The sequence below is a fragment of the Melospiza georgiana genome, chromosome Z, assembly GCF_028018845.1.
Source record: "Melospiza georgiana isolate bMelGeo1 chromosome Z, bMelGeo1.pri, whole genome shotgun sequence".
Classification (NCBI taxonomy): domain Eukaryota; kingdom Metazoa; phylum Chordata; class Aves; order Passeriformes; family Passerellidae; genus Melospiza; species Melospiza georgiana.
The window spans coordinates 73,233,980-73,470,211 of NC_080465.1; the positions used below are offsets into that span (position 1 = coordinate 73,233,980).

At 48.6% G+C, this 236,232-nt stretch overlaps 4 protein-coding genes across 9 annotated transcripts; 1 reads left to right on the forward strand and 3 right to left on the reverse strand.

Annotated features, from left to right (window-relative positions):
• The first annotated feature begins 20,677 nt into the window (after nucleotides 1-20,677).
• Nucleotides 20,678-27,370, forward strand: LOC131096257 (neurofascin-like). The gene is made up of 10 exons (XM_058044574.1): nucleotides 20,678-20,786; nucleotides 22,201-22,443; nucleotides 23,143-23,433; nucleotides 23,889-23,986; nucleotides 25,293-25,488; nucleotides 25,621-25,732; nucleotides 25,852-26,086; nucleotides 26,320-26,359; nucleotides 26,636-26,735; nucleotides 27,367-27,370. The coding sequence occupies exons 1-10, from the start codon at nucleotides 20,678-20,680 to the stop codon at nucleotides 27,368-27,370; spliced, it is 1,428 nt and encodes a 475-aa protein (XP_057900557.1).
• Nucleotides 27,371-29,039: 1,669 nt separating this feature from the next.
• LOC131096258 (receptor-type tyrosine-protein phosphatase kappa-like) lies at nucleotides 29,040-46,757 on the reverse strand. The gene is given in 29 exon segments (XM_058044575.1): nucleotides 29,040-29,114; nucleotides 29,619-29,754; nucleotides 30,036-30,193; nucleotides 30,633-30,758; nucleotides 31,191-31,325; nucleotides 31,744-31,823; nucleotides 32,322-32,421; nucleotides 32,592-32,741; nucleotides 34,008-34,143; nucleotides 34,221-34,378; nucleotides 35,454-35,570; nucleotides 35,748-35,845; nucleotides 36,575-36,611; nucleotides 37,007-37,077; nucleotides 37,661-37,748; nucleotides 37,887-38,065; nucleotides 38,322-38,389; nucleotides 38,574-38,679; nucleotides 39,215-39,254; nucleotides 39,488-39,722; nucleotides 39,842-39,953; nucleotides 40,086-40,281; nucleotides 40,741-40,838; nucleotides 41,301-41,591; nucleotides 43,839-44,078; nucleotides 44,938-45,183; nucleotides 45,625-45,837; nucleotides 46,417-46,611; nucleotides 46,739-46,757. Coding segments are annotated over 29 exon segments (3,903 nt in total).
• A 39,930-nt stretch (nucleotides 46,758-86,687) lies between these two features.
• Nucleotides 86,688-144,954, reverse strand: RUSC2 (RUN and SH3 domain containing 2). Of its 6 annotated transcripts, XM_058043499.1 has the most exons (14): nucleotides 144,896-144,933; nucleotides 137,795-137,968; nucleotides 122,290-122,395; nucleotides 101,442-103,511; nucleotides 98,366-99,154; nucleotides 97,673-97,873; nucleotides 96,388-96,531; nucleotides 95,406-95,482; nucleotides 93,213-93,387; nucleotides 92,432-92,537; nucleotides 91,342-91,388; nucleotides 89,367-90,342; nucleotides 88,589-88,762; nucleotides 86,688-88,283 (listed from the first exon to the last, which is right to left on the reverse strand). In XM_058043499.1, exons 4-14 carry the CDS (start codon nucleotides 103,402-103,404, stop codon nucleotides 88,103-88,105), a joined length of 4,833 nt encoding a protein of 1,610 aa, XP_057899482.1. In that variant the 5' UTR covers nucleotides 103,405-103,511; nucleotides 122,290-122,395; nucleotides 137,795-137,968; nucleotides 144,896-144,933; the 3' UTR covers nucleotides 86,688-88,102. The 6 variants fall into 6 exon arrangements, with proteins under 6 accessions (XP_057899482.1, XP_057899485.1, XP_057899484.1 ...); XM_058043502.1 differs by lacking the exon at nucleotides 137,795-137,968 and having other exon boundaries at nucleotides 144,896-144,954; XM_058043501.1 differs by lacking the exons at nucleotides 137,795-137,968; nucleotides 144,896-144,933 and adding an exon at nucleotides 124,200-124,305.
• LOC131096259 (phospholipid-transporting ATPase FetA-like) lies at nucleotides 120,315-218,670 on the reverse strand. Its single transcript, XM_058044577.1, has 31 exons — nucleotides 218,581-218,670; nucleotides 211,514-211,592; nucleotides 199,147-199,205; nucleotides 189,571-189,684; nucleotides 187,372-187,470; nucleotides 186,436-186,497; nucleotides 184,804-184,876; nucleotides 184,564-184,634; nucleotides 183,353-183,435; nucleotides 179,369-179,527; nucleotides 178,579-178,667; nucleotides 173,404-173,600; nucleotides 172,084-172,292; nucleotides 169,855-169,898; nucleotides 168,127-168,292; nucleotides 167,159-167,347; nucleotides 166,261-166,376; nucleotides 164,691-164,855; nucleotides 163,025-163,136; nucleotides 161,878-161,983; nucleotides 160,901-161,048; nucleotides 157,870-158,053; nucleotides 156,072-156,295; nucleotides 154,648-154,731; nucleotides 153,416-153,661; nucleotides 151,971-152,109; nucleotides 149,941-150,071; nucleotides 147,775-147,992; nucleotides 122,290-122,395; nucleotides 120,401-120,634; nucleotides 120,315-120,344 (listed from the first exon to the last, which is right to left on the reverse strand). Exons 2-31 carry the CDS (start codon nucleotides 211,554-211,556, stop codon nucleotides 120,315-120,317), a joined length of 3,900 nt encoding a protein of 1,299 aa, XP_057900560.1. The 5' UTR covers nucleotides 211,557-211,592; nucleotides 218,581-218,670.
• Between the last annotated feature and the right edge of the window lie 17,562 nt (nucleotides 218,671-236,232).

The window sequence follows — 236,232 nt, forward strand, 5'->3', positions numbered from 1 at the left end:
AGGAGATCTCTGCTCTTTTCCCACACTACCACACATCACCCTGCAGATCTCCACTCCCAAGTCCTCTATGTTACCCAGCTCCCTGTTTATGAGACAGCTGTTCCCTGAAAAACATCTCATCCTTTCTGTCCTGTAGGAAATGGGAGCTGAGGGCCCAGCAGGGGCCATTACAGGGTGATAGGAGCCTGGTTAGTTTGAGGACCCCAGGGTACTCGGGAGAAGGTCTCAGCCTCAGCCTGGTGGTGTCCAGCGGCACCCAGTCCAGTGATGCAGCTGGACTACATTTCCCAGTGCCCTGTGTGCTGCTGAGCCCATCAGGCCCATGCATGTTCCACACCCAGAACCATGGCTGCAGGCTGCAGCAGCCCTCATCCAGATGCCAGCAGGGACTGGCAAGGTCCCTGCTGTGCAGGCACATTGCTATGCCCCCTTTGCCTCCCTGTCACTCCAGCTGCAAAGCCACTGAGGGGCTGTGTGCAGCACGAAGGCTGCAAATATTTGTTGTGTCATTAATATTCTCCCAGCATAGTCAGCACAGCACCTGGCAGCATTTGCTCGCTGCCTCCTGTTATCTCGTTGATGCTTCTCATGCCTGGGTGCCAGAGCTGTGACATCCATGGAGACAGAATCCACATCCATCCCTGTCTCCTAGTGCTGGACAGTGATTTCAGCTCCCGGCTCTGCTTCTCCTCAAGCAAACACTGGTGGCTGTGCCTGGGAGGCACTGATGCCTGAGCCCAGCTGAGTGCGTGCCTCCTGGGAGCCCCATGGGGGCAGTGAAATTGAAAACATTGAGAGCACTGATAAAAGAAAGCCAGCCATCACCTCTGAAAGGAGGGACAGGCAGCTCTGGCTGTGCCTGCACCACGTGTAACCCGGGGTGATGTGGTGTGCGGCCGCGTGAGCACAACTGCACAGAATCACAGAATGGTTTGTGTTGGAAAAGACCTTAAAGATCATCTTGTTCCAGTCCCTCTGCCATGGGCAGGAACACCTTGCACTTAACCAGGTTGCTCAAAGCCCCATCCAACCTGGCTTTGAATAGTGCCAGGGCTGGAACATCCACAGCTCTGGGCAGCCTGTTTCAGTGCCTCACCATCCTCACAGGGAAAATTGTTTTCCTAATATCTAATCTAAACCTACTCTTTTTGAGTTTGAAGCCACTGCCCCTTGTCTATCACTTCACAGTTCCTGATGAAGTCCCTCTCTGATTTCCCTGTAGGCCCCCTTTAAGACACTGGAAGGTTGCTCTGAGGTGTCCACACAACCTTCTCTCGAACCGTGAGCATCCCCAGCTTTCTCAGCCTTGTCTTCATGGGGGAGATGCTCTAGTCCCCTTATTAGTTCCAAAGCCCTTTCCTTGACTTGCTCCAACAGTTCCAAGTCCACATTCTTGCAGAGATTCAGCACTACAGGGACCTTCACAGATCACCAAGAGCCGGTCACTTCTTGCCAGGCAGGGACAATGCAACCATCTCCAGCACTACCCAGCCTGCTCCTGAACCAGCCTGAAAACCTTATCCCACAGTACCTGGCCATGCTCCCATCCTTCAACACAGCCCAGCAGATAACAGGGCTTTTCCTTGTCCTCTTGACCTTGACCTAGGAAATGTGGCTCTCAACAGCTCCACGCTCATCCCACGAGGTTGTGTCAGCCTTTCTTCATCTCCTGCCAAGCAATTAGTAACACTCCCCAGGGACTTTGCAGCACACCTGAAGGGCTTATGGTTCTGCCACATGTGAGGCAGGAGCCCAGATGCCAAGAACCTGGTCTGGCTGCAGTGCTGGGACAAGCAGGGCCATACTAGAGTGGGCTGGCCTCAGACCAGGCAGTGCCTGTGACCCACAGCACCAGTTACAGGAGAGCAAGTGTCCTGGTTTCATCTGGGGTAGAGTTCATTTTCTCCCCAGTAGCTAGCTCAGTGCTGATTTGGATTCAGTTGAGAATAATGCTGATAACACACTGATGTTCCAGCTGTTGCTCAGCACTGTTTACCCTAACTCAAGCACTGCTCAGTTTCCCAGGCTCTGCCAGGGAGCAGGTGCACAAGAAAGCAGGAGGGGGCAGGGCCAGGAGAGCTGACCCAAACTGCCCAGAGGGATATTCCATGCCATAGAACACCATGCCCAGGAGTTGCTGATAACTGCTGGGTACCAATAAGTGGGTGGTGAGCAAGTGTGTTGTGCCTCATTTAATTCACTCTGGTTTTATCCTTCTCTTTTTAATTAAAATTATGATTTTTAATTTCTATTATTATTAATAACAACAACAACAGCAGCAACAGCAACAACAATATTGTTTAAATTATTAAATTGCTCTTATCTCTACCCACAATTTCCCCCCCCCTGAATTTTCTCCCTATGGAGAAATGAGTAAGTAAGGATCTGTGTGGTTCTGAGTTGCCAGCTGTGGATAAACTGGGACATCAGGGCAGCCAGAGCCTTCACCCTGGTTCATCACTGCCCTTTGATCTGTATGGCTTGATGCTGCTGCAGGGAGGAGCTCAGAAGCAGCACAGCAATGTGTAGGGGAAGTCTGGTGAGGGCATGCATAGCTCAGCACAGTGCCTGCCAGAGACCCTACAGAACACACCCACAGGCACAATTCACCCCAGAGACCCTGACACTAGCAAACCAGCATCCTCTGCTTCCCCTGGCCTCCTTTCCCATCCAGAACTCACAAAAAGAAAACCTGCTAGGGGAAAGAAATACTGGAGAACCATTCCCCTTTGAGCACCGAGCTTCTGCTTGAGAAGGACATGTCCCACCCCAGCCCCATTGGCATGAGTGAGAGAGATGCTCCCCATCCCTTCTGCTCTCCTGGCCCTAGGCAGAGATGGTGAAGCCCTACTTATTCTCCCAGATGCCTGAGCAAGAGGTGGGTGCTGCAAGGAGCTCCCCACCCTTGAGCCAGTGGTCAGCCAGGCTACACCTCCCTAAGTAACTCCTTGGCTGGCGCATGGTCCTGTGATCATCCACACCATGGATTTTTGTTTCCTGACAAAAACAAGCTACAGCTTGGGCTAAATAGGGCAGGTTAAAGGGAGGTCATTGCTCAGATTATTCACAGGAGAAAATATGGACACAGCCACCTCCATGTAGAGAATTTGTCTGTGTGCCTGTCCTCCTGTGTCTGTTGCCTTCCCCTTTGGCTTCCCCTCTCTGTGTCAGGGCACAGGGGAGCAGTGTGACCATGCTGTACTCTAGATGCCCACGGGAGCCCTTCAGCTGGAGGTCACCATTGCCACAGCCATGTGTGGGCGGTGATGCTGTGTCCAGGTGTTGGAGGAGCTGGAAAGCAAAGGATGAGTTTCCTGCACACTAGAAAACTGGGAGCTCCCTGTGACTGCAGGCATTTCCTAGCCCTTTCCCATGTCCTTGTGCCCTTTCCAGGCAGGGCAGGCTGAGGCAGCCCAGGCTGGAGCATGGCCTCCCAGTGTGGGGGGGGGAAGGCAGCTGTGCTGTGTTTGTCGTGGAAGCTGCCACTTGGAGCCAATTCAATCACAGCTCTTTATTGCTTCCCCCAGCTGTTGAAAATCTCATTATGTTTAGCGAGCTCCGTGGGCAGCCCTGCCAACCTTCCTTGTGTCCTGTCTTCTTCCATGAGTCCAGGCACCCTGGCTGCTGAGGAAGGGCATCTGCATACTCCATGGGGCCTGAGAGGAAAAACCTGCACCCCAGCATATATAGATGGATCTGGCATGGACAAGGTGTACTGGGATTTTCCATGAAGACAAAGGCAAGGGAAGGGGGCGTGTGTTTTTGTAAGTGGGGACATCTCAACAGCATGACAGCAAGAGCACAGGGCTACCCACAGACAGCAGCCTTGTACTCCACAGTGGGTCAAAAATGGGGAAAGAGGGTGGGTCCTGCTTGGCTGATGGTCCCAGGTCAGTAGCATGATAAGCAGAGGACAAATAGCAGCAAGTGGAATATGTGCTGGCTCCAGCACAAGGCAGAGCTGAGACAAATGGTGCAGGGCTTTGATCTGATGTGTCCTGCATGCTGGAGCCTGGTTCCATTAATGCCTCTGATTGCCCTGACCTCCTTTTTGTCCACCTGTGTCTGACCCCACCCTGCAGAGCCCTTGTTCTCTAGTGGCTGATTGCACCAGCCCTGGACTGACTGGTCTCTGGGGGTAATTACAAGAGACACCCGGTGCTGCAGGCTGTGGGTGAGCCAAGTGTGTCACCACCAGCCAGTGCCTGGCATGTAAGTCACACCATGAGGCATTGAGGCATGGCAGGCCCTTCCTTATGGGTCATTCAGGAGCATCTCTGTGGCTGCCCTGTAGCCTGGATTCTCACAAAAAGGGATCATAAAAGGCATTACGCATGTTTCTGCTGGCTGAAGGGCCATAGGGCTCCCCACAGGAGATTGTGACATGAGACAGAACCTTCCCTTTTCCCCCATGTCTGCTGTGATGCTGCTGTAGGTCTGCTCAGTATCTTGACCTTGGGCTGATCTTGGCTGGAGCACACGTGGCTTTATGCACATATTTATACAACAAAGGGCAGCTGCTCTCTAAGCTCTGGGCACTGTGCCACCCACACCACTCACACTGACTTACCAGGACACAGTGACCTCTTCTGTCCTCTTCTCCCCACCTGCCCAGCCGCTGTGGAGGATCATTCCGCCCAAGCTTTGGTCAGGGGCTGGGTGCTGGGAAGACAGCAGGCTCCCAGGACTTCTGCAGGGCCAGAAGAGGAAAGGAGTGAGCAGGGGCCCAGACATGACCTTGGCTTTCCAGTATCCCTTGTGTGAAGGAAGCTGCTTTGGGGAGGTGTAGCATTCTACGGCTGGCACCTGCAAAGCCAGGACATGGACAGGCATCCCAGGACAGGTCAGGCAGGAGCTGTGCCAGCTCCAGGTCCCACTGGCAGCAGTGATGCCTCCTCCAGTGCACAACGGGTGCAGCACCTGGCAGGATGATGGGACTGTGAAGACCACAAAATACCAGATAACACCACCAGGTGGGCCACCTTATCCTCTCCACCACACCAGTGGCTTCATTTCACTGGAGAAACCAGAGTTTGACTTTTTCTTCCCTTTTTGTATGGTTCCTTTTGCAGTCACTTCTCTCAGATACCTGATTGGCATATATGGTTCCTCAGGATTTGCTTTTCCTTGGAAGCTGTACAGGCTAAGAACTGTAAAATGGGGAAGTCTAAGCTTTTTGTTTAATGGGATAGAAGGAGAGACTCCAGGCTCTACCAAATACTCCATCAGTTCTCTAGGAAAGAGAACTGTGATGGCTGGGATCAGCACACGGGGTGGGGTGTAACATTTGAATATGAGCAAAGCACAGAGGCTTGAGTAGTGAAGGAGGTGCAGGGTGAAATGTTTGTCAAGGAGACAGAGAGCTGCTCGGGCAGCTGGAGAGACCACTGGCACAATATGCCACTCATGATGGAGAGCAGACGGTGGGAATAAAGGCAGATAAAGCACGAGGGCAGAAAGAGCAGATCAGGAGCTCTGTTCTTGGTGCAGACAGTCTTTAGGCAGCAGGGTTTGGGGGGAAGCTAGTCCGACCTGAGATACTGCCCCAAATCTTAAAATTCCCACCTCCTGGGCTTAGCCACGTTCCCTGTCAAAAACCAGGGTGGGATGTGCTGGAGATGGTTCTGGGTATGGGAACAGGAGTGGCTGGGCCAGAGGTGGAACTGCTTGGATGCCAGAGCTGGAAACCTCATTTCTGAGCACATCTTCCTCAAAACAAAATGCAGCATCCCACCCCCCCATTCCCCCCCAGCCTTTCTCCACTCTGCTCCCAGCTGTGAACTGCTTATGTCCAATTTTATGTGCTAAAAATACCTTTCTGGGCAGTCAGCAAATGTGCAACCAAATGGGAGATGTTGGCAGTCTGAGCATGAAGAGGGTTTGGGGTGTATTTAGGGTTGGTGTGGGCTGCAGCACCAGGTCAGGAGGGCCTGGATGGCCTGGGCAGTGGGCTTTTAGATTTCCAGAGGGATTTTGATCATGGTGGCAGTGCCAGAGCAGAGTCTTGCCTAGCTTGAATGTGTGCTTCTGGGGAGAAGGCATGTACAAGTGGACTCAGAAAGGTGGGGAGATGATCCCTGTGGAAAGAACTCAGCAGGTCCTGCTCCCTCCCCTGGGAAGAGATGATGTAGCAGTCATAGAAAAGGGATTATCCAACCCTCAGGGCCTATCCCTGCTCTGCCCAGCACCCAGGAATGCCCTCCTGGGAACCCTGCAACATGCTGGGCCTGTCACAGCTCTGCTCTCAGCACACCTAAATTGGATCAGACCTAGCAGCTCCTCAAGTCCCCATGGGAGCAGAGATGGTAGCCTTGTGCTGGCCTTTGTAGCCTCAGATGAACAGTTGCACAAGAGGGAATTCCTGCCACTGTCCCCAACAGGGTGACAACAAAGGTGCCCCAGTGCCACCCCTCTCTCAGGCCAACAAAGCTCCCTGCAGACCTCCCAGATATTTTCCTGGGTCCAAGGCAAACCATGATAACTGATCATGACCAGGCTGTCACCTGTCAGGACCAGGGCTGATCCCTCTGCACCCCAGCACTGCTGGGGCTCCCCTTACCCTTCTCCTGCCCATAGGTCTGAGGTTCTGCTCCCAGCTCTGTAGATGAGCTGTAGGGGTTTAAATGTCTGTATTCTATCCTCATTTTGGGAAAGGGGCTGGACAGTTCCTAATTTCAGGGTGGCATGGAGCATGGGCCATTGTCTCATTGATGGCACTGCAAGATCCCTGTGAAGGAGGTTTGGGTCTGGTGGGGTTGGGAAAGTGTTGTCTTATATATTGCAACAGTTCTATTATCATTGTAGTGCAAGGATTCCATAGCGCCAGAGTTTCATACCTCCTCGATGTCTCTCACAGGCAGCTCCTCTGAGCACTGCCTGTTCTTAGTCCTTGCAGCAGCCATCTGACTTCAGTTGCCACCAGTCCACTCTGTTATACCACTTGTTCTTATTTGCTACAGGTGTTGCCTGTTATCATCCGGCCTGCTCCTAGTCTTTAGTAATTGGTTTCAGCTGCAACTCGTTGGGGGATAAGATTACATTCTACATTACCTTCATTTACCCATACTGTGCCCCTCTACAGGAAAGTTGCTGGAGTGGTGAGGAAGAACCCACAGTGGGGCTCAAGACTGGATTCTGGCTGGATTCTGTAGGCATTTTCCAGTTCTCCCTGCCAGAACATGCTCTCGATTCCAGCAGCACAGGCTGCAGCCCTGACTGAGGCAGACTCTGTGTCCTGGAGAGGGACCAGCACCATGTGGGGACCCAGACCAGGTCACACAGGGTCATGTGCAGGTAAAAGAGCCCTTCCTGGCTTTCCCAGGGATGGATCTGTCTGGGCTACCCTCCTCAGGCCTGAGCCTGACCCAGCAGCTTTGGGTCAGCCTGGCTGTAGCCCACCCCATCACCTGACCATCATCTGACACCACCATCTGTAGGTACAACCCACAGTGGGCTCCCTTGGGACAGGTGTGAGCTCGGGAGGACACTGAGACCCTAACATATTGCTGCTGTTTGTGAGTTGTGACACAGTAATAGACTTTACTATGGGGGAACATGGTGGCTGTGTTAGCAGTGCTTTCCACGAAGCCTGATTCTCAAAAGCCACAGCTACTTCTCCTTTTCTTTGTGATTTTGTGGATGGTTTTGAGCCTCCAATGTTCTTCTCTATCTGAATTAAATCTGATTGTAAATTTCAGGTGATTTGGGTTTTTCTGTCTTCAGACTGAAAGTTTGAGTCTGCTAGTTCTTTGACAACCAAATGGGCCTTCATGAAACAGCCCATCAATCACATTTGCAATGATATTGAATTCAATGCATATGGCTGAGTGTGCTAGCTATCAAAATTTCTTCAGCATTTTTCTAATGGATGCTATACACGAAGAAAAGAACAAATCTCAAAACAATGATAAATTTCTAAGGAGGGACAGGCCAAACACAGATTTCCAGGCCTCAGGACAGGGGAAAAGAAATAATCTCATCAGGGGTATTAGGAAGTCTGTTGTACCACTTGTGAATTTTTGAAGCTTGGTTGTTTAATTCCATTGGTTTTGCTTCTTTCACATACCAAAGAGAGTCAGTGAGAGTGTTGGTGTCTAACTCTGGGATTTTATCAGGACAAGACCCAGTGAGTGCTGGCTGTGGCCATTCTCCTGCACAGGAACAAGAAAAACCTGGTTCCCAAAGGACAGGGATCTACCAAGGAAACAAGAAGGATGTAACTCAGTTCTGCTGAAAGCTTTCTGGAAGACTTCACCTATTAACCTCACAACAGTGGTATATGACACAGCTGGATTTGATGCAATGACGTTCCCAAATGGACCTTAGGAGACATCTAGTTTACAGAAAGCCCTCAGTGTTGCTGGATTACTGGGATATTACAGAGAGATGTACCAAGCATTGTCCTGAGGATGGTGGCTCCTGGGAAAGGATCTGCCAGGGAACTCAGGCCAATGACTTCCAGCTGAGTGGTGAAAAACACCCTGGGTGAGAGCACCCATTCCTGGAACACTGAGGGTTGCACTGTAGGGCAATTGTGCTTGTCTATCTAGGAAAACACACACAGAGAGACTCTGTAAAGCACAGAGTTGAAAAAGGAATGGCCCAGGAGAGCTGCAACAGCACAGGGAGTCAGGACTCATGGAAGTTTGAAGTTGTGCAAGAGTTTGTGAGCTGAAAAGGGGCTCAGAGGAGAGCTTGGTGGTGACATCTGCAGGAACAGGAGACTTGGGGGAGTGTGAGTGTGCCCCAAATGAAGAGCACCTAGGGAATTCTTTCCCATAGCCAAAGACCGTACCTGACCTCAACCATAACAGGAACAAGACACCTCCATGCATGTCCAAGGAGACCCTTTTATCCCCACATTGTCCCCGCTGTCCTTGTCGAGTGCTTCCCATCCTAAAAGGCACTGACAAAGAGTAGCTCAGAGCAGGAAAGGTTTAGAGAAGAAAGGAAAAGAGAACACTTCCAGGTTCAGGAGCTTGTCTGATCTGGAAACTCTACTGATGGCATTCAACAGCAAGAATGTTGCAGCTGGATCAGTTCAAGGTAATAGGAAGAGAGATTTTTGGAAGTATTTAAAAGATAGGTAGATATGGTACTTACGATCATGTTTTAGTGGTGGCTTATTGTGCTGGCTTAGTGGTTAGACTTGATCACCATGGAAGTGTTTTCTAACATAAATCATTCCAGGATTTGAAAGAGAAAGTGATGATGTGGCCTAGGGTGGCATTGGGCACATGAATCAGGGGTATATTCCTCAACATCCTCCACTGGATCTGGAAGGAGAGAGGAGAGAGACAGACCTGAGAAGGTTTTGGAGGTGCTTGTTTTGGAGCAGGGCTATGGAAGCCTGAGGTAGCCAGGAGAGAGGCTGGACTAAGACACCTGGGAGCCTGTACCCACTGTGTGTGGGAGGATGTGTGAGCCTCAACACTGAGGCTGGTGGGACGCTCTCCTTCCAAAGAGGAAGCCTCTTGCACCGCACGCGATTCCCCTGTGGGGCTGTCTCACTTCTGTGTGAGCGCCCCTCCTGCGCGGGGCTGTGCAGACACCTTTCCTGAGTGGCCCTCGCCGAGTCCTGCCCGGGCACCTCATGCCAGCATGGCCCTGCCACAGCAGGCCCTGACATTCTTCCTGGCCCTTGCTCCTCTGCTGCTGGCACGGGGACAGACGCAGCGCGGCCCTGTGACTCCGTGGGTACATCAGGAAGCAGGTAAGAGCGGATTGTGCCTCTCTCTTACAGAAATGGCTTTGCTGCTCCTCCACCTGTGTATTTGCTACACGGCCTTACCCTGCTCAGCCCATAGCCGAGGCTGTGGAAGGGCTGAAGGTGGTGTCTGCATATGCCTGAGACACTCAGGCATCTCTCATGTTGTGGGGGGACAAAGCTCTATTTGGGATGTAGGGCAGCAAGCCTCGGTGTGCTGGGAATTGTCGTGAGCGTGGGACTTGCAGTGTCCCTCTAGGAAGTGCATAGTGTTGCTGGGAGCAGGAGGTGGCTGGGTCTTGTTATGGCAGACAGATGAACCCAGAGCAGTCAGAGCAGTGATGGCCTTTCTGGGCAGCTCAAGCAGCACCCCTGTCACAGGCGATGATGGTGTTCATCAAAGGTGTGACCTGTGAGCTCTGTTAGCTGGGATGCCTGCTCTCTCCCATAGTCCCTGGGATGCAGGGAGCTGTAGTTTGACGGGATTGTTCATATCAAGGGGCTTGTTATGCTCTTTCTACATGCCAGCAGGGTTAGGGGCAGTTCCTGGATCTCTGCTAGATTCTTCCTACAAATGTGGGCTTTCCTGTGGTGATTATATGCTGTGCCCTGGGCTTGCTGGTACCTGTTGAGGTCCCCATGGGGCACAGCATGGCTGGGGGACCTGAGCTGTGAGTATTCTCTCTGTAGGGAAATGGGAGCAGAAGTGGCTAGCCAAATCATCAGATGGGTTGTGAGTCATGCTGCCTATCACTGGTGGCCCAAGGGATGCTGCCCTTCCAGCAGTGGGCAGCTCTCAGCTTTCCAGGGCAGGATGGAACCTCTTCTCTCCTACTCTGTACTCATGTCTGGGACTGACCCAAAAGGATCCTGGATGTCACCCTTGGGCAGGGTCTGTGTCACTTCAGGGTGTTTAATGGCAGGAGGGGGGAAGGTGTGTGAGGGGGATGCCTGATGAGGCTGGAACCAAGTCAAGCGTTTCATGTCTGTCAGGTAGTTTTCTGTCTGTGAGGTGTGTGCTCTGAGGGAGAGACACTGTCGAGAGGGAAGAAGTTTCCTCTATGCACTATGTGGTCTAAAGCGCTGGGGCTGGTGACCACTGTCCTTTGGGGTGGAGACCTGGGAAGAGGGTTGCCATGATGGCGTGGAAACCCGCTGCCAGAAAAGGGAAGTGGTGAGTGCTGGTGGGAAGTGGGCAGCTGTAGCTGAAGAGAGGTGTTTATCCTTCTTGAGGGAAGGCCAGCTCCATGCCCACTGCCTCCTCATGGACTTGTTTTGCACGGGGTGAGCAAGTCTGGGCAACATGTCTGCCAGGGGAGGACAAGGCAGACTCATTTTGGGTGAAGTGCAGAGGCTAGCTGAGCTCCTTGAGCATGGTGTGAGATTTGAGGTCACTGGTGTGAACTTCAGTGGTCTGAGGGGCAGACTCTAGTTGAAAACTTCTTTCTGCACTTTCACCCAGTGCAGAAAAAGCTGATTAGCACACAGAGTCAAGGGATTTGATTTATTTACCGTTCTGCACAGAAAAGATTTGCTAGGTGGCAAATCTTTGTGCTAGGTGGCAAATCCACACAGCCAGCACACCAAGGCAGAAAAAAACAGGTATACTGACAGACACAATCTTACTGAAGTCACTGCTTGCCTGCGTTACTATGACTCATCCTTTCCCCTCTTCACTGTAAAAGCACAGCGTTCCAAGAAATCATGGTACATGCTAGGAGAGTGGTGGTCTTTTTGAGAGAAGGAGGCAAACGAACTGAGAACGTGGGATTTTTACTACAATTAAGAGCAAGGATTCATCACTAGGATGATGAATAATGTAACAAAACTCGTCAAAACTGGGTGTTTTCTAGCTCATGGGTAAACATCCTGGATGAGAAGGGTGTTATTTTTTTGTTTTTGCTCATTCAAGGACTTAGACGATTCATTTTCTGCCTGCCTCATTCCTGTAGTTACTGCTCCCACTGCAGAATTGCTTGGTTCTTTATCTTGTTATCTGCAAACTTTACTCCTGTTACTCACCACTGCTGCTGGCAGTCACTTCGTGGGACCAAGCTGTGGAGTCTGGAATAGCAGCAGAGACTCCCTGGGCCTGGTGCACTCCCACAGCCCCTGGATTTGTGGGAGAGAGCAGCATCCCCCAGGCTGCTGGACCCCTCTAGCTGGGGTGTCTCCTCAGCAGCAGGTGGGCAGGATAACCCTGTGGATAACCCTCCTGCACTGCCCCGAGGGTGTGGGGAGGGATAAAGCACCTGGGGGATGGGGCTCATCCTGGGAGGTGCCATCTCTGCCACCTCTCTGAAGAGAGAGGGATTGGCACCCCTCCGGATGGAACTCCCTCATCCTCATGGATGCTGCTGGAGCCCAGTGACCCTCAGGCTCTGCCTCCTGGCCTTTCCACACAGGAAAATGTAAAATTCCCTCCGACTGGGATCCCAAATTGCGGTTTACTCCATGGAGGAGAGACTATGCCTTGTACGAAGTGGTGCAGGTCAGCTGTGTTGGGAGGTTTGCACCATCTGTCCCACTGATTCAGTGCATTTCCAGAGAGGCCCAGATCCAGTGGAATGAGACTCCCACCTGCAATGGTAAGCACAGCCCTGCACCACCCTGACCCAGGGCCCTGAGCTGGTGGCAGACCCTCTGTGACCTGGTGGTGCAGATGACAGTGCAGGAATGGCAGACCTGGATACCTTTGGCTTTCCCCATGTCCTGGCACTGACGAGGCTCTTCTTGCCTCAGCACCTTGCTGTAGGCTCCTGCTGGGCTCTGTGCTCCTGGGGAGAGGAATCCTTCCCAGCCAGCATCTCCTCAGCATGAAGTAGGAATAGCTGCAGGGGTTCTGCTTTTCCCCTGGAAAGCTTCTCTAGGGTTTGGGTTGTCTCTGGTGTGGGAGGCTGCACATGAGGGAGACAAGCAGATGCAGGCTCAAATACCCCATGGAGGGTCCAGAATCCAAGGGAGGCTTGTGAGTCCTGGGGATGGGGTGATGAGGAGCCCTGTGTGCTTGGAGAGTGCCTGGGCACATGACACTCGTATGTGTTGGGGTGAACAGTCAGTCATTAGAGACCGGTCCCAAGCCTCCTCTCATAACCTCCCAAAAGTACTCCTCACCCAATTTTACCTGTCTCATAACCTCCCAAACATACTCCTCACCCAATTTTACTTCTGACAGAAACATGCCAAAGGCCTGCTTGGTGGGACCCCAGACTCCATCTGGCACCAGCCCGTGACAGTTACACAGAGAATGAAGAAGTGACTCTGAGCTGCAACAATGGTTTCCAGCCGTCTTTCACCCATGTCAAATGTGCGAGCGGGGTTCAGACATTGAATTATTCTGCATCTCCGAAGGAAGACGTGTGGCTGGGGAGAAACGGAAGTGGTGTGTGGATTCAAGTTCAGGGGAATATAGTGTGCATTGGTAAGCAGGGTGTCAGGAAGTGCTTCCTACCAAACTCTTGGTCAATTTCTGCCCCGTTCATCCATTTCTGAGCTTCCATCATCACTGGGGCCAGGCTGATGCCATGTCGGGGCCACTTGGATCTCAGGCATTGAATACCTGAGACTATTCCCCTACTGAATTTTGGTACATCCTTGTCCACCACCTGCCTGGACAGGCCCAGGCCCAGCTGACACACACCCACAGGGAAAGCCCCATCCCAACTAGCCTTGCCAAGGTGTCCCATCATAGCAGATGGATGTGTCACCTTCCCTCTCCTTTCGCTGGCTAGGGGGACTGCTGGGGATTGCTGAGGCCCCACCACATACCCTGCTCCTCCTTGAAACCTCCCAGCCCAAATAACAGGCACTTTCACCTCTGCCAGAAACATGCCAAAAACCCCACTGGGACATCAGACTGGCACCAGACTAGGAGAGTTACAGAAGAATAAAGAAGTGATTCTGAGCTGTCCCAAGGGTTTCCAGCCACCCTTCACCCATGCCAAATGTACAGGAAAAGTTCTGTCTGTTATCAATGGAAAACCTATACACAGAGAAGCTTGGACTGGAAAGGACAGCAGAGGCAATGTGATCAATATTCAGCCCAGGTTCAGGGTACAGTGCCTGGCTAAGGAGGCATCAGGAGCATTCCTGACAGCCCTGCTCTGCCCTACCTGAGCAGGGAAGGCAGCCTGTGGGGGCACAAGAAGCTTCTGGCTCTGTGCTGCCTGGGCAAATGGCAGGTGCTGCTGAAGACAGTGTCGAGGCAGCTCCTGAGTCTGCTCTGTGCCTGCCCTGGGGTTCCAGGGGTGCCCTGGTGGGGAGATGGCTGATGCCAGCTTTAGTCCCCAAGGGTCCTGTCAGGAGGGAGTTTTGGTACAGAGGTCTCTACCTTGATACCAAAGCAGCCATTTTGGCAGTAAGCAGCACTGCCCAAGGCACAGGAGGTCAGGGACCATGCTTCAGGCTGTGCTCACAGGGGGCTGGGTGGTATGTGGGAGACACAGGTCTCCCTAAGGGCTTCTGGCAAGAACATGTGCTGGAAAGTCAGGGCAACAGTGCTGTAGGTCTGACAGGTGTTTGTGGCACAGGGCACAAGGGTAAAGGCATTTCCCCCTCCCTGTCCCTGCTGCATGCAGTCACTGCAGAGCCAGCTTTGGGGCTCAGACTTTATGCCTTCTCAGGAGGAATCAAGGTGTTGATATCCTGCCTGAGGGACAAACAGGGCACCAGAGTCTCTGGGTAGGCTTTGTGCACAGTACAGACCCCTCATGGTTTCCCCTCAGTCCCTGACTCCAGCTCCTCCTAGCCCTTCCCAGGAGACCTGGGGGGAAAAGTTTGGAGTCCTTCTTGTCCTTATCCTCTTGCCAAGAATTGATGTGGAAGGGCTGCTCTGTGCAGTGTCCTGGAGCTCACCTCTAGCTCTGATGGGCCAGGGAAGGGAATGCTCTACTCATGCCCTGCAGAGCAACACTGCCCAGCTAACACCTTCCCATCTTGTTGGTGCAGAGAAATGCCAGAAGCCCCAGTGGGACTCCAGGTTTATCTTTGACAAAGAACAGGAGATCTTCAACCCAAATGAAGTGGTGAAGATACGGTGTCCTGAGGGGTACTGGTCTCCACCCATGGAGATCAAATGTGTGACATTGAAGCCAAGGGAAGGTTCCATGATTCCTCGTAGTGGCTGGAGCATGAGGAGTGGCACAGACGCCTGGCACCCTGTGGAAGGGAAATTGACCTGTGTGGGTAAGTGAACAAGCCAGACACTCTCCCAGTGCTTTCAGTCTGTGCTCCCCAGGCATGGAGAGCAATTTTGCACGTGTGGCACAGCATCAGTGCCCTGTGCTCGGGGTGGTCAGGGCATGGAACAGAAATCCAGAGAAAATTCTGGATGCATCCCAGGTTTATGTCTGTGCTGTTGGTAACTCTGGCTTGTGTAGTCTGGGAGAAGGCAGAATGCCCTTGCCTACTCTGTACTGGGGACAGGCTAGTGAGGGAATGGTGGGGTTGGGGGAGTTTGATGTCAAGGCTTGGAGGGGGAGGGACGGAGTGATCCTCTCGGAATGTTCCCTTCACAGATGTCCCCCTGGTTGTCTCTAAGATCCTGGAGATTTCCAGCACCAGCATCAAACTGAACTGGACCTGCAGGTTCCCTCATATGTGCCAGAATATTCGGGCCAGGTGCCAGATGGAGTGGCATTCCTCCTCAGACTGTGAGACTGAGGAGGTGAAGGTAGAGGAGATGCTGCAAGGCCAGGAGGGAACTTTCATCTGCGCCCCTCTGCAGCCCTTCACTGTCTACAGTGTCACCATCTCCCGTCTGCCTAGCACAATCCTGTATGCAGACCTCCACACAACAAAGGAAATGGGTATGTTTACATGAAATGTCAGGATGCCCTTCACCTTGAAGCTCAGCCAGAGCATCTGCTCCCTGCTGTGATGGTCTTGGGATCAGGGCTGCTTGCAGCCTGTGGGGATCTGGGGAAAGAGCTATGCAGGGCCCTGCAGCAGGGCCTTCCCCCTCCTCACCACACCATTTCGGCTGCACGGGCACAAGCAGCCTTTGTGAGGGACAAGTAATTGCCATCCAGGCATGATTCTCTTCTCCTGTGCTTCCAGTACCAGACAAGCCAGAGAAGCTGTGGGTGGATACCAGCACAGGGTCCCTCAGGTGGAAGGCGCTGCCCTCCTGCAAAGGGGAGATCATTGGATACCAGGTACCAGGAGTCCATGAAGTGCCCCTGGTCCCCCTCACCGTGCCTGGAGCTCTGTGCAGGCAGCCTCAGGAGAGCTGGGAACCCTCCTTGGCCAGGGCCCACAGGCTGTACCCTGCTGGTGTTCCTGATAGCGCCGGCTCCCCTCTTGTGCCCAGCCAGTGGTAGCAGCCCCTCTCCACAGAGCTGCCCAGTACAGAAGCAGGATGTGTGTGCTACTGTCTAGAAGCTCCCTGTTTTTTCTCCAGCTGAACATCACCACCATGAGAGCAGAGGATGGCAGCATCATTGACGTCTGCCCGGTGATGGTGAACCAGTCTGAGTATGTGCCACCTCATCAGACAGCTGGCAACAAATACCTGGTGACAGTGCAGGGCCTGACGGCTGCTGGAGCTGGGCCTGCATCACAACTGGAATTCCAAACCTACGTCCTGGGTAATGGTTCCTCTGCCCTGTGTCTGGTTGGGGTGGCCTCTCAGGGGGTGAGTGCTGAGTCCACAGCTGTGTGTGCACCCACCCTTCCCAGCTCAGACAGGCGCAGGGAGTGTGGGCACCTGACTCAGCAGTGGGCATGAAGCTGGGGCAGCTCTTCCTTGAGGGCCTTCACTGGCAGGTCTGCAGAGGGGCTGCACCACTTCAGCCACTCTTTGTGCCTTTGATACCAGACCTGCCCCCTCTACTCTTCCACTGAAGAAGGTGACACCCATCCCTGCATTTGGGTGCACAGATGGGCTCAAGGTCAGAGAGCACTAGGGCTGTTGAGCCTGGGTCTGTGTCCTCCTGCTGAGTGCAGGATGGCAGAGCAGGCTGCCAGGCCCTCCAGCTGGGTCCACGGGACAAGGCTCGGTGCTCCAGAGCCTCCCTCTGCCCTGCCCAAGCAGATGTGCAGGCAGGGGAAGGTTTGCTGCTCGTCCCTGCAGCACCCAGGGCAGCAGGGTCTGTTCTACATGTGCAGACACCCAGCAGCAAGGCTGGGGCCACTGCTGGTGCACGGCCCTGGCTGTGGCACCCACTGCTCTCTGTGTGTCAGTTTCAGGGCAACCTATGGGCTCTTGGCCTGGGTCAGCAGTCACTGTAGTCGTGGTGGTGGGGCTGTTGATCCCCTTGTCTGCTGGGATCATCTGGTTCGTGCTGTGCAGGTGAGTTGCAGGAGATTTGGAGTCTCAGTTCTGTCTCAGGCCATGCTGTGCTGTGGGGTGGGTGGGGATAGAGAGGTTCCCCAGCTGTTCCCACCCTTCTCTGGGTGCAGAGGGTGCAGCTGGCTGGTCCTAACACAGATTTGCTCTAGGGCTCCTAAGAGGGGCTCTAAGTGTCTTCTTCAGGGCTGGGATGGGGCTGTGTGTGCTGAGAGACCCTGTTCCCTTGTTGCTGGTGCAGCCACCACTGCTGTCCCCTGGGGTGTGGGTGGCAATGCCTGCCAGGGCAGGGGGAGGGTGTGCAAAACCCTCTGTGCCACTGCTGCTGGGTTCAGCAGGGTCTGGCCCAGGTCAGTCTCTCCCTGACTCAGGACTGCCCTTTTCCTTCCCAGAAAAAAGAAGGCCTTGCCCAGCAAAGTCGAGGAGGATCAGTACACAGGTAGGATCCCCAGCACAGAGGGGACTGTAGGGCTGGAGCTGCGAGGGGAGCAGGTGTATTTCAGGAAGGCCCAGAGGCATTCTGAGGTAGCTCCAGGCAGCCCAGCTGGCTTTGGCTGACCTGTCAGACCAATGCGTCCCACATCTATTCCCAGCTGAGACCCTGCTCAGTAGCCTCTTCCAGCAGCTCCTGGCTGGGGTGTCCCTGAGGTGCCAGAGAGGGTTGGGAACTGCTCCTCCTTCTCACTCTCTCTGGGGTAGGCAGCAACTCTTCCCAGCCCTGGTGTCCTGATGGTGTGCATCCCAGGATGATCTGCTGCCCTCGGTGATGCTGCCTGCCTGAAGCTGCCCTGCTCCTTCTCTCACAGCCCCCACGTCCCTCAGGCTGTTTCTGTCCTCTTGTCCCCCCACAGAGCTCCAGCCCTATGAGAATGTACAGGGGGATAATTACTCCGTGATCGAGACTTTTCCTGAGAAAGATGCAGGTAGGAAATGGGTTGTCCTGCTTGTGACCCCACATGGCCCAGAGAGAGCGGGGACTGCCAGCTCTGATGGAGTTTGAGCTCCTCAGGTTGCTGAGGGCATGCAGCAGCCCTGGGTCCTCTTGTTCTCCTCAGGTAAGTGTGACCAGGCTGGAGAGCCATTTCCCCCACCCCTGCCTGTTCGCGAGAGTCAGCAGTGAGGAAGAAGAGCAGCTGGAGTGGACATCTGAGGCACTTCCCTTCTCAAGGCTTGGTCCTCCACCACTGGAAGCATGACAATGAATTATCTCATGAGTTATTGCTTCCCCCCAAAATTTTCTTCTTCATCAAGCTCCAGAATCCTCTGCCACACCACAGGAGCAGCTTAAGGCATGGGTTGACCTCCTCATGACAGCAAGGATGTGTCCCGGTAGTTATACAGTGCTCTGGCATAGCCATCTCACCAGCGTCTTGGTGCCTGCAAATGTTCCCTGAGAATGGAGGAGCTCACAATTCCTCTTTCCAACCTGTATCCTTGTATCCATCTAGACCCTGTCCTCTGCTTGAGTTTGGCCTAGCTGTGCTGCCCTGGCCACTGTACTCCTGTGTCTGAAAAAACCAATAAATTGTTCTGGTTTGCAGGGGCTGCCTGGCCCACAAAATCTTCTGCCTTGTCATGGGTCCTCCTTGTTTTGTATGTGAAAGCCTTGACCCCATGAATTTTCATGGAGGAGCTTGGAGTGCTTTTCCAGCCCCTGGCAGCACCAAGGAATCACACCTGAAGTGCAGCATGTTCCCACTGCAATGCTTTGGGTGACTGCTTTCCCTCCTCCCCATCCTATAGGTAACATCATCTCCACTTTCATAGCTGGACCTCTGTGTAGGTCTGTGTTCTCCTCTGTGGGTGCTGGTGCTCATCTCCCATTTTGTGAGGTGCAGCTGGCTCTGACCCTTTTGGGACATCTGTGTCTTGCAGCCTTTGGGATCTGCTGCTGCTGTCCCATCCCCTCCAACAGGCACTTTCTGTGGGGTGCCAGTGCCCAGTGCAGCCTGGGTGCTGAGTCCAAAGGCTCTCCTTGGTGAGGGCTGCACTGCTGGCAAACAGGGCAATCAACCTCTCTTTTCTCCAGCTCTGAGTGTTGCCTGAGATGATTCCATCTCCTTCTCCTGCCCTTGGGCACAGAGGCTCCCCTGAGCTCCCTGGACTTGGGTGTGACAAGCTGGTTCTGGCTGTGCTTTTTACAGTCCTGATGACAGAGCTGTCATGGTCTTTTGCTTCAGTGTTATCTCTCTCCCCTGTCAAACCTGCCAATACCCAGTGCAGCCTGGAGGCTGAGGGGCAGACTGAAGGCTCTCCTTGTGGAGGAGTACACTGTCAAAACATAGAGCAACTGACCTCTCTCTTCTCCAGATTCTTTTCAGCCTGGCATGACTTGCATGTTCTGGTAAAGGCATGTTTTGACAGTTCTTCATACGAGTTGTCTGCCCATCAGCTCAGTACCTGCAGCTGGCCCCTAGGACCAAAATATCTCCTTCCTGTGAACTGTTGCTGGTGTGACATGTGGGCCTCATGGAGCAACTCTTTGTGGGTATTGGGCAGAGAGGAGAAGAGAAATTCAATGCTGTGTGGGTGCTGCTGGTTGAGAAAGGGGAATGAGCAAGCTCGGGATGGGGGACAACAGTTGCAACCTCCTTGGCTACCCTGCTTCCCACTCCAGCGCCCCATCCATAGTCATACCCTGGGCTGTCAGCCTTGTGACTCCACCGGCTCTGTCCAGACAGTCAGTAAAGGGTTATGGTTTGGACAGGGCTACCTGCTGTCCCCAGGGACTACCTGCTGCCCCCAGCTCCTGCCTAGTCCCTCATTGCCCTTGTGAGATGCTGTCCCCTGAGCTAACTGCACCTGGTTGAGGGGAGCCATGAGCAGGACAGGAGTGTGTCCTGTGCATGTGCCACAGGAAAACGGAGGGATAAGTATGGTCTCTCTGCCTCTGCAGCCCCTCATGTCTGATCACCCAGGCTTCTAAAATCCAAGACACCCAAAGTGGATGGGAGGTTCTGGGGGAAGAGAAAAGCGATGGCTGTTGATGATCAAGAGGCATGGTTTAGTACTGTGAGTGTTTACTCAAGCACACAGCTGGCACTGTAGGGCAGGTTGCCCTGCACACTTGGGGACAGAGGAGAGTGCTGCCAGGCTGAGAGGGAGCAGGAGGAGGAGGCAGCTGAGGATAGAGAAGCGGGGAAGGATGAGAGAGGGTGTGGGTTGAGTGTTTCTTTCAGAAGAGCCACAGACTCTTTCAGGCATTGAAGTACTCCTTGCAGTTTGTGTCCTCATTCCTATATGTACTTCTGACCAGGTCTTTATGTAGTTTCTCAAAGGTCCTCCATCTCCTGTGATCATTGAGGGGAAGTGACTCATCACCACTCTAACACCCACGCAGTGTCAGGAAGCACTTGGATATTACCTCAGTAACAGGAGTAACACTTCTTGAATGCCCTGGTAACCAGGAGGGTTTTGGGAGGAAACTCTGGGATCTTGTGACAATGTTCCTTCTGCTGAGTCCCAGAGCCTCGATGCTCCTGGGGCAAAAAGATATCAAAAGGCAGAAGTGCAGACATGGATGGGAGGGTCCCTGCCCAAAGAGGAAGCCTCCTGCATCTCATGAGGAGATGTCTCTGTTTCCTTCCTGTGGTTGCAAGCCCTGTAGTCAGATACGGATGCCTGCGCTCAGAGGCAGTGAGTGGGGCTGAGATTGCAGTCCTGCCTGAGCACTTCATGCTAGGATGGCCCTGCAGTCACTGCCTCTGAGGTTTCTCCTGGCCCTTGCACCTCTACTGTCAGCACATGGCCAGGAAGAATCTTTCAACATCCAGATAGTGCCCCAGGGAACAGGTAAGAAGTGGTTCTTGCTCTTGGAAGCTTCTGCTGCCTTTCCTCCTCTACACTGGATATTCATCTTCACTGCCTGAAGCCCTCGGCTGTGTCAGCTGGGGCAGCCTCTGTCTGCCCCAGGGACAGGAGCTACAATGCAGTAAACACTGGAGTTCTGTGGGACAGACAGGACTGGGCTGGATGTGCAGTGAGGGGTCATGCCCTCCAGAAAAGCAGTTTGCCAATCATTCCCTGGAGAGAGTGGGCATGAATTGGTCATCAATTCACGCACTGTGAATCAGGGGAAGGGTCTTCAGGGAGCTGTCACTTTCTGTACTATCCTATCCCCAGGTGTGCCTGAGGGACACTGCGCCTGCTGAGGGCAGTGCAAGAGGGAGCTTGCTGCTGCTTTGCCACACAGATGGATCAGGGCAGGATCAGTGGCTGGGTGCCTGAGCATGGAGGGGATTGTGGCCATGTGCCAGGGGACAAAGCTGCTGGTTGTGGTACTCAGCTGGGCATCTCTGCTCTTCTGCCATCAGCGCTGTTTGACAGCAAAGCCTCTGTACAAGGGGCTTGGCACAGCATTTCCCTTTGTGCCAAAGTTGGTCTGCACCTTGTGAGATCCCACGTGTGCCCCTTTGGGAGAAGACAGATTGTATTTTAAACCCCTTCAGGCCTCACAAACCTTCTTGCAGAGGCTTGAAGGGCAAGGGCTCCTTCCAGAAGCCAGCATCCTTCTCTGTAGCAATCATTGCCACAAAGCCTCCCCCTGCAACCCTGGACAAACTGCTGGCACCAGCTGCTCAGCTCCTGCCCACTGAGCCTGGGGCATGGTGAATTTGGTGAGGAGGTGATGAGAAGAAGGAAGGGTTGTGTCACAGAAAGGGGCAGGGGCATTGTTAAAGCAGGGGACGTGAATGCAGAAGGCACTGCTCAGCCCTGTCCCCCTGCCCAGTGGTGTGGGGCAGGAGGAGAGCAGCCAAGGCACCGAGGGAGTGAGAACAGGAGCCCCCGAGGGTAACGGGGGCGTGGCTGATCCCTGTGGCAGGGATGAGCCCTGGATGAAGGCCCCTGCATGCCAGCAGCAGCAGTGGTGCCATGGCCCAGCAAGGGCCCCCTGGGCTGGGCCGGGTGACAGCCTGGATGAGAGGCTGGAGGGAGTCCCCTGGTGCAGGGGGGATTGTGCTGGGAATGTCCCTGCTCCGGGCTTGGAGGAGGGAATATGGTGCCCATGGACACAAGTGGGAATGGGGCAGGTTCATGGATGAATGATCCTTCACAATTTCCATGCATCAGGAAAGCTCCTTCCCAACAAGGCTTGCCCTCAGGTGACATCCCAGCAGAGGGATGTGTCACCTTCCCTCTCCCACCACTCACCCATACCCATCCCATCATCTCCAGCCCATCTAACACCCACTTTTGCCTCTGACAGGAGGGTGTAAAAGGCCCCAGTGGGACTCCAGACTCCAGCTGGCACCAGACCAGGTGAATTATAAGAAGAATGAAGAAGTGATGCTGAGCTGCCCTGAAGGTTTCCAGCCACCCTTCACCCGTCTCAAATGTTCAAGTGAAGTCCAGTCCTTCTCTGGTGGGAAACCTGTATACAGAGAGCTCTGGACTGGAAGAAACTCCCGAGGTGCCTGGGTCCGCATTCGCTCCAGCGTGCAGTGCAGTGGTAAGGAGGGATCAGGAGCCCTCTTGGCTGCCTTGCTCTGCCCTTCCTGAGCAGGGAAAGCAGGGTGTGGAGCACAGGAAGTTTTGGGCTCCGTGCTGCCCAGGGAAATGGCAGATGTCAAGTCCAGCCTGCAGGTCACCACTGGAGGTGTTGGTAATAAGGGTCTCCCTGAGGGCTTCTGGCAAGAGGATGTGCACAAAGTAAAAAAGCACGGGAGAGGGATTTGTGGTGGAGTTCGTGCCAGAACATGGCACCACTGTTGGAGCAGGATCAGAGAACTTTACTGCCAGTGTGGCTGTGAGTACCACAGGTTGGTCCATGTGGGCTGGGCCCCTCCAGGTTCTGCAGCATGGTGTGTGCAGGCTTAGCACTCTCTTCTCACAGCTTAGGGCATTCATGTTCCCTCCAAGGAAGAACAGAGCTGTTCCTGATGGACTGTAGAGATTATGGGACACACAGAAACCTCAGTTTTGAATGAATGGGGGAAATTGCTTGAGTGGTAGTAGTCCAGTCATTCGCCCACATTTATTCCTGTTCAACTCCTCCTGCTCCCCTTTCAGAGGGCTGCAGTGAACACCTTCAGTCTCACTTTCCCTCCCAACATGCTGGGTGATGAGAAAAGTTGTCTGACTGCAGCATCCTTGCATGGCTGGGCTGGGAAGGGAATAAAGTGACCTTCTGGCAATCTTTCCTTCACAGAAGTGCTCCAGGTTGACCATGAGACCCTTGAGATTTCCAGCACCAGCATCAAACTGAAATGGACCTGCAGGTTCCCTGATGCCTGCCAGGGCATGAGGGCCATGTGCCGGCTGGCAGCGCCTTCCTCCCCTCCCTGTGAGGCTGAGGAGGTGGATGCAGAGCAGATGTTACACGGCCAGGAGGGAACATTCACCTGCTCCCCTTTGCAGCCCTTCACTGAGTACAGTGTCACCATCGACTTGCCTCCCAACACAACCCTGTTCTCATGGTTCTTCACAACACAGGAATCAGGTAAGTGCACAGAAATATCAGAGACAAGGAACAGTCCAGAGCTGTGTCACAGGGAGGACAGATAAGGAACAGTCCAGAGCGGTGCCACAGGGAGGACAGATAAGGAACAGTCCAGAGCTGTGCCACAGGGAGGACAGATGCTCAGCTCAGCTCAGCCTGATCATATTCTCTGTGCAGGGATGTGCCTGGGATCAGAGCTGCTTGGGTCCTGTGCAGAGCCCTCTGGGGAAGGGGCTGGGAGAGCCCTGAGCAGGGCACAGCCCCTTCTCATTGTCCCACTCTGCCTCACACTGTTGTGCTTCCCACTGCTGCAGCACACACAGCCTTTGCAGGGGACAAACCCCTTACAGGGAGTCCCTTTGCAGCCTGTCCCTTGGCCGGGAGCTGCTGCAGCCTCCTGTGGCCTGAGCCCCTGCCCATGGCCCTGTGTGTGACCCCATGGTCTGTGCTTGCAGTGCCGGACAAACCGGAGCAGCTGTGGCTGGATCCCGACAGGGGCTCTCTCAGGTGGAGCGCGCCGCCCTCCTGCAACGGGGAGATCATCGGATACCAGGTACCCAGGGAGCAGGGCAGACCCTCACCTCCCAGCCTGGAGCTCTGTGCAGGCACACTGGCAACTGTGGGCAAGGGATAGCTGGCATGAGCCACAGTTCCCAGCCAGTAAATATCTGGCTTTGATGAGCACAAGCATTTTCTGTGTTATTCTCAACATTCTTCATGCTGTGGAGATGCCCAGAGAGGTGTGAGTGCTCCATGTTCTCTGGGCTACTTCCTGGGTCTGCTCTGCTCTGGGTTTTGCAAGCTTTTGGCGGTTGGTGTGCAACACATGGTGACATGTCTTCTGGGGTGGCATCCCAGGGTTTCCTGTTCCTCTTGTGTGCTTGTTTCTCATTCCCGCCACAGAAAAACTTGTGGTTTGAGTAATCCTCTGAAAGTCTCTCCTGAAAGCCCCTTCTCCAGAGAGCTGCACCACTGAGTTTTCCTCAATGCATGGCTAGAAGCATCTCCTCTGTCCCTGGATTTGGGACACATTCCACAGCAAAACCCTGCTATCCAGTTGTGTGCCTCTGTGCGTGTGTGTGTGTGTGGTGGTGACGTTCTCAGAATGCTCTAGGTCCTCTCTGAGGACAGAGGTCTCCACAGCGTGACAGGGACCTTGCAAGCTTTTTTCTTAGTTCTATCCTGGAGAAACTGTCAGACAAGCTCTGGAAAACTTGTGAGCCTGTTCAACTGGTTTCCTGCTCCCAGACATCAGTGTTCATGAAAGAATCCTTTTATTCCACTTTCATTTGTCTATACTTTTGCATAACCCAGAATATATTTCTATAAATACAGCAAATGAGAATGGACAGGGATCTCATGACAAATTCAGATGATGCATGGGCAAATGGGGACCCTGCATCTCTATTACTCATGGAAATTTTAGTCCTTCTCCTTTTCTCTTAGAGAAGGCCTTCAGAGGCCAGCTTTACACAACAGAAAAGAGAAGCTCGGATAACTCGGGTGGAGAATATCGCCACAGTGCCTCTTGTGTTGCAATACACCTGGGATGACCTATCCTTGGGCACAGTACATATATCTACAGCGTTTCAAAAGAGCAGCTTCCCTCTTCCCTTTTCAGAGGCCCAGCTCTTTGCTCGCAGAGGTTGCTGCTCACACATCCTCAGGGTTGGCTCCAAATTCCTCCTCTCCTCTCCTCTCCTCTGTTTTGAGCTCTGCTCATGGGGCTGAGGCTCCCACCCGTTCCTCTCCAGAGCCTTGCCCAGGCACAGGGAAGGGCAGGCACAGGGAAGGGCAGGGGCACCTTCCCAGCGGGCAGCCGGGAGCTGCTGCGTCCCAGCTGCGTCTCCTGTCCGCAGCTGAACATCACAGCCAGGAACGCAGGGGACAGCAGCGTGCTGGAGACCGAGCGGCTGCGCCTCGATGGCTCCGTCACCGAGCACCGGCTGCCGGGGCACAGCCCTGGCAGCAGCTACGCCGTGACGCTCCAGGGGCTGACGGCTGCTGGAGCCGGGGCCGCGCTGACGAGGGAGTTTCACAGCAACAGCAGCTCCGGTGAGCTTTGCTGTGGGGCCGGGCCGGGAGCCCGGGCACTGCCCAGCCCTGCTCGCCGGCCTGCCCTGCCCGAGGCCGTCGCTGCTGCTCGCCCGGCCCTGCCGACGCTCATTCCCCGCTGTTGCCCTGCAGACACCCCGCACCCCCAGGCCATCAGCTGCCGCGGCGCCCGCGACATCGCCCCCTCGCAAGGCACGGCCGTGCTCCCCCTGAGCCCCATCGCCCCCGGCTCTGAGGCCGCCAGGTGAGCGCAGCCCCGCGGCTCCGCAGCCCCGCCGGGGCTCTCCCCACGCCGGCGCTGGCCTGCAGCCGCCTCCCTTCCCGTGGCCCCCGTGCCCGCTGCCACTGCCTTTGGGCCCGCAGGGAGCACCAGCTGATCGTGGCCGCCACGCACAACGCCTCGCTGATCGAGAGCATCTGCTCGGAGCAGGCGCAGCTCTCCAATGCCAGCGCCTACCAGGCCGCTCTGCTCAACCTCAGCGCCGCCACGGACTTCGTGCTGGGCGACGGCAGCCGCGGGCGGGGCATGGACAACGCTGCCCTCAGCCCGGGCCGGGACTACACGGCCCTGCTGCGCCTCGTCCGCCGCGGGCCGCAGGTACCCTCGGGGGGCTCTTGCTCCCTGCGCCTGCTGCCGCCCGGGGCTGGGCCCCTCGCTGCCTCTGGGCTGCCTCTGGGCTCACGCTCCTGTCCCGTGCCCCGGCACCGTGCTGTCCCTGGGCTCCCGGGCCACAGCCACCTCCCTCGGTGGCCCTGCCTGGGGACCTTGGCCTCCAGCTAGGCCAGTGCTGCAGGACTGGCCTGAGCTCTCCCTCCTGTCTCCTCCAACAGGCAGAGAAGTTCACCTGTGTCTGCTACAGCTTCTCTCTTGGTAAGTGTCTCCTTGCTCCTGCTGCCCAAGCCTCCCTCCTGCCTGCTCCCTTTTGCCAGCCTGGCAGCTTCCCTGGATGTGAGCTGGGTCAGCACAAGAGCTGTTGGGTCTCACGTGGAACAGAGCAAGATCCCCACAGGGTGATCCTCTCTCCCAGAAGAAACCTCAGCCAGGACACAGGCGTACACACTTGCACATACCCTTTGCCATTCTTGGGGCCATTGCCAGCAGGAGGCCAGGCTGTGGCACTCACCCTTGCCTCTCTGTTTGTTGCAGAGCAGACTGTGGCCCAGTGGCACTGGATTGTGATTGGACTGGTTGTGCTGTTGGCAGTCATCCTTGTGGCTGCAGTTATCCTCTGGCTTGTGCACTCCAGGTGAGTGGGGAGGGGACAGGTTCAGCAGGTACAAAGGCCACAGGGTCAGCAGGTTCATACACAATACCAGTTTCTTACCCAGCACTCCCCTTTGCCTTTCCAGGAAAAGGAAGTACTTGCCCAACAAAACTAAGGATGATAATTAAAAAGGTATGAAAATGCAATTCTGCAGTCAACCATCGCAGAGGCACTATCAGGCTGTGGGACAGGTGGGATGAGAGCAGCAATCTCCCAGGAGAACCTGAGTTCCAGCAGAAGCAGCAGTTCATACACTGCACTGATACATCTCCTGATTTGCCTTGGCTGGGGATGATCAGGATGGCTCTGCCCACTGAGCCCCACATGGAGGCAGAGCCTGGTCCCAGGCAATGCTCCCTGCTTGCAGCAGGGACAGGGCAAGCAAAGACAGCATCCCAAAGGCTCAGGGCTTTGAGTGACCCATGTCTGTGCCATCCCTGCCAGGGATCTGCAGGGAGGGTCTCAGGAGGGCCAGGCTGAGGAGCTGCTGCTCTCACCTCAGCACTGACAGCATCTCGGGGGCCCTGTGGTTGGGATGGAATTGTTGGGCTGTGGCAGGCACGGCCGTGTGCTCCAGCCTGTCTCTGACAGTGGGTGTCCTTTTTCTCCACAGGTAAAGGTGGCTAGGCTAGAGATCAGGCACTTCAGCCCCAGACAGCACCATGGAGACATCCAGAGCAGTGCAGAAAATGGGAAGGAGAACCCCAGCCCAGTGCTGATGGCTGCCATTTCCCCTGGCTCTCCTGTGACTGTGACCAGCACATGGCTCCCATGAAATTCATCCAATTCAGCAGGGCAGGAGGAAAACCCAAGGCCCAGGAGAACTGAGCTTTTTCATTCCTCAGCCCCTTCAACTCCCAGGGTTTGCTTACTGCTTTTGCAAGGCCTCTAAATAGGTCTAATTCTTTTATTTAGGCTTTGCTTTCATTTTTGCATTCCTGGAAGCAGGACTTGTATGCTGGATTTCCCAGTCCCAGACTCACACAGGCTCAGGTTGATGGCATTCTCCTGCTGTCCTCTGGGTTCCCAACCCTTCTGCCCTCTCTGCTGGTATTCAGCCAAACCCGGGGCTTTGCTTGGCCTGGCTGGACTGCTTTATGACTCAGCCTGTTCTGTCTGGACAAGAAATAAAGGCTTATGGATTGGAGGGGCTGCCTGTCCCACACAGCTTCTGCCTGCTCCCCTCATTGCCCCTGTGGGGTGATATTCCCCTGCAGGGAGCTGACTGTGCCTTGCTGGGGGGAGCCACAAGCAGGGCTGCTGTGATCCTGTATTCCCCTGGTGCTGCCTGACAGCTTTTCTGACCTACTGAGCTGAGCTGGACAGCTCTAATGTGAGTTTGGAGCAGATGTGTGGTGGGAATCCATCAGCACTGATGGATTTTGGCCAAGAGTGTATTCCGTGCCCATGCTGTGGCATCTCTGTGCCTTCAGCTCCCTGTGTCAGGTCAAACCTGGAAGAAAAGCAAAGATCAGGGATCACCACCACCATGGCCTTTATTGGTGAGACACAGGACAGAAAGCCATGGGGTCACTCCTGCTTCTGAAGTCTCCTGCCTTTGTTTCTGCAGTGCTGCTTGAAGCACATCCAGGATATTCACGTTGAGACACCATAACCTGGGATTGCCATGGGGCAGCCACAGGCTGATGGGAGAGCCTCAGTGGAGCTGGTAAGGCTGTGGCCCTTGGAGAAGCACCAGGAAGATGCAGCCCCAGGAAGAGACTGTGTGGCGTTTGAAGGACCAGTTCAGCCCTGCAGGACCATGGGTTGTCCCACTCTTGGCTCTTGCTGACTTTGGGCTTCATGCTTCTCCCACAGCTGGACAGATATCCTGTGCTCCTGAGCACCATGGATCTTACAGCAGTGTGGGATTTCTCTGACCAAACACAATGTGGGTGTTGGTGCTACCTCACTGTCCTTGGGGCTACCTGAGGGGACAAGGGAACCTGGATGGGACAGCTGTGCTCTTCATCCTTGGCAAGGAAGCATAGGTGAAGTCCTGGTGCCTCTGCTCTGGTCTTCATGCTCAGATTGTGATTCCAGATAAGTTCCTGCACAAATGCTGGGCAGAGTCAGGTTCCCATTTCAACACCTGGCCAAAATTTGGAGACAGTCTAGCCTGTGTTCTCCAGCCATGGAGGACCCTTTTTGGGTGGTTTTTCAGGAGAGTGAGGCATCTTGGGGTCATGCACATCCCTTTTTTTTTCCCTCTTGCTTCCACTGGTACTGATGAAGGGCTGTCCAGGGAGTCAAAGTCCCATTCAGAGACAGGCTGTGGTCATGCCCCTATTTGAAATTCCCATAGGTTTCAAATGAATTCAAATAACTGAGGGCTAGTTCATAGCAGAGCCCATACTGTTCCTGTGGATAAAAGGATGCACTTGAGGCTCCAGTGGACCAACACCTGCAGTGGCATGCCAGCATTGGTCTCCAACAGCTTCCTGACACAGAGCATGCCACACACAGGTGCACTCCACCCTCCTCCTCCCAGCTGGAATCCACCATCCTTGCTGAGGAATCCAGGCATGTGCTCCAGGACCTGGAGGATGGGCTACACCAGCACTGGAACCAGCTGGTTTTGGCAGGAGAGCCAACAACCATGACACCAAGTGTTAAGCAGCCAGGTGGACCAGAAAGGGGCCACTCATCATGCAGGATGCATTGGTGCCCCCTCAGTTCTGCAGAACCTGACACTGAGGGAGTGGGTGTGCCCAGCAGCAGAAACTGGAGCTTTCAAAGGTCTCACTGGCACCTGGCATCAGGATGATCTGAGCAAAGAGGGGCCAGGGCAGCTACTGGGGCAATACAAGATTTGGCTCTTACTGTGCTGCTGCCATCCCAGGTGGGTTAGAAGTCAGCACCTACCACATTTTTAATGAACTGTCTGCGCCTCCTCTTCAGCATCCTCACAGCCTGGGACACATCCACCATGCCCTCGCTTTGGATCTGCTCACACAGGAAACCAGCAGCACAGAAGATCCCACTCCGGCTGGCTCCGTCCCTGTGGAGGAGGGCAAGGGGAGCTTCATTTGCTCTGGGATGGCAGGTGGCAGGGCTGAGCCTCAGAGCTGTCCCCCTAGACCCACACACTCTCCCCAAGAATCATCTTGGCCATGCATCCCACATCCAACCAACCTCCACAGGAAAGTCTTCCTCCCTCAACCTAGCTGAATTCATATCCACACATCCACCCCAGATGGAGCTGTCCCCAATGTCACTGACACAGCCTGAGCTGTGTTCCAGCTCAGTGCCATGGCTGCTCCTCCAGCAGACATCACTCACCAGCAGGTGACAAGGATGTGTCCATCCTGGCTCTGCCGATGGTGTGTCTCCACCTTCCCCAGCAGGCTGATGATGGTGTCAGGGTTGGGGGGAAGGTGCTTCTGCATGGGCCAGTCTGTCAGTTGGTGTAACTGGATTTCCACTGCAGATTTCTTGGGCTAGTGGGGAAGAAAGACAGGGGGCTGGACAGAGCAGAGACCTATCGGCTTCATGGAGGGAAGGGGAGGGACAGTGCATGCCAGACCTGCCTCAGCCACACACACTGGATCAAGGGAGCAGCCCCACAATGGGACATGCCACTCCAGAATTTGCTCTTCTTCACCAAGTGCTCTGAGAGCAACAGACAGAGCACAAAAGAAGAGCTGAGCTCCAGGTGCAGCTCAGACCTACACCAGTCCTGTGTCCAGCTGCCTGCAATAGTTCCCCTTTCATGAACCACTGAGATGTACAAACTCCAACCACAGTTGCTGTCCTCCAGTTGGAAATGCACACAAAACCACCTCTGAGATCTACCTCTCTACCTCTGGGAGCTGCTCCTCCCAGCTTGTGCAAAGATTCTTCTCAAAGGAGTTTGCAAGCTCTGAGCAAAGGGCCCACCTGCTGCCTGTTGCTGAGGACGAGTGTCCAGGTTGTGAAGCCAGCCCCAGGCTCCTCTGAGATCAGCTGCACATGGAAGCGGCCGTAGTCATCTTCACCCTGGCTGGGCCAGAACTGCACGTACGTCTGGGGGAGGGCGAGAGGGGCCTGATCACACATGGCCCCGCCTGCACACAGGGCAGAGCTCGGCCCCTCACATGGGGGGCTCACAGCAGCCCCTTGCCCAAAGGCCACATGCACATGGCTCTGCCAGACACCTGCTGGGCACCAGCCCAGTGCTGCAGCCAGAGAATAACACTCCATCACACTGGACACCTGGGTAGGGGTCAAGAAAACCCAATGGGTGCTCATTTGCAGTGAGACCGAGGACAGCCCCCTGCTGTGGAGCTGGGACTGTCCTGAGGGCTCTGCCAGGTGGAGCCCCCAGGCTTGCAGTAGGTCCTGGTGCAAGCTGGGCTCTCATGCTAAGATCCTTGCAGGGGCAAAGGCAGGAATCACACTGCTCGGCCCCACAGGGAACCAGGAGAGGGGAGAGCTGTCAGAGCTTGGGCTGCTGACCTTGTCCAGCTCCTGGAGTTCATTCAGCACAACTACTGATGTGCAAGTGTAATCCCAGACCAGAGCCCAGAAATCCACCAGCGTGGTGGGGAAAGGCAGCTGCGTGATGATGATTCTCTCCTCCTCGGTGTACGTCTGCGAAAGACACGACGATGTGTGTGTGAGGAGAGTCCCACAATGCCCGAGAGCCCTTCCCGCAGCGGGATGGCTCCCTACCGCCCAGCGGAGACGGAGAAGGCCCAGGCCGGCCCAGCCCTGCTCAGAGCAGCTCATGTTAGCGCCCCGCTGCCCTCTCAGCTCATCGCAGCCGGGCTCAGCTGGCAGCAGGCCGGGCTGGCACACGCTGCTGCGCTGCCTGCGCAGGCAGGCTCCGCCGGTGGCGGTCGCGGGGGCCATCTCCTGGCAGCAGGGCCGGCAGGCACCGAGCAGCAGCCCGAGCGCCGGGACACCTCCCCGGCCGGGGGCTCTGCCCTGGCCCGGAGCAGGGCTGCGCAGGAGGGGCCCGGCTGCCCCGAGCAGCTCCCGCTCCCGCGTAAGGCGGCCGGAGCCTTACGCTGGCAAAGACGGCGTTGATGTAAGCTGGCGAGCCGTCTGCGTTCACCGAGGACATCAGGATGGGCCGGCAGGAGTCCGCTGCGGAGGCAAGGAACACAGAGAGGGAAATGATGGATCGCTCCCTCCCTACACACAGGCAGGGGGCTTTCCCTGCAACAAGCACAGCCAACAGAGCTCCCTGCAGCATGGGTCGGAGAGGATTGAACGGACAGGCACCACCACACCCACAGCTGTGACAGCTCAGGGCACCCTGATGAGGGGTGCCCAAAACCCTGTGTCTGGGGGCACAGCAGATCCGCCCTCCTCATTGTGCCTCATCTGAGCTTCTCCACTGGGAAAGTGTAGACCAAGGACATATTTATCCCAGGTGTACCTCATGTACCTCCAACAGGCTCAGAAGGAGTCAGCCTAATCTGTATTTATTATCTCCTAAGCAGAATACAACAACTGGACCCTGAGCCCAACCTGTCAGTGTCATGTGCCAGGGAGGGAAGCAGCAGGAAAGCATCATTCCCCCCATGCTGCTGCCAGGCTCTGGCTTTAGAGCAAGAGGCTGCCCGGCCTTGCCAGTGTTACCTGGCAAGATCCCTGGCTTGCGGTTCTTGGCTTGGTTTCTGGGTTTCTCTGCTTCTCTGCATGGCAGCAGCTGGAACAACTCAGAAAATCTCTGCACGGCCTGTAGAGATGATTCACCCATGTCAGTCCTGCCTGTCAGCAACTCACCTTCTTGGGCCACTGCAGAGAAATGATCCCCCACCTCCATCCCACTGCTGGGGAGGGGAGCAGGAGAGGGCTGGCATCACAGATGAGCCTCCACAGCACCAGTGCACCGTCCCCTGGTGGTACCTTGAACTCCTTCTCCAGGGCGCTGTTGCAGCCTGAGGTCTCATGGTCCCGCAGGGAGCGCACGCGGCTGGCGATGCTCTCCACAGGCACCCCGGTGCTGCCGCAGAGCAAACCTTCCAGCAGCGCCTCGTACAGGAAGCTGTACTGCTCCTGCGGGAGGACACGCCTCAGCTGCACGGTCTGGAGCCAGTCCAGGAGGAACCCTGGAGCTCCAGATCACCAGCTGTGCTCAAACTGTGCTACAAGTGAGCCAGCTTCATCCTTCTCCTTCCTGCTGCAGATCCCTGAGGCCAGACACTTCTCATTGCAGGCATCCCTGCTTTGGGACACTGCCAGCAACTCCAGCAACCCAGACAAGATCATCTTCCTCAGGTTTAGTGCTCCCTCTCGGACCACACCCCTGCTCTGGGGAAGGCAGCCCAGAAAACCTGCACACTAGTTAGACCTTGTACAAGAGGCTGCTTGGTCCAGCCCAAGCCGGTTTTCTCTGAAGGAGCCCAGCACTAAGCAGATCATGAGGATATAGTGCCTAGGCCAGGACACTGCTGCCCAGGAGCTGCCAGGAGGGCAGCCATCCTGAAAGCTGGAGGCACAGGTGGACTCTTGTTCATCATCCTTGCCTACAGGACAGCCCTTCTGTGTCAGGGTGACTGATACCTACAAATGCTGCTGATACCTCAGAGAGTCTCAGGGAAATTAAGATTCCAACTAGCTTTGGACACAGCACTGAGAAAAGATCCTTCAGTGTCCATCACGAGGTAGCCCTAGTCCCTGTGGCTAGATCAGGAGCAGCATGGCTAATGTGGCTTTGCATGCCTCATCTCAGGGAAGGGTGGTGTTGACAGCAAAGGGTTAAAAGCAGCACAATGGTTTTTCATTCAGAAGGAGCATGGTGGATTGTCTCAAGTGGCCTTACAGCTGGGAGTATACCAAGGTGTGGAAAATGACAGTATGAGAAATCCTATATATTGTATACAAACAGCCTACTGCTGTTTAACCTCTCTCTGCTTTGTGGAGTACAATACATACAGAGGGAATGTTGGTGTTTACAGAGACCTGGAGCTCATTGCCATGAACATGGCTGAGCTCCCTGTTTTGGGACACATCAAAGACCAGAGATCATAAAGACACATTGGAGATCACAGCCCAGCTCGTAAACTACAGGTGCACGGGCCTTTGTTAAATGGGTGAAAAGAGCAGCCCCACTGTCCCCCAGGATGGACTGGGCCCGATGGTGCTGGTGTTCCCACTTATGTGTTACCTCCTGGCATCCTCCAACTAGGGAGGTAATGAAATAAATTCACTCTTGGCATTTTAGCCATGGTTTTGTGGCTGTTCTGGCCACTCGCCTGTGTCGACTCCCACAGGTGGGCATTGGATCTGCAGCCCGAGGTGTGCAGGGAGCAAATTCCTCACCTTGGTCTGCACCATGCTGACCCGCTGCTCCCGCAGCTGCTGCACACAGCGGAACACATCCACCTTGCCCTCCGCCTTGCCCATCTTCAAGAGGAAGTCCAGGGCGATGAAGGTGCCTGTGCGCCCGATGCCGGCGCTGAGGACACGGAGCAGCGCGGTCAGCGCTGCCCCCGCTGGCCGTGCCCCGGCACCCAGAGAGCCCCGGCGCGGTACCTGCAGTGCACCAGCACGGGGCCTGCAGGCGCTTCCAGCACCCTCTTGTTCACCACCTCCACCAAGCACAGCAGCTGCGACGGGTTTCTGGGCACCCCGTGGTCCGGCCACAGCAGGTAGTGAAACTGCTCCACTGCTCTTGGCAGAGCACAGCCTGCCTGCAGAAAGGGAGACACAGCTGGCAACAGGGAGCTGCAAGCGACCAGGAAACTCGTGTCGAGTGACTGCCTGCCAACAAGGAGGCAGCAGTGGAGGAAACCACTTGAGAGGGGCACCAGCACAGAGGGCTCCCTCCAGCACCACACCATAAGCACTGCTCCACTACAGCTCCTCAGACACTACAGGGCAGATTCACCCATCCCACAGCCACACGATTCATTTTGTCCTCTGCTTCACCGTGAGCAGTGAACGCAAAGCAGGAAAAGCAGCTTGTGCCCCAGAGGGGAATGATACCAATCACAGCTTAGGGTATTTCCAGAGTCATCAAAAAGCCCTGGCTTGCCCAGAAAAGATGTACCCTAAGGCTGTTACTACACTGATGTGAATGTAGTCACTTGGTACCAGCCATTGTGATTTTCCCTAAACATCACATTCACTTGCCATGAACTAATGCTACATCTTACCATCGGGTGCTCTTGGAGCTTTACATTTCAGCTGCATGTTGCTATGGGCAAGACAAGAAAGGACAGAAATATGCATAACTGCAATTTCTTCATTTTCTGCCTTTTAGCTGAGGTGTAACTTCCGCAGGAGCACACATCTTGACAAATGACCTTATGTGGGTTATCTTAAACCATAAACTATGTGTCCAGGTTTAGTGCTGTAAGTCACCAAGGAGCTTCAGTGTGGACCTTCTGCAGATTGATTCAGGTGACAGGCAGGCACCTGTCCCATCATCCTGGATGTGCAGAGATTCCATTCCATAGCCTTTATCTGCTTTTATACCCTTTGTAGTCACCTCACCCAAGCCAAAAGGAATCTACAATATTCCCATGTGCAACGTCAGTCCAGACTGCTCTGGGGTGACCACTGGAGCTGACTGACTGCCTTTGCCTGGCACCGAAACCTGGGACTGATGGCCTGGCATGGATTCCATTTATAGCAACCTGCTGACACTGCACCTTTTTGTGCTGGAGACCAGGCTCCCCACAGGGTCCATGTCTGACAGCTCCCACCAGCTGCTGGAATCCAAACACATCCTGCATTCCCACCTCAGCTCCATGCCAGGCTTACCTTCTGCAGGCAGAAGATGCGTTTGACAAGGCCTGTTGTGGTCCAGGTGTTGTTGAGTGTCACGGTGAAGTCTCCGTAGATCTGCTCCTCCTCTGGCCAATACTGCTCACACTTGATCTGTCAACACCAGTGCGATCTCTGAGCACAGGAAAACTCATAAGAAGAGCATTGCAGGGGTGTAGTGCTGCGCCCTGTCCCCGCTGACAGCAGCACTGGGAGCACAGCAGGTGTGGAAGCCTGCGCTCTGGCAATGCCCAAGCTGAGAGGTTTCATCGGCTGAGAGGTTTTCTCTACCTTGTTCTGTTCCACTAAGCCCGTCAGCATCACAATGACTGAGGTCTTCTCCTGCCAGACCATGTGCCAGAAATCCACCACTGTCCCAGCCAAGGGGCCTTGGGAAGGAAGAGGAGAGCCCTATGCAAGTGTCCCAACCATGGGCACATTTTTGGACATTCCCAGGCTTTCCTCTGCCTAGACACAGAGGTACAGCCAGGGGACATCAGCACCTGAAAGGGGTGCTGGCCACATCAGCTTCATCACCATGTTAGAAATTTGGACAAGGAGAAGGGAGGGAAGATGAGCCCATGTCAGGGATTCACTGCTGCTTTGGGGGCTCCTGCTTGCAGACCCTTGAGATGACTGTCAGCTGCTCCCACATTTGGGGCCCTATTTTCCAAGGAGCATTTCTGCAGCTCTGCAGGAAACCAAGACTTCCTCATTGCATGCTGCACAGAGCTGACAAACACATCCAGGCTTTGCACTACTGGGAAGAGACTGTATCCGAGTGCACTGGGTGCAGACATGCCAGGCACTTGCAGGATTGTTCCTGTCATGCCAGCTCCAAAGGGAACAAACTAGGCTTGTCAGTGGAAGGACCATGTCCTCATACTGGGCAGTGCAGATACCAGCTCCAGTTGCTGCCAAGCTATCACTGAGACCTTCCATGCCCTCTAGCACCTGTAACAACTGTTCAGAGAGAACTGAACAACAGAGACCCTGGAGACACAGGGACTTGAAGTGAGCCATTCACAGCTCCCTGGCTGCTATCCCAGCTCCCCATTTCCCAGATTGCTCAGGGTAGTGAATGGCATCTCCTGAGGATGAGGTTTGGGAGCACCTACCTTGAGCTGCAATGAAGAAGCGTGGACTTCGGTAGGTCTGCAGGGGAGAGATTCAAACAGCTCTGATCACATGAGTTAAATGTTTAACAGGGAATGAAATAAAGGATCCATCCCCCAGGCACCAAAGCCCAGAACTCTCAGCACAGTGTGTCCCACAGCACCTTTCCTGGCCAGCACAGACAGTGGGTACCCAGGGGCTGCATCTCAGTTCCTGTCCCCTCAGATGGGTCCCTTTTTGTTTGAGGTGAGAACTACACACAAACCCAGAGTACTCCAGGCAGCTCAGAGAGGATTCAGTGGAAGCAACATCCCAAGACCCGCCAGCTTAAGGGCAAAAAGTGCCAGACCTCAGGGCCCCCCATGTGAGCAGGACTGTCCTCCTGCCAGGCACCTTTCCTACCCTTCTCAGAGTAACAACTCCTCACTACCTACATCCACATAGCTGGCATTGATGTAGCCATTCCCGGTGTCAGAGGGCTGCAGCACCACACGGCAGTGATCATCTGAAAGAGAAGGGAGATGGGCTAATGCTTTAGGGCAGCAACAAAGAGACTGATTAAGGGGGAAGGCGTAATTTATTAATTACTGTCTGTTGCCTCTCCAGCAGCACCCAAGGCCTCAGGACATGTTCAGGGTTAAAGAACAGCTGATGAGACAAAGGGTAACATGGCACAGCAGGAAGTGCAATTGAGTGTTAAGGAAGATTATGAAATGGCCAAATGTACACACCGTGTGTGGCCCAGAGGAGCTTTAAAGGTTGGAAGAAATTAGGTCACTCCTTCTACTTTCCCACAAATACCTGCCTCTGGATGGTACATGACAGTGTTCAGCACTGACTACCATCAGGAACAGGAATACAATGTTTGATTAAGTTTGCAGGGAGATTTGAAGGGCAGAACGAGGATACTCCAACAGGATATAAAAGAGTGGGGCCAGAAATGTCTCTGAGTTTCAGTGGCCATGGAGGATGAGATGAGTAGCTCAGTGTTTCTGAAGTGGTGGAGGGGCACCTACACCAGCCCAGCATCCTGTGCTACCCCAGCCAGCCCCAAGAGCCTGAGCCAGTCCCTGGAGAGCTCTGCTTACATGGGATGATGCTCTTGTAGCGGTTCTTGTTTTGATTACAGAGCTCCTTGCCGGCATTGCAGGGGTGCAACAAAGTGGAGGACAATTGCTGCAGAGGAAGAAAACAAGCCCACTCAGCACTGGGATATATTCTGGGGCTGTGGCCACAGCTGATTGCATCACACATCCAGGGGAGGAATGAGGAGTGGGGAGTGCAGCCAGGTGGGAAAGCAAAGCTAAACCAGACCTGATATTCTCTAAGAAGCCCAGCACCATGCCTGTTGACTGATTCATCATCTGTCTGTTCTGCCTCTATTTCTTCCCTCTTAAACATCTTCAGAGCCTCCAGCAATTCCTCCACTGGGATCTGTGTGTTTGGCTTGCGTACATCTGCAGAGACCACAAGGACAGGACTTCAGCACCCAACTAGTGCTAAACTGGCCAGTTCTGGAACTCTGCAGCTGAGACTGAGATGGCATTGCAGCAGCCAGAACTTCTCAAATCTTATACTGTCCCTCCCCACACAGGTCCCTTCTCCTGGGAGGAGTCCCTTTCCCTGTGCCAGCCAGCTCTGACCACCCTGTTCCTGCAATGAACTTGTGGAACCTGCAATCATCCTGCCTGTGTTTTTAACAGACAGCCTGTCCAGACAAGGCACACAGGGCGCTTGCTCATACTGCACCTTTCTGACATCCTCTCAGGGGTATAGTGCTGCTGTTCTCCAACCGTCTTGAACTGTTGTGCTTTAACCTGCAAAACAGCAAGGCAGGTGCACAGACCAGCAGAAGAGAGATACAGAGCTGAAGCTGTTACCCATCTCACCACCCTGCCTCATCTCAGGCTCCACTTGGACACTCCATGCCACTGCAGGGAGTGTCCAAGTGGAGCCGGTGAATACCTCACAGAGGGCAGGAGAGGTGAGCCACATACTGACCTGAAGATGACAAAAAGCAGCAAAATCCCCAGTGCCAGGAATGAAACAATTAGTGCTACTGCCACAACCACAGGCTTGCTATCCAGCAGAGACGGTGGCTCCTGCCCTGCAAGCAGCACAGGCCAGGCTCAGGCTCCTGCACAGCCTAAACCAAGCATTGGGACATCCCACAGGGACATGAAGAGAAAAGCAACTTCCCTTGTCTTCCACCCAAGGCTTTGCATTAGAGAAAAGCTGAGGTGGGGCAGAAGAAGCACATGTTTCCAAGGTGTGATACCCCCAATTGTGGAACATGAGTCCCTGAAGGCCCCAAACACTGCCAAGTGAGGTATCTACTTGGAGGGGTTGCAAATACACCAGAGGAGGATTACTGGGACTAAGACTAAACCTGTGGTGATGGCAGAGATAATGTGCAATCGCCAGTGGCCACTAGGCCCCCACCTATCCAAGAGTCCTGAGGATGTCCAAAGCCCATCTACCATAGATACCCTCAAAATACAGAGAACTTCTATGAAGACCAAAGTATGGCAATATTCCACTACATCTGCCCTGGGCCGGCTTGTATCCAGGGAAGCTGCCAGGCTGGCAAAAGGGAGCAGGCAGGAGGGAGGCTTGGGCAGCAGGAGCAAGGAGACACTTACCAAGAGAGAAGCTGTAGCAGACACAGGTGAACTTCTCTGCCTGTTGGAGGAGACAGGAGGGAGAGCTCAGGCCAGTCCTGCAGCACTGGCCTAGCTGGAGGCCAAGGTCCCCAGGCAGGGCCACCGAGGGAGGTGGCTGTGGCCCGGGAGCCCAGGGACAGCACGGTGCCGGGGCACGGGACGGGAGCGTGAGCCCAGAGGCAGCCCAGAGGCAGCGAGGGGCCCAGCCCCGGGCGGCAGCAGGCGCAGGGAGCAAGAGCCCCCCGAGGGTACCTGCGGCCCGCGGCGGACGAGGCGCAGCAGGGCCGTGTAGTCCCGGCCCGGGCTGAGGGCAGCGTTGTCCATGCCCTGCCCGCGGCTGCCGTCGCCCAGCACGAAGTCCGTGGCGGCGCTGAGGTTGAGCAGAGCGGCCTGGTAGGCGCTGGCATTGGAGAGCTGTGCCTGCTCCGAGCAGATGCTCTCGATCAGCGAGGCGTTGTGCGTGGCGGCCACGATCAGCTGGTGCTCCCTGCGGGCCCAAAGGCAGTGGCAGCGGGCACGGGGGCCACGGGAAGGGAGGCGGCTGCAGGCCAGCGCCGGCGTGGGGAGAGCCCCGGCGGGGCTGCGGAGCCGCGGGGCTGCGCTCACCTGGCGGCCTCAGAGCCGGGGGCGATGGGGCTCAGGGGGAGCACGGCCGTGCCTTGCGAGGGGGCGATGTCGCGGGCGCCGCGGCAGCTGATGGCCTGGGGGTGCGGGGTGTCTGCAGGGCAACAGCGGGGAATGAGCGTCGGCAGGGCCGGGCGAGCAGCAGCGACGGCCTCGGGCAGCGCAGGCCGGCGAGCAGGGCTGGGCAGTGCCCGGGCTCCCGGCCCGGCCCCACAGCAAAGCTCACCGGAGCTGCTGTTGCTGTGAAACTCCCTCGTCAGCGCGGCCCCGGCTCCAGCAGCCGTCAGCCCCTGGAGCATCACGGCGTAGCTGCTGCCAGGGCTGTGCCCCGGCAGCCGGTGCTCGGTGACGGAGCCATCGAGGCGCAGCCGCTCGGTCTCCAGCACGCTGCTGTCCCCTGCGTTCCTGGCTGTGATGTTCAGCTGCGGACAGGAGACGCAGCTGGGACGCAGCAGCTCCCGGCTGCCCGCTGGGAAGGTGCCCCTGCCCTTCCCTGTGCCTGCCCTTCCCTGTGCCTGGGCAAGGCTCTGGAGAGGAACGGGTGGGAGCCTCAGCCCCATGAGCAGAGCTCAAAACAGAGGAGAGGAGAGGAGGAATTTGGAGCCAACCCTGAGGATGTGTGAGCAGCAACCTCTGCGAGCAAAGGGCTGGGCCTCTGAAAAGGAAGGCTGCAGTTTGAAAGGCTGTAGATATATGTACTGAGCCCGAGGACAGGCCTTGCAATATCACAGGCATTGTGGTGATGATGTGCTCCATAAGAGGAGCCTTGAGCGTCTCAATCTTCCTGTATTTCTTCATGGCTATCCCTTTCCCACAGTTGCCAGTGTGCCTGCACAGAGCTCCAGGCTGGGAGGTGAGGGTCTGCCCTGCTCCCTGGGTACCTGGTATCCGATGATCTCCCCGTTGCAGGAGGGCGGCGCGCTCCACCTGAGAGAGCCCCTGTCGGGATCCAGCCACAGCTGCTCCGGTTTGTCCGGCACTGCAAGCACAGACCATGGGGTCACACACAGGGCCATGGGCAGGGGCTCAGGCCACAGGAGGCTGCAGCAGCTCCCGGCCAAGGGACAGGCTGCAAAGGGACTCCCTGTAAGGGGTTTGTCCCCTGCAAAGGCTGTGTGTGCTGCAGCAGTGGGAAGCACAACAGTGTGAGGCGGAGTGGGACAATGAGAAGGGGCTGTGCCCTGCTCAGGGCTCTCCCAGCCCCTTCCCCAGAGGGCTCTGCACAGGACCCAAGCAGCTCTGATCCCAGGCACATCCCTGCACAGAGAATATGATCAGGCTGAGCTGAAGGGTGAGGGGAACATCTGTCCTCCCTGTGGCACAGCTCTGGACTGTTCCTTATCTGTCCTCCCTGTGGCACAGCTCTGGACTGTTCCTTATCTGTCCTCCCTGTGGCACAGCTCTGGACTGTTCCTTGTCTCTGATATTTCTGTGCACTTACCTGATTCCTGTGTTGTGAAGAACCATGAGAACAGGGTTGTGTTGGGAGGCAAGTCGATGGTGACACTGTACTCAGTGAAGGGCTGCAAAGGGGAGCAGGTGAATGTTCCCTCCTGGCCATGTAACATATGCTCTGCATCCACCTCCTCAGCCTCACAAGGAGGGGAGGAAGGCGCTGCCAGACGGCACATGGCCCTCATGCCCTGGCAGGCATCAGGGAAACTGCAGGTCCATTTCAGTTTGATGCTGGTGCTGGAAATCTCAAAGGTCTCATGGTCAACCTGGAGCACTTCTGTGAAGGAAAGATTGCCAGAAGGTCACTTTATTCCCTTCTCAGCCCAGCCATGCAAGGATGCTGCAGTCAGACAACTTTGCTCATCAGGAGAGACTGGAGGTGTTCACTGCAGCCCTCTGAAAGGGGAGCAGGAGGAGTTTGGGGTCATGGTGCCCTGGGAAACTGAATGTGAACCTTTGGGTGAATTTCTCCAGTGGCACAACCGCTTGTGTTCAGTCAAACATCAGGACACCTTGGGGAGAAGAGAGGGAAGCCAGGATGTGTCCCCAGCTGGGCTAAATCCCAGCTCACAGGGAGCAGCAAAGGGATCCTGCCTGCCTGAAACCCTCTGAGCTGCGTGGCTGCAGCCATCCTTTGGTGCCAAGGGAGAGCACAACAGGAGACATTTCCTCATGGTCTGGAAGCAGGAGCTGCTTCCACAGCCTCCATCCTCACAGTGCTGTGCCCAAGGAAAAACCCTGACCTTCCCACGCTGTTCCCCCTCAGAGATGTTCTCAGGATCTCCCCCTGCAAAGGATTATCCTGCTCCAGGTCCCTCCCTTACCGATGCACTCCACACTGGAATCAATGTGGACCCAGGCACCTGCGGAGTCTCTTCCAAGCCAAAATTCTTCATATCCAAATGTCCCATAATCATCCTGGAATTCAGTCTGACATTGGATTTCAGTGAAGAGTGGCTGGAAACCTTGAGGGCAGCTCAGCATCACTTCCTCATTCTTCTTATAATTCTCCAGGTCTGGTGCCAGTTGGAGTCTGGAGTCCCACTGGGGCCTTTTGCACCCTCCTGTCAGAGGTGAAAGTGGGTGTTAGATGGGGTGGAGGTGATGGGATGGGTATGGGTGAGTGGTGGGTGAGAAATCCCCAGGAACCCCTCCAGTCAATGAAGGGAGAGGGAAGGTGGCACATCCATCTGCAGGGATGTCACTTGAGGGCAAGCCTTGTTGGGAAGGAGCTTTCCTGATGCATGGAAATTGTGAAGGATCACTCATCCATGAACCTGCCCCATTCCCACTTGTGTCCATGGGCACCATATTCCCTCCTCCAAAGCCCGGAGCAGGGACATTCCCAGCACAATCCCCCCTGCACCAGGGGACTCCCTCCAGCCTCTCATCCAGGCTGTCACCCGGCCCAGCCCAGGGGGCCCTTGCTGGGCCATGGCACCACCGCTGCTGCTGGCATGCAGGGGCCTTCATCCAGGGCTCATCCCTGCCACAGGGATCAGCCACGCCCCTGTTACCCTCGGGGGCTCCTGTTCTCACTCCCTCGGTGCCTTGGCTGCTCTCCTCCTGCCCCACACCACTGGGCAGGGGGACAGGGCTGAGCAGTGCCTTCTGCATTCACGTCCCCTGCTTTAACAATGCCCCTGCCCCTTTCTGTGACACAACCCTTCCTTCTTCTCATCACCTCCTCACCAAATTCACCATGCCCCAGGCTCAGTGGGCAGGAGCTGAGCAGCTGGTGCCAGCAGTTTGTCCAGGGTTGAACGGGGAGGCTTTGTGGCAATGATTGCTACAGAGAAGGATGCTGGCTTCTGGAAGGAGCCCTTGCCCTTCAAGCCTCTGCAAGAAGGTTTGTGAGGCCTGAAGGGGTTTAAAATACAATCTGCCTTCTCCCAAAGGGGCACACGTGGGATCTCACAAGGTGCAGACCGACTTTGGCACAAAGGGAAATGCTGTGCCAAGCCCCTTGTGCAGAGGCTTTGCTGTCAAACAGCGCTGATGGCAGAAGAGCAGAGATGCCCAGCTGAGCACCACAACCAGCAGCTTTGTCCTTGTTTGGATGGAAAGGAGAGACTGGAGGTGGTCACTGCAGCCCTCTGAAAGGGGAGCAGGAGGAGTTTGGGGTCATGGTGCCCTGGGAAACTGAATGTGAACCTTTGGGTGAATTTCTCCAGTGGCACAACCGCTCGTGTTCAGTCAAACATCAGGACACCTTGGGGAGAAGAGAGGGAAGCCAGGATGTGTCCCCAGCTGGCCTAAATCCCAGCTCACAGGGAGCAGCAAAGGGATCCTGCCTGCCTGAAACCCTCTGAGCTGCGTGGCTGCAGCCATCCTTTGGTGCCATGGGAGAGCACAACAGGAGACATTTCCTCATGGTCTGGAAGCAGGAGCTGCTTCCACAGCCTCCATCCTCACAGTGCTGTGTCCAAGGAAAAACCCTGACCTTCCCACGCTGTTCCCCCTCAGAGATGTTCTCAGGATCTCCTCCTGCAAAGGATTATCCTGCTCCAGGTCCCTCCCTTACCGATGCACTCCACACTGGAATCAATGTGGACCCAGGCACCTGCGGAGTCTCTTCCAAGCCAAAATTCTTCATATCCAAATGTCCCATAATCATCCTGGAATTTAGTCTGACATTGGATTTCAGTGAAGAGTGGCTGGAAACCTTGAGGGCAGCTCAGCATCACTTCTTCATTCTTCTTATAATTCACCTGGTCTGGTGCCAGTTGGAGTCTGGAGTCCCACTGGGGCCTTTTACACCCTCCTGTCAGAGGTGAAAGTGGGTGTTAGATGGGGTGGAGGTGATGGGATGGGTAGGGGTGAGTGGTGGGAGAGAAATCCCCAGGAACCCCTCCAGTCAATGAAGGGAGAGGGAAGGTGACACATCCCTCTGCTGGGATGTCACCTGAGAGCAAGCCTTGTTGGGAAGGACTGTCATTGAGCTTGTAAAGCATGAAGAATCACTCATTCATCACTATGCCCCTATCCACCCACTTGTCTCTCTGGACACTCCTTACAACCTCCTACAGCCCAAAGCAGGGACATTCCCATCCTGTATCTCCCTGTGCCTCTCTCCTGAGCACTGCCATGTACTGCCATACCCCCACTGGACACAGCTTTTTCTCTGCCAGGGACAGCTCTGCATCTCCATTCCCTGATGGATGGCATTGCTCCTCCCCCAGGTCCATCCCATACAGCCTCCAGTCCCAGTGCCAAGGGCTGAGCCAGCCCTGCATCATCAGGGCTCCCTTCATTCCGCTCTGCTCCAACCCCTGCAGGTGCAGGAGGTGTCCCCCAGGTCCCTCATCCATGGGCCAGCAGGGGAGCAAGCAGACCTGTGCATTCCAGGGTGGCACCTGGAGGCACAGCAAAGATACTGGAACCTCCATGGGCACCTGGCTGGCAGCCTTGGATCCTGCCCCTGGCCTGGGCACCCAGCTGGGAGCCCCAGCCTTGGCCTGCTCAGGAACCACTGCAGGAGATTTCAGCTTGCCCAGCTGGTTCTGCCTGCTCTGTTGTCTCCTGGCTGCATTGTCCTCTTCAGTAGTTTGCTCAGGCAACAGAGCCCCAGGGAGGGTGAGGGCAGAGGGGAGACACGGGAGAGCTGCTGCAGCCTCACTTACCCATGCACAGGACATCCCCCTCAATGCGTGTCCAGGCACCTGTGCTGCTCCTGCCCCACCAGGCATCCACATATTCTGGTTTTCCAGAAATCACTCGTTGAAATTCCTTTGCACATTTGACCTCGGGGAAGGAGGGCTCGAGGCCTTTGGGACAGGTCAGGGTCAGTTCTTCTCTGTTCTGTGGGTTTCCAGTTTCATTCTCCAAAAACTGAAGTCTTGCATCCCACTCAGGTTTAGGGCATTTTGCTGTCAGGAAGAAAGTGTGAGAGTCCTTCTCAGCAAGGGAATGCTCAGGCAGGAGAGGGACAGAGGCTTTTCCATGATGAACTGTAGTTAATGTCTGCATTCCACACCATGAGGAAACCCAAGGTACCCCAAGAGCAGAAGAAGATCATGTGCCTGGGCAAGGAGGTGATACGGGACCCTGGGAGAGAGGTGAAAACTGAGGGCAGGATCCTTTCTGACTTCCCTGTGATGCACAACTCAGGAATAGACTGGGAGATGCAGGGATAGAGAAAACCTGTCCCACACTGAATGCTTCTAACCCTCTCCACCTTGGATTCTGCTCCCAACTGCGACCTGACTCTGAGCTTGCCCAAGGTGTCCCACATACATGGCACCATGTCCAGCTCCCCTCTACACTGACAGGTGCACATAGCAGGGGAGACCTACTGCTTCCCAACTTACCCGTGGTGCAGCTCAGTTTCAGAGGCAACCTGTGCCATTTTCCTGAAATGTCCAACACCTGCCAAACATTCCTCCAGTTTGCACAGCTGATCACAGCAAGGGGAGGAGCGTCATTCTCAAAGCAGCTCAGTGTCACCTCTTCACCGACCGTGTAAAATCTCTGGTTTGGCCTGAACTGGAGCTGTGAGTCCCACTGGGGCTGCTGGCATCGCTCTGGAGAGGAGAAGGAGATCATGTAAGCAGAATGGGAAGTGGTCTGCTGGAATATTTCTTGCTCTGACTTGGACAGGGCTCATTTCCTTTGGTTACCAGATTCAACTGCTTGCTTGATCCCTCACTTGCAGCCTAGGACAGAGTTATTGGTGGCAGCAGACCACCCCAAGAGCAGTCCCATCCATGCCTACTACAGTCTTGCAGGCTTCCCAACTCAGGCTCCATTTGGGAAAAGCTGGACAGGGACTGAATTCCTTCCCAGTCTTCACACAGTGTTCCATCCCGTCCCACCACCTTGGCCATACAGCCACTCATTGTTTGAAGGCTTTACAGGGTTTACAGTAGCCCCCGGTGCAGGGAGCCTTGTTCCTGCCTTTGAACCCCTCCCAGGAGCACAGAGCCCAGCAGGTGCCTACAGCAAGGTGCTGAGGCAAGAGGAGCCTTGTCAGTGCCAGGACATGGGGAAAGCCAAAGGTATCCAGGTCTGCCATTCCTGCACTGTCATCTGCACCACCAGGTCACAGAGGGTCTGCCACCAGCTCAGGGCCCTGGGTCAGGGTGGTGCAGGGCTGTGCTTACCATTGCAGGTGGGAGTCTCATTCCACAGGGGCTGGGCCCCTCTGGAAATGCACTGAATCAGTGGGACAGATGGCACAAACTTCTCAGGAATCCTCCCAGCACAGCTGACCTGCACCACTTCATTCAAGGCATAGTCTCTCCTCCTCGGAGTAAACCGCAGTTTGTGGTCCCAGTCGGAGGGAATTTTACATTTTCCTGTGTGGAAAGGCCAGGAGGCAGAGCCTGAGGGTCACTGGGCTCCAGCAGCATCCATGAGGATGAGGGAGTTCCATCCGGAGGGGTGCCAATCCCTCTCTCTTCAGAGAGGTGGCAGAGATGGCACCTCCCAGGATGAGCCCCATCCCCCAGGTGCTTTATCCCTCCCCACACCCTCAGGGCAGTGCAGGAGGGTTATCCACAGGGTTATCCTGCCCACCTGCTGCTGAGGAGACACCCCAGCTAGAGGGGTCCAGCAGCCCTGGGGGATGCTGCTCTCTCCCACAAATCCAGGGGCTGTGGGAGTGCACCAGACTCTGCTGGCACCACTCATCATCATTTCTGTCATTCTGCTGGACATGATCTGCTGACACCCACAGGCACACTTGTTTGCTGCAAAATCCCACTTGAGTTGCCACTTGGCTTTTGTTCTGGATGTTACACTTGTTATTTCCTCTGCTCTGTCCCTCTCACAATTATCTGCTGGCTCCTAGCAGCAGCTGCCTCCCATCCCATATCCCTGCCATCCTCACCAAGACAAGTGACACCCCCTCATCTGATTGGGCTAAAGGGGCTTAGAGCATGTGGGTATCTCACCAGCTGCATGTTTGGTTGTGTTTTGCATCATGAAGATTGGGTAATTGATTGAAGTAAATTTCATATTAATTTTCATTAAATTGTAGACAGGATTGCTGCTGCCTCTCTGCATGGATCTGCATTTGGGTCTCTGCCCTCTGACCAGGCCCCACTTTTCACAGAACAATTGTAACTCTCTGTCAGTGTTCCCCCACCATACAAATTTAGCTGTAGCAGTCCAAACTTTGTCCAGTGTTACCAGGGTGCAGTCAGGCAGGCACAGAGCGTTTGCACTGCTTCCTACAACACCCAAGTGGCAGCAGTGTTGTAGTGTGTTTTGTTAATTTACTTAATTGCTCCCCCATTTTCTGTATTTGTTCTCCCATGTTATGTAATGGTTCTGTCCTCCTCCACTTTTCCCACCATTGAGTTATCATTCATTCTGTTGCCCTAGTAACTCCCGCCACTGTAGTTGTCAGTCCTCCTTGGTATGTAATTCCTCCTCCCCCTAACTCCCTTATATGTATGCTTTTGTCTCCTCCCCTGGCCCAGTCAATCACCCCCACTCCTCCCAGTTTGCTAGAATCTTCTCCCCTATGGGGGTTGTGATTGGCTGTGGTCCCGGGGCCCCTCCTTTACTTTGTATCGATTGGGTTCTCCCTGATGTCTATTATGTTAGGTTCACTCCCTTGTCTTCCCTTATTGGTTCTGTGTAAACCCCTCCCTGAGACACCTCCTCCCTTTATAACCTTGTTACTCCCCTTGTGGTTGGACACTCCCTGGCTGGCATCTGGGGTTCCTCAAAAAACCCGATTGTCCCCATCGAGTGTCCAGCTCCCTCTTTCTCGTCTCGATAGCAGCGGGCCCGTCCACAGGGAGCACAGCACAAGGCCACCACACGCCAAGGGGTGCTCCTGGATTTGCAGCTGGGTGTTGGTTGCCCTCCTGCTGGCCGGACACTTGACCTTAAAGGCCACACCTCGCCGCACGCCAGGACTCCCCAGGAAAGCAGGAGTGCTCTGCAGACCTCATGCAGTAGGAGACCACACTAGCTGCACCTCCTCAGACAGGATAAAACCCCTGACAAATAAGTGGAAAAAAATAGCCCCAGATAGCCCCAGACTGGCAAATTGAGCATCAAGTACTTCAGTCAAGTGACAGCTTCTCTTCAAAGTATTTCCCATGTTTTAATTTGCATTTCAGGGCCCTGAATTGTAGAAGAAGGCCTGAATGAAGGCTATTCACTGATGGGTATTCTTTGATCCTAGAGGTACCACAGCAATGTGAATAAAGTTGCTTGAAAAGAGTCATGTGAGTCCTGGCCTGAAGTAAGAAACGGTTTGAGGGGATGGAAACTCTGCAGTGGAGAGTGGAAACTCTGCCTTGGGAGCTGAGGGGGTTGTGAATGCTCACGAGCATGTCTGGCCTCTCCCACATGGCCCCACTCTTGACTTCTGTGTGAGGGGGCCTCAGCATTTTTCCTTTTGTAACTGTTCTACACCTCCTGGTAGCCGTGAGAGCTCCCACAGCACTCAAAGCCCACTGGCAGCACCACACATGCCAAGCTGCTTGGCAGGAAACCAGGAGGAAAGGAGAAATTCTCCTTTGCAGGCACTCTGCTGACACAGATGCAGATTTCAAGAGGTATCTGGGACAGCATCTTTCCACAAACAGGGATGCTCTGCTGGCAAGGGTGATTGCAGCTGCACAAGAGAGCTCTGCCTTGCTTGCAGCTCTCCCTGAGTCTTTTCATAGAGCAAAGCTCTCCCTGCTGAAATAACTGCAAATTAATCTCTCTACACTTGCCAGGCTTCCTTGCAGGGGTTGGGGTTAAGGTGAAAAAGCCACACCTCATGTTTGCTGCTTTAGAAGTGCAATGTAAAGCAGACTTACTGTAGCAAAAATCAGAGCTAGTCTTTGTTTAAAGTTTGTAACTGTTCCTTTTACTAAAAGGTGCTACTTCTGCACAACTGAAATGAGGCATATTTAGTGTTATGCTAAGTATTGTTTACAGGCACTTAGGACTCATTCAGTTTTTCATAAAAGCAAAGAAGGGCTTGTGCTGGAAGGTTCCCAAGGAAGATCACTTAGTTCCAGCCTTCCTGTCACGCACTACATTAGGTTGTCCAAAGCCATCCACAGTCTGGCCTGGAATGGGAACTGGAACTTTCAGGGATGGGGCATGCAAGCTTCACTGGGCATCCTGTGCCAGTGGATATCAAAATACTGACTGCAGCACCTCCCCCATGGAGTGGTCATCCATCAGATCCATACATTCCCGGTTTGGAGACAAGGATGTCACACAGGACAGTGTCAAATGCCTTGCACAAGTTCAGGTGGATGATGTCAGTCACTCCCCCCTTATTCACAAATGCTGTCACTCCTCCATAAACGGGCAACAAATGACTCAGATATTATTTTATCTTTTGAAGCCATCACAAATAATTTCCATGTGCCTCAGAATAATTTCCAACAGGAGCTGCTCAGCCCATCTTGCCCAGCGCCAAATGGAGACCGACTGGCCTGTAGTTCCCTGGGTCTCCCTCATTTCCCCTTTTTAAAAAGGGGGTTGTGCTTCTCCTTTTACAGTCAGTGGGAACTTTACTGGAAGTTGCTGGCAACAACTTCTCAGCTATGATAGATACAGTGTTTGTTACTTCCTCCACCCTCAGGACCCACACATGCAATTGATCAGGTCCCATGGATTAGTGCACCTTCAGGTGCCTCAGCTGGTCTCAAGCCTGGTCTTTTCTTATATCAGGATGGTCTTCATTCTGCCAGCCCCTTCTTTTACCCCTGCAACTCAGGTTACTTTTCCTTGGTCATGGGCACAAGAAAATAGGTGCTGTGTAAGACCCCTGGGCTGGAAGTGGGAGTGAAGTGGCACTGAGCTGGCATAACAGCCAGATATTTCTGACTAGGTGTCCATCTTCACCAGGGCTCCAGCCAGTAATTTCTCTTAGACTAGGCACTTATCAGACTTAATCCCTTGCAGGAGTATCAGCCTCTTCTCTGTTGTCTTTGTTTCAGATGAAAAGGCCTTCACAGATGTGCAAACTTGATCCAGGGCTTCCTCAGTGTTCCTGTCAGTGTCTGCTGAGCTGGAATGTGGGATACTGCTGGGATACTGCATGGATTCCAGCACAGCCTCAGGCAAGGGTAGGCATGGGTAGGTGAAATGTGTGCTTCTGCAAAGACCACAAGTGTGCCAGCAGTGTGTCTGCTCTTCAGACACAAAGACTACACAGGAGAGCAGCCCTGCAGGCAAACCCTCGTGCTCCCTCCTTCCTTCTTCTCTGCCCACAGGGCCCCTTGCAAGCACCAGGGGGATTCCTGTTCTCTGCAACTCATCCTTTCCTTCCCAAGCTCTCTGAGCTGTGTTTGATGTCATGTGCTTGCTGAGGGGAGCTAAGAAAAGCAACCACTGTTTCCACAGAGAAAACCACTGTTTTTCCAGTTGCACTGTAAGGCACTGAGAACAAAACATGGGTCTTACAGCATCTCTCTGAATTTGGGAAGGGAGGTGATCATTTGGCCCCACTTTTTAAATTCCTCCCAGGCTCCCCTGTGCCCTTGGACCTGCCAGATGTGCCCCTGTTGTGCTCGGGGGCAGACAGAGGCTGACACAGATCCCACCTACAAGCTGGGCATGGACCATGCTGAGCAGAGCCCATGAGGGGCAGGGTGGGAGAGATCAGAAAAGGCAGGCAGAGCCCACAGCTCATTCCCATACTCAAAGAGTCCAGTGGTACACAGAGTACCACTACAGGGGAATGCGCCAGCCTCAGAATTATCCTGGAAGTTAACAGTGTGTGACAGAGGGGTGGGTATGGCAAAAAAAGCTTGCTGGCCTTACAGAGGGGCAGTGTACATCAGCAGGGCAGCCTGAGGGACTGCCAAAGCCTATTCACCCTGTGCACACAGAGCACCCTGCCAGCAGTGCCCAAACATCACAGCCCCTCCAGGGCCTGCCTCCTGCCCACATTCCTACTGCTGCAGAGGAGCTGAACCCCCTGTCACAGCACTGACACCATCTGCATCCAGGCAGCTGCTGCTGCTCAGAGTCCCTCCTTGTGGCATTTCTGATGATTGTTTGAGGGTAAAGCCTAGAAAGCTCTGCTTCCCTGCAAAATGGGGAAGAGAACACACTTTCAGTCCATGCCTGCTTTCGTCTCAAGAATGTTGTTGATTACAATCCAGCTCGGCCTCACATCTCCAATAAGTCCAAGCCTGTCATGCATGTGATTATCACCCGAGGCTCATTGGAAGAAACCAATCTCTGGCCGCTGGGTGCAGTCAGGATGCACCTCTGTCCTCACGCTCATTACACCCCTTCCCAAGTCATTCCATAGAAATTGGTGTGGGAAAAGAGCACCTTGGAGCAAAGGAGCCTGTGCTCTAACCCAGGATGGCTTCTTGTGTGCTTTGGAGATGTCCATGGGAAGCTGTCAAGGGACCTCCACTGGAGAGATGGAACTCCCCATTAGTGCAAAGCAGTTGGATGTATTTGTGGGGCTGACACACTAAGGGAGAAAGGAGAGGGCTCGACAGAGAGGGGAAAGAAACTCTCAGCTTCCAACCTTGTAGGGATTAACAGCAACTGGGAGAGTAATGGAACAGTTTTCAGACACTTTTTTTTTTGTTGCCCTGCACAGTGGTACGCAGAGCCCACAGGCTCTCTGCCCCAGCTAGAGGAAGGAGGCTGAGTCAAATGAAATTTCAGAAGGAAAATACAGAGTAGATGTGACCAAATAGGCACCTTTTGTAAAGTGCAGTGCGTGCTCACTGTGAAATGGAAATATTGAATGCCTGAGACAGGAGTTGTAACAAAAGGTCGGTCTATTTGCCTCCAAAGCCAGATATTTACTGCTTTGGATTTTTTTCCTAGTTGATGCTATTAAATTAATACTCTCCTTTCTGATCTTGTTTATTACCCATGAATATAGAAGCCTTTTCCAGAAATGTCTGGCCTGCCTGTCCCTGCTGCAAGGAGTTATGAGCCTGGCAGGCTAAACAAAGGCCCAGCATGGGCCAGAAGGGGAGGGTCAGGAGAAAGGAGAAACAGCTATGCTGATAATTCAGGACAGGCTCCCGGGTTCAGCCCTTTGCTTAACAGCAGAAGGTGTCCTTTCTTACACTGTATTACCTCACACACAAAGAAGAAAGGACAAGGTGAAATCTAAGAAGCAGTAGGCGAAGTTCAACCCTTTTGGCAGGGCAGCTCAGCAGCTGAGAGAGGTGACAGCAAAGTCTTGCTGTGTTGGATGCCATGTGCTTGCTGAGAGGAGCTAAGAAAAGCAATCTCTCATTCCACCAGTGGAGAGTTGTTTTGCAAGGCACTGCGAACACAAACACGGGTCTCAGAGCATCTCTGTGCTCCTGACTAGCAGCCAAAGGTGTTGAGCAGGTCTTTGAGAGTGATGGAGCCAAGAGACCCTGGGGATGCTCTGCTTGGGAGTCATGGCAGGGAAAGGGGGATAGCAAAGAACGTCCTGAACAAGGCATTGTGAGAAGAGCTGGGAAATGGTGGCACTTTGACCTCTACTGGTCCACCAGATGCTAAAGGACATCTGACACATGTCTAAGGACAGGAGGAAAAATTAGTGTTTCCTGAATCTTTGGATGGTGATGGGAAGTGGAAGCATGGTAGAGCACACCGTTCACCACCCCTAAGGTGCCAAGCCCCAGGCACTCCTCTGCAGTACCTCTTAGCACTCATGTTCCCCATAACTCTGGGCACAGTTCGGAATTCCGCTGACACAAACCCTTTCAGATTGGCTACAGCTTAGCTTCAGCTACCATCCTCCCACCCCGTGGTCATTGCAGCTGTGCTCCTGGTTAGAACCTCTTGTCACCTGCCACTAGATCACACAGAGTGTCAAGCAAGACTAATGAAAATGGTGTCTGAGACAGCTTGTATGCCAGAGCCTTTGCACAGAAAACGTGTCCTAGAAGATTCCCCATCTGCCTTCTAGGTGCACTGGGGCTGTAAGGGGAGAAGAGTTTTGTACAGGTATGGCATTTTAGGGAGGAAAAACTCCCTGTGAGAGCAGCACAGCAAGACAAAAAGGTGACAATAGGACAATGACACAATGCACCCTGCGCAGTGCACGTTGTCCCCATGATGGGAGGAGCTGAGCAGCGGGGCCAACCACACGTGCAAACCACATCCTGTGCCTGGGCTGCACTGCTGTTGCCTGCACTGCTCTCTGTGGCACTATGCACAGCAGATTTTACCCTGTATCTGCCAGGGGATGTGCTCAGGAATCCCCACCCTATTGTTCCCAACAGCTTTACCCTGCCCCACAGCCTCTGCCAGCCCATTCCACCCTAGCAGACCCTCCTGCCTCACTCGGGACATTTTCCTTGCCCCGTCCCTCTGCAAGAGAAGGACTCTGATCCATTGGTTGGAGCTCAGCAGAGGTGTCAGGATGGGATGAGCCCACATGCTGAGGATGCAGGCAGGGCTGCTCACACTGCTGGGTGTGGCCAGCACATGTTTTTGTCTTGGTTCCTCTTCTCACAAGCAGCAAGGTGCAAACTCAGCAATATCATCTGTGTCACGGGCAGCACCAGACTCCTCTGGGAAGGCTGGGTGACTGAGATCTGCAGAGCGTGACAAGAGTCGGCAGGGCTACAGGACCCTGCTGCATCCCACTGTACGTGACACAGACAGATCCTGACCTTAGTGTGCACCTTGAAAACAAATGGAAAAGCCATGGTTGCACATGCTGGCCTGGGAGAACAGCTTCAGCAGGGATCTGGGCAATGGGAAGACACTCTGGACAGGAGAATATCCTCTGTTGCAGTTTTTGCCCTTGTTTATTGCGTGACAGTGATGTGCTGTGCTTACACTCTCTGCAACCAGACACATTTTCCCTGGAAACAGGCTCTCGTGACACCTCTCCTGATAGTACAGTCCCTGATGTCACTTCACATCAGGAATTAAAGTTTCTGATCCCATTCCCTGTACTCTGTCACAACCACTAGATCAGCTGTTTTCTGTAGCCTCCAACCAACCGGATCCAACACCACAGCATGACAGGATTAGATGCTAGTTTAATGATTTTTATCACCTAGCTCCAAATTTAATGATTTCTATCACCTAGCTCCAAGAAAATTAGTTTAGATAAATACTCGAAGACAGATACAGAAGAATGCAAGGTCACAGTTCCTGTACCCACAGCTCAATTGCCAGGCAGTGCAGCCTCCTGGGAGGACAGACAACCTGTGAGCCTGAAAATTCCCACTGACTCCGCTGGCATCAAAGTGTGCAGCCAGGGAAGGAAGAGCCCAGCAGATCCCTGGCTGTGCTCTGATCCTTCCAGCACCAAGGAAGTGCATTAAAGAGCAATCCCAGAGTATGGCAAGCCCTATCCCCAGGCTCTCCTGGACACCCAGGGGCTCAGCTCATGGCTCCCCAGCTCCTGGTTGGGCACCAGCACCCATCTCCTCTGTGGTGAGGACATGGCACCCTGACACTGTGCCAGGACAGAGGGACACCTTGTATTTCCAGCTCCATGGAGGAACACACAGACTCTGCAGAGGCTTTCCCAGCAGCCCAAGCCTTGCTGCCCTCCATCCCCAAACAGAGCTCTGCCTGACCACAACCCAGCTGGTGGACTTGGGCCCAAGTGTGGACGTCAGACTGCCCTGATACAGCTGCTGTATCCTGCACACCATAAGGCTGCACAGGGGCTCTGCAAAAGGAGCACAGTAAAACCTTTTCTTGGGAGCAGAGGAGGGAGCACTGCTTACCTCTTCCCTGGGGTTGTCCATAGTTGTTGGGATAGGGCTTACCATGATTTTGTGCTGCCAGCAGAGGTGTGAGGAGCAGGAGAAGCATCCATTGCAGGGCCATGTTTGCCTATGCTCCAGGGCAGGACTGAGGTCTCAGCTACCCTGGCTGCCTCACTGTACACCCATCTGATTGTGAGTGGTGAGAGCACGGAAAGGAAACAGGCACGCAGAGAAATCACATATGGTGCAAGAAGCTTCCTCATTGGAGAGGGAAACTCCGCCAGTATCAGCACTGCCTTCTTTCTCTTTCAGCTCCATGACCGTTTTGCAATCTTGCTGTCTCTAAATTCTGGTCAAAAACCACAGTTTTTAGGTCTTCTGTCAGGACCAGCTATTAATGGTAGCTGGGCTGCTTCCTCTCCCAGCACAGATTTCAGAAAGACTTGTGAGGTGTTGTGGTTCAAGGCTTGGTGCTCGTCTGGCATGGAGCTGAGGTGGGAATGCAGGATGTGTTTGGATTCCAGCAGCTGGTGGGAGCTGTCAGACATGGACCCTGTGGGGAGCCTGGTCTCCAGCACAAAAAGGTGCAGTGTCAGCAGGTTGCTATAAATGGAATCCATGCCAGGCCATCAGTCCCAGGTTTCGGTGCCAGGCAAAGGCAGTCAGTCAGCTCCAGTGGTCACCCCAGAGGAGTCTGGACTGACGTTGCACATGGGAATATTGTAGATTCTTGTTGGCTTGGGTGAGGTGACTACAAAGGGTATAAAAGCAGATAAAGGCTATGGAATGGAATCTCTGCACATCCAGGATGATGGGACAGGTGCCTGCCTGTCACCTGAATCAATCTGCAGAAGGTCCACACTGAAGCTCCTTGGTGACTTACAGCACTAAACCTGGACACATAGTTTATGGTTTAAGATAACCCACATAAGGTCATTTGCCAAGATGTGTGCTCCTGTGGAAGTTACACCTCAGATAAAGGGCAGAAAATGAAGAAATTGCAGTTATGCAGATTTCTGTCCTTTCTTGTCTTGCCCAAAGCAAAATGCAGCTGATATGTAAAGCTCCAAGAGCACCCGATGGTAAGATGTAGCATTAGTTCATGGCAAGTGAATGTGATGTTTAGGGAAAATCACAATGGCTGGTACCAAGTGACTACATTCACATCAGTGTAGTAACAGCCTTAGGGTACATCTTTTCTGGGCAAGCCAGGGCTTTTTGATGACTCTGGAAATACCCTAAGCTGTGATTGGTATCATTCCCCTCTGGGGCACAAGCTGCTTTTCCTGCTTTGCGTTCACTGCTCACGGTGAAGCAGAGGACAAAATGAATTGTGTGGCTGTGGGATGGGTGAATCTGCCCTGTAGTGTCTGAGGAGCTGTAGTGGAGCAGTGCTTATGGTGTGGTGCTGGAGGGAGCCCTCTGTGCTGGTGCCCCTCTCAAGTGGTTTTCTCCACTGCTGCCTCCTTGTTGGCAGGCAGTCACTCGACACGAGTTTCCTGGTCGCTTGCAGCTCCCTGTTGCCAGCTGTGTCTCCCTTTCTGCAGGCAGGCTGTGCTCTGCCAAGAGCAGTGGAGCAGTTTCACTACCTGCTGTGGCCGGACCACGGGGTGCCCAGAAACCCGTCGCAGCTGCTGTGCTTGGTGGAGGTGGTGAACAAGAGGGTGCTGGAAGCGCCTGCAGGCCCCGTGCTGGTGCACTGCAGGTACCGCGCCGGGGCTCTCTGGGTGCCGGGGCACGGCCAGCGGGGGCAGCGCTGACCGCGCTGCTCCGTGTCCTCAGCGCCGGCATCGGGCGCACAGGCACCTTCATCGCCCTGGACTTCCTCTTGAAGATGGGCAAGGCGGAGGGCAAGGTGGATGTGTTCCGCTGTGTGCAGCAGCTGCGGGAGCAGCGGGTCAGCATGGTGCAGACCAAGGTGAGGAATTTGCTCCCTGCACACCTCGGGCTGCAGATCCAATGCCCACCTGTGGGAGTCGACACAGGCGAGTGGCCAGAACAGCCACAAAACCATGGCTAAAATGCCAAGAGTGAATTTATTTCATTACCTCCCTAGTTGGAGGATGCCAGGAGGTAACACATAAGTGGGAACACCAGCACCATCGGGCCCAGTCCATCCTGGGGGACAGTGGGGCTGCTCTTTTCACCCATTTAACAAAGGCCTGTGCACCTGTAGTTTACGAGCTGGGCTGTGATCTCCAATGTGTCTTTGTGATCTCTGGTCTTTGATGTGTCCCAAAACAGGGAGCTCAGCCATGTTCATGGCAATGAGCTCCATGTCTCTGTAAATACCAACATTCCCTCTGTATGTATTGTACTCCACAAAGCAGAGAGAGGTTAAACAGCAGTAGGCTGTTTATATACAATACATAGAATTTCTCACACTGTCATTTTCCACACCTTGGTATACTCCCAGCTGTAAGGCCACTTGAGACAATCCACCATGCTCCTTCTGAATGAAAAACCATTGTGCTGCTTTTAACCCTTTGCTGTCAACACCACCCTTCCCTGAGATGTGGCATGCAAAGCCACATTAGCCATGCTGCTCCTGATCTAGCCACAGGGACTCGGGCTACCTCGTGATGGACACTGAAGGATCTTTTCTCAGTGCTGTGTCCAAAGCTAGTTGGAATCTTAATTTCCCTGAGACTCTCTGAGGTATCAGCAGCATTTGTAGGTATCAGTCACCCTGACACAGAAGGGCTGTCCTGTAGGCAAGGATGATGAACAAGAGTCCACCCGTGCCTCCAGCTTTCAGGATGGCTGCCCTCCTGGCAGCTCCTGGGCAGCAGTGTCCTGGCCTAGGCACTATATCCTCATGATCTGCTTAGTGCTGGGCTCCTTCAGAGAAAACCGGCTTGGGCTGGACCAAGCAGCCTCTTGTACAAGGTCTAACTAGTGTGCAGGTTTTCTGGGCTGCCTTCCCCAGAGCAGGGGTGTGGTCCGAGAGGGAGCACTAAACCTGAGGAAGATGATCTTGTCTGGGTTGCTGGAGTTGCTGGCAGTGTCCCAAAGCAGGGATGCCTGCAATGAGAAGTGTCTGGCCTCAGGGATCTGCAGCAGGAAGGAGAAGGATGAAGCTGGCTCACTTGTAGCACAGTTTGAGCACAGCTGGTGATCTGGAGCTCCAGGGTTCCTCCTGGACTGGCTCCAGACCGTGCAGCTGAGGCGTGTCCTCCCGCAGGAGCAGTACAGCTTCCTGTACGAGGCGCTGCTGGAAGGTTTGCTCTGCGGCAGCACCGGGGTGCCCGTGGAGAGCATCGCCAGCCGCGTGCGCTCCCTGCGGGACCATGAGACCTCAGGCTGCAACAGCGCCCTGGAGAAGGAGTTCAAGGTACCACCAGGGGACGGTGCACTGGTGCTGTGGGGGCCCATCTGTGATGCCAGCCCTCTCCTGCTCCCCTCCCCAGCAGTGGGATGGAGGTGGGGGATCATTTCTCTGCAGTGGCCCAAGAAGGTGAGTTGCTGACAGGCAGGACTGACATGGGTGAATCATCTCTACAGGCCGTGCAGAGATTTTCTGAGTTGTTCCAGCTGCTGCCATGCAGAGAAGCAGAGAAACCCAGAAACCAAGCCAAGAACCGCAAGCCAGGGATCTTGCCAGGTAACACTGGCAGGGCCGGGCAGCCTCTTGCTCTAAAGCCAGAGCCTGGCAGCAGCATGGGGGGAATGATGCTTTCCTGCTGCTTCCCTCCCTGGCACATGACACTGACAGGTTGGGCTCAGGGTCCAGTTGTTGTATTCTGCTTAGGAGATAATAAATACAGATTAGGCTGACTCCTTCTGAGCCTGTTGGAGGTACATGAGGTACACCTGGGATAAATATGTCCCTGGTCTACACTTTCCCAGTGGAGAAGCTCAGATGAGGCACAACGAGGAGGGCGGATCTGCTGTGCCCCCAGACACAGGGTTTTGGGCACCCCTCATCAGGGTGCCCTGAGCTGTCACAGCCGTGGGTGTGGTGGTGCCTGTCCGTTCAATCCTCTCCAACCCATGCTGCAGGGAGCTCTGTTGGCTGTGCTTGTTGCAGGGAAAGCCCCCTGCCTGTGTGTAGGGAGGGAGCGATCCATCATTTCCCTCTCTGTGTTCCTTGCCTCCGCAGCGGACTCCTGCCGGCCCATCCTGATGTCCTCGGTGAACGCAGACGGCTCGCCAGCTTACATCAACGCCGTCTTTGCCAGCGTAAGGCTCCGGCCGCCTTACGCGGGAGCGGGAGCTGCTCGGGGCAGCCGGGCCCCTCCTGCGCAGCCCTGCTCCGGGCCAGGGCAGAGCCCCCGGCCGGGGAGGTGTCCCGGCGCTCGGGCTGCTGCTCGGTGCCTGCCGGCCCTGCTGCCAGGAGATGGCCCCCGCGACCGCCACCGGCGGAGCCTGCCTGCGCAGGCAGCGCAGCAGCGTGTGCCAGCCCGGCCTGCTGCCAGCTGAGCCCGGCTGCGATGAGCTGAGAGGGCAGCGGGGCGCTAACATGAGCTGCTCTGAGCAGGGCTGGGCCGGCCTGGGCCTTCTCCGTCTCCGCTGGGCGGTAGGGAGCCATCCCGCTGCGGGAAGGGCTCTCGGGCATTGTGGGACTCTCCTCACACACACATCGTCGTGTCTTTCGCAGACGTACACCGAGGAGGAGAGAATCATCATCACGCAGCTGCCTTTCCCCACCACGCTGGTGGATTTCTGGGCTCTGGTCTGGGATTACACTTGCACATCAGTAGTTGTGCTGAATGAACTCCAGGAGCTGGACAAGGTCAGCAGCCCAAGCTCTGACAGCTCTCCCCTCTCCTGGTTCCCTGTGGGGCCGAGCAGTGTGATTCCTGCCTTTGCCCCTGCAAGGATCTTAGCATGAGAGCCCAGCTTGCACCAGGACCTACTGCAAGCCTGGGGGCTCCACCTGGCAGAGCCCTGACGACAGTCCCAGCTCCACAGCTGGGGGCTGTCCTCGGTCTCACTGCAAATGAGCATCCATTGGGTTTTGTTGACCCCTTCCCAGGTGTCCAGTGTGATGGAGTGTTATTCTCTGGCTGCAGCACTGGGCTGGTGCCCAGCAGGTGTCTGGCAGAGCCATGTGCATGTGGCCTTTGGGCAAGGGGCTGCTGTGAGCCCCCCATGTGAGGGGCCGAGCTCTGCCCTGTGTGCAGGCAGGGCCATGTGTGATCAGGCCCCTCTCGCCCTCCCCCAGACGTACGTGCAGTTCTGGCCCAGCCAGGGTGAAGATGACTACGGCCGCTTCCATGTGCAGCTGATCTCAGAGGAGCCTGGGGCTGGCTTCACAACCTGGACACTCGTCCTCAGCAACAGGCAGCAGGTGGGCCCTTTGCTCAGAGCTTGCAAACTCCTTTGAGAAGAATCTTTGCACAAGCTGGGAGGAGCAGCTGTCAATAGGATTTAATTTGGGTCAAAATCCCAGCCAGAGATGGCAGAGGGATCTGGGGGGTCCTGGCAGAGCACTGGCCACAGCAGAGTCTTTTGCCTTGTCAGAGAGGTAAATCCCAAGGAAGTGAGGCTGCAGGCAGAGGTAGATCTCAGAGGTGGTTTTGTGTGCATTTCCAACTGGAGGACAGTAGCTGTGGTTGGAGTTTGTACATCTCAGTGGTTCATGAAAGGGGAACTATTGCAGGCAGCTGGACACAGGACTGGTGTAGGTCTGAGCTGCAGCTGGAGCTCAGCTCTTCTTTTGTGCTCTGTCTGTTGCTCTCAGAGCACTTGGTGAAGAAGAGCAAATTCTGGAGTGGCATGTCCCATTGTGGGGCTGCTCCCTTGATCCAGTGTGTGTGGCTGAGGCAGGTCTGGCATGCACTGTCCCTCCCCTTCCCTCCATGAAGCCGATAGGTCTCTGCTCTGTCCAGCCCCCTGTCTTTCTTCCCCACTAGCCCAAGAAATCTGCAGTGGAAATCCGGTTACATCAACTGACAGACTGGCCCATGCAGAAGCACCTTCCCCCCAACCCTGACACCATCATCAGCCTGCTGGGGAAGGTGGAGACACACCATCGGCAGAGCCAGGATGGACACATCCTTGTCTCCTGCTGGTGAGTGATGTCTGCTGGAGGAGCAGCCATGGCACTGAGCTGGACACAGCTCAGGCTGTGTCAGTGACATTGGGGACAGCTCCATTTGGGGTGGATTTTTGGATATGAATTCAGCTAGGCTGAGAGATGAAGGCTTCCCTGTAGAGGCTGGTTGTTGTTGTGGTGCATACTAATTTCATTAAGTTGATTGTTCCATTGTTAAGTGGTATGTTCAGTTATCCCCCATTTTAACCTATGATATGATATGATTCTTCCCTGAAAATGCCCTCTATTTAAGTGTCCCTCAAGACACGGACCTTCCTTGTCTGTCAAGGCAACCCTGCCCCTTCTGCCTTGTCCATCATAGTAAACCCTGCCCTTTGTTCTAGAATGTTCTTTTCCACTTGAACCAATCCCCTGTTAGAGTCTCTTTCCTCCCCTAACCCTGATTAGTTTTTATCCCGAAACCACATCCTAAGAGTTACCCTATTGGTTATTCTATTACATCCACTCACTGTTTTTTTGATAGTTTAAAAACCTGTGTGCAGAGGTGCTCAGGACTCTTGCTGTCTGGGAGCCTCTCGACTGTGGGAGTGCTGGGGGTGGGACAGTCGGGATGGATGGCGATGAGGGATCCCTGCAGCCAGGTCGTGGAACTTGCAGTTTGTTACAAAGGGCCTGGGTGCAGGGCCCTGCTGGGAGCTGCCAGCCACAGCTCGGAGGAGGACTGAGAGAAGAGAGGGGTAGCGAAATGAGAGGGTAAGAGAGTAAGAGGGTAAGAGCATAATGGAGTAAAAAATGTAAGAGTGTGAAAGGGTAAGAGAGTGAGGTTCCCATTACAATACAATAAATCTCCTTCTGTGTTGAATATTCTAATTCTCACTAACCAATCTAGTACAATATACAAATCCTATAACATTTATATGCAGCCTATAGTGAAACAGAGTAAAGATCCATTCTGAATTAAGTGAAGTGTCTAAAAAAGGTGAAAAGTCTGTGAGGCCAAAGCTGAAAGAAAAGCTTGCATGCCGAGACAGCAAGGAGACAGAGAAAGAAAAACAGAAAAGACCACAAGGTCGATTTGCCCCCGTCTTAGACATTCCTTTGATAAAGAAAAACTAGTGCTAAATGTCACACAGAATGAATATGTATGAACTTATTGTGAAACTGTATGCATATGCATTTAGAAGAGAGATAAAAGAGGACCCGAGGTCTTCAGAAGTATGCATTTCTTGTTAGAAGACTTGCGTCCGGCGCGCGTCGTAATAAAAGCATACCGGGCTTTACAACTTTTACAAAGTTGTGAAGTTTCTTCTTTTCTCCGCAAAACATTATGGCAAGCCAGGCAGGAGTTCTCTGTCCCCGCAGGGGCAGGGAGGATAGACAGACCTCCAAGGTGCGCCCTAAGATTTTTTCCTGGTGGGGCTCCGCTCGTCTCAACTTGCCACCTGCAAAGACAGACAAGGACCTGCTGGCCTGCGGAGGAAGATACGGTATGTACTAAGGGGCCCCCGGAAGAGGGAAAGGAGAGCAAAGGAGTAAACCACCCAGAGACGTCTGGGTTCAGCTGATAGAGCAGCTGTATTAGAGACGGGGTTCATCATTCTAATAAAGCAGACCACAAGCGGCTCTAAGGGTGAGCCGAGTGAACCCGTGTATGTGTGTGTTGAGAGTTCATTGTTCTGATAGAGCAGAACCGCTGAGCCTGTGTGTTTTGTTTGTGTGTGTGTGTGTGATGTCCAGACACTGTGTTGCTGTATGGTTAATGTGTGCATTGTGTAGTCAGTGCATTGTATTTCTAATCGTGCAAGTGTATAAGTGTATGGTGTATAAAAGAAAATAAATCTACAGTGCCCTACAGTGCGGGGGGGGGTGAATACTACCTGTATTTAAAGCAGCCGAGTGAGGCCTGAAGTGCCGACTGCAGCAGCCTGTGGGGGCAGAGAGAGAAGTGCCCCGCAGAGAAGCGAGTAGAAGAATGTCAGTGATGGTATTTATCATGTTTAAATGTAGTGATTTGTGTAAATTTAGTACATTTTAACCGTGAATATGAGCTCAGAGAGTTCCTTTGCCTTAGATGTTTAGATTTGATCTCTAGACTGTATGCTGTTATTCTGATTGTGTCCAAGAAAAATCGATGTGAGTAAATGCTGAATTACAGTATGCTGTGTTGTGTTGAGAAAAGTGAGCACTTTGAAAAATATGCCCTTTCCCAGTGATTTTTGTGTAGTAATTTTCTTCCGCTGCATTGTGGTAATTTGATTCTCAGATTGTATAGTAGTGTTTGTAGAGATTTTAAGATTTTGTTGCAACAAGAGTAGCATTTTACATAAGAGAGCTATAGTACAGTGATTTATGCTTAACTACGATAAAGCGAGTTAAAAGAATTCCAAAAATTCTCCCCCTCACAGCAATTCAAGCCTTAGCTCTAGTGAATTTGAGATAAAGGGGGGGTGCAAATACATGTATCCGTGTCTGTAAACATATCAGAGTTTCAGCTGTGACAAGCAACAGCCTTTTTACAAAACAGTAAAAGAAGTATAAGTAGGCACAGTGCTTAATTAGATTGTGCAAGAAGAAAACTTGAAAAGACTGATATTTTTTTTTAACAGAACATAGTGTCTATGTCATGTTTTTAATTAGCGTGCTGTGTGAAGTGACAGTAGCTGTCCCCTGGGCACAGGGACAGCTCTGGCTGCCCCGTCTCCCCAGAAAACACAAGAATGGCCTGTGAGCAAAAGCTAAATGTGCAAGTATTATTGCAGTGCAGTGTTTATGAGAAACACTAGTATTGCTGTTTTGCTGTCAAGGCACATGCCCCGAGTGTAAATTAGAAGTTTCTAGTCAAGCAGATTCAGAACCTAAAGTCTTAAGGCTTGTGTGTAAGAACCACATCTGATACCTGCCACCTAGAGCTGTGTGTATAAGAAGAAAGTTGAAAAACTACTGTGAAAGTCTGTAAAAAAGTTTGAGTAGAAGCGAAATAGAGCAAGGAGAAATAAATAATGAGAACTGACCAAAGCAAAGAAGTTCCTAAATTAGCCCCTTTTGGGAGGGGCTCACTGAGAGAAGGCTGCCAGTAAGAGCAGCTCAGAAAATAAAAAGATTTATAATACTTCATTGCTGTTAGTACTGTTTTAAAATAAGAAAATAAATGAGATAGAGTTTTTGTATGCTAAAATGTCTTTTTGTTTTAAGAAATCACCCAGAATAGCAAAGAGACTGTAAGATCAGACCGCCCTCTAGTCTTAGCCCTTGAAAAAAGAAAACAAAGCAAAGAGAAAGCAAATCAAACATGTTGTTCAGCATGCAGCATAAGATAGCAACGTATGAAATCAAGCAAAGATTATCATGCTGAAATGCAAAGCAATCACAGTTCACAAAATGAGTACATATGATTTGCTAAAAGCTCCTCCCAAGGTAAGAGAAGAAAGATAAAAATGACCTCCCCAAAAGAGAAGAATTTTTGTCGACACAAAGATCATATATTCAGTTTTAATAAAGCTTTAGTACCTGTAGAGAATGTTTATGTTGTAGTGTAAAGAATGAACAACTAGCCAGTCTGAGAAGGCATACTTGTGCAAACCTTAAAAGTAACATGTGTACTATGTGTACCTAAAAGCTTTTATACAATTCGCTCAATTTGCTAAACGTTCTCAAATTAGAAAAGTTACTCTAGAGGCACATGATATAAAAATGTTAGGCTTAACATTAACAGACACTGAAATTAAGAAAGACATTAGTAAAGAGATATTAGAATAAGTAAATAAATGTTTTCAAAAGTATGAGCCTCTGCTGTACCAGAGAGACTGAAAGATGCTCCCCCATGAGCATCAAGCTTAAAGAAAGAACACAACCAGTGAGAACTGAGTAGTACCCTCAAAAAGAAGATAAAGAAAGAATCAGCCCAATAATTGATAGTACTAGATTAAAGGCTGTTAATAAGATAACACAGAATTTATACCCTGTAGTAGCAAATCCATATACCTTACTAACTTGTTTAACACCTGAGCTAACCTAGTTCACTGTTTTAAGCATAAGAGATGCCTTCTTTTGCCTCCCTATCCACGAAGCCAGCCAGAAAATTTTTGCATTCAAACTCAAGCTCACATACTCCATGTGCCTGAAAGCTTCAAAATTCCCCACTCCGATTGGAGAACACTGTATCACAGACTACCACCTACCCCTAGTAAGATGAACCTTACATTAGTAAAACAATTAATTAAGCACCAAGACCTATTAGAAAGCTTGAAAAGAATCCAAAGAAGCAAAAAGAAAACCTTAATTACTGTCCAACATGATACAAAAGAAATAACCAGAGTCCTACAAAGAATAAAACAAAATATAGATCATCACTAATAAAATGTGATCTTTGGGTAGTCACCAACTGCAAATAGAATCTTTAATAAGTCAGCAAGAGCCAAGAGTGGGACAACCCGTGGTTCCGCAGGGCTGAACTGGTCCTTCAAACCCCACACAGTCTCTTCCTGGGGCTGCATCTTCCTGGTGCTTCTCCAAGGGCCACAGCCTTACCAGCTCCACTGAGGCTCTCCCATCAGCCTGTGGCTGCCCCATGGCAATCCCAGGTTATGGTGTCTCAACGTGAATATCCTGGATGTGCTTCAAGCAGCACTGCAGAAACAAAGGCAGGAGACTTCAGAAGCAGGAGTGACCCCATGGCTTTCTGTCCTGTGTCTCACCAATAAAGGCCGTGGTGGTGGTGATCCCTGATCTTTGCTTTTCTTCCAGGTTTGACCTGACACAGGGAGCTGAAGGCACAGAGATACCACAGCATGGGCACGGAACACACTCTTGGCCAAAATGTGTGTGGAGAGCCATCAGTGCTGATGGATTCCCACCACACATCTGCTCCAAACTCACATTAGAGCTGTCCAGCTCAGCTCAGTAGGTCAGAAAAGCTGTCAGGCAGCACCAGGGGAATACAGGATCACAGCAGCCCTGCTTGTGGCTCCCCCCAGCAAGGCACAGTCAGCTCCCTGCAGGGGAATATCACCCCACAGGGGCAATGAGGGGAGCAGGCAGAAGCTGTGTGGGACAGGCAGCCCCTCCAATCCATAAGCCTTTATTTCTTGTCCAGACAGAACAGGCTGAGTCACAAAGCCAGGCCAAGCAAAGCCCCGGGTTTGGCTGAATACCAGCAGAGAGGGCAGAAAGGTTGGGAACCCAGAGGACAGCAGGAGAATGCCATCAACCTGAGCCTGTGTGAGTCTGGGACTGGGAAATCCAGCATACAAGTCCTGCTTCCAGGAATGCAAAAATGAAAGCAAAGCTCTGCCTTCAAACGCTCAGCCCTCCTGGGCCTCCTCTTGCCCTGCTGAATTGGATGAATTTCATGGGAGCCATGTGCTGGTCACAGTCACAGGAGAGCCAGGGGACATGGCAGCCATCAGCACTGGGCTGGGGTTATCCTTCCCATTTTCTGCACTGCTCTGGATGTCTCCATGGTGCTGTCTGGGGCTGAAGTGCCTGATCTCTAGCCTAGCCACCTTCACCTGTGGAGAAAAAGGACACCCAGTGTCAGAGACAGGCTGGAGCACACGGCAGTGCCTGCCACAGCCCAACAATTCCATCCCAACCACAGGGCCCCCGAGATGCTGTCAGTGCTGAGGTGAGAGCAGCAGCCCCTCAGCCTGGCCCTCCTGAGACCCTCCCTGCAGATCCCTGGCAGGGATGGCACAGACATGGGTCACTCAAAGCCCTGAGCCTTTGGGATGCTGTCTTTGCTCGCCCTGTCCCTGCTGCAAGCAGGGAGCATTGCCTGGGACCAGGCTCTGCCTCCATGTGGGGCTCAGTGGGCAGAGCCATCCTGATCATCCCCAGCCAAGGCAAATCTGGAGATCTATCAGTGCAGTGTATGAACTGCTGCTTCTGCTGGAACTCAGGTTCTCCTGGGAGATTGCTGCTCTCATCCCACCTGCCCCACAGCCTGATAGTGCCTCTGTGATGATTGACTGCAGAATTGCATTTTCATACCTTTTTAATTATCGTCCTTATTTTTGTACTTCAAGTACTTCCTTTTCCTGGAAAGGCAAAGGGGAGTGCTGGGTAAGAAACTGGCATTGTGTATGAACCTGTTGATCCTGTCCCCTTCATAACTGCTTAACGTGTACCTTCCCCACTCACCTGGAGTGCACAAGCCACAGGATAATTGCAACCACAAGGCGGTCTACCAACAGCACAACCAGTCCAATCACAATCCAGTGCCACTGGGCCACAGTCTGCTCTGCAACAAACAGAAAGGCAAGGGTGAGTGCCACAGCCTGGCCTCCTGCTGGCAATGGCCCCAAGAATGGCAAAGGGTATGTGCAAGTGTGTACGCCTGTGTCCTGGCTGAGGTTTCTTCTGGGAGAGAGGATCACCCCGTGGGGATCTTGCTCTGTTCCATGTGAGACCGAACAGTGTTCTCCACCTGAGAGAGCCCCTGTCGGGATCCAGTCACAGCTGCTCCGGTTTGTCCGGCACTGCAAGCACAGACCATGGGGTCACACACAGGGCCATGGGCAGGGGCTCAGGCCACAGGAGGCTGCAGCAGCTCCCGGCCAAGGGACAGGCTGCAAAGGGACTCCCTGTAAGGGGTTTGTCCCCTGCAAAGGCTGTGTGTGCTGCAGCAGTGGGAAGCACAACAGTGTGAGGCGGAGTGGGACAATGAGAAGGGGCTGTGCCCTGCTCAGGGCTCTCCCAGCCCCTTCCCCAGAGGGCTCTGCACAGGACCCAAGCAGCTCTGATCCCAGGCACATCCCTGCACAGAGAATATGATCAGGCTGAGCTGAAGGGTGAGGGGAGCATCTGTCCTCCCTGTGGCACAGCTCTGGACTGTTCCTTATCTGTCCTCCCTGTGGCACAGCTCTGGACTGTTCCTTATCTGTCCTCCCTGTGACACAGCTCTGGACTGTTCCTTGTCTCTGATATTTCTGTGCACTTACCTGATTCCTGTGTTGTGAAGAACCATGAGAACAGGGTTGTGTTGGGAGGCAAGTCGATGGTGACACTGTACTCAGTGAAGGGCTGCAAAGGGGAGCAGGTGAATGTTCCCTCCTGGCCATCTAACATCTGCTCTGCATCCACCTCCTCAGCCTCACAGGGAGGGGAGGAAGGCGCTGCCAGCCGGCACATGGCCCTCATGCCCTGGCAGGCATCAGGGAACCTGCAGGTCCATTTCAGTTTGATGCTGGTGCTGGAAATCTCAAAGGTCTCAGGGTCAACCTGGAGCACTTCTGTGAAGGAAAGATTGCCAGAAGGTCACTTTATTCCCATCCCAGCCCAGCCATGCAAGGATGCTGCAGTCAGACAACTTTTCTCATCACCCAGCATGTTGGGAGGGAAAGTGAGACTGGAGGTGGTCACTGCAGCCCTCTGAAAGGGGAGCAGGAGGAGTTTGGGGTCATGGTGCTCTAGGAAACTGAATGTGAACCATTGGGTGAATTTCTCCAGTGGCACAACCGCTCGTGTTCAGTCAAACATCAGGACACCTTGGGGAGAGGAGAGGGAAGGCAGGATGTGTCCCCAGCTGGGCTAAATCCCAGCTCACAGGGAGCAGCAAAGGGATCCTGCCTGCCTGAAACCCTCTGAGCTGCGTGGCTGCAGCCATCCTTTGGTGCCATGGGAGAGCACAACAGGAGACATTTCCTCATGGTCTGGAAGCAGGAGCTGCTTCCACAGCCTCCATCCTCACAGTGCTGTGCCCAAGGAAAAACCCTGACGTTCCCACGCTGTTCCCCCTCAGAGATGTTCTCAGGATCTCCCCCTGCAAAGGATTATCCTGCTCCAGGTCCCTCCCTTACCGATGCACTCCACACTGGAATCAATGTGGACCCAGGCACCTCCGGAGTCTCTTCCAAGCCAAAATTCTTCATATCCAAATGTCCCATAATCATCCTGGAATTTAGTCTGACATTGGATTTCAGTGAAGAGTGGCTGGAAACCTTGAGGGCAACTCAGCATCACTTTCTCATTCTTCTTATAATTCTCCAGGTCTGGTGCCAGTTGGAGTCTGGAGTCCCACTGGGGCCTTTTACACCCTCCTGTCAGAGGTGAAAGTGGGTGTTAGATGGGGTGGAGGTGATGGGATGGGTAGGGGTGAGTGGTGGGTGAGAAATCCCCAGGAACCCCTCCAGTCAATGAAGGGAGAGGGAAGGTGACACATCCCTCTGCTGGGATGTCACCTGAGGGCAAGCCTTGTTGGGAAGGGGCTTTCCTGATGCATGGAAATTGTGAGGGATCACTCATCCATGAACCTGCCCCATTCCCACTTGTGTCCATGGGCACCATATTCCCTCCTCCAAAGCCCGGAGCAGGGACATTCCCAGCACAATCCCCCCTGCACCAGGGGACTCCCTCCAGCCTCTCATCCAGGCTGTCACCCGGCCCAGCCCAGGGGGCCCTTGCTGGGCCATGGCACCACCGCTGCTGCTGGCATGCAGGGGCCTTCATCCAGGGCTCATCCCTGCCACAGGGATCAGCCACGCCCCCGTTACCCTCGGGGGCTCCTGTTCTCACTCCCTCGGTGCCTTGGCTGCTCTCCTCCTGCCCCACACCACTGGGCAGGGGGACAGGGCTGAGCAGTGCCTTCTGCATTCACATGCCCTGCTTTAACAATGCCCCTGCCCCTTTCTGTGACACAACCCTTCCTTCTTCTCATCACCTCCTCACCAAATTCACCATGCCCCAGGCTCAGTGGGCAGGAGCTGAGCAGCTGGTGCCAGCAGTTTGTCCAGGGTTGCAGGGGGAGGCTTTGTGGCAATGATTGCTACAGAGAAGGATGCTGGCTTCTGGAAGGAGCCCTTGCCCTACAAGCCTCTGCAAGAAGGTTTGTGAGGCCTGAAGGGGTTTAAAATACAATCTGCCTTCTCCCAAAGGGGCACACGTGGGATCTCACAAGGTGCAGACCAACTTTGGCACAAAGGGAAATGCTGTGCCAAGCCCCTTGTGCAGAGGCTTTGCTGTCAAACAGCGCTGATGGCAGAAGAGCAGAGATGCCCAGCTGAGCACCACAACCAGCAGCTTTGTCCTTGGTTGGATGGAAAGGAGAGACTGGAGGTGGTCACTGCAGCCCTCTGAAAGGGGAGCAGGAGGAGTTTGGGGTCATGGTGCTCTAGGAAACTGAATGTGAACCTTTGGGTGAATTTCTCCAGTGGCACAACCGCTCGTGTTCAGTCAAACATCAGGACACCTTGGGGAGAAGAGAGGGAAGCCAGGATGTGTCCCCAGCTGGCCTAAATCCCAGCTCACAGGGAGCAGCAAAGGGATCCTGCCTGCCTGAAACCCTCTGAGCTGCGTGGCTGCAGCCATCCTTTGGTGCCAAGGGAGAGCACAACAGGAGACATTTCCTCGTGGTCTGGAAGCAGGAGCTGCTTCCACAGCCTCCATCCTCACAGTGCTGTGCCCAAGGAAAAACCCTGACCTTCCCACGCTGTTCCCCATCAGAGATGTTCTCAGGATCTCCACCTGCAAAGGATTATCCTGCTCCAGGTCCCTCCCTTACCGATGCACTCCACACTGGAATCAATGTGGACCCAGGCACCTGCGGAGTCTCTTCCAAGCCAAAATTCTTCATATCCAAATGTCCCATAATCATCCGGGAATTCAGTCTGACATTGGATTTCAGTGAAGAGTGGCTGGAAACCTTGAGGGCAGCTCAGCATCACTTTCTCATTCTTCTTATAATTCTCCAGGTCTGGTGCCAGTTGGAGTCTGGAGTCCCACTGGGGCCTTTTACACCCTCCTGTCAGAGGTGAAAGTGGGTGTTAGATGGGGTGGAGGTGATGGGATGGGTAGGGGTGAGTGGTGGGAGAGAAATCCCCAGGAACCCCTCCAGTCAATGAAGGGAGAGGGAAGGTGACACATCCCTCTGCTGGGATGTCACCTGAGGGCAAGCCTTGTTGGGAAGGACTGTCATTGAGCTTGTAAAGCATGAAGAATCACTCATTCATCACTATGCCCGTATCCACCCATTTGTCTCTCTGGACACTCCTTACAACCTCCTGCAGCCCAAAGCAGGGACATTCCCATCCTGTATCTCCCTGTGCTTCTCTCCTGAGCACTGCCATGTACTGCCATACCCCCCTGGACACAGCTTTTTCTCTGCCAGGGACAGCTCTGCATCTCCATCCCCTGATGGATGGCATTGCTCCTCCCCCAGGTCCATCCCATACAGCCTCCAGTCCCAGTGCCAAGGGCTGAGCCAGCCCTGCATCATCAGGGCTCCCTTCATTCCGCTCTGCTCCAACCCCTGCAGGTGCAGGAGGTGTCCCCCAGGTCCCTCATCCATGGGCCAGCAGGGGAACAAGCAGACCTGTGCTTTCCAGGGTGGCACCTGGAGGCACAGCAAAGATACTGGAACCTCCATGGGCACCTGGCTGGCAGCCTTGGATCCTGCCCCTGGCCTGGGCACCCAGCTGGGAGCCCCAGCCTTGGCCTGCTCAGGAACCACTGCAGGAGATTTCAGCTTGCCCAGCTGGTTCTGCCTGCTCTGTTGTCTCCTGGCTGCATTGTCCTCTTCAGCAGTTTGCTCAGGCAACAGAGCCCCAGGGAGGGTGAGGGCAGAGGGGAGACACGGGAGAGCTGCTGCAGCCTCACTTACCCATGCACAGGACATCCCCCTCAATGCGTGTCCAGGCACCTGTGCTGCTCCTGCCCCACCAGGCATCCACATAGTCTGGTTTTCCAGAAATCACTTGTTGAAATTCCTTTGCACATTTGACCTCGGGGAAGGAGGGCTCGAGGCCTTTGGGACAGGTCAGGGTCAGTACTTCTCTGTTCTGTGGGTTTCCAGTTTCATTCTCCAAAAACTGAAGTCTTGCATCCCACTCAGGTTTAGGGCATTTTGCTGTCAGGAAGAAAGTGTGAAAGTCCTTCTTAGCAAGGGAATGCTCAGGCAGGAGAGGGACCCAGGCTTTTCCATGATGAACTGTAGTTAATGTCTGCATTCCACACCATGAGGAAACCCAAGGTACCCCAAGAGCAGAAGAAGATCATGTGCCTGGGCAAGGAGGTGATACGGGACCCTGGGAGAGAGGTGAAAACTGAGGGCAGGATCCTTTCTAACTTCCCTGTGATGCACAACTCAGGAATAGACTGGGAGATGCAGGGATAGAGAAAACCTGTCCCACACTGAATGCTTCTAACCCTCTCCACCTTGGATTCTGCTCCCAACTGCGACCTGACTCTGAGCTTGCCCAAGGTGTCCCACAGACATGGCACCATGTCCAGCTCCCCTCTACACTGACAGGTGCACATAGCAGGGGAGACCTACTGCTTCCCAACTTACCCGTGGTGCAGCTCAGTTTCAGAGGCAACCTGTGCCATTTTCCTGAAATGTCCAACACCTGCCAAACATTCCTCCAGTTTGCACATCTGATCACAGCAAGGGGAGGAGCGTCATTCTCAAAGCAGCTCAGTGTCACCTCTTCACCGACCGTGTAAAATCTCTGGTTTGGCCTGAACTGGAGCTGTGAGTCCCACTGGGGCTGCTGGCATCGCTCTGGAGAGGAGAAGGAGCTCATGTAAGCAGAATGGGAAGTGGTCTGCTGGAATATTTCTTGCTCTGACTTGGACAGGGCTCATTTCCTTTGGTTACCACATTCAACTGCTTGCTTGATCCCTCACTTGCAGCCTAGGACAGAGTTATTGGTGGCAGCAGACCACCCCAAGAGCAGTCCCATCCATGCCTACTACAGTCTTGCAGGCTTCCCAACTCAGGCTCCATTTGGGAAAAGCTGGACAGGGACTGAATTCCTTCCCAGTCTTCACACAGAGTTCCATCCCGTCCCACCACCTTGGCCATACAGCCACTCATTGTTTGAAGGCTTTACAGGGTTTACAGTAGCCCCCAGTGCAGGGAGCCTTGTTCCTGCCTTTGAACCCCTCCCAGGAGCACAGAGCCCAGCAGGTGCCTACAGCAAGGTGCTGAGGCAAGAGGAGCCTTGTCAGTGCCAGCACATGGGGAAAGCCAAAGGTATCCAGGTCTGCCATTCCTGCACTGTCATCTGCACCACCAGGTCACAGAGGGTCTGCCACCAGCTCAGGGCCCTGGGTCAGGGTGGTGCAGGGCTTTGCTTACCCTTGCAGGTGGGAGTCTCATTCCACAGGGTCTGGGCCCCTCTGGAAATGCACTGAATCAGTGGGACAGATGGCACAAACTTCTCAGGAATCTTCCCAGCACAGCTGAGCTGCACCACTTCATCCAAGGCATAGTCGCTCCTCCTCGGAGTAAACTTCAGTTTGTGGTCCCAGTCGGAGGGAATTTTACATTTTCCTGTGTGGAAAGGCCAGGAGGCAGAGCCTGAGGGTCACTGGGCTCCAGCAGCATCCATGAGGATGAGGGAGTTCCATCCGGAGGGGTGCCAATCCCTCTCTCTTCAGAGAGGTGGCAGAGATGGCACCTCCCAGGATGAGCCCCATCCCCCAGGTGCTTTATCCCTCCCCACACCCTCAGGGCAGTGCAGGAGGGTTATCCACAGGGTTATCCTGCCCACCTGCTGCTGAGGAGACACCCCAGCTAGAGGGGTCCAGCAGCCTGGGGGATGCTGCTCTCTCCCACAAATCCAGGGGCTGTGGGAGTGCTCCAGACTCTGCTGGCACCACTCATCATCATTTCTGTCATTCTGCTGGACATGATCTGCTGACACCCACAGGCACACTTGTTTGCTGCAAAATCCCACTTGAGTTGCCACTTGGCTTTTGTTCTGGATGTTACACTTGTTATTTCCTCTGCTCTGTCCCTCTCACAATTATCTGCTGGCTCCTAGCAGCAGCTGCCTCCCATCCCATATCCCTGCCATCCTCACCAAGACAAGTGACACCCCCTCATCTGATTGGGCTAAAGGGGCTTAGAGCATGTGGGTATCTCACCAGCTGCATGTTTGGTTGTGTTTTGCATCATGAAGATTGGGCAATTGATTGAAGTAAATTTCATATTAATTTTCATTAAATTCTAGACAGGATTGCTGCTGCCTCTCTGCATGGATCTGCATTTGGGTCTCTGCCCTCTGACCAGGCCCCACTTTTCACAGAACAATTGTAACTCTCTGTCAGTGTTCCCCCACCATACAAATTTAGCTGTAGCAGTCCAAACTTTGTCCAGTGTTGCCAGGGTGCAGTCAGGCAGGCACAGAAGGTTTGCACTGCTTCCTACAACACCCAAGTGGCATCCCAGGAAAGCAGGAGTGCTCTGCAGACATCATGCAGTAGGGGACCACACTAGCTGCACCTCCTCAGACAGAATAAAACCCCTGACAAATAAGTGGAAAAAAATAGCCCCAGACTGGCAAATTGAGCAACCATTATTTCAGTTAGGTGACAGCTACTCATGGAAGCATTTCCCATGTTTTAATTTGCATTTCAGGGCCCTAAATTGTTCCTGCATGAAGGCTATTCACTGATGGGTATTCTTTGATCCTAGAGGTACCATAGAAGTGTGAACAAAGTTTTTTGAAAAGAGTCATGTGAGGCCTGGCCTGAAGCACGAAGCAGTTTGAGGGGATGGAAACTCTGCAGTGGAGGTAGCCTTGGGAGCTGAGGGGGTTGTGAATGCTCACGAGCATGTCTGGCCTCTCCCACATGGCCCCGATCTTGACTTCAGTGCAAACTGAAATGGTGACGAGACCTCCGCATTTTTCCTTTTGTAACTGTTCTACACCTCCAGGTAGCTGTGAGAGCTCCTACACCCCTCAAATCTATTAAATAAGGGGGACAAGATCTACCTTCAAGGGATGGTGGACTGGAGTGGATGTCACCATCATCACCCGCTCCCAGTGACTGCTGGACTGGAAATTGGTACCTGTGAATAGGGTGATCTCTTGGAGGAGCTGCCACCTCCATGAGGAGGAAAATCCATTGTAGAGGACAATCCATTGTAGAGAGGGCCCACAGTACCATCAAGCAGGTCATTGATCAGCAGCACGGGGGAGACTGAAACCTTATCAAGCATTCAAAGATTGTGCGAGGCTCTTCATGTTTTCAATTGTCTTAATAATTCATTTGCAGTGCTAAATCCCCCCATTGTCACGTGCTTCTCAAATAATAGCAGAGTTCAGCTCATAGAGAAGCCACATGAGCTAATCAAGGATCCCAAAACCAAACGGATAATGCGCCCTTTCCAATTAATAGCTTGTGGGAGAGGGTATGCCTGTGTGTCCACAGGATCAGTCCCAAAGTGGATCCTTGGCTCTTTTAGGTATGAAATGGGTGTGTGTATTCTACTCCCCATCTGTGAAGCAGTTATCTTCTGTTAATTAGGCCGTTTTCTTTATCTCTTCCACAACCAATCCTCCCTCTGGGGAGGTATATTCTCTTAATGGGCCATTGAGTGCCACTGCATGGGATCAAATTATGTCATCCCATTGTGAGAAGCTCCACCCAGACAGAGGAGCCAAGCATTCCTATCTGGATATAATCAGAGATTTGGAAGACCACAGGCAGCATTTTCCACTGGATTCCCAGAGGAGCAGCCCTTTCCCACTGGATTCCCCCTGGAAGGCCAGGTCCATCTACACCACCACTGTATTTTCAGAGGAGGACTGCACCCTTTCTACAGGATCACTGCTTCAGCAGAACTACATCTTTATCTCCAGGAGGGCTGCAGCCACCATTTAATGGGACTTCTACCAATACCCTGACCAGAGGGTGTCAGGTCATATTCTGACTCTGTCAGTATTGGTTTTTATTACTGCATTGCTTATTTTATTTTAAAAATTTTCTTCCCTAATAAAGAACTGTTATTCCTGCTCCCATATCTTTGCCTGACAGCCCCTTAAAGGGAGTTTACATTTCCCATTTCAGGAGAGGCTCCTGCCTTCCTCAGCAGCCACCTGTGTTTTCCAGCCAAGCCACTGGCAAAACATCAAGGTGTATCTAGAGCCACCAGACACAGCACCCAGAAGAACTCCTGAAGACCCAGAAAAACAAGATACAGACCATACACATACATTCTGGAGAAGGAGAAAGAGAAAAAAGAAAAGAACCACATGCTGCACAGATCCAGCTTCTGAAATCGGCTCTGCCTCTCCTGCCCCATGAAACTGCCTGCTGGATTTTTCATATGGATAAGTTATATCCCATCTTAACATCTTGTTACTTTTTAACTTCCTTTTCTTTCATAATATTTCTATTTTATGCTATTCCTCTAAGTTGCTACATTAGTTTCACTTCACTCACATCCCTCTAACATAAAAACGGAAAAAAGGGTGGAGTGCTGTGGGAAGAAGACAATAGAAGTTATGAAGTTACTTATTTCCCCAGTTACAAGTTCCATTTTAAGACTCACAGGAAGAACTCGTCTTTCCTGGATATGACCATGAGTTACCGACTACTCACCACCACACTCTGGATGTTCCTCACCCTACCTCCAGTGACCACGTGGATTGTCCCACAGTCAGCCCAAAACATCTGGGTCACCCTGTCAACAACCCTCCAATAAGACAGTTGGTGTCAGTCCATGGACAGCGTAGAAAATTCACTGTCAACATGCCTAAGCAGCCATAGATTTTTTACTGCTGGCCCATGGATACAGCTGTCAAGATTTCACCAGGATGTGCTGTTTTAACTTATCCTCACATTTGAGGTCGATCCAAGCATCCAGAGGCTGGAAGAGCTCACAGAAAACATCAAGACTGAGAAATGCGCTGATGAACTTACTGAACTCTTTGAAAGATGGGGACTAACAAGATGGGTATCATCCTTTGTCAAGGGAGTGTTTTGGGTTTAATTACGATTGTTGTTGTGCTAGTTAGGTTCCTGTGCTTTATTAAGTATCTGCAGAGGTCCATGGGAGAAGTCTTTTCAGTTAAACAAGAAGGGGGAGTTGTGGAGGCCTGTGAGCCCATTGGGAAAAGGCTAGTGGGAATGCCCTGGAGGCATCCCCCATAGGTTAGGGGTCAGAAAGCTTCCCCCATGGTGCTCTGCAGCACTATGCTAATTTACCCCATTGGGTAAATTTTGTATTCCCCATTGGCCCATTGGCTGTCCCTACCTCTTTTACACCTATATGATCTTTTTCTAGAATATTCTCCACTCCCTGTCTCCCCATTGGTTAATGTAATGCTGCTTGCCCACTCTGGCGCTCTGTATTGGCTCCTGCCCTTTGTACTTCCCCTATGTCTTCAGTTGATTGTCCCTGATGCTTTGCTCCACTCCCTCTTTTGCATATTTATACCCTGGACCATCCATTGTATTCTGTCCCAGACTCCTTCAGTGATGGACCTTAATAAACCCTCGCTGGAACCCATACAGAAGATCCTCCTGTATGTCACCTGCCCGCTAGCTGTGGTGTGCTTGAGTGCTGAGTGTGTGAATGTCACGTGTCTGCACAAACATTCTTCCTCTGAGGGCACTTGTGGGGAAGCTGGTGGCACTGACCACCTCGCGTCACCACTACACACAAGTGTGCCAGCAGTGTGTCTGCCCTTCAGACACAAAGACTACACAGGAGAGCAGCCCTGCAGGCAAACCCTCGTGCTCCCTCCTTCCTTCTTCTCTGCCCACAGGGCCCCTTGCAAGCACCAGGGGGATTCCTGTTCTCTGCAACTCCTCCTTTCCTTCCCAAGCTCTCTGAGCTGTGTTTGATGCCATGTGCTTGCTGAGGGGAGCTAAGAAAAGCAACCACTGTTTCCACAGAGAAAACCACTGTTTTTCCAGTTGCACTGTAAGGCACTGAGAACAAAACATGGGTCTTACAGCATCTCTCTGAATTTGGGAAGGGAGGTGATCATTTGGCCCCACTTTTTAAATTCCTGCCAGGCTCCCCTGTGCCCTTGGACTTGCCAGATGTGCCCCTGTTGTGCTTGGGGGCAGACAGAGGCTGACACAGCCCCCACCTCCAAGCTGGGCATGGACCATGCTGAGCAGAGCCCATGAGGGGCTGGGTGGGAGAGATCAGAAAAGGCAGGCAGAGCCCACAGCTCATTCCCATACTCAAAGAGTCCAGTGACTGGAGAGTACCACTACAGGGGAATGCACCAGCTAGAGGAAGGAGGCTGACTCAAGTGAAATTTCAGCAAGGAAAATACAGAGTAGATGTGACCAAATAGGCACCTTTAGTAACCTGCAATGCGTGCTCACTGTGAAATGGGAAATACTGAATTCCTGAGACAGGAGTGGTAACAAAAGTTTGGTCTATTTGCCTCCAAAGCCAGATATTTACTGTTTCGGATTTTTTTCCTAGATGATACTATTAAATGAATACTCTCCTCTCTGATATTGTTTATTACCCATGAATATAGAAAGCCTTTTCCAGAAATGTCTGGCCTGCCTGTCCCTGCTGCAAGGAGTTATGAGCCTGGCAGGCTAAACAAAGGCCCAGCATGGGCCAGAAGGGGAGGGTCAGGAGAAAGGAGAAACAGCTATGCTGATAATTCAGGACAGGCTCCCGGGTTCAGCCCTTTGCTTAACAGCAGAAGGTGTCCTTTCTTACACTGTATTACCTCACACACAAAGAAGAAAGGACAAGGTGAAATCTAAGAAGCAGTAGGCGAAGTTCAACCCTTTTGGCAGGGCAGCTCAGCAGCTGAGAGAGGTGACAGCAAAGTCTTGCTGTGTTGGATGCCATGTGCTTGCTGAGAGGAGCTAAGAAAAGCAATCTCTCATTCCACCAGAGGAGAGTTGTTTTGCAAGGCACTGCGAACACAAACACGGGTCTCAGAGCATCTCTGTGCTCCTGACTAGCAACCAAAGGTGTTGAGCAGGTCTTTGAGAGTGATGGAGCCAAGAGACCCTGGGGATGCTCTGCTTGGGAGTCATGGCAGGGAAAGGGGGATAGCAAAGGACGTCCTGAACAAGGCATTGTGAGAAGAGCTGGGAAATGGTGGCACTTTGACCTCTACTGGTCCACCAGATGCTAAAGGACATCTGACACATGTCTAAGGACAGGAGGAAAAATTCATGTTTCCTGAATTAAAGAGCCGCACATGCAAACCACATCCTGTGCCTGGGCTGCACTGCTGTTGCCTGCACTGCTCTCTGTGGCACTATGCACAGCAGATTTTACCCTGTATCTGCCAGGGGATGTGCTCAGGAATCCCCACCCTATTGTTCCCAACAGCTTTACCCTGCCCCACAGCCTCTGCCAGCCCATTCCACCCTAGCAGACCCTCCTGCCTCACTCGGGACATTTTCCTTGCCCTGTCCCTCTGCAAGAGAAGGACTCTGATCCATTGGTTGGAGCTCAGCAGAGGTGTCAGAATGGGATGAGCCCACATGCTGAGGATGCAGGCAGGGCTGCTCACATTGCTGAGTGTGGCCAGCACATGTTTTTGTCTTGGTTCCTCTTCTCACAAGCAGCAAGGTGCAAACTCAGCAATATCATGAGATCTGCAGAGCGTGACAAGAGTCGGCAGGGCTACAGGACCCTGCTGCATCCCACTGTACGTGACACAGACAGATCCTGACCTTAGTGTGCACCTTGAAAACAAACGGGAAAGCCATGGTTGCACATGCTGGCCTGGGAGAACAGCTTCAGCAGGGATCTGGGCAATGGGAAGACACTCTGGACAGGAGAATATCCTCTGTTGCAGTTTTTGCCCTTGTTTATTGCGTGACAGTGATGTGCTGTGCTTACACTCTCTGCAACCAGACACATTTTCCCTGGAAACAGGCTCTCGTGACACCTCTCCTGATAGTACAGTCCCTGATGTCACTTCACATCAGGAATTAAAGTTTCTGATCCCATTCCCTGTACTCTGTCACAACCACTAGATCAGCTGTTTTCTGTAGCCTCCAACCAACTGGATCCAACACCACAGCATGACAGGATTAGATGCTAGTTTAATGATTTTTATCACCTAGCTCCAAGAAAATTAGTTTAGATAAATACTCGAAGACAGATACAGAAGAATGCAAGATCACAGTTGCTGCACCCACAGCTCAATTGCCAGGCAGTGCAGCCTCCTGGGAGGACAGACAACCTGTGAGCCTACAAATTCCCACTGACTCCGCTGGCATCAAAGTGTGCAGCCAGGGAAGGAGGAGCCCAGCAGATCCCTGGCTGTGCTCTGATCCTTCCAGCACCAAGGAAGTGCATTAAAGAGCAATCCCAGAGTATGGCAAGCCCTATCCCCAGGCTCTCCTGGACACCCAGGGGCTCAGCTCATGGCTCCCCAGCTCCTGGTTGGGCACCAGCACCCATCTCCTCTGTGGTGAGGACATGGCACCCTGACACTGTGCCAGGACAGACGGACACCTTGTATTTCCAGCTCCATGGAGGAACACACAGACTCTGCAGAGGCTTTCCCAGCAGCCCAAGCCTTGCTGCCCTCCATCCCCAAACAGAGCTCTGCCTGACCACAACCCAGCTGGTGGACTTGGGCCCCAGTGTGGACGTCAGACTGCCCTGATACAGCTGCTGTATCCTGCACACCATAAGGCTGCACAGGGGCTCTGCAAAAGGAGCACAGTAAAACCTTTTCTTGGGGGCAGAGGAGGGAGCACTGCTTACCTCTTCCCTGGGGTTGTCCATAGTTGTTGGGATAGGGCTTACCATGATTTTGTGCTGCCAGCAGAGGTGTGAGGAGCAGGAGAAGCATCCATTGCAGGGCCATGTTTGCCTATGCTCCAGGGCAGGACTGAGGTCTCAGCTACCCTGGCTGCCTCACTGCACACCCATCTGATTGTGAGTGGTGAGAGCACGGAAAGGAAACAGGCACGCAGAGAAATCACATATGGTGCAAGAAGCTTCCTCATTGGAGAGGGAAACTCCGCCAGTATCAGCACTGCCTTCTTTCTCTTTCAGCTCCATGACCGTTTTGGAATTTTGCTGTCTCTAATTTCTTGTCTAAAACCACAGTTTTTAGGTCTTCTGTCAGGACCAGCTATTAATGGTAGCTGGGCTGCTTCCTCTCCCAGCACAGATTTCAGAAGGACTTGTGAGGTGTTGTGGTTCCTGGCTGGGTTTTAACAGGAAGATGTGCCTTCCATACTCACCCAGATATTCAAGCAGTGATTACACCAGGAGAATCCTCACCTTTTTACTGCCGTAATTAGGATTGTGACAAACGGGACTTCTGAAGGGCACAGATGCTCTTAATTACCTGGCAGTGTGTGCCATGGATAGGAATGCCAAGGTTTTGGCAGGAGTGGTAGCTGCTCAGGATTGGACTGAGAGCAGATGTTTGAGCAGAAGGGGACAAGAGCCCTGGAGGTCTCAAGCTCAGCTACTGTGGCACATTGTGTTGTCAAAACTTTATGGGAGCAGGAATGACCATGAACAGGCAAGCAGGGCAGAAAAGGGACTGCTGGTGATGCTGTCTGTGCAGCTGGAGGCTGATGGCACTGGCCTCAGCAGCAGACCCATCAGAGGAGGTCCAGGGCAGGAGCTGATGCATTTGTGTTTCCCCAGCCACCTTGCTGGATGTGCCTGGCCTGCGTCCCAACTGAAACACAGAACCAGGAGAAAAACAAGCCCTCAAGTCTTCTCTGAGGCTTCACAGCCAGGCTGCATTCCACTGTGATGGTTCTCTTCTGTTGTTCTCCTCAGCAAGGACTCGTATTCATACACCTGAGGTCAGGCTCTGCTTTCTGCTGATTTGCACACCCTGCAACACCTTTATTCAGCAGCACTGAGCAGGCCAGTGCAGGGTGGCTTTCTCCGAATATATTCCTCTAGGCATGCCCAAAAGCTAATCCTGAGCAAATAATGGTAGAATTCTTGTTTTCTTCTTTTTCTGCCAACATACGAGCTGCCTGGGAGCAGATACTCCTGCAGTCTTTTACCTCTCAGGAACAGAGCAGGAGACTGCCCAGCCACATTCCCTCCAAGGCTCAGAAAACCAGTCTCCTTGTCCATGCTTCACCTCTTCCTGCAAACACACCTGGCAGGGCCAGGGGTCCCCACCTCCATGAGCCTGCCTTTTTATTTCCTTTGCTCAAATATGAAGCTCACCCATAGACAGTTCACTGTACTCAAACATATCTGTCCTGGAAAAGGTGTCCTGGGGTTGCAAGTGCACAGACAGGACCCTGGCATGGCAGCAGGGCACAGCCTGGGAGGTGCCTGGGAGGTAGGTGTGATTTGTCTCTGGTATCTGGGCGGTTTGGGGAGTGGAGGGAAGCAACTGCTGCTCTGCCTTAGCAACAGCAGCAACTCAGAGGTCACCTCTCCCTGTCCCTTTGTGCGTCTGGGCCTTTCAAGAAAAAAATTAAAGAGCTGCAAAAGCAAATGGTGTCAGTAGGAATAGGTTCTTCATCTTGGAAGATCTTTGCAAAAGGAGTAGAAGAATTCCATAAATTAAAAAAGTCTAAAAAAATCTCATTCCTGGTCCCACTCTACAACATTCCCAGCAGAACAATGGCTCTCAGATCCTATGTTACCAGTATCTGGCGTCTCTGAAAATCCTTCATGGCCCCACATGAAACCTCGAAAGCCATGGACAAAGCAAGTTGTCAGGAAACTTTCTAATTCTTCACACTTCCCCTTGCTCCACATCATAAAAATTCAGCCTTGAATGTCACCCAGGCTCTGGCAGGGAGGATGGATGGGTGTTGCAAATCAGTTCTGCTTCCTCTGGGGGGTCCAACATCTTCTGGTCACACCAGGCAGACTGAAAGCCACACAGACACCTGCATCCAGCAAGCCTGGCTCAGCTGGAAGGATGGGCAGGCTGGGTCTCAGCAGGTGTAGGGAAGGAGCTGTGTCCTGCTGGAGTGCCAGGGTCCAGGCATGCTGCAATGCCAGGGTCCAGGCATGCTGTCAGGAGTGTGCCCCATTTCACTACAAACCTTGCAGGGCTCTGGCACTGGAACCATTTTTGCAGCAATTGTGTCGCCCCAGGGACGTCACTCTGCTGCAAAGACATGCTCTCCTGTCTACCCTACAGACACCGTAGCAGATCTGGAGTTCTTGAAGCCTTTGCAAAAAGGGCTGCTGGCTGCTTTTACAGACTGTTCTTTGCTCACTTTTTTTGTTTGCCTTATCGAGAATTTATGTCTTATCTCTCTGATACTATTTTTGTCCTCTAGACATGACTTCTTCTCTTTGAAGGAACCTGTCTGTTTTGAATAACCTCTGGCCCTAGTCATTATTCCTGCTGCTTCATCTCTACCTTTTGATCCCAGGAGCTCTGAAAGCTCTGCCTTAACTCTTTGCAGGATTGCTAGACACTCCTGACCATGACTGTGCTGCTTTATCTGTTTTCTCATTTCCATATAATTCCCCTTTTTGATGCTGATTAAGACATGCCTGAGCTTTTCAGTCTTTGGTAATTATGCAGTATCATAGAAACAAAGCATTTTGTGGCTGTCACAAGCAGGCAGCCCTTTCCTGGGGAACATGTTTGGCCTGTATTTCCTGCACAGAGCTCAGTTCCTCATCTTCATCTCAGTCTTATGGTTCATGTGGAAAGCCACACACTGACAACTTGCTTGCCCCTGCCTGGTGTTGCAAACCAGTCATAAGAGGGCTTGAAGACTACCAGCAGTAGCACTATACCCTGCTCCTTTCTTTCATTTGGCATTTCTGTTCCCAAAAGTGTATCCATGGTGCAAAGAGGTCTGCATCTCTCCTCTGAAGCAGGGGCCCCATCATTGGCCATGCCTTGGAGAATCACAGAATCACAGAATAAACTGAGCTGGAAAGGACCCACATGGATTATCAGGTCCAAATTTTTGCTATGCACATGACTTCTTCAGGAGTTACAACATGCACCTGAGAGCACTGTCCAAACTTCCTAAACACTCTGGGGAGCCTGTTCCAGTGCCCAACCACCCTCTGGGTGAGGAACCTTTTCCTAATACCCAACCTAAATCTCCCCTGACACAACTGCAGGCCATTCCCTCAGGTCCTGTAACCGGTCACTACAGAGAAGAAAAAGTGCCTGAAAGGTCTTGGCCTGCAGCTGGAAGTCAGTGCTTGCACCCATACATGATCCTCCCCTGCATGACGCTCTCCAGGAGTGACATCAGCCCTCCCCTGCCATGAACACACAGAGCTGCTGGTGCCAGACTGGCCCTCATGCCACCAGCGTCCCAGCCAGGGAAATGGCGCTGGGCCGTGAAGGCCGCTCGTGGTGCCGCTGCGGTTCACTCAGAGGAGGCCTTGTGGGTTTCAGTGTAGAGCTGGAGGCACTGAGGCAGAGAGGGAGTCACAGAAGGCTCAGGGGAGGAAGTCAGTATGGCAGGAGCCAATTTCAGTGCTGAGTCCTGGGACAGGGCCGCAAAAGCAGCACTGTCCTTCCTCCGGCTGGACAAGGCCTCAGCCCTCCTGGCCTGCTGCTGCAAGTCCGGTCGCACTGACCAGGGAGCTGGGAAGTGGCTCCTGGGATTTTGGTCTGGGACAGAGGCAGTGCAGGGAGCTGGCCTGTCCCCAGGCTAGGCTACAGCTGGGCTGACCCAAAAGCTGATGTTCAGCTGTTTTGAGCTCCCACACAGCTCTCAGGGGTTAATATGAGATTGTACTTAGTATTATGACCCCAAACTAGTGGCCACAAATATGACAGAGTCATCTGCATGCCCATCCCCAGCCTGGCAGGCCCTGCCCATCACGGTGAAGCTGCTGAATGGAAACTTGTGGGATTTCAAATGTTCAGGGATGGGGCTGGATTGGATGGGCCTCAGAGCAACTTGATCTGGTGCGTGGCATTCCTGTCCACAGTAGCAGGGGTGGAACTAGATGATCTTTAATGTCCCTTCAAACCCAGACCATTCTTTGATTCTATTAATTGTGTGTGTGTCTGTGTGTTTGTGTGTGTGTCACTGCCCTCTGCACACTTACAGTCTGAGCATGGGATCTGGCTGCCAGGAAGGAAAGGCATTCCCTTCTCTCTTCCAGTATGTATCAGGCCTTTCCATTGGTCACATGCATTCCAGAGTTCCTTCAGCACTGACACCCAGGGTCCATGGTCAGTGCCTTTGACCTGAGTACAAGCCAGGTCCTGATGACCTAGGCAGAGAAGGTCCAAGGGGACCTGTCAGAAACCCCTAGCACTTGACACCAGCAGGTCCCCCCTCCCTCAGCTGGCACAAGCCCCAGATTGTCATGCACATCTGCGCTCCCATCTAGACTCCCTAAATCTGCCCCAGCCCTGCTGTCACCCCACGACTTTACTCCTGCCAGCACTGGGTCCCACAGTGATGTAAGTCATCCCCCCAGCTTCTGTAGCATGCAGATCAGATTCCTGTACCATGAAACTGGGCTCTTTTTTGCTTCCCACATGATGAATCTCTGCTCCCAGGGCTCACCCACAGAGCCCAGCACTTTGCTGAGACCTGCTTTGATATCTGAAAGGAAGCCAGGAGCAACTTTGCTGAGCAGCAGATTAGTGATACCTGCGAGGAGGAGGACGCTGCTTCTTCTCAGGTGTCATGAGACTGGCAGGACTGACTGCATCTTGGTGCTGGTCCAGAGCTGCCCTGACCTGGCTCTGCACCTCAAGACATATGAGAGCCTGGACCAGCAGTGTAAAGAGCAGGAGCCCCCATGATGAGTATCCACGGACACCCAGTTTTTCTTCTTGCTTAGCATGACCCTGACAAAGCTCATAGGTCCACGATCCCAACAGGATCCTACAGGTGACCCTCCAGGACCAGGCCACCAGCAGGGCCACCCGGTCAGAGCTCCAGTGCTGTCCCATACTGTCCCAATGTCCCATGCACATTGCTGTGTACTTTCAGCCTTGCAGGATTCATGGGCTTTGTGCCCTGTAGCAAATTCCTCATTGCCATAGGCTATCTGATAGCCACCAACCTGGATCTGCTTGGCTTCAGCCAGATGACCCCAAAGAAGACCTCAACAGCTGTAAGTTCCATAGCAGCAATCCCAAATCCAGCCTCTGACACTGTAACCAGCCCTCTGTGCTCCCCTGCACCCAAGGCTACACCAGCAGCAAGCACCCAGGGAGCTGCTCAGGTCAGTGCCCACAATGCAGGCAGCTGGAAATCCCCTTTCCTGCCCCAGGGCTGACTCAGCCCCCTAGGGCGCCATTTGCCAGCACATCATCCCCTTCCTCCTTTGGGCCAGCCAGTGCATGCAGGGAGAGCAGCCTGGCTCCATGGAACTTGTGAACAGCCCTGACCATTGAGACCCCTGACCCTCTGAGAGCTTAATCAAAGCAGCTCATGTGCCGGCCCTGCCTGCTCTGTGCTGCTCCCAGCCAGAACAGGGGGTTTATGATGCTTCAGTGGTAGATTTTTTCCAGCAGTTTTGATGCACTGCGCATGTGCACATCATTTGTCCTCATGGATGTAACTCTGGAATGGTGCTCTTGCAGTGAAGCCTGGAGTCAAGAGAAGAGTTCTTCCCTTCTCCTTTTGAATTGCTGAGGGGTAAAGAGAAGTGGTTCTTGGGGTTCACAGTGGACTTGGAGGCCCAGTGTTTGTTTTGAGTCTAAGCTTTTTAGAATGTCTGGAGTCCCTCCTGGTGAGCGACCCACAGCCATTGAAACTCATGGCAAGGTTGTCCCAGACTATGGGTCCCAGCCCACAACCCCTCCTTCACCTTCACCTTCCCATGACCCAGGAGAAGCAGATTCCAGGCTGAGATGGTGTGATCTCCTGTCTGAAACTTGCTTGGGTGGCTGCAAGCAATGCAAAAGGAACCCCAAACAGCGCTGCTTCCCCAAGGCATCATCTGTAGTGCCTACTTCCCTACCCTTCAGGCCTGAACTGACAGGTCTGCTGCTGAGGGCAACCTGTGTCCTCCTGAAGGTCTGGTGTAGGCTGTGGCGAATGCAGGAGGAAGCCTGCAGTGCAGTGTCCCAGCACAGGTAACCCACAGACCCTTCACAGGGATGTGCTGAAATGATAAGTCTGGGCAGCAGGGAGCTCAATCAGCACCTTTTTTATTAATATGCATCATAAATAAAGAAATAAATAAAGGCGAGACACCTCATTCTAACAGGGAGATACAAATTAAATATGGTGCAACATCCGCTAAGCGATGTACAAGCAGGAGGTAACCTAGCAAGACCAGGGCCCCTTGCCATGGTGAAGCCAGCCCAGGCACGATGCTGTGAACAGCGTCAAGCCGGCCATGGCACCAAATACTGGCATGGCCTTTCATTAACACTGTTCCCCACCTGACAGGCAGGTGAAGATCCCCACTACAGCAGGCGGCATGAACATGGCAAGGAAGGGGTTGACTGGCATTGCCTCTACCAAGGACCCCAGGACCTCCAGTATCCCCTTGTGTTTGTGCACAACACTTATCCCCCCCACCCCACGGCACTGCTCAGCAAGACCAGAAACCCTGTGCCAAAGGGAGCACCACCCGTCCCTCCCCAGGCTCCCCAGCTCCCTCTAGGAGCACCCCCAATCTACTTGCTGAGAGCACTGCCCCCAAACCCCTAGCCCAGATAGGGACCCTGCCCTCATTCCCTCCCCTCCAGCGCCCTCCACTGAGCATCCCAGGGCTTCCCAGGCACCGGTTCCCTGCTCAGTGTGGAGGGCACACGGCCTCCCCCCAAAGCACCCATCTCTGCACAGGGTGGCACTACCCATCCTGGACCTACGTAACACTGAACAACCCCGTGCCTTCCTCACAGGCCCTCACACCCCTTTGCTCCACACTCACACACATACCCCGTCCCCTCCCCTGGCTGTGGCCATGCACAGCCCCAGCCCTGCAGTGTGGCACTGCCAGGACACTTGTCCCGGTACAACCCACTAGAAACCACTACAGCACACTAGGACAGGGATGCTCCAGTGTGAGGGAGCCTACTTTGCAGTGCCCCAATAAACACAACCCATCAGCCCAGCCTCGCAGGGACCCTGACAACGGCAGGGCGCTCCCACCCCTTCAGCTGAGGATGCCGGGGATGATGGATGCTGCAGACTGCACTGCCACCCCCCGGCAGGGGACGGCCAGCATCCTGCACCTCCAGCACCCAACAGCGGGGCAGCGTTGCCCTGGCAGGGACTGCCTGGGTTCCTGTAATGTACAAGTCCATGGCCTGTGGGTGCTGCAGACAGTGAGGGGCGGAGGGGGGGGTCAGGCGGTCCCTGGTGTGGCTGCATGCATGGCGATGCCTGGCAATACGAGGTGCAGCTCGCAGAAGACCCCGGGGGGCTAAGTTGGCCTTTGGCAGCTGCACAAGGAGGAGCAAGAAGGAACCATCTACGGTTACTGTATTCTGTAATGGCAGGAAAGGTAAGAAACTAGCAAGAAGCTGTGTTTGTTCCTCTGGCAGGGTAGGCTACCCCAGAGGAGCCCAGGGAACTGTGCTTGGCCTCCTAAATGTGTCAATAGTCCTCGTCCTCAGGGTGGGTGACGTACATGATGGGCACCAGTCCCTTCTCGGAGCCAAGGCTGCACTGCAGCCAGTCACCATCCACCTTGGAGATGACCTGCAGAATATCCCCTTTGTTGAAGCTCAGTTGTCCTGCCTCAGTGGCAATGTGATGGCAAAGAGCTTTCACCTCACTGCAGGCAGAAGGAAAGTAGGGTTAGCTCAACTCAGGACACCCACCCCACCCACAGGCCCAGCGGGAGAGGAAAATACCCCTTGCTTCCCTCCCCATCCAGGCTCTCAGCTGCCCCCCCAGCTCCCCAACACCTGCAGATTGCAGAGTTGTGGTGGATCGATGCACAAGCTGCATCATTGCCCCAAACCATTCTCTGGTCCATGACTATAAAGAAGGCCAGGCAAACTGCAACAGGCAGAACCGTGCCACCCTCAACCTAAGACATTCCAGCACCTGCAGGATCGTCCACTTGGTGTCACTCACCAGGTAGGGTGAGGAGACATCCCTTGGACTGGTCGTGCCTCAGCAGGTGCCTCAGGTGGTTCTGGATGGGGAGGATCTGGCTCCGGGGCTGCTTCACGCCACATGCTAGCCCCAACTGTCTGGGCCACCAGCTGGAAGACGGACTTGTCCAAGCTCAGCCAGCCGGAGGGCAACCTGGAAGGAGGAGACAGAAGCAGTCAGTGGCAGCAAAGCGCACCCAAGGAAACAGAGCAGGTGCTCTCATGGCAAGGTCACACCTTAGAGGTTTGGCCTCATGCACTGAGTGACTGCTAGGGAGTGCCCCGGGTCTCCAGGCAGGGAGGGCTCAGATCTAACACCCCAGCCTGGACTGGGAAGGACATTTCCAGTAGTCATTTTCAGGAGCAGTAAGGGTGAATAGAGGGAGAGGCAGTGCACAGGGGTCTCAGCTACTGGCAACTTCACCCTCCCCCCACCCCCGTTGTAAGCAACAGCAATGGCTCTGTGTTCTGTTCTCAACATGTGGTTTTGGGAGGGATGGGGTGATAATGGTGCCATGTAGCAGGGTTTAGATGCCAAGGCAGTGACAGAGCTGAGGCAGAAGAGGAAAGCCCATGAGATAGACTGAGCAAGGATATGAGAGGAATTAAGGCAGGCTGGCAGGACTGTGCAGGGTTACAGACCCTTGATGTACCACCATGGTGTTGCCCAGTGGTCAGCTCTTGGTCTGACTTCCACCTGTGCTGCCATACTCCAGGTTAACCAGCCCTTCTCAGCCCCAAGCCATCCCTGCCCTTACCTGTTTGGTTGTCTGGGCTCTTTCTGTACCTTCCTGGACCCAAACAAGTGTCCCCACTTGATTGGCTGGCTGCCCTCTGATGCACTGGTGCTGCTGTCCTCTTGGGGGGCTGCTGCTGCTGCTCCCACTCTTTGCTGAGCCTCCTTCTCCTTGCTGCGCTTTAGGTCTGTAAGCACAGAGTCTGGGGGGCTGCCCATCCAGAAGGGCCAGCTCCGTTCCTTCACCTCTTCACCGACCACTACCTGCTGGGGCTTTTCCAAGGGCTCTTCCACAGCTTCAGGACTTGGCTTGCTGTCTGCCTTGGGCCTCTCCTCCAAGGTGCCCTCAGCAATGGGACAAGCCTCTGCACCCTCCACCACCCCTTCTCGGGGAGGTGGTGCCTTCTGGGTCTCCACTGACCGGGGTGCAGGATTCAAAGCTGCTTTCTTCTTCTCTGAGCGGATGAACTTTGAGCCTTCGGCTGAACTCTCAATGTAAATCTGAGAGGTCTGCATGAGCTGGTACCACCAGCCTGCCTGCTTGTCCTTCTTCCCCTCCCACGTGCTCTCTCGCATCTTGCTCTGCTCTTCCTCCCTGTCACCTTCTCCGCAGGAGGCCCCCACTCCCTTGACCCTCTTCTCACTCACAGCTTGCTGTGGGCTGTGCCCTGGTGAGATGTCACCATCTCTGGCACCGCCTTGGCTTGTTTCAGGGGCGGTGCTGCAGCCATCAGGATCCTCACTGCTGCCCCGGGTCCGCATCAGCTGCAGGGTGGAGTGCACAGAAAGCAGCAGGTCCTGCTTCACACGCAGCAGTTCCTTTTGCTGCTGCTGCTCTTTGCCCATCTGCATCAGGTGGTGCTCGAAGAGCAGGTCTAGGTTGAAGGGCAGCAGGGAGAGCGGCTGGAGTAGGAGCAGGAGCTCCTCAAAAAGAGGTTGGCACACACTGTGAGATAGGCACAAGAAGCCCACTGGTTGATAGTGTGCCAGGATGATGTCTGTAGGAAAAGACATTAATTAGAGGAGACACTCTTGCCACCATTACCAAGCCACCACAAAGCTGCTGAAGCTATGAGGAAAGGAGATGCACACCTGTTTTTGGTCATAGTGTGAGGCTCAGGCCTGGGTCAGGGAGCACCAGATGCTCTGTGACCTCTCAGCAACTGGCCAGACAGAGCTTTCCAGTTGTACCTGCAGCCAGGACTTGCCTGGCAGACTTACCAGCCCAGATGACCTCTGCCACCAAATGCCATGGAAAAAAGATGGGAATAACCTGACAGCCCCAGCTTTTGCTCATGCTTCCAGGTCTTAATTATGGTCTAATAGATGGCTGTCTTCTGCTTCAGAAAGCCAAGATAAGCACAGACCCTATTCTATTCTATTCTATTCTATTCTATTCTATTCTATTCTATTCTATTCTATTCTATTCTATTCTATTCTATTCTATTCTATTCTATTCTATTCTATTCTATTCTATTCTACTCTACTCTACTCTACTCTACTCTACTCTACTCTACTCTACTCTACTCTACTCTACTATAAAACAGATACATCCAGTAAAATCTGCTTTTTGTATGTCAGGTTTTCCTTTCCATTTCTTCCTACTTTCCATGACTGAAAAGTTTCAGGTAAGTGTGCACATCTCCAGGCATACAAAACTCTCAGGCACTGGGCAGGGAACATAGAAATTTGGAGAGGAATAGATCTGACCTCCTGCAAATGGACTGAGGGATCTGCACTGACAGCCTTGGGTACTAGCTGTGGGTAGGAAGGAGAATGGAAGTCCAGGTTCAGGTGGAAGGAGCTGCATGATGCTTGGACTTCCACCTGGGATTTTCCTGCTACATTGAGACTGTGTAATAGCTTAGTCCTTCACCTCAGGGCAGAGAAGAGCAGCCCAAGCTGAGAGAGCAACAAGACAAACACATTTCCATCCCATGCTCTGTTTGTGTGCAGAGTTTGGCTCCCACTGCAGCCCACAGCCTTCAGGCTCTTACCTTCATGGTTGTAAAGGTGGTTGAACCAGAACTCCAAGGACCGGATACTGCAGGAATGGAAAATTAGCAGGGTAAGGAAGAAACAATGAAAATCCATTAAGCCCATTCATCCTCACAGATCTGCCACAAGAAGTGTGGCTGGAAAAGGGCATTTACAAGGCATGAGCTTGTGAACCACAGGAAAAGGATAGCGGCTTGCTCCCATCTGCATGCCTTGATCACAGACACTCAGCCCTGTCACTGAACATCTACACAGCTTTAAATGTGCAACTGTAACCACGAATAACCGTGATTCCTCACTGTTCTCCTCCTATGTCCTTGATAGAGCTTTGTTTTGCTGAGAAGAGGCTGCTGTGGAAGAGGCAAATGATCTACAAAACTAAGACCAGTGCTGGTGGCTCAGGCCAAAATATGCCAGTGGAGGAGAATGGGGTCACCCTGTGTGGGGAGAGCTGGGCAGAGCTTGCTCCTGCCTGGGGGAATTCTACAGAGTTCCCAGAGATCTTGGGAACTCTGTTGCCACTGCCAGAGCTGTTGCTAACCACCAGAGAGGAGCAGGGAAACACCATCCTAGCAGTACTTATCCCTTCACCCACAAAAACATATTAAACAGAGCAGAGTGTGCACATTCCTTATGCAAACTAGAAGTGCCAGTCTGGAGTCCCAGACCAGGACAATTTCTCCTTCAGAACCTCATGCCTTGGGATCTGTTGCAGCTCCAGGAAACAGTGGTTTAAAGAGGAATTATACATATATTATACATATATACATATGTATAATATATGTATAATACAAATATTATGTCTAACCTCATACGAAGTTGGACAGAGTTTTCTCACCTGATGTTTTGAGGCTAAAACAGACTGACCCAGTTCTTCACTTGGCTACTACAGCTACTCATTCTCACTCCTGACCTGGAAGGAGTTCTCTGAGACTTATAGCTTCTTCCTTCTCTAGCCTGCTTCTGGGAAGTGGCTTCCCAGATTCTTAAGTTTGTTTCATGGTAAACTCTGCCTGCCTGCAGTCAAGGACCAACAGCTGCTGCCAGCCCTGGACAGGGAGGTGCAGCCACCCCAGGGGTCCTGCTTACTTGAGGAGGCCAAAGATGAATGCGTTGAACCGCATGGTGTGGTTGGTGAGCTCTGTGTACTGGCTGATCTTGCTGTAGAGGCTGTGCAGCAGCTTTGTGGAGGGCCCTGTGGAGAGAAGCAAATTGTTGAGATTAGCTGTGATGAGCAAAGCCAAAACTGCACCACAGGATGGAGCACCAAGGCAAGACAGACATTCTCTGGGTGTCCATGTCTGTGTGTGCACTGCCTCCACCACACCAATGTGAGCTCACTCCATACCAACACTTAGACTACACATGGGAGATGGGCTGTGATCCATCCCAGACCACCACTCCAAAACTCTGGGAGAGTTTCACTACCAGGACCTGCCTCCCACACTTCGGTGACAATCACATCCACTGGCTCAAAATCAGCATGTAAAGAGAATATTGTGGTGTGTGCTTATAATTTGGGGTGTCTGCAGTCATAGAGATAACTGCAAAGCTCAAGATTTGCCGTAGTCAGGCTATGAGGCTTCCCAGTATGATGAAGAAACCAATGTGGAATTAATTTTGTTGGGTTTTTTTCCTTCCTTTTTTCGTTGGTTTGGCCTGTTATGGGAGAATTTGCAAATTTCAGGGGAAATGACAATAAATACTTGGGAAGAACAGTGCAGAGTCCCTCCCTTCTTGCAAGAAATTGCACATGTGCACCCTGTTCCAAGCAGGAAAATGGGTGTTTTGCACCCCCATCCTTAGAGCCAACCTTCCCCAGCACCTCCCAACCACAAATGCCACAGGCACTGCTGCCCAGCATCCATACCTAGTTGGGTGGACGCCTCCACCACGCTCCAGGGGATGTTCCTCCTCTGGCCAATGATCATGTCCAGGACATAAGCCTTCAGCCCATCACTCAGAATGTCCCGGACAGCTGGGCACAGGTATTTCAGGATGAGATGCCCCACATTGGGGCTCACGGAGCTGTTCCCAAGTTTGGCCTAGTGGAAAACAGGCAACAGGGAGAATGTTGCTAACCGTTTTCAAGGTACAGATGCATGGAAACAGTTCAGTCCCACTACAGACACCCAGCAAGCAACATCCAGGCAGCTCCTTGAACATGAGCGTCTTTGCTTTCACTCCTGATGCTTCATACACCAGTTCTGGATTGCTCTCTGCAAGCTCTTCCCCAGGCTGGGAAGAGGCAGTAACTTGAAAAAAGAATATCCTGTGCTGGGAAGAGGATATCCCAATAAGAAAGCATGCCTGGTTCTCCCAAGAGGGATAACAAGGCTCTCTTGCTTGAGGAAGAAAAGAGCTGGGGATATTCCTGCTGCTGTAGATTTTCTTGTAGCTAATTCTGGATTAGGAAGCACCAAACCACATAGAACTACCAGCACTGAGGGGTTCTAGAACACTTAACTCAGTGACATGTCAAGCTCTATCTCCTGGAGATTACTGTAAATATACAGATAAGGGCAAAATGGATGGCCAGAGCTCAGACTGAGGTGAAGAGGAGGCATGAAAGAGCCCATGTAAGAGCCCAGCACCAGCAGAGCAGGGACACATTCTGCTGCTTACAGTCTATGAGCTGCCAAGGGGTCTATCCAAATGGGTCAGGCAATGGTGCTCAGGGCACAGATTTTACCAGCTGAGCTGGAATTATACTGACCAGTTGGCACAGGTTCACAAAAGCCCTGAACTGAAACTGAACTTGGCTCAGGAATAATCCTGTCAGATCCACTGAGCATGGCAGCAGCAGGGATGGATGCTGCCTTTTGGCAGGTGAATGCTCAGCCCTGGCACATTGATGTATAAAGACATGCGAGGTTAAAACCACAGCATTGTCTGATAAGCAAAGTAATGGGGGAATGTTGCAATTATTCCCCAAACCTACACTGCAAGTATTGGAAATTCACAGTAAAGCCCTAAAAAGCCATGGGAATCTCAACAGCTCCAGTTATGTTGCACAGCAATCTCTGCATCAGAAACAGCTGTAATTAGGACAAAATTACACTGGGCTCTGAGATAAGATTGAATGGTTTTGGAATCTGTCCCAGTCAGGTTTCTCCTTGGGGATGGCATGCCAGGGGAGTTATCATGTCCAAACAGTGTCACATTGCTGCCCAGTCGCCTGACTGAAGCCAGGCATTCAGCACTGAGAGGAGGCACCACAAACATGCTGGGTGTCACAGGACTGCAAACAATGCCTGCTACAAACACAAGCAAAATTGCTCTGCTTCTGTGTTATTCCAGAAACGGGGGATGAGGGAGCACAGGCCAAATACAGCCAGCTCTGGGGCAACCTAGATGCACTTCTGTGTTATTCCAGAAACTGGAAATGAGGGGAGCAAGGGCCTAACACAGCCATTTAGATATACCCTAAATATGCTAAATGTATTCATGGTAAGGGCTACCATGGGTGTGACCAGCTTCCCCAGATGGGTGAAGTCTGATGCACTTTTTTATCATTATTAAAATTATTCAGTATCTCATATTAGAATGTGAGATGCTGAGGGATGGGGAACACTGCACTGTACCCTGGCACCAGTGCCAGACCAGAGTCATGGGACATGTGAAGGAGGGAAACACATCTCTCCACTGTGTGAGAAAAAAGAGCTGGTGTGCTGCATCAGATCAGAAGGGCAGCTGGTCTGGTGTTTCCTCTTATAAAGAGCCAGAGTAAGTACATAAAGAGAGAGTTAAACCAGAACAAACTTACATAATACTTGCCCTTTATACTTTCACATCCTACAACTACTTCCAACTCAGAGTCTAAACTGGATATTATTCATATACATTTAATAAACATAATTTCCCTGTGTTTTTCTGATCTTCCTTTAAACACATCTACATTCTGCAGCATGCAGCAGGAATTGTTATAGATTTACTATCTGCTGCACGGTGCTACTCCTGCTTTTGTTAGATAACCTGTAGTTTTTGACTAGAAGAGAATGGAGAGGCAATCTTGCTCTGTAATCTCTGTGCCACCCAGAATGGAGTTGGATGCAAGACATACCTTCACCCCTGGATCCCTGCTGGTTCCAAAGTGAGCCACAATCAGGTCAACAGCAGTGTTGATAGCCTTCACAAGACCTAGTGGAAAACAACAGGTCAAAGAGCTGTCTGAGGGGCTGCCGGGATGGACTCTGCAAAACACTCCTGGAAATAATCAGATATAGGGGCACTGCAAGCCCATGTCTACACACAAGCCCTCTCTGCCAAAAACCATGCAGAGACTCTTGTAAATCCTCACCAAAACTCTTCCTGCTGGCTCCAGCACTCACCTATCAGGCTGCCAGTAGGACAACCTGTCAATATTCCCAAGGGTCACCTCCACACCCCATGCCTGAGGCAGCAGAGATGGGGTCTGAGGCAATGTGTCTTTTGCTGCCTTGATGCCACAGGCTGGCAGGGCAGAAGCCTTGCATTTGGCAGGTTCTGTCATGACTTTCAGTATCAAGCCAGTGGTGTATAATCTGTCACCTGCACCAGGATAATGTGAGAACAGAACTGAAACAGAAGAGAAAGCTGCCACCTGGTAATCATGAGCACATAGCTGGCGAAGGCATGGGAACCTTTCTGCACATCCCTTGCCTCTGAAATGGTAACAAATCAGCTGTCAAGTCCTGCCAGCCCTGCCCCTTGCATGGATCCCACCACAGCCATATCTTGCCCTGCTCTGGAGTCTTTTCTCCCACCTTTTTATATAATTGATACAATTTTATACTACTTATGTAGGACTGAACAGACTTTTAACCTAAATTACAAAATCTCAGGTTAGCACATTGCAACATCATACAGATACACACAGGTTTACCTCTGTACACAGAGCCTGGGGTGGCAGCATGCCCTGCCTTAGGGTCACACTCCCGTGCCTGTCTGCTCTCTCTGCCCATTCCTGTGCACCTAAGATCCTTTCTAATCACGTTTCCTGGGAGAAGCAGCTCAAGAACACTCCATGGCACATTACATGGTCCACCAGAGATGGTTGGACTCACCCTTCTTCTGCAGCAAGTCGATGGAGATGGACTCTGTGTTGCCATCTGGGGAGAGGCAGAACTCAGCAGGAGGTTTCTCCGCTAGCGAGAAGTAGTCAGGGAAAAAGTCATTGTAGGTAAGCTGGAGTTGCCTCATAGACTGCCCTGCAGGGGTAAGACAGAGGGGACAAGAATCAGCCCCAGTCCCACACACCCAAGCAGCAGTTTTCATGCCACTTGTCCTCTGCTGGGACAGCAAAGCTACAGGCTACCCCAGCAATGGTTTACAATGTGTGCCTGCACAGCTGATCCCCATGGCCTACCCAATATCACCTCCAGCTTGACTGGGATCCCACAGGTTCTGGAAGATGCTGCGGGAGGTTCACTCTCATGGGCTAGAGCTAAGGGAAACCTTGCTGCACAGACTTCCCATGCTGCTGCAAGCAGGGTCAGAAGTCAGTAGAGAGAAAATCATTATTTGCTGCACACAGGCATCCACAGACAACAACCTGCATGTTTGCTGCCTGTTCTCTGGGATGGCCTCTGTTTTCAAAGGGTGACATACATAGGAGTTCTCCATGTGTTTGACTTCTATCTGTTTGACTCTGTGCTATGCATTTTCCCTTGAAAGATGGAGAAACTGTTTGGGTTGGTGGAGTGAGGTACAAGGCTTTGAGGAATTCCCTCCATGGCTTGAGGCTAGCCTGTAGAATGCTCTTCCTCCCACAGAGAGACCACACTGTTCTCCCCACAGGAGTGTCAGAGGTTCAGTCAAAAGCAGACTGCCCCTGTCAGCCCTTCCTGCACAGGTTTTGGAGGACAGGGAAGACCTTAAGGGCAAAGCCTGCAGAAGACAGAGTCCTGTGAAGGCCTTTAGTGTTGTCAGTTGCCTCATGAAATCTACAGCTCAGCACCCAGCACATTGTTAGGGCTGGGGCACAGGATGGACAGGCACCATGGGGCATAGATCTGAGATCTCCAAGGGCCCAAACTCCTGTGTGAGAGAAACTACAAGCTAACCACAGTCAAGGAGCACTTACTGAGGTCTAACCAGGCTCTTGGGCCATTTATTTTGCCCTCCAACCCAGCTCAGAGCTGGACCTGACTGCTCTCATCTCATGGAGAAGGAAGGCTCCACAAAGATTTGAACCAGTGAGGCAATTTTCACCTTCCTCTTGAACCCTTCACTGTGAAGAGATGCATCATCCCTCCTGCTCTGAGCAGGCACAGCAGTGATGAATCCAAGCTTAACCTGAGCCTCAAAGAAACACCTCCCAAGACCCCCCGGCAGAAAGGTGGTGCGCACCGTTCAGCTTGCAGTGGAAATGGCTGGTGCTGAGAGCGCCAGGGAGCTCAAAGATGGGGTTGCCCCGGTTCAGCCGAGGCTCTTGCTGCCTCCTGTCCAGGTTGCCCGCTAAGCTGGGCAGCCCTGAAACGCGGTCCAGACCCAGGGGGTTCCTCCGCCTGTACTCCCGCCACTTCAGCGCTTGGGGGGAGAGGTGGTTCGCTGGGATGCCGCGGGCAGTGAGCACCAGACAGGGTGACGAGAGCACACGGGAGGATGCGGAAGGGAAACGGGAGGGGAGAGCGAGAGAAAGATGGAGGACAGAGAAAGAGAGACAGCACATTACTCAGAGGTCCAGCAGCATTTCAGGACATTAGCACACGCACATGGAGACAAGTGGATGCCACTGCCTGGCAAAGCAGGGCAGGAGCTTGGGTGCCCTTGTGGATGCAGGCACAGAGGTAGCAGGTTCGGGGTGCAAGCACCTGGCATGGGGTGCTGTAAGACCAGCAGCCCACACTGCACTCTCTGGAGACACAGTGTAGGAGCTGGGACTGGAGGGACATGCTCTTATTGCAGGTCTTCCTGCAGCATCCAGATGCACTTTTATCCTGGTCTGTGGCTACAGGAAATGGTGGCACTACAGGGAGCAGACAGAGCTACAGGGAGCTGTAGATGCTCCAGACTAGCAGGTACTGGAGGATGGGTACCTACCATTGACAGGCCGTATTCCCATGCTGCTCAGGGGACCAGAGCTGCTGGTCTCACTGCCACTTCTCCAGTGTGAATCTGCCTGGCCTCCTACTCTGCTCATGGACATGCCACCCACCGAGAGGGGTGGGAGTGACCCACTGTGGAGTCGGTATTCGGAGAGTGGTGGGCTTGGCTCAAGCGGGGCCTCCTTCTTGGGAATCAGCTTGGGGTTCTCCTTTTGCCTTAGGGTGTCAGCTTTGGTGGCTTTGGAGGGCTGCATGGCACTGACAGCAGGAGATGACCTCGTGGGAAGCAGGTTAGCAGAGATGGGGCAGGACCTGCTTCTGGGGGGCTGGCTGTCTTCAGCTCTCTCAGAGGTGGGCGAGGAAGAGGAGTCCACGCTTTGGAAGAAAGGCACGTTGCACCGCACGGGGGAGTAGCTGCCCAGCGGGGACGGACGGGTTGTTTCGGGGCCAGGCTTCTTGATGCCCCCATCGCCGCGCGAGGCAGCTCCGTCTGCTGAGCGCTGCTGGGTCACGAGCGTGCCATGGGCCTGGCTCCCCACCACCGCCGCCTGCTCTGCCGAGGTGGCCAAGGCTGAGCACTGGGACGTGGAGATCTGCTGGCTGGCAGGCCGGTTGCTGGACAAGCTGTAGAGCTGGGAAAGGCTGGAGGCAAAATGGCTGTGCAGGGCACGTGCCTTGGGTGGCTTGCTGAAGTGGTGCTGAAAAACAAAGGGCTGGATGGGCAGAGTCGTGGGACGCTGGTCCTTGCTGTAGCGTACCACAGGCTTGCTGTCTGTGCCACCACCTTCAGGGAGAGAAAGGGGAAGAAAGGGTGAGGAATGGGCAGAGTAACAATCATCCTCAGCCAAGCAGAATACAGGCAAAAGGGAATGTGCTCTCTGTTGCAGGAGGAAGAGGATGAGCTAGAGGCCAGTTACAGAGTGGTTCAAGTCTGAACTGGTTGCACACATCAAGGGCTGGCAAGATAAAAGATATGTGGCCCCAAGTGCAGAGTTCCAGATGTTTGGAAGAGCACAGAACTGCACCAGGACCTTGTCTGTCCTGGCAGGGTCACCAGCTTCACATCCTTTCCCAATATCTTGTCCCCTGGACAGCACAAAGCCATGGGATCAGGTGCCTGCCCTTGAGCTGCCTCTGCCCAAGCAGTACCACAAAGTCAAGGCCCAACACTTTGTAGTAGAGTCAGATTTCTCATCCCAAAGGACTGTCCCCTCCCACATGCACTGTGGACTTGCACAGCCCAGCACAAGCATTACATGCAATAGCACTGCAGCTCTGCATCCTGCATCACAATATATTGGTGCTGTAGCAAAGGCTGCCTGCTTTCATTTCTCCCTCCCTATTCTTTTCACTGTAACTGCCCCCACTTTGGAACACAGAGCTTCCTTCATCCTTCATGCCTCTGCCAGACCTAAACAGGACATTCCCAACATTCCACCTCCAACCCTGGAAAGTGCCAGCCTGCTCTGCAAATGATGTGCTAGGAGGTCCTGAGGGAGTGTGGTGGGCTGATCTACATGCCTCCAGCTCCTGGTGGAGCCACAAATATCCTGAGGGACACATCTGAAGTGTGACACACTGTGCATTCAGTGCAAAACACGCAGCACTGGGTCTGTATGTGGGGCTGACTGAGATCCTTGATCAGCCCTGGTGTACAAGCTGCCTGCAGGGTATTCCAGACTTTTCTCCCCGTAGCCAGCTTTTAGCAGGGCTTGCTTTCCCTCTAGCCCCTCTCAGAGCCTCCAGGCTTGCACACTGCTCTGGAGCACAGCAGATATGCCTCCATCTCCAGCTGCAGGCAGGAGCTTTCTGCCCAGCCCTGATGCCTGCCTTGCTGTCACAGTGCAGAAGGGGGGACCCCACTGGCGTGGTGGGCAGCAACTGCTGGGACATGTTATTCTGAAAGCTCCTGTCTGTGCCCTCTTCCCTGAGCAGGGCCTGCTCCTTCCAAGCCCTCCCTCTGAAGCTAAGAGGGCTGTAGCCATGCTGCCCTCCCCCAGCAGAGCCCTGCCTTCACTGCCATCCCACACCAAGCACACATTCAAGGCTCAATAAGCAAATAGGATAATAACTAAAATCCTTTTACTCCAAAGGACAAAATCTCTCCTGCCTCTGCCATGGCAATAAACCACATGTTCTCGCCTCCTGCTAGGTATTTTCAGAACATTAAGTGGAGACAGTCTGTTAAGGCACAAGAATTTTTTGACATAATAGGGGCTATTTACTGCAGTGGTCTAGTTACAGGCATTTTAGAAGGGCTTTTACCTGTGAAGCAGGTATAATATCTGCCTGGGGCAGAGACAGAAGTCTCCCACAGTGCTGGAGAAATGGCCATACTTCCAAAGGGAATGTCACACAGCTTCCCCATGAGAACAAGTGACAGAAATATCAAGGTGGAACACAACTCACATATTACAGCTTTCCCACAGAGGTAACTGTGACAGTGGCTCCCCCTGGGAACCTTTGCTGCACAAATCCACAGCACTGTGGGAGACATGACCAGGATACTCCAGCAGAGACACACAGATTAGACTCTGCAGGACTCACACTGTTAAGTCCAAGCAGAAACTGTGTGAGCTTCCAGGACCTGCATGCAAAGGAGACTGCTGGCTATGCCTCTTCCCTTTCCACCTCTGCCGCACATAACTCCAAAAAAGAAAGGCTGTGACTATGACTCTGCTGAGCATTTTAACATCTCCATCTTAGGAGCTAAGGGCAGGTGAGTCTCATGGAGAAGAACAGTAAATGCCCTGGAAGGGATACAACCCTTCAAGCTGCACAGACTCTCTCAGTATTAATGCCATGTCCTTGCTAACACAATGTGAGAGGTATGAACAAACGCTCAGGAAGCTTTACAAATACAAGGACTAGACACTTGCCCTGATATGAGACTTGAAAGTCTTCTGTGACAAAGCACAGCAAGGCTTTGTCACAGGGTCTGGCAGACCAGGAACCAAACTGCCCCAACACTGCTCTCTTATCACCATGCAGGTTTCCCTGCTGCTCCCCTCATATCCCAATGAGCTGCCTTTCTTTTTTACTTCTCCCTTCTGCTTTGTTTGGCTCCTTACCGTCTGCTCGGGCTCTAACATCTTTTTGTCCGTGGCCACTGGCAGAGCCACCCGAGAAGCTGGCATCTGCCTCCGTCAGCAGGGAGAGAGAGGCTTGCTCACCTGCCCCATGCCCACTGGGGACCTTCTCACTGGAGACGGAGTCTTTGGTGGAACACAAAGCCTGGCTGTCCCCAAAGGCATTCAAACAGAAGCCCTCGCAGCTCCGGTTCAGGCCATGGATGAAGGGCATGGGTGGAAGACTCTGGCTGCGCCGAGCTCTTTCTTCAAGGAAGGTTGGGCAGTCCCGCTGAGTCTCAGGGATGGGAGAGAACTCCAGGGAGGAGTCACCGCTGGAGCGGTGCGGTGGGGAGGTGCCGTTCTTCTTCCGTCCTTTAGCCAGTTCAGCGAACGATGTCACCCTCTTGGGGGGAGAGCTCTGAATGGGTATGGCTGGACTCTCACTCAGCTTGACTGGGCAGCTCACCATGCGCTCCAGGGAGCCCAGCCTGCTGCCAGGACTCCTGTCCAGGTTCTGATCATAGCTCCTGGAGCGCTGCCGGCTTGTGTTGAGGTTCGGTGGTGACACATTGACATAGACCTGACCCTCAATCATGTTCTGGCTGGATTCTCCCTTTGGCTCCTCTTCACTGCACTCTACATTGCCTTCTTGTCTCAGGTCGGGCCTTCTGAACAGATAGTATTCTGTGGGCTGGGCTGGGCTACCCTTGGTCTGATCTTCTGAGCAGCTAGTTATGGAAGATCCTGCAGGGCTGGGGGATGACTGGGAAGACAAGTCACATGTGACTAACTTATAGTAATTCTGAGTAGCCACAACAAGCCGTGCTTGGCTCTGGAAGCAGGCAGTGAGGTCTGAGCTCTCCGACGTGCAAGGCTCACAGTGGAGGTGGTAGGAATTGCAGTTGGCATCAAGGACAGGTGAGGAGGAGTGTTGACATCCACACACCTTTCCTGAACTTTCTGGGTTATGCGACTCACAAGACATCTTGGATTCAGTGGGTGATGAGTGTAAATCCAGGTAAAAAGCTCCTGTGTCTGAGTGGCTGCAGAAGGAAGAGTCACAGGACAAGTTAGCTGAATTCAGGTTGGATTGAGGCTGACCATTCATTTTGTTGTAGAGAGCACTGAAGTTCACCAGGACCCCATCAGAACTGTTGCAAGAAGAGTCACTGATGTAGCCCATCTGTTGGTCAATCACTTCAGACTGACTTGATGAACTGTAGCAGCGACAGTGCTGGATCTCTGAGCTGGAACAACTGCATGTCCTGTGCAGGGCATCCTGATTCCTCAGCGGTTCACCCATGTTCTGGTTCCACTCCTGGTCACCACTGTCAAAGGAGAAGTTGGAGGAGCTGCCACGATGGCAGCTGCATTCATCCAGCTCCATGCGCTCCGAGGCCTGATGGCACCTGTTTGCATTGTTCCTCTTCTGGATGTCGTCACTGCCGAGTTTGTCCTCCTGCCCATCCACCACACCAGACCGGCTGGCCATGTTCCAGGATTTCACAATGTGGTTGGAGTCGTGGAGGTGGAAAGGGGGCAAGGCCAGATCCTGCAGACTGAAGGGAGGCTTGCCATCAACGAGTGAGTTGTGAAGATGGAAAGATTTTTGACCCAAGTCATCCCCAAAAATACTGAGGTCTTCACCCTCACTCAGCAGGAAAGGGTTGTGTCGCTTACTGATGCTAGGGACAATCAGATCCCTTGCTTTTTTTTCTTTGTGATCTGAGGCCTCTGCTGAGGTTTCAGAGGTCTGGAGAAAGCTGCTGTACACCAAGGAGTCAGTCTGTGAGAGGTCTCTGTCTGGAAGGGCAGAGGTCCGTGTAATGCTGAGCTCTGGCTGGCAGAAGGGGTTGGTCCTTTTGCTCATGGAGCAGCACTGTCTATCGGGGACCTGGCAATGCACCAGGGGAATGTGATGGACAATCAGCGTCTCACCAGTCAGTTTGGGTGGACTATCCATGGTGAGGAATACTCTTCAGGGCATCAGTGAAGCTGGTACCACCCATGAACAGGTAGGGCTGCACATGAGAGGCAGGGAGGACACTTCTCATGAGGGAGTTCAGATACCTACAGAGAGACAAAATCACAGAGGAAGTCACCTCTCAGGAAAGGCAGTGGCTATTTAAAGCATCCTTGGTTTGACTGAAGATTTCATGTGTTGACAAGGAACAAACAGACTGGCTCCTTGTCAGCACAAGTCCCTGAGCACAAGATCCTTCTTCTGGGAAACAAACCATCACAAAGTAAAACAAACACGTCACCCTCCATGCAGGCTCCTGGGACAACACTTGTGATTTCACCTGACCCCTCTCAAAAATATCTGAAGAGAGTAACTGATTTCAGTCAAGAGGCCAAAGGGCGGCACAGGATTTGGGCCAAACAAAGACCTCACTGCAGATGGCACTGTGTGCTCACAGGAACACCGCACAGGGTCTGAAGGGAAGCACTGCACTCTGGTGAGAGCAGTCTATCTTCTCACACTGGATTGAACAGTGCTTTGTTCTTTGCTTTCTTTTAGGTACATTGAACTTTCCTTCAAGAACCAAACATGGCAAGGTCTTGCAACAGACACACAAATGTCCTGGAAGAGACTGAAAAGAGGAGCAGACTGGAACATAAAAGCAGCAACAGTCATTCCTTTCCAAAATCCAGGAGACTCCATGAGGTCCTGAGCCCTTTTAATGGTGCCAGGGGGACATGCCAAAATATGCAACTACTTATGTACACAAGGATTTCCCCAGTGAAAAGGAGTGGATGACCTCAGTGGGACCATGGGTAGCCACTGGCATTGGTCAAATAGGTCCCATACAGCACACTGACTCTTGCTAACCTTTGGCTGATAGTGAAACCTCAGCTCAAACTGGTCTCTACTGTGGTCTGGGAGGGATAATATATCTCTGCCACAGTATCTGTGTCTTTTACCTGCTTATTACCTGCTGCACTTCACAACAGTGCAACTGCCACAGTCCCAGGAGCCACACAGGCAGGGCACAGCACAGGCAGGGCACTGAGAGCCCCACTCTCCCCGTGTTCACAAAATAGCAGGTTCTTACAGAGCCAGAGGAATAATAAAATGGTTTGAGCTGAAGGGACCTTAAAGAAAATCTTGTTCCAACCCTTGTAGGACCAGGCTGCTCAAAGCCCCATCCAATCTGGCCTTGAGCACTTCCAGGGATGGGCCAATTTCTGAGTAACCCATTCCAGTGCCTTTCCACCCTAACAGTAAGGAATTTCTTCCTAATATCTAATCTAAACATGCCATCTTTCAGTTTAAAGCTTTTCCCTCTTGTCCCATCACTCTCTGCTCATGTCAAAAGTCTCTCTTCATCTTTCTTGTAGATGTTCACCAGTGTTTGACTTGGGAGAGCACGGGACAAACCCAGTTATCCCGCCTCACCTAACCCCAAGGTCCAGCCTACAAGCACCTCCAGCACAAGTCTGGAGGGGGTTTTCCTCTTGCCTTCCCTTCCACAGATAATCCAACACAGACAAGTGCATCAGCAGGCAGCTAAGGCAGCAAGGAGAGGGAGAAACCACAAAAGAGAGCAGTGATCTAGGATGAGTCTGAGAGATTAAAAAATGACCTAATGCTCTCACAGATCAACCACTTGTTCTGAAAACCTTGGCCCAAGCACCCTCGGTCAGCATTACACATCCCAAAACTCAGCCAGGCATCCCCAGTGATCACTGCACCCTGAAAATTGCATCCTAGGATTGTTCTGGACTCCAGGGCTCCCATCACTGACCTTCAGACTCCAGAAAATGGTATTCACAGTGGCTTTTGCCTACCTTACCTCACCTCAGCATTTGTTACTGCGGGGTGATAACGGATTTGGAGCAGACCTGCAAAGGCACGTGGGAGCACAGGAGGGAAAGTGAGAAATGTGGGTTAAATGAAGTTAGAACAAGAGTATGAGCAATGAGACAGCTACACAGAAACATCAGGAACTTCACTTCTTTCAAGGTGTAAGAATAGCAATTAGAAGATTATAAAAATGATCAAAAGGAATACTTTCCTCCCACGCACAGTAGTGCTTCTCACAGACACAGGATGATGCTGGCAGGAAATAAAAACACAAAGAGGGACACAGAGCTAATGTTTGCAGTAAACATCCAATAATGCAAAACAGACAGGCCTTCTGGTAGATGGTACCAGAGTCTTACATGGTGGGAACACTCTCCTACATGTCTGCTTCTCCTGGGATCTCATCCAGGTTTAGGGTCTGAGGAAGAGAGGACCATTTGGACCAGGTGGTGGATATCCAACTGGACTACTAACTGTGCAACCCTAAACTCCCCCTCATCTGTAGTCTCCCTAAAACCTCTATTAGCCTTTACACCCCTTTCAGGGGAGTAAAAGCTGTAAAAAACCTTTCAGGGGTGTAAAAGCCTTTGCCTTACAAGCCAAAGTCTTACACGCCTTTGGCTCCTTTCCCACAGCTGCTGCCACAGAGGCTGATGTCTACTCAGCCCAGATCCTGGGGGACAGATTTTCTTCATCAAGGATTCCTAGGACCCCATTGCTCAAGATCCACTGTGGATAACAGCAGCTCCTCATTTGAGGGCACACACACACACACACACATGCACACACACAGAGACGCTCTTGCTGGAAGGGTTTTCCTGCCTCAATTTGGACACTATGCACCACTGATGGAACAGCGGGAGCTCTGAGTTTATCTGAGTTTATTTCTATTGCATTCAGCAGAAGCCTATCCTGTCCTCCCACTCCCACCTCACAAGCATTTTGGGTAAAAAGCTGGTCTCTCACTGCCTGTCTTCCCATGTAGTTCACCCCACCTTTGTTCCTGCTGTTGTGTCTGATTGTAATGCTCACATCACATCTCTCCACCAGGCTTTGCTGTATTTCAAGTGCTGCCACAATGCAACCACCTGAACAGCATCATTCTGTAGATACAGACCGTGATGGCAGCGCACTTTGTTGCTGAAGCACCAGGTCTCTGCTGCCTCTGGGAAATGGCTGCTTGGAGCAGGCTCCCAGCACCAGCACCCATCTGCTGACAGGCCCTGCTGAGCAGCACACAATTCACGTCAGCACAGAAGCTGCTGTGGGAGGACAGGCTTGCACAGACACACTTTGACATTTGACGGCGAAATGTCAGCGCTGACATGCAGCCGTTTCCCATCTGTCTCTCCAGTGCTGTGGCTGCAACACAGGGCTCTGCCCAGCCCTCTGGCTCCAGCAGCAGCACAGGCTCCCCGGAGGGCTGCAGTTCACTGCCCACCAGAGACCCTGCAGCAGACAGATGCCCATCCTGCCCTCACCCACGACCTGCTCCCAGCACCAGGCTCCGAGGTGCAGGATCACAGGTGACATGCAGCTCCTGCCAGGAGACATTCTGATGGCTTCCCTAGGGATAGGCACGACATTTTGTACCATAGCTACTCCTTTTCTCTGCCCTGCAACCTCTCCTGGTTTCCTCTGGACTTAGGGGTGCAGGGAGGTTGGCAATGGCACTGCCACCAGAGGGATTCTTCAGTTCCCAACACCACAGCATCCTCCCATTAGTTGACCCTTCCTTATTCTGGAAAACTGCAGAAGCATCCTTCCTCTTCCTACTCAGAGTCTGCTACACTGGGATTGCTGTTGGGGAATAAAATGCAGCAAGCAGACCAGTTTCAGATCTTGCTGGTTTTGATCAGTTCTTTATGAAGCCCTCACTTCACTTTTGTAACAGGCAATTTATAGATGTGGTTAGGCAGTTCATACCTGAACATTTTTTGACAAATCAATTAATTCTTCTTATTGTTGTCATGAATCCTGCTCAATGCTACACAGACGAGAGCAAACACAGCAGCCAGCACTGATTCCTGCCTAGAACAGGGTGTAATAGCAGTGCAAGGCAGGGAGACATGCAGGGAGCACCACGACTCTAGACACGCCTATACATCAGCCATTTTATTTTCAGATGTCAGAATTCTTGCCTTCTCCATACTGACACCATCTGCTGCAACATGGCAGATATGGGTTGTTTATTCAGGGAGCTCTTCCTTGAGGTGCTAATGGTTACCTGGAGAAGGTGAGGGCCACATTGTGGATGCTTCATTCCAAACAGGATAATACAGAGCAGGGAAAACAGCTTTTTGTGAGGTGCCTGCATTTGGTACAGAATTGCTCATGAATGATTGTTCCCCCACAGAAATAAATACACACAACAAAAACTCCTTAGCTGCAGCAAAGCTCTAGGTAAAAAGCAGGTGAGTGCTGAGCAGCAAAGGATGGTTCAGCACTGATCTGAGAGCTGCCTATCAGGTCATGTCTGAGCCTTAGAGAGGAGGCTGCATGCTGCAGGTAACAGGAGCATGCAGATTCCTTTGGGCTCTGCATGCCATGCCTTTTCAGTCCTTGCTGACCACCACAGAGAGGCCCTCAAATCCCTCTCCTGTCACACCCCTAAGACTGAGGACACTGTGCTAATTCAAAGGTGGCTGGTGCAGCTTCACGGCTTCTCAGCCTTGAGTACCAACTCCTGCCTCTGCAACACTGCTGGGAAGATGCAGAAGCCACCAGACCTGGCTGCAATTGCCTCCAAAGGCTGACGAGTTATGTGTGGTGGCTGCACACCTCCAGGCATACTCTGATACTTGTTAGGGCTCCAGCCACAATTCTGGGAGTTCTAGAGCTGAACCCTTAATACCCTGCTCTGTGCTGTACCCTGCACATACATGGGGCAACAGGGTTCAGCTCAAGGTAACACAGGCTTCCTCCTAAAATGTAATGTATTGGAGGAGGCAGGCAGAGATATGAGAGATAAATGTGATTTTAATGTAAAAAGACTGCACATAGAGCACAGAGAATGAGGAAGCAAGGACAGCATCATCAGAACTGTCAGCTGGAGGCAATGCTGGCTTTTTGGAGGATGGCTTTTCTGAACAGATTATTGTTTCTACAAACCTCAGTCACTTCACCCATGAAATTGAGTGTCCAAAGGAAACCTTTAACTGTGAGGGTTATTGCTGACTCCTTCGGTATGGCTTTGGTTTCACTGTCATCATCACCTTCCTCAGGCAGACCAAAATTCATCATGTCATTCAAGGGTGAAATATGCAAAAACAGGGTTAAAAGCTAGGCATTCAGTTTCACAGAAGAAGCAGAAAAAATTCTTTTGTATTAGAGCTGCCTGTTCTTTGAGGGTTGTTCCATGTGAAGCCCTGACTCCTACAATGCATTTGCATTAACATGCCTGAAGAAACCTCACAGCCCTACAAAACAAGCACCAGTAGCAATGCTGCAAAAAGCAACGGTTTGTGTGATCTTGCAGACAAAGGCACAATACAGACATCTCCTCTTTCCTCCATGGGAGAGATATTTTCAGTTTAGTCCCTGCATGTCTACCTCCAGGCAAAAGGGCTGGGAGATTGATCCAAACTGAAAACGACCCTTCAAACAGTGTGGGGGATCTCAGGGCTCACTGCATCCTGCACCAATGCTGCAGTTCATCCCTGCCCCAGCTCTGCCACTACAAAAGCTGCCAGAAAGTATTGGATGGTTTTAAACAACAATTCATTAGGAAGATTCCAGAAAACTGGAGGGCATTCAGGGAGCAGCATCAGAGAAGAGGATAAGTGGTTCAGGGTGAGTGGCCTGGGGATGGGCCTGAACCATGGGTATGTGTAAGCAGAAGGAGGAGGTGAGGAAGCCTGTAAGTTGTTGCAGGATGAGTCTATTTAGTGGTATTTGTTTGGACACCTGTTTTTTACTTGCCAGCTAATACATCTCTATCAAATTCACACCTTCATTAAGTGCTTTATTAAATCATCCAGCGAGTTTCATGAAAAAAAAAAAAAAGAGGTGTAAAAGGAAATGTTTATTGTTTAACTCATCCTAAACCTCCAGCTCTCCTTCCCTGCCTTAGGGGACAGGGAGCATAGTCAGGGTGGTCTGCATGCTCCCAGCATGAATATTCCAGCACTTTATGTTTAAAGGGAGCTGCAGAAAAATAGAAAGACTAAATAATTCCTAAACTTCTGCCTCTGCTCAGGCTGATCTCTCTTGTGATGCTGCGCAGTGATTCCTGAAAAGACCACTTCCCTTTTCTTTCCACAAAGCCCTGCCTTGGCCAGGGCTTTTTCCAGCGGTTTCCAGGACAGCCTGACTAAGCCCATGATTAATGTATCATTACATCCCAGAACTATATGGGATTATGATGTGTTCCGAATGGAAACCACAGCACGTGATGGTCAGTCACAGCCCTTGTGCTGCTGCAGAAAGGAGCTGCAGGGGCCAGGGGTTACCAGCACACACAAAACTAAGCAATGGGTGTTGTGTGTGTGTTGCTGATGGTGACACAAGCAGCGTGAGGTAGGTATTGCCTTCCAGCCAGAGGACAAGAAACCCCAGCTGCTCCATGCATTTAGAGTTACACAAGACATCAGAAACAGCTCAAGTAGCAGATCTATAGCAGCTAATATAGGAGCCAGGACAGTGACCCAACCAGTTTCTCCCTTTTCTGTGCTCCCTTGCTCTGTGACTCATCATCTGGCATGTGGCATTCGGCAAGAGCCATTTACAGGGCATGACTCAGAGCATCCACTGAGGTGCTCTGGGATGGAACCTGCTCCTCCTCCTCCCAGCCCCAGCCCCCAGCACATATGCTCCTAATTACTTTATGCAAATCCGCAGAGAAGAAAAGGACTGATGTTTTTAGCTGTTCATATCACACAGAAATTGCTAATGAATTAAACTGCAGACACAGTAAATCCTTTCTTATCACACTCTCTAGTAGCAGCAGCAGTAGCAGCAGGACGGACTATGCTTGCATTGCATCTTTTTTGCCTGAGCATTCCGAAAGCTTCCTGAAGATCTTACAACAGCAGAAATCACACAATTCCATTTTGAAGCACAGATCTGACTGGGTGCTGGAGCCTGGGTTTTGCAGGGTCACCAGAGCACCCAAGAACCCACTGAGAAAGAAAGAAAATCTTTTAAGTGTACAAAATTTCTGGGCACACTCAGTATTCAAAGTTGCCAGGACTACCCTTCCCTATGTGCACAGCTTTGGTCAGGCCTTAGTGATCCTGACCTAAAGGGTGGCTTCCCTGTCCATGGCAAGGGGGACAGAACCGGGTAACCTTTAAGATCCCTTCCAACCATAGAAGCCATGGTGTGCTTCCATGATTTGTGCAAAGCAGGGCTGCCAGCTGGTTGCCCCATCACTGTGCTCCTCCTACTGACCTGCTCAACTGAGGACCCCACAAACCAGCAGCTGCAGCTGAGTGGTGACAAAACCACAGCCATCAGCTGTGGGTGAACCTGAGTCAAAGCCAGCAGAAAGCTGGACTGAAGGTTTTCCCACCACCTTCTATGAGCTGTGAGCTCTAAACTCTCCACCACAGCAGCCACAGGAGGCAGGGAATGGAGTGTTTGGCTGAGGGAGTCAGGCATCAAACTCAGCTCGGCTCTGGGAATCATGGCCAGCTCCCTGACCTGTGCCTGCACAGGGTGGCAAAACTGTTCCCTAAGTCTGTCACAGGGCTACATGCAATGGTGAATGGGCAGCTGCTCTTATTCAGGTCTCCACAGCAGGGTGAAGGCTCCTGAGATGACATCAAGAAACAGACAGGACACAAAAGTCTCAACAGCACTGGAGATTTCCGGGCTTGCTGGGGATATGTAGCATCCCTATAATTAGAATCACAGAATCATAGAATATGCTGAGTTAAAAGGGACCCGTCAGGATTATCAAATCCAACTCCTGGCCCAGCATAGAGCACCCCAAGAATCACACCACTGCAGGGAAAAAAGGCTTGAAAGTGGAAAAATAGTGAAGAGGAAAAACAGAATTGTTGTCACTCAAGACAACTTGGCAGCTGGGGAATGCTAAGACTATTCACTGTGGGAAATTTCAAGTACTGTGTTGTTTTCTGTCTGTCTTGAGAAATGGAATTTCTGTAGAAGACAACAGAATGCTGTCTGAATGATTTAAACTTCGTTCTTCACACACTTGGGTCTCCTCACTGGGACAAAGAGAGGAAAGACCTCTCTTTGAGGTCTTTGGAAAGACCTCTCCAAGAGAAGTGACATATCACTTGCATTGAATTTTCTTCCCTAACCCTTACTGGAATCTGGCTTCAGGCAACATAGTGTTGGCCAGACCATGGCAAAGCAGATGACCTACTTATCCAAAGCTTATGGGAGGATAATTTCAGGAGCAGTCTTCATCTGCACAAAAAAAGCACACAAGGCCAGCTTTACCTCAAGTATCTTCCACCATCTTCATGACTTGGGGAAAAAAGACAAGCTAAGTCCTAAAATGGACACAAAGTCTGTCTTCACTGTGAACAAGGTCTTGCTGCAGTACAGATCAGCACATCCACACAGACTCCAGCCACTCTGTGGCTGTGTATCTTCCCTACCTTCCTTTCTGTGCAGATTAAAACTGGCATTGCACTTCTGTCCAGACTATGTACTGTAGGAATCACAGCTGCAAAACTCTCCCTGCAAGACAAAAGCATTAGTGACCACTTGAAAAAGCCTGACAAATAAAGAACTCAGCCTTAAAATAACTCTGTAAAAAGAAGCTGTAAAATTATGTTTACTGTCTCTTCAGCCCAGAGCGCCACATATGTAGGAATCATTCTCAAGTGAAAAACAAACATTTCTGGGATGGCAGGTTACAGCTGTACAACCTCATGCAGCTCAACAGAAGAAACAGAACTGACAGCAAAAGTGCTACAGGGGAGTCAAGTAAAACCACGGCCAGGCCAAGCTCTTGGAATAACAAAAAATCACCCCACAAGTCATGGTAAATAAAGCAGCTAGAAATGTCAAAAAGTGCCAGCAGGATTATTTTCAGACAGGAACACAGCAGTGCTGCAATGGTTTGCTGCCACACCCCAGTGAACAGGAGAAGCAGTGCAGGTATGGCATCACCCAGGAGTGATGGACATTGGGTCTGCCAGGCAGCCTGAATGCCTGCATCGGCAAAGCTGCATTAAATGATGCAATCCTACACGGAATTTAATGCACAGTGCATGCACACAAATCAGGAGCGCCAAAATCAGGCACAAACAGAGCACATCCCAGCAGCAGCCTGCTTTCACTCGATGTGCCCCTTCCACACTGCACATCCAAATGGTTTTTCAATCAGCAGCTGTGACCAACAGCTGACTCCTGCTAAGGCTGCAGGAGTCTTTAACCCTTCCTAGCCCTAGGCTGTTCTACCAAGACCAGAAGAAATGCCTGGATACACAGGAAGACATTTTCCTGTGTCACTTCTGCAGGAAGACACAATGGTCTGGAGGCTGGCAACTCCTTGATTTGGGGATGACAGCATAGTACAAAGCAAAAAAGCTCAGTAGCCCAATAAAAGCAGCATCTGAGGAATTAATACATAGAATTTATCCTGCCTTCTGAAGGACTTTAAGATCACATATGATATACGTGTTGGTATATTATATTATATTATATTATATTATATTATATTATATTATATTATATTATATTATATTATATTATATTATATTATATTATATTATATTATATTATATTATATTATATTATATTATATTATATTATATTATATTATATTATCATGAATATATATAATGATACAATACAAACACATTATATAGATAATTTATCAATACATGGATATATACGATAATAACACTGATACCCAAATGCTTTTAGACCCAGGCTGGATTTTACAATCCCTTTAAGGCAGCTGGAGGACAAGACTGTTTAGCACTCATATTTGAAAATGGAAATTGCCTGATTACTGCTAAGATCATGCATTTCTTGACCCTATTTTTGGCCAGGTAGCTGAACAAACAGGTCCTCTGCAGTCATGTCTGAATCTCATTTCAGCAGAGTTCAATGTGGGTAAAGATAAAAAAGGCAAAATTATTCCTGGAATGTTGAGACAAGAAGTGTCTGATGTAGGAACAAATCCTTGGGCCATTTTGAGACTACCCAGTCACACGCAGCCTCCTTCATTTGGGAGTAGTTTACATTGCACAGCAGGTTTCATAACGTGCCCATCGAAATTTACAAGACTATACAATCATCTCTCAGTGTCCCTTTTGTTTTTTGGAATTCTTGCAAATTTTTAGAGCTTGTAACTTCCTGAACCAGTGCCTTCCACTCCAAATTACATGCCACGCTAGTGGTTATCTGTCAGTTCTTTTGAACATAGGGATATTTAACTTCATTACTTGTCCTTGGGCTAGGGCAGGGAGAGGATCATATTTTCTACTCAATTTGCCAACTTCAGTGCCAAGATTTCATTCTGCCCAAGCACAAGAGTATTCCCAGATCCTTGGTCCGATTATGAACCTCTCTCCAAGTGTCCTCCTGAAGTGTGGACAGGAGTCCACACAAAAGTGGACAAAGTGTGTTTGTATGTTCACATGGCTGGCAGCAAGGCAGAACTCAAGATATTCTGGATGAAACCACAACATCAGTTTATATAACAGAATATTTTCCATGCAGCAGAACTAACAAAAGGCAAGCCAGAATCTTAATAAAATACTTATGAAGCAGACCAGACACTCCTAATGATTACACATATTTTCCTTCTGAGAGGGAAACATATCCCTTGTAGGGGCTGGCAACCCAAACTGAGCTCAGTTTGTAAAGCTCTATTCAGGACAGTTTATTTTAGGATATCACTCCACAAGACAGCTCATGTGCTAATTAGGCTTGGAATGACTGGGCTCAACAGAGCATTAAGGGTAAACTAAATCTGATAACCCTGGATTAACCAAGGTCTTCTGCTGATCATGTTGGGCCACACAGACCTATTGACTAGGGGAAAAAAAAAAAAAGAGGGCAAACAAGGATGATCCTTGACTCTGAGAGCAGAGTTCCAGGAGACCCACCAAGTCTACTGAAAGGATGGCCAGGTTGGATGGGGCTTTGAGCAACCTGGTCTGCTGGGAGCGTCCCTGCCCATGGAGGGGTGTGGAATGAGAAGGGAACTCCAGGGTCCTTCCCAACCCAAACTATCCAATGATTCTGTGAGTAGTCTGCCTTTAATCACTTCAGGGGTGTTTGAGACAACTGAAGAGACACTTTAAGACTGCAGGCTCCCAGATCTTTGCAGATAGGACACGTTCACATTTGAACATCTTCCTTCTTGAAGCTGTTGCGTACTTTCTGGACCATTAGTCTCAGACAAGACATGTAGCTGAGACAAACGTTTGCCTGTGTTAAGGCCTTGCACTGAGATGGTCCTTAACAAAACCACAAGGTTTTAAAGCTCTGCAACTTCTGAACACATTCTATAAATACACTGGGTAGTCTTATTCACAAGAATGCCAAGCCATTTGGGAATACTGCTGGGCTTTGAAGTTTGAAAGCAAGATTCACGGACTAATTAATCACAGTATGTGAAAAGTATTCATATTATCAGTTTCAAATAATCCTCCTTAATTTCCTGGAGTGCTTTCACATTACAATCAGGGCACCTCTAAAATCACTATTTTCTTTCTCTGGATTGTTCAGTATTTCATATCACAAACCCCACAGTTTCCCATTTACCATAAGTAACTTCAATTTTTTCAATCTTTCCTCTTAAGAACATTTTCCAGGGACTTTTTCAGTTTCCTAGGCAGTTTCTCAATTCCCTCCAGCTATGCATTCATGCTTCTGAGCTGGGGTGACTAATTTTACACAGTTTTCCAATTGGCAGTGGGATTAGAAGCAGTAAAATAATCTTCCATTTAATTTCTTACGTACATTAACATCCACATGTATTTGCCTGCCAGTTAATGTCCCTTATGTCCAGGGTGACAACCAGTAAGTTTTTGCAGTTTAATAACATCAGTTTAATGAGCTGGAATGCATTTAATCAGTTTAATAATTTGGAATCTGACAAAGCGCACTTTTGTGACCATCTTCTCTTAGACACACTTATGTAACTTACCAGCAAGCTAAAAAAATTCAAGATTTCAACAAAACTAGCCTAGGAGAAATTGGGGGATGTTTTTAAACATATCTGTTCTCTGAGGAAAGCAGTTGGTTTTCCCTCGTCTCTGGAGTGTGGGTTTTGGAGCTTGCGCTCTCAGGCTGCATAAATTCTCAGTATGTCAACAAGCAATTTCTCTTTGGGGTCCTTCAAGAGGTAGAAGGGTCCTCAAAGTCTTACTAGGGTCTGTGCTGAGGATATTTCTCCAAAGTTAATTTTTCCCACTAAAGCAGTGAGGTCTAGTGGCCTGCACCCTTGAAAGAACGTTCCCCTTTCATTTTGATGGGCAGGTGGAGAGGTTGTTGTGGTTTTTCTTTTCAACCTCAACTCATGCCAAGGGGAAAGCAGAAACAAGGCACTGGACCAAAATCCTGGCTGTTGAATGTACTCTGATTCTGAGCGGAATCACTCCTCAGTGCCCCTGGAACAATTACAAATGCACCATTTCAGTTTGGGGTGTTTCTCTACCTTGGAGTACCAAATAATGTCACCAGCACAAAGCCTGGAAGAGGTCAGGGTAATGGAGATGGAAATATTCTGTGGAGTCTTTGAAACTTTTGCAAAGTCACCAAGAAAACCAGAGATCACAGAAACCCCAGTGCATCCAAAATTACACCTGATGTCTCAACCAGATACAGCCAAGCATAAATTGAATGGCTGTGGCTGGAGCACTGCCACCTTTGTGCATCAACCACGCCCATGCCACTGCCTGTCAGTGCCAGGACACACCTGTTTCCTTGCAGTTTCCCCCCTCCTCCTCTCCTGTTGTGCTACAGACTGGGCAGCCCTCCTCACCAGGGTCAGGATGCTGGAGATCACCCTGTGCTCCACGCTCCTCACCTCTCCTCTGACCAAAACCAAAACCAGCCCCTCTGAGCAGCATGTGGGAGCAAACAGGCTGTCAGGCTTACTCTAATAAGCAGTCACCACCCTCAGAGTGCTTTATACAGTAATTATAAATAGCAAGGGGCTATGGAAATGAAAATGAGGGACATGACAAGGGGCTGAAAGTGGAGGAGATGTCTGCGTAAGGACAATGCTCTCCTCAACAGCATTCCAAGCACTGCAACCTGCAGTTGGAGGGCAGTAGAATAAGTTAAATGCCAAATCTCAGCAGTAGAGTAAGTTAGATGCCATTGACTGTGGACAAGTGAGAGTAGCATGTTGCCAGTAGGAAATGGCTAAGTGCAGATGCCTGCTGAAATTCTCTTGCTGGTTTTCTGAAGGGAGCTACAATCACTGCTCAGGCTAAGACATACTTGGGCAAGAAACCCCTTGGAAGCCACAACAGCAATTCACAGGAGACCAAGTGGTGAAGGAGAGGTAGGCCAGAGTAAGCCTAACCCCAGGCAGATGTGTCACTCCAGGTATCAACCATCATAATGAATTAGGCCAAGCCAAGGAAGATACACTGTGTGGGTCAACAGCATCTTGGGACCAGAGATATGAAATATTCACTCCTCCCACTGCATCTTCTCCTTGTGTGGGCTTATCATTTTGCCACCTGAGTTACTGGAAAAGGTTTGAGGGTGGGATTACAGGGAAAAACACCGTGTAAGCAAACACTGTAATAAACCTGCCTGCTAAGAGCAGAAAATTGTGCTAGCGAAAATAATCAAGACAGGTCATTCTCCCTGCTAAGAAGGGCATCTGGGAGTACAGCTATGCCATCTGAGCTTACACAGGGGCTTACACATGGGAGTGAAGCCTGAACATCCCTGCTCTTTGCCATGGGAACCCCAGAGAGGGACCAAAAGAAGTAATTTTGCTGAACAAACCTGGGTGAATTTGGCCTACAGGCAAAAGGAGGAAAAGCATCCATGTGGCTGGTCCTGCACCAGGCAGGCAGACCTAACAGAGAAGAACGAGCACACTGAAAGCATTTAGGGCATGTTCTTCCAGAGGCAATGGCAGCTACTGTGAGTTTATAAAGAATAAGATGAGGCTCTGGAGTCAAACTGATGAGATTAGTATAAATTGGGTAGGGAGCAAGGACTCTAGTCTGAGGTAACAGAGGGTCTGAGGAAAGTATCAGCTGAAAACCTGATATTTGCTACGGTTTTCCATACAAGTTTTAATTGAATATTTTTTCCCTACAACTCCCAGAGCAGAAACTCCCCTCTTCCCAAAAACAACTGCTAGCATCCATACACTGTGAGATACCTCTGACACTGTCCCCAAAAGCATAACAGGGCCAGTGACACTTGTTCTCTGCTTGTAGAGAGCATTTTGTGTTGGAGCACAGAGTGGCAGCTTGGTGGCAAGGCCAGTTTCCCATCACTTGCCCAGGGTCAGTACAAAGCATTGCCAACATGACTCAAATGTTGATTATTTATCACTCAAAGGTACTGCCAGCCCCACAGCCTCAGCACTGCCCAAAAACCAACACATGGTCTCTTTTCCAGGAGTCCAAACTCAGAACTTGAGCCTGAGCAAGAAGTTGCCATCAGCCTCATTATGGCCATTCACCAACACGACAGCTCTGCCTTCCCTCTCCATCTGATTTACAGCAGTTAACAAACACAGCGGGTTTTGGTTGGGTTTTTTATCCCACTACCTGTAAATTTAGCAAACAACAGCCTTGTCCAGTAAGAAGTACTTGCATGCGTCTGAGAGGTAATAAAAATATTGTCTATATGATCCTGAGGCTGCAACACAACTGTGGTGAGGAGACAAAGAGCTTGTGAGCCAGACTGCTTTTGTGCTCATCTTAACATATATGTCCTGGCTTTGACCCACTTTTTTCAGAAAATAAATATTAAAATTTTCATCAAGAGAGAAAACTGAAGCAGAATCAGAGACCAGAGGTATTTTGACAGCCCATTTCTTTCTTATTGGAGAGTAAACAATTTTGAGATGAGTGTGAGCGCATGCAGGGAACCTGCTTGGCAGATAATAACAACAATGGCAAATCGCTGCTAAGGCTTGTTACCAATACAGCTGTCATTGATCATTGCTACTGATCTCACCCCCGGCCAGCCAAGTTCTCTCAGCTTCTTCAAGCCTTATCCGGCAGCCTCTCACATAGCTGGAATGTGTTGGTGGGCCTCTGGCTCTTTTGGGCTCATGGACTGGCCAAGAAAAAGCACTTTATCCCCATCACAACACTGCCCAGGAAGCAGCAGAGGTAGAAGACAAATGAGGTTTTCCACTGCCAGTCAGATTCCAATGGTTTCCACAGTAAAATCTTGTCCAGTATGGGCCTTGATTCCACAGCTGACAGGAAGGTACCTCTACCTCCAATCCACCACCTCTCAAGTACCAGCAGAGATCTCCACATCTCTTACAATGGATTTACTTTTTTGGGGTTCAACTATCAGAATCTTGCCTACTGAGATGAGTTTTCACCCAGCACCCATCATACAGAAGTTGCTTTGCATTGAACATCTCAAACTGACCCAGTTTATATTAAACAGAATGGTAAAAAGCAAACAGAGCTGTAATGAAACGTTTTTAATTTTTAAAGAGCAGGTCTCTGGCGCGTCAGAGCAAACAGTTATAATGCCAACAAGAACAAAAAGCTTGGAGAAGTACTGCAGAAAATATTTTGAAATTAAGTTTAAAAAAAAAAATCTAGACTCACCAAGACAGATGAGGAGATTAGAAGAGAAAGGCTCCTGATCAACCTGAATGAGTAACCACACTGAGAAGGATATTAGTGGTAAGAAAAACAGCACCTTCAGTGGTGTTTTGGCAAAACAAATATTGAAGCTGCAGCAATGACAGGTTGGATAATACAGGGGGAAGAAGGGGCAGAAAAGGAAATTAGCTTTTGACTGGAAACAAATTCAAAAAGATGAAAGCACTCAAGTCAGAAGGACATGATATTGAAAGAAGGACATGAACAATGAAAGAATCACTGGTTGCTCACAGCTGGCAACTGCACTATTGATAAAAATACCCATTAGAAAAGAGAGGAAAAAGGTGAAACCGTGTGGCTGACAAATATTAAAGGCAGAAGTCTTCAGCTGCTCTGCATAGGCAGGGAAAGTGACCCATGTTAGATATATCAACCTGCCCTTACTATTACATAAGTCTTTCAGAAAACACTAGAAAAGAAAAATAAGACAGGGAAATAAATTAAAAACAGGGCAAAGCGCAAGATGGGGCTACAAAAGTCAGAGTATTGTCTGGGTATCAGGAACCACACCAGAGTGACATCTCTACTCACCAGGAACATCGGACTGGAAGAAAATGAAGATGTCTGGGACTAAAAATTTGTTCTTTGTTTGCTCACACAGCCTCAGACACCGGACAAGCAGTAATGGAGCTGTGGGCAGACCATTGCTGAGTTCACAGCATATTCTCTTGGGCCACCTGCACTTTCTGCAATGCAGGTCCAGGTCCCTCGTATCTAGAGATCCAGCTGCACTTTATCTCCATCACCTGCATCGATGCAGTGAGGAAGACACAGTCCTGTGGATGATTTCAGCCAGTCCCACTCACCAGAACCTCTTGCCCATCTTTCAAGCGTCTCAGAGATTATCTGTGCACTCTCACTGCTTAACAGATGCTCCTGTAAGAGTGGTACCTACTAGCGAGGAACAGCCTGTATGCCCTGGGGACATTCCCACCCCACACAGAGGAGGCTGCATCACCTTTTCTTTATTCCTTAAGGCAGGCACTGTACACACATATATACATATACATATTTGAGTTTTCTTAGACATGCTGATGCAGGTATGTGTGTCTGTACATTCTGCTGCACATCCTGCCCTCCAGCCCGTGATGTGCTGCACAGTCACGCTGTTGTTACCCACCACCCATCTCCCACAGGAACCTGCTCTGCAGCAGCAAACCCAGTCTGGTGCACACCTGCAGACACATCCCGCTCCCTGCTCCCATCAGCCTGAAAGGGCTGGATTCTGGGAGACACAGAGAGGTTTTCCAACGTCCAAGAGCAAGACAGGGGTGAGAAGGAGCTGCAGTTCAGGAAGCCTTATGTTTCTTCCAGGATATTGTCATCGATCTGCAAGAAGGCAACACGCCACTTTGAGATTTTGCTGGAAGCCCTCTCCTCCTCACCTGGCTCACCCTGTACTGAAACTCTGGGTTTGCCTTCATCACTGGGGATAAAGGCTGTGGAGCCTTGTCACTCCATATGGACGGAGGGGAAGCAACCAAATGAGAACCTGCAGCATCAAAATGGTTCCTCCGGAGAACGACTGCAGAAAAGGCTGTGCTGAGGATCACCCCCACCCCCACAAACCCTGCAGGGCTGCACACAGCACTGAGCGTCGCGGGGAACACAGTGAGAGGCTGGAGAATGACAACAGAAACAACACATTTGCATTCCCTGACAATGACAACCCTGAATTTCCCCTCTGTGCGCTCTCCCACTGGTCTCTGACCCAAACCTCCTGCTCCCCCAGCCCTGCAATGCCTCCCATCTGCCTTCTCTTTCCATGGTTCCTCTGCAGCTCTGCTAAACATCTACCATTTTATCTACATTTTTCCTGTCATCCTGTGGTTCTTTACAGGCCTAAAAAGCTCTGTCTGAATTATTCCCGGGTCACTGGCAAATGGGAAAAAAATTTCGTAAATAGGTAAGACCTGCCAAGTTCACTCTTTAGCAACACTGGTATAAAAGGCTGCAGGTGTGTGAAGATAAAAATACAGATCTCTACTTCCCTTGTACTTTAGTACACCTTTATGACGCCCATCAATCCACACACTGTCTGATATGATATTCTCTGACTGCCATTTACTTCAGATTCACCCAAAATCCTGCAACTGCGACCCCACACACTCAGCATTTTCCATAACTCCAAAAGACTGGATCTGCTATTCGATTATCTCCTTTTGTTATGACATTCCCATTTGCACATTCCCCTACAGACGCGTCACTTTAACACATATACCAAAATCTCATTCTTTTATACTTTTGCTTTATTGTTCTCACTATCACATTGCCCCTCCAGCATCTATATCCCTATCCCACATATATCCTTCTCTTTGTTTGAGCCCTTCTCCTATTTGCAGAGGCAATTTAATGGAAGGATTTGTGCAGAGGGTGGGGGAGGGAGGAAGAAGAAGGAAGGCAGGGAGGGAAAAGAGGGATTTGGCTATAACAAGACCATGTAATTAAGCTCCAGTAACTGGTACCCAGCCCGGACCCCTCATTTCAGTAATTAAAAGCAGTAATTCCTCCATTCCCAGATAACCTTTCTCATCTGATCTGTAAAAAGAGGCAGGGAGAGTGCATCCATTTACACAGCCAGCACAGACACACCCTGGCAACACAAAGGACTCCAGCCTGCACAGAGCCCGTGTATCACTCAGCAGAAGGACAGCGTTTTACATGCCACGATATTTACCCTGATGCCTTTTGAACAAACGATTTACCAGTATTTAGGGGAGGGAAAAAAGAAGGGAAAAAAAAAAAAAAGCCGTAAAAAGAAGGCAAAAGCCACAGTCACAGCAACCTTTCCTCTGTCTGAGCCCTTTGTCTCTGTCTTTTCATGGAAGCGCTGTCTGTCAAAACAGCTTTTGAGCTGCACAGCAGCATCACCGCCAGGGATGCTTGGGGAGCATGGCAGCGCCGGGACCACAACAACCCCAATCCGTGCGGGCTGGGCTGCCATGGCAGGCACAATGGAGAGCTTGTGGAGGCACTGCCAGGGCGAAGCACGACTCGCCTCTGCACAGCCAGCCCCGGGCGTGACAGCTGCTGTTTCACAGCTACAATGGACAAACACACATTCTGCGCGGCAGCCACAGCCTCCTCGCCCGCTCCCATCCATGACAGCCACAGCCAGCTCCAAAGCAATGCAGCCTCTGAAGAGACAAAGCAACCCTAAAATCCTTAAGCTCCGTCGGCTAGCTGGCATCCTCCACAAAAACAAACTGGCCACCGAGCGGCCTGAAAACCAACAGCACAGCTGACACCCGCCCCGATAATTCATCCATCTCACCTTTCCACAGATCCTCCGTCCCCCGTCTCCCGTCAGCGAACACACTCTGCTCCGGCACTCCTGAGCGCTCAAATTCCAGAAGGCTCTGCGCTCTCTCACCAGGATGCTGTGGAAAACACAGAGTCAATTCTTTTTTCGTTTCTGATTTTTTTTTTTCCCCTCACAGCTGCATCCCTGGCAATGCAGAGGGTCTGCGCAATCACATCTCCGATGCTCCTGCTGCTGCTGCTGCTGCTGTGACGTTGCTGCATGTGAAGGAGCAAGCATGCCCACAGCACCGCCACTTCAGCTCGCAGTCAGTCCCTGTGGAACTCAGACAAGGCAGGGCATGGGAGGGAGCAGAAAAGGAGGGGATGATGGAGGATTGATTCTTACAGGAACAGGGAAATCAGGTAGGCAGCATTAGGAGAAATAAAAAGATCGAAGCCTGTGCTGTAAAATAGAGCTGCAGCATCCTATTTTGCGATGAGACTGGATTTTGGATGCTGTGTGCTTGCAGGCTGCCTGATCTCTTCACCCTGTCTTTGCAAAGGAAAGCAAAATGGACTGGAGTGTTCAACAGTATCAACAGTAGTGTTGATAATGGCAGCTAGAACCCTTGGAGATAAAATGGCAGTCTGCAAAGCAATGCAGAGGAGGAGGAGGAGGAGGATGGGAAGACTGCAAGAAGCTTCCTGAAGCTTCTTTACATTTCTGTAGTGCCTTGCCCTAGACAGCTTCATCAACAGCATCTATACAGCATCCCTGAAATGCAGACACCTCCAGAGCAAGACACAACCACCACCACTTCCCACAGTGCTGAACCCACCTGGCAGGGGCAGGATGTCTGCAGTCCCTGCTCCCACAGCGGGCCTCAAATCAAGGTCCCACCAACTTTTAGCTGCAGTTTGTGATTAAAGCCCATGACCTGGGCTAGATCCCAGCCTCTCGCAACTCACAGCAGATCTTCCTAGCCGAACCAGGGGGTCACAACCTGCAAAGCTCAGTCTTTCTTGCTATCTGGAAGGGTTTTTCCATATCTGCCTTTCCAGAGGCAGCTGGTGAGAAGGGATGATGGAACTTGCTTAATAGGCAGAGTAGTGCAGCTCCTGACAGGGAACAGTAGCTGTGCAAGGGACAAATGTGGCTGCTTTTGCTTTTCTACCCGCTGGGGCATAACCACACACCCCAGAAACTCAGCTGTGCTCCGGCCTGTGCTGTCCCAGGGCAGATGTTTCTAGCGCTGGAGCAGCATCCATCCTGCAGGGACCACTCACATTACTGCCCTTTCTCATCCAGCCCCGTGCCTTCAGCCCTGTGTAGAGCCAAGCACAGCCCAGAAATTGGAGCACCCACACTGGAAAAAGCAAAAAAAAACCTGTGAGCCCCAACCTTCTAAACTGAGGCTCTGTGGGAAGTGAGCAGATCAGAGCAAGGCAGAGAAGCTGTAAAATTGTTACATGGACACAAAATTCTATGAAAATAAGAACTGCCACATGGCTAAGTACTTTTTACTTTATGCCATGATGTACCCAAAGCAGCAAAGAAGTAACACAAATACAACAACCCAGACAATATAGAACTTTACAATATAGAACTTTTACCTCTGGAGAGGTCAAATAAAAAAAGTTATGACATAAAAAGCTATGACAGAAAAGTGTTAGACATTACTGGAAGTGGCTGCCATTATCTCAGATCCAAGAATACTACAAACTTTTAAAATATCTCTTCAAGAAATACTTAAATCAGATTTCTGTCAGAAAACCATGGGGCTAGGGGGTGGTTCCTACCAAGAGCTTCAGAGGCAGGAGTCCAGTGTTCCCCCTAGCTCAGGACCATTCCACTGGGAAAAGAGGAAGGGCCTTGGGCTGTAGGCTGTGCAGACTGTTTGCAATGCACTGGAGCCAGCATCACACAGCTCTGCTACTCACCTCCAAACCACAGTGAATGATCACTCTACCAGTCCCAGAGGTCAGGCTCCACAGGCCAGGTCCTTCCCAAGAAGTCAATGTACTGGTCCTATCAGCAGCACTTTCTGCTCCCCAGCCCACTGCCCGCCTTTCCTGGAATGCTTGAAACCCACTCCACCAGCTGGTCCTGTTCAAGAGGCAGGGACAATCCCCCAGGAGGATGCAGGAGTGAGGGACCTACGTCCATGCCTGGCCATTGCAGCAAGCAGAAAGCCAGTCCTGGCAGGCTCTGCTCCAGCCAAGCTGCTGTAAATGAGACTATTTACTGTGCTCCCATTAACGTGCAGCCCCAGGACCCCCGTTTGGCCAGTCCCATTGTACTGTCAGTGTTAATTAAGGCAGGCTCAAGCAGACATCTCCGGCCCCTTTAGCTGGGACAGTCAGGGAGCAACAGCGAGGAGAGAGACGGAGAGTTTCAGCTGTGGAGCTCTGTGCAGAACAAGGAGCATTTGTTACCCAGGAGACTCGTTCCCACAGCAGAGAGGAGAATGGAAACTATTTCGGTGCCCTCCCCAGTCCTCCACAAGCATTGCCAATGCTGACGCCAGGAGGTACAAATGCTGGCAGGCTGAGTGCTTGCCTTCATCCCTGCCACAGGACACTGGCATTAACCAATTCCCTGACAGCAATGCCTGTCTGGGGTAGCAGACACACACACCAGATCAGATGGAGTCGGGGGGTTTTTCTTTACAATCAGACAGAGCAGCGAAGCAGACAAGGGGTTCCTGAAGAAGCACTCCTATTTATAGGTCAGTTCCCAACATAAATGTCTGTACCCTCCTCCCCAAAATACATTCTGCATGTTCCCCAGATCTCAAACTCACATGGCCTCGACCCTCTGCAGCACACACCCCTCTGCAGCATCTCCCTCCCCAGTCTGCCTCCCTCAGCAACAGCACTAGGAACTGACAGCCTGTCCCAAAGCTTTGCAGGCAGCAGGAGATCTCAGGTACTAATTAATGAGGAAGAACAAAGCCCTTTCTTGCCGACTGTCTTCTAGGAGATGACTTCTATTTGATCACAGAGATGAGTCAGTGCAAGAAGGGGAGCATGGCTGACTCCACGGTGTCATGCAAGGAGGAAGCAGGGATTCTGCAGGCTGGTGACTGTATTCCTTGGAGAAGGAAGGTGAGAGAGAGAGATGGAGGAGTCAAGACATGCCTGCCCCTGCAGTAACAGGGGTTCCCATCTTGCTTCCCCTGGTCAGGTGCTTCTCACAGACTCCAGCACCCTGCAGTGTAGGTAGCTTGGCAGGAGAAAATTCCTTTTTAACCAGTATCAGTCTCAATGTCCACAAGCATCCCAGATGTTGGGCAGGATCTTTGCAATCCTGCCTCTTTACCCCATGTTGCAGGGCTGAATGCACAACCCAATCTCCCACCTGTGAATTCCAGTAAGGAGGCACATCCTCCTCCCAGTCCTGGGCTGCGGCAAAGCTTACCTCTCTGGGGGAGGCACAGGTGTTGCACTCACACTGGAAGTGAGCTGTACATGGACATGGAGTTCTTGCTGACAACAGTTAGGTCACAAATAGATCAACTGGGTGTTAGAAAGCCCAACACATTTCAGTCTTGGGCCTATTCCTTCATATACTATGCAGGAATTAGCTGCTAAGGTCAGCACATGCCCACGTACAAGAAGAACTCACTCCATTTTTGCCACAACTGTGGCAGTAAAATCACCCACCAGCTGACCCAGCCTCCCACCTATTTGCTGTAAATCTGCTCCAGTGATGCATGAACTGGAAACAGCTCAGCCCCAGATTTCAGTCAGCTCTCTGGGCTGTAGCTCTGACATCAAGCACTGTGCTAGGACAGGTCTTTAATCACCTCTCACCATCAGGTGTGGGGCACAACCTGCCCACCCTTGGAACTGCCAGGCAGCCCCAGCAGCTGCCTCCAGCTTACAGCTGTAGCCCAGCAAAGGGAGCTGTCTGACACCTCCTCCTAAAGGGTGGGCATTTTGACCAAGCCCTCATTACCTTCAGTGTGTCCATGCCTCTCGAGCAAAGAGAAGGTGGTACAAGCAACAGCAAGCTCTCCATCACAGCAGAAAACCTGTGCCTTGCTATCTGCACATGCAACAGCAGGAACATGCCTAGGATATACTTTCTGGCCACATTTGTATTGGTCACAGGGATATCTTCACTCTTTCCTATGTGTTGGACCACTCAGGAGCGAGGCAAATGCAGCTCAGTCTTCCCACCCTGCTTACCCATTGTTGTGGCAGCAATCTAAATCCCATGGCAGCCCCACCCAGCACCAACACCATCCAGGCTGTTTGGGAAATGCCAGAGAGAGGGATGTTGGTCAGAGCTGAACTAAGAGCATGGGTCTGCTCAACTGGAGCAAGAGTCCACCAGAAAACTGGAGCCAACACAAAAGCGGATGATGAAACTTCATGATAAAGGAAAACTAAAATAATTCTCCATTCCTTCAAGGTCAAACAACATCTCTCTCTCTGACACACAGAGATCAATGTGGGCTGATTGTTATTGACATATGCTCAGCATCTTTTCTGTTCAGTGGGAACAGACACAGGAGCTTTTGAGTGAGGGGTCAAAAATCCAAGCAGGCTGATAAAAACATATGTTAGCACAGTGGAAATGCCTGCCCTTAGCCCTCACATTTCCCTGGGGGATCACCAACCAATCCACACTGAGACTGCCTTCCAAGGGGAGCTGAGGACAGAGGCACAGGAGTCTGTGAGGTTTTGCTGGTCACAGACACATTCTCAACATCCAAATTCACCATCCCAGCATGATGACCCTGTGTCCCAGTGAGCCCTGCCCACTGCCCACAACAGCAGTACTGATTTCTTCAGGGCCAGCAACCCAAGGCAGGAGCCACACCTCCAAATGAGGAAATGGCTTCAAAGGGGAAAGTTGTTGCTGTTTTTTTTAAGAAGTTGGACACTTCTTGTTGCTTGCTGTCTTCTAACAGAATTAATTCCCCGAGTTCAGTCCTCTGATGTTTAAGAACATTCTCTGACTTTCCAGCTTATCTTTATCCATGCACAGCTCACCCCTATTCACTCATGTTCCAAAAATGAGCTTTAACGTCAGCATTTATCCAGCCTGTGTTTACAGTCATATCATTTGAGTTCTCTAATCACTTCACATTAGGTAGGCTTTCCATTTCTTTGATCATACCCATATTCCTTCTCTGGACCCAACCCAGTTTGCACACAGCCTTCAGAGAGTGACTGGAAATGTTCACAATCTTCCAAGCAAGGACTCCCATGACTTAATATACTAAAATTTCCCCATGTCTGCTAGAAATGCTTTGACCAATGTGTCCCATTGGATGACATGTATCTTTTCTATGGCTACATCATGTTAGATGCTGACAGCTACCTTGTACATCACTCTGAGACCCTGAGTTTTCCCCCCACTGTCACTATCCCCCAGTGAGCCTTCAGACAGTGCTGAACTTTTTTTGCTCATTTCTCAGGCACACAGCCATTCAATTTTGAACTATCCAGTTCCCATTTGTACTGTTCCTTAAGGAATAATCCCAGCTCTTTATATTGAATAACACTGAACAGCCTCTGATGATGCTTCCTTAGCTTTGTGTCTTTACAAAATATCACTATTGAAGTTTTAGTTTTTGGAGCACAGAGCATTATTTCATGTTTAGAACAGCTTCCATTTTGAGGCTGATCTCCACTAACAACTTCCCTTCAGAGCAGTAGTTCCTCTTTCAACATTCCTGTTATCTCCCTCTAGTCTGTTTACTGCCTCTTACTTCTCAAAGGGTACTATGAATGGAAGAATTACACACGGATTAAAGGGAGGCAGGACAGGCACTTGAGAGATCCATTTCAGGTTATTAAACAAACAAAATACTAGCAAATGTCCGGGAACAAATAGACAGGATAGGGTACTCTGTGTCCTGCTCCCTCTCTTTGCTGACCATCTGCAATCACTTCTAGAAAAATCATACCGGGCAAGGTGGTTCCTCCATCCCAATCACCGTCTGAATTCCCAACTTGCTGTACTGAGGTCAAATCCTTCCTAGTGCTGGCAATTGATGCTTCACTGCCCAGGAACAGAGGCCCTCACAAGCTCCATAAAAAGTCACAGCTCCCAGACTGGGCTAGTGCTGGCACGGCTCCGCACAGGGCTGGGCTCAGTTCCACATACCTCCACACTACTGAGGCATCTATGGGAAAACTAAACCCTGCCCACAACCAGCTGCCTGTCTCCAGGCCTTTCCAGCTCAGGATTCCAGTACGTTTGCACCCCAAAGGAGGCTGGGGTAACAGGGAGATGTGAATCACTTGGAACTCTGTGTGAAAGGGAGAAATGACCCTACACCCCAACTCTTAATGTGCATCTTCTACTCCCAATACTTAGTAATGCCAAAGCAAGAGCACAAAAAAGTAGCTGGATGTTTCTAGACATAGGGAAATCAGAACACAAACAGCAGAGCAGCTCCTGGATCATGTCTGAAGGCTCAGCTTGGATCTGATAAGCCAGGCTCATAAAGCTGCACAGAAAATCTTGAATTAAAGCAAAGCCTGGACATAACTGATCTAGACTGAGGTTTCAGGGTGTTTGAAGTAGGAGCTCAGCTCTAAGAGCAAAGCTGTTTCTCCAAGCACTCACTCAGATATTGATGCTGCACTTACTGGGAATATAAACTCTCGCCAGTCAAAACCTTGGCAAAAGAAGCAGAAAGGGTATTATTAAAAAAAATTTTAAAAGTCTTTTAATCTGGCAAACAATCATTCTGAATCACTCTGAGCAGCCATGGTAACAGTGGATATTAAGGTGTTAATGGCTTCACTCCTATAAAAATTAGTTTTCAAAGGATCAATGCTGCCCCCAAAGCACCATTTACCTAAATAACTAGTTTCACAATAACTTAATAGTTCCCCACTGCCATGAGGAAAGCCTTAAGTTGCCACATAACATAATACACTGGGGCTGGTGAACTTGGCACCCACAGCACTGCTGCATTCTGACCTCAAATAAAAATTATGTACTTCTAACTAAGCAGATGAGAAGCTGCAGGGCTGAGCTGAATGTGCAGCCCAGAAATGGTTCACTGTGCACACAGCACGCACTGCCCGAGGACGGTGACTGCTCATGGCTCCCATGATGTGCAGCAAAGTGACATTCCCTGCCCACTCCAGGGGCACGGCTGGCCTGACTCAAAGTGAGGGTGACTGCACTGCACACGAGGCTCAGCTCACAGCAACTGCAATGGAAGGGATGAAGCAGAGAGAGGGCAAGCAGAGGAGAAGGAAAACATCACTGTTGGACGCACAAGAGGCCACATCCAATAATGGAAAAAACCCTCCTGTCCTCTTGCTCAAAGACTGAGTCATAAATATTTCAGTTTTCCAAGGCAACAGTAAGTATGAAAACTGTTCTGGATTTCCCTGCCCAGGGCAGGGAGGTTGGAACTAAATGATCTTTGTAAGGTCCCTTCCAACCCAAATCATTCTATGGTCATATGATTCACACAGAAAACCCTCATTAACATCACTCTGCACGTGCCAAACTCCGTCCCTCCCATCCTCGTTCTGAGCAACAGCAAAAGTGAAACAGAGACATCCGTGAACTCGCCAAAAAGAACAGAAAGTTCCCAACAGACTTCCCAGCTCTCAAACATTCCCACTCCACTTTGCAACGAAGCCCAGGGAGTACATAACCACTTTATTAGAGACGCATGATATCAGTTGTAGCTGTTTGTCCTGATTTTCCCTTTAAAGTTTCTCCAGTTACCACCCACACTGGACACACAGCGTTGCTCTGCACGGTTACCTGCCCCAGCTGTTTTAGTGGCAAATAGAGCAGTGTCTTGGCAGCTGCAAAGCACTCTGTGATTGAAAGACTCTTGAAGATTCACTCCATGCTCACCTATCAGCAGCAACAGAACAGCACAATATTGGCAGGCACAGGGCTCCAGAGCTATACTATTGACTGCCTGGGCTGCTGAGCACCCACATCCCAGCAGGCACCTAAAAAAGCTGCAAAGGGGAGAGGGAACAGGACCACTGAAAACTTCTTGAGGCTCTGTCTTCCACTTGTACATTCACCTGCTGGCTCTCAGATGGAGAAGTTGTCTCTTACCCTTCACCTGTGCTGTCTACAGCCCTGTTAGCTGAAGGGATAAGGGCTATACACAAACAGCAAATTAGCATAAATTATATCCACTACCACAGCACTTCACACAGCACGGACTGCACATCCCCACCTTTAATCACTGCGCACGACTTGCTCATTCAGAAGGGATCTGTGGTAACTGCAGATCACAGGCAGAGCTTGAGCAATAGTGGCATTTGGCTTTGAAGCAGGCAAACAGTATGTAGGGCTGTGTGAATAGGCATGTCTTGCATGCGCAAGACTTGGAGTCATCCTTCCCCTCTGCCCACACTGGCACACAGCTCATGGACATACCCTAAATGGACAAACTGCTGAGAGCTTGAAGAGAACACGGAAAAAAGGACAGAAAGGAGTAAGCTGCGAAGCAAGCGGGTTAGTTCTCAGGGGAAAACCAGGGGGTGCATTAAAGCATTCCAAAATGTATAAAAGGCTGCTGCCAAGGGTAAGTGGACAAGCTGCTCTTCACGTCCTCAACAACAAAAAAAGGATCCCTGAGAGCCACCCAGGGGAGTTGAGGTATAACAGATAAAACTAACCATTCACTATTCCACCAAAAAAGCATAAGAGTCAGGAAGTAAATCAGTTTTCTTAAAATTTTCCATGGTCTTTTGTATCTCAGAAGCTCTTTGCTTTACTTATTTAAAGGTATGCACACCTGTTAATCTTCACAGGCCCTTACTGTTAAAAAATGGAAACAATGTATTTTTCCAACTTCATTGCAAAACAAATGCCCATGTTACAATCTTGGTCAACTCACTGCATTAGGAAATATCAATAGAAGGAAGAGATTGAATTGCTAAAATGAAGTATGTAGCAGGTATTGGTCCTGATCAATGTCAGCTTCCAGAGATTAAATAAAGAAACCCAAGGAATGGCATAGAAATGGCATAGCCCAGGTCCACTGTGCCTGCTCAGGGAGACGTGATTATTACATGGCTTTTGGAGGTCTTACTGTCGTGTGACTTCTGTTTGACTCAGAGAAACAGGAAGCCTCTAATGCAGGATTAAAAGCTGAGAGCAATTTATTCTGCGAGGCAGAATACCTGGAGAAACACAAACATGATCCTGGAAAGATACAGCAAACGCATAGGTGCAGCTGCGAGTACAACAGCATCCTGTGCCAGCTGATCTGGCTGCTAATCCACCTGGCTGTTAAAAACATACTCCAGATGTATCTTTTCCCTAAGCAGAATATGCTCTCTGTGAGTTTTCAGCCAGTGGATTTCATCCACCACAACAAAGAGACCTTTTCCTCAAGAATTCAGTCCTCTTGGAGACGATCCTTGGTCACAGCTGAGAACCCTTCTAAATTTCTCTCTGGTTATTATTAACAACCTCCCATCTACCAGGGCAAGCTGTCATGGATCATCAGTCAGCTGTATTCAAGGTCTCCGTGTCAGGTCAGCCCATGATTAAGCAACCTTGTGGCTCAATGTGCTTATCGGTGTACATTTAATTAACACAAAGAGTCTTAACTTACCTCCCAGCTGATGTGCAAGTTGTGCAAGGTCTGCCTCCTCCAAAAGTCATGTTCAAACAACAGGCAGCCATACCATGTGCAGACAGGCACACAGAGCCAGAAATGGGAAATTTGTTGGCTGTGGGCAATGATTTCACTGAGGTTGGAGAAGCACCCCCAGTGAAGGAAATGCTACAGGGATAAAGGGGATCCGTGTGTGGGAGGAAATCCTGCTCTGTTCTTTAAAATAGAAAATAAAAGCTGGCAGAGGCAAAGCCCAGGCAGCAGTGGTGAGGCAGGCCACAAAGGCAAAGCAGGTCACAGGAGACGGCTGACAAACGTGCCAAGCTTGGATTGTGTTGGGCAGACTGAAATAGGGCTCAGCCTCCTGTGAGGCAGATGAAAGAGCTGGGGCAGACCGCTCCACACGCTCCCCATGGAGACATCTCAGCACCCCAGGAACTCCTGGAATCCTTGGGGTGTGACTCTGGCACCGCAGAGACTACAGGAGAATAGTCTAGAAGGCTATTCTAGATAGAAGAGCCATTAGAAAACTACCAAGAAACATCCACCAAAGAGGTGCTTAAGGACAAGAAACAAGACGTCCCCACACACTCCAGACACATTCCAGTGTGGAACAAGAGCATGCCAGAGTGGAAGGAGCCCTAAAAGAGCCCTCAGGAGCTCTGTAATATATGATGATACACAGAGCCTTGGCTGAGGCCTAGTAATAAGCACCACTGTGGTGACTCAGAGCTCTTTGTTGGCTGGACATGGGAGAGCAGCAGGATGGAACAGAATAACTGAGGAGCAGGAAGCCTCTGATGAAGGACTGACTGCCCAGAGCACGTTCCTGGAGAAACAGAAACATGCTTTTCATCTCCATGACGTACTTCCATGTCCGGACAATTCTGAAGCCTGCGCTTTCAATGTGTGCTTAAGAAAGCCTTCCATCCTGCACACACACCCAGCCTGTGGCTCTGGACACACAGCATGGAAAAGAGAAGACCAGCCAAAAGGTGAGAGGGCAAGAATGATGGAGCACTGGAGATACAACAGTACAAGCCAGAAGCCAAGCATCTCCCCTGCTCTCTCACTTGTTCTCAATGCAACAGCCAGGGAAAATGCTTGGTCATGATGTTCCAACAGGACCTGCTCTCCATCCCTGGGAACATCTGCCAGAATTAGTAATCCCATATCAGAGGAGGTGAAGCATAGAGGGTCCAATAGCACTTGTAACCTTTTTAGCAATTTTCACATGCCTGCTGCTTTCACAGCAATCTTCTCTTTCAGCTTAAAATAAATGCAGCCCTTCTGAAAGTGCTCAAAGACTACAGAACCACCGAATCACTGAGGTTGGAAAAGATCTCTAAGATCATCAAGTCCAGCTGTAACCACCCAGCCCTTCCCCTACAATGCCAGAAAGTGGAACTGATGTATCTGGGGATGCAAACCTGGGGCAATTAACTATAAAGGGGGATTAATGCTATCATTCTGAATTCCAGCATCTGAAAGAGATGCATCCCTGTCCGTGATACAGCTGCTGACAACTCAGAGCAAACAGGTGAGCCCCAGCTTTGCCCCTCTGTTTGCATCCAGAGGACATCTCACCTCTTCTCCTGAGCGTGAGGCTTCATGTATTAAGCTGTGTAATTAAGCAATGGGTGCTCTACTTCCACAGGGGCTGCTACATCCCATATGAGACCAGGCCTGAGTGGAGCCACATCAGCCGTCTATCTCCAAGAGGCATTAGCTCTTTCTTCAGACAGGGCTTCTTTGAGCATGAACCCCTCAAGAAGCCTTTTTGTGAGCTCCTGGCTTCACACACCGAGCACAAGGGCTAAGGGAGCTCTGCTGCCCTGCAGGGAGGTCTCCTGCCTTCCAGCACACACCATGATGCTGCTGCAGCTTGGCAGCAGCGGAATTGCATAACCAGCATAGAACCTGACCAACAACAAGCAAAACTCAGCCTGAGGGGAACAAAGCACAACTCCAGCTCCACAGTGGGATGGTGCATCCTGCACTGGCTGCACAGCTCAAGATGCATGGCTCCCCAGGTAGTTCTGCTGCGTGGTCCAGCTCTCTGTTATAGACACCAACTACACCATGAAAAGGGAAAAAGTTTGGGATAATGTTTGTGTTTATATGGATGCCAAGAATGTCCAGAGCTACAGCCATAATGCAACAGACATTTAATGTCCTTTCCACAGTTAAACTAATCTCCAGCTACCAGTTCTCAGGATAAACCTAACCCAGAACCAGAATGCCTCCATATCCCATTCTACAGCCCAAGACTTTCTAGTGAGGCAGCAAGCCCCAGCCACCAGCAGGGACCTGGCAGCAGGCTAGATTAGAGCTAGATTAAATTTCCTGTACCTCTCATTAGACCCAGTGATAATGCTCAGAACACACAGGGAAAGCCCAGTGGCAAATAACCTAATTAGAAGTCAAAGTCTCACACCTTCCTGGTGACCAGTACATCTGCTGAAGCTGAGGGCCACAGTCCTTTGTAGTCAGCAGGACAGCAAGAGGATGAAAATAGGGGAAGCTGTTCTGGGCCCCCTCCTGCTGCCCCCACCAAGGGTCCAATGCTGCTCTCTATGGAAGATTCCCAACACTTTGGCTGAAATGACGCCAGCACTTGGGCAGGGCTTGGTGTTATTTTTAACACTTGCTCACATAACTCTTTGGATGAATCCTGGGAAGAGCTTGTCACCAAAATAGTACACTGTGGGCACTATTTATACACTCACTGGCAGCATCGCAGGATAAGCTAGAGCACCCCTTTATCCTCCTCACAGGGATACAGCAGGCCCTAAAACATGGTTTGGTGTTTGGGGTGGTTCTCAGAAGTGAGCCATCACCTCAGGAGGCCTGGCATCCCTGTCTGTCCTGCTGAGGAGACAGACTCTCGTCCATATGGGAGGGAAGCCCAGGTACATTAGGCTTGGGGAAGATGGATGGCTGAGTGCACATCCCAGCTGCTGTCGACTAAAAAGGGAACAGTTGTGCCTAAACACAGAAAATGCTGATGCCTTCCTATTTTATCTCTCCTTGGCTGCTGCAGGGAAATCCAGCAGGGATTGGGTTTCTTGGTTGTCTCCTCTTTTCCCGATGTGGGAGCAGCAAAGGTGTGCAGTGGCAGGGGCAGGTGCCCTAAATGTCAGCAAAGTTCACTGGAAAGGAGGCACCAGACTAGCCAGACTGACTGCCTCAGTCAATCCCTAGGGACAGCAGCAGCTTCAAGCCTTTCCATATAAAAACAGTGTGCCCTGAAGCACTAAAGGAAAAAAAAAATCAAAAGCAAACCACCCTTTTGAGACTATGCAAGGAAAAGAGGCTCTTCCCCTGTCTGATTTTCTGGGTTAAAAATAACTTCTCTAAAGCCATTCCCGAGCCTATTGGAACTTCCTTGATTTTTGTCTTCAGTGAGTTTCTCCTCCCACCCCCTTTCTCCCAAGACACATCAGACTGCTCTCTGCTCTCACATCTCCTGGAGAAGCAGGTGACATGACCTGAAGAACACGCACAGGATGCTGCATGAGAACAGAAAAGACAGAGAAAAAAAGACTCCATCTTGAAGCAGAAAAGTTTGATTTTCCCAGTATGTAGGTTAAAAAAAAAAATGTATATACACATCTTCTTTCCTTGCAAGAGAGGCTACAGCCTGAGCAGCATACCAGCTGTCTATCAGAGCCACAGAACAATGCAAAATAAACCCACTAATTGACACATGCTGCAAAGGCAGGGGCAGGACTGGCCACATTATCCAGTCATTAATGGTCACATTACTTTTAGCAGAACAAATAGAAGGGATCAGCTCCTACCTTGCCAGACACAACCACCCCAGGACGTGGGCTCAGCTCAGCGCAGCTGGAAGCCGAGTGCAGCAGCACTGGCATGAGAGGCACAGGAGGAGCACAGCACGCAGGGCCAGCGATAATCCAAAGGAAAACCAGCTCGTCCCCGTGCGGCTCGGGAATCAGCGAGCCGGGCTGCGGGGAGTCTCCGCCGCTGTGGATGCAGGATGGCGGGCACAGGCAAGATGACAAGGCACTTCTTCCAGACAGGAGCTGGCTGAGGAATTCCCGCTGCTGCCAGCCACCTGCCCCCCGTCAGGCACAGCGGTGCCAGGGTCTCACTCAGGGAGCATGTGGGCAGCAGCGAGGAGCGAGGGCCAGAGTGCTAATGAAAGCCTCAGTGTAAATACAGATGCGCACAGGAGAGGGCTATGGCAGAAATGCGGCTCGTGTTACACAGAGCCATTTACAGCAGGCGCGGAAAGCGGGGAGAGCGCGGCAGCGCTGTGCGGGAGGGATCCACCGCCTGCCTGCTCGGACAGGGAGGGATGGAAGATGGATCCACCGCCTGCCTGCTCGGACAGGGAGGGATGGATGGATCTACTGCCTGCCTGCTCGGACAGGGAGGGATGGATGGATCTACTGCCTGCCTGCTCGGACAGGGAGGGATGGATGGATCTACTGCCTGCCTGCTCGGACAGGGAGGGATGGATGGATCTACTGCCTGCCTGCTCGGACAGGGAGCGAGGGATGGATCCACTGCCTGCCTGCTCGGACAGGGAGGGATGGAGAGATGGATCCACCGCCTGCCTGCTCGGACAGGGAGGGATGGAGAGATGGATCCACCGCCTGCCTGCTCGGACAGGGAGGGATGGATGGATCTACTGCCTGCCTGCTCGGACAGGGAGGGATGGAGAGATGGATCCACCGCCTGCCTGCTCAGACAGGGAGGGATGGAGAGATGGATCCACTGCCTGCCTGCTCGGACAGGGAGGGATGGATGGATCCACCGCCTGCCTGCTCAGACAGGGAGCGAGGGATGGATCCACCGCCTGCCTGCTCGGACAGGGAGCGAGGGAGAGATGGATCCACCGCCTGCCTGCTCGGACAGGGAGGGATGGATGGATGGATGGATGGATGGATGGATGGATGGATGGATGGATGGATGCACTGCCTGCCTGCTCGGACAGGGAGGGAGGGATGGATGGATCCACTGCCTGCCAGGGGAAGCATGGAGTGAGTGACCACTAGTCAGGAGAGACCTCCCCAATTCCGCATGCTCCATCAGATCCTAAGCTCCATATGCAGTAGGTGCTAGCAGTAATGCAAACCCATCCCACTCCCCATGCTGCACCCCAGCTGGCACATCCCCACGCCTTCCCTGAGTGCCACAGCAGCCCATCACGCCAGGGAGAAAAGCTTTTTGGAGTACTGCTCCATTCACCTGCCCTGACCCACTCCTGTTGTCCAGGCCCTCTCCCCAGGCTCCAGGTCTCCCCATCTCTGACACTTACCCACCTCTCCCCAGTTCAATGTCTTTGGTATCTCCTGCCAGGATTCTTCTTTTCCTTGCCATCTCAGGGTAATTTACAAGCTGTACTGCAGCTGGATTTACGGCAAATATGGAACATGGGAATAGGGACTAGATTGGCATCACAGACTATTCTGAATTGGAAGGGACCCACAAGGACCATCATGTCCAACCCTTAAGTGAATGTCCCATTCAGGGGTCAAACCCACAACCCTGCATTATAAGCACCATGCTCTAACCAGCTGAGCTCATCTCAAGGTTAAGAAGCAAGGTTTAAAGGGTTCAGGGTCTTTTTCTCCACTGTGCCTTCAACTCGAATCAGCAGCAGAGGAGAGACTCGCAAGCTTCGTGCATACCCATTTAACAAGCCTTGGAAGATCTTAGGGAGAGGATGGGAAGGAGCTGTTTCAGGACATTTCAGAGCCCAGCAGGCACTGCCTATAAGCCCTGTGCCAGGCAGGCATACAGCTCACACCAGTGACTCTGGGTGAAGCTGGCAATGAAGAACAAGGAGTTCCTGTAGTTCTTGAGCAACCATGGTCTGTAAGGATCTGGGGATCTCCAGCTCAGTGGTGTAAAACCTCAAGAAGAACATTTCCCCGCTCGGTGCCTCAGCTTCCCCCCTTGAAAAACAAGGACCACAACACTTACCAAGCTGCTGTGGATGCTGCAAAGTTAACTTCCTCATGGGATGCTGGAGCCCGTGAACAAGAATGAGCATTCTGTGGGACTCTATTCCCACCCACACAGCAGAGATCCCTTGTGGCTTCCCTCAACGTACAAGCTACTGCTTGCTGCTTTCTTCACCCTCGCACACCAGGTACCCTGCAAAGACAGGGATCCCCATTACCCCCAAAAGCAGGAGCATCAACCCCTCCACCAGCTGCGCCCAGGCCATTTGCCAGGCAGGAATGCAGTGCACCAGCCTCAGCCGAGCTGTCAAAGCAGCGGAAGGGCTGAGGCTGCACTACTCTGGAATTCCAGAAACGCACAAACACCCTGTCAGCCTGCACCAGGAATGACTCCTCCCTGCCCCGGACCAGGCTGAATCACTGGAAATACCAAAACAACGATGAGGTCACGTTCCCCGAACAAAGAACTGGAGCCAGATATAGCTGCATGGAGCAGTGTGCTAAAAGGGGACTCGCTGCAGGGGCTGGGGGCTCTGGCAGACAGGCACCATGGGCATTTGTCTCGTTTAAAAACAGCTTGGGGCTGCCAGGAGACTTTTTTACTTCTCTGTGGGGAACAGGGAATTGGCTTTAAAGCTCTATCCTTCCTGCTGAAAGAGGCATAAACATTCTAATGTTTATGAGTTCAAGGAACAAGGCAGAAGTAAAATTATGACTGGATTCTGAGTCCAGTGTTCCCAAAATCTCACTGTGATACAATGATCCGGCTTAACCAGTGAAGAATCCACTTGCAGCTAACTGAATGGCAGACAAAATATAGTATGTCCATTACCGCTTTTTGCTTTTGCTCCAGCCTCAGCCAGCTTCCACAAAAAAACCCAAAAAAACCTCCCAACAACAAAAAAAAAACCCCAAAAAAACAACCAAACAACAACAACAAAACTAAAAACAAACCAAACAAACCAAAATGCCAGAAACATTGACTTGGTAAGTTTTCAACGGGATGAGCAGCAAGTAAGAAGGGCTACTGTCAATGCTTCAAAAATGAGAACTTCATTATCAGCAAATAATGTATATACACATCTCCTTTCCTTGCAAGAGAGGCTACAGCCTGAGCAGCATACTGGCTGTCTATCAGAGCTACAGAACAATGCAAAATAAACCCACCATAAAGCCTTTTCAAGGCTTTTCAAGGCTTTATAGTTCCAAACTTTCACAGATCTCTGTGGAGAGAGACTGGAGACATTCTGCTATTTAGACTGTGAAGGAAATTGCAACATAAGACTTGGAAAGGATAAAGGAATTCACAATAGAATTTGCAACAGTCTGTTCTTTCCCCTTTCCGTAGGACAAGACATTTGGATGGATAACAACACCACCCACAGTTATGCAAATAAGAGGTTCTAAGAATCCAGACTTTGCTCCATCAGGGCACAAACCATATCTTAATCATAAGCCAAGAGGGAAAAAAGATAGGACTGGACAGCTAATGCCAAGCATGCCACCTGCCTGGCAGGGCAGGGCTCACTGGGCTGGCACACCCTGCAACAACCACAGCAGTGCCTGGCACACCGAGCCAGCCGATGGGCTGTGCCTGCATCAGTCCCCTTCTCCTGGAAGTCCATCCAGATTTGCTAATAAAAGTGATAAGAAAATCTGTGGTGAGCTGTGCGTGACTCCCACAGGAGACTCGTGAGAGCAAAAGTGGTCAAAACCAAATCAGTTCATCTTCACCCCACTGTTCCAGCACGCTCTGGTAACCAGAACCACCTGAGAGGGTTGCACCACAAATCCTTCTGGTCTAGTGCTGTATCCCTGACAATGTGGCACTGGCACATAAAATTCACAGAGTGATTTCACTGAGTGCAATCAGAGTGATCTCTCCCCTAAGGACACATTCTTCCAGCCTGCAACAATCGAGAGCTCCTACAGCTGGAGGTCACACACTGACCATCATGTTTCAGAGACACTGAAACACATCTCTGCCATTGAGGTGTCTGGTTCCTTTTGGAATCTGTGTGTATTTTCAGTCTTCATGCCATCTCGTAGCAACATGTTCTACAAATCAACTGTGTTGAAAAAGGACTTCCTCAGCCTCCTGTCTAATAAATTATTTTGCTGGATGCACTTCCTCTGTGCTGTGAGAAATAGCAAAGTTTATTAAGGTCAGTCTTTACTCAACTTCTCCCTGCTGAATCCTCTATTACAGATGCTTGCTCTTTCCCAGTATCATCTACTTTTTCTCGTTTCATCTCTCTTCCTACAGAAGCTATGCCAGTCCCTTAATCATCCCCATTACACTTTTCTCTATCATTTCCAGGTCTACATTACTCTTTCTGAAAGAGGGTGACCAGCTGGTATGTGATACCCAGATGCAGGCACAACATGTATCTAGTATACAAGAACATATACCAACAAATTTTGTTTTCAGTGTTTTTTGGCTACAGCTGAACATTTAGCTGATGTGCTCAGATAACAATCCATAGGGACTCCAAAGAGCTTGTTGTGGGCAGTGAGAAACTGTTTCCAGATCACCATTACATGTGGCATTTATCAGCACGACCTCCCATTTGCTGTTTTACCAAGCTAATAGTTCTGCATGATGCTCCTGTAATTCCTCAAGAAGTTTTCAAACCAACCACCCAGACCAATTCAGAATCACTAGAAAATTACAGTCTTCACCCCGTTTTCCAAACCACAGCTGGATGTGTTGCACAGGCGCCCCTGGGACCATGCACTGCAGGTACCAGAGCTGTGATGCCCTGCAAAGCACAGCATTTGACAAGGAGAGCTCCAAGCACAGTGACCAGGAATGCTACATAACCTTTCTGGTCCCTTCCAACCCAAACCATGCTACATTTCCTTGCTACCAGGAACCTGTTAAGAAAATAAAGCTTTAAGTGAAAATATGATTCAGCCCCATCACCATTCTGCCAAGGACCCCTGAAAGAGCCTGCAGTGTTGGGTGGCTGAGACACATGCTCATCCACTGAGGCTCCACTGAGGACTCAGGTGGAAGTGCAGAGTCCACATCAATGCTTAAGTAACCAGAAATAAATATGCTCACCAAACACTCACCCCAGGCACAAGAGATGTGAACTGTGGAAACCATAATTTCCAGTCCAGGCAAACACAAGAATGAGGAGATGGAGGAACTGTGGGCTTCAGGTGAGCAGCAGGTACCAGCAGCAAAACCTCAATGAGGCTTCATGCTCCAGAATCAGAAGAACAGAGACCTAGAGCCAGTGAAGCTCATTAAACACCCTGCAATGAGTCCAGGGCTTTGGTGAAGAGCTGGGAATAAAGTATTCAGTGGAAGGCAGATTACATAAGGAAATAAAGAACTGGGGGTAGCCAGCCTCCCTGTACTGGGAGGGACACTACAAGCAGAAAAACTCCCCACAACCAAGTTTAACCTGAAGCACTCCAAGCTGAGCTGGCAAACCAGCAGGTTCTGACACCTGGCCTAGCTGCAGCAGAGGTTACCACAGGAAAGAGCATCTACAACTACATAATTTCATTTCATATCTTCCAAGAGCTCAAAGCCCAGGAATGAAGTGGAAAAGGGTGAAGGAGCACTTCATCTATCCCTCATCTGTTTTGTACAAAATGCTGCTCACACTCCCAGAAGGGAGACAGAAATTAGGTTTTAATAAACCATAAGCCCTACGCAATATCATGGTTTGGACCATCACATTCTCCTGCTCACATTAAAAAAAAAGAAGAATTATTCCTGTACATTGTCCATTGAACACTGCCCTGTCAACAGATGCACTGACCCATCTAAAAGGCAACACAACGAAGCCACAGAGTTAGGAAAATGCAGGATACCAAGGAGCCTGCGCAGGAAAATGTGTCAGACAGCATCTGCTGCCACAGCAAAAACTGAAACAGAAGCAGAACTGCAGAGAGACTACTGCACAGCCATAAATCAGGCTTGCACCTTCTGAATATTCCATGATCCCTTATCCACAGCCTGAAGGTTTTTGAGGGATGACTGCCAGGAGGTGAGGAAGCCTCTGAAGCAGCTGCTCTAGGTGTTGCTGTCTAAGACAAAACGATGCAAACCCACTGCTGCCAGCAAAAGGTCACCAGACTGGAACCCTGCCCAGCAGCTTCCACAAAGCACACTAACCAGGAGACTCTCAGACTGCAATTTTTCAACATGAGAGTATAAATTAGTTTTCTAAATACAGACCTGTTCTCTTCATGGAATGAACGGCCTGGATGCCCGGAGGGCTGATGAAGGCTAGCACCTGATGACACAAAAGCCTTCAGTTTAAAATCCAGGGCAGCTACTGACTCCCTGAGTCACCTTGGTGTGCATACTTCAGGCCCCAGCTCCCTGGCGAACGAGGAAATATTGATGCTCCCTGCCTCTCCAAGGAGCCAGAATGCAGTAAAGCTAAAGAGATCTCAGGATCCCTGCCATAAATCCCAAAATCAAGGGAAGCAAATAGGACTGCTCATTATGTGCAAAAGCCAGGCCTCCTCTATGAAGTGCCTGATTTGGATGTGGAGGCAGGATGCAGCCAGTAACAAAAACATTGGCATTCCCTGGAGAGCCACTGCTCAGATCACACGATGCTGTGTTCGTGGGGTGACCTGTGGGGCTGGTGATGGCACCTGCAGGCCTGGCATCAGGCCTGAGACCAGCTGCTCCCGCAGTGCACACGAGGAACTCAGCAGCACAGCCCTCGCCAGGACACACACAGCTCCCCCACAGCCAGCACGATGCTCACAGAGAACATACGAAAAGCCAGCAGTTGGGTCATATGTTTTCCTAATTCAGAGGAAGCCTGGCCCAGCTCCGATATCCCACAACATCTCCTCGTGTTGGGAGTGGGGGTTGGAAAAGTCGAGATCCATTTATAGCTGGAAAGTCTAGCAGAGGGCTTAGCGTTGGGTGGAAAAGCAGGAGCTGACAGCTCCGTACAGTCAGCTCCACCCAGCTGGAGAGGAGAGGCAGGCTGGGGAAAGAGACAGGGCTATGGAAACCTCTTTCCTTCAGTCTGGGGGTGATGGGAGAGAGGTGGCTTCCCCACAGCGCCAGGAAGAGAAAAAGCACTCTGTACCTCTAAATGCAGTGAAAGAAGCAGGGCAGCAGAAGACTAGCTCTGGAAAAACTGAAGAGTTGCTGTGCTGCAGATACAGCCAAAAGCACTCAGAGGTCAAGCCCAGGCTGCAGGGCTCTGCACCCTTCTTGTGAGCTTTCATCACATCCAGCCCTGCAGCAACACACCTTTATCACAGGGACAGGGACAGGGACAGGGACGGGGCTGTCTGGGGGCTGTGGCTGGGAACTCAGCCCCATGTTTATTGCTGGGAGAAATGGCAGCTCCCTCACTCCAGCATATTTACATCAGCCAACACATCAGCAGATGTAGCAGAATGTCCTTGCCAGCCCTCATGGAAAAAGCTTGGCCCTGAGGACAAGGCACCAGTTTAAAGCATCAGCATGCGCAGACTTATTCTGTGATGACTTCTGCTCCTCCCCGTGTTGTCAGGCATGAGAGGAGAGGTATTTATGTAGCTAACCTAATTTAGCTAACAATTGTGCATGTTCATAAGAAAATTAGGAAAAATAACCACTAAAACAGTGTTGAAGAACACAGAGATGATGAGGCTGTAAGAAAAGCAAACACAGTCCTAGGCGAGGCAGTGAAATACCAGAGCTATTGTATAGGCACTGATAAAAGAAGCATCATGCAAAAAAATTTCTGGTCACCCACATTTAAAAATTATAAACTCAAATGAACAGGTGCAGAAAGGGCCTGAGGGAAACAAAAAACCTATCAAACAAGAAGAAACTTAAGAGCCTGGCTTGTTTAGCCTAGGCAAATGTAGGCAGAGACCGGATAGGATTGCTGTCTAAATATATCACAGGAGACAAACAAAAGTGCTGAAGCAAAAGTGTAAAGCTGGCATGACAACAAGAGAATAAATGCAGTGAACACATTTAGGTTGAAAATTAGAGAGAGAGGAAAATCAACCCTTAGGACAGGAAGCTTTCCAACTGGAATACCTGGATTTAGGAAGAATTTTATCAGAGGTCTCATGGGGTTAGAGATACAGTGCATGTGCCCACAGTTATCCAAGAGGGCCTTTGTGCTCCTGGTTTTGCTCCAGCTGGTAATTAGCGTGGGTCATTACTGAGATGTCTCCATTCATGCAACAGACTTTGCTGAGCATCCAACTGGAGAGCCCAGGGCAAGCACGTACTGCTCCTCTGCCCTCCCATTTCCTAAGAGCTGCTCACGAGTAAGGATTTCCAGGCTACAGGTCAGTGGGAGAGAGTTGTGTGGATGCACACGGGCAGAGTGAGAGCTACCAGGCAGCCTGGAATGCAGGTGTTGCAGTTAGCAATGGAGAACACCCTTGATGTGCCTCTGCCCAAACACACCTGCTGCCTCACGGCATCAGGGACAGAGATTGCTCACTGTCACCCTGTGGGTTCAGGAGAGAGAGCTGTTCCAAGCTCTGCACTGCTGCAGCCTAAGACAAGGAAACACGTCATCACTGGTTATCAAGAATCACAGAATGGTTTGCATTGGAAGGGATCTTAAAGACCACCTTGTTCCATCCCCCTGCCATGGGCAGGGACACCCTGCACCAGACCAGGTTGTTCAGAGCCCCATCCAACCTGGCCTTGAGCACTCCCAAGGACAGGGCACCTACTGCTTCTCTGGGCCTCCTGTTCTAGTGCCTCAACACCATCAGAGCATTATCATTATTATCATTATCACTATCATTCTCGACCCCCAAACTGCAGCCCAGCAGGGCAGCAAGTACAGGCACAACAGCAAAAGAATGTTCAAACTGTGAATATTTATATTATGGAATAATGAGGAGGAAAAAAGGGAGAGGGTGAAAACAAACTCCAAAATCTATTTCAGGGATTAATTTTTGACATGTCTGTTAAAAACCAGAGCCTCATAGAAGACCAAATTATAATTTTCAGACACGGCACAGACGATGACACGCGGTCTGACCTCCCCCGGGGAGCCCAGCAGAACACCGCGCACACGAGAAGCAGCGGCCCAGCTCCTGCCCGCGCAATGCCCGCGCAATTCCGCACATTCCCGCACAATCCCGCACAATCCCCGCCGCCGTCCCTTACCGAGCGCCCGCATCGCTCCGCTGTTTACAGCCGCTCCGCGGGGCGGGCTCTCCGCGCTGCCCGCCCACAACGGGTCCTCCGCCTAAGGATGTCTGACGTTTCCTCTAAGTTTCCTCTTAAAACATCCTAGCCAGGATGGAAAATTTTGGGAATTTGTGTGCTTACCGCGTCAGGATACCGGATGAAAAGGGTTGCCGTCTCAGATCCATTGTCCTACAGACCGTCCCCCCTCCCGTGCACTTCTGCGTATAAACTTGTTACATCAATTAACAGTGTGCCACGGAATCTATCATCCCAACATTCTCTTTTTATTTAAAAAAACCCAATTATTTTACAAAATCAGGAGTGATGTAGGACAGACATCACTGCCAGCTGATGTGTTTCAGATGCTGATTGTGTTAAAACCACCGAAAGAATTGTATCTGGTGCAAGCTCACCAACAGCTTTATTATCCCCTACATGTTGTAGCCAACATTTTCAAATCCCCTTTTAGCCAGAAGGTGAGTACTTTGCACGTAAACTGTATGAGAAGAGAGGCACAGTGTCAGATTTTCCTTGCTCTGTCAGCACAAGGTCTGCCTCTGCTGCTCTGCAATATATTCTGCTGCATCAGATGCCAGGAACAGCTTTGATAGGACTTTCAATCCACAGACCAGTCTGGGTACCATGGCTATGTCTGCTTATCTGCACAAATTCTCCTTTTCCCCTTAACCCCCGGGAGGCTGACTGTGAAAAGCATAATCCTGGTCAGAAAGCCATGATTGTCTCTGCAAAGTGAATGGTAAATCAGGGGGAGGTGACAAGCATGAATTACCACAGTGGTTTCCTCAGCCAGAGTGCAGGCTCTCACTTTACTCAGGTGTCTCCTTCCAGGGGAGATCACCAGATAATTTACTCCTTCCCTAGCAAGCAGCTCCTAGACACTGAAGTCTGGACCCAGTCCCAGCTCCAGTTTTGCACTGGCCATGCTGAAATTTAATACCACAGTTTGCAACAAGCCTCCCCAAGCAGCAGGTGCAACGGACTAGTATGGTTGTGGTTTTTGTTTTTTTCTTTCCTGCACTAAATTAAAACACAGGGAGATGAAACCTTCTATTAGAGCTCAAACAATCTCACACAGTAATTGCTGAAACTGGGACCACAGGCAGCAGGGTGTTCCATGACACGGGGACATGGCTGGCCTCTTGCCATCATACACTGCTTCCTGACAGCACAGAGACTCAGGGCAGAGTCTCATAAATATCAACTGATTACTGCACAAAAAAAATCCAATTCAAATTATGAAAGGAGTCTAAATTTGTATAATGGAGCTGAAAAAAAAACCCAACCTCAACAAAAAAACAAAAACAAAAAACCACCCCCGTAACAACAGCCAGAGGCTTAGTCCTCTGGACAAAAAAAGCTGCATTTAGACAGCTCAGCAGTGCTGGCAGGACAGACTCTCATGCTGCCACGCTGGCCTTCCACCCAGTAACCCTGCTGATTATGGAGTTGCTGTGACAAAACAGCGAGCAAATCCCAGTCCCTCAGGATCACCACGTCTTTAGCTGCGTCTGTGCATTTTAGGTCCCTCTGCTGGCAGTCAGACTGGTTGGATTTTCAGCTCTCTGCTACCCATGTTTGATAGATTACCTGCTCCCAACTAAAATTTGAGCCAGCACAGAGAAACACTGCAGCCATGAAACACTGCAGAGACTCCTGAGGCCTCACTGAGTTCCTCTGAATTGTGGCCACTCTGCTCATCAGGGAGGGTGAGGGAGCCACCAGGCCATGCTTCATCCCTCACACTGAACCCCAGCACCAGTGGAGCAAAGGTTATTTCAGCTGCTGGCCATGAAATAGCTTTTCTGGCTTCAGTAATTCTGGTGTGATCACCATCAAGCCAGATGTGCACACACCTTATTCTGTTAAGGGGGGCAGATGCCTTGTGCTGGCAGCTCAGATGAGCCCTAATCATGGCATGGGCTTCTCAGGGGCCAGATTTCATTATTTGATCCATAAGGAAGCCTGAGTGCCTTCTGCTCTTTTATTTTAAGTCTAAATGAAATGGCTGGTGCCCAATTACAAAACTTGAGAGGGTTCTGAGGACAATAATCCTTTACAAGAGCAGATTTGCAACCCAGATAAATCAGGGCAGGCTGATGACTGTCAGCTCCTGGTCCCTTGACCTACTAAGGGTTTCTCTGAGCTTGCAGCATTTCCTGATGGCAGATGTGGGAAGAGGGTGGTGTTTGGGTACTGGCCATCTCTTGAGAAAGTGGATCACAGTCAAAAGGCTACAAAATCACACATGTTACAAAGGCTATGGATTTGTGGGTTGTGTGGCTGGACCTAAGGCACACCTGGGGTCAATACTGTCACCCCAGTAATACGGCCCAGAGTGGATTCATGAAGAAAAATAGAAGGCACATGACTGAGAAAGACATTGCCAATTCAACCTTTTCCTCAGGCTGAAATTCTCTTTGCTCTGAGGTATATAGTTAGAGGGAGAAAAAAATATTATCATTATGAACAATCTCAGGGAGCAGAGATGCCTCCCACAGCACGCCCTCTCTTGTGCCAGGGAGGCCCTCTGGGATACCATGCAACTCCACGCTGCAGGTCACCCTGCTCGCCTTCCCCAGCAGCAGCACACGTCTCTGGAGAAGAAACTAGAATCAGAGAGTGTACGTGGGTGAAAGGAAAGCCCCAAGTCCTCGATTTGGCAGCCCAGAGGGCAGAGTTCTGGGTAGCCAGCATCTTGGTGCCTTGCAGGCAGCACAGCCCCCTCTCCTGAAAGCCCTTTACTTTGGTTTGCTTTGTTAATCTTTAAGGGGGAAAAGGGGGTGAAGTGGGGTGTGTCTTTTTTCTTCTCTCCTTTTTTCTTCCTCCTCCGTTACAATCCTTTGTGTTTATATTTGTCACTGTTGGGTGAAAATGTTCCCGTTGTGGCAAAAGGTGACTTTGGCCTCATGTTCCTCCCGGACATGATGAGGGCTCCGAAGCCGTGCTGGTGGGAGAAGGCGTAGCCGGAGCGGCGCGTGCTGGTGCGGCGCAGGCGCCGCTTGGGAGAGGGCGGAGGGGGCCTCTTCTTGGCTTCCTTGATCTTCAGCAGCACCTGGGAACCGCAAGAGAAGGCGGGAAAAGTGGAGTCATTATTAACAAGCATCATTAAATGCATCATTAACAAGCAGAGGGAAGAGGAGCAGAGAAAGGGAAACAAAGGCAGGAATCCAGAGGAAAAATGAGGAATATTCTATTCTATTCTATTCTATTCTATTCTATTCTATTCTATTCTATTCTATTCTATTCTATTCTATTCTATTCCATTCCATTCCATTCCATTCCATTCCATTCTAAAAGGTGTTAATGGGAGCATCATCTGTAAATCATGAGAGGGAATTTTATTTCCATGAATTCCCCACATCTCTGATATGCCATGGTTGGGGTATTGCTGTAGGACTTTCACTCAAATCACCCACAATGTGAAAGTCATCTCAAAAAGTCAAAATTCCAGAAAACTAATAAAGAAATATTCAAGGACTGGCATATTTAATATAGAAAACAGGCTAGTAAAGGGAGTTTCTGATACCTAAAAGCCTTTTATGATTACAATGATGAATGTTATAGAACTATGAAATCATAGAGTGGCTTGGGTTGGAAGGGACCTTGAGGATCATCTCATTCCAACCCCACTGCCACTATATCAGGTGTATCAACACCTCATACAACTTGGCTTTGAATGCTTACAGGGATAATTGAGAGATTCCTGTATTCCTTGGCAGATGGGAAATAACTACTGCACTTTATTTGCAGATAGTGGGCTTTCTGCTCCCAGGTGGCCACTGAGTTAATCTGCTGTCAAGAACCTTTTCAGAATGGGGCTGTCTAATGCTGCTCTTGAGAGCCTGTGCCTCAGCAGAACCCCCAGCTGCCAGACTCCTGTGCTTCTTGCTTGGCACAATGGCAGCGGCAGGTGCTTGGCCTCTCTAAACATCAGGCCTGTCTGCTACCATCTGGGGGACTCTGTGGAGCTGGAGAGCTGGAAACCCACTCCTATCCTGTGACCATTCACTTCCAAGAGGAGGCAGAGAGGTAATTTTGTGCTAGAGAGAGAGGGATGCTCAACCTCAGCAGTGAGGCTGGGATTCTGTGCGACAGCCGTGGTTGAATTCTGCTCAGCTGGGGTAAACTCTGCCCATTTTTACACCCCCAACTGCTTCCAGCTGTGTCCCAAGGACCTCCCTACCCAGCAGGTCCCTAAAACCCGCCTACCCTCTCTGTGAGGGCTGAGAATTCCCCTGACATGTTCTCCTACAGCCATCCCGGGGATGACCAGGGAGGGCGTCAGCTGCGGAGCCTTGCCCTGGGGCTGTGCTCTGACCCCGATTCGCAGCAGCTCGGCGCAGGGAGAGGAAGGAAGCACGAGGTGGCAGCAGCATTCAGCAAATGCTCCTGCTTGGGAGCGAGCCCGGGGAGCTCTGAGTGCGCTGATGCTCTTGAGGGGTCCCTTGGCTGCAGTGAGCAGTGCGCTCCCTGCCCACTCCATCACTCCCTGCCTCTCCCTGCCCTGGTGCCCTCACCTTCATATTCCCAGGGATGGGAGGGAAGCTGGTTCCAGAGGGGGCATACAGCCATTGGCTACAAAAAGTAAATTCTGACATAAGTAAAAAAAATCCCCAGCAAACATATATTCCCTGGTGGAGGGTGAAAGCCTGTGGTCTGCCAGGCTAAAAACTGCACAGAATCAGGGCAGGAGGAACATGCCACTCCTTTGCCACTGAGCCACAGCGCTTAAACCCTGCATCTAAAAATAGTGCAGCTTTCCTGCCTCAGAGCAATCTAATCCACATCTAAATAATCTCAGCCTTGGTCCCAGCTGCAGATGGTTTGAACCGTGCCAAACCCAACCCCTTGTTCTTTGGGGAGTGAGGGACAGACAGATGGCAGCAGTTGCACCAATACAGACACACAGCCCAGGTGATGCCAAGCCCATGAAATGTGGCTCCACGGTGAGCCTAGGCCATGGCAAGCAGGATTTCTGGTTTAATGAGGTATCTCCTTACTTTGTCACTGGGAGTAGGCTTTAACTGAGCCTTCAGGAATCGGAAGCCAACCACGGGCAGCACGCAGAGGGCGATGCTGAGGAAGATGGCCAGCCACACGTTGGGTTGGCTGAGTGTGCTACGAGCCGTACCTGGAAAACAAACAAACACACACACGATTAAAACTGCAAAAGCAGCAGCTCCCACCATTATTCCCTGTTGCTCTCTGTGATTTCAGAGCACCTGGCAAATAGACCAAAATACAAGGCGGACATCATCTCCAACATCGAAATCACCTGGCTGTAGAGAGAACTGCAAAGCCACTGTCACTGTCTGAGATGAGCAAAGAGAAATGCAATGTCCAGACATGACTGCAGCAACAACCCAGGTGGACAATGGTGTCAGAGTGAGTCTTTTCTCTCTGTGAAGAGTCAAATCACAGCAAAGGATTGATATAAACATTCAGGAGACCTTAAGCAGCAGCCCAGGACTCCAGCACAAAAGGAAGAATAATGCTTTCTTGCTTCCCTGCACCATTTCCTAAAGGATATGAAATACTGGCTCTGCCCAGAAGGCAATGGGAATCACTGCCCTTTGTGAGAGGAGCATGTGTTGCTCTGGGGAACTGCACAGACAGTGTAGCCTAATGGGGTATTGGCAGCACCACTGCCACGTGGTGGCATGTCACTGACACCTCCTTTGAAACCAAAGTGCTTATTTCTGGCTTTCACAAAACTGTGGGAATGTAGAATAGACCAAACAGTCTGCAAAACCCTCATTACACGACTTAATGATGCTGGTGTTGGCAGTATATTCGCTGAATATTTTCTTTCCAGTTGGCCAAATTCTGCTGTAATACAACTTCACTGAAATGTAAGTAAACAAGTTGTCTTAGTCCAGACTAGAAACACTTTCCTTAAAAAATGGTTTCAAACTGGGACCTTATTAAGAGGCCCTCAGCACTGTGGCTTCTTTGACCAATGTAGTAACAACAGAGCAGCAGATGAGATACCCCTGGCAAGTGAGTTATAACCATCATAGAATCCTCAAGGTGGGAAGAGACCTTCAAGATAATCCAGTTCAACTGTCCACCTGCCCTGGGAAACTGAACAGACATTCTGATTTCTCTCACTCAGCATTTTTGATTTTTAAAGCCATCTCAAAGTGGACGTGATCATATGCTTGAAAGATATGTTGCAACAACTAACCTGCATCTCAGATATTTCTAAGGCCTTTGCTGTTGCAGTGAAGATAGACAAAAGAAGTTTTTACTGAAAAAGTCAGTAAAAAATGAAGGCGTTGATTAATACAAAGATCTGAGATTTGAAATAAAAAGTGTTGGGATTTCATAAGTAGACTCATAACAATGTTTTATCTATATTGGCTATGGATGCACAGAGCTATTAAAAACATCTGGATTACTTTTAATTACTTTGCTTACATATAAATACATGTTCATCCTGGTCAGAGTCTCAGGTGATGGACTCATCTTTTATCCTTCATTTTTTGCACGTGTTCAGAAATCTGTTGTGTAAAATAACTACAAAGACCTGGTCACCACTGGTATGTTTTGTTGTTGGGGATTTTGCCATTTATCCTGGCAGAAGGCTCACCATAATCACATGGCATTTTTCTCATGTCTGACTGGATGTTGTACTTCTATGCGTTCCTATGTTAACTTATTTAAATGTTAACTTATTTAAAAAGATCACACAGCTACAAATAAGACGCTCCTATACAGCTGTAAAAATTGGATATCTGGAACCCAGACATAGAAGAGCAGCAGAAAGCATTCCATCCAGCTCATTATGTTTATTTAAAAGACAATTCTTATGACTGCCTGGGAATCTTACACAAGGAAGGGAACATGGCACACATTCACCTGGATGGATGGGATTCAAAATAAATCCCAGCAACCCTCAGAAATATCCTGGCATTTCTTGCAGAAAAGGCAACCAATATATCCTGAAATATACATAGAAATGCTTGGAAACTTTAAGCCCTGCAGTATATCCATTCTGAGCTCAATCCAGATTTGTCCCCAGGCTTACCAATGAAGGGAAAGGAGGCTGTGAAGATCAGGTACATGCCGTCACTGTACATGGTGAAGGTGATAGCAAAATAAACAGAAAGGCTGCCCCAGATGAAGAACTGGTTGACAACTGTCCAGTAAGAGGTGTCCAAGCCAATCTGAAAGAAGAGAGCAATGCAGCTGTTGTCAGTGCCTTCCTGATTTAGCAGATCTGTGCTGAACACAGCTTGTCCTCTGCTTTGTACATCTCCCCCTGAGCATGCTATTCATTCAAGCCTCAAGAAATAACAGGTCACAAATCATAAGATTCTGGGAAACCACTGAAGGCAAGATTACTACATTTATCCGGTTGTTCCCTCTTCTCAAGCATTCACTAGTGGCCAGTCCCAGAGACAGGATATTAAGGGACTTTAAAGATCATCCTGTTCCAATCCCACTGCCTTAGGCAGAGACACCTTCCACTAGACCAGAGCCCCATTCATCCTGACCTTGAACACTTCCAGGGATGGGGCATCCACAGCTTCTCAGGGCAACTTGTGCCTGTGCCTCAACCCCCTCACATGGAAGAATTTGTTCCCAGTATCTAACCTAAACCCACTCTCATCTCAAAGCCAGTAACTCTTCTTCTATTACTCCATGCATGTGTGAAAAGTCCCTACCCAGCTTTCTTGTGGCCCTTGGTAAGTACTGCAAGGCTGCAATGAGGTCTCCCTGGAGCTTCCTCTTCTCCAGACTGAGCAATCCCAGTGTCCTCAGCCTCCTTAGCAGAGGTGCTCCAGCCCTCTGATCAGCTTCATGGCCCTCCTCTGGACTTGCTCCAACAGGCCCCCATCCTTCTTATGCTGAGGGCCCCGGAGCTGAACACAGTAAGTTCAAACAAGTCAGGCTTCATTTCCCCACTCCTTACACTATAAGTTAGGAGAACAAGTCTGCAAAGACTTCAGACAGCAGGAACTATTATCCAGGAAAGTGTGATTGATTGGTTTTCTTTTCAGAAATCTCTCTCATTCTGATGGTACCACCTGACTTTTCTACCACCAAGTCTTAGCTATTTCTTCCAGCAAGTTCAGGCTGCGTCACACATACATCATGCACTGGGCCAGGCTGCAGAGACATCTCCATAATGGAGAACCTATAAATAACTGCCTGATGGCAGACAGACAGCCCTGTGCTTCAAACCCTTCCCATAAAACTAGAACATGTCCTTCTCTATTCCCTGCCTTAACTAATTTGTCTGTTATGACTGCAATCTTCCCAAGGCAAAGACTCTTCTTTCCTGTCACCCTGATCTTTTATAGCATACAGATCTCCTGTTCTGTTGAACTGAGGAGACTAATCTGGTGTCAAGAGACTTTTTTTGCAAGATTGCACAATGCAGTAGCAAATGCAATGCTGTCAATGGCCCTCCAGATGCTGCTATCATGAAACAACTAATTCCTAAAGGTATTACCTGGGATGCCTTACCTGTACAGACACCACGATCAGTAAGCAGGTCTGGGCCATCAGAGCAAAGGACTGGTAGTCAGCAATGGCCTTCCCATCACTCCTCATTGTATTGTACATGGCCCCATAGGGGATGAAGAAGAGGATGAGGGAGCTGTAGATCCCTTGCAACATGCACTTGACAAACACCACCTTGTTAAAGTAGAGGTTTTGCTGGCCAGGCACATACAGCTGAGGGAACACCATGCTCCAATGATCATCCACATCCTGAAAGCAGAGAGGAGACAGTCAGATTTGCTGGCAGCCACCCAGCCAAAGACACAGAGCCAGTTAGGGCTGCCATGTCCCTGTGACATGCATTTCCATGAGAAAAGACCTAGCACACAATTCACTCAGTTGTGCTTACTGGCATGGCACATCCCAAGGTCACCTGGGCATATTTTCCAAAAAGTATTTTACCTTTCTTGTGCTAAAAAAAAATTGACAGCTGATAAAAAAAGAAAGAATATACACCTAATCTAAAGCAGACTACATGGTCTGTTCTACAGAGAATTGTCTGGAAGCTAAGGGTTAGAAAATACTTCCCCACACAAGCAAGGCTGTCTCACTTGGATCCCTTAAGTGTCCAGAGTGGAGCACTGAACCACTGGAAAGTAACCAATACCTCTTCATTTAACTTGTAAAATGCATACAGGAGCAGCTTTATTGCTCCTTTGTCTAATCAAACAGTAATAGTGAGGTTGAAATTTCTGTGAAATTACCACAGAAAGAACTCACTAGAAAGGCTGAACTTGCAAAAGAAAAAAAAAAAAACTTTCAGAGATCCAGTTAATTAGTTGTTTTGTCTGGTCATTAAAAAGTCACTTGCCAGGCTTCAGGAACACAGGTAGTAGGGTATGACTGCTCCAGGGGAGGGTTGCAATGGCATCTGGTGCTGTAAGCAGGAGCCTAACCCAAAAATCTCATCACACACTGAAACCTATAGGCCAAATCATGGTAATCATATTTATCTCAACTCCCTGTTCTTCACAGGACTACTAAAACCCAAATTATATGACTAGAAGGGAATACACCTTCTCTCTCGTGCATCTTTTTTTTTGTGATTTACGTTCTCTCTGTCAGATTATTATTTCAGAGGTTACCACAGTATGTAGCCAAAAGGTCAGGTGCTTTTGCTTCATGGAACCAACTCAAAATACCTGGACACAAAACCCCTATGAATAAAATCCCCAAAGTGATGACAGAAACAGTACCTGATCAAAGAGACTCATTCCTAGCACTGGGAGAGAGGTGTATACCAAATTGTAAAGTGTAATGAACCACTCATCATAGACAGTCTGGGAAAACAAAAACAAAAACAAAGCAAGTGAAGTTAGCAAAAAGTTGTGCTTTCCATTTCTTTGAAAGTATATGCAATTACCTGCTGCAACACCTTGGTTTGAGTTGTTGCTGAGACAAAAGGGTTGAGATGACTCAAACTCAGCATCCCTAAGGAGGGGAAGGATCACATTATGCCAGCTCAGCAGCTGAGCACCCACTGCTGGCTGTAGCCAGAGCAGGATCCCTTTGCACCACCCTGCACCCCCAGCTCCTGATATCTGCACTCCCCACATCTGTGTTTAGTTGGAGGCTGGTTTGTCATGAACCAGCTCCAGTTTTTTGACTCTGGATGTGTTCCTCTGGCAAGCTCCTGATGCCCACAGGCATCGCAGGTTAAACTGCTTGCTCCAAATATGCTAACAGCACAAGCGTAGATCTTCCAAGATCTGCACCAAACTCTAATCTGTGTCATCAGCTGATGGTTGCAACCACTTTGAATACTTTTGAAATTCCTGCAAGTGATGCATGTGCTTCATAATGCACCTAAATGTCGGAGAAAGTTTATACTGGATATTAGGGAAAAAATCTTCATTGAAAGGATGGTGAGTGTTTAAAAAACATGTGGATGTGGCACTGGGGGACATGCTTTAGTGGTGAACATGACAGTGTTTGGTTTTTGGTTGGACTCAATGATCTAGGAAGTATTTTCCAATCTTAATGATTATATGATTACACAATATATATATTCTGTCTCCAGGCATCTGTCCTCCAGCAGCAGCAATATCTCCTTTATACCTATGTGGCTAAAGAACACAGACTTGAGTTTGTTTAGTGAGGTGGGAGGAATGGCTTTGTTCATTTCCTTGTGAAATGTTTCCAGACACTTCACTTGGAAATGCTAAATGTAGACTTACAAAATGGTTTTGCTTGGAAGAGTGCTGTAAAATTCATCTAAATCAACCTCCCTCCAATCAGCACAGACATCTTCAGCTAGGTTGGGTTGCTGAGAGTCCCATCCAACCTGATCTGGAATGTTTCCAGGAAGGGGGCATCAACCCCCTCTCTGGGCAACTTCTGTGAGTGTTTTACAAAGTTCATTGCAAAAAACTACTTCGTTGTTAATCAATCTAAGCTTAGTTTAAAATCACGACCCTTTGTCGTATTGCAATAGGCCCTGCTAAGAAGTTACTCTACAGCTCTCTTGTAGCACTTCTAGGTACTGAAAGGTGCTCTAAGATCTCCCTGAAACTTTCGCATCTCCCAGATGAACCTGCCCTCCACCCTCAGCCTGTTTTCACAGCAGAGCTGCTGCCTATGACCACCTCCACGTCCCTGTTGAAACCGAAGCCAGACCTACCTGTGCTGAGAAGCCAGAGAAGAAGCCATACCAGAAATGCACCAAGGTGAAGGCAAAATTCTTGTAGAAGAAGTACTTGAGGAACTTGCACATGCGGATGTAGGACCAGCGCCCGTGGACCAGGAGCAGGCGCTGCAGGTAGCGGAACTGCGCGAAGGAGAAGTCGCTGGACAGGACCGCCTGCATCCCCTCCTGGCCACTGATGCCAACCCCAATGTGGGCAGCTGCAACAAGAAGGTCTTTGGTCACTTCATTATACCAAGAGTTTTCACTGCCCCATATTCTTAAATTCATTTTTAAAATGAATTATCCAGCATTGAATACCATATTAATTCCCTCACGGCCCTCATAGAAAGTCAGAATGAAAAGTTTTTAAAACAAAAAAAAAAAAAAAAAAGTTGTTGCACTAATTCTTTCAGCAGCACTATGATTTTGGCTCTGTGATACATTTCCCATAAGTGGGCTTTTATTATTTCAGTGAAGTTATAGGTTCAGTGACAATTTACAGTTTTTTTTCTGAATGCTTTCCAGCAGCACAAATACTGTTGTTTATAACTGCTGCTATTATGAAAGACGAACTTTAATTTATATTGACATGTGACTTATATTTAATACGCATGCATGTCCTTCCAGGAGCCTTAAAATATCATCCCAGACAGGCAAAATCTTCAAACCATTTTAAATTTTCTCAGACACTGTGCTAAAAGGCAGACTGTAGCCTTTTTATGTTTCCTGGGCTTTATTAGTTCAATCAAATAATAAGATAGAAGAGCCACATATTTTTTTTTTTAATAGTAACTTGCGTTTATTAAACATGGACATAAGCTTAATGTGACAGCTAATTATACAGCTTTAACTAATGAATACAATCTTAGTGGCTGAAGGCTGGTTTGATTCAGATGTTTCCACTGAACTGAATTGATAAAACCCCATAGTCTCAATCCTCTTGTGGGGGGAATGGATTAGTTTCTAATTATTATGTACACTTTAACTTTCTTCTCCTTTCTTTGCTGACTGCCTGACTTATCTCCCTTGAAGCTTTCTACTTAGCCTTTTCTTTCTTAATTAAGAGGCTCCAGTTAATCAATTCTTGCAAATTAACACAAGGAATATTAGCAATAGGTCTTTCTGAATAACCTTAATTTAATTATACCTAGTTAGGATTTTTGTTCATAAATTCACTGAGGTAACGCAGCATAAAATGATGCTCAAGGATGGAGAGGCCTGGAAGCCTACCATATGTAACTCAAGGGAGATAATTAACAAACAGTCCTGACACAAATAAATGCTGAAAAAAGCACTCCACATAATATTATACAGAATATTTACAGGCACAAAGATTTTATTTCTGCTTTGAGTCAGGCCCTCTATGGTCCACACTGTTTGTTATATACATTGTCCTTGTGATGGTGGCCGTGCAGACCCACTGATTGACACATCACAGCTCAAGTGGACTTTTCACAGAATCACAGAGCCATTTAGGTTGGAAAACACCTGTAAGATCATCAAGACCAACCATTTTATCTTCTCTAAGGGAGAAACAAAAAAAGAGACACTTAGTTGCAACCTTAGCTCCTGAAGGAGCCCAGTGTGACCCACAAGGCAGGAGACACAACTAACCTGTAGTGAGAGTGCTCTATTGAGATCTGCCAAAACCTGGGACACAGACACATGTTTCTACAAAGAGGGTGGTACAGGAGGCACTCAGATATGTGTTCCTGCTGCTAGCCTCCCTCAGAGAGCAAGCACCTCTTTGAGTCAGTCTGCTACAGCACGCTGGCTGTCAGCCACCACTCACTTTTGATCATGCTGACGTCGTTGGCACCGTCTCCGATCGCCAGGGTCACAGCCTTCTTGTACTTCTTCACCAGCTCCACCACCTGGGCCTTCTGCAGGGGAGTCACCCGGCAGCAGATCACCACTTTGCACATGCAGGCAGTTCTCACCAGCTCCAGTTCCAGGTTCCCTTCCAGCGCGTAAGCCTGGAAAGGAGGAAAAGAGGAAAGGAGGAAAGGGAGCGCTCAGGGCAGGCTCACAGCAGCTCCTGGCCTGGCACAGAGGGTGCAATGAGGCGCCCACTACAGCTGAGCCAGGCCCTTACACCAGTGTGGGTGAATCCATCCACCCAGTCACAGGGAGCATCCACACTGCACATCACACTGTGCACCCTATTCCTACAAGGCTGCACTTTGGGGGCACCACATCTGCATATGCACCACAGCTGGGTAAGCACCACATCTGGGTATGAACAACAGCTGGGCATGCACAGCACCTGCTCTGGCTGATTTAACCTGACAGAGGGCAGAAGTGACAAACACCAAAAGCAGGAAGCTGCTGCAGGGCCTGAGACAGCCTTGTGTATCTCCATGTGAGAGAGTCTCCGCTCATCCCTCTTGGATTACTATTTAAGCTCTGGGAGATAAATAGGAAAGATTTCAATTTGTTAAGTGCCTAATTAAAAAAAAAATGTAAAAAGTTAAGCCCAGGTGGGCATGACACAGCAAAACACAAAACTAAGGAGAAGGCTGCTTTATTCTGAGTGCTGACCTTTTAAATCAGTCAGCTGTGTTATTTCTATTCGAGAAGCACTGAGATAATTGGATGTCTAGTCACCCCTCCAGCTCTTCATGAGGAGGAGGAAGCAGTGTGAGCTTTTCAAATTTCCTTCAGATCATGCTTTATGGCTCTGTTCTTTGTTGTCTCTTTTTAGCAGACACGTACGGAAGGAATCTTCAAGGCTCACTCCTGCTCAGAGCCATTACAGCAGGGCCCACTGCCTTGTCTGTGTAAGGGAGACAGTCCTCAGGCCATATATTCTTTCTTTTTGAAACAGAGAGCTGTGAGTCACCAGTGTCCCCTTTCTGCTCTGTCGTGGCAGCAGGCTTGATCTACAGGAGACCTTTTCGTGGTTCAGCCTGAGTACTGCTGGTCAGTGCAGTCAGAGATGCCTTTTGCCTCAATATTCTCACTGCACAGCACCAGCCAAATGTTACCACTTTGTATATGTACAATATACCACTTTGTATATTAATGGAGCAGCTGCATACAAATAAAGTGGCGTGATGATGCCATTAAGGATGCTGACAATTTTCTGTTCACTGCTTTCTTCAGGCAACCCCAGATGTGTGCACAGCCCAGCACTGCCCTCACACCCCTCTACAGGCAGGGATAGAGCACTGAGCAGGTGCTGTGTGCGGGACAGTATCACACCATCGTTCAAGCTTGTAGAAATAAATAAATGACATCTAGATTTGCCTGCACTGTCCTTGTGGTCCCCAATGAGGAGAAAGCCATAATCTTGGCGGAACTCATTGTGTCTGCTGTGTGGACTGGCTGCTCCCACACAGCCCAGATTGTGTGGGATCCCCTTGCCAGGGTGTAGGCCAGTGTGTGTTTTTCCAGTAATATAAAGAAAGCTTTGACATCACTGCCAGAGGCTCAGGGGCTGCTCTGCAGGCTGAAGGAATGGATTAGGAACAGGCAAGGGGCTTCCAGCTGATGTCCATGCAATGTACATGGACCAAACCTGACAGACCCCTTGTCTGCTTTGCAGTGGGAATCCAAGGATTATGGCCCTGGAGTTCAAGGACAAGTGAGTGTAAAAGAGGGACAAAGGCAACCTAGGCACTGTCTGACAATGTTTGGGGTCTATACACCTGGCACATGAGGCAAAAGTAGAGAAAGATGAGATTTTTTTTTTTTTCCCTGGGCTGGTGTAGAGGTGAGAGTGAAAATTTCTGGGCTGTCATTAAGGACGTAGCAACCACAGGGAACAGAAGCATTTTGTTTCTGGGGGGGTGGCACCTCCCAGAACTTTCTAAATATGTCTATTTGCTATGTCTATTTGCTTTACTGAGATCTGGGACAGTAAAATACAACAGATAAATAAACCTGACATAAATTACATATTCCTCGCAGACAGGTTTGAATTGATCTAAGTTGTTTTTTCTTTCCTTTAACTGGTTCTAAAAAATTTCCTAATATAGATAATTTATTGCAGAGTTCCACTGTTCTCACCAGGAAGACATTTCACCCAGAACTCTCTTCTCTTAGTTTAATTCCGTTACTTTGTTTACCTGTTATAATTTTGAAGAGTATTACCAAGACTGATCAGTGTTCTCCAGGCTCAGAAATCCCAACTGACTCAGTTTCCCCCTATGCTTTCCAGATCATGCCTGACTCAGATGTTTTTGTACTCTCTCCCAGTCTGGTGTTACCTGCTCTCTTTCTAAGCAGTTCATGCAAACACTGAGCACCAAACAGAAGTGGTTTAGCCCTCTGCAGATGACAGCTAACTGTTGTTTTAGACCAACAGTGAGGCCTTCACTTCCCAAGCAGTCTTTAATCTGTCACAATTTCATCTAGAGTGTATTGCTTCAGTTTACTTGGAAGATCACAGGAGAGAGTATAAATTAATTAGTAAAGTCATAATATCTATATCCTATAAATTAAGCATATCTGTTTTCAGCTATATTTAGTAGAATATGTCCTTGGCATTGAAACCCACGTCTCATGTTATCTTCTTGCTGCAAACACAAACCTTGTTATTTTTCTAGTATGTTTCCAGAAATTAAATATGATCCAGCTGCTCTATCCCTCTTGTTCACCAAAGATCAAGGCCAACTGTTCTCTGTTCCTGAAACATCTTCTGAAACATTGTCTGTCACCTTTGATGCCTCAGATAACCACTGAACCTAGTCTTCAAAAAGGAGAGGAAAACCCCTTGCCCTCTAGAGTTCAATTTTTAAAGCATTTTTCAGACTTTCAGTACATCTTGCAGTAAGTTTTTCAGGGAACTCATCCCTGGCAAGGTTCTGAACCTTCCTTACCAGGCTGTGGCCAGTGATAACCAGACCGTACACCCCATTTGCTTGCTCATCAGGTATAATTATTTGCTTTTTCGAAGATTTTTCAAACTGAATGTTGATTTCATCACTGTCCAGAAAGGAGTCTGGTTTCATCTTTTTTCTTGCATTCCTTAAAAAAAAAAAGAAACCAGGATAATAATGAAAATTCGAAAACCTTGCAAATATATACCTATGTTTTGTAAAAGGAACTTTATGAAAACAAAAATCAATGCTTCCCTTTGATAGTTCAGTCCAATTTTTCATGTATCCCTACAACACTATGCATTGTTTAGCTGCTGCTGTCTGCACAGATCATCCCCATCTCTGAAACTCTAACAAAGTGTTGCTAAACTTCTGCTGATTTTAAGTCAAACAAACCATCTGAGTGCCATGAAGGATGGTATCCCAAAAGACATGCAGTTTTCTCTGCATGTTGTCTGGCAGCCATCTACTCCAAGAGAAAAAGACTGTGAACCTTTCCCATTTTCCACCTTTACCTAAGAGCCTGTGTCTACAGAGGAGGTGAGGAAGGAAGGTAAGTTCTCAGATACTGCCAAAAAAGTATCCAGACAAAAGAAATTCCTAGACAAAGGACAGAAATATGAATAAATGGCAAGAGCAGTACAGCAACATAGCCCAAACCTGGAGCCAAAGCCTTTGTAGCTCAGGACCACTTGTGGGTCAATTTCAGCTGATATTCCCTATCTGACTCTGCTTTTAGAGTTATAAACCTTTATTTAATTTGAGCTCTTGGATCAAGAAACTTCACCATTTACTCTCAGAGGAGATTTCTACATTGTGTTTAGCTTCTGGATCTTCCAGGGAGGCAGCTCTCCCTTATCTAAAGGAGAGCTGAATGAACTGCAACAAGGAAAGCTGACAGGGAAAAAGAAGGTGGAATGATACAAAACACAAATGGTGCTAGTGCATGGCACTGAAACTGTTTTTCAGCCATTTACCTCAGCTCATTCAGTACGTCATCAGATGTGCTACCTTCAACAATGAAAACTTCTTCCATGTCATCATTCAGCAAGTTGCAGGAGTAACCAATATTCATTGCTGTCTCTAGGAAAGGCAAACCAGGAAGATAATCCATCTCAGCAGCCCCAAATTAACCCATTTCTGTGGCCTTTTTGTTCACATAACAAAAGCTCTCTTTCTGACCCAAAAGAGATTGAAGCCTTTCAGAGTCAACAGTAAAAGAACCAGGAGAGCCACTTTGATGGATATAGCAGCAAATTTGACTTCACAAGACCACAGGAAAAAATAACTCCACCAAAATGAAAAAGCTTAAAATACCCTTTGATCAACATATTTGGAGCAACAAAAAAAAAGCATTTCATGCTGATTCAAATTTTTTTTTCAGGATTTTTAACTTGCCCTCTCCCTGCTTCCAGAAAAGTACCAAACCACAGCTCTGAAAAAGAATATGACATTTTGCCCATAAAATTCTGGAAAATATATTTTGGTATTTTATAGCAAAACCATTGCATTTGGAACATGACAAAATTAAGTATTTCATTTCTCTCAAAAATTCTCTGCTCATGTCTTGGATGAAATTATTTGCAAATAGTTTTGGCCTCCCTGAAGCAACATTGAAATGAAAATGCTGTATCTCCAAAAGAATTCAGTGGAGTCTATTTGCTGTTCTTTCCATCTCCAAAAGCCCATGTTTTCTCCATTTCTATTTGGGATGATAAGAGCCAGAAACAAGCTGAAATGCACCCAACATCCACTTTAACATTAAAGTTTCTGGAAAGCAGGACAAGGTTTTTTTCCAGCTTCTTCATCACCTGAATGATCAACTGGATGACGGTGACACCTTTCCACAGCTTATGCCAGGGACTATGGGATGCTTACTGTCACCTCTCCGAAGGCAAAGGATGCTGCCTTCACCCTGCTTCCACTCTCATGACAGAAATTAAGGACACGCACGAACTAGTCATCTGGTCTAGTTCCAGTTAACTGAAATTTTGCACAACTGGCAATGAAGCAAAGCCGTGTAAGTTTGTCTTCTGTGCAGTTTTCAAAGAATGAGAACACAGGTCCTAGCAGAACCACCCCACCAGTGGAGAAGAGAAGCAGCCAAAGTTGTAGTGCCTTTACCTTGCTTATCTCCAGTGAGAACCCATATCTTGATGTTGGCTTTGGCAAGAGTCTCAATTGTCTGTGGGACCCCATCTTGTAGCTTGTCCTCTATGGCTGTGGCACCTAGCAGCTTAACAGAAATGGCAGGGAGCTGGTTAAGTCCTCCCACTGCTACCAAAGGAGGAAGCATTAAACCCAATTATTTAAGCTAACACAAATGAAATCCCCAGAAATAAGGTTGTACTGATTGTCATTCTTCCTCAGCAAATTTACTGTACAGAGTACAGCCCTGATCCTGCAGATGTTCTAGGCTCTAATCTCCCCAGGCTCCGATGGATTATGCATTTGCATGAAATTATTTGCAAGAATGTTTGCAGAGCTACAGGCCTGTGTTGCTCCATGTGTTCCCTTCACAGCAGATAGAGCTTTAATAGAGGGACAAAGACACTCTGGATCCAAGAGTGTCCCCAAACCTCCTCTGGTGTGGAACTTGATCCCAGCTGTGCTGTACTGCAGATGTCACATGGCTGCTAAACATCTTCTCCAGCCCTTAACAGACCTGTGCCTACCCCTAGTCCAAACTGTCACACAGCTACACCACAGACTGCTCAGGACACAAACCTTCATTATTTTGAAGTTACTGCTTTTTTCTGCTGTTTGAAGGTATTTGGTGGCTTTAACCTGTCGTCAAAGAGACACGGAGGTTTCACTGCTACCACTAACCTCCTGCTGCTTGGAGACTCAATTCAGAGGTTGGGAATTTAAGCCTGGGATCCCTTTCAGCACCCTGAGATGTCCACCATAGATCAGCTATGAGCGTTATCAATGTAAGTAACAGCTCTGAAGGAACTTCTCTACAGGGTCCTCAAAACTCTACAATCCCTGTTTTACAGTAGTTCTGATCCAGCTAGAGAGACCATGGAACTTCCAAAGGCCAGCCTTTCCCAAGCTCACACTTGCTTCTTCCCTGAGCACTGCTGGCATACAGCTAATGGAAGGAGCAAAGGTGTCTGCCAGGATTTCCGGGGTTTCAAGAAAGCACTGCCACAAGTACAAAACCTAGACTGCTTCTCTTCAGATCACACACATGCTTTTCATTCATTATTCATGGCTCTAAAACACAGGCAAGTCCTCCAGGGCATTTAAAAACTGTAACAACACTTGGGGAGAGAAGAATGACCCAAAGATCAGTTTAGCTCAATTTCAAGTTGACATAAACATGCTCATGGATATCATCTACCCATCCTGCCCAGGGCTGGAAGAACAAAGGAGGCACTCTCGTGGGCACTGGAAATTATTCACTGCCTGCCATTTCAAAGGCTGGAAAATAAATAGATCAGCCATTTACACATACAAAGGATGGCTATGAAATATTTGTGTCCGCGTCATCTCCTGCAGGCTCTGGTATGTCACTTCATCATGAGAAAGCTACTCTGACACCCATGTGAGTTAAAATAAAACCATTCCCCTGAACTGGTGGCTGACACCCCTGTTGTGGGCTCCTGAAGGAGGTGCCAGTGAACACCCAGGGCTATGGTGTTCTGACCTGCTCCTGTCACACAGCCCACTTTGCAGAGCTGTTTGCAGAGCAGTGTTTACCAAAGTCATTCTGAGCTGTTTATTGACAAACCACCACCCTCGCTGCCTCCCTCAGAGCCTGGCCCAGATTCCCTGAATTACCAACCATTAGGTCTTTTTCAATCTCCTCATACAGCTCTGACAGTTTGTCCTCCCGTCCCTCCAAGGCAGTGCTTGCTTCATGGTGACGCCTGATCCAACCCTGGAAGTAGTCTTCCTCCAAGCTCTTATAGGCCACCACGAGTGTCCTCAGGCCTTCCCCAGCAAACTCCTGCAAGACAGTGGTGAGACAGAGGATCCCAGGTCCAAGAAGAACAGTCTGGTCACCTGGGCTTAAAAAGGATCTTCAGAAATCAGACCGGTAAAAGCATCTTGGTAAAGTTTGCAGAGGAAAGGTGAAAAAATGACACCTTAGGCCACAAATGTTGGGGTATTTTTAAACAGCAATTCAAGACCACTTTATCATTACCATCTGTTGTCCTTATGGAAAAAAAAATAACCAACAATCTCAAAAGGGCTTTTATACTTTCTGGCTCTAAATCTTTACACTAACCAAGCATTTGTTTCTCAGGTCTGTATTTCTCAACAAGAGGTTCAAAACAGTGAGACCTAAATAAACACTGAACACAGCCTCAAATTTTGGACGGGGGTTCAACACTTTTAGGGTATGAATTCTGGATGAAATGTACTGCAGGAGCATAGCTAGTCATGGCATCTCAGCAAGCCCTTATAACTGTGATTTTGATGGACAGCATGGAGCTCAGTGTTTGGTGGAACATCACAGATGCATTTGTGAAATGCATCTTTGGGAGGTTTTTCCCCAGGCTTGAAGTAAAGGCGCATCAGAAACAAGTCACAGGTCTTCTAAATGTCATGCATTGGATTTACCATCTTTGTCCGTATTACAGAATCATGGAATGATAGAATATCTTGGGTTGGCAGGGACCTTAAAGATAATCTCATTCCAATCCCACTGCCATGGGCAGGGACACTTTCCAGGAGAGCAGGTTGCTCAGAGCCCCATCCAACTCGACCTTGAATGCTTTCCAGGGATGAAACATCCACAGCTTCTCTGGACAACCTGTTCCAGTGTCTCATCACCCTCACAATAAAGAAATTCTTCCTAATAAATCTAAATCTCCCATCTTTCAGTTTAAAGCCTTTAACCCTTCTTTTATGACTACATGCCTTGTAAAAAGTCCCTCTCCAGCACTCTTGTAGCCCCTTCAGGTACTGCAAAGTGTTATAAGGTCTCCCTAGAGCCTTCTCTTCTCCAGGCTGAAAAAACCTAAATCTCCCAGCTACAGGAGATGTGCTCCAGCCCTCTGATCATCTTCATACTGATAGACTCACTCCAACAGGTCCATGTCCTTCCTATGCTGAGGATCCCAGAGCTGCACAGTGTTCCAGGAGCGGTCTCACAAGAGCAGAGCAGAAGGACAGAATCACCTCCCTCTATCTGCTCAGAGCAGTTCACACGGCACCAGGTTCTCATGCCTAGGCAACTAATTTGAGACCTAAAGCCATAGAAACTAATTTGTTTCTCTATTCCATAACTTAAAATTGGTGCTTAAGTGCTGTTTCTAAAATCTGGGGTTTTTTTTCCTGAAGACAAAGTATGCTGGAGAAAAGGAAAACATCAAATGCAGAGATGTTGTTGAGAAGGAAGCTCTTACATTCAGGTGTTCTGTGGTCTCCTCTTTGAGAGAGTTGCAGGATGGATGAAGCAGCTCATAAAGAATGGTGTCAGCCCCCTTGCAGTACAAAGTCAGGTCACCTTCCGGACTCCGCACTGTGAGGTAGAAGAGAAGAAATGCTACAAATCCCAGACCGAGTCTTTTGCAGTACAAAGCCCTTCCATCAAAACCAAGAACAGTTTCTACAGGTGTCTGAACTTCCCCAAGTTTTGGCAAACTCCCATGAATCAAGACAAGCTCTGCTTAGAAAAGAGAGTGCAGGTCTGAGCAGACTCTACGTTGTCTCTACAGGCAGAACTTCACTAAAAAGTGAAGAACAGCTTTTTTTTAGGGAAGTAGACCTACTTCTCCTATTTTCCTACCAGTAAACTGTAACTACAATTACAATATTCATGAAATATTAGAGAAAGCTGGAGTGTTAATAAAGGCTGCAAAAACTTTCTTGGATAATTTCTCCATTTTTTGTTTGGGAGAAATTGGAAATTTGTTTATTGGGAAAAAACTGTTTTCTCAGTTTGTTCTTGCTTTCTTCTGTCCTGCTTCCTCAAATTTCACTGAAAATTTAAAAGCTGATTAGAAGAAAGGCCTTTCCTGCATTGTAATGAGGGCAGCAAGATATATGAAAAATAAAGTGGCTTGCATCACTCTGGTCCAGATGCTGAGATTTATCCCACCTGCCTCCTTTAAGTATTTTTCTGGCACTGTTGCTGTGTAATTATAAAGTCAAAGCAGCCTATCTCAAATCTGCAGAAACAAATGTTATGCAGATCACATTGCAAAGGAGGTCTCCTAGAAAAATTCTGCATCATAGCAGAACGAGGGACAGCTCCAGAACCTAAAAAGTCAGTAAGGAAAGAAAGGAGCAAAGGGAACATACCAATCACAGACATTCGCTTGCGAACATTGTTGAAATCAAGAATAGCCAGAAGTTTGTAGACTTTTGTTTCTCCCATTTCCACAACAGTGATGGTCTCTGGTGTGCGAGCCCGGAACACAAATCCAAAGTTTCTGGCAGCAGTGACTAGGGCTCCCTCATCAGGAGACTGAGCTTGATACACCAAGTTACCTGATATGCAAGAAAAAAAATGTAATGTTTTTGACTTATTTCTGGGCTAAAAAAAGAAAAAATACAGCATCCAAGATATAATATAGCAGCTATCCCTTTCCTTTTCAGTCTATCCACAGAGGTGCAGCACTAAAAAGCACCTTATGTCCACACATCTCCATCATATCCCACCAACCCATCCTCCAGGACAGGGCAAGAGGCCCCCTGGATTCTTTGGGGGATTTTAATCACTTCTTTGGCGTCTAACATCTCACTGACAGGACAGGTTCCTTGGGTTTAGCCCCTTCTAGTCAGATCTGCATGTATTTGTCTGATCAGTATTTTCACTTCATACCTGTAAATTAATTCTAGCCTTTAAAGCATGGCTTTCATCCTGTCATCCTGACCTAGTAGCTGGGGGAATACTGGGTGAGAGGAGCTAAAGAATTTCCAGTGGATAGATACTCAATGTTCTTTGCTTTCTGGGGCTAGGAGCAGAGTAGAGAGAGCAGGGCAAGCCTCTGCCACCTCAGGGAAGCTGTGGCACCTGCAATTTCCGCACTCCAGAGATGTGGTGTTTGCAGTAGTGTCAGCTCCACCACAGGAACACACAGGGAGTGGAGGCCCTGATCATTTCTCTTCCCGTGTGGCATCTCCAAACACACTGATTTATGTGTAGCCATAAACTACAGAAAATCACCAGGGAGCCAAAAGGACCAATAACAGCTTCTGTGGAGAGAAGACATGCTGTGGTGCGAGTGAACATAACCACTCGTTCCAGTGCCCTCAGCAGTCCTCACCTTCCTTCTTCTCCTCTGGCATCACCGTGTGGCAAAGGGAGAGCAGCCGGAAGAACCTGTGAGTCGGGACATCATTCAGCTTCACAGCTTCAACCAGGCTGCGGTCATAGAAGGCAAACTTTGGGTCAGCTAAAGGGTTGTAGGAGAAGTCAACCTTCTGTGTGTTCTGAAAAACAACATGGCTTGGTATTATTTGTTGAGCTCTCACAGGGCTGTACATCAATTCCTGCCCAGCACTGCCCCAGTCTCCTCCTCATGTTTACAAAGGGCCCCATCCTGCCTATGCCTGGCTGCTCGTGGCAGAGATTTGTAGATTTAAGGAAGTGGGAGGTCAGGAAAGGTATTTAATCATAGGACAGAACAGGCACTAGATGTGCCTTTCAGAGCAGCACTTAGGCCAAGAACCAACTAGCTAAACTGCCTCTCTGAGCAGCAGCTAATGCTCCAACAGGAGCCCTGCCAGTGGATACCTAGAGCACAGAAGTGCCGGCCTTCAACACATGCCTGCTTGGAAGCATTGTGCTCATGATGTCAAAAGCTGCCTGTGATAGTGGAGTGCAGGAGCCCAGCTTAAAACAATTCAAAAGTCTGTCTTATTCACCATGTTCTCCCAAAGCCAGAAAAAAATTCTGATATGGAAAAAAATAGGACAGACAGGTGAAGTAAAGGTTAAACTCCACAGGCACTACCCATTTTGTCAAAAAACAAGGAGCCCCAGGAAGAGTGGAACACACTGGAGAAATGTCCAGAAGCTTACCACATGATGTGTCATGGAGTAATGGACTGCCAAGCCTGCCTCGGACAATTCTGACTCCCACCCCATCCCTGATGAGCTCAGAGTTTCCAGGATGGGAATCATCCTTTTGACCTCTGCACGCTGACATTTAGCACTCAGCCCAAGAGCACAGACAGACCGACCCCTCCCACGCTGCTCTGTGCAGCAAGGTCCAGGCACAGCAGCACTGTGGGCGTGTGGGCAGCAGGACTCTGCTCCAGAGAGTGTCACCAGCAGCAGGGTGGGGTGGACAGCTGGCAGGGGTCCAGTGTGTGTCACCAAGCAAGGCTGACGGAGAGAGGGCAGGCTGCAGGCACAGTGCTCAGCACAAACAGTCTGTTTCAGTGGGCAATTTAAGTTCTAAATGGATTGGAAATGAATCATCGGAATGAGGAGTGGGATTTTCATCATCATCTTGCTGTTTGTTATTTGGATTTCTGCATGCACTTTCAGACATTTTAGAAATGAAGATGTGTGCATTTGTGCCTGCAAGCAGAGGCTAAAGATAAATGTAAAAATGATACATTTTCACACTTTCTGAAGTCCAGACATCAGAGGAATTTAGCAGTGACCTCGCTATTGGTGTGAACTGCACTCACTAATTCCTCACTAAAGCTTCAATTAGCTGATGAGGTTAATAAAATTCACCAATGTCCAAGTTTGCAACAAACATCAATAGTGAAGTGTTCAAGAGAAGCTGTGCATGCACCAGGATGTCAGGTGTAGCAGAGGGGACAGTGGGCTGTTCCCAATCTGGAGGTTAAACCCAGGCTTACTGGAAAGGAACTTAACTCTGGGAATTCTCTGACATCCAGAGGAACACACATCTCTGTTTGAGCATCAAGAGCATCAACTCTTGCAGGGTCAAAAACATAACCTTTGCAGGGTTCTGCCCACCGGTACTTATCCAAGTCCATTGAAAGCACACATCCTGATAGCACTTGAGCACTTACCTCATTTATTTCTATCCTTTGCCCAGACATATCATACACATCACCTGTAAGCAAGAAAGATGAAATTATAGCCACAAACTGCGGGTAAGTGCAGTCTCTGAGCCACAAAATTGAGTAAAGTGTTTCTAAGTTAGAATCTATTTTAAAAGTTTCAGTACATTGACATGGGCACTGATGACTGATGATGCGTAACAATCAGTTTCCATGTTGACATGACAAAATCTGGAGACTGATAGATGCTTGAAACACAAGGCAGTTACCATAAAGTGACTGGCTTTTGAGTGAAGAAGACTTGTCTTGAGCTGAACACAAAGAGAACAGGGGTTCTGGTGCTAGACAGGAAATTAAAGTGCTTCCAGGGAATGATTTCTCTTGTGCCTTCTCCTTCAAAATCCAGCTCCTGGACCCTACTATTTGCAGCAGTCCCTGGACACCCATACAGAAGGAGTTTTCAAAGCTCATTTTTCCCACATCTAGGTAGCAAGGCTGCTCTGTTGATTCTCCCTGAATGGTTGATCTGGTCATAGGAATTGAAGACAAGTCACCTCCAAGAAACATTACTAGAACTTCTGCCTGGAGAAAAGTTTCACTAAGAAGGTCTGGACTGTCCCAAGGCCAGCCAGTCCCAGCAGTTCACTGAAATAAGATCAAAATGCAATGAATTACAGGAATGATTGACTCATGCTTGCACCAGCAACCTCAGCTATGACCAAAGCCAGTTGTAGTGCTGGTGTGCCTTTATAAAGGCCCCAGGAGTGTAAAAGGCACACAGTAAACACCTCTCCTGAGAATCCATGCATCAGCTCATTCCCTGAGAACCATAGCCAAGAGGCTTTTGTGCACCTCCTTCCCTTAAGCCTCCAGAGGAGAGCAGAACTAAATCATCCTTTCTGGCATTGCTTTCCAGAATCCCCTGAGCAGCAGAGAAGTACTGTGCTAGGAAGAAGCTAAACATTTAGAAAACTACAGGCAATAGATTGTTTGCCTTCTTTGCATGTATTTCCCATTCATTTCTTGAACCCTTACCCTGTATCTATGTTAGTGGTGACATGCACTTCAGAAAAGTCAACTAAGGGCACTTGATAGGAGAGATTTCAAAATCCTCATCAGCAGTATTAATGTTAACACTGTTAACACAGTATTAATACTAACACTGTTTGAGATAAGGTGGTCTCCAAATATGCACAGATTCATAGGAAGAAATATCTTCTTTTATTAGCTCAGCTGATAGCACTGAGAAAAGATGCAAACTTTCTGGCACATTAGTGCATCAGCAGGTGTGACACAGGCAAAGCAAGCATCCATATAGAAATAAGCAGTGACTAATCTCTCTGGAGCATCTAATGATGTTAATCAATTAGGCAGTTTATAACGTGCTAGCACCTCTTGAGCAGTATGAAAAAACTGCCTGGGGCCATAGCATGAACAAGCCTTTTAAATCAATAACTTCTAGGATCTAACACAGCTAACAACTCATGTCTCCTATTTTTTCTAACTTCCTACAAACTTTTCTTTCTTCTGGTAGCTGAAGAATGTCAAGTGTAAAGACAAAGACCAGGTCATTGATTACTCCAACTATCTGAAAAGGATGAGGAAAATCACTGCTCATGACATGAGAAATTGCAGATAGACACAGGATGAGAAATTGACAAAATTTGCAGATGAGCCTTATGAGGCATGGTTGATTTCATAAGTGATTAGAAGGGAGTGAGTTATGTGAGTTATATTATATATATATACACATATATATATGTATATATATGTATGTATATGTATATATATACATATGTACACACACACATATATATATATACACATCTATTATATATATATGTCTATTTTGCAATGTTAGCAATACCTGGCTAGCCATGCCAATAATACCATAAAAAAGCTGTGATTACCTAACTAGTGATATCAGAAAAACAAAACAAAACAAAACAAAACAAATTTGAGTACAGATGATGTAAATCTGGGACAAATGAGGTGAAACTAATAGTGTTGGGGCAGTAATGGGGCAGAAAAAGGGAGATAAAAGAGTGAGAAAAAAGAGGAAACAATTATTAATACATGGCAAATGATGCAATCAGGCTGTCCAGATACTCCTGATGGGTAGCCTTACACTTGATCACTGCAGTTCCTTACATGGCATTCTGCTCTGGATGTCAGATTTAGTCTCTGGGGAGGAAGAGGCACACAGTGAGGAAAACCCAGAGAGTAAGACAAACATACCATAGGATTTGCCATTGATGGAGCACTTGTTGAAACACATGATGTTCTGGGTGAGAGTTCCTGTTTTGTCTGAGAAGATGTACTTGATCTGCCCCAGCTCTTCATTGAGTGTGGTGGTTCGGGCCTGAGCTGGCGTGTCATTCGCAGGGTAATACATTTTACGGTCCCAGTCGATGTAGAAACTGTTACCCAAGCGTATAATCTCCACACTGATGAAACAGAAACAGAAGGTGATGGAATACTCCTTAGCTTAAGGGACAAGCTCTTCATCTTCAGCACCACCACTGTGAATTGCAGTTAGAAGGCAACTTTGAAGGCAATGACAGGTTGAACTCATCAGTCCATAGGCGGCCTGTGGTAAGGCCACTTGCTGAAGCAAGTCCCACTGAAATGATCTGCTAAGTTTACAGCAAACCCATTATAAAGCAGTACCTTATAAAAGTACTTGAAAAGTTTCAGCAGTTTTTGGGCTGAGAAGCGAGGCAGGAGCAGTGGGTTTCAGTTAGTGCCATTTCAGGAGGTGGTTTCCAGCAGAGCTGTGGGCTGAGCTGAGCCCAGTGGCACGGGATGAGCACAGCCATGCCTCCAACCACAGAGAGCTCCACACCAAGAGAGCCACTGTGCCCTCAGTACAACCAAAAGAGCGGCATCAGCTTGCAGATGACATGAGTTTTCACTTTGCTGGGTGATATACTGGATAGGAATGGAATTCATTCCTCATGTTTACCAACACAGAAGAGAGTCTCAGTAGCAAAGCTGACTGAAGGTAGCTACAATGATAAACTGAACAGGGCTTTGCAGTCTCTACCCCAGCTCCAAGTTTTGAGAGCACCACAGACACATTGCCTACCTGTCACTCCTATTTGTCTATCACAATAACCAACACAGCTCTGCATTGTCTGGGAGGAGAGAACACTCTCAGCTGCCCATATAGCACCAAGCACTTGAACCTGGTTGCACCTACTCACCTGGCAATCCTCACACAGTCCTGAGGCCACCTTAAAGAACAGGCCATTCATTCACTGTTAGCAAGATCCTAATGGTGGCAGGCTTCCAGCCCTGCTCCTATAGCATCCTACACACCTACACCTCCCCTTTAACTACAAAATCATCCTTTCCTCTTCCAGGGCTCACTGCTGTCCCCAGTGCAACCCTGACAAAACCTTCTGAAGGCAGCAGAAACAGGAAAAGCATCACTGTGGTTGCGTAGGAGCATCCATGATGGGGTTGTGCTAGGTTTTAGGGAAAATGCTGCTCCCAGTTAAGGCAAAAGCTAAATCTCTCCTAAGATCAAAAGTGAGAGGAGCTTCTGGCACGTACCTGACGTAGAGTGAAATGGGTACCACTGTGTTTAGAATGATCACGTATGACCAGAACATGAGGAAGCCAGAGTAGGAGGCAGAATTGACGCCCTCTGCCCAGGGCAGATAGACCTGGAAGTAGTAGCCCTTATCATGCTCCCAGATACCATTGCCAATGGCTAGGATGAGACACATCAGTGCTAAAAATGCAAAGATCTGGAAAAAAAAAAAAAAACACAAAACGAAAAACAAACCAAACAAATCAAAACCAAACAAAATGTATTGTGTTTTAGAAACAAGGAATTTATTATGCGCAGGTTAATCAGAAGACCTTAATGGAATAGGGTTGGATAGCCTGAATCATAGGAAAATGTGCCTACGGATGAAGAGGGAAAAATTGCAAAATTATGATACTTTTACCTCAAGGACAAAGCTACATGGTGCAGAGTCTGGCAACTTGGAATTAAAAGTTCTCAAACAGCTGGGGATTTAAATCCCAGGCAGACATCTCAACTAGGGTGGTTACAGCAGCCTGCTGTATGGCAAATCTCATTAGAGGAGAACTGAAATGAGGGTCCTCAAGCATCTGGCTGCACACTTGGGAATACAAACTGCCTGAAGGACTTTACTTGGCCATTTGCCAGATGTCTCACAGTCTTCCTCACAATTTCTCAAAGAACACTAAGGATAACCCAGCAGCATACAGTCTGGAATTTAGCACTGGATATTATTCTGATGGTTAGAGGAGAGTTAATTGCTTTCTCAAAGCTAATGGTTGCCTTGGCATTTGCCCTCACAATTTGATTACATTTCCTTTGAGCAAACAAAAAGCAATACCAACTAGTGATGCATATCCTTGGGCTTTAGAGAAGCCTGTTTCCTGAAGCCTAAAGTAACCAGGGCAACAGCAACTGGCATGTGAATTTCAAATTGGGAAATCTTACGGAAAATTTGGGCTTGCTCAGGAACACTATTTAACAGACACAAAAACATTACATAGATCATAAAGCATTTTTTGATTAAAAAAGACATTTATTTGGAAAATGAAGACAGAACAGTAAGAAATAAATTTAACAGAAATTAATACAAACTGCAAGGAATTACAGAAGTGTGAATATCCAACAGTAATAAAGAATCGAGAAAAGACAAAAATAAAGTCATAAACAGGTGTGTGAAAAGCAAATGTGTTAACAGACAGCCTTCCAAGACAAAGAAGAAAGGAAGAAGAAGGATTTATCTGCCCTATGGGAGATGAAAAAGGAAGATTATGTCCACTGACACAAAGCACTGTGTGGTTCTACCTGCTAATAGCATTTTCAATGCAGCAAGTCCATTTCATTCAAAGATGGAAGCTTAGAGGATAGGTTTTAACCTTTAGCAAAGTTAGTTTTTAACAATGCTTTAAAAACTGGGAAGACCCACCATCTTGGAATCCTGCTAATATAATTACAGTATTTGTAAGATAGAAATGGTGATGGTGGGGGATATAAACTGCAGTTAACTTGTCATCCTTCCTGAACAAATGATGAGAAAATAATTCTTTTGGCACGGTCTTTTCCAAATGTTTGACATAAAACAACCAATATAATAATAAAAAGTGAAGATATGGAGTCAACAGGCTGTACAAAAGAGCAATTAAAAACCATCTTTTGCAAGGATAATCATTAGGGAGAAAATATCAGTAAGTTGGACCATTATGTAAAGGCCACACAGCAACAATCACATTAAAACAGTAATCAACCTTTCTAAAAAACAGTAATTGAGGGACAAACATAGAAACATTGATGGTAAAGCTAATATTTGTACTGCTGAGTTAATCTGTGGGAGGAAGAAAGATACTTCTGCGGAGCAATATGAATCACTTGGTGAGAAGTTCATGCCTGATCAACTCAAGTTTTAATATCAAAAAAGCCACAAAAGGGAACTGCAGTGAGAAAAGGTGGCAGACTGAGTTTCAGGGGACACATTTATTTCACACATGAGCAGTAGCTTTTCTATTTAATTATGCAAAGCCAAATAAATTGCTCAGCTTGTGAAATGGAGACAATATTGCTTGCTGGTAAGGAATGTGGTGCAGTGTTTTTAAACCTCTGTGAACCAGAAATTAAAACATACTTCAATCAGTGCTATTGTAATTATAAGGACTTAAGGGTATTTGAGAGGCATGACCCACCTCCCTGCCCCAGAGGTTAAAAATTATCCATTTGCAGAATATCACAGTCCCTGTAGGAATTTCAATGTGTGATTCAGCAACAGAAATATATGTGTGGCAAGACAGGAGCTGAACTTTCCCAAGGTGTCCCTGCCCATGGTTGGGGTGCTGGAACAAGATGATCTTTATGGTCCTTTCCAACTCAAACCACTCTGATTCAATACCACAGCAGCTCTTGCCTACAGCTGCATTTGATTTATGCACATTTTGTTTTCAATGCACTGGGCATGCCAATACTCTCACAACCCCACTCCTGTGCAACACTTGTGCTTGCACAAGGCTCACTAACATTCTGTTTAATCTGAAACAAAGGGAAAGGACCAAGCCATTAAAAGCAGCCATCGAGATTAATTTCTGTGCACGAAACAACTCTGTGCAGGGTGCTGCGATTGCAACCACAGCCCCGAAGAGAACAACATGAAAAATCATTGCTTGTGCAAGGTCATGGAGCTTTCCAGCATGAGCATCATCCCTCCCTGGTTACTGCCCATGCACTGACTGCTGAAGATCCTCTTGGTAAGGGTTTTGTAAAGAGGAAGTGACTTTTGACTTCAAGACAAACATTGACTGTTGGACTGTGAATTGAAACAGTTTCAGTTTCTTGATTGGTACTTTGAGTTCTGCTCTGGGGTTTGAAGCAGACAGTTGTTTAAGAGATGAGTGTGAGCGGTCTTTCTCTGAAAATTTGCTCCCCCTAGCCTGCTGAAAAGCAGCTTTTGGAGAAAAAAGCATTTCTGGAGCTGGCAAGTGCATCCCCAGTGGAGGAACATTAACTTCTCTCTCAGATCGATGAGAAACACCTCCAAATGTGACAGAACAGCTATGACTGCCATCTGGGAAGGTTTGCTTCTGATTAACCCTTGTTGGGGCAGAACAGGGCAACATTTAACAGGCACTCCCTTGGCGAACCTGCTTAAACACTGCTTTGTGCCCAGAAGTTTGACGGGCAAACAAACACAAAATAACTTTGCCAGTGTTAACATGGAGTAAGCTTCACTACATTTAAATTACCTATTTATAGTCAGACGTGGCTGCTTTGTACTCTCAAAACTCAAGAGCACAATATACTGCCTGTTTTTATGACCACACTCTGTAACCTTCGACCACCCAGTGAGCTGGAAAAACCCAGTGCCCACATCCCCTTAGGTGTGCAAAGAGTCTGGTGTTTAATGTATGACAGAGCTTTACTTAGACACCAAAATTTTAGGTTCCTTAAAAATGTGTAAAGGAGACAAACACACCCTTGGCTCCTCCAGCGCTCGAGAACTCAGGCAGAGGCTGATGCAATCGGCTGCAACTTGCTCAGTTTTTTTTAAAACAGAGCCAGGAGGTAAATTCATCTCATTTGTTTTTATAAAGAGAGGCCAAACAGATTGAAAGTCCTGGGTGGGACCCTTGGCTTGTGAAAGGAGATTCAGCAAATCCTAATTGAACATTAAATTCTAGATTCCCAGTTCAGTTTTCCTCTGCTCTGTTTCTGTGCCCTGTGGATCCCTCCACAGCCCATTCTCCTCTCCAGAACATATCAGAACACCTAACAAAATGTGAAATTCTTCAAATGCTTGAAAAATTTCGAGTGTAAGAGGCCCAAACTTTGTTTGGTTTTGCTATCCACTTAAGGGGAGAAAGGGAAGAAAAACACTGAGGGAGACAAGCTGATGATAACTAAGCTTGATAAACCAAGATTTTCCTGTGGTAGAAATTGGTGCAAGATTATTAAAATTAAGGGCATGTCCTTACTGCACACTGAGAGCAAGGCCTCAAGAAGAATTGAAGTTAACCCTGGAGTGGCTCTCTGTGCTGTGGCACTGCTGGGCATCCCTAGGCTCACCTAAAGGACTTTTAGGATCCAAAGAAAAAAAACAGGAATACAGAGGCTGAGATGAAATGTGGAGGTTGGAGGGTGGTGTCACCCTGGAGATGTTTGTGCTCTAAGCTCCTGTGCTGAGGAGGCATGAAGCCAGAGAGGGCAGGGAGAGCTCAGGACAGCCTTGCTGTAATGCACAGAATTCTGCTGGATGCCTCCTCCAGGGCTTGTTCCAGTGCCTGGGAATGGATCCTGTCCCATCTGGCTGCTAGGGTGATCTGGAGAGCAAGGGTAGCAGGGAAGAAGCAGGAACAGTGAGCACTGACCACCAGACCTTCCCAGTGTCATAAACTGAAGGTGGTGCAGCATGCATAGGAAAGCATGACAAATTTGTACTCAAGGGGAAATAAAATCTGAAGTAAAAGCCCTTTTCTTTAAGCAACATTGATTAAAGTAGTGTCAGACTGTATGTCTTCCTTCCCTGAGTGGCTTAGAACTCAAGCAGTAAAATCTTGAGAAAGTCTGTGGAAGAAGACTATCACTATTTCTGCCTGGAAGTATTTGCCATTTGTTAAAACCACTGATGAGCTTAACCCTCAAATTCAATCTGTTTTCCAGTCTGAGAACAGTGCCTGCTATGTAAGATTAGTGTTCTCAGATTTCCCTGCTGCTTAAAACACCAGCTTCTGAGCATTAATGAGACCATGTCTAATAATTTACCCTAACGTGTTAAGTCAGGGGCTGGCATCATGTAAATTAGCAAACTCAATTACCAAGTCCTATGCAGATATCACCAGAGATGCCAAGAAATCGGAAGGAAGAGAGAGAACTGCTAATGTTTATTTAAATAGAAAATGACAAAATTACTAGAAGGAAAAAAGGGCTTTGTAGGCTTCAAAATATTTCTCATGCAAAAATGCAGGGGGGAAAAGGGAGAGCAGAGTAAATGACAAGTTCAGAAGGAAAGTCCTTAATTCTGTCAATGTAATGGCCTTGCTTTGCAAGATGGGCTGGCAGAGGCACTGCAGAGCTCCGGCTGCTAATAAATTATGATGTACTTTTTCTTTTTATCATTAGTCACTTCTCATATCCCCCCATTTGTGTGGACAGAGAGGTGGAGCATCTGGAAATGATGAACACATCTGAAGAAAGGAAGACACATTAATCAGACTTACCACCAGCACAAGGACATTCATGAGCCGATCAATGCTTGTTCGCTTAAAAGTTGTTTTTCCGCTGTTCTGCATCAGTTTGGTGTCTGGCCCTGGAGATGAAGCACACTTGTTAATTTTAGTAATAAAGCTTAGCTGTTCTAAAGCTGATTCCCTCTGAGGCCCCGCTGTGCTTTTCAGCATAAATAACCATCACAGCTCTCATGAAGTCAGGTACACACAGTTTAAGAATGCTAGTGGGAAACTTGGGCAGAAACAGTTTAAGTCATTTGGTGTGAGATTATATGGAGAGAGTGACATAAAACCACTAAATCTGGACTTTGACTCAACTCTTTTCTTTTAACATTCAACCCTTCTTTTCGTGTTTAATCACTTTTCCCAGCATATTTGGTATTGCTATGTTATTGGTGACATATTATGCATTTTTTCACATGTCTAGAGTATAGAAACAATAGAAGGACTAGGCTCATGAAAAGCATCTATCTAATCAATAATATTATTGATGACCCTGATATTCCAATGTGGATGAAAATCATACAGAAATGATACAGAGTGTTTATTTCAATACACTTGAGAGAATTCTTAACCAAATTTAATTGTTACAGTCTTTCTTGGTCATCGATCAAAACTCCCCTTATGTACTTTTTTGAGTAGATTTCTGAAACAAGAAAGTTTTTTCTTGTTGTACCGGGTAGAAACATAAATACTTGCTTCCTTTGTGCATGCTGGGTGTGATGTATCCCCACCCCAGTGCTGCTGGGCTCTGCCATCAGCATGTCAGTTTTTTACCTACCGGCATAAATAACGAGCCCAAAGCACCACTCTGTGTTCCTGATAGTACAGCCCCTCAGCAGCATCTTCTCATTGTCCAGGGCATATTTCTCTCCCCGAAGAGTAAGAGTTCCTGTGAATTTATCCAGTTTGTTGTTTGGTGCCTCACATCTGATTTCTCCTGTAAAAAGAATGTAAAAGCAAAAATGGAAATCTTGGTCCAAAAAGATGTCATCAATACTGCATTCCCAGCTGCTCCTCAGAGATACAATATTTCACACTCTAGTTACAGCTGACTCCTAACCCTGTCATTCCCATTCTGTATCTTACATTTACTGACGTTCTGAGATGTTGCTTCTTCCCCATATTCATCTCATAATTGAAGGGACCACAGTGAACCTGCATTTATCCAATTCTTTGAACACAGCAATTTTTTATTGGTAGAGCACAAAACAAAGTTTCCACAGCTTCTATATGGGTGGAGAAGAAGTGTTGAACCAGCAACATACTTTTAATCCATTCATAGCAAGTTCATAGTGGTAGGATGTCACTGGATAACTTTAGCTAAAAGTGCTGACATCACCTTTTTTCCTATTTCATTTTCCCTCCAACTGCAGGAGCCCAAGCGAATAGAATCATAGCCTAAAGGCTAGAGAAGAGTAATTAACTGAGGTGTCTTTGTTCACTGATTTTTAATTTCATGTGTTTTATAACTCAAGTACCAGGAGTGCATTAAAAGATACCACTACCTTCTTTGACCACTGAGCAGACACTCTAAGTGATTGAAGTGTCTATTTCCACGCTTTATATTTATTTCTTGTAATAAAATGTGTTCAGATACCTCAGTATAAAAATGGCTATTTAAATCAATCGCTGCACCTGACATTTAAAGATTCAAAGCAGAGCCCTGTGGATGTATTGAGAACTGGAAAATACAAATATGCCTTACTGAAAGGCAATCTAAGAGTTCAGTCTGTTCACTTAATCAGCAGTTATTTTCATCACAGGCTATAAATACCTATTAAAATACTAGCATTTGCAGAGAGTACAGTTCTTCTAGCTGCTCCCAGATTTACACACCAGGCTCAAGAGACTGGAAACAAAATCCAGAGGAGTCCAGAAGAAAAGTACAGCTTTAAGTGTCATGACCGTCTTCACCACTACAGATTTAAAATCAAACATTGTGCAAATGATCAAAAAAGCAGCTCTAATCTAGGGCAGATTAACCATCACACATGAAAAATTGAATAATTAGGAAATTCAGCGACACATATGGCATGAGAATTCATACTAACAACTGTGCTCCTCTTCTATTTTATCATCTGGTTAGTGCAACAAGGACCAGACCTGTGCCCCATTGTTTCTGAAAGTCTCTAGCGACCAGGCCCACCTCACTGCCACCCTCACAAACACCTTGAAAAGCACAAATGAAACAGGGTCTTTGCACTGGAACCTCGAACAGCACAATGCAAAGCAAACCCAGGGCATGGTCTCCCAGCAGGAACACCGTGCCTGCTGTGAGACAATGCTCATGTCAGCACCTTGAGTGTGTCCCCATCTGCTTTCCCATAAGCAGGTGGGTCTGGGCTTCTGGCATGCTGATTTTGAGATCAGAAGGGATTCATCCAAATGAGACTGACCACCAAAGAGTGAGAAGCTCTAAAGGTCCCCCCAGGGCAGCTGCACTGAGCCCAGCAGCTCTGCAAGTGAAGGCACCACAGCCAGGCACCATGCCTCCTGTCCCCCTCACCCAGTAACAGCAATAAGAGATCTGGGAAGCATTTCAGCTGAAAGAGTTAAATAGTGCCAAGTCAACTGTGGTAAGCAGAGGGTAACTGAAAAGTATTGTTGCCTTTCTGGTCTCCCAGTTGCCCAAATCAAACAAAGAAATTCAGTGTTTTGCAAGCATCCTCCTTATCTGAATCATCAAACAAACATCATAACTCATATTAAGCATTCTACTGAGTGCCTGTATTAGCTGCACAACCCTGTCCTCTCTTCCTGTCTTAAAAAGTAATTAGATAAAGAGTTACATAAATATTTAAATATTTCTACTGAGGTTTGCTGAGGGAAATGCAAGGCTGGGTCTGATTCCAGGCACTCTTCCCAGTACACTGTCAAATATAAATCATCCTGGGAAACATTTTATTCATTTCAAGTATTGTGAAGAGGCCACTTTTATTTACAACATAAGTAAAACAGAGATTTAGAGAATAAATAAATATCCAATAAGAAAATTCTGCATTTTCCAAATATTTTTAAATGTTTTTTTAATTAAGCACTTCCAAGAACACTGTGCCCTTAGATAACCATCAAGCTAAGCATGCTTGAAAGATTATCTAAGATTAAGATTTTGCTTACAAATTGATAGACACTTCAGCCTGCTCAGGAAAATAATTAAGGCATGCCACTCCAATTATTAACATTAAGCATCTAACTGTAAACGTAAAAACATATTTCTCAAGACCTAGAATACCCAGAACCTTGGCCATCATTTCAAAGAAATCCTGATGTACTGAGCTGACACTTGGCAAAACTCACACATATTATTGCATAAAACCTCAACAAAGAAGGCAAAAGGAACTCTACCAGAGACAGCCTCAGCTATGCTCTCTGCCACATCCCCACCACTCGTCCTGGAATCATCTACTTATTTCAAAAACTTTTTTTTTTCTAAAATTATTTTTCCTCTATATCTAAAAGTATTTCCTGAGAGCCTGCAATCCTTAAGGCACTCCAAGGACAGCAGCACTCATTCCACCCCTTTCCATAATAACTCCTCCTGTAGTCTTGACCTCATATCCAAGCCAGCAGAGCAGTGCAGAACGTGACTAACACCACTTGGTCTGTTCCCTCATCATCTCTCCACGGACAGATGATGTGTGAGCATGAAGTATTCTGGGTTTGACAGGTTTAGCTCCTTTCTTTGTATGTGCTGCTAAGTATTCTCTGGTATCCAGTGACAGGACACATGGGAATGGTTGAAGTTGCACCAGAAGAGGTTCAGACTGGGCCTCAGGAAACATTTCTTTACTGAGAGGGTGACCACTCACTGGAACAGGCTTCCTAGAGAGGTGATTGATGCCCCCAGCCTGCCAGGTTTAAGAGGCATTTTGACAGTGACCTTAAAAACATACTTTAATTTTTGGTCAGCCCTGAAGTGGTCAGGCAGTTGGACTAGACAATCATTGTAGATCCCTTCCAATTAAAACATTCTATTCTATTCTATTCTATTCTATTCTATTCTATTCTATTCTATTCTATTCTATTCTATTCTATTCTATTCTATTCTATTCTATTCTATTCCATTCCATTCCATTCTATTCCATTCTATTCTATTCTAATTTTGCATTTGGTACAGAAAACAGTGCTGTGAAAGGACGTGTTTCCTGTTAAGCAAATCTATACTGCTTGCCTTTAGATATTTAAAACTCGGTCTTTATTTTTTCATTGGGAGAGAAAAGGAACAGCTTCAGGGTGAGGCTTGAGTCACCTGTCCTGTGTGCACAGTTAGCCCTCAGGTCTCTGTGGTGTCTGGGAAGTGCCACTGATCAGAAGATAAATGTAATCAGTGCATCAGCATTGCTACATCAGTGTGAAAGTGCAGTGTGAAAATGTTTTGAGATCAGAACTAAGCATAAGGTTTTGGGAAAACAGTTTCCATAGTGCAGTTATGTGAACTCTTGTGCTGGCTTTGAAGGTGGGTAATCTCGACTTGTGAAGACAGATACAAAAGAAAAGTGTCCATCCAGAAGAACTGCCACCAAGGCAGAGTCAGGTTATAGCCATGCATGGCGCCAAGACCTGCAAGCACAGAGGGACCTTTTCCTTTACTGGTGGTGTTGATAACTGCTGTACAGACTGCAGAGGGCCTGTTCTGTTTTGCTGGCACTGTTTGCAGAGAACACCTAGCAGGGGATAGTGGACAGCTTGGAAGGAAGAGTCCCAACCACTCTCTGTAATTTGGGCAAATCATCTGTAAAGTGGATTTTCCATTTATACTCACCATTGAACTCTGTCAACTTCTGAAGGTCTTCTCCAAGCTCTGCAGTGACTGTCAGTGCCTGCTTCACCTTCAGGTTTGTTTCACTGTGGTGAACATTATAAGAAAAAAACATTAACTGAAAGTCATATGTGAACTGAAAACTCTCCTTGAAAATCAATTCTGCTCTTGAGGACAGTCTTCCTTAGCCATCTGATGGACTGTGATACTGTACATCTGTTTCACCTGGCCAAAGGGTGTAGATTGTCTCTTTCAGTCGCACTGACAGGCATTCAGAGGAATTCTGAGGAATAGTATCAAAGATGAAGTGGCTCTGTCTTCTTAATTTCACACAGAGCAGTGCACTCTCTACCCCGTCACTCATGACGCATTTAAATCCAAGGTATCTAAGCATGTATGAGAGCTCTGAATCTTTTCTCCCATGGTATTCTGATCTGGAAGATTACTTCAGTCCTGGGACTAGTTAGCTGGGGAGCTGGAAATGCAATGTCAAAAGAATACTGCATTAGTTCAGGGCCTCTTAGAAGTGGCACTAGTGGGTATGAAAACTACAAACCTATTTGAAGCAGAAATCAGATGAGGAAAGTCCAGAGGGCTGTCTGTAAGGTCTTGGGAGAGACACAATTTCTTAGAATCTCTAGTTTTGCTTAGTCACTCAGACTGCTGCTAGTTCTGGGCAATGCAGAAAAAGTAATGTAAACTGGATCAAAAGGATGAGTCAGCTCCAGTTTATTCCAATTAATACAAGTTGCAGCCCTCTGGTTTTGTAGCCAGTTGTGTCCTGGAGTGGGCAGCATTTGGAAGCCTTTGCTGTGTGCTTGCATTGATATTATTCTACAACAGACTAAAGGAAATTACCAGTTATTCATTGTGATTATTTCGCCCAGATAATCTGTCTCAAGGAAAATACTAGAGGAGAAAAAAGCAACAGCTTTTCATGGGGATATTGCAGGGACATGTGTCTAACTAACTCTCAGTGTTAGAAGAGCTGTCACTGAAAAGTCAAGTCCCCTCCTCACATGACATTTGCACTCAAGAAGCAAAAGTATCCAACAGATGACTTTATTTTCAAGATACCTATCCAAGGTTTGTTCTACATGCTATGAAAGTCTTGCTACCAAAGCTCTGGCAGGTGTGCCTGCAGCACTCAAGGCCCCAGGAAGGTGGCTCTGCAGCGGTGGCAGGGGTTGCACTCCAGGGCCAGGATCACTTACCCATCCAGCTCAGCTGTCTCGATGTACGTCAGGCTGTGTGGCTCACTGCTCGACAGCAACAGGAGATCAGCCTGAGCACAGATAGACAGACAGACTTGGCATGAATTCACACAGTCAGCAGGCATTGCGAAGCACTGCTGCTTGCGGTTACTGCCACATCATCGTTACCACTGATTTTCTTGTGAGTGATAAGAGTGGCAGAGATTAGCTGTGATCAGGGTAGAGACAAACGGTACTCACTGTCACAAAGTTGTTGTTTTCTAGTTTTATTATATCCCCCACTTGGACATTCATCCATTTTTGCTCCTTTAACCTGCAAGGAAACCTCTAGTAAGTAAGCACATACAGCAAAGGCCTCTTGGGAAAGTGGGGAACTTAGCTCTGCTCCTGGGGCCAGACTGTAGGTGCCATCAAGACTTGGGATCAGGGCCTGCCATGATGTGTCCTGATCCATATTAAGTTGGGGGATCACCACAGTGCAAAAAAATAGCAGTAAAAATCAATAAAAGCACTGTTTGGGCTGACCCATGCTGGTTTGAGACCAACCCCCAAAACAGCAGTGCAGTCCACGTGCACTGTCCTTGTCCTTGTCTCTGCAGTGACTACTCCCTTCCTTCCTTTTCTTAAAGGGCCACTTTGCCTCAAAAAACTCTCTCTGCTTTGTGTGAGACACTTCATCTGGGAAAACCGCAGATTATGTAAGGTTTTCTGAGTGTGCTAAAAGCAAGAGTAGCCAGCTTCCAGGAAGGTCAGTGCAGGTGCTTGGCTGTGCACTTGACTGTCTGAGCCATGTCTGCAGTGGTCTTCACAGCACCAAGCCAGATGTCCACACAGGAAGCCAGCTAAACTGCAGGCACCAACACAGACAAGATAGTTGTATATGAAAATTCTGGAGGTGAGAAAGATCAGTCTCAAAACAGGACTGGGACCTCAAGCTTGAACTCAGTTTGATCTTGCTTATTCAGTGTTGGTTAGAGCCGGACAGGATCTGTGGTTCCCAGGTTTTGAAAAAGGCAAAACATTATAAAATTTCTGTGTCAAAATTTGTTTCCTAGACACAGTAACTAAGAAACTGGTAAACACAGTAAACTAAGAAACTGGTTTACTTAGCAGAGAGCACAAAAAACTATGTCCCTATTCTTCAGTTTCCACTTATATTCTTAACTGTTTGGTAATCTGTTGGAGTCTACACAACATACTGCTATCTATAGAGTGGAAAAAATTCACAAAATATTTCCCAGCTGTCTACAGCTGTGTCCTATGCATAGTTGGACTCCATGGAGCTGCAAGCACATCTGTCTGCCACAAAAGCCAAAGCCTCTGCTATTTTTTCTGCAGGAAAGAACTAGCAGTACAATGTCCAAAGCACGCAGCTGAAATGTTTTGGGTACATCTAAGCCAGAAGTGCTACACACACTCAAAATATAATGAAGTGTGTGAAGGAGATATTCCAGCTTCTTAATTTGAAATATCTTGTTGATAATGCCTAGCTTTGCTTAATGCAGAATAAACGCTATGAGTATAAACGGATACAGAAGATAGCTTTGCATGTCACTTTTGGGGTAAGGAGTAAAGTAATACAAGACTCTGAAATTCTTACTTAAACATAAACAACCAGGAACAGGGAAAGAGTTTAGTTTTTGTCAGCACAAGGTTACAGCCATAATGCCTGCACAGATTCTGGTACTGTGTCTAGGGTTCATTAATCAGACACATAGTCCAAAACTGCATGATGAACTAGTGGTGTGAAACACAATTCAATTTTAAATTGTTAGTGATCCTTAAGAATCGTGCACACAGACACACAAAAAACCAAAAATATTTACTAATAAAATGCTTTTCCCTGTGAGAACTACAGCAAAAAGGACTTACATGCCATTGATCAGGACCTGGACTGGGCGGTTGTTGACGTGTTTGTCGCTTTTGTGTCGATTCTGAAAATTGGATCAGCAGGTTAAAAGGCATTTCCAGGAAACCAAACACTCAGGAGCCCTAGGCAGTTTATTAACATTTTGGATTTCCACCCAGCTGCCTGAATGGGTCAGGCAGATTAGGGTCACAACTGAGTCAGTGTCCAGCACGTTTATGGCAGTGACACAGAGCATAACCAGACTTCAAAGGACAACAGTCAAGGGCTTGCTCTTGGAGAGAAGAAGGAGGGTAGAGCCTTACATGTCACTTTAGCACAGCTCTGACTCAGCTGGCATTGCTCCCACCCACCTTAGTCTGTAAACACCAGAGAAATTCATTCCTCTGCTCTCATACGGAAAGTGGTCACTGATGTTCTGGCATTGCTCCATAGGACATCAAAATCATTTTAATAATGAGAGAAAATCAGATGCTAAACTCAGTTCTAATATCACTCTGTGAAGTCAACTGGGCTTTTGACCATTAGCTCGAATGGCAGCAGACTTTGGCCAAAGCTGAGCAAGTTTAAAAAATCACAAGTGGGTTGAGCACTTGCTTCCTACCAAATTTTTTTCCATCTACATTGTACTAGATGACAGAGGATGAGTTCTCCAAAGTGGAAGCCTAAGATTTCTGTGCCTGCATCCAGACATATCTATGAGTGATCACATTTTCAGACATGCTGAGCAGTTTCAGAGAAAGTCAATGGAGCTGCTGGGCTGTTCAGCAATTTGGAAATTCTAGCTCCTGTTTCAGTAACAAACTATAGATTTTGGGGACTTAATTTCAGACCCCCATCTTAGTGCCTGCCACCAGCTGAGTTTAAACAGTTTATTTCAGTTACTGTGCTGAAGAATCACAGACCAACTCCAAAGTACAGGTCAGAAATACAGATCTTACAAAATCATCAATGGCATCCTTGACTCCTGATACAGCCAGCACCAGCACCAGGGGCACCACTGTTGTAAACCAGGCCAGTGAGGAAATCTGAGGAATCAACTGTAGGAAGAAAAGATCTGAGTTAAGACATTTCCTGCCAGTTCAGAAAATCACTGTTTCCTAATCAAGCTGCAGACAACATCTTTCTATGATACCTGAATATAGAATAAAGACACAAATGTAGCTCCATCCCTGATATGTGATCCGCCCCCCTCCAAAGGTGTGAGAGCCAGGGAACCCATGTTTTCCTTCCAAAACAAGCTATAATTAAAGTTAGAAAAATTGAGCTGTCAGAAAGTGTAGTGGGTTGCTCTTTATTGTTGTTTGCAGAATCAAGATTGCCAAGTTCCCAGGGTATTTCTTTGGAAGTACTGACATGGGCAAGACTGCTGTGAGGGACTCAAGAGCCGTCTGAGCAAAACCAGCTGTGCAGAGCCCTCAAAAGCTTCTGTTCTTTGTTTCAGTAGCTTCTCACATTTTGCTGAAGTAAATTTTGCATCAATGGACAATGCAAGCTGTTGCCAGGGCTGACCTTGCTGTCCCAGGAGCAGCACAGCCGCTTTTGTTTCCTACATCTTTGACAGTGAGAGGGCCAAAGAGTTGAAGGTGGTTCTGTTAGGCTGTCAGTCAAGCAGAGGGAGATGCCTCATCCCCACACAGTTCTCCCCTTCCTCTAGAAGTGCAGCACTGGGGGTGGAAGCATCGTGAAACCTGCATTAGTGTGTCCCTCAGCTTGGATCTGGGAATTGTAAATTCCATGTGCGTTGTGAAATTAACATTTATGCACTGTCATAGCCCAGATCCTACAGGCACCATAGCCCTGCTCAGCTGTACAGGTTGCAACTGCTGCCTTCTCACCTCCCTTGGAAAATGCATGTCCCACTGCTCTGTGACAAAGGAGGGGGAGACAGAGTCCCCACAGCCTGCCCATCATATCCACTCCTGAGGCAGGAATAGTCCCACAGGGATGGAGTGAGGAACATGTAGACTAATGCCTGCCCTCTTTAGGCTATCTTGATGTAAAGAAACAGCTGTGTGCTCTTATATATAGTCAACCCTAGATGGCCTAGCAAAACACACAGTGGAATAGTTTAAGGCAAATACTTTGAAATAGTATGAATTTGACAGACAAACAGCTAGAGTGCAGCACAACAACGCAGGAACTGTGCTCCCAGCTCAGCTGAAAAGGCACCTTCTCTTGAAAAACATAGATGCACTGTAATTTCAAAAATTCATTTCCTGCAAATAAGCAAAAAGGACCATATGTAGTATGCTGAAGGCTTAATCACATTTCACCTATGCTTTTTTGAGCTGAAATTGAAAAAAAAAAAAAAAGCATTTGAGACGTTATTTCGCAAATTTGTGTGCACTGAAATGATCAACTTTAAAACATTAAGCTTGAAACATAATCAAAATTATACCCTTCTTTTGATAACGTGTATTCTGATATGAGTCAGCAATGGCAGAGTACACAGCAAGGGGCAAAGGGGCAGAAATCCTGATATCAATTTATCCGGTGCGTTCAGCTTTCAGGGTATCATTAGCAGCAGGGATGAGCAAAGTGCAACACAATGCCATTGCAATCCACAGGGTTCAACAGTGCTGCCAGGGCTGACACACTCCATACTGGGCATCTCCCTCACCCTGGAGAGGGGAGCAGCATATCCAGCTTTTCGAAAACTAGCCAAAACCTTGAGCCTTGCTGATGTTAACTCCTTCCTTCCCAGGGAAACACCACAGGTTGCATAGGTGGTGTCCTTCTTGCTGTTTTCCTTTGTGACTGCCTGTGGATTTTACCTTAAAATCTGTGGGTAAGACAAAACTTGGCTTTACACTACAGGATGAATAAGTAATGCAAAACTGAGGACAGCCAGGAGCACTCAGAGGTAGACACAAAGGGACAGTAGGGCAGGGCATGAAAAAGTTGCACAATTTGTTGAAAACTAATTAACTTTTTTTCCTTCATTTAGTTCAAACCCTCATATAAAATGGTAAAAGAGAAAATTGCTTTTTTCTGCCCTACTTTCTATGTACTGTAAGATTTTACTAAGATGCTAATTCACACCAGGACTATAGCTTGCACTTCATTACACCTGTCAAACATAGACTGGCTTTGATAACAGAGAACAATCTGCTGGAAACAGCACAGTGATTTCATACCTGCAAAATCAGCAAGAAAAGGAAGTAAGCATTGGCTATTCGCTGAAACTGCTCAAACAGGTTGAGAGGCAGGAAAGTGAAGAAATTGTATTTCGATGTTTTAATTGAATTGTTCTGTAGGAAAAAAAATGAAAATAAGGATTGGTAAAACAGGAAACAAAATTACAGCACAACACATTTCAACTGTGTCTTACTTGCTTATATTTAGCAATAGCACTGTTCCCAACAGCAGCTCAAAAAGCGTTTCCTTTTCCCCCACACAAGCATGCCAAATCTAGATAAACAGAGAATTCCTCTTGGAATGGGTGAAAACATGATGCTTGGCTTATGCCAGTGCTGCTGCAGGTATGTTGTTGCTCACAACATCTTCCCTTTATTAATAGTCTTCTTACTTACACAGTGCACATAGAATATTGAGAACTGTAACCAGAAGACAGCAATTTTTCTGATGCTTTTTGTCAGATGCTTTGAAATACCCATTGGCTAAACAACCCTACTGGAGGTATATGTCCTCCCAGGAGCAGAATATGACATTATTATTATAATTTTCAGCTCATTCAGCAAACTTTCAGCTCAGCAGCTTCAACGGGTGGCTTGTTTCTACTCCACAAAAATCACTTGGATGTGGTGTTGTGCAAACACTCACTAACACAAGAACTCATTGTTTCAGTAAGTGAGCTGCAGCTTTGTTCCCTATTTCCAGTTTCCTTTTCTAATTTCAGATGGCCCCTCCAGCCACAAGAAGTGGTTACTCCCCAGTCTGTCTTTTGCAAACCACAGAAAGACCTAAGCTTGATATTGCAGAATGGGGTATTTTCTTAACCAATGATGATTGACCAGTCTGGTCCAATATGTGCAATAGGTTTCAATGCATCCTACTGACCCACCAGCTGCTGCTGTCCCTTTAGTTTTCAGGTGCACTAGACCATCCTTCCATATGATGTTTAAAGGTCCAGGTTTAGTTCTGGAAGGATGAATCCCCCCTATTGTGAGAACACCATAAATTTTTCCCCCTAGAGGGTCTCCAGACAATGCCCATGAACCCCCTTCCAGGGAACCTAAGGTGTGACAGCACAAGGAGGCAGACATGAAGCACACCTGAATTCCATAATAAATATGCTGGTTCAACAGGAGAGAAAATGGTGATTGTGGTATTTGTAATGGCCTTTAGATATTGGTAAGCTGGTGGGAGGACAGAAGCTACTAAGTATGAATCACAGCCCACTTCTTATCCTTGCATTAATCCGGGATCTCGACATCTACACTGACATGCATCAGCATGTTTCCAGCACCAAACCAATTATTTCAGGTTAGCACTGAAAGGTATGTGTGGGGGAAGCTATTCCATTTTTGGCAGTTACTGGATTTCTCTACCTTCAGACACACTGTACAGCGGATGTTCTTCAGCATTAAAATCAGGTTTTATCCCTTGGACAAGCCAAATGAGTAAATCTCTAAAAGGGCAGAAATTAAAACAGCTTTCGTAGAAGAGCTAGCCAAATCCTCCTCTTGACTGGACTCCAGCAAGAAAATATATTTATCAGTGATCATCATATATAGAATATTGCCTGTCTCCTGGTATCATGCAGCTACCTGCAAGTGTGGTTAACCCTGTCTATGCCATGACATGTAGTTAAATTTGGTTTATTTCAAAATCCTTAACTGTGGGGTATGTGTTGTGGACAGGCTCCATGAACGCTGCTGAAACAGAAGCAATGGAAAAACAGCATCCTCTGCAAACCCAGCATACCAGGAACTAAATTGCTTGACAAGACTGTGTCCATCAAGCACACAGTCTAGCAAATTTTTTAATAAAAGCTGGATCTAAATAAAGAAATCTGCCCACTATTCTGAGGACAACTATTATGACCAATTACTTAAAGAAAAAACAGAAGATTGTTGCTGCAGGAAAAAGTAAATGCAGGGGACTTGACCTTTGTGCGTCAACAGATTTCAGAGGGTTGCATATAACATGGGAAAAACTACTCAGTAAACACTCAGATAAAGTTTATAGATCTTTGCCTGCAAAAATCTCAGAAGGGAATAAGAAAAGAATGGGAGTGGTTTATTTCAATTCCTGCCTTCTATTTCTGTCCATTAATTACGTCAGGAAAATCACTGAATGAACCACAGCCATTCATTTTATTTCCTATTGCCATTAGGCATGGTAAAAACCCCAGACATAACAACTTCCAAATGCTTAACTGCAGGAATCTGGATAGTCAGTGTTTTCTCCATAGTTGTTCAGGATCATTATATTGTTGGGCACATACCGTCATTTGGGACACTAGGGCACTTTAGACCTGAGGATAAGGACAGGGAGTATTGTCATGAATCTTCTCATTTTTCTAGAATCTATAATTAAAATTAATCACCAGAAAAAAAGAACTTGTAATTACTATAAATATATCTAATTAAACACATAACTTGTTCATGGACCTCAGGGGCTATAGCAAATTATGATGACAAACTAGAGAAAACTTCAGCCTTTCCAAATCAAAACTCTGCATTTCTACATCACAGATATGGCTGAAGCACTATGCAAGGTATCACATAATAATGGAAATATAGAATGGTTTGGGTTGGAAGGGGTATTAAAGATCATCTCATTCCAACTATCCCTGTCACGGGCAGGAACACCTCCTACCAGACCAGGTTGCTCCAGCCTGGCCTTGAACAATTCCAGGGATGGGGCACTCACAGCTTCTCTGGGCAATTTGTGCCAGTGCCTCAACACCCCAACAGTAAATTATTTCTTCCCAGTATCTAATCTAAACCCACCCTTAGTTTGAAGCCATTCCTTTGCCCAGTCTGCTACATGCCCTTGTAAAAAGTCCCTCTCCATCACTCTTATGGGCTCCCTTCAGCTACTGGAAAGTCACAGCTAGGTCACCCTGAAGCCTTCTCTTCCCCAGGCTGAGCAAACCCAATTCTCTCAGGTGTTGATTATGTTTTCAGACAATACTAGAGGGCTGTGTGCTTTTGCAGCTCAGGCTCTTGGCCAGCTACAGGGAGATCTCAACTGGCCTCTGCTCTTGATTTTATCCTCTTCTGTGATGCTTAACATCATCAAACCCTGTCACTCTTCAGAGCTGGACCAGACCCTGACTCTGGGGTGGGAGGGGTGCTACAGGAGCCTGCATCACTGCAGCGCATTAAATGGTCCACATGCAGCCATCATTTCACAAGCAATGCCTCTAATACATCATCTGCCTCACTGTGCCCACACTCTGCCTTCAGTGGGGAAAACTCCCATAGAGAAAAAGTCATGGAGAGGAATAATCTTTGTAACAGCAATTACATATTGAGAGGCCTTACTGAAATTTCTAATTTTCCTATAGATTCACGAAAACCAACAACTAAGAAGAGCAGTTCTATGGGCTAAGCACAAAGATGGGGATGGGGAGCTTTACATTTACTCCCTGATCTGCCCCAGAGCTCTGGTTGTGTGAGGGCAGTCCCTGCATGCACCTGTGTCCTAAATGAGCAGGTCTGAGCGTGGTTACCCACAGGCAGCCTGGAGCTCTCCAGATGCGAAGCTTGACACCAGAGCAATGTTGTCTGTGGGTGAGGGATTATTCTCATCTGCTCTTTTCAGGGGCTAGATTCACACCTCCTGGAGGTGTGACTCCACCAAAATGCTGTCCCTAAGAATAGTGCTCATCTCTCCACAGTTACACAAGTCCAGATCTGGCGGATGAGCTGTTACTTTGGGGGTGTTTTCAGAAGCCCGCCTGTGACGTCCAACAGCAAGCAAAACTCAGCAGATGGCTCCTACCTTAGATCGCTGAGCAAACAAATCATCTCCTTGCCATAAAAGTCACTGGAAATAAGAGACACTGATGCTTTTGTGGCTAGATTACCGGGGCTAAAGTGTATGGCAAGGTATTGACCCACTGAATTTATACCCCTGGCTCAGTGACATAATAGTTCCCAGCAGCTGGACAACCTAACCCCAAGTAAATTTTAGCAAGACTTTGGTGACCCCACAGGGAGGTGTTATGTCACAACACTTGGCAATTCTGTCGGTACTTGTGTAGCACAGACCAATGGAACAGCTGAGCAGCAGAAATGTGCTTCCCAGGTGTTTTGGTAAAGCCTCTCCGAGGAGGTGGCAGAAGTGCAATTCCATGGCACTCTGTTTAACTGCAGCAGTGCCATTGGAAAGAACACAGAAGCCATAAGCAGAAATGTGATCACAGTGCTGTGAACGTGCTCATGAAAAATTTTAATAAACTCATGTAACAGTGCATAATGTGCCACCAGGGCTTTGTTTTCACAGGGAGTACAGAACAGTCAGATCAGATCAGTTTTAAAACTCCTGAGTTCACTGACTTATTCCTGATGTTAGGCAGCAGTCCCAGCTCAACAGAAGACTGATAAAGGCCAAAAGGATGTGGTGGTGTTAATCTGGTCCCTGTAAAAGTCCCTGTAAAAAAGTAAACTCCCAGGAGTAACAGACTGACCAAACACTAGAAACAAAAATGTCAATTTCCAAAGCACAGTTCTCTCTCTCCCCCCCCCCCCCCCCCCCCCCAGTTTTTCTTTTCTTTAAACAGAAAAAGGATAGGAATGTCTTACATATGCAACCCCTCGACCCTCTCTTGACATCACTAATGAAGTGAGTTCAGGATCTCATCACATATGAGGTATGCCATGAAAATCTGTAGGAAAGCATGATCACTGGTTGTGTTTTCCTGTGTAGTTTCTTTAGTCTAGTGTCATCCAATTACTGAGCAGTTAATCATAATGGTGGTGCACAGGGCTGGCACGACTTGGTAACCTCATGTCATTGCTCACAGACAAGCCGAGCACAATAACCTAAAGGTCTTTTCTCTTAGGCATCCCCTCCAACAACACTGTGCTCTCCTCTGATGCTGCTGCCTGTCAGGAAGGAGGAAAGAAGGGGAGGGCAGAGCACTGCTGAGTGGTGCAAAGGAGACAAACTCCAAACCACTGTTTTGTTTTCATTATGGTCTCACACAACAAGATTCCCAGCCAGTGCAGTAAAGAGTATTCTCTCCATGAGACTTAATCTGATGAAGACCTGATCCAAAGGAGTCTATGGACTTCACTGAAGACCACATCTGGCACAGCTCAATGTTTATGTGCTTCTCAGGGACCTGATATGCCTTGAGGACCTTGACCTTACCTGGTGTCTCCAGCCACAAAAAAAAAAAACCCTGTCCAGAGCTCAGGAGTTCACTTCTGCTCAGCCAGGAGCCTTCTATCCTCACCTGAGCTATGCTGTAGAAGTTCCCATCTCCAGAGTGTCTGTCCTTGTTTCCCTGATATATCTATCCAGTTCTACTTCTTTGATCAACCTTAGACCTCTGGTATAGATTTGTCTTCAGCCCTGTCTCTCACCACTTCTGCTTGGGTTTCCTAAGAGGGCCCTGGACCTGGTTCATCACCTCACCTTGTCTGCAATGGTCAGGATGGATCCCATCACCAGCTTCCTGCCCTGTCCCTGCCAGTCATATGCTGCAGGACTGCACCCTGGTCAGTGGGAGCTCTGCCTGAGCTGCTGAGCTGTGTCATCTCCCCTTCCAGCTTGCCCCTCTCGAAGTACAGCCCCGCTCTGGCTGCTCCCTGACAGTGCCTCAAGTGCTCTTTAGATGGACCCAGCTTACACCTCACTAAAGAGCAGTGCAGGTTGCTGCTGTAGCTATTCCTTCAGGGACTACTGAAACCACTTTTCACTTCATCACACCACACTCCCTTCTGCCTGGAGCCTGAGAGACACTGGGAGATATTTATAGGTTGAGACAGGAAGAGAGGGCAGCTGGTGCCACAACCCTGACCATGCTGATAAGGACCTTGAGGATCACCCACCAGGCAGCCTTCTGAGATCAAAGCATGCAAGCAAAGGAGGTGGAGCCGAGTCTGAGCCATTACCAGAGCTCCCTGCTCTCCAATTAAATTTCAAACAGATAAGAGCCCAGCTGCTGATCCAGCCCAGGCAATGTGTATTGGCTATAGGAAGTCATATACATCCCTCCTGTTCCACAAGAGACTTCATCAGGTGACCTGAGTCCAAGCAGCCCCCTTGCTGCTGGTCCTGATGAAAGAATGCTGGCTTGACCCTGGGTCCTGATCCAAGGTGAAATCTGTCATTGACTCACAGGCCTTGCATTTCCTTTCCTATTGTCTGAAAGCCAATTTCAAAGTTGTTTTCGCAGCCCTTCATGACGTCCCAGTGCAGCTGTGCTAAATTCCAATGTGAAAGCAAAGAATTAAAAAGGAACTAGGATCAGATCAACATTAAAACTCTTCAGAAGAGATTTTCCTCTCTAGATTGTTGGTGGAGAGTCCATCGTGGTGAGCACACAGAGGCTGTTCCCTTTGTAGCTATGTTGGGGTTAGTGCAGACAGATTAAGTTGAAAGAAGTACTTAAATATTGCTATACCACATCTGCCACCCTGCAGATGTGGTATAGCAATATTTCCACTTTATTTCAGTTTTTACACAGAACAAACTTCTTTCTGAATTCAGGAAGGATCTTTCTGTCTGCATTGTGAATAAACACAGGATTGGGACTTGACTTTTCATTTTTACTGACCTATATTGAGCCCTTTCCTGTGCTGCTCTAAGTGCCTTTTCATGCCACTCATTCACACTTTGTTTCTGAATCATTCCTTACTAATTTTGTGAGCTAGTGGGTAGTGTTCATACCTTCACACTCAGCCCTTCCAGTTAACTGCACAGCACTTTGTTTTAAAGTTTGTTTAATTTTTCTAAGCCTTCTGCTCAACTACTGAGGCATCATGGCCGGGGAAGTGTGGCAGGCAGGGACACGCTGCTGCTTAGCATCTCCTGTATTTTCTGCCAGCTCGGGGAGGGAATTTGCCCTCTGAAGTCTCCTGAAGCTGTAGGGTGATGGAGGTGCACATGCCCTTGCATGCCGTGGCAGACGTGGCTTTCCACGGTGCAGTACCAGGTTCCTGCAAAGCTGGTTTGAGCCATTCAGGAGTCTTGCTTCATTCCACGAGGGCCACCCTTCAGCAGCTGCCAGAGCTGATGTCAGACTCCACACACAATGGAGTTTTCAAGTCTTTATCAGTTCGTCTCTTCTCCCTTCACAGATACCCCGGAGACTTTGCACCAGCAAGGGACGAAGTCCCACCAGGAACAGGGATATTCAGGGACAACACACCCACCTCTGGTTGTACTTTCACACCTCCCGGCTCTTGCTGTGATAAAGAGGGACAATACACCCCTGTACCTTTGATCTATGCCTACATAATAGAAACTGCCCGTTTAGTGAAAGGCTCAAATCTTCACAGCAGGTGGGACAGAAAGCCTGGCTGCACCAGAAAGTCAATATGCAACATCTACGCTTGCATTTCCCTTTCTTTTTCCTTATTGGCCTTTCTCAGCAACTGCCTCACCCTAAAGAAATATTTACCACCTCACCTGGCTTTGTTGCAAGAACCCGTTCTATAGGTTTTATGGCTAATGTGGCCTTGAGTTACCAAGAAATCTGAAACTCAGTCCTGTGACTTTCACTGTCTCTAAAATACTTTTAAAGCTTTGTTATATTCGTGGGTTTCTTTTGGTTCTTAGTGGTCCTTTCCCCCTGAACCACATCCTAGTGTTTAGCAGAGCAACCCCACCATGATGAGACAAATCTGAAAGTGAGGAAGGTACCCAAATTTAACCCTTGCCTGGAAAAGCTAACTTTCAGGAGCACCATAGATATGTTATGGGAGGATGCCAGGAGACTGTCTCCCTTTTTGTCATTTCCACGTTCACCATCAATCTACAGCATGGGGTGTGATGTAAGTTATGAGCAAGTTTATTTCTTTCCATACACCCTAGTAACATGGAATTAATAAATTGAACTTTTGCGAGGACTTATTGGAAATAAGCAGCTCAGGATATGTTGTGCAGCCCTTTACAGTTAGGGCAGTTCTTGCATCACCACCTAAAGTCTCTTAGTACCTCACCATCCACTTGCCACTTCAAGGCTTGGCTCTTTTGGGCAGTTTCCTGAATTTCCCAAGCCTCAGTCTACACGCCACTCCAGAAATCATGAGCCATAGCTGACTAAAATGAGGGGCATGATTACCAAAACTCACTGCCAAGTTTTAACGGATTATACTGAGCTGGCTTTTTGGCTGCCTTCACTTTATCACCTACTCACAGATTTACCGAAATTCTGAAGTGTTCTCAAAGTTGTCTACTTAATTGTGGCTATTTGCAAACCCCTGGGCACAATCAAGCAATCAGCTGGGAAGCACTGTCATGCAAAGTCAGTTTTCTGAGTGGCTTTTCACAGAATTAGGCATGGAACCAGAAGAGTTGCTTGTTGCCTCTACCCTGACATACCTGCTGATCTCCCTCCTACTTTCTTGTCCCACTACTGCACATTGCAGCCATTCAGTGGAAGATGACAAATCCATGTGTAGTGGCAATAACCATCTCAGCACGCTACTGGCAGGTTGTGTGCAAATCAAGTTCACTTCCCCAGTCTCAAATCACCAGTCTTGATAAGACACTCATGCTGCATAGTACTTCACATATATTAACTGCCATGCATTTCATATTCAGGACATATGCAGCATCTCTGGACACTGGGACTCTCTAACCCATGTTTGTGGCTGAAAACTACTGAAAACCACATGTTGCCATCAGTCAAACCTGCTGGCAAGTCATACTGTCCCCATCACAAGAAATTAGTGTGTTCTAAAATGCTTAGTGTTTTCACCTCTTGCCAAGAAAATACTGGTGATGTTCCTAAACCAAAACATGATTCAAAGAGCTCCCAAGTAACTGAATTATTAATTTCACCACTGGAATTCAGATATTCAAAGGACAAAAATTCACAAAATTCACTTTGGTATTAATTGGCAACTGCAAACACTTTGAAAGAATGCAGCTTCAGGGCAGCCTCACAGAGGGGATGCCCCTGCAGGCAGGACAGATCTAGAGGCTGAGCTAGCCCTCCTCTGCATCAAAAAATGGTCCAGAAGCTTTGGAAATGAAGTTGCCCAAGGGGGTCCCTGGCAAATTAGCCTGGCAGCCCTGGGACACAGCCAGCCTGTATCAAGGTGCACTTTGGAATCACAGATTTCATGGCACCTAAGAAGTGAACTTAAGTAGAGTGTTAGGAATCTGGCAGAAAAGCTGGCAGAAAGCCACAAGGGCCAGATTCAAAACCTTCCTGACAGAGATGATTTCACTGCAAAAGCTGAGGAACTGACACATTTCCTTTCATGTTTTACTTTAAATGGAGACAAATTTCCACAGAAAGCTCCCCATAGGTTCCTTTATTGAAAGGCCTTGGAGCCTGATCCTGCAAACACTTTGACTCACAAATAATTTTCTGTAAGTGTGCAAAGTCAGTGTGTCATGTATTTCCAGACCTGGATCTCCTTCAGCTGCCCGTTTTTCAGGCTGACTTAGCAGCAATCCACCTCTGATGGTTCATCTGGCTTGTGTTTGCCTGGTTTGCAGAGCCATAGCTGGCATGCAGTTCTGTTCACCCCTTTGAAACAGCACTTGAGACATGAAACAGATGCAGCTACATCTGCGACTACATCTGCATGAAACAACACACACTGGTTACTTACAGCATATTCAAACTGCAGATTAAAATCCCGGTTGTTTGCTTGAAGTTGTCTCTCTTCCTCTGCAAAGAAAAGGAAACACATCAATCACGCGTGAGGGTAAGCAGAGTCAATACAGATGTGAGTGGAGCATCAGAAAGTGCAGGCAGAGCTGCTAGAAGGGAGTGACATAGAAAATGGGAGCCCCATGTCAGGGACCTGGAGTGGCCAGTGGCACTGATGGAGCTGCACTGTGGATGGCACCATGGCACTCTGAACACCATGGAACAAGTCTCCTCCACACACCACTTGCTGCAATGCCCATGCCTGGTCAGGTTGTTCACCTTCCCACTCAGCTAGTGGTGCTCACTCTTCTTGCCCTGCTCCTTCTCTTCCCCCTGAAGTCTCGGGAGCTTTTGCCATCAGCCTACAGCTGGTGCCCTTCTTCCAGTACAGGTGCATTTCTGAGCATCATCCCACTGATGGGACACCATCCCCACAGTTGTCATGAAATCAAAAATTACTGGAAGGATATCAAAAGGTCATCAAATCTGTCCTTTACCTCAAAGCAGGGGCTTGCCTGTCTTCCCCAAAAATGACATAGAAAGCTCCAGCACCAGCTGTTTTTCAATTGCCTATTCCAGGACTGAAGTTTCCTCCCCCTAGGGCAGTCTTTCCTTGTATTATCTAACATAAAACTCATTACTTCAATTTCAAGAGGTTTTGTCCTCTCCCAGGAGGGTCAAAGGTGGTCTTCTGCTTCCCCTACGTTCCTTGTGCTACTTGCCAAGAGTACAGATGGTTGAGGGAGCGGATTGTCCCACTCTGCTCTGCACTGCTGCAGCCTCACCTTGAGTCCTGTGTGCAGTTTTGGGCACCACAGTGCCCAAAAAGGTATAAAAGCTATTAGAAAGAGACCAAAGGAGGGTCATGCAGACGGTGAAGGAACTTGAGGGGAAGCCATATGAGGAACACCTGAGGTCTCTTGGTCTGTCCAGCCTGGAGAGGAGTAGACTGAGGGGAGACCCCATCGCTGTCCACAACTTCCCCAAGAGGGGAAGAGGAGGGGCAGGCACTGATCTCCCCTCTGGTGCCCAGTGACAGGACCAGAGGGAATGGCCTGAAGCTGTGTCAGGGGAAGTTTAGGCTAGATATCAGGACAAGGTTCTTCACCCAGAGGGTGGTTGGGCGCAGCAGCAACCCTGACAGAGACACACTGGACAATGTTCTCAGGCACGAGCTGTGATTCTTGGGGCTGCTCTGTGCAGGGATTCTGTGATTCCAAGTTCACTACATCCTGAAGGCTGTTATGCCTTACACTAGCCTTCCTAAGGGTAAGCAGCAGTTCTTCTTTCTTCAGTCACTTCTTATGCATTAATCCATCAGAAGGACATCACCCTTGGTGCTCTCCAGGGGCCTTCCCAGCTAGTTCAGCCCATTCTGGATGGATGCCCAAAGTGGGCCATGGTTTGCAGCTGAGGCCTTACCAAAGCTGACCCACAGGGGGGCACAAGGGACATATAACTTTCCTTGCAGACCATGCACATCATGCATAAGAATTCACCCAGGAGTGATTAAAAGTAACATCCTTACGCACCATCAGCACACAGAGGATGGCTTCTCAGAATATGATCCATTTTGGCAGATCCTTTCTGGCAGAGCCAGATGCCTCATCAGGCAATGCAAATCTTTCATTTGTCTTTGCTGAACTGCATCCAAATTCTTTCAGACTATTTCTCCAACCAGTCAATTCCAATCCTATCTTTCAGTGTGCTTGTAGCTCTTACCAGCATGGTGCCATTCACAGATGTACTGAGTGTGTTCTTTATTCTGTCAGCCAAGATGTAGAAGTAAATATTGAATACCAGACTCAGGATGGGATATACCTCTGATGAATCTTTCAAGTTTCCTTATCAGTGATCAATATCTATTGTTAATGTATTTTTTTCTGAAAAATCTGGCACTCACAGTTTTATGAATTTTATCTCAAGCACGTATCTGCAGTTTACTTGTTAAAAATGCCACAAGTGACAGTTAAGATACATGGCAGCTATCTGAGGCTTTTTCAATAGCCCTCCAGCTACCACTAAAACAGAATTAATTTTGGTTTGATGCAGTTTTTCAGGACTGCTGACTGTTAATCATCTCTTCCCCACACACACTCCTAGTTACTTTGAAGTGGTTTGCTGTATTGTTTTAACCTTTACTCAAGTGAAGCCAATACATCTATAATTGCTCAGCTTTTCTCTTTTCCCTCTGCTTGCTCTCTTCCCAGTCTTCTGAACTTTGCCTGCCGGTGAGCCAGACTCTCAAAGGCAGAACTCCTCCAGGGCATGCTTTACCTTACCCAGTCAACCCATTCTCTCTCTATTCCAGCCCAAAACCCATCCCTTTCTCCTCTGCTTTTGGCAAGCATTATGTTAGATATCTAGAGAGAAAAAAAGAAAAACAAAAAAAACCAAAAGAACCCAACAAAGATACCACAACAAAACCGCTCTGATTTCTTAGCTTTATTTGCTAGGCTTTTTCCACTGAGCCTCCCCAGAGACCCCAACTCTTACAGAACAACTTTTATTGCCCTTTATGTCCTTAATAGCCTTTTCTCACTTAGAGCCTTTACCACACTGTTTGTGCTGGATAAAGCAAACTGGTTTGCACCTTCTAGAGGCATCCCTCCTTTGTCTGAAGCAAATGGAGAGCTTCTGATTTCACCATTTCACTCATCCTTCTGAGCCTTTCTCTGAAAGGTGATAACTTATACATGTGCCCTTAATATCAATTAATAATATATGTGCCCTTAATATCAATTAATAATATATGTCCCTTTAATATAAATTATTTAAGGAAATGACAGCTCTGTCTAATTCTCCCCCCACCCTAGGATTCCTTCCCATGAGGTCTCAGCTATTAGTTCTTCATATTTATTGAAGGTTTCCTTCTTCAAGTCAATGTTAAACAATTTGATACTGTCACTTTTTCCTAAGTATCATCACATCATTTCATAACTATTCCTGTTTACACTCCCTTCAGCTTTCAGAGGACCAGCCAGCTCCTCCCATTCCCTCCCTTTTGGAGGGAATCACTTGTGAAACAACCTCCTCTCCAAAAAGTTACCCACCTCTGCACCAAAAATCTGTGCCAGCTGAGTAGGTCGTGTTCCTCTACATTTCTCTCCAACTCTGCCTCTGCATGGATGGAATTCTTCATTTACCACTATATCCTGCCTCTCAGAAAAGTTTTTTTTTTCTTTTCTTTTTTTCCCTTTCCCCATTTTTCTCTTTTTTCCTCCTTTTTTTTCTTTTTTTTTTTTTTCATAAAAGACTGCCCTTCTTGGTTTTCTATGCCTGTGTTCATTACCTTGTAGCATTACTAAGAGATTTGCAATTTGCTCATCTCTTTCTTCAAGCTGCATTTCAGACCATGTAGTCATGAAAGGAAAGCTTCTGTTAACCATACAGAGTTAGTTTTATTATTTTCTATTAATATTCCAGCCTCATGAGTTATCACAGCACGTGTCTATTACACCTATTAAATGATGTGTTAAGATATCTAGGTTCTTCCTGTTTGGTCACTCTTGCATTAGCAAGAGTCTAAGCTGTTCAATGCATTGAAGTGCTAGCCTTCCTCCTTTTCCTTCAATGACCCTGTAAATACATAGTATCCCTAATTTTTAAGCCCTTTTTCAGGTCACCATTTTTTGGTCTCTGTCTGTAGGCTATTTTCATCAAGCCCTCTAATCACTAATGTAAAGCTATGTTAGCAGGCACACGTGCCTTTCTCGTTCTTCAGGCACATCTAACAGTATCACTCATTTTGAAATCAGCTGCCATCTGCCCCAAAATGGGTAATTCAGATCAACCACAGTGGCTTCATTCAATACCCTCAAAGTGCTTAATCCTTCACTGCTTTCCTCAGACAAATTTTTCTTATCTTCACAATGGGGAGAACAATGTACCAAGAGATCAGTCACTTATCTGGTGTCCCAGGGGAAAACAGAAGCAGAGCTCAAGAGGTTCAGACTTGCTGGGCTTCAACTATTGTGTCGTGTGCTCCTTCAGGAATTTGTCTGAGAACAACTGGTATCCTTAAAGCCGATCAAAGATAAAGCTATTTGTGAAAAAACAGAACTTGCCAACACTTGCCTGTTTCCTGCCATACAGTAAGTGCTACCCTTATCCCCTCCTCAGGGGCTCCAAGCCTAGCCCTGGAAGAAGTGCCTCAGAAAAGATAAATGGTGTTAATGTAAATAGGAATAAATGACAAAGCTTTGGAGAGCCTCGGTGTCACACACTGCAGCTTCTGAAGTCCTTTGTGGCTTTCTGTTCTGCATGCAGAAGTTGAAATCCAAGTGCTGCAGGCAACAGCTGAACATGCCCTGAGCTCCTCTGCTCTTCCCAGGGCACTCTGAGGGAGCAAGAAGCCATCCCCTTTCTCAGGTTGCCCCCAGGGTCTTGGCAGCCAGGGAAGAGGCAGTTGACACATGGATTTGAACTCAAGAGTCTCAAATGCACTTAGAAAAAAGCTGACACATGTATGTGCCCCAGTGGGGAAAGGAGCCTCTCAGAACAGTGAGAGATGCACTTTCCAAGTGGCTTTTATGTGAGAAATATTAATGGCAGCCAACAGCTCTGGGATGGCACAGAAACGTGAGGCAGGCAGTGGGACATGAAACAGAACAGGAATGAGAATCAAGGCACTGCACACCCATACAGCACTTAAGGGCAGGTTTCCTGTGATAACCCTTTCTTCAGGCCCCAGGTAACTGTGAACCTGGTTCAAAACTGAATGGAGCCTTTGCCTGCCGTAGCCGTCCATCTCTCTCAGAGGCAGTCTCCCTAAAGGCCAAAATACAAGGCTAATTCCTAGTGGTGACATTTAATTTTTCCTGCTGGGTAAGAGCCAGTATCTTTGGCTAAATCAAGACTAACCACAATAAATGTCACAGAGAGCCTCATCCAACAGCATCAGCAAGGAGAGCTTCCTGTCCTCTGGCTACACCAAGGGAGAACCACTGTGACCACATGCACAGGGCAACACTGCCTCAGTGGCTTTTACCAGCTGAGGACTGTGAGGTCCTACTGCTGCCTCCTAATCCAGCAGTTCTCAACCACTGCAGACCACACGACTCTCATTTGTTTCTGGAATAGTCAGGACAGAAATGAAGTCTCTTGGATGATCACAATAAACAAAATATTAAGAAAAGTCAAGCATTACACCAGCTTTGCCAGGAAACCATAACTCAGGGTTTTTTGGCTGTAGATCCAAGCATGCATGTCTTATCATGCCCTGTTGATTCTGAAAGCAATGAGGAAAAAGGGAGAGTGAAGTTGTACGGATATCAGATGAGAAGTTTTTCATTTCTTGAAACTTTTTAATATATCTCTAAGTAAATCAAATGTTCTGCTTCTGCAAATTGCATTCACTGGAAAGAAGGAATGGTATTTGTGCTCCAAGTTATCATTTCACTGCCACTGAAAACTATTTTAAATTATTCATCAGTGGAAACTCGGCGTACATAAATATGGCTTAGTGCCCAGTTCTTGGTCTAACCACTGAGACCAAGTCACTGGGAAAGTGCCTGTTTTCTCAGGCAGACAGTTTTAGAAGCTAAACCTCAGAATAACATCTGTATTTAATAAAATTAAACCCATGCCAAAAAATCAGCTATAAATGTAACTGGCCAGCCCACCAGCCTTCTTACTTTAGGACTGCTGCATGGAAAAGTCCTGCAAAAGGTTAGATTCAAGATCTGGTCAGACAGCCTGGAACTTAGTTTCTGGTTTATGCTAAGGAGCATTTGCCAAGAGAAGTGCTTTCAACAGGGTATTGGAAAAGTTTTGTAGATATTGGGTCTTGTGGCTCCAAGAAACGGGAGGTTAAGGTCTGCCTGGTTTTGCCAAGTGCTTTACAAACTAGGCACTGATACTCCATGCACGAAATGAACACAGCCCAATTAGGGGAGTGCCTGCATAACTAACCCTGACAACAGAACAGAGACAGCATAAACTCTGTGAAAATAATAATCTCTCCTCCACCCTTTAAACAAGTGACCTCAAGAGCAAAAACTCTGCCCTGGACCAGCTACAAAGAATGGCATCCAGGAGCTGGACTCATCTCCCCAGCTTCCCTTATAGAGTGGTTCTTAGCAATGCTATTACCAAGTTGTGAAAGCTGTAACAGATTGTGCTGGCTCCAAGGGAACTGACCCTACTGGGACTGTAATTCAGGTCTCTACTGCAACAGGCTGTAAGAGGTCCCAGAAGACCCCCTCTAGTCACACATCTCATGATGTGTCTCCTGCCACCTCCTCCTTGTCTCACCTCCCTCCTAACTTTTGTTGTCCCTACTTTTGGGCACCTCATCATCACTGTGTGGCCCAGCTTCTGGTATGGCCACCTCACACCCAGCATCCAGGAGACCAGCCACCTCCTGACAGACAAACAAATCCTGGCCCTGTTTTCTGGTCTTTGCTGGACTGCTCCTCTATGTGCACAAGAGACTGAAAACTGCCATGGTGAGTTGTTCCCTCTACCCTCCCCTCAAAGAACCTGAGAATTACAGTCTCCACTGAAAGGCAACTCCATGGGAGAGGGCAAGTCATCATATACTGTGTTAGGCAACCAAAATCTTTTTCTACTAGGAGGTAATTATACAAGCTAATAGCTAAAGTCTCATTGCACCTAAAAGCAATAATTGCCCCTTTTTGCAACCATTTGAGGTGAAATAACTATGCAACAAGCGTCTCGATTTGCAGGTGCTGTGTCTGGGTAGAGTCCCTGCCACTGGGGTAAAGACAACGGGATTATTTCTTACAGCACTGGTACCACAGAATTTCACATTCATAACACAGCAGTGCCCTTCTGGCATCAGAGCTGCAACAAGTGAACTTCATCCAACACCAAAGCCAGGGATCTTTACACCAAAGGTTCACCCTCTCATATGGATCACAGGATACATGGGTGAAGCAAAGAGCTGTATGACAGGCTGAGGATCATAGTGATTAAATATCTATATTTCATAGCCAGTCTGGGACACAGACATTTGTCAGACCCTCCTTTCCTAAGTGCCATGCCACCCTCACGCTGTAACCTGAGCGGTGCCGTGCACCTGCTGCTCTGCAGCACGAAACCAAAGCCCATCCCTGCCCTGAACTGCAGCCAGAGCCTGGCAGGGTTCAGTGAGCGTGGCTGGGGCAGCAGCAGCACTGAGAAACCACTGGGATGGAAAGGGGGAGAGGGAGGTCAGAGCCAAGCCCAGCTCGGAGCAGGAACATGTTCAGCCGATTGGCAAGCAAATGTGGGTTTTTATTAACTCATTGGAGGGGCTCTCCTGAACTCCACACTACAAATCCACACATTTTTAATGTGCAGATGCCCCCTCTTCTGTGTAGACTCACTGACTGCTCTGGCTGGAGAGGATTTATGCTGGCAATCACATGCATTTTCATCTCAGAAATGGAGTAGACTGTGCTGAGTGTAAGGCACTTAATTAAGAAAAAGCATACACCATGACCTTACAGCGACACCATCATCAATGGGTTTAGCCCTCTTTCATCCTTCCTGTCCCTCCATTATTAAATAAATATATTAATTATATCTTTTTGCCTCAAAAACCAAGAATCCTCCTTCCTCCTGAAGAAATAAAATGCAACAAATACCCTTTTATGGTCATGATCAGCGTCTTTGGTGATTGGTACTGAGCTCAGCCTCCTGCTAAGCATCAAACAAACACCACACATAGTGGAATTTCTCACACAAGTAAAACATTCCATATATCCCGGGCATAGAAAGCCAAAATATTTTGCTACTGGCATCACTAACAGAGAGCCCACTTTGGTGATGTACTGACCTCCTCCATTATCATAGAGCAGATGAAAGATCTGAAATAAAAAACCCTGAGGGTGAAGTGGAAATATTTTTTCGCCTTGGGTCTAGTGCATTTTTAATATCAACATAAAGTTCAATGGTAGACCCTGCCCTTTTCTAAAAGCAGTGTTTTCTGTTATCACCATAAGAAAAGAGAAAAGAAGAAAAGACAGCTCCAAAAGGATGCCCCAGATTTTCACAGCATGTACAACATTTGTGGTCAAATAGCACTCTTGGGACACAGGTGGAAGAAGTGTTGGATAACCTTAAATCTGATAATATTCTCTTGTAGCTTTTTCTAGGAAGGGACATAGGTTGACTCATCTCTTCCCTTTTCCCATCTCCTGCAATAACACCAGCTCTGGTTTTCCTTCCTTTCCTACTCCTGGCAATATCTCAGCCACCTGCCCTGGCTATGGGCAGACATGGGAACTCATCATGTCTCAAAAATGCCAGGCAGCAAATTAATTCTCAAGAAGCATCTATATCTTTTCATATTTGTTTCAGTCCACTTCAGAATGAAATACACATTTTTCAAATATAATAGCAATATAAATTGTCTTTTCTTCATTTTAAAAAAATGATTTTTCCCCCTCCACAGTTGGTTTAGAATTTTATATCACTCTGTGTCCTGGTTTTATTTCTGATAATAGTTCACAATATTTTGACTAATATTAGCATGTCCAAAAAAAGCAGCTTTTTTGTCTTTTTATTTTGAAAACTAGTCTGACAGTGAGTGGCTGGCACATATAATTTCCTTTACTAGAAAACAGTATCCCTTAGACATGCTGGTAAATTCCACAGCTTAACACAATTGCACTTGCTGTTAATAACAGCAATGCACAGTGATAGGAAGTGATGCAAAAAATCATAAAAATAAATACAGCTCCAAAACGAACTTTGAGAAGTTTTTCAATTCACAGTTATTTCCCTCATGGGAAATTATGTAAAAATAAATACATTTTTCATACTCAATTTCTATTGTGGTGAGACACTTCCTATTGGATCGGAACAGGGGTCCCAGAAGGCAGCTGAGCTAAATGTGCCAGTCATGGGCTGCCTTCCTCAGGAGCTGCCAAGCTCTGCCCAGAGCCTGCCTGCTCCAAGCCCAGCTGCCTTGGTGAGTGGCAAGAAGGAAAACCCAGGGGAGCCTTCCAAAAGCCCTAGCTCAATTTATAACCTCCTTCCTCCTCTCACAGTGCCCTGAGGCTGGGCTTATGGAGACGAAACTGCAGTAATGACTGCTCTTCCATTTGTGATGAGTGCTTTTCCATCCGTGTAGATGAATTCTCCCTGCTCTCTATTCCCATTTTTCCGATGGACAGTACCTGCCTATCCCTGTCCTTGAGGTATGCAGCTCCGATGCTGAACTAAACCACCATGGGAGGAAGCCAGTGAACAGAGATGGTCCACAGTTATCACAGGGCACAGTTATGGGGATTTTTAAAGGAATTTTGAATGAGTTAGAGATGGACCTCTGAATTGTTTTTGATTGTGTGATTTATTTTTTTTTATCTTCTACATAGACAGGAAGGGTGAGTTCAGCTCACATCTTTACTATGTGGTTCAGAACGTCACAAAACACCTAGTTACAAGACCTTTTAAGGATTTCTTGACCAACAAAGCACTACCAACAAGGATATTTAAATCTTTCATCTTACAGACTCATGCTACAGTGTAAGCCAATCTTACGCTGTAAGATAAGCCAATCTTACTACCAATTTCTTAGTCAATCATGTTATGATACACAAACCTACAGTACTACATTCTAAACGTCTTCTTTACATTTGTAAATACTTTTTTCCCCCTACATCTAAACTTTCTTCTTCTTAACTTAACGTGTCTCTACTTTAAACTATAACTCCACATTCTCGCTCTATCCACATTCTCAAGTTCTGAAGCCCCTTCCAAGGTCTCAGATCAACTTCTGTGTTTAATTCCAAGCTTTTGCTTACAGGCCCAAAGTTCTAAGAATTCCTTGCATTTCAGATTCCCACAATCAGCCATCTCCAACCCTCCACACATTTGATGAACTAGAAGTGCCCCCCTTCCACCCATGTCCACTGTAGGTTAAACTTCAGTGTAAAAGATCTCAGGCACCTTTTCCATAGAAACACCTCTGCTGCTTATCTAAGAGGTGTACTTCCCTGCTTCAGCTGGAACAGCTTCACCAACATTATCCAGCAGCGGGTCTCCTCCAGGCATCTTTGTGTGTCAACATGAGCTGTGTTTTAGTTACACTCCTGATAAACTTCTATAAAGAACTTGAGACTATAAAAAGCCAACCCTTATCTCCAAGAAACTTAAGACCATGTAACCTGTCCTCTTAAACTAAACCTATCATATTTCACCTGCACCTCAGCTCATGTGGAAACCATGCCTTGCTGGGGAAAAATGCTGGGTCTCATGGGAGCAATCCTTATCCCAGGTCCAGCAGCTGATGCCTGAGGTAAAACATTCCCTCCAATTAAAGTCATATCATGAGCATGGCTCTTCAGCAACATTAAACGTCATCCAGCTTTGTTTTTGGAACAGAAATTTGGTCTTTCCATAAGCAGTACTGCCCCTCCAAGATGAGCACATGGGATGTTCCCTGTGGGAGGGCCTTGCCTGCTCTCAGGCAGCACAGTCCTCTGGACTTCTACAAACACAAAGACTCATAAACTCCTGGATTAAAACAGCACTTCAACACTGACATTCTAGTTAACATTCTAGTTAACACGTCTAGTTAAATGTTTGCAAGGAGAAATCATAGCTTTGGGGATGCAAGGCAAAATAATTAAAAACACAAGAGGAGGAGAAAACAGTCTCAGCTTCCTGTTGTGGAAGCTCCTCATTCCCTGATCACCTCTGCTTCCTTTATCCTCTGAACTTTTTCCAGTTTGCCTTCATTGGTTTTGAACTGATGACTGCATGTGAAAATAAAATATTCTTCCCAATAAAATACAGGGTTTATATCTAGGAAGATCTGAGTTCCTCAAATATTTGTTTGAGCGTGGGGGGGCTGAACCCTTCCCTGCTAAAACCCAGGCCCGGGCCCAGGCAAAACACAACACTTTCCTAATATAGCAACATAATTTCTTTGATAATCTGAACAGCTACTGCATTACAAGTGGGGTGCCCTGAGTGGACAGCGGCTCACAGACAAACCTGTGCTCCCTCATCTGCAAAGCCAAGATGGGGTAAAAAATATCTGGGGCTGGCAGAGATCCTTCCCTGGGAGCAATATCAACCTCCTCTCCTGGGACTGTCAGAGAAGCAAACGGATGCCCCTGTCTTAACACCAGGGCTCACAGTCTGCCCTGGTCCAGGAAGGGGAAATAGCAGCACAATTGCAAAAATAAACCCCTGGGAAAAAGCTGTTTAAGCTTTTGAGCTCGGAGAGGTTGGAAAAGAATTTCTTGTCAAAATACAAGTAGGGCAGTAATTTCACATTCATCAAATACAGAGGGGAACACCCAGAAAGGAAAGGCTAGAGACTTTCCCTCTTCACCATGTCTGCAGACCTGGATCCCCAACCAGAGACTGCACACTGGGTCTCTCAGGGTGCACACACGGGTGTGCTCTCAGGGTCCATGTCTCTAATTTACTCTTCTTCCTGTTTCTGATTGGAGGGAATATCTGGGCCACTGCCATCATAAAATAGAATCATACAATTGTTTAGATTGTAAAAGACCTCCAAGATCAGCAAACCCAACTGTTTACCCAGCACTGCCAACTCCATCACTAAACCATGTCCTTAAATGCCACATCTACACATCTGTTAAAAGCACCTCCAGAGATGGTGACTCCACCACTGCCATGGGCAGCCTGTTCTATACTTGACAATCCTTTCTGTGAAGAAATTTTTCCTAATATCCTAACTTCCCCTGAAGTATTGAGGCCATTTCTTCTTGTCCTGTTGCTTGCTACCTGAGAGAAGAGACTCCCACCTAAACAACAGCTTCTTTTCAGGTACTTTTAGAAAACAATAAGGCCTCCTTTGGGCCTCATTTTCTCCAGGTTAAACACCCCCCAGCTCCTTTAGCTGCTCTTTATAAGACTTGTACTCTAGACCCTTCACCAGCTTCTTTTCCCTTCTCTGGACACACTCCAGCACCTCAAAGTCTTTCTTGTGAAGGGCTCAAAATTGAACACAGAATTTGAGATGCACTAGTACATTTCACCATCCAAAGACTGCACTGGACCTTCGCAATGTGCATTGCTCATCCACCCACTCCCGCAAAGGATTCCTGTAAAAAAAAACCACCAAAACCCAACTTCCCCAAGGCAGTCATGTGTCACGACAGTGCACAAACTCTGTAGCTGGTCCTGTTGCAGACATGCCCCCATTCCCTAGCACCCAGTCTGCAGCACTCCTCCAAGGCAGTATGAAATGCAGGAAAAGGAAAGAATTTTTTCTTTCCTTTTTTCTCCCGCCTGCTCTGGGCCAGACATGCTCTCAAACAGGAGCTCAGGGACTTGCACATGTGCTGTATTTACATTCCTTTGCTCCCATGAAAATGGCATTAACAGACCACACTCACCTTTCAATTTCTTCTTTCCAAATTTTAATCCAAATAGAGACATCCCAAAACTTTATTTTAGTCCAACTCCATGGAACTTCTGCAAGAGAAAAGAGAAGGCAATTCACAACACATAGAGCAGCACAAACATGGCATTCTATGCCAAATAAATGGGGGAAACAAATTCCCGAGCACTGTGGCTAGCAGACACAGTTTATCATCTAGAATGCATTAAAATACAAAACAATCTTAAGTTTTCAAGTTGCATCAGTGGGCTACCTTACCTGGGACATGCTGGTCAATTCATCACCTGACATGGCACAAAGAAAGGGCCAGTGGAGGAGAGGCTGAAAGGGATGTTCTCACTACACTGGTGCCATATGAAAATGAGAAATACACACCCAGAGCTTGTACTTTAGGTACAGAGGAACTGTGTGTCTACCCAGAGCAAGACCAGCCTCCTTGAAGAGGAGGAAGCAGCGGGAAGCACTGGTTTCCTGTAAATCTGCTGCTGCTCAACACGCGCTGGCTCACACAGTTGTCCATTCCTGGTCATCCTGCATGTTTGGGGCACACCACAATAAAACTTCTCCTCCGCTGGCTGCAAACTGCCTGGCCCAGAAGCTAAGGCCAGGTACCAGAAATGCATTTCAGGCTCTGACTATGTCCTGATAGGAGAGGAATAGAGCATAAAAAAAAAAAAAAAAACAAAAAAACAAAAACAAAAACAAAAACAAAAACCAAAAACACATCAAAACTGGCTGGTAGTGAAATTTTCAGTGTCCCAATCATCAGACAAGTTTATTTAAAGGCTTTGAAGGTGGTATTGGGGCTGACAACCTAGAGGATCTGTGAACATGAGAAAAGCTGGCATTGCTCTGTGACCAGGAGCCTGAATCAACAGGAACACTGTAGCAGTTGCTTAAGTGGTCAGTGAGGCAAGCTGAGGCACTTGAGAGAGTCACAGTCTATCCAGAACAAGTTTTCTAGGTAACAGAATGCAGTTTTTTAATTTATCCTATGCTATCTGCGCAGAGCAAGGGTGCCTAAGGAGACAGGAACAGCAAATATATCATATTTTGGAAACACTCACATACAAACACAGCCTATGCCACTGCCCAAATGCAAGCCTGATACAACACCACCAGTGTGAGCTTGGACTTCACGTGTTTGCAGAAAAAAGGGTAAACTTTAGGGAAAACTCTACAATCCCCACATATGCCAAACTTGTGCTCCAGATGCTCCAGCAAAGCTATATTTAGCAGCTGCAGTTGCATGAATCTGAATTCAGTGAGGGGTTTGGGAGCCTCTCTGTGCCCACTCTGCTTGGAAGATGTCCTTTCTCTATTCACACCTCCAATTGTTTCTGCTCATCGTGACAAGTGCTTTGGTACCACCTCTCCCCAGAACTTCTCTGCCCGTGAAGACAAACCACTTAAAGTTAAAATATGCAATGTCACAATCTAAAGCTTTCTTGACCCTGCTGACCAAACTTACTTTCCATCCCTGACCTCAGTCTATCACTTTCAACATATTTCTTCCATGTTTTAGGATTACTATTATGTCTTACAAAACCCTACTAACAAGGACAGAGAGTTCCCCATAAGATGGTGGGAAGAGTGAGACACTCCTCACACACATAGAGGTAAAGACCTCAGATTTCCTGAAGCACCAGGAGTCACAGATCTGATAATCCCTGATCTGGTAATCCTGGCTGCACAAGGATGGCTGTAATCAAAATATTGATGATTACATGATCCATATGAACTCTGGATGTTGCTGTATTTGCAGAACATTTCAGAAAAACAAAAGTCACTCCTCACTGTCAGCACAAATATGCAAAAGGTTAACTGGTTATAATCATCATATTGATGATTACATGACCCATATGAATCCTGGATCTTCATGTATTTTCCAAACTTTTTAGAAAAACAATCCCCAGCTACCAAACCTCTCCCAGCTGTGTACTCAATTAACAAGGCATATAATTTCAGCAGAGGGTGAAAAAAGGATGTTTATATTTTTGGGGGAGCAGAGAAGCGAAGGTGGTTATAAGTTTTCTTTCATCAGTAATAACATGAAACAAACAATAGACTTTCACATCTCCCAAACAAAAAACCTGAAACTTCCTTCAGCTCTGACACATGGCTTTTGTTAATTACTGTGATTCTTTGAACCCTGGTTTCTGGTGGGACTGCAGCATGACAAGAAGACTGAAACAATACAGTATTTTGATATGGAAAGCATGTAGTTCCCACAGCTTCTCAGTGCATTAAATCAGGATTGCATGCATTGAACCTCTTCATTCAGCAGTAAATTTAAATTACCATCATGGCAGCACAAATACCCTTATGGGCTTTCAATTCCCACAAACCTTTGCCTTTTAGGGCAGACGGGAGATAACTTTGCCACATCCATTTGCACCAATTACCTCTCCAACACATCACTACTACCACACACTCTTGGCATACCTGCTCACTTAGTTAAATCCCAGGAGTTCTGTATGAATCCTTCCCAAGCTGACCTGATCCTCTAGGCAAAACTCAGTTCCTGACTTGCCCAAACCACAACGTCATTTGAAAATGTGTCAGTATTCAATGGGCACACAGATGATGGCATTAAGGGCTGGACACACCCCTATTGCATTGAGGTGTACCCTTTATTTTCATAATATTGCAAATATCTTCCTTTACTGCTTTGTTATTGACTCACACATCTAATCCCCATAGTTCTTTACAGAGGAAAGCCACTCTCAGGAGGGCTGTGGCTTCTGTGCAAGGCTGCCTGCTCACACCCCCTCTGTGACTCTGCACTGTCACACACAGGTGTCTGTTTTCAGTTTGAGAGCTCGCTGAACACCAGCTGTCAGTGTGAAAAGAAACACAAGCAAGTAATGGTGAAATTGTCCCCTTTGGTGGAGCCACAGGTACTGCTCCCGTTTGTCTCGCTTATCACAGCTTGTGCAGACAGATGTGCTCTCCTGGCTGACCTTGCCTCTTCCTGCCTTTTAGCCCGTTTTTTTTTTTTTTTATTTCTTAGGTTATTTTAGACTCTCAATTCTACCTGCATGGTCCAACATCTTTGCACTTGAATTTATCAACAACGTCCCTCTGGGTATTTTTTCCCCCACAGATTTCACACATAATCAAAATTCATGCCCCTGTTCAGTTTTCTTTATTTTCCTAATTTTTAAATCTGAGATTCAGTTTCCACTCCAAACTTGCAGTGGAATGGGTCATCAGCCTCCTATCACTCACATCTATTTTTAATTACAGTTTTAATTTCTCTTTATGCTTTCCAGGGGAAAAAAATTTAAAATTATCAGGGGAAAAAAGGTTATCTCATATTTCTTTTGTTGTGTGGCTTAAGTACTTCTCAAATGTTGGTAGGACAATTTCATGGCCTCCTTTTCCTGAATTAATTAAAAACCCATAAACACACAAAAAACATTCTACAGTCAGAAAAAAAAGGCAATTTCCTGTTTGTGTTAATTTTCCCTGGCACCAGCTATGGTCAGGCAAAGTGAAGCACTGCTTCAGTCTCCTCTAGTTGCTTTCCACAGTCTGTGTCAGCCCTTCTGGACTCTCTGTTGTTCCACTTTTCACTTGATTATTTTTGGATTTGCTTCATTTATTTTTACCCCAGGTACACAGCATTGTCAGTAATCAACTGGGGCTCAGAATATTTGAGCACTCATGTAGGGCCCCTCAGCTTAACAGGACAATGTGTTGCTTCCCCATGTTTTCAGGCCCTATAGCAGAAATTATTTAAAGTTTGAATTCCCAGTTCTCACAGAGAATTGGGGTACAAGCTACAAATAAATTATCCCCTCTCACCACAGAAAACTGTTGTACCTACGGGGCTCTATGAACTTTCTGCTGCTCACACATCTGCAATGTGTGATAATCCACATATTGACAGTCCACCTGCTTTATGGCTGCTGACAGTCTGATCAAGAGCTCTGGGTGTTTCAATAGCCACAATGAGAAGCTTCTTTGACAGATCTTGAATAGGAAAGTGATGTTTTCTCACAACCCAAATTCTGCCTCATTTAAGAGAGGTAGAAGTGAGGTGGGTCAAGGTAATCCCAAGTACAGGTTGGGCAGGGAATGGATTGAAAGCAGACCAGAGGAGAAGGGCTTGAGGGAGCTGCTGGATGAGAAGCTCAACATGAGCTGACTGTGTGCACTCAGCCCAGAGAGCCAAACGTGTCCTGGGCTGCACCCAGAGCCCCTTGGGCAGCAGGGCAGGGAGGGGATTCTGCCCCTCTGCTCTGCTCTGCTGAGACCCACCTGGAGCCCTGCATCCAGCCCTGGGCTCCCAGCACAGGAACCACAGGGACCTGCTGGAGCCAGCACAGAGGAGGCCACAAGGTGATGAGAGGGATGGAGAAGCTTTGCTGTGAGGAAAGGCTGAGAGAATGGGAGTTGTTTAGCCTGAAGAAGGGAAGGGTTTGGTGGGATCTTAGAGCAAATTTCAGTACTTAGGCTACAAGAGAACTTGAGAGGAACTTTCAGCAAGGCACGTAATGCCAGGACAAGGGTGAATGGCTTCAAACTTAAAGAGAGTAGGGTTTTATTAGATATTAAGCAGAAATTCTTTACTGGGAGGATGATGAGACACTGGCACAGCCACCCAGAGAAGCTGAGGGTACCTCATGCCTGAAGATTCTCAAGGCCAGGCTGGATGGGGCTCTGAGCAACCTGGACTAGTGAAAGGTGTTCCTGCCCATGGCAGAGGAGTTGGAACAGGACAGTATTTAAGGTTCCTTCCGACCTAAACCATTCCACAATTCAATGATTCAGCTTGAGAACACAACTGCAAAGCTCCTCCTGCATGAGGGGTAAGTTGCAATGAGCTACGACACGTGGGCTTTGCAAAGGTTCACTGAGGGCTGTACTGCAAACTGAAGGAGGAGGGAGGCATGTCCCACCACCACAGCCTTGAGTGGCAAAATGACAAAAGGCATGGCACAAGCTGGATGAATGCAGAGCAGATGTTGTGGATGGAAAACATGTCTCTTTTCTTGGCCCTGTTTTTCTGGACAAAGCTATATGATACATTAGATTCAATGATAAATATGAATTAGAATATACTTAGTGCCTCTGTTCCTATCACTTCATTCCCAGACTCTGTGAAATGATCCATGTTAAATACAATCATTTTTGGAAGGTTTATTTTAATCCAGATCATGGGGTGTAGTTCAGTACAGACTGAAATTCCTGCCCAAGCAGTGGTCATATCAGATCTGAGGAGGCAGTGAGTTGTGCTGAAGTATGAGAAGCAAGCTCCTAGAAATGAGGAGAATTAGTCAGAAGGACAAGATTTCTCCAATCAGTTTTGCCACCAAATATCCTGTGGTATGTGTATGCACAAAAAACTTTAAACAACCCTGCGCAGGTACAGATTCAGAAAGCGTATCATGCCTCCACTCACCTTTTCAGGTCAGGTCAGTTTTTGCACAAAAGTTTGAGTTTTTAAAAAAATTTCTGTTTAGATGATGTAATGATCACAAACACCCACTGATCTTAGAATTCTATTATTTTTCATGCTAAAGTACTAAATTTCCAACCAATAACTCAACATATGAGAAAATAGATCCCAGAGAGTAAGCATCATGACAAAAAAGGTTGAAAACCTCTTTTCTCCCCTCATTGCTCTTGGTGGAGTAATGATGTTAAATACAAGATCTCAGTCCCTAAATTTTGAACATGTATCACTTTACGCTGGATTTGGAGGCACATCTGAGAAAATACTAGGGATTTAAAACATATCAGGTCCTCAACCTCCCTGTTTTATGCATGGCCTTGTGCTGGAGCTGGACAGTTACAGTCACTCACGGGTACTGCAAAAGGAGGACATCACAGAGCAGTGTTTGCCAAGGCTCTGGTAAAGCAGCACTAAGGCTTGGCACACCTGGCACAAACTGAGCTTCCCATGTGCCACACAAAGGCGTGTTTGCCAAGAGGCCCCTTTGAACTGAAGCTGTACTAACTGTTTCAGTCAAATTTGTCAAATTTTGGTTCCGAAGAGAACAATGCATTTGCTCTTCCTTACCAAAAGAAGACACAAAAATTTCAGCCATTAGAAGTAATTAGTATTAATCATCTTTCAGCACTGAACTACATTACTATTTGCATTTCTCCACCCCTCCTTACATCCTCTTGTGTTTGAATACCTCAAGAGCAAAACAGGGAATACCATGTGTTGTACCACTCCCTGCTTTGCAAACACAGAAAGTGAGCTGCAGAGTGGACAACCAAAATGTGTGTTTTGAATCCAAAAACTACTCTTTTTCAGGACTGAAATCAGATTTGGCAAAATTAAAACCTGGCATAAGTTTAAGGCATTGTAAGTGGTCACTCCTGCCATCAGGGTTTACAAAAGCAGTGTAGCCTCTGGTTTAGCTCTACTGACTCGGTGCGACGAGTTTGAAAGTATCCCTGAAACCTCCCTGCTTTTTCCACACCTGAACAGGTATTGTGGATGAGGTCAGCCAGCCCTACAGCTATTTTCTGGTGCTATTCCAATCTATATATACAGAAAGCCATGGAACTCCGCGCTCCCACCCCTACACTCCAATGTGCCAATGCAATTAGCTGTAATTGCTGGGAAACAGGCTCAGTCTGTTATCTGCCACGTCTTAAAGTAATGATCCAACATCCTCCATCTGTCTTCATTAAAACACTCTTTAAACTGACACCGGGGTGGCAGTCAAAAAACTGCATTCAGCTCCTCTGGGTGGGTTAGCAGCGACGACGCTCAGGTTACGGATCAACAGCTGTGGCTGCGGCGGAGCGGGTTCCCAAAGAGAAAGGCAGGCTGATCCCTCTGGAACAAACAATAGCAGCTTCCCCGGGCGGCTGCTGCTGCTCCCGCTCCTGCTCGGAATCATGCACAGCTCAGCTCACTCCACCCAGACGTCTCCCAGCTCGCCCGTAGGCAAAGCCCAACCCCGAGCGCTTTGATTAAGCTCCGCAAAACTCTTGGGTCTGAAAAAAAAAACCCCTCAAGTTTCTGTCCCCCCGCGCACCACCCCGAAACCGGCAGGAAAAACGAGAGAGCGGAAGGAACGCGTTCAGTCTTACCCTCGAAGGCTTGTAAAAGTCACAGCAACAAAGTTGCTGCCCTCCATAGCACTCCGATGCACTCCTCTCTTCTCATTTACACTCAGCTTTATCCCCTCCCAAGACCGACGGCTTCGCTCGCAGTCGCAGCGCCAGGACATTCACCTACGGCCGCAAACCTTATCTGCGCCGTGCGATGGGCATCGCGTGTCCTCTCCGACACCTTAAAATCCGCCGCTGACTCGCTCTGACATGCAATGTCCCGGCAACTACACTTACTCCAAGTTCCCTACTTCTTACTTCAGTCACTGGGCTTGGCTCCTTGCCAACTCCTTTTTTTTTTTTCTTTTTTTTTTTCCTTTCCTCCCCTTTTTCTTTTTTTATATTCTGTTTCCTGTAGGGAGGGAGAGTGTAGTAGCTCCCTTAAAAATAAAATGTTTCAGTGCTACAAACTGTGAAGGAGTAAAGCAGAAAAGCAGAGCACCTAGGCTTGGGGAACCCCAATTAACTCCAGAGGAAACAGCTGCTTGCTTTACCTACCTCCTGACGACGCGGAAGCTTTCAAAAAAAAAGCAAGCAAATAAAAGAGTCCAACATATCAAATTGCTTTCAAAAAGGATGAACTTAGGAAGGGATCCATTTCTTAGCAGCAGCCCCTCTCTCTGTGTCTGTAACACCGGAGCTGGTCAGGACTCCTTAAACCCAGAGACACAGTCCTACAAGCTGATCCCAAGGCTCCACCTCACCCACTTTCCAAAGTTGTGAGTAGAAAAAACTCTGCAGAGAAAAGCCTCATAGAGCACAATTGCATAACTCAACCACAGGGCTTCCTCCAGCCAGCCAGAGGATTGCTTCGGCACCGAATTGCTGGCTCATCCCGAGAGCATGACCTTCCCCTGCGCTCTGGGACACCTGCCCGACCACACCATGGTCACAGGGACCCTCCTCACCAGAACCCCCCAGCACTCTCATGAGCCTTCCAACATTCCCACCTCATTTTCCCACTGTAACAAACAAAACATGCACTTTTTTCCCCAAGGTGTGGGACTTTTCACAATACAGTGCCCTCCTATATGCCAGTCCCCTGGTATTTTACCTGCCAGCTGCTCTGATCTTCCAGACCAAAACTGGGGCAACTACAACTTTAATCCACTTCTAGCTTCCCTATACCTGTGAATGGGAATTATTTTTAAAGCACCATATTCCTTACATAGTCACGTTCACAGTAATGCCTGCCAGGAACATCTCCATGTATTGTGACAACACAAGAAACTTCAGCATTTCTACGTGTACTTGTGTCTGAGTTTTCCTACAGGGAAATTCATAAACACTGTTGAAATTAATTTCATACCTGCCCACTTGAATGCATTAATCAGCTGATTAATTATAGTAACACAAGAGTCAAGGCTTTGCCAAAGAGTATTTTCTACAAAATGAAATTTTCTGTAGTCAAGAGGATAGATAGGTATGGAGGACTCTGGAAGCTGCAGTGGTAGTGCTCCAGTGCTGGTCATAGAGGTTAAGGAACAGAGTGGCAATGAAGAGGACATTCTTAACACCATAAGCAATTTCTGAAAGATGAAATAGAGTCTGTGCCCTTTACTAGGACTTCAGGGATATTCCAACTACACCAATTTGAGACAATGCTTGCTGAACTGTCTTCCTAGTTCGGGCACGCATACTAACAGCCAACATGGGACGTGGCACATAGGACTGATGTCCTGAAGATCCAGGTCATTTTCAGATGATTATGACCTTGACAGCATCCAACTGGAAAAGAAATTCCCCTTGCACTAGCCATTTTTCTTTTTGCCACCCACACCTCATTTCAACAGCAACAGCCCAAGTATCACATTTTTTCCTGCAAGAAAAAGTACAAGGATCTGGATTAATTTTGATCCTTCTACATATTTGGAGAACTCCTTGGTTTTACCTCATTCTGGAATTTTCCTCCTTCTTATAACTTTCGTCTGCTTTTCTTCATGACATTTTAATGTTAGTTGACTACGAGTCATTCTACACAACTTCTGCTTTCTTTGCTGCTGTCTTTATACTTAAATGTTACCACTTTGGCCTCAGCCACAGTAATTTCTTCTTTCTTAGAGTTAAGTTTGTCTACTTAATTTGACACACAACTGGAACCAACCATAAAGTCACCCAGCCTTGGGTCTTGTTTAGACTTCAAAATAACTAAGGGTTTAGAAGGCTGTTTTATGATTTTTCTTGGCACTGAAAGTCCATCTCACATACACTGACCGTGACTTTTTCCCTCAGCTATGCTTTCCTTGTGGACTCCAGTGAACCTCCTCACGCAGGGAAGCTTAACCCACATGGAAGCACGGAGCACTCAGAAGAGCAGGAGTGACTCAGGGTTATGAGCTCAGCTCTGCGTTCTCTTGTCCTTGCCTTACACTTTGTTCCCTGGATAGCATCTTCACAATCTCCACACGATTTGTATCCTCCTTAGCAGATTTCCAAACCAGGGAAATCTGCTAAGGATTTCCATGCCGGGGAGCACTGCTGCCTGCAGTGGCACTTGCTGAAATTTCACCTCCTGTACAAAGGGTGTACACATATGCTGGTGTTTGAGTGTCCCTGAAGCCTGCATGGTTTGGGCAGAGATTCAGCTGGACAGATGCAATAGGGTAGCAGTCACTTGCCATGCTCCACAGTGGTGGGAAGTTAAATCTGCAGTTTTTCCAGTAAATGAGCTGTCTTCCTGGCCAAGGAGCCTCCTCCATACCATGCCCCTTCACCCTTAAATCCTCCACTTTCCCAGTACCCACTAGTCATAGAGGTCTAACTAGGGTGGGATGGATTTAAATTCATGCCATTACGACCTTACCCACTGACTTAATCTGGGAAAGTGACTACATTCCTTCAGCCTCTGCAGCATTTCAGCTGTAATCAAGATGCAGAACTGAAGCCACACTAACACTGTTTTTAAAGGGTGCTCTCAGCCCACTCTCCAGATTAGATTTGGTCTTCCTTCAAACAGCAAAGCTGACAGAGCAGAGGACTATCTCAGGAGCACCCAGAACCCAAACGTGTCTGGTGACCTAGAAACATTTTGAATGTCTTAATATGCCCTTGAGCAACTGGAGCAAACTAGAGGATAGGAAAGAAACAAAAGAGAAGCACACCCTGGAGCATCCCACAATGTAGACTTAAATCAAATGCCAGTCCTTGAGAGAGGAGAGTTCTCTCCCTATGATATTCAATTTTTAAAATTACTGATTTTTAAAATTGCTCGTCTTGATGCCTTCCCAATGATCCAATATATTTCAAAAGGAGCACTGATGTCTTTGCTTTCCTTTACTCTCTTAGCTGCACTCTGCCACTCCTGAACTGCAAGGTTTGATCTGCACTCATCTGCAGATGAGTGATGGTACCACTCTCTGACGAGCCACGCTGGGCTCATCCCCCAAGCCCAGAGCTGATGCAATCTCCAGGGATCACTTCCACCCACCCAACCTCATCTCCATCTCCCAGAACAGCACAAGGACATCGCTCAGTTCCTACCCATGCCAGTCACTGTTCCAGAATAAACCTTTCTGCATGGCTCTGGAGGGCTTCCTCACAAACCCCCAAGGGTTAGCTTTAGATGACTGAATTACCTCCTACAGCCTACACTTCCCTTGTCCCAACTTTCCCCACTAGTCCTGACCAGTGAGGAGCTCCTTGTACAGGGGAGGGATGAGTAGCTCACTTCACTGTGGGGACACCTGAAACATCTGTTATTATGAGCACCTGCAATAGGTCCAAGGGGTCAGATGGTTTTCCAACAAGAGATTTTCTGTATTCTCTTCTTGCTAAAAGTCAGAGTAAGATGCACGAAAAATACCGGACTGAAAGGAACAAACCAGGACATTATTGTCCACTCCTTGGCTATGAGAGAATTGTTTTACAAACAGTAAAGGAGAACATCCAAGTTGTAAACTGCTGTAGTCCAGGAAACACCAGCACAATCATAAGGTGAATAACAAAAGACCAAGGACTCCAAAATAAGCTGTATAACACATAAAGTGGCAATTTTCTTGATCTCTGTAGAGGATCGTACTGGTAGAATGCACACCACAACTCTGCAGAGGAAGGGAAAACTAAATCCTATGTGGTGTTGTTATCATGACCTGCCTGTGGGTGGAAAATGAAATAGGAGAGGAAGGTAATGTCATGAAGTGACCAGTTGTTCTAGAACTGTCCTTGCCTTTTGGGAGCTACTCAGCTCAACTCATTTTACCACTCCTCCAAGGAATTCCAAATTAACCCAATTTGAAGGGGTGTTCTGGATTCCTACCTTTGCATCCATCTCTTTGGATATAATCTGTGGTGCAGCTCTAGCAGGTTCATATAGAAGTATTCCCAAACTTCAGCAGTTACTCCAGAAGCTGTGAGCTGTCCCAGTACACACCACATGGAAATGGTCACAAAATAGCTTCTGTGAATGTGTGTGGAATAACCTGAGTCACTCTGATCAGGATATGGTAGTGTGCCAGTTACCTTCAGCAGGGAAGGATGAGTGTGTGGCTAGAGATGCCTTTTCTCCACCAATTCCCCTTGCCCAGTATTCCAAGCCCTTAGCAAACAATGGCCAGCTAAAGAAAATAATGAGAAAGAATAAAGAAAAAAAAAAAAAAGCCCAGACTCTTGTCTTTAAAAAGAAAGCAACAACTTGTTCTGGAAACTGTTGATCTCATCTTCCTGGCACCAACCCCTGCAGATGTGATATCATCTGATGTTTTAAAACAGAAATTGCAATAATGTCTCTTAGGTGTCGCCTTTGCCACCCTTAGGAGATGGAGCCGAAAACCTTCTGGTCAAAAAACCAGGGGTTCAGATGCTCAGATTACACTGAAGAGCAGAAAAAGTGCAGAAGAAAATCAATTCTGCAGGGAGCAAAGCCCAAGTCTACCTCATTTCTGAGTCCAGTTCCCACCAGATTTGGGATCTTGTGTTTACAAACTCCATCCTGGCCAAAAATTTCACTGCTCTGGGAGGGAAGATTCTGTTGCAAGGAGAGAAGTCTGAAATGTTCTCTGTGATCCAGTGAGGAACTGAGTGACTTGATGGACACAGACATTGGAGAGAGCTGATGGAGATCCTCCTGTCTCAGTATTACATTCCTGCAATAAAAATCTGTGTTTTTGCCTTTGCCCCTGACACTGCATGTGCCCGGCTGCACCGGCAAAGCCGGGGATCAATTTTGCCCAGAAAACCCCAGAGGTGTCCACACTGCCTTTAACACTTATTTCCTAATCATCACCAGTGAAAAAGAGGGGAATCCCAGAGGGATGCCTGGGAGGGCTCGTTCAAAGGTAATCATACGAATGTGAATAGAAAAAAAAAATCAATAGCTGAGGGCAAAGCGGCAGCCCAGCTCGTTAGAGCCCCTGAGGACAGTGTCCTTTGTAACAGGGGTGTTGCACAAGGACCATGGCTGCTACTGGCAAGGCAGCAGCTGCCACAAACACACATGCCATGTGTGGTGACACTTCAGATGCTGCCACTTGTCCACTCCTCAGATACACATCAAAAAACCCAGCTCAAACCACTGAGGAATTCAGATACCCCTCAGTGGGACCCCATGGTTGAACACACAGAGGAAATCCAACCCATGCCTCCACATTTTACAGAGACTTCCCACAATCTTCCACACCTTTCTGCACTCGGTATGGGTGGAAAGGATGGGAAGTCCCTGGATCTGCATGGAGTAGATGGCTTCTGCATTCTGTACAGCATCTGGGATTTGTTTAGGTTCTTCATGGTTTCATTACATATTGCTCTAAAGATCAATTATCCATTCCATGAAAGACTTAGTGACGTTCTGAGAGAATTCCTGTAAATAACATGTCACATCCATTATATTCATAAGCATTTTAACCATAATTCCAAATTGAACATAATGTATTCATGTATATCTCTACTGTGTCTTTTCCAGGTTACAATTATATCTATCCTGCCAGGATAAATATGGAGGCAACTTACTGCCTGCCACAAAATTACTCCTAGTATCAAATTATCTTTTTTGATTTTTTTCTAGCATTATTTAATGAATTAATTATGTGTTCAAGGCTTGGCTAGATTAACCTGGTGGAAGGTGTTCTGTCCATGACGGGATGTTGGAGCCAAGATGATCTTTAAGGTCCCTTCAACCCGAATCATTCTACACTACTATAATTAGGTTTTTATTATGTTATTGTAGTTTTTGATGGCTAGATTGTGATAAGCCAGCCCACTTCAGAGAGGTCAGAGGGCCTTGGGGGTGACCAACTGATGTTCACTTTAGGGATGTGCAGCAGGACCAGCATTCCATTGAGCCATGATCCCAAAAGGGGATGTGAGCACACAGGAGTATAATACTGTAGTGCTACAATAATTTGTAGTGGTGATGACTGGGACCGAGTTGGCTTCTGGACCTGTCAGAACTCAAGTTCTGTGAACTTTGAGTAGAACAAGGAAACCCCTGCCTGGTAGCAATGGAGGATGCTCTGGAAAAAAAAATAGCCATCACAAAAAACAAGGCCCAGGGAGCCTTGACAAGAGAGAAGTTGACTCCCCTGTGGAATGTGAAACTTTAGGTAATTAAGCAAAAATCTAAAATATCTGTGCTAACACAATATGACATAAATAAGCGCAAAACAATTTATTTCCCTGGATATTTCCCCAACGAAACTGCATGACATTTTAATCAACAGTTTGCACTTAAATTGCAGCACCACCTTGGCAGTAAATAACCCATATATATCCACAGCTGTGCCAGATCCCAGCACTGCCAGCCTTTGCTTTTATTCAGTGCAAGTTTAATTTATGTTATATTGTTCCTGCATCTGTTCCCCAGGTATTTAACAGAAGAGCATGTTCCTTTGCACTTGCTTGGCTGAGAGCAAAGACACGTATTATTCCCATCTCCGTGCACATGGGCAGTCAGTGTTTAGGCAGTGAATTCCTGTAAACTGAGATAGGAGTTGTGCATGTGAATCCCTCTGCAGCCTTTTGAAGGAGAGGAACAGCCTGGTGGGTGCCTGTGGCCCTCAGGATGTGATGGCAGAGTGAAGGAGGGCATGCTCCTCACCCAGCAGCTCAGGAGAGCCCAGAGGAGACAGCAGCAGCTAAGCCAGTGAGAAATGTGCAGCGCACACAGCCACAAGGGTGAGGGTGTGTAACTAATTTGAGGTTAATCACTGCCATTTCTTGTGTTGGGATATGATGCAGTACCACAGAAGATCCCTTTAAAAACAAGGAGATACGGGAAAGGAAGAGGTAGGTATTTAAACACTGTATTCCAAGTGCTACCCTTTGTCATACCACTTCTGATTTTCATGTGCTGCTTAAGGGTTGAATAAATTGTGGGCCTCATAAGGAAGGACAGCATTTCCTATTTCTGATAGAGTAATCAAGGCTTTATTGGTGTATCTCCAGAAGGCAATGACACACAGCCTCAAACTGGTAATGTACTATATGAAGACACCCAACAAAAATACCCCACATTATCAAAGGACTCTGAGACTAAAGGGAATGAAGTAAGGTTTCAACAGTACTGTGCAGCACCAAATGCCTAGTCAGGAGAAATAAAGAAAGTAGTTTTCTTAATAAGGAAGTACAAAAACCCACAAAACCCATGGTCCTTTATCTTGGTGTGGCACTGAAGCATAAAAGCTCAACCATTTTTGGTGCCTCCTCCCCACAAGGAGATAGATAATCTTTAGATAATTACAGGATATCCCAGCTTAAAATAATAGAAAGAGAGGTGGAAACTGCATGAGGATTAGTGCAGACAATGAGAAACTGTGCTCTTAAGCAAAATCTCCAGGGCGTGTTTTGTTATTTTAGGTTCTTTTTGTGCTGTGTTCCATTATTTCCAAATCTTCATTTTCAACTTTCTTAGCAGCCTCTTAACATGTAAAGGGAACCTACAAGAACACTGGAGAGGGAATTTAGACAAAATCTTGCAGTGACAGAACAAGTGGGAATGGCTTTAAGTTGAAAGAGAGTAGGTTTATATTAGATATTAGAAGAATTATTTCTGTGAGTGTGGTAAGACACTAGCCCAGGCTGCCCAGAGGAGCTGTGGATGTCCCATCCCTGCAACCAGGCTGGATGGGGCTTTGAACAGCCTGGTCTGGTGGAAGTTGTGCCTGCCCATGGCAGGGGCCTTGGAAATACATGATTTATTGTCCCTTCCAGTCTAAACCATTCATTGATCCTATGATTATAACCTTGAATCCTGGCAAAAAAAAAAAACAACATGTTCCTCATTTCAGATGTGTCATATCTCAAAAGCAGAGCTCTGCAATGCTCTGCCTGTGGCCCAGCTCCACACTGGGCTGCTGGTGCCCCCCGTGCCCAGCTGCCCACATAGCTGCTTAGGCTGGTTTGACAGCAAATATTCACAGGGCTTGAGTTGAGCAGAAATGTCTTCTAAGGACTGTTAGTATCTGGCCAAGTTCCCTGGGTGAAGCCAAGTACTAGAAAACGCGTGTAATCCCTAAAGACTCTGTAAAGATGGTGTAATCAGAAGAGAATATATGCTTTGTGTCAGCAAATGAAAGTCATAATTTCTCTTAGAAAAGCATGATTGGATTAGCTCTGGGGTTGAGAGTGGTACAGAGATGTAAACAGGTCAGACAGAGGTCTGAGTGTTTCTTTGGATGCCATCTGCTTAACAGGTGGTGTCTGCCCAGGCAAGGACTTGAATTTTTTCCTACAATCACATTGCTGTTTTGGCCATAGGAGAAAAAAACAGCATGAAACACAAAGGGGATAGTCAAAGGCAGTGTCCCAAGTGAGTTTGCAGAGCATATTTGGAAAGAGTGTATTTACACTAGTCCAGCAAAAAATGCTGAGAAAAAATGCTGTTTGTAAACCAAAATAAAGAAAAGCACATTTGCCTGGCCAGTCGACCGGCAGTACAACTTTGCAGCAAGTGCTGATCAGAAATGAAACTGGTGACAATACAGAGAATGACAATCTGTGGCAAGCACACAAAGTCAAAAGTAATGTCTGGTGTCCAGCTGTAGCTGGGAAATCTCTCTAGCGTGTGGTGAAGTTGTGCTTCACACAGCTATACCTTGAGACTCCCAAAAATGCCTGGGGCATGAGACAATCATGCCAGTGAGGCATGAAATTTAAAGAGACCAAAGTGTATATTGCTTCATTAATCAATATCTGATGTAGTGGAAAGTTTTGGGATTAATGGTTTCTTGGAAAGTTGTTTCAGCAGCTGATCTTGCAAGTGTTCTACAATTTTGTTCAGGTTTTTGGTTTTTGTTGCAAGTCTTTTGCTTCTTAATGAAACAAGAAGAGGCCTCCATGGAGGCTCTACATCACACAAAGAGGAGAAAAGGAATGCATTTATGGAGCTGTTAAGGCCAGGCAGCAGAGGCAAAAGAATTCACTTTAGGAGCAAACCAGGATGAAGAGAAACAGCCCTAGAATTAGAAATAAATTTAAAGACAAACCCAATTGCTTGATAGATATAGTAGTAAGGAAAAGCACTGGAAACCAGTGAATTTAATCTGGGATGCCTGTGTGTTTGCAGGCAGTGGACCCTGGAGGTTCCTGAAAGGTACCTGAAAGTCTGACACAGGCATTGAGGCACCAATTGATCTTGCAGCAGGTAGGGCTGAACAGGATGTTAATTGGGCTAGTCATGGTTTGCAGTCCCACAAATAAATAAATATAAATCAGCATTAGATTCAGTTTATGCTCATATAGCAGCTCCTATAAATTCAGCAGCTCAGGAGGAGATGCACTCCAATTTGGGTGGCTTTGCTGTGGGGGAGCAGCCCTTAGGATACATCTATCCCAGCCAGTGCAAAGACAGAGCCCTCGGGGAAAAACACTCAGAGGACATGGCTGGAAGGGTGGAGGGGTCTGGAAGGCAAGGGAAAGCAATCCTAACTGGAATGCAAGACATCACTCTCTTGCAAACATGCATAAATTAAGCAAAACTATTGTTCTGGCTCCCCTCACACCTGTACCTTTTGTACTCTTGTAAAGCCAAATCTGTACATTTAAGATGGGAAAGTAAACAAAGTCTTGTTTGTCCAAGAAGCGAAACGGCAGGTAGGGAATGCATTGGCAGCATTTCACAAGACAACAAGAGTACAAACCGCACACTGCAGCTCTTACTGAAGGACAGGGGAAAGCAAGTGGAGATCTAAATATTAAACTTGTGGGTAACCCAGATTCCCACTGAAACTGCAACCTGCAGTAACTGCACATCCCAGTAAACTCAGACCTACCGGAATAACAGAGCAGGAAGGAAGCCATGGATTCAGGAGAAACACTGAATCACCTATGGAGGCAGGCAAGGAGGTGCACAGGCCCCTGGAGTGAGTCAGGGAAAGGGAAAAGGAGTCTTGTTTATCTATGGATCACAGCCCTGTCTGCAGCCCTTTCACTGCTCCTGCTTAGAGTATGGCATTGGGAGCACTGGCAAAATCAGAACATTCCACCTTTAAAGTGTGAAAATCGCCTTTAAATATTTAAATATGCATAAAGATTAGGTATAGGTCTACAGACTGTAGAGCAGAACTCACCTCTGACTTTTCCTGCTGCATGAGTCTCGGGTACCCAGGTGGGTTTTCCTCCTTACCTCTACACCACTTTAGAGGTGTGCAGGAACAAAGTCCTGCTCCTCCTGCAGCCAGCGCCGAGCACATTAAAACTTATATGGGTCCCAGACTGGACCCATGGGTGTAAGGGGCTGGACTGATACCCAGACTAAACACTGCCAATCTGACTGTGTGGAAGGTGAGTCCAGAGTGTCCCTCCAGCGCAGACTGGTCACAACCAGGGATCTGTCTTTGATAGAGACGAGCTATTCCCAGTGAAACTGCGTTGTTTCCTGGCTGATCTGAAGAGAGCTACACTGTTACCAAAACAGCATGATTTACTGTGATACCAGCAAATTAGCCTACCTTCCAGTGATCTTTGTTTTGCCTAAGCCTGCAATAGTGACTTTCAGTAATGCAAAACTGTGTGTAGGTCATGAATAAACCAACACCAAGAACCAGAGCTAAAGTGCAGTAAGTCACACATTTGACTAAATTGAGATCCACAGGGAGCTTTTATCACTAAGAAAAATAAGCCATCCACCGAAAAGGAAGTAAACAGTTACTTCAGTACTGTGAATTGCAGCGTTACCTTCCTCTGATGCTTTGCAACCAAGTTAATGCTGAGAAATAAAAATAGTGCCTCTGATCACCAGTAGTATGGTCTTAACCTTTGCTTTCAATACTGTTTTTGAAGTAATTTATTATTTGCAGAGTTAAGTATCTCTGCAAATTTTCTTTACCTAAAACAAAAAGATTCCTTCCCTCATGGCCTCATTTAGCAAAATCTCCTGGCTTTCACGAGACTTCTTTTGCAGGTGCCAGGATACCTGAATGATCATGGGCAGGGAGAGAAGAGCAGTGCTTTGTGGTGAAAGCCCTTCTTCAATACATGCTAAAGTGTCTTACTCCTGGGATGAGAGTCAAAATAGTGCCAGATGTGAGGAAACATTGGGGGACTTAGTAAATCAGCTGAGAAAGGATTTTGTGGGAAGGGGTAGTGCAGAAGATACTTTGGATGTGTTACCTCTAGCAAAAACTTTGCAAAGTCTTCGGGCATCCACGAGTTGACTTTGCAGTGTGTCACATACTGGCTTAATGAAACAAAAATAACTATGCTAAGAAAAGACTGTCCAGGAGAAATCACTGTCCTGTGATTTCTAAATAAGGGCCTTAAACAAGTGGTGCAAATGCTTCACCCCGGTCTCATACCCTCCAGTTTTAAAGGCAGTGACACCATTTATCACTTAGCACACACAGGCCAGAAAACAACTTGCTAATTGGCCCATCTAGCAGTTTGAGAGAGGGCACATGCCCTCCAGAGACAGTCAGTTCCAAACCCCTTCATGACGGAGGCCTGTGTTTTGTGTCTTTATTGTTAAATTAAAATGCAATTGGCAATAATGATAGGGACAACTCAGAGCGCCTTTCACAGAGGAGAGGCCCAGCTCTCTCTTCTTTCTTCCCAGAAATTTACGAAGAGGGAAAAGAGGCGCCTGGATCCAAAGCCAATAAACGAACATGTGCATTCCCAACGACTTTGGAGAGCTTTACCAAAGCCACGTTGCAGTGGTCCCAGCTTGCTCTAGCTTTGAGTGCTGCTGACACACCGGGGCTGGCACTACAAAAAGAAAACTGACACCAGGCTCATTACTGAGAAGTAACATTCACAGATGGAGTAATAATCCAGTATCCGAATGAAAAAGAAAAAAAAAAAAAAAAAAAAAAAAAAGAAGAAGAAGAAAACACCACAAAAGCTGAAGTCTGGGCATCTGTGCAAGTTTTTACATTCTTCTCTTAGGGGAAGAAATAAAGAAATTGTCCTACCTGGCTATTCTGCGTCGTGTGTTCAAGCTGGAGCCGTTCGTCACGCCGAACCGAAGGGATTGTTTCCAGCACCATGCGAAGAGCCGCAGGGTGTGCTGAGCTCCCTGGACACGGCTGGGAGGCGAGGCCGGCGAGGGAGCACCGCGCTTCCCGGGTGCGGGGCACGCTGAGGCGATCCGGGGGTTCCGGGGTGCCCGGCTGCCCCGGTGAGGGCTGCGAGGGGAAAGGCAAAGTTCCCGGGGCTGTGGGCGGAACGTGGCACCGTGCAGCACTGAGTAAATAAAAACTGATCGTTGGACTCGGGTGTGACACCAGGTATTGCAGGGGTTTGTGCACCACGGGCAGGGCTCTGGGATCCCTGTGGGGGAAATGCAGCCTGTGGTGCGGCCCAGGCAGGCCCTGAGCTCGGCTTTTGGCAGATTTCTCCTCTTGGATAGCACTCGGAGGATTTCAGTCCCAAAATCTGTTCTTTCTTACAGGTCAGACATCTCACTGCCTCCCATAAGGACTTATAAAATGCACCCAACTTCTGTGGGATGGCTGGTTGTTTGAGGAGTTTGTGGCACCGAGTACTGCAGGATCCTGATTCGTGTTTCTGGATTCCGTGGTTATGAGGAAAAACCACGTAGGTTCGGCTTTTGACACACTTTTTTGTTTTAATGCCCTCTTGAGACTAAATAAAACGTTTACAAAGATAAATCTGAGATAGAGAAGAGATGGAACTAATATAAAAAAACCACCTAAGTACAACGGTGATAGGGTGCAATATGAAAACTTGCAATAAAATTAAATTGTCTAAGTAACGACGTTTATCTGCCACATCGGTATTGCATGCTTTCCTACATTTTGATAATGCAGACTTCCAGTGCTAATCCACAGGCTTTCATTTGCTCTAAGGTCTTTTTGCCACCTTCTTCTAGGTTTTAATGACACCTTCTGCCTGAAAAATTTCGAATTAGTGCCAGGTTTAAATAGATGACGATTTTTTTCAAAGGAAACTTTTTTTTTTTTTTTTAACATTCTTTCCAATATGCTAAATCATTGAATCAGAAGCCTTTCTAAAAGGTAATTCACACCTCCTTAGCCACCTTATCTCTTTGTGGCGTTTTTTGTTCTATCTGTTCTTGGTTAATGAAAAGAGATTCATCAGTACCACTGTTTCCTGCAGCCTTTTTCAAACTAAATCTGTTCTTTCGCTTTCAGAGCAGCAGACGGGATTGCAAACATAGCAGTGAAAGCTTACAATTTTATTTAAAGATCTCCCAGTAGATAATGGGCCATGGTTATGACTAATAGGGTCATGTGGACACGACCCAAAGAAGGAAGGATAACAGCCCAAGCAACACTGAAATGAGACTCAGATCCTCTCTCACATCTGTGAGAGATCCTAGATGAGTCAATAAATGCTGCTGTGCTTCTCTTTCCTTATTCATAAAAGGGAATAATAATTCTTCACTTCATCAAGAGACCAAACAGGAGACGTTGCCAACTACAAGGTATTTAGAGACACACCAGTGATGCCTCAGAACATGAGAACTTCTAAGTCTCTTTCATGTAACAAAGGCAGAGGCTGTCCCAAAGTCCTGTTAAACACACTTTTTTTTCCTCCCCCTAAATGGCAATAATCCCATTTCTTTTGGGCACAAATGAATAAGCTTTTTTTTTTCTGTTGAGTTTCCAGTTATTGTATTGGGTCGTGACACTATTATTGAAACAGGAGGTCTTCTTAAGGGAAAAAGGTGTCACAGAGTGAATTGGAAATATGACAGCCTCTCCTGTTAGCATTTTACCTCCAAGCCCTGCAGCTGTGAGTCAGCGAGCTGATAGGAAGACTTTTATGTAGCATTCAGAATTAGTCTTGGAGGATACACAAAATTACAATTCTTTCCTGTCCGTGCTGTGTTGGTCACTAAAGTAAAAATAACTTCAAATTAACAATGGTTAACAATTTGGAGCCGAGAATACAGATTTAGATTAATGTTTTTGTAGCATGAGAACTCCCTTCGTCTGGAGTTACTGTTTAAGAGTGATGCAATTTTTAAGGCAAAAAGAAAGACATGCTGCTGCCTGATAAAAAGCTGTGTTGCAAGAGCAGCTTACACGATCTAGTCTTCTCTTAAGGACCCTCAGCACTTTCCCAGAAGATTTCTTCTAGAGTAGTTCTTTCAAAAGTTGTTGTCCCCTTTGCAAAACACAACGTTTTTTGGAAGCATTTCTGCTTTCTCCCATCCTGTGGTCTGTGGGTCTCACCAATAACCCTTTTTTTCTCATGCTCTGCGAGTTCAGGGCCTGTTTCAGAGCTACCGAGGGAGTTTCTTCACCCTGGGTTTCTACCTTAGAAATATCCTGCCGGGCTGTGGCTTCCTGCTGGGCTGTCCTGTGCTGGGAAAGAGGCAGGGCAATGGACAGACCTCTCGTGACCGATTGTGGGTGCTCATCCTGCCAGCAATAAGCACACCAGACATCCTGGGATAAGAAATGTTGGAATGACACTGTGACAGGGAGCTGTATCTTAGTTAGCCAGGAGCTTTGTGACTCTTTAAAAATTTTGTAGTGCACTATGTTTAATTAGTTAAGGAATTTGTGATTTTAGCTGGTTTTGATTTAGATCTGTGTTGGCTGAGTGACAGTAAAAAACCCTGAGAAATTACCTCACTGCACCTGCAGAAAGGAGCTCCATGGGTCCATACCCCTTAGAGAACAATCAATAGCTGAAGGACAAAATTCAATAGAGAATTGTTTAATGGTTATCATATAACAACAGATTAATTAGATGTCACACAACAATAAAGTTAACTAGAGGAAGTTAAGGCATCAAAGGTCTATACACCCCAGGAAACTTGATTAATACATTGCAGGTGCAGTAAGGGACTGATTTCATAGGGTTGTACACCTCAGAAAACCTTATCAATGGTAATGGTCTAACCAGGACAGTGAATTTAATAAAGCACTGTTTAGCTGGATAAAATTTGGGTTATTCATTAAACAAAGATAGATGAGATAGTCTGGTAGTAATTAAAAGAAACTAAACACCTATGCCATGATGCAATAAATTGGGCAGACTTTTGGGAGTGTTTATAAAAAAATCTTGGGTATTATAGTGTCTATAAATGTGTAAAAATTGTTGTTTCTTTAAATATGTCTATGGTGAATAAATTCCCAATATGTTCCCAATTTTGACTCAAAATTGTTATTAGGAATGTTTGCCTAATAGCTTTTTGCTGTTAGATTTAAAAAATTTTGTTTCAACTGACAGATGAAGTGGCAGATATTTGGGTTTGGGACTTCTACATGTCCAAAACAAAGGATAAAATCTAATGAAAGAACAGGCCCTGAAACACAGATGCATTCATCAACACACAATTTCATTCAACATTTTGGGCAAGGACTGTCCCTACTTCCTTCACTGGGTCTTGCCATGCAGGCCACAAAGACCATAAAGGTCATCAGATATACATAACTGGGTCTCAAGAACATGTATTGGTTGGATGTGAGGAGAAATGCACACTTTGATTTAGGGACACCAAACCTCAGACTGGTTTGGCACAGAACTTCCTGCAAACAAAGACAGGTTCTTACAAACCACCAGGGCAGTTTCATGGGACATCCACTTTAACACAAAACTCACTGTCAGAAGCTCCCCATTGCCCCCATCTACAGACTGGAAGCTGATCTGAAAAAAAAATAATTAAAAAATGCATTTTTGTTGGATCGTTTCCCTTACCGTATTCCACTTGAACACCAGGAAATTATCTCGCAGGAATTAAGGGGAGTTGCCCTGGGAAGGCGGCACAGTTGGCAGCCCAGATGAGGTGCCTTTACACCAGTGCACACAGTCTGGGCAACCAACAGGAGGAGGTGGAAGCCACTGTGGTGTTAGAACACTGTGACCTTGCTGCCATGACTGAAACTTGGTGGGATAAATCCCGTGTACAGCTGTGGATGGATACAGGCTGTTCAGAAAGGCAGGAAAGAGAGGCAGGGGGGTGTCCTCTGCATCAAGAGGTGGATTGAGCACGAAGGCTGTCTTTGAAGAACAGCCATGAGCAAGCTGAAAGCCTGTGGGTAAGGATCAGGGACTGAGGAAACAAAGGGAACCTTGTGGCTGGTGTTTATTATAGGCCCTCATCAAGAGGTGCCTGTTGTTGAAGCTTTCTTGCTCCAGCTATGGGAGGCATCTCACTTGTAGGCTTTAGTTGTGCTGGGGCACTTCAACCTCCCCAACATCTGCTGGGAAGGGAGCACAGGGAGCTGTAAGCAATCCAGGAAACTCATGGAGTGGAGGATAGCTTCTTGAGCCAGGATATAGACAGCCCTACCAGAGGGGATGTGGTGCTGGATATACTGGTCTCCAGTGCAAAAAAGGTAATTGGGGACATCAAGGGTGAAGGCAGCCTGGGCCACAATGACCATGCATTGATGGAGTTTTAGTCCTGGGGGATGTGGTCAGGCAAGGAGGTAAAGGTTAGGAACTGAACTGAACTTTAGGAAAGCAAAGTTCCAGCTTTTCAGGGAGACCCCCTGGGACATTGCCAATAGGGACAAGAGATTGGAACAGACCTGTCAGAGGTTTAAGAACATTTCCCATAAAGCACAAGAGCTAGCAATTACTAGGAGCATGAAGTCAGGCAAGGAAGGCAAGAGACCAACATGGCTGAGTAGAGAATTGCTGGTCAAACTAGAGGGAAAGCAAATGCACAGGCAGTAGAAGCAAGGGCAGTGAGCTGGGAAGAGTATGGAGATGAAGTATGGTTTTGCAGCGATCAGGTAAGGAATGCCAAGGCAAAGCTGGAGCTGAACATGGCAAGGCACACAGAGAAAGGCAGGAAGGGCTCCTATGGGTGTGTTGACGAGAAAAGGAAAGTCAAAGAAGGTGCAACCCCCCTCTATGTCCCTTGTTCCCCTTTGGCCTAGACAAGCTTGAGGGTTGGGTCCATGGTAACGTTATAAGGTTTAATAAAACCAAGTTCAAGGTCCTGCTCCTGGGTCAGGGCAGCCCCTGGTACCAGACCAGGCTGGGCATGAGCAGCCCCAGAGCAGCCGTGCCCAGAAGGGCTTGGGGGTGCTGTGGGTGAGAGGCTGCACATGGCCCAGCCATGGCACTGCCAGCCCAGAGAGCCAAACGTGTCCTGGGCTGCACCCAGAGCCCCGTGGGCAGCAGGGCAGGGAGGGGATTCTGCCCCTCTGCTCTGCTCTGCTGAGACCCACCTGGAGCCCTGCATCCAGCCCTGGGCTCCCAGCACAGGAACCACAGGGACCTGCTGGAGCCAGCACAGAGGGGAGGCTGCTG

Coding starts and splice junctions, on each gene's coding strand:
- LOC131096257 (XM_058044574.1), top strand. CDS start 20,678: ATGGCCCTGCAGTCACTGCCTCTGAGGTTTCTCCTGGCCCTTGCACCT. Junction 23,434..23,888: donor CTTCACAACACAGGAATCAG/GTAAGTGCACAG, acceptor CTGTGCTTGCAG/TGCCGGACAAACCGGAGCAG. Junction 26,360..26,635: donor CTGCTACAGCTTCTCTCTTG/GTAAGTGTCTCC, acceptor TGTTTGTTGCAG/AGCAGACTGTGGCCCAGTGG.
- RUSC2 (XM_058043502.1), bottom strand. CDS start 103,404: ATGGATAGTCCACCCAAACTGACTGGTGAGACGCTGATTGTCCATCAC. Junction 93,388..95,405: donor GCAGGGATCCAGGGGTGAAG/GTATGTCTTGCA, acceptor GTTTTCCACTAG/GCCAAACTTGGGAACAGCTC. Junction 90,343..91,341: donor CCACCTTTACAACCATGAAG/GTAAGAGCCTGA, acceptor CTTTTCCTACAG/ACATCATCCTGGCACACTAT.
- LOC131096259 (XM_058044577.1), bottom strand. CDS start 211,556: ATGTCTCTATTTGGATTAAAATTTGGAAAGAAGAAATTGAAAG. Junction 189,685..199,146: donor ATCTGCAGTTTGAATATGCT/GTAAGTAACCAG, acceptor TTTTTCCTACAG/AACAATTCAATTAAAACATC. Junction 173,601..178,578: donor TGAATGTCCTTGTGCTGGTG/GTAAGTCTGATT, acceptor TTTTTTTTCCAG/ATCTTTGCATTTTTAGCACT.